Source organism: Schistocerca americana, chromosome X (assembly GCF_021461395.2).
Source record: "Schistocerca americana isolate TAMUIC-IGC-003095 chromosome X, iqSchAmer2.1, whole genome shotgun sequence".
NCBI classification, from domain to species: Eukaryota; Metazoa; Arthropoda; class Insecta; order Orthoptera; family Acrididae; genus Schistocerca; species Schistocerca americana.
The window spans coordinates 636,526,134-636,791,125 of record NC_060130.1 but is presented as its reverse complement, the minus strand read 5'-3'; the positions used below and the strand labels follow the sequence as shown (position 1 = coordinate 636,791,125).

Genomic DNA, 264,992 nt, shown 5'->3' with positions numbered 1-264,992 from the left:
CCACATAGTTAATTATGTATTACCTGAGGGAAGAAAGGACTCTGAGTACTTTAATAAATTGTTATATGAATAAAACTGGTTTTGTAGCTTTACATAGATTCATGATGGTGCATATTAAAGTCATCTGTGCATAACAATGTGGACCACCATATTGAGAACTCACATCAAAAGCAAGAAACTCAAGTGACCTAAAAATAATACTGTGGAGTTGAGAAATCAGTTCTGTAGTTTATTTCATAGACCAAGTGGAGCACTCTCTTTTGAGAAAGAAGTATGTATGTAGTTACATAATACAGGATGTGTGAAATGAAACTGGCCCAGAAAGTATTTACAATAAGATGGACACAGGATTGACCCTTGTTGATGAACATCACAGATGTTGGAAATGACCGCTGTTAATGTTGATGCAGTACTGTAATCAATTTATCAAACTGTGACACACCTGTAGCAGTTCTGCCTGACAGATGGCAGTAACAGTATTTTCAGTGTTCTGTTGTAGCTTTTCCAGTGTGTGAGGATTATTTGGTTACATCTGTCCCTTCAGTTTGTCCTGCAAGGGTAGATCAGGTGATTGAGGTGCCGAGGACATTGCACTGCCCCAGCTGATTATCCTCTCCTCACTGAAAACCTCATGCACTTGTGCCAAGTTTGTTGCGGCAGTGTGTGCTGTTGCTCCATCTTACTGAATATATCCGTACAGCTGTTTGTCTTCTGTGAGTTAATTCACCTATGGATTAAACAGTTTCCTGACATACAAGCTAGCAGTAACAAAGTTTGGTGAAAAAATTGTGTTGTGATGGGGGACCAGACATTGCACACCAAACACCAATCGTGAAATTATGCAGCGGCTCTTCAAAGATTTTCTGGTGCACAATGCCACATGTTTTGTAAATTCATGGACCCTGACAGGCCGAATCAGGCCTCATCTGATGAAACGAAAAACTGAAGATCTGAAAGTCCAGATTCCACTTCACTCAGAAACCGCTGGCAGAACTCAAAATGTGAAAGTTCATCTGGATGCTGTAATTCATGCACAACAACAAATTTGTAAGGATATGAATGTAGGTCCTTTTTGACAATGTTTCAATGTGATCTCTTAATTCCCACTTGCATAGATAAAGGGCATTGAGGCTTTTTTTCCCAGGCTTTGCTCCACTCGAGGAATTTGTTCTGGTGTTCGACCCCTGTTCAAATAGTTACAGTTTTTATTCACTACAGAGACTGTGACACACCATTTTGCCTTTAAGTTTGGCATTAGAGACTTTGCTGGAAGTGTTAGCAAAACACTTCCAGCCTTTAACGCACGTGCAAACAGTTCCACATGTTTTCCACAAAGTGTGCTTTGCGTAACACTCAAGAGTGAATACCCGCTGTTTTACTGTATCACCTTTTTCTGTTGCATTCAACTTGTCATTAAACATATCTGTTCCTCTCACTCTATAAAACATAGTGACACAGCAGAGTACTTGAGAGAGAGCATTCAGGAGATGTACATGTGTAGACATGTGACAGCAACCAACTGGCACAATGAAATCACAGTTTCCAGAATTTTCTGTGACTGACAGTTCTCATGTTCATTAACAAGGCTCAATTACATGTCAGTCCTATAAATATTTTCCAGGCCAGTTTTATTTTGCCCACCCTATACACAACAAAACAATCTGAGATTACATTAGATAAAGGAAATCAGGAAACAGATTTGCAGACAAGTTATATCAAATTCTACTTTACATGTTTCTATTTAATTGCGTATCTTATCTCTCTTCCACAAATAAACAAAATTTATTTTAATTTCTGAAATTCTCTTACAATATTTCATATGTAGTCCTCTTCCAAGATTTTATTTGGATTTTCCTCTTGCTGTTTTCAGTTCTGCTGTGCCTGTAAATACATTGATATTTCTCCACAATATCAACACAATGAATATTGAACTTAGGATCATTTCTCATTTTCCTTGGTAAAGAGACAATAACGTAACCAAAACAGGAACTTTAATAAACTGTCACTAGCACTAATGTGGCCTGTGACACAAGTGGAGCACGCTACAATCATTTGGCAGTTGTGTGGCATCTAATAAGTCACATCTAATATGTCACATCAGTTCAGTAGATGCTGCTCTATTAAGCTGTTTTTTTCCATCAGACATTACAAGCTAAATAGAAGACTCGTGCCACACCCTGTGACAGATCACGTACCACATCACTCCAGTGGTTGTTCTGCCTCAGAGGGATATGACCATGTGGCAATGAGTTGGACTAAGACAATGTGTAGACTGGGTGGACAGTAGAATACAATTTTAAGATGAGTGGGAAAAATTGTGAGTATGATGTTCCTTATCTCTGAGCAATCACCTGACTTTCACCCTGTATATGATATCTGGGGCTATTTAGAACAGAAAGTGAAATGTAGCTACTAACATCTTCACAATTCGGTTGTTCTGTGGGATATAATCATTAAAGAGTGACTTCAGCTGGATATGACATACCTGAAGAAACATATGGACTCATCCTAACAGGATTGTGGCCATTATCAGCACTTCAAGTGGTCCTACATGTGACTAGTGTGAATCTCTGGTGGGTGAGCAATTTTTTGTCCTGTTTGTTTAACTTCCTTGTTTCAGCTGTTGTGTGTTATCTTGCTTCCTAGATTGGAGAACTCCTCCTGTTCTTCCTCTAGTGTATCATTTCCAATTTTAATGTTAAACAAATTGTTAGTTAGTTTCTTTTGCCTTCTCTTTGTTTATCTTAAACCATTCTTTTTGCTAAACATATAGTCCACTTCTTTTGGCAGAGTTTCTAAGACCAGCCAGAACAGCTATGTCATTTGCAAACCTTGGGTTTGGTATGTGTTCTCCTTGCACTTTTATCCATCTTCCAAAATTGCCTTCCACTCTCTTCACTGCTTCTTTGGTGGACAAATTGAAACACACTGGTGATAAACTACAACCCTGCCTTACCCCTTTCTTATCATGACTTTGTTATTTTTTTTTACCTTTCACTTATGTTACTCTGACTGTAGTTTTGTTGATTTTGTAGCACTGTCTATATACATTAATCTTCTGAAGACTGCAAATACCTTATTACAGTCATTGAAGGCTTTTTCCTGGATTCTCAGAAGCCAGGAAAGTATCCTTATTTCTCTCATGTCTGCCTGATTGGATCAGCCTCTAGGTTGATTATTAGTGGTATTATTTGCATATCAGTAAGCAATTCTTACTTCAACAGAATAAATAGCAGCCTTAGGAAACGCTGTGACAGGCTTGGGCAGGATCCATTGACCAAAATAAGCCTGGGGAAAGATGTGTTACACCTCAATAGGTTAGGCCCTATGAACTACAGTAAACTGTTAATAGACTTGCATAAAATCCTAAAAAGCAAGGGAAGCTGATACATTGAGATGAGGATGACAAGCAAAGGTACAAAATGCAAATAAAAAATAGAGATGTAAAGAGAGGACACGCATGATATTACAGTCAAAAATATAAATTATGTACTGATTCACTGGAATATAAATGGCTTAACAGCAGAACTACCAAATTTTATATACTCTATCATTGATGAACTTAGATTAAGATGTTTAAATATCAAAATGTTCTGCCTAAACAACCACTTGTTAACAGAAGATTGTATATAAGTTTTAAAAAGCATTAATCATTTTAAAGTAGTTAGCAGCATATTTATGAGAAACAAATCTCAAGGAGGCTCCTGCATTCTTGTTGACTCTTCAACAAGTTTTAAAGTAAGAGAAAATTTAATTATTTAAATCAACAGAATATATCTGAGAGTTGCTCTATAGAGGAAAGTGATCTGAACACAGTGATTATAGCCATTTGTATAATTCCTGGATGTGCTGTAAAAAACATGTTCTTAACTAAATTCCAACATCTTCTAGAAAAACTTTAGAAAGAAAGTAAGAAAAAGGTTCTAATAGCAGCAGTCTTCAATATAAATACACTAGTGTCCAAAATTAAAGCAACAAAGGGAAATTTTTCAAGGTTGCATTTATTTCACCACAAAATAGGTGATAGTAAGGTAGAAACAATATAAAGAATACAGAACATAAACAACTGCAACATGTGCTTCAAACAATAAAAAATATACAGAAACATGCATTTCGGGTACCGCTCTGATAAACAACGCAAAACAAAACAATATCGACCAGCTGAGACTGTGCAAAAAAGATCGACAGGTCCTTATACTCGCCGACAGTCACGGTCGTCAAATTGCAGAAAGAGTGTCTAGCCTTTTACCAAGCTACAATGTCATGGGTTTCGTGAAACCAGGAGCTTGTTTTTCGGAAGTAACAAAACCAATTGAAAACTCTTGTAAAAACTTTGGACCATCAGACTACGTGGTAATTTTTGGAGGTGCGAACGATGTTGCCAGGGATCAAGCCAACGAAATAAAAATAGCTCTTAAATGTGTACTGAAGCAGACAATCCACACGAATGTGTTAGTTATTAACCAACCACAGAGGCATGACCTACCTTCCTGGTCATGTGTGAATCAATTAGTGACTAAGATAAACTCTGACATAAAGGATGTTTGTGGAAAATTTGAGCATGCAAATGTAATAGATGTAAGCACTCTTGAAAAATCCATGCACACCAGACACGGACTTCATCTAAATTATGCTGGTAAACAATACCTAACAGAGAAAATATATAATTTTGTAAAGCATTACACTAGAAAACTTACCAGTACATTGTATAATTGGCTCATAACAGGCAATGAAAGCTCAAAAAACAAAGCAGAAAATGTTAAAGGAGTCCAAATTGATTCACAAGGAAGTGTGGAACCCAAGGAAAGAACAAATAGCACAAAAATGGGCCAAAACACACTAGATAAATGGTTGGGAAGAAACACACTCCAAGGGACAGGTAGAGATTTTTTAGAGTAGCTGAGGGTGCCACAGGGGAATATGTTGCAGAACAAACTTATACATACACTCTAAAAGTCGTTCACCAAAATGTACAGTCTCTACCAAACAAACTTGATGAAATAAATGTACTTCTTAGGAATGAGTGGAAGGAGGTATCAGTTTTATGTTTTTGTGAGCACTGGCTAGAGAAGGACCATTTACAGTGTTCAAACATAACCGGTTTCACTCTGGCAAACTACTTTTGCAGATCAATATCAAAGCTTGGAGGAAGCTGCATTTATGTAAAAGAAAACATAGACTATAAGATAATAGACTGTGTACATCACTTAGGAAGCGAAAAACACTTTGAAGCCTCAGCTATTGAAATAACATCAGGAAAAACTTTAATAATGTGTGTTTACAGATCACCCAACAGCAATGTAAACATTTTCTTTAAAAAACTTGACCTTGCACTAGGGAAACTTAAAAATACTTGCAAAATTATAGTTCTGTGTGGCGATTTTAATATTGACCTCTTAACACACAGCCACCAAAGAGAAAAATTCCTTAATATTATCCAAGAATATAACCTGTGCACTAAAATAAACTCCCCTACACATGTAACAAAAACTAGTGCTACACTTATTGATCCAATCTTTGTAAACACTGACATGCACACCTCAGAAAACTTTAACACCGGCTACAGTGACCACAATGCACAGCTACTTGCCGTATGCGGAAGTGTTGATTTGTCTAGGAATGGAAGTGTCATCTACAAGAGAAAATTCAGCATGCAAAATATTGAGCACTTCAAACATATGCTAAGTACCCACTCGTGGAATAAAATCTACAACAGTTACAACACAGATGAAAAGCTGGATAATTTCATGGAAATTTACAGACATTGTTTCGAAATTGCATTTCCAAAAAAGAAAATAATTTGTAGAGGCCCCAGCAAACCCAAAACTTGGATTACATCAGGGATCAAAGTATCATGTAGAAGAAAAAGGGAACTTTTTGCACTATCAAAAACAGATAGCAGCCCTGAATTTGCTCACCACTTCAAAAAATACAAGTTAACTCTGAGTCGTGTAATAAGGGAAGCAAAATTAAGGGATAATGACAAACTTATTATGGAATCATCAAACAAAGCTAAGACAATGTGGAATACGGTACAGAGACTTACTGGTAAGGTGGAAACACACAAAAATATTGTATTGTCACAGGCGAGCAGCAAGATCACTGATCCAAAATTAATTGCTAACCACTTCAATTCTTACTACACCAATATTGCTCGTGAGTTAGTGAAGGAACAAATGGGAAAAACATCAAACAAAATATTACAGGAAATTTCTGGAAATAGTGTAACAAATACATCCATGTTCCTCCGTCCAATAAGTAGGGAAGAACTGTTAAACAGTATAAAGTCATTAAAAAATAAATATTCAGCAGGTGTCGACGATGTGCCAGACTATATTATAAAAGTATCAGCTGAACAGATACTCGCACCACTGCTAGATATATGCAATTCTTCACTATCAAGTGGTATTTTCCCACAACAGTTAAAAACTGCAAAAGTTGTACCCCTTTACAAAAAGGGCGATCGGCAGCAGATGGTCAACTATAGGCCCGTGTCACTCCTATCAGGTTTTTCAAAAATCATTGAAAAACTAGTTCTGCTACAACTAACTGATTTCTTTAACAAAAAAATATGATTTCAGGATGTCAGCATGGCTTCAGGCCTCAGTGCAGTACTGAAACAGCCACTTTTAGCCTCATAAATCGTATTTTAAATTCAGTGGATAATCACAAAAATGTTTCGGGATTTTCCTGGATTTAACAAAAGCATTTGATCTAATAGACCATGAAATTCTCCTAAGAAAGTTAGAGTGGTATGGTGTAAGAGGCCTGCCACACGAGTGGCTGAAATCCTACCTAGAAAATCGCTCTCAGGTAACAGAGGTAAAACACATGGGAAAAAACGAACTCCAAGCTTATCAATCGAAACCTTCCACATTAACCCACGGTGTACCACAAGGCTCAATTTTAGGTCCCTTTCTCTTCCTAATTTTCATAAACGACTTCCCCCTACACGTTCAACACTCCGAACCAGTGCTATTTGCAGATGACACAAGCATATTAACTGAAGGTGAAAACGAAATGGCTCTAAGTTTAAATGCTAAAGTCACAAGTGATAATGTCTCAGAGTGGTTTATGAGGAATAAATTACTGATAAACCCTCAAAAAACAGTCGTCTTACACTTCCATACACAACAAAATAAAAACCCTTTAAAACCAAACATGTCAATAGAAAACCAGAGAATTAACAGTGTCACTGAAGCAAAATTTCTTGGCATCCACTTACAAGACAATCTTAAATGGAATTCCCATATCACTTCATTAAATTCTAAACTATCCAAAATGACTTATGCGATGAGGATTATATGGAACAACACAAGTCCTGAAACAGTTAGAGCAGTGTATTACGCTTGCATACACTCCCTATTAAGATATGGCATCATATTCTGGGGAAATTCTCCTCATTGCATAACCACATTCCGGAAACAAAAAAAGATTGTGAGGGTAATGAAAAATGCCAACAGCCGAAAATCATGCAAACCATTCTTTAAAGAACTGGGGATTCTACCCCTACCATGTATCTATATACTAGAAGTTGTAATGTTCCTAAAAAAGAGCATGCTAAAAAATGGAAATGTATTTATTCAAAATAAATCTGTACACGAACACCATACAAGGGCAAACAGTGACATACACAGACATCATTGTTATACCACACTGTGCAAGAAAGGTGTATATCACTCAGGTTCACATTTGTTTAATAAGCTGCCAAGTAATCTAAAGGCCATAAACAAAATCCATAGCTTTAAAAAATCTGTAACATCATATCTCTTGGAAAACTGTTTTTACTCAGTTACACAGTTTCTTGAAAAATAAGTTGGTTGTCACAGTATAAAAATGTAATGTAACAACACAGCAATATAAAAATGTAACAATTTATAAATGTAATTTATACACCAATGTAACAGTATATTAATGTAATATTTTGTCCAACATCTAAGGTATGGTATATGTACCACAAAGATTCAGGACGTAAATAAATAAATAAATAAAAAATAAATAAATAAAATAGACAAGCATGTTCTTTGTTTTTTCCAACTTCACAAATATGCACACACGCTTCAACAATTGGTTAATGTGCTCTGTATGAGGTGTGACACTTCTGGCAGTAATACAGGCCTGATGATGAAGGGACATGCTGTGAATTATGTCATTAATCTCATGCTGAGGCAATAATGCCCATTCTTCCCGCAGAGCTGCTCTCAGGTCTTGGGCAGATGGTGGATGCTGGCATGATGCAACCCATCTCTCTAGTACATCCTAGACAAGCTCTATGGGATTCAAATAGGTAGAGTGAGCAGGCCATGCCATGCGTGCAATATCTTCTGTTTGCAAGAAAACATCAGTCACTTGTGCTGTGTGCAGTCGAGCATTATCATCCATCAATATTAAGTCTGGGCCCACAGTACCTAGCAACAACCACGCATGAGTTCCTGAGATCTTGTCATGATACCTGACCGCAGTTAAGCCTTGCCAGTTCACCCGTACAATTTAATGAAGAGGTGTTTGACTGGTCAACATAATCTCTGCCCAATTCCCTCCAGGTATGAATCCAAGAGTCAGTCTCCAGACAAAATTCATGACTCATCCGTGAAAAGAACATTGGCCCACTGTTCGACCATGCAGATGGCTTGTTGACGACTCCACTCTAGACATTCTCTTCAGAGGTACACACACAGCAGGTCTCTGACAACAAAGGCCACACTGCCAAAGCCTTCTGTACACTGCTTGCCTCACTGCAATATGTCCAGTGGAAGCTGCAAGGTCAGTTGCCAGTTGCTGTGCAGTACTAAGGTGGTACCGTCATGCCCTTACAGCCAAATAATGGTCGTGTCTTTCTGATTTCACACATGGTTGGCCGTGCCTTGAAGTTTGGCATACAATTTTGGTCTCTATAGACTGTCACCACATCCGAGAAACAACAGAACGATTCACATTTAGCCATTGGGCCACATCAGTTAGTGACTGTCCCACTTCTACCCTTCCTATGGCTCTCTAACACAAAGAATCTGGTAGGTGCCTTCTCTGTGCCATACTGCACTGTGCCATCATTGGTGTAGTTGTCCATTGATCGGAATGCCGTCTTCTGTGGCCATGCAGAACACAACTCTATAGACATCTGTTGACAGTTTGTATGATTATATCATGAATTAAACACAGGGCAGGGAAATAGCTATTTGTTCCTTTAATTTTTGACACCAGTGTGTGTTAGTTGAAAACAGTGATTCCGCCAAAATTCATGACTTAATTCAGAAATCTGATTCCAAGCGAAACTTTTCTGAAGGCAGTACAGCAAACAGCGGATCAGTGATCTGTGTTGATAACATTATTACAAATGCCAGTCTGAAAATGCAAACAAGTAGTGCTTAGACCTAGGTATTATTCATCTCTGTTTATTGAGCTCACAAAAGCAGATAAATTAAAGCCTCCAGAAATATATGTGAAAAGGAATTTCAGAAAAAGTAGTATGGATTTATCCCACAATAACTTAAATTGTGAGGTGGCCTGTAGACCACTACAGTTCAAGCACCATAACCTATGACAAACTCTTAAATTGTTTTTTTTTTAGATATATTTAATGAATCTTTTCTTCCTGGGTCTTGATAAAAGAAAGTATGTGGTAAACTTTAATGGATCACACCAGGAATAAAAATTTCTAATGCCAGAAAGAGTTAAATTCAAACAGAAATGCCGATTTTGATACGTATGTCAAACACTAACAGAAATAAGACAAAAGCAGTGTTGTCAGTTGTTCAGTCAGAATTAGGGGCCAAAGTCAAGAATTTTGGAAAATTTAATTTCAGTGATGATATAATAAACTCTGTTCAGATGTCAAATTGTTTCAACACATTCTTCTTAAATGTAGCAATGCAGATAAGGCAGCCTATCAAGACAAGACAAGGCATATTTCATAAGCTTGGAAAACAACCAAAACACATATTTTAAAAAGTTTGAAAAAATCATCCAAAGGGATGTGGAAAATGAAATATTGGCTTTAAAAAACAAAACCTCATCTGGGTGAGATGAAATACACGTTTTTGTAACCAAGGTTGCGTATAATACCATTTCAAAACCACTTTGAGCCATTATAAACCAATCTTTTGAGCAGGAATGTTTTCCAAACATATGGAAATATGCCAAGATAAAACCATTATGCAAAAAGGGATTGACAGAAGAGACGGGGAATGAGTGCCCTACCTCTTGTCTATCAGACTTCTTAAAGAATTTGAAAAGATTGCAGCAAAACAAATATCTTACTACAAATTACATAATTTTTAAAAACCAATTTGGATTTAAGTAAGCAAACAGAACTGTAAATGCCATCAGTGCATTTACTCAAAAAAATGCATCACAGTAGATAAGGGTAAAAAGGTCAGAGGAGTATTCTGTGATCTGACAAACACCTTCAATTCAGTGAACCACTCTCCACTTCTCTGCAAATTACAAGTATATGGAAACAAGGACACTGCTGTACAGTGGTTCAGCTCTTTCTTAACAAAGAGTAATTGTAACTAAAAATTCAAGAAATTATTCCTCAGACTGGAAAATAGTTTCCCCCAAGGAGCCTCACCAGGTTCAATACTGGGTCCCTACCTGTTTCTTTTCCACTTGCTACTGATGTTCATTCAGTTTTATGTGCTGATGATACATCAGTTCTAATGGAAAATAAGGTACCTGAAAGAATTCCAAAAAGTGACAAAAATACTCTAGAAAAACAAATCTTGGTTCCATCAAAATGGACTAACAGTAAATGTAACTAAAACCAAAATGATATAGAACTTCCTGGCAGATTAAAACTGTGTGCCAGACCAAGACTCAAACTCAGGACCTTTGCCTTTCGCAGGCAGGCAAGTGCTCTACCATCTGAGCTACCCAAGCACGACTCACGACCCACCTTCACACCTTCGATTCTGTCGGTACCTCATCTCCTACCTTCCAAACTTCACAGAAGCTTTTCTGTGAACCTTACAGAACCAGCACACCTGGAAGAAAGGATATTGTGGAGACATGGCTTAGCCACAGCCTGGGGGACATTTCCAGAATGAGTTTTCACTCTGAAGTGGAGTCTTGGTCTGGCACACAGTTTTAATCTGCCAGGAAGTTTCATATCAGCATACACTCCACTGCAGAGTGAAAATCTCATTCTGGAAACATTCCCCAGGCTGTGGCTACGCCATGTCTCCGCAATATCCTTTCTTCCAGGAGTGCTAGTTCTACAAGGTTCACAGGAGAGCTTCTGTGAAGTTTGGAAGGTAGGAGATGAAGTACTGGCAGAATTGCAGCTGTGATGATGGGTCATGAGTCATGGCTGGGTAGCTCAGATCGTAGAGCACTTGCCCATGAAAGGGTCCCAAGTTCGAGTCTCGGTCCAGCACACAGTTTTAATCTGCCAGGAAGTTTCATATCAGCATACACTCCACTGCAGAGTGAAAATCTCGCTCTCAAAGTGATATAGCTAACTCATATGTACAATGTGGAATAAAGGTAACTTACAATGATCAGGTTATCACAGAAGCAAACCATGTAAAGTTCGTAGAACTGTATCTTCTTAAAAATCTAAATTGGAAGGTACACATTGACTGCTCAGCAAATAAACTTAACAGCTTAGCATTTGTATGCATGTTGGCAGGTGTCATGAACATGACACACCAGAAAGAGAGTCTATCACTGCAACTTTGAGTCAGCTATTCATTATGGGATAATCAACAAATGTCATGAGACGACTAGTATTACTAAATAAATTACTTAGTAATGTATGGTGCCAAACAATGGGTATCCTGTTGACCACAGTTAAAAAATTAAAAAATACTGTATGTACCATCCTTTTACATATATGAGGTGTCCTTATTCTTATGTAAAAGTCAGTAGAGAGAAAATTCTTTTTGTTTTGACCACAACTGCGGCACTTACCAGAGCAATGATTTTAAACCCCTGGTTTGCTGGTTACAACTCTATACCTAAAAACCAGAGCATATAGGGTTTAAAATTTACAATAAAATAAAAGGCAGTAATATGGCACTTGGTTTGCTGAAAAGATTACTCTTTACTATTCTGGTGAAAAGGAGTTGTTATTCCATTGTTTTCATTGAGGACACTTTTGCAGACTGAAGAAGATAATTATACATTTTATTTTTGTATACTGGAAACTACAGTATGCATCTGCACAGCAACATCTTGGAAATGTGTGTAAAGTAATGTAAGCTGTTGCATTTCTATTACAAAAATGTTTCTTATTATAAATCTTTGCCGGCCACGGTGGCCGAGCAGTTCTAGGTGCTTTAGTCCGGAACTGCGCGACTGCTACGGTCGCAGGTTCGAATCCTGCCTCGGGCATGGACGTGTGTGATGTCCTTAGGTTAGTTAGGTTTAAGTAGTTCTAAGTTCTAGGGGACTGATGACCTCAGATTTTAAGTCCCATAGTGATCAGAGCCATTTGAACCATTATAAATCTTGGCATGTTTCCTATATGTCAAATCAAATGATTTGAAAATTATATGTTACAAGATGAATAAATCGCATTTCACATTTCCTTCCATTACTAAATGCAATACCAGAATTGCATTTCTGGTACTTTTCCCTTCATGGAACCAAACTGGTTGTCATGCATCAAAAATAATATACCACCACCAAAGAAATGCTATTATTCAGTTTTTTTTGTGCTCTTCCATATGTTACTCTGGTCAGCAACTTGCAACTGTGACTTCACTAAACATCCTAATCTTTATGTGGTATATATTGCTTTATTGAGTGCTTCCATTCATTGTTGCTTCAAAGAGAATAATGTTCACCATAAATATAGTAACAGTTAAGATGAAAACTATTTGTACCTATTCCTCTTTGTGTCTGTTCAGTGTTATAGAAAAATTCTACCAATGCTGCAGAAAACTGAAGTGAAGAAATTGAATGAGCTTGTCTTTCAATTATGTTTTATCATTCCAGTTGTGTAATCTAGTGAGCAGTATCCTTATAAATATTCCCTAAAATTTGACGTGCATTGATTCAGTTTATTGTTTTTCATGTGATGTTAGCATAAAATTAATCAGAACAGAGAAAAAAGTTTCTTGAATTCTGTAAATCCCAGTCAAAGTGGCAGCTCACAATCACTGCTTCTTTCTACAAACTTGTTTATAGCCTGTAAATAGTTGATTTATACTCACAACTGAAACTATGTTCTTCGCTCGTCTTCACATCTAAAGGTTTTTGTAGAAGTTTTGTAAGAATTTTGGTAACAAGCTGGTGTATCAGTAGGGGGCCTATATTCACTGCTTGGCAAAAAAGAATGAAGCACCAAGAGGAGGAGGGAATGGAATGAAACTTCGCAAGTTGAGAGGATATGCGATTTTATTTCAGTGATTCTAAAACTGAATCAAATTTATGAAGATCTTGGCAGTTGCAGCCTATTTATCAGTATGACATTACATCCCCCTTCCCCTTGCCCCCCCCCCCCCCCCACTCCTCCATTTCCCTCCTGGCCTGGATGTGTACACTGATTTGGTTGGGAAGGGTGTCACAAAACTGTTGTATACTCTCCTGAGGCAAGCTGGCTCACAACAGTTGCAACTGGTCCTTGATATTCTGGATACTGGTATTGGGATGTAGTTGACATCAGAGCTGGTCTCGTGAGTTCTGTTGGGGTCAAATATGGAGATTGTGCTGGTCATGGCAGTACCTCAGTTCACAGACACACATGCTAAGTCATGCATGGTCCTGTTGCAAAATTGCAATGTGGTATTGTCACACAAGAGGTAACACATGATGATGCAGGATATTTATGATGTACTATTGTGCCATCACAGTTCCCTCAATTAATACCAGCTGTGACCTTGAGCTCTACCTGATGGCTCCCCACGCATGACACCAGGAGTTGTGCCTCTCTAAAACAGTGAAAGAATGTGGTCTGTACCCAGATCACCACCATACTTGCCAATGATGGTTATCATGGGTAGTGCAGAAATGTGATCCATCACTGAACACAATGTGACAGCATTCATCAGTAGTCCTTCCTTCCTAGGCATGGAACCACTTCAAACATAGCTGTTTGTATTGTAGTATTAATGGCAGCCTACACATGGGATGGTAATTCCTTATTCCAGCTGCTTCCAATCTCCAACCAATGTTGAGGATGACACAGAATGTACAAAAAGTGTATGACACGACCTGGCTACTTCATATCTTTGCCACATTATACGAGTGGGGTCTCTGAGGCCCACTCCTGATTTTTATCCAGAATTTCCTGTCACTTCGTACTTTCTGTGTCCAAGTTGGTGCCTCCCATAGATCCCCCTGTATCCAAGAGAATACGGTCTCACAGGGCTCTAGGTGCAGTCATGGGCTCTAGCCCACGGTTTCCAGTTTTTGGCTGCAAAGTCATGTGTTATGCACTTCTGTCGGAGTCGTACCGTTCGTCCAGAACCAGAACTTTGCCTTAATGATGATCCGCTCACTGTAGTGGAGACATATTGATTCTTAGGACTGGTTTTTGATGCCTGATTGACTTGGCTTCCTCACCTTTGTCAGCTTAAGCGGAAGTGCTGGCAGCACCTCAATACCCTCCACTGCCTGAGCAACACCAACTGGGGTGCAGATTGCTCTATGCTGCTGCAGCTCTTCAGAGCCCTTGTTCAATCCCACCTTGACTCTGGGTGTCTGGTTTATGGTTTGGCAGCTCCATCAGCATTGCGTTTACTTGACCCAGTGCACCACTCTGGCATTCGCCTAGCGAGAGGAGCTTTTAGGATGAGTCCAGTGACCAGCATCCTTGTGGAAGCTAGAGTGCCTCCATTGCAGGTTAGGCATGCACAACTGCTGGCCAGTTACATAGCACACATTCGTAGTTCTCCTGCACATCCAAATCACCATCTCCTTTTCCCACCCACGATGGTTTATCTCCCGCATCGACGACCCAGGTCAGGGCTTCCAATTGCAGTTCATGTCTGATCCCTTCTTTCTGAACTGGAGTCCTTGCCTATACCACCTATACTTCAGGTCCATTCATGTACACCTCCATGGTGTACACCTAGGTCGCAGCTTCACCTGGACCTTTCACATGGCCCTAAGGACTCAGTTAACCCCGTGGCTCTCCGCTGTCCCTTCCTCTCGATTCTTGACGAGTACCGAGTCCACAGAGTGGTTTACACCGATGGCTTGATGGCTGATGCTCACATCAGCTTCACGTATGTCCATGGAGGACATAGTGAACAGCATTCTTTGCCTGATGGCTGCAGTGTTTTCACTGCTGAGCTGGTGGCTACATCTCGTGCTCTTGAGCACATCCGTTCATGCCCTGGGGAGGCGTTTCTTCTGTGTACTGACTCCTTGAGCAGCCTACAAGCTCTCAACCAGTGCTACCCTCATCATCCTTTGGTAGCGACCATCCAGGAGTCAGGAGTCCATCTATGCCCTGGAATGGTCCAGTCATTCAGTGGTGTTTTCCTGGATCCCAGGTCACGTCAGAATCCCAGGCAATGAACTTGCCGACAGGCTGGCCAAACAGGCTATGCAGAAACTGCTTATGGAGATCAGCTTCTCTGTAACTGACCAGCGTTCTGTACCACGCCACAAGATTTTGTGGCTTTTGGAGGCAAAATGGCATAACCTGAGCGCGCACAACAAGCTGCGTACCAATAAGGAGACTACGAATGTGTGGCAGTCCTCCATGCGGGCCTCTTGCAGGGACTCTGTGGTTATCTGCTGGCTCCGCATTGCCCACCCTTGTGTGACACATGACTACCTCCTCCGCCGTGATGACCTACCTCATTGTCAGTGTGGTACCCAGCTGACAGTGGCCCTTATCTTGGTGAGCTGTCCTTCTGTGGCTGCCCTGCAACGGACTGTTCAGTTACAGGACTCGTTGCCATTAATTTTAGCTGACAATGCCTCATCAGCTAATTTAGTTTTACTTTTTATACGTGATGGTGGGTTTTATCATTCTATATAAGCTTTAGCGCATGTCCTTTGTCTTTTTGTGTTCTCCAGTCTAAGGATTTTAGGGTGGATGTTTCAGTGCATCCCAAAGTGACTGGCTTTTCCTTTTTATTCTCATGGTCAGCCAGCCATGGCCATCTACTCTTTTTATCCCTTCTACCTGTTTCTTGCTTCCCTCTGTGGTTTTCTTTTCCTGTATTTGTCTATAATAGTGTGGCTTGTCCTTCTGTTGTTCTTCTGGTTCTTCCTTTCTCTTGTTATTTTGCTGTACATCTCCTTTCTTTTCATCTTTCCATTGTGTAATTATTTTACTGGGAACAGGGGACTGATGACCTCGCAGTTTGGTCCCTTCCCCCCCTCTTTTAAAACAACCAACCAACCAACCAACACAGAATGTTGCAGGGCATCCATTACTTGTTCTCAGGTGGCAAGCATAGATATGGAGGTTTTAAAGTGTGCTGGGTGCACAATGTGGTGATCCTCCCATGTGGTAGCCACACATGGTCAATTGGAATCTTGACAATGAATATACCTGCTCCCGTATTCCCATGCAGTCCAACTTCAGGCCACTATGACATCAGAATGTCACACAAATTTGGTTCTTGCATGATTTGATCAGCCGACCAAATAGAGACCCACAATGAGGACCTTTTCAAACTCCGTTGGGTGCTCAATGAGCATGCAGCACCTCAGCATTTTTCACAGTGATCAGTCAACATATGACACTTTCCATGCCTCTTATATACCTTACCACACCTAGTAACAACACTAAACATGGAAAACACTAATGCACTCTTGGCCATTTTGTCACAGGTGATTGTAACTCTAATTATTTACATACCCACCAAGTATGTGGGTTTACAAAGTTACTTTTGACTTCTGACACGTGTTCTGGATGCTTCACTTTTTTTGGCAAGCAGCAAATTTTTCCTTTTTTGTGAATTAGAACAATTATGGTATTATTTTGTTACATATTTAACATATTCTTCTCCCCATACCTAGTATGTTGCCTGTACTATTTTTAAATCTACTGTTTTATAACCAACTTACTTGTGTTGTTCTTATACAATAATTGATAAAGTACCAAACTGCTATTTTAAGTGAATATACAGTTTGTGTTGTATCGCATGATGCACCACGTATGTTACAGGTCATATTAGACAGAAAAAATGAGCGTAGAGTAATGTACAATATTAGCATAAACAAAAAGTATGTATATGTACAACCTATATTTAATTGAACTGTCTTCATATAAAGAACACTTATCCTTTGTAGATATTCAGACATCCTTATATACATTGGAAATAGTGATTTGTTTGAAATACCTTCAGTTTGGTTTCAAATAATGTATCTACTGCAATTTTTATTTCTTCTGGTATCTAGCTGAATAATATGATACTAGAGTGAATTACACTTTTCTGGAAAATGGTGATGTGGAAAACTTTTGATGGCTATTTGACGATTCTGTAGTATAATAACTATGCATATTTTTGCTATGTACTAATTACAAGTTTTCATGAGGTGGTCCTCAGTGAATATGGACAAATAAAATGAGGAAATTAAGAACATTTATCACCAAAATCAGTTTCATATTTCATTTTCTAAGAGCGCCATAAGTGATTAGTGCCCATTTATCCATTCTAAATATATTTGCACTAGTGTTAAATTCCTCCAGAAAATGCTGCCTCAGCATATCAGTGAATGGAACTGTATGTGGTATACTTTGCATTCACACTGGGTTTCTTTCAGTACATTCTAACATTCCTAAATCATGGGGCAATGATGAAAGATTCATACTAAGTTAGTTTCATATGTACCCCCACTTCTAGTTTTGCTGAAACCATAGATCCAAACATTTTGCAATACACAAATTGTCTAGAAGTGTATTTCTCTTTAAATTTTGCTTGGACAATTTTAGCAAACTGGAGGAAACTAGCAAAATGTGAGACACGCAGTTTTCTCAGTGTTTAAAATGAATTTATTTGTGCTGAACCACTCTGACTCTTTTCTCATATAATTTTTTGGTGTTGACTCCCCTCCTTCTAGCCCCTCCTTCTACACTAGTACTATTCAAAGCTAGGACATATTTAGGGACTCATGCTTATTGTGGTTATTTGCATAAATCAGAAAGAGTAACAGTCATGAACTATATATGTTCAATTTATGGATTTCCATCTTCTTGCATGGATGAAGGACTTCAGCTGATGATATATATGAGAAAAAATACCACCATGGCTGTATCTTGAGAATGTCTTTATGCTATCACATAAGTAGTTTTGGTGGCACATTACCACCATCCTCAGGCCCCACCACTGCCAAAAGAATAACTGATGCCACAGTAAATGTACCAAGGAAATCAAATACTATTTTGGCAGAGTATTTGATCCCACAGGAAATGTACCAAGGAAATCAAATACTCTTTTGGCAGTGGTGGGGCTTGAGGATGGCAGGTAATGTGCCACCAAAACTAGTCATTTGATACAATAAAGACACTCTCAAGATGCAGCTGTGGTGGTACTTTCTCTCATAACTAGATATGTTATTGGTGATCCTCTGACAGATAAATGCTGTTTCCAATGTTTTCTGAATATTGAACTCGTACTGAAGAGCAACCTTCTGTTTTTAGATTAGTGTATAATCAGCTGTAAGTTTGTGGTCATGGAGAATGTTAGTGAAACTGGAGGTGATGTTAACAGTAATGACACGGATCCATACAGTAGTGGGATAGCGATGGGCAGAAGGCAATGATAAAATGGTTCATGTCCTAGATGTTGGAAGCTAGACTGTGGGCAATGTGTTGCTGATGTTGATCAACAGGAACTGTCACCCTTTCCATGGGAGCACAGTAACCATTAAAATGGTTTGTCCAGGGTTATTAAGTTTATGGGTTTTGGGATGCTTGTAGACAGTGGGTGTGCTGGGAGTGACTGAGATGAGGAAGATGATGGATCCAGGGAAGAATATGTGGGATGCACCTCAGGATTTGAACGGGGATTGGAAGTTACATTGAACTTCTCGAATGGGATCACTATGGCAGGCTTTGTAGCTGAAAAAGTCAGGCAGTTGGTGGAGATCTTCTGTTAGATCCTCACTGTGGGTCATCATGACAATGGTAGAGCCTTTCTCTGTAGGATAAATAAAATAAGTTCATATAACAAGTTGCTTACTTATAGTGTCATTGTCTATAGGCCATGCCAAGATGGCTGCCAATCCAATTGCAGCATAATGTGGCTCCGCATTCGGACACAGGTGAAAACTGACTAAGGAAGTTGGTATTTAAGTTTTCAGGTGATGGTAGTATTGTCTGACATAGTGTTTTTTTTTCTTCATTCACTTGTTACATCATATAATTTACACAGAAAGAGAGAGTCAAGTTCTGTAGTGTTTCAGCCATTGTTACGGGCCTACCACGTAAGTGGAGAGGCTGCCATCCTCCTGCTGGCCTGACCCGTGTCAGTCTCATGTGTCAGTTTCCAGGGCCCACTGTGTCTTATGCTGCAGCACAGCACACTACACTGCACTTTGCAGCACTACACCACACCTCTGTATCAGTGGCAGTGGAAGACTAAACCAAATGTTCTCTTTCCTTGCTGTGCTCATCTAGATGGCTGCATCAGTGAGTGGAGCCAAGCGACCATCTTGCAAACAGCACAGCTTCATGCAGCTGCTGCTGTTGCTACTGAACAGCATCAAAGGAGGTGGCTGGACTTAAAACTGTAAACATAACCACTGCAGAAGTGCCACATGCTGTCCCCCATGTGCAGGGAAAGGCAGAAATTGAACACAATTCATACTAGAAGAAGACAAACTAGCAGCAAGAGACAAACTCATTAATGAGATCACAACAGAACTAAAGCTAAAGAAGTTCTCCCTCAGTGTCCTACCCTTCTTTAAGTGCAACCTAACCACCTATCCTTTGTTACAGGCATGTTTGGAAGAGCAAGAGGATATACTGAAATAAGAGAACACAAGAGTAAGACAAGAAGTTGAGGTGCACACTATTGCCAATGCAAAACATGACATAGAATCAATTGATTCACTAAGACTGGCAAGACGAAAAGGATTGATCGACATTTTGAAGATGAAAACCACGGGATGAGTCTTCATTTAGAAGAGCTAGAGTTAGAAAAATTCCAACTTTGTGTGGAAAACAAGAAACTAAAGATGGAACTGAAAACCTAAAGACACAGGCAGAGAAGCCCAAATACCATGCCGACACTACCAATAGACTCTTTCACTGCAATAGTTGCAAGCAGCAAGGGGAAGAGCAGAACTGAGATGAAAATTGAAAACACCAAGGCAAAACAAGCTACAACCTAATGATGAAGGATCCCAGACAGGTCAGGGAAGTGCTCACAACACAAATTAATCCATGCAAAGAGAAACTGAAAGTAAAAGCAGTGTGCACCACCCAGACAGCGGTGATCATTGAAACTGAAACCCAGGAAGATTGCCAGAAACTGCAAGAGGAAGCTAGTTAGATCAATGACATAAAATTCAAAACAAGAAAGGAATGCCAGCCACTTATAATGATACATGTTCCAGACACATAAACTGACCCAGTATTACTCGAAGAGATATATGATTGAAACCTGTCTGAAAACATGCAAGAAGCCAAATTCAGACTGAAGACTGGTCCAAAGGCAAAAGGATGTTTGAACAAGGTGTTCAAAGTCACCTCTCAATTGTGTAACAACTTGGTCAGTCAGGGCTTTCCTGGGTTTCCAATCACTATATGTCAAACACTTCATGGCCATATCCCACTTCTTCTAGTGCTGTGATCTTGACCACGCCATCAAATACTGACCAAGAAAATAAGTCGTTTGCACCAACTGTGGGAAAGAAGGACATAAAAAATCAGATTGCCAGAAAGAACAGAGCACCATTGGATGAATCCCCTGCACAAGAAGAGGCAAAGGAAAATTGTGCAACAAAAATGGAGGAGTAAATTGCAAAACTTATAAATAACTATACACTAGGCAACTTGAAAAAATAGATTATGATGATGGCCACTAGATCAGCAAAAACCTCAATAACAGATGAATACATAACTCCTGGTCTAAATTCCACAACCAGCACAACTCACAGCAAAAACAAACAAAAATCAATCTCCATAGCAATAACAAGGCGACAATGAGTGATCTCCTGGCACCGCCAAAATGGACTGTCCCTAGAAACGCCAAACATCAAAGGCAGTATAATTCCCTTGTTAATCTTTCAAGAGCTTTTTAATCTAGCTTCCTCAGCACTATGGACTTTATATAAGATGTGCTATGAAGGACTCATGGAACATAGGATGGTGTGACAGTTAAGACATGACCTATATCAGTAGGCTATGCTACATACTACACTCATGTTAAGGATAGAAAAACTAGAGCTCCAACAGTGTGAATATGAAGTTACTAGCCCAAAATGAGGCAGAGGGCAGTAATGATGGAAACTACCAACCATTGCCACATGACAAGCAAACTTCAACACAGTATGTAAAACCCCAAAGATCCACACAAACCTGGACACAAACTCTGAGGCCAACAGACCACCCAGTAGACATAGACACCAAGTGAATGCTAACAGAACAAGAAGCTGTCATCAACCAGTCACCTGGCATCACCAACACGCTTTGTCTATGGAAACGTCCAATAGCGACAGCAACACAATCCAATTACTGAAACACAATAACATTACTAGCTTCCTATACAATACAGGCTGTATAGAGATGTGACTTGCATGATCAAAAGAACAAGAAGCATTCTGGCAGTTGAAACGTTATTTATATCAGTGGACAATGCTAAAGACCGCCCTTGTGTTCAGAACAGAAGAACTCGAGCAACAACAATTAGCAAATGAATACACCAGAGTAAAGTATGTATGGCTCCTGCAAACACAGAATGTCAGTGTAAATTTATTGATGAGCCTTGATAGTTCTGCAGCCACCAGAGCACTTCTCATTGCATTTAGTCAGAAAATCTGCAAACAAAGACCCATCAGAACATAAATCTTACAGATCTATACACATCATAAACTCCTTAGCTAAGGTGCAGGAGCATCTCCTACGTAACAGCCTACAGGAATGTAGAGAAGTCTGCAGTGTTAGCTCCCAGCAAGGAGCCTGAAGATGCTGTAGTAAAACGCTGAAACTGATTGCCAAATACAATAAGGTTGAAAAGTGATGGCTAAAAGGTATTTAATTTGACATCCTCTGTCAATCAGCCAAGTCTCGCAACCATCTCTAAAATGATGAACATACAGAGATACATAGAAATGATAGGAGATGTAGGGCATTATACCAGAAATAAGAAATTACTAATACCTGCAGACATCAGTGCCAGATCAATGCTCTGGAATGCAGGCAGAACTTATCACAGAGGACAAATTTTAAGGTAGCCATAGAGAAAAATAGCTTATTTGTGTTAAATAAAGGTGACTGACTACACACCTGTATGGGATATGCTAGCAGAATAAGCAACATCACTAACTCTTGGAGAGCCATATCTCATGCCTCAACCAGTGACTGCATCATCATCCTCACTATCACCCTCATCCTCATAGAAGTTCAACAGAATACAATGGACCACGTCATATATGACCGACTCACTCTCAGTAAAGTTGACTGGGATAAATTAAGGGCCCACATGCAGTGGGAACTAGACTTAGACATTACTGGCAGCATTGACTACAGGGCACATAAACTGAGATATTACAAACAGTGCAACATGTTGCTATACCACGTGTAACAAACAGACTTAGGACTACAGCACTCTGGAGAACTGAACCAATGAGACTAAGGCAATACACAGGATGGAAAGGGAGAATTTACCAGAGGGAAATCACAGCCAAGGACAGACAAATCAGACTACAAAACTACAGAGAAGAAAAAGACTTATTCAAGAACAGACTATAGGAGACAAGAAGAAAGCAATGAGAGGAACATGTAGCAATGTAATTATAAACTGACACCTGGGGTCAACCACATAAAATAATGGCTGAAAAGGTAAAATCTCCCTTAGTTCTGTCCAAGTTAAGGGAGGACAGTGGTACGATAATCCAAGAATGGAGAAAAACAGCACAATTTCTGCTTAGTAAAATAGTCCCTGATGATGACCCCACAATGAACACAATACTACAACAAAGACTAAGGATGAACGATACAGGGAATACATAACTAACATTGTTATACACTCACTTGCATGGGAGGAGGTCACATTGTCAATAGCCAGTCTCAAGAAAAGGAAAGCTTCTGCCCCAGACAACATCCATGAAGAAACATTTCAAAGGCAGACTACTAATAACACCTTACCTAACAGACCTATTAAATGATGCTCTGTGGCTGGGTAGGGTGCCTGAATCATTGACAACAGCCAACACCGTCATCATCAGAAAATCTACAAACAAAGAACCAACAGAACATAAACCTTACAGATCTATATGCCTCAAATATCCCTAGTGAAGATGCAGGAACAGTTCCTATGTAACGGCCTACAGGAACATTGAGAACTCAGCAGTATTAGTTCCCACCAATATGGGTTTAGAGTACAAAAATTGATAGACAATGCAGTAAATACAGTGTTTAACATCGTAGGGCACACTCAACATAAGCGTACTGTCACTATCTTAATTGACGCTGGAAGCACCTTTGACAATCTTTGGTGGCCTGCATTGTTTGCTTTACCCTTTGACCTTCAGATGCCTGTATCCCTTTGCAATAGTTTCCTCAATTATTGCACAAACAGAGTCTCAGATTGATGGGTGGAAAACCAGAAAGTGGCGAAAGAGATTACAAAGGGATGCTGTCAAGGCTCGATTTGTGGACCCAACTTTTGAGGCATTGCAATTGAGCCTCTGTTGCATCTCAAAGACTACGAATCACACATCGATGGGGTCATGGTGTATGCCAATGACCTGTCAGTAGTGGTTTCTGCAGACTACCAGTCATCAAAAGAGAGCAAAGTGAGTGGTACTACAAATACTATATAATATTAGTGCAACACAAACAAGCTAACAATTGCAGCACACAAGATAACATACATATTACTGAGAGACACATTACTGTGACATTTGTGAAACGTGGCAATGTTCTGTGCGTGAATGACCATGCTTCTGATTAGCAATAGTTTTAAGAACTTAATTTGATAGCTAAGAATATGAGGTAGCTTCAGAAAGAAACCCGATTGCTGTATGGGCAATGAACTAAAGTTCTAGCCTTATTAATTGAGCAAACGCTGATTAGAATGCAGAAGGATGGCAGACAGATGGAAGGCCAGAGCGAAGGTAGCCTGCCTAAGGGTTACAATAGGAGCCGAGTTGAGTGCGGTAGGTCAGCACGGTGACTTGCACGAACGTGAAGGTGGAAAGACACAGAAAAGCCAGGGGAAGCTTAGAAATAGAATGCAGCATCCACAGGTAGACACCCCTTGGGGATGGAGGAGGTGGACTGGTCTGACCACAAAAAAGTAGTTCATTTGGAAAACTTTAAATTAGAGAAGAAGGCCAGAGTAAAATTTGCAGAAGAATATAAACCAAAAGCGTATATGTGCAGAAAGTAACAGGAAAAGTATAAGGTAAAATGTGTCTGTTTTAAGGGAGAAGATGGTGGCTGATGTAACAAGTGATGTAATGGGAGAGAAGGGGTACACAGCGTGCCACTGTTGAGGACTAGCGGTAAGACTGGGGAGAAGTATGGATGGCTGGCAGTTGCACGCCTGCAAGATTACCAACAAAGCTTTGCTTTTTAGCTAAATCTGAATAAGACTGTGACAAAGTAATGTTCGCATATGTGCTGAAGTTATTTTGACTGTGAATGAATGTTTATCTTAATATGTGGCAATTACTGAGGCCTAGATGCAAATAGTTAATTGAGCAAAGCTTGGTGCATGCAACAACAGGACAGTCATGTCATTGAACATGGTAAGTCAGCTGCTGTGCTCACTCCTGCTGTTGCAATTCTGTTTTTGTTTTCTGCCATTGATCATTATGACCAATTGGTTATGATCATGTTAATTTTTAGGTGGGGTATCAAGTGTAAGTAAAGAGTGAGTTCCGTGGCATCCAGTAATACAAGATCCTGGCCTTGTGCACTAAAAGACCCACATGGCAGCTGAGTGAATTATATTAATACGATCACAATTGGGATTAGCCAGATTGAGACAACAACCAAATGCAATCGGTATCCGACAGTGGTCTTAAACCCACTTATAGGGGTGTGTCCATCTGACCGCTATCTGGCTGGATTCTGGTGTGCAAACTACGATTTTGCAACTTGTTTGTAATAAATTGTATCAAACGATTTTAGGCCAATGTGTCTAGAATATAATTGCTTTTATCAGAGCTGTGTTGCATTATTTAGTAGCACTTTAATTCCTCTCCCAAAACCTTAGTTCTACGTATTTACTGAGACCAGAATCCCCAGGGTGCCGAATAATGTATGAACAGCTGAACTGCAGGTAACGGCAGATAAAATTAAGGTCTAATAAGTGCGGAGGCTGTCTATGTTGCCACCGCATAGGTAAGTCACAAGGAGTACCTGCCATGCACCCCTGTAAATCTACCACTTACTGTACCAGACAGTCCAAGGGGTCCAGTATATTATAAGTTAGGGTTTGTAATTAAGCAGAGGGAACGTTACAAGTTGGTACATTGGCCTAGGGAATGTCACAAAATGGTGCATTGGCTGGGAAGCGAGTAAATGGAGAGGCATCACAGAGTAGTACGAAGTAATTTATGCAAAAGGATAAGTGCTATAGTAAGTGCTATAGTAAGTAATTACAGCAGCAGAGCAACTCAGTAGTTTTGCTTGCTTGTACATGGAGGCAGTACTGGTTGAAAAGGGCTGCGTAGTAGCCGTGAATCGGGCATGCATTGCGTAAGCAGGTGCCGCAGTCTGGGAAGCTTTGCTGGGTGTGCCGAACAGCCACACAAAGAGGAATGGCACCAGTGCATGGTGGAAGCAGAAGACCAGTGGACAGTAGACCACATGAGGGTGGAGGCTGTGCAGAAGCACCGCACAAAGAGGACGGCGCTAGCAGACCAAAACGGGGAGGGCAGCTACCAGGCAGTAAGTTGGAGAGGTCGTTGAAAGTGAAGAAACCAAACTCTATACCAACTTTTGAACAGCGTTTTAACTTTAGAAAAGAGATTGACTGAGCAGGATAAAAGTAGCATAGCAGGGAATTCCAAGGGTGTTGCTGAGGATGTTATTAAAATGGGCAGTATAATAAGGGAATTAGAAAGTCCAGAGGTGTTTAGCCCTGATCCGCATTCAACGAGAATTTTATTGGCACTTGATACCAAAGTAGAGACTGAACAGACAAAAGAGCTGCCACTAAACTTGAGTGATTCAATCTCTGAAGGGGTTGAGGCTACTGGAGGCAGGTCATAATCAAGTGAGGTAACGGGCAAGTTTTGGCGCCCTGAAAATATTATAAGTTCAGAGTTGGCATGGCCGCTCAGCAAGCCGGGGCTTGTCAGCAACCGCGTGGTGCCAAACATTAGCCAGAACAAGAGGTGTGTGGTCCAGGCTGACCGCGTGGCTGGGAATTCCACATTGATGCTGTGTCGATGACTGTGCTTTGTGTCGATGAAGGAGATTTGTATGACAGGAGTGCCAAATATGGTAGACTTTGTGAAACCATAATGGCAGACATTTCACAGTTCATGTAGAAATTAATAATCGCCAGAGGAATCATGATACCTTAAAAAGAAACATGTACATTACCATTATTTGCATGGTGATTCTGATGGTGTAATCAGATTTTCAATATCTTTATTAGTTTAAAGTTTAGTATCCGACTGTAAACTATACAAGTAACACCCAGCAACGAGTTTCCAAAATCTAAATGGTTCATCCGATTTTGTCGATTGATGTGTCTTTAAAAAGCTACTAGTGTAAACTTAAATTGGTATGAATTACAGGCATGTAACTTGAATATTACATGAATTATTGGAGGTCAAAGTGGCTGATTACCATTGATCACATCAGGCCATAAATACTCCACAGTTACATGAAAAAACAGTAACGGCGTGCTTATAAATATATATTTATTCATCTACACTCCTGGAAATTGAAATAAGAACACCGTGAATTCATTGTCCCAGGAAGGGGAAACTTTATTGACACATTCCTGGGGTCAGATACATCACATGATCACACTGACAGAACCACAGGCACATAAACACAGGCAACAGAGCATGCACAATGTCGGCACTAGTACAGTGTATATCCACCTTTCGCACCAATGCAGGCTGCTATTCTCCCATGGAGACGATCGTAGAGATGCTGGATGTAGTCCTGTGGAACGGCTTGCCATGCCATTTCCACCTGGCGCCTCAGTTGGACCAGCGTTCGTGCTGGACGTGCAGACCGTGTGAGACGACGCTTCATCCAGTCCCAAACATGCTCAATGGGGGACAGATCCGGAGATCTTGCTGGCCAGGGTAGTTGACTTACACCTTCTAGAGCACGTTGGGTGGCACGGGATACATGCGGACGTGCATTGTCCTGTTGGAACAGCAAGTTCCCTTGCCGGTCTAGGAATGGTAGAACGATGGGTTCGATGACGGTTTGGATGTACCGTGCACTATTCAGTGTCCCCTCGACGATCACCAGTGGTGTACGGCCAGTGTAGGAGATCGCTCCCCACACCATGATGCCGGGTGTTGGCCCTGTGTGCCTCGATCGTATGCAGTCCTGATTGTGGCGCTCACCTGCACGGCGCCAAACACGCATACGACCATCATTTGCACCAAGGCAGAAGCAACTCTCATCGCTGAAGACGACACATCTCCATTCGTCCCTCCATTCACGCCTGTCGCGACACCACTGGAGGCGGGCTGCACGATGTTGGGGCGTGAGCGGAAGACGGCCTAACGGTGTGCGGGACCGTAGCCCAGCTTCATGGAGACGGTTGCGAATGGTCTTCGCTGATACCCCAGGAGCAACAGTGTCCCTAATTTGCTGGGAAGTGGCGGTGTGGTCCCCTACGGCACTGCGTAGGATCCTACGGTCTTGGCGTGCATCCGTGCGTCGCTGCGGTCCGGTCCCAGGTCGACGGGCACGTGCACCTTCCGCCGACCACTGGCGACAACATCGATGTACTGTGGAGACCTCACGCCCCACGTGTTGAGCAATTCGGCGGTACATCCACCCGGCCTCCCGCATGCCCACTATACGCCCTCGCTCAAAGTCCGTCAACTGCACATACGGTTCACGTCCACGCTGTCGCGGCATGCTACCAGTGTTAAAGTCTGCGATGGAGCTCCGTATGCCACGGCAAACTGGCTGACACTGACGGCGGCGGTGCACAAATGCTGCGCAGCTAGCGCCATTCGACGGCCAACACCGCGGTTCCTGGTGTGTCCGCTGTGCCGTGCGTGTGATCATTGCTTGTACAGCCCTCTCGCAGTGTCCGGAGCAAGTGTGGTGGGTCTGACACACCGGTGTCAATGTGTTCTTTTTTCCATTTCCAGGAGTGTATATCTTTATTTATATCCAATACATACTATTCATGAAGGAATTGGTCAAATATTTATTGTTTTAGAAAGCACAGAGACATTAGGCTACTGGCATACTTTTGCTTCTATTCCTTTGATATATGTTTATTTAATTTCTTTATGTATTTAATAATGTGTGTTAGAGCATGTTTATGGTCCAGCTGTAAGAATATTTATTTAATTTCAAGTTATTTAAATGTAAATCCAGTATTTCATATGTGTTTTTATATGTTTGTGAGTGTGTGTTGACTTGGAGACATGGCGGGAGCACTCTAGCCAATCACAGCACTCGTTTCTATGGTAAGCAACTACTGAAGTCAATGGAAAGATTGTATGGAAATGTGGGAGGAGTATTGGATCACACAGGAGTGAGTGCTGGATGGGAAGGTTTGACGGACAGTCACATGAAATACTTGGAGAGTGTTGAGCAGTTTGTGTTTGGTCGCAGGAGATATTTTGTAGTGCCAACTTGTGCACTTGTGAGATTTCCATGACTTCTGCAGTGAAGATGTAGTAAAGTTGTTAAAATAGTACCTGCAGATTTTATTTAATTGCAATCTTACATTTATAAATTTCTATGATACATTTTAAATTCGAAATTGCTGTGTGATAGGAATCTTCAACCACGATTCATGTGTGTATTCATATTGTATACTGTAGACTCAGCAGTGTTTGGTATGTAATGTGGCAACTACTTATCCCAGCCCCAACACAATGAAACCAGCCAAAACTTTTAATATTTCGACTCTGAGTCTGAGGGTACATCATAGTTAAGGGCCACTTTTTTTTTTTTTGAAAATCAGTAGTAGACCAGGTTATTTTCGGCAGTACCAGGGGAAGAGAAAAATGTCTTCTTGCTGTCACTTCTTGCAACTTTGACGTAATCTTGGGAAGAAATCAGTAAAGATATTAAGCAAGGTAATGAACAAGTAAGTTCCGGTATTGCATTGGAAGTGTCGAATTTGTGTGAGGAGGTGAAGAATGACATCACTGAGCAGTTCACCCAGTGTAAGTTGCAATTGGAGCAGCAAGTAGACATTAATCTGCAACAAGTAGTATATAATGTGAGTACTGATCCTGACTAAGTGAAAAAGGAATGTGCTAAAGGGCATGAGAAGGGTTTAGATAAAGTAACCAAAGCATTGGATGAGCATGCTACTGCGTATCACAACTTCTCAACTGAGATGGAAGATAAACAGAGGGATTTTGAAGTGAAAATAGCTACTGAAGTGGGTAATATAGGTGGTAAGATAAGATCTGAACATGATACTTGTTTTAAGTTGCATGTTAAGGATACGCTGGCCACTAGTAGAGCAATGTGTGACTCATTTGAGAAACAACAAGAGGTCCATAATCAGCAGATGGACATTCGAATATTGCAAAATGAGCAATCAAGTGCTAAACTGGCTACAAGGGTAGGCCAGGTTTCGTCAAGCAATTCAGCAGAGGCAGCATTTATTCAGTGTCATATGTTTAGTACCTTTGAGCGACAGGGAACCATTAACCCTAAAGTAGTCCTTAAGGAACTTGATAGGGTAATGCCAGAGTACTGGACGGAACAAGAGTGAATTTCATATGTAGTGGGTCACTTAAGGGGTGATGCCTTTCAGTGGGCTCAGGAAGTAGCTATTGACTGCAAAGATTTCACAGATTTTAAGAAAAGGTTTTAAGAAGAATATTAGTCTGGAAAAATTCAGCAACAATTGTTAGTGGATTTTTGGGGAGGCAGGAAGTACCAAGCAGATTGCGGCACTATGAAACAGTTTTGTGATTGGTGGTGGCATCGCATAAAGCATGTAGATGGAGGTATGGCAGTCGAGTTGTTTGCCACTGGGATAGAGCAGATGTTGCCTTTTTATGTTGGGAAGGAACTGGTAGCAGCAGCACAGGACAGCTATGAAAAATATGTGAGTTTCTTAGATAGACTCAAGTGTTTACTTTGCACAATGGTAATCAGCCGCAGCGGCCTGTGATGCAAGATGTACAGCCAGTATAATTTGTTAGGAGTGGTGTTCGTGCCCAGAATGCAAGAGAGAGGTGTAGGGAAGAGAGAGGAGAGAATTTAAACTAAATAGTGTCTGAGTGATGGGCCGACTAGAGGCACCTCACATGAAGGTCCCATATAGAAACAGGTGTTCACATCCAAGTAGGTGGAGCTAGAAAGTGAAAGGAAAGAGCATAAGAGATGCCCTTGACATTTGGAAAGGTGTACTGGAAGGGAGAGAGACAGCTGGTGCTGGCTGGATGCAGGTGCCGGCGAATGCGTGTGCAGCGAGTATAGAAGGAGAGAGCTAGAGAAGACCAGTAGTAGGGGGTCCCGTACACAGGGAAGAACATGAGAAGCTGACAGACAATCGGCAGCACCCTGAGCATACCAGAGATAATGAAAACACCACGTTAAGGGCAGGAGGTTGGTGAACTTATGGAATAGCTCAATTGTTTGAAGAGACTGTACCCAGACCTGAGGGCAATAAAAATAGTAACAACTCGTTTAGTCAAAGATTATGGGAACTATGACATCCAAGAGTAAATATGAATCTGGCAGTACAGATAGTAACGTTAATGTTGCAATAGTGGAACCATTAGAGGAAGGTGCCAGCAGTGAAGAGTGAGAGAGCGACATTGTTTTTGAGTTCATGTTTGATGGAGATAAGCAACATGGACAACCCTTAAGGTTAAATGACAGAGCAGTTGAGCTCCTCGAATCCTGTGCGGGCAGAAGCTGAGCATATGTGTGAACTGTCGCTTCACCACAGACTGCTTGAAGGCTCTTTGTGTTGGTAGGTCGGTAGATTTCAATCCGGAAATGCTAAGAGTTGTTCCAGAATTTGGCTGATGAGAGATAATTGCCAATTTGTTAGCAGAGAAGGAAGGCATTCCCATTGTCACAGCCTATTGTCAAGGTGCAGGTTGGAGCCATGATAAGTCATGTGTTAGTGGACAGTGGATCAGAAATATCTGGAATTTCGGAAGAGTACTTTGCAAGTTTGCCAGAAAAAGAAGATATGGCAGTGTGGCCAGTGTCCCGAGTGAAAATATTTGGTGCTACTGGAAAGTTGTCAAAGGATATTCGACAGGAAGTAGTGATGTCATGCAGTTAGGGACAGTAATGGTAAAACACTCCTTTCTTCTCATTTCCGCGTTAAATGTAAAGTTATTAGTGGGCGTGGATTTCCTGAATGCATTTAAAGGTGGACTAAATTTTGAAGACTGCCTGTTGAGATTCCAAGTAGGGGGGCTGAAAACTAGTGGTCCCCTTTGTTAAGAGAAAGGAGGTATTTAATAGTCTTAAGGAGGCACAGCACATAGGAGAGGGAGGCGTTGCAGCAGGGGTGAAATTAGTAATGATACATAGCTTGAGTTGGGGTAAGGATGTGGTGGAGATGATTCAGGAGAAAATACAAGAGCAGGTGTCAGAGTTGGTGAGTTAGTCTGAACAACAGAATAGGGAACTGAGTGAAATTTTAAAATGGAATTGTGGAGTCTTTTCTGACGCACCAGGTGAGGTACAGAATTTTGAGTGCAGTTCAACTATTAAGCCTCATGAGGTCTATCCCCTCAAGACTTATGTAACACCGTTTGCCCAGAGAAAAGCAGTACAAGAAGAGATGTTGTCGTGGGGGAGAGGGTAATTGAAAGAGCAAGTGTTGAATATATCAATCCGTTGTTTGTAGTACCCAAGAAGGATGGAAGTGTGCGACTTGTCTTGGATGTGAGGAGCTTGAATGCAGTTGTGGAACAAGAGACCGATAGGCCAATATCAATAGATGAATTTTTCCAGAAGTTCCATGGAGTAAAGTTTTTATTGTCCATGGATGTGAGTCGTGGATATTGGAACATAAGGTTAGCACAAAAATCTAGGAAATATACAGTGTTCCTGCATAAAGGAATCTGTTATCAATTTTGTGTCTTGCTATTTGATCGTAACATTTCTGTGTGTGTCTTTGTAAGAGCCGTGTACCAGGTGTTGGAACCTGAGCTAATGGACCAGCTTACTGTATATGTCAATGATATATTAATAGCCACAGAGGCATGGGAGCAGCATTGTGCATTATTGGGAAAAGTACTGGTGGCCATGCAGAAAGGGGGTATGAAACTTAAGTTTAGTAAGACAGACTGGCTGAAGGAAAAGATTAAATTTCTGGGGCATATCATTGATCAAACAGGAATACAACCAGAGGGTGGAAAACTTAGGGCCACCAAGGTGTTTCCTTGGCCAAAGGCTAAGAAAGATTTGAGGGCCATGTATGGACTATTTGGGTTCTATCACCATTTTGTGTCATCAGAAGCATTTCATAACACAGCATTGAATCAGTTATTGTAAGAGAACGTGCCCTGGAAGTGGTCAGAGGAATGTGAGATTGCTTTTCAGGAACTGAAGACACAACTATTAAGTAGCAAAACTCTATATCATCCAGATTTCAATAGACCTTTCTACATGTCTTCAGATGCTCATGGCTATGGCGTTGGGGTAGGGAGAAAAGGAGGGAGAACCCCATCATGAAACCATCACATTCACTAGCAGAATTCTTATGGCAGCTGAAAGGAATTACTATGTTGCAGAGCAGGAAGCCATTTGTCGGGTCATCACACAATAGTGCTTACTGACCATCGGTCGTTAAGCTTTATGAAGAGACGTTGTTTGCTTAATACTAGACTGGTATGTTGGGTGATGTATCTACAGCAGTTTGATAAGGAAATTAGATATATTATAGGACAAGATAACATTATTGAAGATGCATTATCCAGAATGCCAGTAGGGGGAACAGAGCTTGAGGAAAAAGGAAACTTGGACGGTTTGCGGGTGTGGATGATGAGAGGATCGAAGCATGAGGCCGTATTTAGGCAAGTAGATAAGGATATAAGAAGGCAGCAGAATCAGGATGAAGATTTAAGATATATTAAGCAAATTTTAGGATCTAAGCAACATCTCAAAGTAAAAACATTTTATAAAATTCGTCAAGGGGTGTTGTTTAGGAGGAGGAGAGAGGATCAGGAGGAGTGGAAAAACTGTTTTCTGCAGCAATATGTAGATGAATTAATAGAGCTAGTGCATGAAAATTATGGGCATTATGAGGCACAAAAGTGCATTGAAAAGTTACAAGAAGTGGTAATATTTGAGAACATGTGGCAAAGGGTGCTGAGACAAGTCCAAGCTTGTGATTAATGTCAAAAGGTGAGAGCAGTTACGGTTCCCATTCAAGGTTCGCAACAGAATGTGCAAGTAGAAGGACCTCAAGAATTGATTACAGTGTACTTGCTTGGGACTCTCCCAGTATCCAGGGATGGTTGTACCTATATTTTTGTAGTGTTAGATGTGTCTGCAAAACATGTAACGTTGTACCCAATCAGGAGGGCGAATGCCAGGATATTGACTGAAAAACTGGAAAAACATTATTTTGTGCAGGTTGGGAAGTCAGCGGCTTTATTGTCAGACAATTCCCTCATGGAAATCCCAGTGAACGGGTTATGAAGAAATCGAACTGGTTATGTAGGACTTATTGTCACAGGAGAAACACAACTTGGGCAAACTTTATTGTAAACTTTGAAGAGATAATCAATAATGTATGGCATGAAGCAACAGGTTTTGTGCCATGTGAATTAATGTTTGGACATAAACCAACGAATGTTATTGGGGGTGAAGTACTTTTTCCGGTGAGCAGAGTTCTAACTAAAGCTGAAATAGAAAAGTTGGCCAGAGAAAGAATGCATCAACAGGCAGCTGAAAGATAGAAAAGACATGATGCTAGGGCTCAGGCAATGGTGTTTAAACCAGGGAATTTGGTACTATTTAAGACCAAAGAGTGATCAAAAATGTGTCCCAAGAGATAAAGAAATTTCTGCTAGTGTATCACAGCCCATTTTTGGTGGAGAGTTCACTACATACTAATGTCTATCCTGGTTCCAAACGAGTTTTTGGACTAAGCAATGTAATAAAACTGAAGAGGTATGTGAGCGGAGAGGGTGATAATTAAGCACAGAGAGTCTCTCAGTCATGGAGAGAATTCACAGTTTGTGATTGTGCACACCTCAGCAGTCTGAAGCAATTCTTACTTTCTGTGCTGTTCTACTAACCATTTGTCTATCAAGGATTCTTCACAGGAATGTAAAAGGAGGGAGGACAAGAGTCTGAGTGGAGAGAAGTAGTTGCAGAAATGCAAAGTAACAGAAATTGCGTGCGGTAAAGGTATTTAATGCTAAAGGACAGGGTTAATTTTTAGGAATGAAGGAAGATGGAGTCTAGTACTATATGTGAGGCCCTGCTGGAATGTGAAATGAATTGAAAGTAGAGAGCAAAAATGAGTAATAATGATCAGAGCCCATAGAAAGCACTAACTATTACAGAAGCATTACATTTAATTTTTTCTGTAGTAGTAGTTAAGGGACGCTATGACATAGTTGTGAGATGTGAAAGTAGAGTCCTGTAAGATGTGTGGAATGGACTGAGCAGCCATGAGCGCCAGACACACATTAGAATAGTCTTGTACATATATTAGGTATATTAAAGTGATTCAAAAATTTAAGAGCACAGGAGAGTAGCTGAAAGTGAAGTTCTGGTAGGCATACAAGTGTAATATGTCAGTGTGAAGGTTGTGAATAAAGGGGTATTATATAAGATAAAGTAACAAATGTAAGCAAACAGAAAAAGAAGGGTAAGAGGTGGCATGAATGATGCCAAGGCCTCAAATCAGTAGATCTGTAAGTTCACAGTTAGTGTGATAGGCAACCAAAAACAGTAATTAGAAACTGGAGTCATGAAATGATAGTAGTTGTAGTGCAAAATTACTGTATGTGTAGTGTCTAATAAGCAAGTTATTGGTGTCTAGTATTTAAGTGACAATAGTATTAAGTGGGATGGAAATTGGTGTGTTGGGAGGAGAAATGAGAATCAGTAGTATTAAGCTTAATCATCAAAAAGTAAGACTGAAGGTGTACCAAATGAGAAACAAAGGGGTGAAACATTGAAATTGGGTAATCATAAAGGCATAATTTTAAAGCGCTAAAGAGGTAAGATATCTATGTATAGTGTTTCTAAAAAGACAAGCTTATTTTACACAAACAATGGAGGTGGGATGAAACATGGCAATGTGCTGTGCACGAATGACCATGTTTCTGATAAGCAATAGTTTTAAGAGCTTCATTTGATAGCTGAGAATATGAGGTGGCTTCAGAAAGAAACCTGATTGTTTTACAGACAATGAAACTAAACCTCTAGCCTTTTAAATTAAGTGAGTGCAGATTAGAATGCAGAGGGATGGCAGACAGATGGATGGCCAGAGCGAAAGTAGCGTGGCGAAGGGTTACAATAAGAGCTGAGTCAGGCGTGGTAGGCCAGCAAGGTGACTTGCAAGATCGTGAAGGTGGAAGGACACAGAAAAGTCAGGGGTAGCTTAGAAATACAATGCAGCATCCAGAGGTGGACACCCCTTGGGGATGGAGAAGGTGGACTGGTCTGACCAGAGGCAGCCGAAGGGTAAAAAAGTAGTTTATTTGGAAAAACTTTAAATTAGAGTAGAGGGCCAGAGTAAAATTTGCAGAAGAGTGTAAATCAAAAGTGTATGTGTCCAGAAAGCAACAGGAAAATTATGAGGTAAAATGAGTCTGTTTTAAGGGAAGAGATGGCAGCTGATGTCACAAGTGATGTAGTGGGGGAGAAGGCGCGCACAGTGCGCCATTGTTGAGGACTAATGGTTAGACCAGGGAGCAGTACGGATGGCCAGCAGTTGTGCTCTTGTAAGATTACCAACAAAGCTTTGCTTTTTGGCTAAATCTGATAAGACTGTGACAAAGTAACATTCACATAGGTGGTGAAGTTATTTTGACTGTGAATGAATGTTTATCTTAATATGTGGCAATTATTTAGGCCTAGATGCAAATAGTTAATTGAGCAAAACTTAGTGCATGCAACAGCATGACAGTCATTGAACATGGTAAGTCAGCTGCTGTGCCCGCTCCTGCTGTTGCAATTCTGTTTTTGTTTTCTGCCAATGATCATTATGACCAATTGGTTATGATCATGCTTATTTTTATGTGGGGTATCAAGTGTAAGTAAAGACAGATCCATGGCAGCCAGTAATGCAAGATCCTGGCCTTGTGCACTAAAAGACCCACATGGCAGCTGAGTGAATTATATTAATATGATTACAATTGGGATTAGCCTGACTGAGACAACAACCAAATCTAATCAGTATCCGACAGTGGTCTTAAACCCACTTATAGGGGCGTGTCCATCTGACCACTATCTGGCTGGATTCTGGTGTGCAAACTACGATTTTGTAACTTGTTTGTAATAAATTGTATCAAAGGATTTTGAGACCATTTTGTCTCCAGAATACAGTTGCTTTCATCAGAGCTGTGTTCCATTACTTAGTAGCACTTTAATTCCTCTCCTGAAATCTTAGTTCTATGTATTTGCTAAGTCCAGAATCCGCACAGTGCCGAGTAATGTACGAGCAACTGAACTGCATGTGAGGGCAGGTAAGAGTAAAGGTCTAGAAAGTGCGGAGGCTGACTAGGCTGCCACCGTGCAGGTAAGTCACAAAGAGGACCTGCCACGCACACCTGTAAATCTACCACTTACTGTACCAGACAGTCCAATGGGTCCAGTACGTTATAAGTTACAGTTTGTCATTCCACAGAGGGGATGTTACAAGTTGGCATATTAACCTAGGGAATGTTGCACTTGGTTGTTGTATCAGGTGCCACATAAACCAATTAGCATAATGTGATTTTTTTGCACATAGCCTAAGTTAGAATAAGAGTACACACATAGCATACACAACACATATTATATAGTATACAAACATGATGCAGCATGTATAACGTAGTGTGGACAGTTATTATACCAGGCATCATGGTAAACTTGTAAGATACTAACCTAGAGTTAAGTTGACTACTACATCAATATACCTAATAAGTAACCTTTGGAGGCACTGCACAGACATCTAGGGCTCAAAGTCACACTTTGAGACCTCCTCCCTGTGGAGCGCAGGTGACAAGACACCTACTACCCAATCTATCCTATCTTCTTTTATCACTCTTCTGGAATCAAAATTTTTTCTTTTATAATTTCCTATTTCCAATCTGATGTTTAATAGTTTTATAAGTATAATAAAGCTGTCATTTACACAAAGAATGAGGACAAAAGATCTTCATGAGGCCCCATCTGCATGTGATGCTGCATGGATAATGGAGCCCATGACCTCAGCTGTAGCATAAGGCTACATGATGAAGGTCATTGGTTCAGGCTAAGTGGACTGAGTGGAGCACTATGGCCCACACAAAACTTATTAGATGGCAGGCCCTAGTAGAAAAAATGCAGCATGTCTATAGGAAGGTATCTCTGTTGGACATTAACAAATAAATTCAGAAAGACATGGACAGAATTTCCACTAGGCATAATGAATGAAATCTATCATTAAACATGAATAAACAAAAAGAAATAATCTAATACCATCCTATTATGAGATTACTGGTGAAATATGGGGCATATTACATTGTTTAAATATTTAGGGGCAATACCAAGTACTGATATGAAATTTGATAAACATGGAAACTTAGTTTAAATAAAGGTGAATGGAAATTTAAATTTGTTGGTAGATTTCTGAGAACAAAGTATAATATGCATATATTAGTTTGTGCACATTGGAGCCTCTTTGCATTTTGTAATACCACCTGGTGGAAAAAAAATATCTTCTTGGTCCACACTTTGCAGAACTGTCTCTTTAGTCTGCAAATGTTTGTTTCCCCTAAAACTTGAAACACAATAGAACTAATATTTGAGGAAGACTGTGCAATAAATCTGCTTCCATCATCATATGTTTTGTGTACAGATTATAAGGTAAGTGAGATTAGGATGCATACAGGGGCATAAAGTTTTAACTATCACATCGACAAAATGAACATTATGACATTTTTTGTTTGTTTGCAAGTTTCCTGGTACACACTGAAATCCCACTACAAAGTACCATAGCACAGTGCTAGAGGAGCCAAAACAAAATGGTGCTGCCCACTGTTAAAGTGAAGTATGTATGTGGGATAATCATAAAGTTTTGACTAACACTCAAAAAAAAAAAAAAAATCTTACATAATTAATTTTTTGTTTGTTTGTTTGCATGTAGGCCTATGTGAATGCAAATCTTTTAGTGTTAGCAGGACTGCAGACATGTACCTGCAAATAAACGAAGAATTATGTATATAACTCTATTTTTTTGAAGTGATAATTAAAATTTTTATGACTACCCATTGAATAGTCATTTCTCCGTTGCTCAATAGACAAACGGAAAATGACAGAAGACTGCTAATACTGTGGCAAAATGCCCTCTAAAACACATTGTACACTGACTTGTGTGGTATATATATATATATGTAGATGTAGATGTAATTAATGACAGTATACAGTGTGTCCTGGGAGGAATGGTCAATATTCAGGTGAATTACAGGAACATTCGAAGCAAAAATGTCTAGAAAACATGAGCTCTAAAATGCATACATTAAGAGCTATGACCACTTCCTTATCTTCAAACTGTGAAACCAATCTCTTCTACTGCTATCTCTTTGCCTTCCAGATCTTGAAAGGTGGTGGTATGGATCAAAACAAAGAAACAATGTTCAATAAACATGAGCTCTAAAGTGCATACCTTAAGAGCTATGAGCACTTTCTCATATCCACTTCTGTGAAACCTGTCTCTTCTACTGAACAAGTGCTCATAGGTCTTAAGGTATGCATTTTAGAGCCCATGTTTCTTAGACTTTTTTTGGTTTCAATAATCATTCTAGTCATATTCCTGAATATTGATCATTACTCTTGGAACACCCTGTATAATGTTCATAATGAGCACAATAATGTAGACTGACTACTTTAAATATATTTTTATTTAAATGACAGTGTTCCATTGCTACACGGTCTGCTTTTTGTTTCACTTTTTTCACATTAAAGCTTCGAAATTCTGTCTCTCTCTTGGCAACTAATACTTTATGAACATTTTCTCCATTTATTTCTACTTCCTAATTAACAGTAACTCTATAGCTACTTGATGTTTTCTTGGTCTCATATACATTCTTGGCTCTTTTTGCAAGTGTAGTTACTCTTTTTTTTTCTGACAGTGGTAGTCATACATAAGCAGTCATGCAGTGTGGATGTGTCTGTGTATGCAGAGTTGACTGATACATACCTTGTAAATGAAGTATGTGATTGGATGGATCAACAATACAAAGACAGTCTGAAGAATTCTTCCTGTAGTAACAGTAACTGCATCACAGTATATCTGCACATAGATGCCTATAAGAAACAGGACCCTTCTGTGTTAGGGTGAAGGCTACAGGCTATGTGAGGGATGAACAACATTCAAAGGTATCTTAGAACACCTAGTCTAGAAGATGTGTTAATACAATTGGTGACAATCCTGCTTCTAGTAATCAGCACATTACATGAGATCTGAACAAAAGCCAAAGAACGGTTCTGATAATATTACATTAACAATGATCACTCTCATCATCCACAGAAACTGAAGTAATTGCAGCCACTGGGTTTCCGAAACTGGGTTGCGTTAGAGAGGAAATGGGAACCAATGACTTCTCTTTGTATTTTTTGTTTGTTTGGTTGTTTGTTTTGCACATAATTAGAACCACACATCATTCATTCCATTGTGTATGTTATAGTCTTACATTATATAAGTTGATTTTATAAACAACATAAATTAGTTGATCACATCACTTCTGCATTTTTATGTTACCAAAGAAATTACTTTTGATGCAAGTACAGTTTACAAGCACAAACATAATATAAATTGTAATTATTTTGTACTCAATGTACTCATAATGATCAAAGGCAAGAAATTCTTGTTATTATTGAAAAATGCAAAAGTTGTTTATGAATACAGAAACATGTTTTATATAAGTTTGACAATGTATTGAGGCAATGATTGATATATTTATGTTTTGTGTTTTTTTATTTAACCTTTTTGTTGAGGCAATTGCCTTTGCTAGTGCTATGCGATAAAGCTATATAATTTTAACATCCCTCAGTGTTACATTACAAATCAACAATTTTTGAATAAAATTTGAATTAAACATTGACAATTTCATTTTTTCTACAGATACTGTTTATTCTTAAGTAACAGTAGGATAACTATGTAGAACAAAAATGTTCTGTAGGTTACTCGGGCCATTATATCAGACCCCAGCAAGAGAAGTGACACAAGTCAAAAAATGGCATCTTTACTGTCTATCACTGAAAAATACATCTGAAGTGACCCAAAGTGCATGAAAAATTATATTGAATTTACTGCCAAAAATACTTACTTGGAATGTAAAAGAAGCTTATACTATTTCAACGTAAGTTTTACCGAAGTTTAGTTTTCTGAAGTATTGCATTTTTGAGTTGTGTCACTGTTCTTGCCAGAGTGTGATATATCCTCATTCAGTTTCTAAATGGTTCACTGCTTCCAGTTTTTAGAGGAGTCTAGTAAGACACTGATCACATATATTAAGAAAGCAATCATTATTAGGTAATGCCTAATAGGTACGCAGAACACCCAGCATACAGGTAAGATGGGTATGACCTTAAATGTCCAAAGCTACTAGGAAAATTACCGTAGACTGTGTTCATTATTGTAGTCTGTGGTAGCCTACAGTAGTTTTACAACCCTACCACTGTTTCTACTGACCTCTGTAGCTGAGGTTGCTAGCTTATGCTTGTGCATAGCACTTGACTTAGAAGTAGCTGCTTCAAATCCTGGTAGAGGAAGAAATTTTCACAAACAGCATTTGACTGACAAGGGGAGGAAGCATGGTGGTTTAAGTTTGTTATCAACACACCTTGCACCTGTCTTATGAATTACATTCAAAACCTCTCTGCTGTGTCTCATGTAGTTTTGCTTTAATTCATCCCAGAAGAATAAATACAAAAAATAACATGGAATATATGAAGCATATTATATAAATTAAACTTGTCTAAGTATAGGTGCACGGGAGATTAGAAGACCAAAATCTTGCAACATCAAAAGCATTTGCGGCCATCTACATTAAATCTTCCACTGTAAACGATGCTGGACAAGTCTGGCAACAGAGTAAATGGTCCAATTTGCACCCCTGTGCAGTTACAGTTGGTAGTTACAACTGAAAATCCTCGTTTTTGGAGACTGCATCTGAGACTTTCAACTCTAGAACATAGGAAAATGAGAGCACACCACATATTCTACGCCTCTTGGTTGCCATGAGGCAGACTTTTAGTTGGTTGTGGCCAATGAGGATTGTTTATAGCTTGTACTTTACGCATTTCTTGTTTAGCTTTGTATGGAGTCATTTGCAAGGCATTATTGGTTTTCATAAAAAATTCCCTAGATCTCAGTCTCTAGTTTGTTTGTAAATAAGCATATAATGAATGGCTAGACTTGATTTGCTCTTTCCACACTAGCAGAAATGTCATGAGAGATCTCTCTGGAAGCAATGCTTACTGATGTGGGGGAGGTGGTGTGGTGTATTGTATAACTGCTACAAAAAGGGTAGGTAGCCAATCTTTGGTTGGTTGGGATAAAAAAGTTATTCCTCACACAGGTGTTTTGGCTTCTAATGAAACTAGTAATTGATGCATCCTTCCTTGTGAGTTTAGCAAATTAAAAGTTTTCCTAAAGAAGACTACAACACTATATTTTAAGATCAGCTATTATAACAGACAATGACATGTAATTATAAAGCTATACTTGATTGAAATATTGATGTCTCAAACCAAAAACAATAGATGCACCTGAATGATATCAGAAATATGTGTGGTATCATTAATCACAAATCACCCCTTTAATTAGAAATAGTAGCAGAAAATTGTTATGGATATATTTTATTACATTTCAGACTATATGATGTCCAGAATATATTAGTTTAATTTATGTACCTGTTTTCCATAGGAAAATCCAAATCATAATATATAATCAACTTTATGGGAATTATATTATCTCTTGAACCTTTCTATATAGTTTCCAGTACAAATTATTCAATGATACTACATTATTTCCTTAGTATTACTGTTTATTATTTAATATTATATGGTAGCTGTAGTAGGAACTGTAGCATAACTAAATCATATATTAATTTATACCTTTGCACACTACTCCATAAAATAACAAACTTCAGTAAAAATAGTAACATTTTTCCAGACTTCACTTTTAATGATTAAAACTTGGACTAATTATTTGTTTGAGAATAATGCCTTTTTAAATTTATGCTTTGTAATTCAGTCAGGTCTGTGAACCGAATCATGCAGTGTTTTGCTCTAGGGAAATAAAAAACTCATATCCTACAAATCAATACTGTCTTTGCATACTGTCAGTCTCATGGTTACCCCAACACAATTTTTGCTAAGCGGTCAAAACGTCTTTTAGCTAACATATGTTTGTGTTCAACTTGTTCTATGAATTCAGGAACATATGTCTGGAAAAAAATTGAAGAAAATTTGTCTGTAAATATTTAAGTCACATTGGAATGAATACTCTAAAATTAAAGCAAATTTTCAAATATCTATGTTTTTCAGCACATTAACATGCTTATATGGAGTTTTATTTATGTAATTATTATCCATATTTACTATGCTAGTAATGAATAAACTTTGTCATATATTGCATAAGTTAAAGATTGGTTTGCCAATTACTACAGATTCATAACATCATTTTTAATTAGGTTCAATTTATGTCTACAGCTCAACACATGGTAATGTGAAGTCTCTGACACAAAACTTGGCCACCACAGTGACTAAATCTGAGTTGTTCTCTAAACATCGCTATAAATTTGTCTTCACATACAATCCAAAGTCTCATCATTTGCATGAACTAGCAACGTTATAGGCCATGACAATATCTAGAGGAAGTGTTGTCTTTCACTCAGACTGTTCTGCTGCTATATCTGGTTGTGGACTAATGGTAAACAGTATGCAGTTTACATACAAAAGCAAGAGTTCAAGGTTAGTCCTTCAGTTTTAAAAATTCCATTTTATGTGTATGGTAAAAGTAAAAGTCGCACAAAAGTGCAAAGATTATATATTTAATTTTTTGATGTGACAGTAATTGCAAAACTTAAAACATTTATGCAAAAGATATTATGGGTGCCTTTCCATATCAGAACACTTTCTGCATGGCAGTTTGTGTTCTTTGCAGCAGATGTCTGCTCCTGAATGAAGTCAAAATCCCTGTAACTGACATTTTCAAAAGTATTGCTCCTTACACCAATGAGCTACAGAATATGTTGCTGCTGTTGCTTTGGCAAGCTTAAAGTTATTTATTGTTGTTTTGTGACTTTCCATGTGAAATATCCATGATAAACTGAGCAGTAACAACAGTGCTGTGAAAATGGCTCAAGCAGCATATGGCATGGGGAATATTGAAGTATGTAATCACAATTAAAATTCACCTGAAAACATTAGGTTGGTGTGTAAGTTTGTAGCACTGTTGTTTAGCATGCTGATTCACATGTTACTATGAATGTATTTACTAACTGCCATTTTTTGTTTGAAGTCTAATAGTGTTCTTGAGGTTATGTGTTAAGTTTCTAATATTTGAAGGTAATTAGCAATGTTATGCATGTTAGAAAATAGTGTGGCATGTGGGATGTCCAAAATGTGTGATATTCTGGGTGTAACAGAAAGGTAGAGCCAAGCTTTCAGGAAACATTCCTACAACGAAATAAATCTCATGTGAACAGCCTGGTATGAGTGTGCATAGGACACCTCAGTAGACAACTTCTCCGATGACGCAGTTTGTCGATCCTTTTCATGCTGCGATACATCTCTTCCCCTTAGAGGTATGTGATGTGATTCTTCAGTTTCTCCAGGCGTATGTTAAGACGAAATTAATCTCGGGTGAACAGCCTAGTATGAGTGTGCATAGGACGCTACGTCCTATGCACACTCATACCAGGCTGTTCACCCAAGATTTATTTTGTCATAACATACACCTGGAGAAATTGAAGAATCACAAACATTCCTAAACATAGAGGAATAAAATGTGTTATATGAACATGGGTCCAGAAATGCTTTATTTCTATGTTAGAGTTCCTTTTACGAGTGTCCCAAAACATGTACTTGATGCACAATGGAGCTGCTCAGCATTTCAGTGTTAATACTTGTAGCCTGCTAAATAATAGGTTGGTTGGTTGTTTCGGGGAAGGAGACCAGACAGCAAGGTCATTGGTTTCATCGGATTTGGAAATGACGGGGAAGGAAGTCGGCGGTGCCCTTTGAAAAGAACCATCCCGGCATTTGCCTGGAGCGATTTAGGGAAATCACAGAAAACCTGAATCAGGATGGCCAGACGCGGGATTGAACCATCGTCCTCCCGAATGCGAGTCCAGTGTCTAACCACTGCGCCACCTCACTCGGTGCTAAATAATAGATTTCATGACAGAGGAATAGGTAGAGGCAAATCAATTCCTTGGCTTCCATGCTCTCTGCACCTAAAGCCACGAGAGTTTTATTTGTGGGGGCATTCAAAAGCTCTTAAGAGAGGGATAATGACTGCTCAGTGTAGTTCTCCAGCAAGACTGTAACTGACAGTTAAGGCAGCCTTCATTTCAGAAGTGACCATCTTCCCACCACACTGGTAAACAATTGTTAACTTCGTGTCACAGCTTAGGTAGAAATCTTTCAAAATACCTTACTGAAATGAAATGATAAAAAAAAATATCAAGTGAATTTAATAGGATAATTCAGCCTCACTCTAGGAAATAAGTAGATCATCACTGAAAAATATTCTGCAATATTTCCACATCTCAACTGCACAAGCAGCATGAATAATATGTTTCCACAGCAAATTTGTTTCTTCAGTAGGCCTAAACCTTTCCTTCACTTAAGCAGAATACTACTTATGATGGTGGGCCTTTGCAGTACTCCAGCTCCCTATGGCCTTATTATTACTACCCTGCATCCTAACCAATGTTCTTGTAAGCATAATTTTCACCAAAACCACCAGAAAAGTTCTCTTGATGTTACATCAGCTTCAAAACAGCCTCATTCACTAATGACTGTATTCAAATGAAGGCATTTTAACCACAGTTTGTAACATTAGTGACATTACCTGTCGTAACTGATGTTTTATTTCTTAATCAGTAGATGAACTGATAAGTGCTTAAAGTACTTTTAAATAATCAAGTCAACACTGTTGAATTTAAATTTCAGTAATGCACTTTTACTGTCATAGAACATTTTGGTGTTCATCAGCTTGTGGATAAACTCATAGAATACTCATCAAATATTGAACACAAACTGCACCTATTTCAAGATTTGTGTAGGAAGATTTTTGGAAGGTGTTAGAATACAGAGCTCTTACACTTTGAAAAACATATTCTTATTAACCAATAGAAACATATTCTTAAAATGGATTTTATGCTAGATTCTGTTTTTATGGGTGCACTCTCTTATCCTTGTTGTATAAAATTTCCGGAAACCTAAATTTTGTATCTAAAATATTTTACTAAAATTTTTTAATAGTGATATTTTTGGACACAAAAAATTTTGGCTAATAGATTTAAGAAATAATTCACACAGGAGAATCATACAAACATACTGCCATCTGAATGCTGCTCAGACTCCCAAAGGAGGACATAGAACAACAACTGAAAGAGTTGAAAACAAATAAGTTGCAGGCCTGGTTAGAATCCAGGACTACTATTATTCTTTATATTCATAAATGATCTGACAGACAGGGTGAGCAGAAATCTGTGGCTGTTTGCTGATGATGCTGTTGTGTACAGAAAGGTGTCATTTTGAGTGCCTGAAGAAAGATATTATGTAAACAACAGGTGGATGGGAGTGAAAGGAAAGGGAATGTAAGGAACTATTGATGTCAGCTGGACCACGACTTCATATGGAATCTGCAGTGCTGAGCAAAAATGTGTGCCGGACTGAGATTCGAACCTGGGATCTTCTTCTTGCTATGCAGTTGCGTTAACCATTCCACCACCAGAACACAGTGGTTATCATAACTGCTCAGACTATCTAAGAATGTCTCATGGTTGACCCACATTCCTACCTAGCACTGACTATCTACAGCCCCTGTCCATGTCCTCCATGCCACTACATTGAGATTCCTATAGAAGGTCGAATGAATTGTGCATCTCCACTGAAGGTGGTCAATTCATTGCCCACTGGGGTGAATCAATTAATAAAGGTGTTGTGACTGTTCTTTTGGACGTATCTGAAATTTAAATAATATGTATCACAGCTGCAGATTCCATGTGGTGTCTGTTTTTTCAGACATGTCCAAAAGAACAGACACCATGCATTCATATAACTGATTCACCTCACTGTGCAATGAACCCACCACCTTCATTGTGGATGCACAATTCATTCGACCTCCTTTGTGGATCTCAAAGTAACAAGCATGGAGGACATGGATGAGGACTGTGGATAGGTGGTGCTAGATGGGTTGTGGGTCAGCTGAGAGGGATGCTGAGATAGTCTATGCAATTGTGATATGCACTGTGTCTGGCTGGCACAGTGGTTAATGCAACTGCATAGTAAGTGGAAGATCCGAGGTTCGTATCCTGGTCCAGGACACATTTTCATTCATCATTGCTGATTATGCATAAAGTCCCATTTCACCTGTCATCAACAGTTCCTTCCCTTTCCTTTCTTTTCTCTCCCCTCCACCTTCAATTTACATTATATGTATCACAGTTGCAGATTCTGCATGGTGTATGTTGTTTTGGACATCTCTGAAAGAACAGACACCATACATTCATGTAGGATAATACATGATGACTTTGACAGAATTTCTATCTCATTTGATCAATAGCAGCTAGCTCTAAACATAGATAAATGTAATATGAGAATGCAGGCTTTCTCAGCAAATCTCAATGATAAAATCTTCTTGGGTTGACAGCCGAGACAATGCGTTGTTCTCCAGCAACATTTCAGCAAGTTTCTTACTTGCCTGAAGATGGCAACTTACTGAAACGTTGCTGGAGAACAACGCATTGACTCAGCTGTCAACCCAAGAAGATTTTATCATAGATAAATATAAGTTAATGCATATGAGTACAAAAAACAATCCCATAATATTTGAATTCAGCATTAGTAGTGTACTGCTTCACACAGTCACATTGATTAAATATCTAGGTGTAACATTGAAAAGCAATATAGAATGGAATGAGTACATAAGGATTTTAGTAGGGAAGCCAAATGGTCAACTTTGATTCATTAGGAGAATTTTAGGAAAATGTGGTTTGTCTGTAAAGGAGACAATGTATAGGATACTGATATGACCCATTACCAAGATCCCCACCAGGTCAGATTGAAGGAAGACATCAAAGCAATTCAGAAGCAGACTGCTAGATTTGTTAACAATAGGTTAGAACAACATGCAAGTGTTATGGAAATGCTTTGGGAATTCAAGTGGGAATCCCTGGAGAGAAGGTGATGTTTGTTTTGAGGAATACTATTGAGAAAATTTAGAGAACTGGCATTTGAAACTGACTGCAGAATGATTCTACTGGCACCAGTGTATATTTTGTGTAGGGATCATGAAGATAAGATAAGAGAAATTAGGACTAATATGGAGGCATATACACAGTTGTTTTTCCCTCACTCGGTTTGCAAGTGGAACAGGAATAGAAATCATTAATAGTGGTACAAGGTATCATCCACCATCCACCATGCACCATACAGTGGCTTGCTGAGCATGCATGTAGATGTATAGGTGGAACACTGGGTTTTTGAAGGGTTCACATTCTGAAATTTAAATGCATCTGTGACAATGATGGTTTTAAGGACTAGTATTACCTGAATTATAAAATCTAGAAAAAAGTACAAGACATTCTTTACACATCATAAATATAAGGCTTTGAAATAATTATTAGCAGGGTTAGATTTGCAGGGAAACATGGTTTTCATGTGTCTTAAGTTATGAATATTTCCTTAAAGAAAATGTTTCTACACAAAATATTTATACTGTTATTATCAGCCACAATTAGGATTAGAAAATTACAGCTTAGCAAATAATTTTGATATTTTATTTATATGTACCAGTGACAGATTACCAGTAGTGTAAAATAAAAAAGAGAGAAAAAAATATTTATATCAGGAGTGGTATCAGAACGAGTAGAGTTCTTCCATATTGTTAGGTTTCAAGTTATGAGGCCATAAGGAGCACTAAATCCCCCACTGCTCCTCCCCTTGTTAAATCACAGCCGAGGAATTGAAAACTGATCTAGTATTAGTACTTCCAAAAGTACAAATGTAGTCAGAAGACTCTGAATCATATTCAGCATCATATGTCAGATTTTTATATCACTGGGATTTTTATATCACTTTAGAGGTTTACACAATGCAAGAAATAATCTATATTTTGTCTCTCATATAGCTTGTTACAAACAGATTAGAATCCCAGTGTCATGGTACGATGTCCCTCATTTTCAGTTACTTCTAAAGAGCCAGCTGCAACAATAAACCTCTGTAGGCTATTCAAGATCATGCACATATCATTTCATTCAAGTGTTGAGTAAAATGCTATGATGAGATTCCTTTGTCATCATTTAATAAGTTACCAGAAATGGCTGCAAATTTATACATGCAATTCCAGTTTCCCATTATCAACTTTTCTGACAGGATCAGTTTAATTCATAGCTGAGATGTAATTTAAAAAAGGGACCATCAACAGGGTCTTCAGTGCATCTTACAACATAGGAACTGCGTTGGAAGTATTATACAGGCATTAGTGGTTGTGGTGCCTGGTTTTGTCAGTTCTCCTCGAGTTGATGTGAGGGTTTTGTGTGACATCAAGATGACTTTTCTCATGGCTGTGCTGAGAATTATAGTTACTTGAGCTTTGGCCAGGCACAGCGCATTATAGAGTAGTAATAGTATGGACAAAGGAGCCTGATGAGTGCAAAGGCCCATGGTTGTAGTGAGATGCCAAACAAGCTGTAGCTATGGGCATAATTGGTAAACATACCTATATTTTAAACATTTTCATGGGTCACTGGCAATATGTGGAAACAATGAGTCAGTGGTTGCCCCTCATGGTGGGATGAAGAGAGGTCTTAGTGTCAAGTGGGACAAAGGATGTGGTAACTAATTCCAGGAGCATATCAGTTTATCAAGTTTGATACTTGCGGTCTACTGATTTTGGCCAGGCTATGTTTTGAGTATGGAAAGTATGCAAGAACTAAACGCTATGCCATCTCTAATGGCCTTATCATCAATGGGACATTAAATCCTAATCTCTCTTCCTCATAAGTTATGTTCCCATCTGCGTGCATGAAGTTTCGTCTATAATTCTTACTCCTTAAGGCAAGTATTGTGATTTATCACAGAAGGAAGTATGTAACTTTATGGCAACAGATTTGAGTGGTAATAGGTGACTGACAATTGCGGTTTTCAAAGTAGAAGACATAAAGAAGCTGGTGTTATCACTCAAAGGCAGCAAACAACAAGCCTGAGGAGCTACTGCTCATATAAATCAGCAAGGCAAGGCTTGTTAAAGCAAGAGTAAACCATAATTTTCCCCACAAGAACTGAGATGTTTGATTTCCTGTTACTTTTGGACGCTTCTTTATGAGCTGTGGTCCTGAGAATTTTTCTTTGCTGTTACATCCAATGAAACTTCAGAGTGCTAGTTGAGGGATTAAATGGCTGTTTGGAACTTATCCAAATGCAGTCAGATTGTTACAGAGTTTATAATGCTGTTAAAGAGATGACTTTATTACCTGTGGGGACTCAATCAGCGAGACTCCCCAACACATATCTGAATTTTGAGTGAAGCTGAGCAGATATTCTCTGTCAGTTTAGTCTGAATTTGACCTGTGTTACTTTAGGACATTTGGTCCACAACACTGCATATACATGATTTAAATAATGTGTGGATCTGTGTCATATCTTATTGCACCCATCATCCGTACCTGAGCTCCACACTGGTGACACATGACTACCGCATTGTGCTGTATTTTCTTGCTTTACTACAGAACCAGTTACTGCAGAACAACAATGCTGCCATTATCACACTCCACTACTATGCATTTTATGTGAACTGACAGGGATTTTCCTGCATCCTTGTTATACGTGCCATGCTATGACATAGAACATTCATGTGCAATGCATCAAACTGTGTTCAGACCTGAAACAAAATCAGAATTGTGTAGTGCACTAACCACCCAGTGCATCTATGGTGTCTTGCCCTCCATCAGTGCACAAGAAATGGCTCATTTGGTCACAGAATATATAACTGACATGTTTAGTGCTTCACAACGGCACTTTCAACACTCTTCACAGGATGTGCATTCAACTATGAAGTGTCATTACAGTGCCAGATGGAGACATGCTATCCAACTAGTTAGACTGTGTACTCTTATTGACCCTACTGTTTGGACTGTACTGTGTTTGGACAGTAAACATTTTCATGATTGTGCCTTTCAACCAGTTGAACAGTGCTTGGACATTATTTTCACCCTTCTATTTTGTACAATTGATAATGTGAAGCTGCCACCATCAACAATGGAAGCCACTTTGCCTTACCAGAACCTCCACTTGCCTTGCAATGGCAAGAACCCACCAATTCAACTGGCCATCATCGATCATGACTCTCTTGTCACCATGCCATCCAAGCTGGCCAAGGTATCATGACTTCACCTGACAGTCACTAAAGAAGCTGGCACCACCTCTTCACTGTGGTAGTCAGCTGTGATACCATGTCTCCATCTGAACAACACTGAGACAATGGGATTTGGCTTGATCATTGCCTTGCAAGAGGACAACACTTCCCTACAGCAGTGGCCACATGACATACTGATTAGTTGCATGGAGGATGCTGGTCTCTTGCCACATGCCACACATCTATGTTGGTTCTACTTGCATCTCTGCTCTTCTGCACGCAAATGCCAATGGCCACGCACACTTTTCCACCAAGTTCCACCACCCACATCACACACGCTAAATCAAAGATACTACTCAAGGCACTCACCTACTGGATACAACAACACCCCCAATGACATCGTACTACAGCATTTGTGCCACCTGGAGAACACTGTTACTGCAGTGACTAAGACATTCCAGCAGCATACCACAGTGTCACTGACATCCAGTGGATAGATTGTTACATACAAGAAGCCAACTCCATGAACATGTGTTCCCTCCTGAACAGCTGTAACAGATGTGTGACCAAGTCATAGTATACAGTTTACTGCTTTCAAATAACACTCTCTCATAACAGATGACAAATGCAGTGCAGGACACATGGTCTGTGCCCCTCTCACAGTTATGACTTCTCAATGTGATGACTCATACTCTATGACCTCTGCAAGAAATGAACTGTTTATGCTTCACAACAAAAATACTTACAGCACAGCTGGTTATGTGCAACTGCAACTCCACCCAGTGAGAAATTTTCCACCTACACCCTGTCTCACAACCAGCCATGAAGTGGTTGGTCATGTACGCCTGCACAAAGATGACTACACCAACATTCCACTCCTCTACTCTCCTCATCCCACCTCTGCAGTACCAGGAAGGAGGGGATTCTGTAGGGACTCAGCCAGCGAGATTCCCCAACACCACATCTCTGACTACTGAGCAGATACTCTCTGCCAGTTTAGTCTTGACTCAACCTGTGTACATTAAGATGTTCTGTTCACAACACTGTACATACATTATGTAAATAAAGTACCGATCTTTAATGTATGGATCCATGTCATATTTTATCACACCCATCCATACCTGAGTGCCTTCAGCTACTGAAGTGAGTCTCTAAAGACTTGAAAACAACATCAATGACATGTAATTGAGCTTTGTTCGTAATTTACGGATGAACTGATATACAAAAACTTACAGAAGCAACGTTTTTGTTTTGGTCTCAAAATGTTTAATTTTTTTCACTCTGATGCTATCTAAAACCTCTGCTTTACTGTTTTTTGACTTCTCAATAATTTTGCAATTTTTACATGCCGACGCCAGTGTGAGGTTGATAGTCTCTATTTCTATTTGTTGGTATGTTCTTGCTATATTTATATGCTCCCTATCTTTTCAATTATGCAAGAATTGATGAGTAATAGTTTCAAGAGACAACTTTATGTGCCCGAGAGATATCTTGAAGGTGCTTTTAAAATTTTGGAATACTTTCAAAATTTCAGACCAGTTTTGGGCATGTCAGACACTTGAGAGGGTAAGAGAAAACAATTTTGTTTGCTTAACACTAACACTGTCAGTATTAAGCCCTTTGTAAACATATTTTCACCAAAGAGGTTTTGTTCAAACAGGAACAGTATTCAGATAACAGAACATTAAACTGTGTGCAGGTGCATAATTTATGGGAATTCCAGTGGGGGAAAGGGGTGATGTTCTACAACTCTTGTTTGTTATCTCCACAGTGCAGTCACAGTCATCTGTAAAAGAAAAGGCTTACTGCTGCAATTAAGTGGCAAATAATGGATCTGTGGAGTATAGGAGTGTTGATGCCTTTCCCACATTGTTCAACAATTCCTTCACAATCAAAAATTAAGTCTGGGTTATAATCTTATACTCTCAATTACCACTGTTTAAATATTGTGGTTTTATTTATTTATTTAGCCTAGGTACTTTGGATTCCAATAATGATGAAATCTCTACCACTGAAACTTACGTTCAGTTTCATATTTTCCAGATGATTGTTTGAATGGAAGCATGACACCTCTGGTTTGCTCATACTCATTTGGGATCTCCAGATTTATAAATAAGTCTCCAGCAGAGGCAAGTCTGTGGGCACTATCTCTTCTCTCTGCTCCAGTTCCTTATGCTGTATAGTAAGAGTCAGGTCATCTTTATAGCAGAATTTTTTGAATGAACTGTCAGGAAGGTTAGATAGCTACAGATTGAACAGTAATGGTGAGAGAACCAATCCTTGGGATAATCCATTGTTGAACTTCCTCTCCTTGCTGAACCAACTTCCAGTGATTACCTGGAGTTTCTGATTATTTAGCTTGCTGTTAAGAAGTTACACAATCATTCTACACAGTATAATATGAAAAGTTTATAGAGTAGGCCTTCCCTCCACATAGCATCAACAACACTTGGGATAGTTTTAGCTTCATTTGGAACCCTGCCTCTACGAAGGATGTAAGAGACAACACTGGGTCACAGCAGCTGTGCCCTTGTCTGAAGTCTGTCTGATCAGTTAGAATGTACTCTAGAACAGCACTATTTTTTCTGTGCCGGCCGAAGTGGCTGAGCGGTTCTAGGTGCTACAGTCTGGAACCGCGCGACCGCTACGGTCACAGGTTTGAATCCTGCCTCAGGCATGGATGTGTGTGATGTCCTTAGGTTAGTTATGTTTAAGTAGTTCTAAGTTCTAGGGGACTGATGACCTCGGATGTTAAGTCCCATAGTGCTCAGAGCCATTTTTTTCTGTCATAGTCCAGCCTTTCAGCACATAACAGCAGCTCAGGAGGGCTATCAGGTGACAGCATTTTATCTGGTTGCTGAATTTATCACATTTCAAAATAGAAAACATCTTCATCCTCTTAAACTCTGATGGTAGGTGGCTGGTTAGCAGGATGTCAGCAGAGAATTCTGCCAACCACTTCCTAGCAAATCTTCCCATATGAATCATGTATTCAGGATTAATGCCAAACTGATGTAGTTTGGCACCATGAATCAGTAGCACATGGATATCTCCAGCCATTCCAGCACAGTCTTCCTGCATGTACTGTTGCATTCATGTTGCCAGATGTTGTTGTGGGTCACTGTGTATAATCCACACTCCAAGCTCTACTTTATTATTTTTTCATTTAAATACTTGCTGTCACTAAGATCACAGCAGGTTGAACTCTATGTTAATTTACTAATTATTATACAGAATAGCATGCAACTAAGTAGAGTTAAATACAGCAGTAAAGAGCTTTGTGCATGTCTGCATTCAGTTTTGTTTGTCAACTGACACACTACTTGGTTAATTTCAAGAAGCAGGCAACACAAAACAACAACAACAACAACAGGTCAGAACTCTTTCTATATGTTGTCAGCGGATGACTGAAATTAAAATTAGTGCCAGCTGAATCATATTCAGCCAAAAAAGAGATGATTACTAATGTGGCATTCTGCTCTAACAATTATATCTTGATCAATCTTACATGAATATTATGGCAACATATAGGTGCTGCTAGTATAAATTCATCAAGAACTAAATTAAGAATGAACTGTGCCAGCTGCAAGGTGCTCTTTAGAAACTCCACTCCATGCTCAGCTTTGTGAGCCTTTTATCATTATTTTGGTTTTCTACACCTTGTTTTTTAATTTGATTTACACAGGGAGACAAAATAACTCTGGTCTTAGCCCACTGTCACCAGCACCAAAATTGAGTTTACTGTGTGGCCCTGCATCTTAGATGTACTGCAGACTTGAAATTTCATTCATCTGATGCTTTTCTTGCATTTACTGATACAGCATCAGCAGTGATTATATAGTTATCATTCTGAGTACCCTAGATGATACTTTTCTTTCTTTATTATATATTGAAAGACAGTTATGCTTTAGAATGACACAATATAGAAATTACAGTTTGTATTTCATGTTGGTTATTACATTTTTTATGACAATTGCTTCTCCATTCCTGTTAGCAGATGGTGGAATTGAACTTACACAGCATATACTCACTCTTTTCATTTCCTCATGGCGTTTTGAACCTTTTTTTCTCTCATACCACACGGTTCCATGCACAGCTAATTTTCTTAATTTCAAACTTTGTTTGTAGTTATGAAATTTCCCTGTGGATGTTAGCGTTTTTATTCAGTGCTACATTGTTAAGTTTTTTTTAATGAAAACATTCTCATACAACATTGTCTTTAAATCAATAGTAGTCAAAAGAACAAGTACTATCTACTTGTAATGTTGACAGTATAACAATTGGAAATACTCTGCTCAAAATTCTGAATAATTCTGATGAATGATCTCTGTAGTGTGTACTATATTTAAGATGGGAAAAACAAAAATGATTATGACATCTACTGAAGAAGAGGGGAACCCAAACAAATTGTTCCCCTCTTAATCTATGATGTACAATTTCTAGTCGGTGCATCTGAATATTATTTGTAACTATGCTTTAGTACCTTTCCCTGGGTACAGAAATGCAGAAACAGAAACCATTATTCTATTTGTTTGGTAGTCTGGCCCACAGTCAACTCAGCAGCTGTGTACATGGCACCTCTGAACACCCACTGTCTTACACAATGCTCTGCTTAAGTGTGAGAATGATTTGAGCCTTCTCAAGAAACAGATGAGTTATGGATGCATTTCCTCTTGGTACTACTATAATTGAAAATTGGCAATATTACAGAATATGTTTGGCCACCCTGCAGTCGCTAGCTTACTTTATGAAATTGTGCTAGATTATCAGTTGACATTTTGCTGTTATTTTGATTAGATATTCTGAGTGATTCTCACTTAAAGTGTGACATTGAGTTAATAAAATTAAGTTTTTGAGTCCAGGAAAGTTTGTTTTATACAGAAGTTACAACTAATCTCATCTTTAAAATTGAAAATTAGCTGCCTTATCCATCAGTCTGGCAATGAGAGTGGTAATGCGGCAGCAGCTCACTAGCACAGTGCTAATGTGGTTGCTTCGTAAAAACTTATCTGTCAGTTTCAATCTTGCTGGGGATCCAGTATATTTTGTCAGCTTTTTACCTCTTCACTAGCCAAGCTGTAAGCAGTCAGACTGAAAAATGTGCAAAGAAATCTTAACAAAATATCTCCATCACAAGTCTTCTCACGTTTTCAGTTCAGCACGCTGCAGACATAGAAGTGACAAATTTATGAACTTTGGGCCTGCTCACTCATTAATATTCCATTTTTTTGCTTTTGCAGACTTTTTTTGTAAATATACAGTTTGATACATTAATGTGGCATTGAATAATTTGTTAACTGTGTTATTTTATGCATCTATTTCCACTGCCAGACTGCCACACTGTTAGAGTAGTCCTGAAATGATTCTTGAGTATGACAGAACTGTACATGGACAAAGGTCATTTCATAGTAAAAAGTATATGATGACTTACTGATTTGTGAAGTTTTGGGCAGGTTCATGTTATATTATTTCTCATTTAGTTAAAAAAGACTTTCTTTGTAAGGTTAGAGTGATAAGTTGTAATAAATTTCTGTTAGTGAATACATGTCTTTCTAGTTCGTTGTTTTTAGTGATGGAAGAACTGAATGATTTTAACAACCACTTGGCCAGTCAAATGTTATTTTTTGTTCAGTTGATTTTTTCAGTTGAATGAAACAACTGAATGAAAATAGTGTCAGCGACCACATCAGCATCATGAATGGTTTTCAGTCACTCTCCAGGTTTTTGTGGTTTCACTCAATGTAAGACAACCGACTGACTCAAGACTGTAACAGTTAAATCAGTTATATGAACGTTTTCACTCAGTCTATGGGTTTGAGTGAGTTCATGTACATACCTTTTCAGCCTTTTCAGTTATACATGAAGCATGACTATGGTTACCAACTTTTTTGTAGGCAAAAAACACATCTTATTTCAAGGAGAGGCAAATAAATAGTATATTTATAAAAATGACATATTTTCAGAATTTGTGTATTTATTTACTGTATGATTTTTTTAACATCTGGCATTAAAAATGGATTTTTGGTTGCTCTTAAAAGGTTAAGAACAGGTGTTACATTAGAAATTTATGTTTAACAAGATTTAACAAGAATTACTTTTTTATTTAAATTTATTGAAGTGTTGTCTTGGGTTGGGTTGTTTGGGGGAAGAGACCAAACAGCGAGGTCATCGGTCTCATCGGATTAGGGAAGGACAGGGAACGAAGTCAGCCGTGCCCTTTCAAAGGAACCATCCCGGCATTTTCCTGGAGCAATTTATGGAAATTATGGAAAACCTAAATCAGGATGGCCGGATGCGGGATTGAACCGTCGTCCTCCCGAATGCGAATCCAGTGTGCTAACCACTGCGCCACTTCGCTCAGTGAAGTGTTGTCTGTCTCTTCTCACTAGTTTGCACCCATCACCACTAATTCTCTTTTGGTAAATGCTGAGACAATGTGAACAGAAAGCATAAAAGATATATTTCTTTAAGGTGCTGACAGGTGTTAATACTACGCAACTATCAATTTAATAGTATGGTTGCAAAATACTGACACAAATTATTTACAGCTGACTGGAAAAACTGGTAGATGCCAAACTTGGGGAAGATGAGTTTGATTTCCAGAGAAATGTTGGAACACATGAGGCAATACTGACCCAACAACTTATCTCACAAGATAGTTTAAGGAAAGGTAAATCTATGTTTATAGTATTTATAGATTTGAAGGAAGATTTTGGCAATGACAAGAATGCACTCTTTAAATTACTGGGGGTAGCAGGGGTAAAATGCAAGAACCAAAGGGTTATTTAAAACGTACAGAATCCAGGCAGCAGTTATAAGAGTCAAAGGGAATGAAAGGCACACAGTGGTTGAGAAGGGAGTATGATAGGTTGTAGCCTATCACCAGTGTTATTCTGTCTGTACATTGAAGAAGTTGTGAAGGAGAACAAGGAAATATTTTTTAAGGGTATTAAATTTCAGGGAGAAGAAATACAAACTTTGCAGTTTGCCAGTGACATTGCAAATCTGTCAGAGACAGCAAAGGACTTGGAAATGCTGTTGAACTGGATGGATAGTGTCTCAAAAGGAGGATGTAAGATGACCATTAACAAAAGCAAAACAAGAGTAGTGGAATGTAGTTGAATTAAATCAGGTGATGCTGAGGGAATTAGGTTAGGAAATGAGACATCAAAAATAAATGATGCATTTTTTTTCTAACTGGGCAGTAAAATAGTCAATGATGACAGTCAGTGATAGTTGAAGTACAGAGGATAAAAGACATTGACTGTCAATTGCAAAAAAAGGTTTCCTGAAGAGGAGAAATTTGTTAACAGCAAATATAAATTTAAGTGTTAGGAAGTCTTCCTGAAATCATATGTCTGGAGTGTAGCCTTGTATGGAAGTGATACATGAACAAAAAGCAGTTCAAACAAGAAGATAACAGAAGGTTTTGAATGCTGAAGATTAGATGGGTAGATCATGTAACTAATGAGGAGGTACTGAAAAGAGTTGGGGAGAAAAGAAATTTGTGGCTTAACTTGACTAAAAGAAGAGGACATCTGATAGGACACATTCTGAGATATCAAGAAATCACCAATTTAGTATTGGAGGGAAGTGTGGAGGGTTAACAGTTGCAGAGGAAAACCATGAATTGGATACAGTAAGCAGGTTCAAATGGATGTGGGTTGCAGTAGTTATTCAGAGAAGAAGAGGCTTGCACAGGATAGAGTAGCATGGAGAGCAGCACTAAAACCGTATTCAGATTGAAGATTACAACAATGACAACAACAACAACAACAACAACAACTGTCATTTGTCAGAAGTATTTCTTTTGCAAGAAATATTTGTCATCATTCATTAACCTTATTCAAATTTCTTTAATTAACATAGTTTCAGTATATTAATAATCTTTTCTAATATGGTTTATCACACTGAATTTATCTTGAGAATCACTATTTATCCAGTAATATGATTTCTTCCATTTCCACACTGCAGAGCATTTTGATCCAGGCACGAATTTCATTGTTAAGTAAATGCCTATATATAAACATGGAATAAGAAAAGAATTAAAACCTACTTATTGATAAAAAGCAAATATCATAATAACAATAAAAGTGATGACAGGTGATAACAGAGTGCAGTCAACAATAATAATTTGACAATTCTAAAATGATTCAATGTTTCCACCAAGAACTGAGTGCATCAAGAATCAAGTTACTCCAGTTGTCTCTTCCAGTGGTCCAGGTGGATGCAAATGTTGTTGCAGATTGTTTACAGCTGTAGTTACAGAAGGGCTTAACTGTAAACCTGAAGTACCAATGTGTGACTGTGAATAGTACTTCTTCCATGTCTGTGAAATACTATAGCTGGTACTTCTCAAAGGCTGTTATATGAAGACAGTTTTGAGTGTATGTGTGTGATTTGTATGTACATAGCCTATAACATGATTGTCTGCACAATATATATAACATCCACACAAATGGCTGAATAATTGTTTAAGTGCTAGATTCAAATGATTAATCAGCCCATATCTTTCCAGTATATTGGAATGCAATCAATCACTAAAATTTGTTGAAGTCCCTTTCTTCTTCATGTATTCCTAACTAAACTTTTACGCTTATCTTAGTACACCCAACAACACATCATGTTAATTAAACACATGTTAACACATTATGATCTGATGGGACTTTTTTGGTCCCACATTTCTTTTTAAAAAATAAGAAGAGCATAAAACATTCTCTTTCATTAGGAGCCTATCAGGACTGTTGCACCCTGCTTATTCTTACATTGTTAACATATCACAGTACTTTTATGAATGTATTACCTGTGGTTCAAAGGCAGTTTGAATCTCAGCACTTGCAATGCTCATGCTATTTAGATGCGTTTGGTTTGATGTTGGTCATTCTGTGCTTGGGTTTGAGTGTTTACTGTGTTAATCAGGGCCTTATATTTTTCCCCCAATTTCATTGTAAATCTATTTATGCTAACAACTGTTTCAAAGCACAAAATATTACAAATTTTTGGAAAAGTTTTGTGTAAAATATTCTGTGCTTGTAAGTCCCATCATGTCTATAGCTTCATGTTTTTGCATAACAGGCCATGGTAACGTACCAGTAACTGGAAGATAAGGAGATAGTGATTCTGAAACAAAACACATTCTTGAATAATTCATACTGACCAATTTACAGACCAGACAAACAAGAAATGATACCGCACTATATTTTCACTTATTCCCCAGAAGCTGAGGAAATTCAATTTGGTGAGGGTAGTGATAACAAGAAATAGATCCAAATTATATTCAGAATAAAAGAAGAAAGAGGAGGTTTTTGTTTTCAAATGAAATTTGAACCCAAAATCTTGGGGCTCATGCACATATTTTATTGCTAATAATGGAAAATGTGGAAGCTACACTATTTACAATATAGAATCCAGAACTCACTCAAAGTGCTTCAAGTGTAAGGCGTTTTTATGTCTCAATGAGAGAGAATGTTTTTAACAAGACCAGTTCTCATTAAGTAACATCTGTCAATGACTGGACCATTATGACCTGATGGGTCTCTGAAGCCCCTTTTTGAAAAAAAGTGAAATAAAAGACCAAAAATATATATTTCTCCAATTTTCCCTTCTACTAAAGCGATTTCCAACCTGCCACAATCACATTAAAAAAATTTAAAATAATTAATACCAAAGAACAAAAATTGAGAACATAAAGGGTTAGTTGCATTTGGAAGAACTTAATGCACGGCAATATATTAATCAGTTTTAAATTATGAAAAGACTACTTTCCATTGGAGGAATGAGTGGATAACTCAGTCAGACTAAAACACTATAGGGCAGTTTCAGTTGAAAGACTGAATACATGGTTCAACCATTAGAAAACTTACAGACTGATTTCACTTGAAAAGAAAGAATGAGTAGTTCAGACAATATGCAAAATGACTACTGAGTGAATCCAGTGTTGTCATTTAGTTGCACCCACTGGCTGCTTTCAGTAAAAAGAATGAATGAATAGTTCTACCAATGTGTGAAACTATAACTGAATTAGTCAATGATTTTCCAATAAGTGACTCTATCAATTTTTTCATTTGTTTGTTAGTTTATTGTACATGACAGATAAATGCAAGAGAGAACTTAATTGTTAAGAGTATATTCTGTCACATTATCTACAACTGTGGGACAATGTCTGTGTAGTTTTTCCATTCTCATCTGTAGAAAACTGCTGGTTAGAGAAGTTCTTAAGCAAAATTTGAAGTACATTTTCATTTGGAAAGGAATTTGCTTGAAGGACAATCTTTAAGGAGTAAAGACTGTGAACATATGAGGGTGCAAGATTGGTGGAGTAAGTGCAGTGAAGGATGGCCACCCAATCAAGCTCCTGGTTGGCCTCCTTTGTCAAATCAGGAGAGTTCAGGCAGACAATATCATCTAGTAGCAGCACTTAAAGTAGTCTTCTTGTCTACTTATCTTACATTGTAGCTGCAATGAATATCAGTTACTGAGTGACATAATACATTCAGGAAGATGACAGTTCAAACCCATGTCCAGCCATTCAGATGTAGGTTTTCCATGATTTCTCTAAATCACCTAGAGCAAATGTCAGGATGGTTCCTTTGAATGGGCATGGCTGATTTACTTCTCTATCCTTCCCTCATCCTAGCTTGTGCTTCGTCCCTAATGAACACTTTGTCGTGGCATGTTCAACTCTAATCTTCTCCTCCTCCTCCTCCTCCTCATCCTAATATCAGTTGTTAGTAATAAATGTCACATCCCTGGAAAGCAATTTGTTGTTCACAACACCCTCTGCCTTATGTTTTGTTTTAGGCCTCAGCCATTACTTTCTTTTTATGAAATTAACATAAAGGCACTATATCTCATCATCAGTAATAATACTGGATAGGACTGCTCAATGGTGTTCACAATCAGACTAATAATGCTCAATCAAAAATGCAAGTAATATCATCCACTGAATTTTGTTTGTTTGTTTGTTTTGAACTTGAACCTTGACCATTGCATGCAAATGTTGCACAAAAGTTAAATGGTCACAGTTCATCATATTTGATAATTATCAGGTACACTGACATGAACCATCATGCAATAAACTATTTAAATGGCCTTCATCAAAGCCAGTGGGTAGTCCTGAATGTGGAGAACCATTCAGGTAAAAATGACCCTCCTCAAAACAAGAAAAACATTTTACTATTGCTTTCTCCAGTGGCACTTACTTCATTTCTGCTATTAATGTTTTGAGCTGCTCTTAAACTGAAAGCAAACAGTATATTGCAAATATTAGACTTTTCCATTTGACATACTATTTTTTGACACCTGGAACACTACTCATTTACTTCAAATATTCCAAATTTGATATTTAACCTCAAGAACAATGGTATAACTTGAAAGAAAATAACCTGCATGTCAAACAAAAATGCTATGAACTTACACACCAACATAATGTTTTCACATTCATTTTGACCTTATATGCTGCATGAACAGTTGTCACATCCCTGTAAGGTGTTCATCTTATTTGTCAGGGATATTTTGTCTGGTAATAAATGCTTGCCAAATTGAGAGTAGCTAGGTGATCTGTAGATCATTGGTGCAAAGTGTGATGCATCATTAACTCCTGGCTGCAGGCTACTCACCAGAAGATAGTGGCCAGTATCTACTACATTGAGGGTACTTTTGAATAGAAAGTGCTCTGGAAAGAACAGGCAGCTATGAGCTCTTTTGCAAATATAGTTCTCAACAGTTTTGCTGTTAATGGTGTATTAGGAAGTAAAATAAATTTTCATTGTAATCCCATGAGACTGATACTTGAAGGATACAGACAAAATACAATTAAAATAGGGAGGAAATGGCCTCAGACTTTCAAATTTGTTTTTCCACTACCTGTCATTTACCACAAGACCATGAGCAGATACAGCAGTGGATGAATTTGAGGAGAAGAAAACATATCCTTCAGATAGTGTTAGCAACTCATGCAGATGGCTGGAGTTAGGATTCTGAGGGCAGCCAAGTTTATTGCCACTGGAAGTGAATCACTAATTCTTAATTAACACAACAGCCAGACATTATGTCAAAGACTGTTCACAAAAAATCAGTTCAACTGATAGCCTCTAGCTTCTTCTACAGTAGCTATTCACAGTGACACATTGTCAAGTGAGTTCCTCTATTAACATTGTATATTATTGACTTGACAACTCAGTTCTCCATCATACATTGCAGCCTTTCTGGCCAGTATTTGAATCATTGGTGATTTTTATTTTATTGGTATTAGGTCTTGACCCAAGTCACATTTCTGTGCCTAAGATTTTGTCTTCCAATGCTGGAGACATTATCAAAGGCTGTAATGACTCAGAAAGCTGTTACAGTCTCAAACAAGCCTAGCAAGCTAAACTGTTCCACATCACATGTATGTACATATTCAGAAAGCCACCATAAGATGCATGATGGATGGTACCTTGTACCACTACTAGTCATTCCCTTTCCTGTACCACTTGTATATGGAGCAAAGAAAAAATGACTATCTATATGCCTCCATAAGAGCTCTAATTTCTCTTATCTTGGCTTCACTGTCTTTATGTAGAATGTATGTTGATGGCAATAGAATCATTCTGTTGTCAGCCATAAACGCCAATTCTCTAAACTTTCTCAATAGTGTTTCATGAAATGTTTGAGTTCATGAAGCATCTTCGTAACACTCCTGTGATGATCAAACCTACTGATAACAAATCTAGCAACACACTTGTGAACTGCCTCAGTGTCTTCTTTTACACTGACCTGGTGGGGAATCCAAACAGCCTAGCAGAACTCAAGAATGGGTCAGACTAGTGTACTATGTGCAGTCCTCTTTATAGATGAATTTACAATCTTCTAAAATTCATTCAATAAACTGAAGTCAACCATTTGCCTTCCCTCCTACTATCCTTCCATACTCATTCCATTTCATGTCATTTTGAAATATTTTGCCTAATTTAATTGACATGACTGTGTCAAACAGCACAGCATTAATCCCAAATCTGAACATCATAGAATTGTTTTTCCTTCTAATCAGCATCAACTTACATATTTCCATAGCCAGGTCAGTCAGCACTTTATGAAATCAAGTGGCTGCAAATAGTTCGTACATTTGCAAGTTGGTGAATGCATTTGATGTCACCACTTCAATATGCCTATCAGGAGTTTTCTGCTGTCATTATACGAGAGTTGCCCAGAAAGTAATGCACCACAATTATTTCTTCAACATATTTTTATTGATCATAATGAGAATTATATACATGAAAGAATGGTGCTTCATCTACACACCCTAATTTTCTACTTAATCCCCATCCCATTCTATGCCCCTCCTCCAGTGCTAAACAAGGGCACATATGCCCTGTTGGTACCAATCATCGTCCTGGTTGCGGAGCCAGTGATTCACTGTGTGAATCACACCCTCATCATCTTCAACATGTCTTCCATGAGTGGCATTCTTTAATGGCGAATGACAACATCAGCTCACTGCAACATGTCAGGTGTGACAGCCATCGATGTTCTCCACGACCACTGCAAATTGTGGAGCTCTGCCGAACTGCCTTCTGATGACCTCACCCTCCATGCCCAGTGACTAACTGTACTTCTGTTGACAGCAGGTGCTCCATAGACTTTGCACAAGCATTTGTGAATATTCCCCACAATTTCTTTCTCTGCAGTGAGAAATTCAGTGATGGCACATTGCTTTTAATGTACATCACCTAAAGACGCTGTTTTGAAACTGTCCTGCAGCTATGCTATCTGTCAGAAGTGATGGAAAATTGGTGTGCTTGCTCAGGAGACTTCAAATAATACATAAATAATTTTTTGCATTCATAGCATTGTTTTCAGTTGAGAAAAAAATTGCAGTGCATTACTTTCTGGTCAACCCTCATATGATGGCGCAGGTGAGAAAATGCAGCTTTCATAATTATAATAGTAGATTGAAATTGTGCACCAGAACATATTTTAAGTTTTACTGGACAAATGATCACAGAACACTGCTTACACAACCCAGATATATGGTTCCATGTCATATTCCAGCATACAGTATTGACTTATTTCACAGTACATACAAATTAAGAGTAAGGATTTATTCTGACTGAATAGAGCTTCTAATGATACAGTTTCACTGAATTCTTCAGCTAAAAGCTACTCATTGTACGTACTTGATTTATATTCTCCAGATTTATATGTGCCTTCATTTCATTATCAGTAAGGAGAATACAGTTCCATGGAGACCAATCTTCTTTTATATTCCATCGAGGGAGTCTCAAAGTATTTATATCTCGTGATTCACTTATGGCAGAGTGACCATGCCATATATTCATAACAAGATAATAAAAATCTTGTTCCTGTAAATGCAAAGCCTTGAAAAGATTTTAAGATGTAAGTAATTATTGCTTTTAACAATGGTTGCTGTAATTAGATATTTTCCCAGTCAAAACTATATTTCAGACCAGCTGTTACACTAAACTAATAATGCAACATTTTTATTAAACATTAAGTATGGTATTTTTATGACTAATTTTAAGCATCTGAATAGATTGAACATTATATTCTGCAAATGAGATCAAGCAGTTTACAGATAGAACCCAACAAATCCATGCATTTCACTTTTTGATGAAATTGCTTCACAGCTTTGAAATGATACAGGACTTACATCTTTAAACAAACAAAAGCTGCTCAATTGATAAATTTTATTTACAGCTATTTTCAAACAGAGGTCGTCATCAGGTTGATACAGTATTATAAATGTAGCCAGGAAAGGTAGTTAGCTGATATCAGACATAAAGATATAAGAGACTACTGTATTAAGCACCATGCCTTAAAAACTGAAATATTTTTGCACTGAATTGAAATGAAATAAATGGAACAGAGAGAAAATTGCAGCCACCAGAGTGTACTGTCATGGCAACATGTTGACGACAGGGGTCACTGTCAATTATTATGGCCTGTAATAGGAGAGACACAGGCCACAGAAAAGCATATAATTTATCAATTTAGTGCTGGGTAAAGACAGCCATTGACCAGCTGTACCATCCTGAACCACCTTCTTGGTATGATGTTTACCTCTGTTATCTGCACATAACAAGGTGATGAAGGTATTATCACATGTGGAACGTTCATATACCTGCTATGTCTGTCATTGTCTTTCAGTAGTGAAAGATACTGTCTGAAGATGTAAATCTGTTTGTTTGCCTTTGGCATCCTGCAAGCAACCTGTAACTTCAGCAAAAAATGCACCTCTGCATTGATCCTGTATTGTGTTAGGATGGTTTGAAGAACACATCATAAACATGAGGGTGTCAGTGTGGCCTTCTAGGCAATCTTATCTGTTGAGTATATGTGGGCACAGGTTGTTTTTCTATACACCAAAAGTGGCACATTCTATGAGTCCAGCACTATGAGAGGCCTGCAGCCACAATGCCCAATTTTTCAAGGGAAAATTAACTGTTAGCAGTTTTGAATTGAAAAGAATGATACCATTTAGGTTTATGTGTATTGATTGTAAAGAATCTTTTAAGTACATATCACTGATATAAAATTGTGTACATGTTTGATTTTTCTGATATACTTGTAATTTATTAAATCACATCTCACATATTAGAAACTAGAATAAGAGTTTTATTTATAGCTTTTTTTGCTCTTTTCTGCTGAGCATTATTATGAACTTGCACCAGAATATCGTCGACAAAGACTGATTGCTTTGCATTTGTTGTTAGCAAAGCTCACTTAAAATTGGTTATTGATTTCCTAACAACTAACAACAGTGGACACTAAGCAAAACAGTTTGAAAACCAGAATAGTCTCAAAATATGTCTACTTGTTTGTATTAAGTTAGTGATCAACTAGCTCACTTAGTGCTGTTTTTCATTCGTTTCAGTAACTTTAAGTTCAGCCACAGTGCGTCTTGGCAGTACAACAACAACAATAATAATAATCTTTATTTGTCCACAATAACTTTACAGTCTTGGAAATTGTCACTGTTTGTTCATTTACCACAATAATATCATACTGCAAACATAATAAAGCTGTACAAAAAGTAGCAGATTAGATACTACTATATAAACATTTACCATGACTAATAAACAGCAATATACAAAAGCGTACTATTGATAATAGAGTTCAGAAATCTTTGAGTGAATATGAACATATTTTAATTAACAACTTTTTCAGTTTGCCCTTAAATGGATTTCCACTGAGGTGCTTTATCTTATTTGGCAACCTGTTATAGGATTGTCTTCCAGCTGCAAGTGGACTGTGATCTGTAGCTCTTTTGTTACTTAGTATCTTCATCTGATTCATTTGTTGCAACCATGAAGGTTTCTGTGCATTAAACTTAGTAATTCATTGTCTTTTACAAACTTATTTGTCTTAAGGGCATGTAGAAACTACACAGCCAGTAAAATGTACCTAATGAATTAGTCCATACAGGCCTGGCATTTGACTATTAACAATTATTCTATCTGCTCTCTTCTAAAGCCTGAATATCCTATCCATGGGTGGATGCCCCACCCCAAATTTCGATCCCATATTGCATAGATAAGTGGATTCATCCATAGTAACTATATTTGTTTAAGGATAACTATGAGATGTTTATTAAGTAAATGATGCAGTTAATCATTTTATACATGTAAGTGATGTACTCTCTCATCCATCGCAATGTCTTTATTATGTCTTTGATATACGCAAGAAATTAAAATAGCCCAAGAATACCTTCCTGGGTGATTTCACAGTTGGGGGTCTCGAATTTTGATTTTATTGCTAGGATCCTACCTTCATTCTTGTAGCACATTGTCTTCCAACTTGAAGATAAGAACTTCAGAAATTTGTTCACACTTCTCTTGTATTCCAAATTTCTAATTTTGATAAAAGTACCCATGATTTACAGAATCAAAGTTCTTAGACAAATCTAGAAAAGTCTCAATTACTTTCTTTTATAAGGGGGTTAGTCTGTGTTGTTGCCCTGGATGATGATTACATGAACATTTTGTCAGGATTTGTAAGTGGTGGGTCCTTAACGTACAGCAGTACACGAACATGAGAAGTAAGTTTAAACAGTTTTATTAACAAAGGCGGATTATAAAACAAGCAAGCTACGTGCACCCATCATCACTGTGTCTGACATCTTAACACTGGCTAATTATGGTCGTATCGGAGGCTCCATGGTGAGCTAAGAAAAAGAGACATATTCACGCCTGAGACCATGCTAGTTAATACTGCGCGCTGCGGACAGCGGCCAGTCGTGTACTCTCCGTCGCAGTGCGGCCGGACGTGTGCGTACTGACCAAGAGAATCGTCAGCATTCCACATAGGCTGGCTGGCGAGCACGTGTTAATGTACCACACAGCTGCATGCAATCTGTAGACCCTTACATCACTCTCCCCAGAGAAAAAGAGCAACCATAGGTGGCTCAAAATGACCTCCTTGATGTTACGAATCTATTTTTCCATTTGTGGCATCAGAAGGCATTGCAACATGTATTTCATTTGCAGACACAGTAACGTTCAGTACAGAGAAGTGTGCCTTCAAGATGACAATTTCATACATGACAAATGCTGTTGACAAAAGACAAATTAATAAAAGCAATAAAAACAAAATACTGACAATCAAGAAAGCATTAACATTACTGGAGGAATTGAAGGACTTAATTCTATTTGCTGCTTCAATGGAATTTAACTCATTATTTGAAGAGATTACATTTTTATGGATGTCCTTAATCAAATTATTGTCTTCAGAAAAGCTTGATAAGGAATGCTTTCCATATGTTAATATGTATGAATCGTTGTAATAAACAGATAACATTCTAGTTAATGGCAGATGTCCAGTCGCATGAAATGTAGTTGGCAACACACTAGGCATATCAAATAGTTCACATGATAAATCACAATGTGTGGCATTCAAGATCAATCCACCGTTGTTCAATTTTAGTGTAAAGGGTAGCTCAGGTGTATCATAGTTTTTACATGTAAATGTGACATCAAGGGTGGAGTTAAATGAGGAAATTATACCTTCAGAGCATCGTTTAAGAAATGGATGATAAAGCTGCATTAAAATTCTAGGGCAATCATCTCTTGGGGGATGATTCATAAAACAATTCTTTCTCACAGCTGTACACTCTACTGTCTAAGAATACTGCCGATTCAGGGCAAATTAACTGATGACTACGTTTACACATATGCAAATCATTTTCATTCAGGGACACAAAATATCTTCGATTCTTGCTTATCAGTAGATAGTTATTCAGTACATACTTTACATGTGTACCTGCCTGTCTCCATTTCACAGGGTAAGTATAAATCTTATACATTTCAAAATTATGCTCTGATATAGCAATGGGAATAAAAACAATAACAGTTAATTCATCTTCAATCATTAAGGTGGTGGTTAACTTATAGTAAGCATATAAATTGTAAGAGTTAACAGGGTAAATCATGGTATATGTTGCATCTAGCTTTCGTTCAATTGATAGTAGGATCTGTAAAAATTGTTCTGGATGTAGTAGTACACTGCTCAGACAATCATTTGAACTATTTTCTAAGGCTGTTCTTAAGTTAAGGGCATCAATTCTAGCATTTCATAAGCTATCAGCAATCCTTAACAAAAGAGTGCTTAAATCTAAGTGCATACTCACAGCATTAGTCCTTGGAATAGTTCTTGGATATTTGTGTTCGTTTCATTGCGAAGTATGAGGAAATGTGAGATAAATTGCTTTACAATCTGTTCAATGAAAACTGTGTGGTTAGTAATGGTTCTTTGCATATTCTTTAATATGATAATTTCATTAGAGAGGTTAGCTGAATCTGTACTGGACTGTTGTTCAAGATCTAATATTTTGCCTTTAGCTTCCAGTAGATCTCGACTAGTTAAAGTACCAAATACAGTATGAAGGATACCCCTTCCAAAATCAAACCAGGCTTGTTTATGCCTAATAAAAGTTTTATGTGGCAAAAGCTTTAAAAAACAGTAAATCTCTTGTTCATAGTTGGCAAATGTAGACTCTACCTGCATTTTGACTGTGATCCAGTTATTATACCAAGATGTACCCATTCCCAAAATTGTATCATTACCCTTAACTGAATGAATTAGGTCAATTTGCTTCTTTACAGAACTGAACTGTTGCTAGATTTCACTCAGATTGTACTTGAGGACAAGTTTTGTATTACTTTTTGAAACTACCATGTCTGATCGTGGTTCAAACAAAACACCTGCACTCTGTGGTACTATTACTACAGCATTACTAGAATATGCTTTCATAGCAAGCATTAGAATAAAAATGAACATGGTTAATTAGTTCTAAATACTAGAGTTGACAATGAACATAAAATAAATTAGTTTCTTGGGGTAACCTGTGGAATAAAAGGTTTAGTTTCACTTGTGCACTCATGCAATAGCTTCAATACTAAATTTTCACAACACATTCACATAAGCACATGGCTGAAATAAACACTCTCACACACTACACACATTTACGCAGATTGTAGGGGTATCTGGAACAGGATCGCTCAGAACATGACGATGCCTCAGCCTTGAAGTATGGACTGCGACCTCGCCATTCTCGCTTCCTGGGTTTGAGAACAGCAGGTCTGCCTCTCATTCGGTCCTCGTTGTCTTGTGATACTACAGGAACTCTACCCAGAAATGGCTTTACATGATTGACATGAATGACAATCGAATGAAATGGCAGTTGGAGCTTAAGAGTGACTGGTGACAACACCTCCAAGATTGGATATGGTGATTTCCAAAACTTCTTAAACTTTTTGACTTGACTCTTCTTTAACATCAAGTAGCTCAGATACACAAGATCTCCAACTCAATACTGTGGCACTGCTGCTTGGTGGTTGTGTTGTCTTGCTTGCTGAAGAAAGGATTGATGATTCCGCTGTTTCACTCCCCTCCACGCTTCCTTTAGCTTGCGTGCTAGATCCCTTACGTGTTCATTGCTGATTCCGGCAGTCGATCATGCAAAGTCCAAGGGTGAATGCATTGTTCTTCTGTAGACAATCTCATATGGACTTAGGCCAGTTGAGCTGTGCATTTTGGTATTCTAACAACTTACCAAGCATGGTAAACAAGCATCCAAATTGTCGTGTTTGCTGCTCACATAATGGCTAACCATTTTAATAATTGTTCTGTGGACTCGCTCGACTCTTCCATTTCCTTCAGGGTGTGCTGGTGTAGTCCTTAATTGAGTTATTTGCATGAGCTTACAAGTCTGTTTAAGTAATTCACTCATAAAATTCGTTCGTTGATCACTAAATATACTTAATGGTGATCCGAACTTAAGAATCCATTCTTTTGCAAAAACTTTAGCTATAGTCTCAGCGCTCTGATTAGGTATTGGCATCATGAGAAGGTATCTAGAGAAATGATCTAACATTGTCAATATGTATCTGTTTTCATCTTTAGTCTTAGGCAATGGTCCTATGACATCTAGTCCTACTCGTTCAAATGGTTCACTTGTTTCTGGCAGTTCTTGCAATGGCACTGTACTTTTTCCTACATTGTTCCGTCTGTTACAGGAATCACATTGTGAAACAAACTTGAAAATGTCAGCTTTGTGGCTTGGCCACTAAAACATTTGAGATATTTTAATGTTTGTTGCTTTTTTACCACAATGTCCTGATAATAAAGAATCGTGTAGCTGTATGAATATGATGTTGAACTAAATGAGTCACAGGTAAATTTGCATGTTCTTGGAATAAATCTGCATACTACAGCAAAACAGGCGCTAAAATCTTCCGTTCATCAGCTGTCAAATGTCCTATCTTTTCCCAAATCTTGCGCTTCAGTTCATCATTAACTTCGTCTTCTCGTTGCAATTTTGCAGTACTGTTACAAAAATCTGTGTTTATAACTGCAGCATCTGTTACCTCATCTGGAATCTGTATTACGTCATTTTTACTTATGCTCTACACTTGAGCAACTTTCGTTCCTCGTGGCAAAACAACATCCTCATTGCTCATATTTGTTATTGTAGCGACACCTACACTTCTAGCAACATAACAATGCATTGTATCCAATAACTCACTTTTTTTGGATTGCTCAATTAATAACAAAGTTCCTTCCTTGCATCGGGGTGACTTAACTTCAATGTAGAATGTCTTTCCTGCTCCCTTGGGAATTTGCTGAGGCTGATCAATTTGAACATCGACTCGGACGGTTTGAACTGATGCACCATTCGGGCGGACCATTTCCACGATGTCAGTGTTGCTGCTCCTTTGAGTATGATCTGAAGAACGATTTCCTAGGTTGTAGTTACTATGGCCTAGTCTGATCTTTCTTTCTGTGACAAATATCTCTGCTTTGTTAGCAGACAAGAAATCAAATCCAAGTACACCATCATAACATGTTTCATTATTTGAAACTACTTGCACCCTTGCTGTGTATTTATCTCTATTTTCACATTCATCTTGGCCTTGGCCAAGCATTAATTCTACGTCAACTTCTCCATAGTTACGTAGCTCTCCACCATTTAACCGTCGAACTTCTAATAGCGGCGGTTTCAATTTATCCCGTTTACCTATGCAACACCACATTAATGAGGTCTGTGCTCCTGTGTCAATAAGTAGTGTGATGTTTCTCTGACGATATACAGCACCTATCACGAAGTCATTTTCAGTCTGATTTTTGCTGGAACTAACAGGAATCACTGTCTCTGGGAAGGGGCAGACGGAGTGGTGGCCCGTACGTCCCTGTACTCATTTAAAGATTTGGCAGATTGTCTGTTGTTCGCATTACCTTTCTTCTTGTTGTGACAATCTCTCGAAACATGACCCTGCATCCTGCTATGATAGCAGATTCGATTCTCTTTACAATTCTTATGCTTGTGACCCAGCTTATTGCATCTGTAGCACTGTACTGTTGTGTTGAAAACTCTATGCTCTTGTTTCTGCATCTCATTCAGTCGTCTTAGTGCTTCAATGAAACCACCAGCTGATTCTACTGGTTCCTGAAACGTTTTACATTGCACCAATCTAACAGCTTTGCTTACTTCCTCTCCGTGCGACCCATGAATGAATGTGTCCAAGGCTCTCTGGTCGGCTTCGAACAACTGAATTCGATTTTAATTTTCATCTTCTACTAACTCATACGTATGAGCGTTGATGTTTCAAATTCTGTTGGCAATCTGCTTGATAGATTCGTCTCATCACATTCGCAAACTGTGAAGCTGCTCTCTGTAAAATCTGATCGCATTTTTACGTTTAAATCTCTGAACAACAATCGTTCTAAACTCATTGTAATCTTCTGTTTTCACGGATGTAGGCTCTCCGCTAATGAAATCTTGTGCTGCTCCCTGAATTCTTAATTTGGCAACCACTAGCTTATCAGCATCTGTCCATGATCCTAACAGGGCAGCACCTTTAAGTTTACAAAAAACACTTTCACATCATCTTCGCGTTTCCCTCTAAGCACTGGTACTGATGGCAATAATGAAAAATTCTTTATTGTCGTTGTACTTGTACTGCATGAACTATCATTTGACAAGTCTCTCGGAATGTTACACTTGCTTCTTTCTGCCTTTAACTGCCGAATCTCTTCTTGCAGTTCATTAATAACAGTTTATAGATCAACAATGTTACTCTGACTGGATTGCGACATTTCGTCTAATTTAAGGCCAATGAGTCACTCAAATGTAAAATAAAAATCCATCACTGCCCTTCGTATTCAAGCAAAACTGGAGTAGACCAACCTGGATTTCAGCGTTGGACGTCCCTGTGTAGTCGGATGATGTTCACGGTGCTGCTGCTCGAAGTTCACGTTGTACTGCGCCTCTTCAGGACTGTAGATTTTCCATAGTTATCCCACTTCTGACACCACTTCTATAAGGGGGTTAGTCTGTGTTGTTGCCCCGGATGATGATTACACGAATATTTTGTCAGGATTTGTAAGCGGTGGGTCCTTGAGGTGCAGCAGTACGCGAACACGAGAAGTAAGTTTAAACAGTTTTATTAACAAAGGCGGATTATAAAACACACACGCTACGCACACCCATCATCACTGTGTCTGACATCCTAACACTGGCTAATAATGGTCGTATCAAAAGGCTCCATAGTGAGTTAAGAAAAGAGACATATTCGTGCCCGAGGCCGTGCTAGTTAATACTGCCCGCTGTGGACAAAAGCCAGTCGTGTACTCCCCGTCGCAGTGCAGCCAGACATGCATCTACTGACCAAGCGAATTGTCAGCATTCCAGATAGGCTGGCTGGTGAGCATATGTTAATGTACCGCACAGCTGCGTGCAATCCGTAGACCTTTACACTTTGCTTTATTCCGCCTGTTTACAAATTCATGAATAAAGTTGCTAGTGGTGTTATTGCAGATTACCCTTTTTGTAACCCATGCTGAGAGTTGTTTAGCAGTTTTATTTACAGAAGAAAAATTCCATTTCATCAAGAATTACTCTGTCAGGTAACTTCCCATATTATGAAGGCAATGAAAATAACCATGTAATTACTTATGTCAGTGGTTGCTCCCTTTTTACATATTGGTCACATCTCAGGGATATATGATTGGAAAAGATCTCCTGGTCAAATGAACTGTTCATTAAATGTGTTAGTAGTTTCATTAAATCATTTCTGCATTCTTTAAGTAATATAACTGATATGTCATCCCGGTCACCAGAAGTTTTTATTTTGAGTTTTGAGATTATTTTCATTACCTGGCATTCTGTTACATGCCTTAGGAAAAATAAATTCATTTTAACTGAGTTTATTTGCACTGGTGATTCATTAGTTTTTTCTATGCATGCCTTTCTAAAAATATGTATGAAGGCCTCAAATAATGTCTTCAGTTCACTCACCAACATTCCATGTTCTCCTAGTGCTAAATAACTGCAACCTGAACACACACTATTTTCACTTTCTGTGTTTGCTATATTCCAGGCTATTTTATAAACATTACTGGATCACTGTTTAGCATAATAAAGAAGGAAGGAAGTTTGGGGTTAATGTCTTGTCATCAATGAGGTCATTAGAGGCAGAGCATATGCTCAAATCATTATTCAAAGATGAAGAAGGAAATCGGCTATGCCCTTTCAAATGGACCATCCTGGCATCTGCCTGGAGTGATTTAGGGACATCATGGAAAACCTAAATCGTGATGGCTGGACAGGGATTTGAACCAGCATCCTCCCAAATGTGAGTCCAGTGTGCTAACCACTGTTCCACCTTGCACCGTGTTGGCAAAATATGTATATTTATTGCGAAAGCCAATATTTCTTGATTTTAAGACCTTTATTCCAATTACTTGTTTCGACAGAAGGCCTTAAAGTCAAGCAATCTTGGCGTTCACAAAAAAATGTATATAAACAGAGATTGACTCAACAACACATGTTGGCATGATAGTGTATGTTCTTATCCCGATTTTGTAGTTTGTTAGGAAGTACTGGAATTTGATGTCCCTGAAAAGTACGTATAGGTCTTTGATACTGAGAAACGGATAGTCTGTTACTCACCGTATAGAGGAGATGTCAACCACCAAATAGGGCGGACCAGCCACAGCAGCTAGAGACCAGTAGTCATGTATGTGTAAACTGTGCTTGTCTGAATCTGTGTGTGTGTGTGTGTGTGTGTGTGTGTGTGTGTGTGTGTGTGTGTGTTTGTGTGTGTGTGTGTGTGTGTGTGTGTGTGTGTGTGTGTGTGTTTGTGTGTGTGTGTGTGTGTGTGTGTGTGTGTGTGTGTGTTTCTGTATTTCGCAGGAAGGCCTTTTGACCAAAAGCTTCAATGTGCAGCAGTCTTTTCATTGTACTTGTCTGCAACTCAATGTCTCCTGTATATTGTGAGTAAAAAGCTATCCTCTTCACAACATTGTTATTCCAGCCTCGGCTTTCAATTGTTTGACATATTAATCTTTCACATTTTCTTTTAATTTATGAATTTTTGAAGAATTTTAAGATTCTTTGTGTAATCTGATACACCTAGTTTTTAAACCTGTGGACACGCATGACTCTACTTCAATATTTCATAGAAATGGCCCCATTTTCATTAACATCACCTGATTTATATACCTGCTGCCAGTCTCCGTGTGCAAGGTCCTCCTTAACCTTATCAAGGCAAATTTTTCAAGTAAGCCACTGTGTGATACTATTTTGTGGTCTGCAGTAATCTCCATGAATTGGAGCTCTATGGTCCATAATATAGTTTTCAATACTTCTTGCCACTAATACCTTCCTATTTAAATTTGTAATAATATAGCCAATACAAGACTGTGAGTCAGATATTATTCTAGGCGATGAGTAATTTATATAGATATGTTTATAGCATTTTAATATATCAGAATATTTAAGGTAGTTTTCATTATAGCTTGAACAGCCTATTTTCATATATCTTATTACTATAATCTGTTTTTTGTTGTTTAGAAGTTTGTCCTTAAGTTGTTACAAAGTACAGAATATTTATCTGCATCACTATGAATAGGCTGACTCATACTGAATACCATTTCTAACATAAATGCCTTATGTTTCTTTCTACAATATATGCTCAGAGTTTTGTTATTATTTAACCTTAAACTATGAGTTTCTTTGGTCTTGCGTCCAAGTTCATTCATAATATGTAAGTGTGGTTTACTTCCTCCTAAAAATTCATCACCTTGTTCTGTTTTATTAGTGATGTAGTGGACATTCTGAAACACTGATGATAAAACTTGTGCATAGTTACACCAGATCACATCCCTCTGTAAACTTCAACACTGTTCAACAATTTGATACTTTTGCTGGAATATTCTACAAAATTCCACTGGTGTCCCTCGATGACTGAACACTCTCAAAAGACAGTTCATTTTAACTTATAATAGGTATTTTTCAGAGAATTGGTAATATTGGGTAAACATCTTCCATGTGCATTTGGTGGAATATCTTCATTGTGTAAATACTGAAAGCAGGTACTGACAGAGAGGGGAAATCCAAAATGTTATTGTCATTGTGCTACTGTGATTGTGTCCTGGTAGCTGTTTATGTTTCACACTTGCCATGGCTGGATGTTTATTTCTACGATAGCAGGTAGCTAGGAAGACAGAAGCCTATAGCTTATCATCTCTGATGAAATTGTGCTCATAATTCACTATTTTGACTGCTTCATGGATTTTCTTTCTATAAATACTACATTATCTGGCAAGCACATATAGGTTCTTAAAATCCATAACCTGATCACATTCTTCCAGGTGCTCCACAACCTCGTGATTTTACCTAGTGTCTTAAATGCTTGTGGCATTCATACTCTTTAAAGTGTTCTTTTACTGTCCCTCAAATTTTCCCAATGTATACTTTGCCATAACAACATGTCATTTCATATCTTCCTCCAGTGTAGAGATGGTCAGGCAAGCTCACTGTAGGTAGGAAGAGCTATTTTATATTCCATTGTTGACTGAGAAACATGACACTTAAATCATTCTCCTGAAGGATTCTGCTTACGCAGTCAGTCGCTCTAGACACAAATGGTAATCTTACAGAAGATACAGCAGGTTATTCATTCTTCTTGCCTGCATTATTATTATTACTGCTTCATTTGAATGGCCTATTTATGGAAAGGATATCATAGCCAATGGCCATCAATGTTTCCCTTAGAAAATTTAGATCTGATTGCAAGCTCTAATTGTCACTTATGCAGAGTACACACAAAGATGAGTGTTCAAGAGCAGCTTGCTCCTAGAGTGGAAGGTGATACTCAGTGGCATCTAGATATTGAATTGAATCGAATTGAATTTTATTTGATCCTGTAGGATTACATGGAATATAGTGAATGTTCATGTGTTATAGGACGTGTCAAAAATACAGAAACCTTCATTATCACATACTTCCCAACTATTCTAACATCATTGATTATGATTAACAATATTTACAAATTTAATGTCAGCAGTATTCATCAACACTGTAAAATTCCTTTTCCACCAGATAATCTTTTAGGTTCTTAAAAACTTAGTGTCATGTACATTGTCATACAGTTTTTTAGGCAGACTTCTTAGTGATTTGATACCCAAATACTGGGGTCCTTTTTCAAGCATTGTCAGTTGCTGGGGTATGCTTCATACGTCATTCTTCCTGTGGGTCTTGTTGGTTTGCACACTAGCATTTGTAGTCCACTCTGCACTGTATTTTTTGACATATAGTATAGTTTTGTATATGTACAAGGAGGAAAAAGTTAAGATGCTTGGTCTTTTGAAACAGTTTCTGCATGTTTCAGAAGAATTTCTTTTTAATATGATTCTGACTGCTTTTTTTATGTGAACATCGTTTTTATTTCTTGAATGCTTGAGTTTCCCCACACTATCACTCTATACTGCAGGTATGGTTCAAAGAGTCCATGGTATACTGTGCACAGAAGCTGTTCGTCTGCTAGCTGCCTCCTTACAAATGTCGTGGAACTGAGTTTCTTACAGGCAGAATTAATATGTTGTTTTATTTCAACTTGTTATCCATAGTAATACCAAAGAATCTAGTGAATTCTACTTCTTCTAATCTCGTTTCATTCACCTCTAAACCCATGTGCAAAGTTTTCTCTTTGTTTCTGAACAATGCATACATAGCCTTTTTTTAGGTTTATAACAAGTCCATTTTACGGGAGCCATTGAGCTGTGATGTTGCAGATATGTATGCTCTTTTCTCAGCTGTGCCACAGTGTGGTCATTGTGCAGCATTTTCATGTCATCTGCACAGAATATTCTCTTCAACACTTATGTCATTAATAAACAGATTAAATAGCACTGGCCCCATCACTGATCCCTGTGGCGCTCCATATTTGATGGTTTTTGTTTATGACTGATATGCATCCCATATTGACACATTTTTGCCTCCTGTTGCATAGGTATGACTGTATCCACTTCCCTGCTTGCCATCAAATACCATAGTTTTCCCATTTTATTATCAGTATTTCATGGTCAGTAGTGTTGAATGGTTTGGAGAGATCCAGGAGCATTGCAGATACAATTTATTTTTCATCTGAGGACTGTATAATGTATTCTGTGAGGCTGGCAATTGCTGATTCCATAGATCTACTATTTCTGAAACTGTGCAATGATCATATGAGAATGTTGTATTTGTCCAGATAATCAACCAATCGATTATATATAAGCATTTCCAGGATTTTTTAGAACCTTATATCAGTGAAACTGGCCTATTGTTGCTGGGGTCATCCTTATCCTTGTACACTGCTTTCACCCTCCTTATCATCAGTTTTTCTGGAAAAATTCCATCTATGAGAGAGCTGTTTGCTATGTCCAGCAAAGATGAGATTATTTGCTCACTTACTTGCGTTATTACATGATTCGATATTCCATCATCACCAGCTGTTTTCTTGGATTTCAGTCTCTGTGTAGCTTTCCTTAGTTCATCATCTGTGACTGGTTTCAGGAACATGGTTCTGCTTGATTTTTGTGATAACTTAGTAGCCTTCTTTTGTTGACTATTTCTTTCCAGTTTTAAGTTGTCTACAACATTTGTATGGTTATAATTGAGTATGTTAGCTATTTCTCCACCATCTGCAACCACTGTGTTGTTTATTTTCATTGACTTGATATCTGTTTCTTTGTTTGAGCGAGGTTTTTCTTGTCTTTCATCATTAATTTCATTCCGAGCTGCCTTTGTCTTGTTTCTTGAGTTCATTACGAAAGCATTAATTGCTCTTGGTTTTGTCTCTTGTATTATGTTTCTATATTTCTTTTTTTTGTGGCATTTTATAATTTTCAGCTTCACCCCACCATCTCAGATCCTGCAGTTTCCTTTGCTGTTCTATTATTTCACTGGTAATGCACTTTGTCTGATCCTGCATGTTTTCTTGTTTCTTTACTTCGGGGAATGCTACATTAAAATGGCATTTAATTGTTGTAGTAAATGCATCATATTTTTCATTTACATTCTGCATCTGTAGGGTTTCATTCCAGGTTTGCCTGCTTAACACTGTTCTAAAGATGTCAATATTTTGTTCACTGAGGTTCCTCATTTTTTTTTTTTTTTCAGGTATTATGTCCTTACTTCTGCAGAAGCCGATCAGCTGTCCATGATGATAAGAAATTTTTGTTTAGACTACATGTGACTCATAGTTAGACCTACCAATATTAGTAATGATGTTGTCAATAAGTGTCTGACTTTGAGAAGTCACTCTTGTTGGTGCAGATATTGTTGCTTCCATATTATATTATATTAACAACTCTTCAAAATCTTGTCTTGGTTTTGATTGTTTTCCCATGTCAATACTGAAGTCTCCACATATGATAATGTTTTCCTTCATATTCATTCTTAGTAAGTTGGCCATTTTTTTCAAAAAGATGCTAAAGTCAGCTATCTAGATTTCAGATAGACAATGTTCACTGACACATAGTATGTTGTTGTTGTGGTCTTCAGTCCTGAGGCTGCTTTGATGCAGCTGTCCATGCTACTCTATCCTGTGCAAGCTTCTACATCTCTCAGTATGTACTGCAGCCTACATCCTTCTGAATCTGCTTAGTGTCTTCATCTCTTGGTCTCCCTCTACTATTTTTATCCTCCACGCTGCCCTCCAATACTAAATTGGTGATCCCTTGATGCCTCAGAACATGTCCTACCAACCGATCCCTTCTTCTAGTCAAGTTGTGCCACAAACTCCTCTTCTCCCCAATCCTATTCAATACCTTCTCATTAGTTATGTGATCTACCCACATAATCTTCAGCATTCTTCTGTAGCACCACATTTTGAAAGCTTCTATTCTCTTTGTGTCCAAACTGTTTATCATCCATGTTTCACTTCCATACATGGCTACACTCCATACAAATACTTTCAGAAACGACTTCCTGACACTTAAATCTATACTCGATGTTAACAAATTTCTCTTCTTCAGAAACGCTTTCCTTGCCATTGCCAGTCTACATTTTAAATCCTCTCTACTTTGACCATCATCAGTTATTTTGCTCCCCAAATAGCAAAACTCCTTTGCTACTTTAAGGGTCTCATTTCCTAATCTAATTCTCTCAGCATCACCCAACTTAATTCGACTACATTCCATTATCCTTGTTTTGCTTTTGTGGATGTTCATCTTATATCCTCCCTTCAAGACACTGTCCAATCAGTTCAACTGCTCTTCCAAGTCTTTTGCTGTCTCTGACAGAATTACAATGTCACTGGTGAACATTAAAGGTTTTGTTTCTTCTCCATGGATTTTAACGCCTCCTCCAAATTTTTCTTTTGTTTCCTTTACTCCTTGCTCAATATACAGATTGAATAACATCAGGGAGAGGCTACAACCCTGTCTCACTCCCTTCCCAACCACTGCTTCCCTTTCATGTCCCTCAACTCTTATAACTGCCATCTGGTTTCTGTACAAATTGTAAATAGCCTTTTGCTCCCTGTATTTTACCCCTGCCACCTTCAGAATTTGAAAGAGAGTATTCCAGTCAACATTGTCAAAAGCTTACTCCAAGTCTACAAATGCTAGAAATGTAGGTTTGCCTTTTCTTAATCTAGCTTCTAATATAAGTCGTAGGGTCAGTATTCCCTCACATGTTCCCATATTTCTATGGAATCCAAACTGATCTTCCCCGAGGTCGGCTTCTACCAGTTTTTACATTCGTCTGTAAAGAATTCGTGTTAGTATTTTGCAGCTGTGACTTATTAAACTGATAGTTCAGTAATTTTCACACCTGTCAACACCTGCTTTCTTTGGGATTGGAATTATTATATTGTTCTTGAAGTCTGAGGGTATTTCACCTGTCTCATACATTTTGCTCACCAGGTGGTAGAGTTTTGTAAATACTGGCTCTCCCAAGGCTGTCAGTAGTTCTAAAGGAATGTTATCTACTCCTGGGGCCTTGTTTTGACTTAGGTCTTTGAGTGCTGTATCAAACTCTTCACGCGGTATCATATCTTCCATTTCATCTTCAAATACATCCTCTTCCCTTTCTATAACATTGCTCTCAAGTACACCGCCCTTGTATAGTCCCTCTATATACTCCTTCCACCTTTCTGCTTTCCCTTCTTTGCTTAGAACTGGGCTTCCATCTGAGCTCTCGATATTTGTACAAGTGGTTCTCTTTTCTCCAAAGGTCTCTTTAATTTTCATGTAGGAGGTATCTATCTTACTCCTAGTGAGATAAGCCTCTACATCCTTACATTTGCGCTTCCTGTCAATTTCATTTTTGAGATGTTTGTATTCCTTTTTGTCTGTTTCATTTACTGCATTTTTATATTTTCTCTTTTCATCAATTAAATTCAGTATTTCTTCTGTCACCCAAGGATTTCTACTAGCCCTGGTCTTTTTACCTACTTGATCCTCTGCTGCCTTCCCTACTTCATACCTCAAAGCTACCCAATCTTCTTCTACTGTATTTCTTTCCCCCATCCTTGTCAATTGTTCCCTTATGTGCTCCCTGAAGCTCTGTACAATCTCTGGTTTCGTCAGTCTATCCAGGTCCCATCTCCTTAAATTCCCACCTTTTCACAGTTTCTTCAGTTTTAATCTACAGTTCATAACCAATAGATTGTGGTCAGAGTCCACATCTGCCCCTGGAAATGTCCTACAATTTAAAACCTGGTTCCTAAATCTCTGTCTTAGCATTATATAATCTATCTGAAACCTGTCAGTATCTCCAGTCTTCTTCCATGTATACAACCTTCTTTTATGATTCTTGAACCAAGTATTAGCTATGATTAAGTTGTGCTCTGTGCAAAATTCTACCAGGTGGCTTCCTCTTTCATTTCTTACCCCCAATCCATATTCACCTACTACGTTTCCTTCTCTCCCTTTTCCTACTATCGAGTTCCAGGCACCCATGAATATTAAATTTTCGTCTCCCTTCACTATCTGAATAATTTCTTTTATCTCATCATACATTTCTTCAATTTCTTCATCATCTGCAGAGCTAGTTGGCATATAGACTTGTACTACTGTTGTAGGCATGGGCTTCGTGTCTATCTTGGCCACAATAATGCATTCACTATGTTGTTTGTATTAGCTTACCCGAACTCCTATTTTTTTTATTCATTATTAAACTACTCCTGCATTACCCCTATTTGATTTTGTATTTATAACTCTGTATTCACCTGACCAAAAGTCTTGTTCCTCCTGCCACTGAACTTCACTAATTCCCACTATATCTAACTTTAACCTGTCCATTTCCCTTTTAAAATTTTCTGATCTACCTGCCCGATTAAGGGCTCTTACATTCCACGCTCCGATCTGTAGAATGTAGTCCCCGTCCAGAGATCAGAATGGGGGACTATTTTACCTCCGGAATATTTTACCCAAGAGGACGCCATCATCATTTATGCATACAGTAAATCTACATGCCCTTGGGAAAAATTATGGCCATAGTTTCCCCTTGCTTTCAGCCGTTTGCAGTACCAGCACAGCAAGGCCGTTTTGGTTGGTGTTACAAGGCCAGATCAGTCAATCATCCAGACTGTTGCCCTGACCTCTCAACAGATACCCCTCCGTTGTGGTTGCACCTATGGTATGGCTATCTGTATCGCTGAGGCACGCAAGCCTCCCCACCAAAGGCAAGGTCTATGGTTCATGGGGGGGTGGGGGGGAAGGGGTGGGGGTGGGGGGAGGGGGGGGGGATACATAGTATGTCTGGCTGTATTTCACTTAGGACTACTTCTGCTTCTGGTTTCTTGTTACCAATGTACTGAATATTCTGATGTAGTACTTTTATATAACTTTTCTTTTGTTGACTTACATGTTGCAGGCTGCATTCTGAGAGCATATTCTGTAGTCCCTCGTTTTTTGTGTAGGGCTTCTGTTTTGTTTTTACAGCTGCAGCAATTGTTTTTTCCACCCCCGGCAGGCCATATTAATTTCCCCTTCTTCTGATTATTTTGCAGACATCTGTAAACATTTTGCTGAGGGTTACAGACCCTAATGTATTTAAATGCATACCATCCTTCCCAAGGCAGTCTCCGCACAGAAATTTGTTTGGGTCTGTGAAAACGGCACCAAGACGATCACACTGTTCTTGAAGGGGGACCCAAAAATAACTGGAATTTTCTTTTAGAAAGCATTTACTTTATTGTTTTTCAAATACAACCTTTATATCATTCAAAGTAGTCTCCATTAACATTAATGCACTTATCCAAAAATTCATTCCAGTAATGGAAGCACCTTTTCAATTTGTCCTCTTTGATACCTACTGTCACCTTTATGACATTGTATTTAACATCTCTGAATTGGAAAAATGCTTCCATTTGAAGTCTCTTTTCATCCTCAGGAACAGTAAGAAGTCCAAGGGTGCTAAATCTGGTGAATAGGTTGTGTGAGTCAAGGTAGTCATCTTCGTTGATGCCACAAACTGGTGAACATGAAGAGCTGTGTGCACGGGAGTGTTGTCGTGATGCAGATACCACTTGCTGGCATTCCACAAAGCTAGATGTTTTCACACCAAACTTCTGCACAGCCTTTTCATAATCTGCTTCTGGACTGTCTTTGAACACATCCTTCATTTCATAACAGTCTTGGATGTGATGATACCTTTGATCTCTGGTGAGAAGTCTCCTCACGAACTTTGCTAACACCCTTTGCATCCTCAAATCAACAGTCAGAATGTGCTGAATTGAGATATAGGACAACCTGGATAAGCCTTTGAGTTGGTCAATTGTCCTACATTGGTCTTTGTTGATCACATCCCAGATTTTGCTGACATCCACACTTTGAGCAGTTGAAGGGTGATTGGAACAGGGATGATCTCCAATGGCCAATTCTACCCTTTTAAACCAAGAAAACAATTTGTACACTTGAGTCTTACTAAGAAAATGTTTTTTGTAAGCTATGTGCATCATCAAATAGCTTCTGCTGCATTCTTGCTGAGGAAAAAACAAAATTTCACAGTTACACATTGTTGGTAAGAAGTAGCCATAGTTTCGTGTCATGTCTTCACTGTATGCGCACTTAGAGAACTGCCACAGAAACCATACGAGTTAATGTCTGGTGATGCCACCTGATGGAATGACTCAGGACAGGTCCTACAACAGACCTCTGGTGGCACAACCTGGTACTGCAAGTACATAACATGCAACATTATGATTCTGATTATTTTTGAGTACCCCCTCATATCTGTTTGTGTTGATAGTTTTCCAATAAACTCAGTGCCATAGAGTATTGTCAGATCTGTAGATCAACATATCTAAAAATGGGAGGCTAACCTCACTCTCCACCTCCATGATGAAGATAATTTTTATTTGGATTTTGTTCGGAAAATGAATGTATATGTAGCATTTCCCTGTTGAGTTGCCGTAGAGCGTCAAGCAGCAGAGAAATTTAAAGAGGAGTATGACACACTCATTTTATCAACAATGACAACATCCACAAAAGCTTGCAGACTTATATCCTGGAACATTATTTTACATTTTTTGTCTTTTCATGCTGACAGCAGGTGTTTGCCTTTTTGTGCACATACTGTAGGTTGCTTTACACTTAAAAAGTGGCTTCAAGTTCACTCGCAAATGAATTGTTTTCGTTTGTTAGGCTACTAGTTTCTATCTTTTCTTTAATCATTTTGTTTAATTTTTCACAAAAACATGTGTTTAGTGTGCATGCTTTTATCTAATGTATTTGTGTCTAGAATCTAACATTTTTCATATCCTGAGCATAAGAATTAAATTCCTGCATTTGTTTTTGTCATCTCTCTGTTAACACATGAGTTATATATTAAATCATGCCAATGTGGAATGGCAGCAACAATAGTGTTTTTCAATTTGTTTTGTCCTAGAAACTTAGCAAACTTCCAATTCAAATACTGGCTACATAACATGCCACATCATTTGCACCTATTATATTGATGACAATGTAACTCTCATGCAACATTTTGCCTTTTAAATACATTTCTACTATGATTTTTGTTGACCATGTTTCAATGTATTCCTATATTGTTTTCATACTTACTTTAATATTTAACCCATTCAGATATCTTTACAAGCATAGCTGAAAAACTGGTCCAAAATAATCCTAACACAAATTACCAACCAGCAAACCAACAATATCACACATGTGCAGAGTCAATTTTCATTACCAAAGTCACTGAAAATGATGTTGCAAAAGCCCTCAGAGAGTTACAAAATTCATATTCAGCTGGAATTGATGGTATCCCAGCAGCTGTAATCAAAAACTGTGAACACACAATTGCTGAACCATTAACTCACCTCTGTGACTGTTCTCTCCAGGCAGGTATCTTCCCTGAAGCTCTGAAACTTTCTAAAGTAATTCCTGTCTTTAAAAAGGGTGATAATAAAGATATTGTGGCGTAGAGAGCCATAAAAATCGAAATTTGTTCTGTGCATAAGTATGCTATCTTTGAGGAGGGGGCTTTGGAGAGCATGTTGGACGCTAACGGCAATTAGCCTCCGGACTTGTATCTGTGTAGACGCTAAGTGTGAATAAATCTGTATATGAGAGAATTCTAGTTGTTTACCTACAACTATACCATATTCCCTCACTGGTCACCCCGTTTTTGTGTAATACGCATCCGAGTTACCGCCTGAAGGTTATTTACGTGCCTACCACGTCGGGTTTCTCCGTGATCGCGATTAGCTCCAGATAATGGCCTTTCAGCATTCACCGCCGCCTGGATTCCAGCAACATCTCTCCAGCACTCCTGCCGTCGTAGTGGACATGCCGCAGGAATCTTCAGAATCCTTCAGCCAGAACATGCAGTGGAATTCATCGGGTGCCGCCAGTTTCTTCCAACTGCCAACGGTCGTGGACTCTGGCTTTGTTAGCCGGGACCTTCCCACATGTTCTCCACAGAGTGTTGGTCGGAACATTTCTACTCCTGTGTCGAACACACAATTCAATACAGTTCGTGGCATTGAGCGAGGTTTTGCTACTTTGGAAAATCCAGTAGTAAATTCAAACTCGAATCAGTTCCCGCCACGTGTGTATCCTTCCGCGCCGGCTAGTCAACAGGTGTTCAATGCTCGCCAAACAGCAAATATCACACCGAGTGTGCATCCTAGTGGACGTGTGTGGGATCCTTGTGTTGCTTCTAATCAGGTCAACAATTCTGTGCTGGATAGTAATTACTCCGACATCTACAACCAGCCCCACCACTCACGGTCGAGTGAATACTGTGTGCATAACGGACATTCACCGGCGTACTTAAGCACTTGTGGCTTCTCTCCGAGCTACCACGTCAATGAGAATGCACATTTTGACTACGATCCTCACACCGTTCGAGCGTCCGTCGCTTCTCAGCTGCCCCCCCGGCGTGAAGTGAATTTTGCGATTCCCGCATTACGGGATGCCAATAATCCGGACTCGCAATCTTCTGCATGCTCTACTTCCGTCCGAAGTAATAGGCGCACCTCCACAGTGACTGCAGTGCCGAATCTGCCGAAATTACCAGACTTCAAACCCACTCACCCGGAGTTCTGGTTTAACCTGGTTGAGCAAACATTCAATGTCTGTGCTTTGGACGACGATGCACGCTTCGCCTGCCTCATGAACCATCTTCACGACCGCGTCGATTTAATTTATGATCTGGTCAAAGCACCCCCCCTAGCAGGGAAGTATGCTGTGACGAAACAAACGATACTGGAGTGCGTCTCTAAAACCAGGAGAGAAAATGTGTGACAGCTCATCTACGAAGAGCGTCTCGGCGACAGGTCTCCGTCCCAGCTGTGGCGGTGCATCCGTCTTCTCGTCGATGAGCAAGTTATGCATGATGACACGCTCGCAGAAATCTGGACTGAAAAGCTGCCTTTGCCTGTCGGGACTGCAATCTCTGCGTATGAAGATAGGCCAGTAAATGAACGTTTACGCGCCACCGCCAGAGCATACTCCGCCAGGCAACGTGAGCTCCGTGCACTGCATTCTGGACGTGACCGCACTAAGATGCTTTCTGACGCCACACCCTTGTCTGGTGCTGCTGATAACAAGTTTTTTAAACTATCCGCCCTGCCTGCACCTTCAACTCCTCGCAACAACAGTGCATCGGCCTCTGTGGAAGACCCTGGGGCACATACTCCGTCACCTAGCAACTACCCACAAGGGCACAGGCCCGCCCAACCTTACTGTTTCTTCCACGCGAGATTCAGGGAGCAAGCTCGCAAATGCCAGTCACCGTGTTCTTATCCAAACTCCAACCGCAGGTAGGCTACGGTGCCACCTCGTGCGATGTAAACAACGGGCACCATCCCACGTTGCACTCCGAACAGTAAGTGTGGTCGAGTGTATGTTCGCGATTTACGATCAGGTGTATGTTTTCTGGTAGACACTGGCGCAGACGTCTCTTTGCTGCCGGTTCGCCTAGCAACCAATAAAGTGCAACCACACAGAACAGTACTTCGTGCAGTGAACTTGTCTACCCTACAGTGTTCGGGTTCCACTTTGTATACAGTGAAACTTTCGCCCGAGTGCAAGCTGGAGTGGACGTTTCTAGTGTCAACAATTGAAGAACCTATTCTCGGAATTGATTTCCTCAAGCACTATCAGTTGTCACTAGATTTTGTGCAAAATACTGTGTTTTACCCCTCCCTTAACAAACATATTCCTTTCGCATCGCCGAGTGACAGTTCGGCTAACACCAAACATGTGTGCTGTGCTAAGAAATGTGTAAACCTATCCATGGAGCTGCAATCTTGGACAAACAAGTGGCTATTGGAGTGCGCCAAGTCTTCTAAGTTGCGGATGGAACGTATGGAAATGGTGCTGCATCTCCGCGACACACACCACGAGTTGGCCTCCACACAACAACGCCTCGCAGCACTACAAGCAGATGACTCGTCGGCTACAGACAAGGTCAGTCCATGCCAATCTGGTGTTCCCGTGCCCGCGCATGTTAACAACAATGTTGTGAACTCTGTAAACTGTGTCAGCACCCCCTTTTGTAATGATAGGGTATGCCCGAGTGCTCATGCTCCTTGCGTTCCGAATGGAAAATTAACTTGCCAAGCTTGTGGCAATGAACTACGGCCATCTGCTGTCCGGCCATGCCCACTCGTGCCTACAGCACTCGTAGCGGCATGGCCCGCTACCAAGAACCAGTGTACCAACCTCGCCCATGTTAACACGTGTGCGGCCTTTACGCAGCCTACGAGCGGGTGGCACACCTGTACTTCCGTGCCCTCAGCGCCACAGCTTGGCCCGTCCGCCACTGCCTGCTCCGCTTCATGGACATCTGACTATTGTGCCACGCCATGTATTGCATTAGTCACTAACGGCACAGTTCATCGGTTACGTCTAACCGATGGGCCGCCCATATCGCAACGTCTACGCCGCCTCAAGCCGGAATTTAGGAAAATTGCAAAAGAACAATTGGACGATCTGTTGCAAAAGGGAATAATTGAACCTTCTTCCGGTTGCTGGGCTAGTCCTGTCCTGTTTGACCAAAAGAAAGACGGTACTTGGCGTATGGTCGGAGACTATAGGTGTTTAAATGCCCACACCATCATTGATAAATATCCGGTCCCACACATTGCAGACTTCAATCATGCGCTCGCAGGTGCAAAGTACTTCTCTGTTTTGGACTGTAAGCACGCATTTCATCAGATTCCTATGGCTCCGGAGCACATTGAAAAGACTGCCATAACCACTCCCTTTGGGCTGTTCCAATACAAATTTATGCCGTTTGGGTTGAAAAATGCACCCCAAACGTGGCAGCGTTTCATCAATCAAACTTTATCCCATCTAGACTTTTGTTTCGTATATATGGACGACATATTGGTTTTTGCTTCTACTTTAGAACAGAGTGAGGAGCGTGTTCAAGTCGTGACAGATATTTTAGCAGCCGCTGGTATTGAACTGAACAATGAAAAGACTCAATTGCACCAGTCATCCGTCACATTCCTAAGTTATGTTGTGTCATCGGATGGTCTGACACCACCACAGGACAAGATCAAGCATGTTCTTGAGATGCTACACCCTCAGACCTACAGGGAATTACGCTGGTTCATTGGAACAGTTAATTATTGCCGGAAACATTTGCCAGCCGCTTCTGCGGTGCAGGCTCCTCTCACAGATGCTCTCGCTGGCCCACAAACTTCTGGCACCTGCCAGGTACCATGGACACCAGACATGGACAAGGCATTTAATGAACTCAAACAGCTGTTGGCCTCCGCTGTCACTATTGCTCACCCACGGGCGGACGCCACAATGTTTATCACTACTGACGCTAGTGACAATGCTATCGGCGCAGTACTGAGTCAGACATACAACGATGTTACGACCCCCCTGCAGTTTTTCTCAAAAAAGCTAAACAACGCACAGAAGAAACACTCAGCATTCGACAGAGAACTACTTGCAGTTTACGAGGCCATAAGACACTTCAGAACTGATGTTGAGGGACGAGATTTCTATGTGCTCACTGATCACAAGCCGTTGGTTCCTGCCATAAAAAATCCTGCGGCTGATCCGCCCCCACGACGCTTTCGTCACATCGATTACATCTTGCAATTTACAAATGACATTCGCTACATCCAAGGAGCGGACAATGTGGTCGCTGATTCTCTCTCGCGTGTTGGTGCTGTCACAACCTTAATTGACTTAACGGACCTACCTTGGTTGCAATCGGCAGACCCCGATACCATGCAGTTAATTTCAGACCGCAGCTCCTCTCTCTAACCGGTACGCTCTACTTTCCCTGGCATATCTGACTTAATGTGGTGTGATGAATTGACTGGTATGTTGCGGCCATTCATTCCTAAGCCCCTTCAACGCCAGGTCTTTGACAAGCTACACACATTAGCACTCCCCGGTGTCAAAGCCTCCACCCGTCTGGTAGCTGAACGGTTTGTCTGAAGAAACATGCACCGTGACTGTCAGTCTTGGGCAAGGGCATGCATGGTGTGTCAACAGAACAAAGTTTCCAGGCACACTTCTCCACCCCTTGGCTGTTTTGCCCAACCTCCAGGCCGGTTTCACCATGTTCATGTCGACCTCGTAGGCCCTTTGCCCGCCTCCGAGGGTTTCCGTTACTTCTTTACAGCTATTGACAGGATGACTCGGTGGGCTGAGGCTGTGCCTATTCTGAACATTACCTATGAGACAGTAAGTCGAGCATTCTTAGATTCGTGGATCTCTAGATTTGGCTCACCTGTTTACCTCACCACTGACCAGGGGCGACAATTCGAGTCTTCAGTTTTCTCTGACTTATGTAAAATGTGTGGTATTGTCAAAATTCATACTTCTGCATACCACCCCCAAAGCAATGGGCTTGTCGAGCGATGGCATCGCACCCTGAAGTCTGCCCTGCGTTGCCATGACTCACTATGGACAGAGGCACTGCCTTTCGTGCTTCTTGGCCTTCGTGCAACTTTCAAGGATACCTCAAGGGGTCCGTAGCCGAGTTTGTATATGGCCAACCTGTGGTTTTGCCTGGAGAATTAGTCACTCCGACCCCACTTCCACGGCCCTCTGAACTCCCTTCACTTCTCGAGCGGGTGACCTTGCACTGCAGCAAAATTCAGCCGCTACCTCCGGCTGCTCATACACCTCCGCGCGTGTACGTACCGCGCACGCTAGACTCTTGTGAGTACGTGTTCCTCAGAGATGACTCAGCCAAAGCCCCGCTTCAGTCGCCCTACACAGGTCCTTACAAGGTCATCAAACGCTCTGAGAATAACTTGGATCTCCTCATAAAAGACTCTGTAACCACGGTCTCACTCAACTGAGTGAAACCAGCTTTCATTGAGGTTCAGGTGAACCTCCCTGATTCTGCCCCTATTCCTCCCACTCCTGCTTTGAGCGGCCATCCATCTTCCCACACCATGCATTTGGGTACTGATTTTCCACAGCGTGTTTCTCTGCCGAGCACTGCTCCTTCTCCACGTTCACCTAATTCGAGTGGCCAATCTTTTCAGGGCTTCACTCCTCACAGCCCTCGCAGTCGAACTGCCAACCACTCGGATTCTACCATTGTGTTACCATCTTCATGTGACAGCTCTTTGTCACGCCGTTCAACCCACGCTGGCTCCTCGTTGCCTTCGGTCACGCTCCCTCGTCTGTCAGCTGATCACCCGAGGTTGTCTCCTGCACAGTCTAGTGCACCTGCCACCCCCCTCTTAGCAGATGCTTCCCCCTGCCATGGCTTTCCCACACCTCCCTGCCTCCCTACCATTGCTCGTACAGGCACCATCCAAGAATTCACAACACATGTGCACCCTGATGACATACATAAATTATCTGTTGTCATAGATGGCGATACAGTGTGCGTGGTACTCGCGTGTGACAATATTGAGGGAGGAAGTGCAGAATCTCGTGTGGTGCGCCGCTTTAAATTGAGCAGAAGTGCTGCGTGTGGCAATTTGCGTGCCTTTGTTAGGCCTTCTGGCAAGATGATTCTCCACCTGCCGGCTGACGAAGTGCTACACCTTCACTCCAGGACGGGACGTCATCTTCAGCCACCGGCGTCGCTTGCTGACTTCACCGTCGACGTACCGGACTTCACCCCCTGGTCTCCTACCAGTCAACCGCTTCCGCCTGATGCAGAAGAACTGTGCGTTACCTTCCTAACTTCTCACCCCCCCCCCCCCCCACAGGGACGTACTCCATACTGCGTGGGGGGGGGGGGGGGGGCTATGTGGCGTAGAGCGCCATAAAAATCGATATTTGTTCTGTGCGTAAGTGTGCTATCTTTGAGGAGAGGGCTTTGGAGAGCATGTTGGACGCTAACGGCAGTTAGCCTCCGGACTTGTATCTGTGTAGATGCTAAGTGTGAATAAATCTGTATATGAGAGAATTCTAGTTGTTTACCTACAACTATACCATATTCCCTCAATATGAATAACTACAGGCCTATCTCAATCTCATCCTGCTTTTCTAAAGTTTTTGAAAAAATAATGTCCAAAAAAATGATGGACTTCATTGAAAAAAAAAGATTTACTAAGTTTAGCTCAACATGGGTTCAGAAGCAACAAATCTACTGAAACTGCAGTATATGATTGCATAAATAAGCTTTTATAACTGTTAGATAGAAAACAACCCATAACAGGCATATTTCTGGATCTGTCAAAGGCTTTTGACACTGTTGACCACAAAATATTACTGGAAAAATTAGAACACTACGGTATCAGAGGAATTGCAAACAACTGGATTGCTACATTCCTAACCAATCAGATGCAGAGAGTCAGCATGAAATATACTAATAGACAAAGCAACTGAATAACCGAAATACTATCAAGTAATAAAACTGTAAAGCAAGGTGTTCCACAGGGCTCAGTATTGGGACCCCTACTTTTCCTCCTGTATATTAATGACTTGAGCCTGAATGTTGATGCACACAAAACAATAATATTTGCTGATGACACAACTGTACTCCTCAAAGGGGAGAATACAGAGGCTGTGCAAAAAGCTGTGAACTTGGCTACTGATCAACTCAGCAACTGGACAAAAAATCAACAGATTAAATATCAACACCAAAAAGACAGCTTCCATGAACTTCCACACAACACAAAATGCAAATTCCTCTCAGCCATCTGTCACTATAAATAACCAGTCAATAGATACCGACACTGTTTTCAAATTCCTAGGTCTGTGGGTTCAAGATAACCTGAAATGGAATACACATACAGGAAAGGTAAATGCCAGGATTTGTACTGGCTGTTATGCATTGAGTGTACTGAAAACATGTGCTAGCCTGAAACCATTAAACAGTGCATACTACGCTTATATACAAGCCCACCTAAAATATGGTGTAATATTCCGGGGAAATGCTCCAACTGCTCTGAGCACATTCAGAATCCAGAAGAGAGCAATGAGGATTATTACTGGGAGCAAACCCAGAGACTCCTGCAAACCCATCTTCAGAAAGTTGGAAATCCTTACACTGCCTTGCCTCTACATTCTTGAGACTCTAAAATTCTTCAGAAAACACATAGTGCCAACTGACCCCAGAGTCGTAAAAAATAGTGAAATACATGAACACAACACCAGGAAAAACGCAAACCTGCATGTTATACGTACAAACACTCAACTGTGTAAAAAGGGAGTTTTCCACATGGGCCTCCAACTGTTCAACAATCTTCCCACTAGTATTAAGTCCATCAAAGACAACATAAAATTTAGCAAAGCCGTGAAGTCATATTTGTTGTGTCACTGTTTTTACTCTGTAAATGAATACTTAGAACAATAATCTTGCTGTTTGTGTTAAATTGAAAACATTGAGCAATATAATAGATTAGGATACTTTAGGCTTACGTTAATACATGTTAACAATGTTAAATGATATTTTCCAACATCTGCAACACACTGTGTACCATCAGATCACATGGAATAAATAAATAAATAAAGGTCCAACATAGCTCATGATCTCCTAATCAGTTGCATCGTAACATCCTATGAAACATGCAGCATCATTTTGTTCTGTCTAGAGAGTACTAAACTTTATAAGGAATAGGAGAACTCCTTATGAGGCTTCTGAGGCATATGCTACAAATTGCAGATATGCAGCATATCCATTTACACTTGTTATCCATTTTTTCTTTGTATAAATTTTGTTCTTTCTATGTTTTATTTAAACAGGGTGACTACTGACTGAATCTACAGGTGGATGCACGAGTGTTGAAATCTATCTGTGAAGTATATTAATGATTTAATGCAAACATGTTTCTTTCGTACTATTCCTGTTTGGGTAAAGTATGAGGGAAACACTTATCATAGCCACGAAAGCAGATAACCATATGAAAACAGCACTGAGGCTGACCAGCAGAACTGGCTCTGAACATTTTTAGTCAAATCAAGGCAGCACTCACCACTGCACTCTGGTAGTCTTGACACATTATTGTGTAGCCACCTTATCAGTTAAAAGTTTTGTTGACCCTTCCTAATAAGAAAACTGTTAAGTTATTTACTCATCCAACAGTAATTTACCCTCAATGTGAATGAAACTCAAAAAAGTCAGCTGTTATAGTTATTATATTAGTGAAATAAAACTTTATTATATGTTACCTAGACATATTATGGAAATAAAACAATACATTTAAAAAATATAGGGGTCCTGCAATTCATTGATGCTAACAGCCCCACATGATCTTTATCAGGGCCTGTATCTCGCACAACAGGAAGTGAGATGTGCATGCGTTGGACCCAGAACTGATCATTGTTGTGAGCTGAATAAGTTTTATTAGAAAAAAAGTGCGAAATTATCAATAAATACTGATTAATAAAAACTACCATATCTAATGGTACAAACTTAACAAGTTAACATACTATGTACATCTAACTGCATTAAGGGTGGACTCATTATGTTTTGTGGTAATTTGCCATTAAAACAAATAGTGTTCATATTACAAAACAATTATGTGTGTTTAATTCATGAGCAGTCTGACAATTTCTTGATTTTGTGCCAATTTATGAGCCTACAGTAATGAGTCAATGAAAGGTTAAACAACAGTGTCAACACTTTAATGGTGACCATACAAATATGCACATTGAACAGCATAGTACAGTGGGTTAAGTTTAAGTTGGCTGATCCACTCCCTTGGCCTGAAATGGCACAATGGTACAAGTCAGCAAAAGTCAGAAGGCTTCAGCTGGTAGCCATTTGCTTTGGCCTGCAGCCAACATTAGTTAGCTGACATTACTGTGTGAGGTAGCCATTGTTGTCTGCTGTGCTACTTTGTTGTACTTCACTGTATTTCCTGATGTTTCTTTTCCTTGTGATGATTGTGCAGTTTCATTAAAGAACAACACTTAAGCAATTTTTACCTCCATGTGGGGGGGGGGGGGGGGGTAGGCATAGCTTTTTCCTTCCACAAGATTCTTCACCTCATGGTGATCCATCAAGGGGTGGGGGGAAGGATTGCTTACCTCCACTCCCTGCTCCCCACTTTCAAAATTGAATGCCTTATGCTTAACACACAGTAGCAGGCCCAGTATACAAATTAACAAATTCATGTAACAAAGGGCTCAAAAACTGTGATGTGATCAATGATTGATGTTTGGTTGCCTGGCTGATGAATTTTCTCATGTTATACACACCACAGTTTACATTATTATCGCAGAAAAGCACAGATATCATAAATTACTTAAAGCGGGTACCAGAAATGTTTTCCAAGTAACACAAACAACAAAGATTTCAAGTGGATGAACATTTTTGGACTTGTGTTCACAACAGGAAGATGATTTGTATTCTCACATTGTAATAGGCAATGAGACATTGATCTCCTACACCAATGCTGAATGAAAATAAAAATGATGAAATGATGAAATGATGACTGTCATTTTCTAAGCTGAAAAGTGGATCATTTTAGTTTATGCATAAAATTTCATGGAACATGGACCAACAACTACATCTGACATGTAACGTGAAATGCTCACCAAACTGAAATATGGAGAAACTGTCATCACGGATAGTCCTTCTTCATGTCTATACACTGCTACCTGTACCAAGAATAAGATTCAGTATTTCCACTTGGAACACTCTGACCACACACCCAGGAGTCCTGACCTCACACCTAGTGACATTTACTTCTTCTTGTACTTGAGACAATGACTTGGTGGATAATGGTTTGAAGATGACAATGAAATCAAGACCATTGTCAATTGGTTCAATGCCAAGTCAGAGAATGTTTATGCAGATAGGTTGAAGAAGTTAGTTTAATGTTGCAAAAAGTACTTAGAAGTGAATGGGAATTACATAGAAAAATGACATAGTATGTAGGAAACCACAATGAAGCACCAAAGAAACTGGTATAGGCATGTATATTCGAACACAGAGATGTGTAAACTGGCAGAATACGGTGCTGTGGTTGGCAATGCCTATTTAAGACAACAAGTTTCTGGCACAGTTGTTAGATCAGTTACTGCAGCTACAATGGCAGGTTATCAAGATTAAAGTGATTTCAGAATGAGATTTTCACTCTGCAGCGGAGTGTGCGCTGATATGAAACTTCCTGGCAGATTAAAACTGTGTGCCCGACCGAGACTCGAACTCGGGACCTTTGCCTTTCGCGGGCAAGTGCTCTACCACTGCTTCTGTAAAGTTTGGAAGGTAGGAGACGAGGTACTGGCAGAAGTAAAGCTGTGAGTACCGGGCGTTAGTCGTGCTTCGGTAGCTCAGTGGTAGAGCACTTGCCCGCGAAAGGCAAAGGTCCCGAGTTCGAGTCTCGGTCGGGCACACAGTTTTAATCTGCCAGGAAGTTTCAAGATTAAAGTGAGTTTGAATATTGTGTTATAGTTGGCGCACAAGCGATGGGACACAACATCTCTGAGGTAGTGATGACGTGGAGATTTTCCTGTATGACTATTTCACAATTCTACTGTGAATATTTCTGAAGATGGCGGCGCGTGTAGACGTACTAATAAACCGATCCGCGGAAAATTACGAGTTTTTAAATCCTGTGTGTGTAAAATGCAGTAAGAAGGTGAAATATGGTGTTAAATTATGTTCGTGGTCACAGAAATGGATCCATCGTCAATGTTTAAATGTCTTAGAGGAAAAAAACATGACCTGTGACTGTGGAAATGTGCACTGTAACTATCGTCATATCGTGTGTTTACAAACGGAATGCGAAGAAGAATGCACAACTTCTTCATTAAAATATGATCTTATGTTAGCTAAACTGTATGTAGAGAAGCTTGAATCAGTGATAGATAGTGTACAGAAGCTGGAAGAAGTGATAGACCATTCAAAGGGTAGTGAAACGGTTGTAAACGAACAAAACGGTAACTTTATTAGGCCTAAAAAGTTTTGTCGTGTTAATCGTAACGGAAACAACTTTCGTCTCCCACAAGCAAATAAGTTTGAATTTTTAACGTGTGATGAATATGAAATATGTGAAAAGAGCCAAAGAAAGGAAGTATTTTCATCAAATGCAGCGACCACAAATCATTTCAGTAGGCCTACGAAGTCCTGTAAAAACAAGAAAGGAAATACCATAAAATACATGGAACATACTTATCGTGCAAACAAGATATCTACCAATACAGGTAAGAAGAAAAAAGAAGATATTTTCATACTTTCAGACAGTCATGGAAAGGGCTTAGCCGACATTTTGTGTAACATGCAAACTATATTCAAGGTTAGTGGAATAACGAAACCGGGGGCCCCCTTGCGCGAAGTTTTAAAAGACTGTGAACATTCTTTGAAGCTTGGAAGCAACTGTCTAATAATAGGAGGTGCTAATGATGTTTATAGGAACGAGGGCAAACTCGCCACAAGAGCTCTAAGAAGTACATTACAGAAAATTACAGATGTTAACTTCTTCATTGCCAGTATCCCACAAAGACATGATCTTATAGAAGAATCCTGTGTCAACAAAGAAATCACAGTTACTAATAGGAAATTTGAGAAAATCTGCCGAAGCCTCCCAAATGCCACATATGTGGACGTACCATCCACAGAGAGAAGTCATTTTACAAGGCATGGGCTTCACAGAAATAAACTCGGAAAATCATTCATTAGTCGAGAAATCCTTAATGCAGTGAAGGCAGTTAAGGACAAGAATAGCACGACCATACCACTTCCACCACCAAACACAGCAACTGAAAATTTCCAACAAGAAAATGAAACTGAATCACTGACAACAGGTCCAGCACTAGAATCTCCACTTTCGTCACAAACAGCTGAGATAAATGAGTCAACTAGGACAGAAGTTTCCAAAGCAGCTTCAGCAGAAGCAGCTACATACTACGCAACTGCATCATTAACAAGAAAAAAAAACGCCTGATGTGCCAACAGCCAATGACCTTTCATCAGTATTGGCCGCTCCTCAGTCTTCAACAGTGAAAGACTTTTCACCAGCTTCACCATCATCATCAGTAACAGAAGCAAACAGAAGAAGCACAAGAACCAGGAAACTTTCAACTCTGCAGGATTTTTGGTACCCGGCCTCAGTTACAAGACTAACATAAGGCAGATACCCTCAGATACACCAACTTCCAAGTCAAACCGGCAACAGACTCACCTCCACTGCCATCAACAGAAGAATAACCATGCCACCAGCTCATCTGAAGGATTTTTTAGCATCAGGTCTAAAGGGAAAGGTGCCACCAAGATAAGTGAAAACAAATACCTAACAGTGTTTCACCAAAACATTCAAGCCATAAAGAACAAAGCACAACAGCTAGAAGTAGAATTGGAAAAATTTGATAGCCAAATTTTGTGTATCACTGAACACTGGTGCAAAGGGAAGCAAATTGAACACATTGCATTAGCCTCATTTGACCTTGCATGTTACTATAGCAGAATCTCAATGAATGGTGGAGGTTCATGTATCTATGTAAAAAAAGGTATGTCATTTAAAGTAAGATATGATCTTTTAGATCTAGGTGAGGACAAACATTTCGAACTTTCCGCTGTTGAAATAATAGGACCTGGCATAGCAAAAAAATTAGTCATATTTTGTGTGTACCGCTCTCCTAGTGGAGACATTGATATATTCTTCTCAAAACTGAATCAAAGCTTAGACAGGGTTTCTGGACCAAAAGCAAATTTAATTATCTGTGGTGACTTAAACATTAATATGATGAAGCCTGATAAGGCTAGCAACATATATGTGAATATTCTAAGCTGTTACGGAATATCCTCCCTTGTTAATTGTCCAACTAGAATAACGAAAGAATCCTCCTCATCTATAGATCATGTAGCTACAGATATTGATAGTAAAAAATGTCATATTGTTGTCCAAAACCTGGGCCTAGCAGACCACCTCTGCCAGATCTTAAAAACTAACATTCATGTAGAAACTCCTCCTAAACTTTGTACATACAAAAGAATGTTTTCCAAATCAGCCCTGCATCAGTTTAAATCCCAGCTAGAATATGAAGATTGGAGGGAAGTCTATGCAGAAACCAACGCAAATCAGAAATTTATCAAGTTCATGTCAATTTTTAAACTCAGATTTGAAGAGATGTTTCCCAAAACTCTTTATCAAATTAAAACTACAAAGAGAAATCAGTGGGTGACTACAGGTATCAAAAAATCCTCAGAAACTCTTAGATATCTCAACTCCATAAAAAATAATCAGTCTAACCCAGAAGTTCTGCAATCCTACAAAAAGTACAGGAAAATTTACAGAAAGGTGTTGCTAGCCGCAAAAAAACTTTCAAACAACAAAATATTACTTGAAGCTGAAAACAAGAGCAAAGCAGCCTGGAACATCGTCAAACAGGAAACATCTAACTCTGCTAAAAAGGACCTCAATTCACATATTAAAAACAAAGATGTACCAGTAGGTAACCCTAAAAAATTAGCTGATTTTGTAAACTCATATTTCAGTAGTATTGCAAAAAAATTACAGCAGAAATTTCCAGATACGTATGATTTACCTACTCAGAACCAGCCAACAAACTCAATGGTGCTCTTGCCAACTACAGAAAGGGAAGTGGCACTAGTAGTACACCAACTAAAAAATAAAACTTCAGTAGGACTTGATGAAATTCCAGTCTGCGTAATTAAAGATTGTATAGACTCCATAAAGGGCCCATTAACAGACATAATTAATGAATCTTTCGAGTCTGGATACTTTCCGGAGTACCTAAAACAAGCAAAAGTTATACCTATCCTTAAAAACGGAGATGTGGAAAATGTAGAGAACTACAGGCCGATCTCTATACTGTCTATCATTTCTAAAATAATAGAAATACTAGTCAAAAAGAGACTGCTAAATTACCTGAATAAATATAATCTTCTTTCCAATGACCAATTTGGTTTTAGGCCCGGAAAAGGCACACAATATGCTATAGCACAGTTCACTAAAGCAATTTTAGAAGCACTGGACAAAGGTGAAAATGTAAGTGGTATCTTTTTAGACTTGTCCAAGGCCTTTGATACAGTTGACCACAAAATCTTACTTCATAAATTAGGGCAAATAGGAATAAGAGGTGTGACAAAGAAGTGGTTCAAATCATACTTGGAAAACAGAGTTCAACGAGTTGAGATATCACAAGTTTCAAACAATTCCCTTATAAAACACCTGTCTGACCCAGAAAATGTGAATATAGGCGTCCCACAGGGAAGTGTATTAGGCCCAATATTGTTTCTTATATACATTAACGACTTCCCACAAAGTATCAGACATGGCGAAAAAATACTTTTTGCTGATGATAGCAACATAGTAATAACAGGTGAAAATCCAACACAACTGTCAGAAAGAGCAAACGAGGCTCTCAATGATGTCCACAACTGGTCATTAAAAAATAAAGTAACCCTAAATGTAAAGAAAACTAACTACATTAACTTCCAATTGAACAAAAAACACAATGCCACTAGAATAAAAGTTAATAATAATGAATTAGAATGTGTAACAAGTACCAAATTCTTAGGGATGAATGTAGACAGCCAACTGAAATGGACAAACCATGTCAACATTTTGGCAAAGAAATTATCCACAGCATGCTATGCTCTTAGAATCCTTGCACCGGTATGCAATAATACCTGTCTTAAAATAACATATTACGGATATCTACACTCAGTCCTCAGCTATGGGATCATGTTTTGGGGAACAAGTGCCAGTAACATACAAACTGTGTTCAAAGTACAAAAAAGAGCCATAAGGATAATAACAAATAGCAACAACAGGGCCCACTGTCTAGAATTATTTAGAAAGCTAGGAATTCTAACTGTTTCTTGTGAGTATATCTTTCAGAACATAATGTTCATTAAGAAAAATCTTAACATGTACAACACAAATAGCCTAATACATGACCATGAAACAAGAGCTTGTCACCACAGCCATCTAGATAGAAAGAACAAGGCAAAGACGCAAAAAAGTATATTTTACAATGGGATAAAACTGTACAACAAATTACCACAAGAAATTAAAGAAATAAATGAGCCCCTCACTTTCAGACAAAAGCTTAAAACCTTTTTAGTAAGTAAAAGTTTTTATGCTGTAAAAGAATATTTAACATAGATGTAGATTATTAGCAACATATGACATTATCACCAAAATATTATGTAGCCTAATTATAAATATGTGTATGACTAGTTATAAAAACTACACAAAATATGAGAAACCTGTTTAATTGTAAATGTAAATGTGTGCTCATGTGTTGTAATCTGACGACATCCATACAATATCTATTGTTCCACGGATGAATAAATAAATAAATAAATAAATAAATAAATATCAGGAATCTGGTAAAACATCAAATTTCCAACATCGCTGCAGCCAGAAAGAGATCCTGCAAGAATGGGACCAATGACTACTGATGAGAATCTTTCAGTGTTGCAGTAATGCAACCCTTCCTCAAACTGCTGCAGATTTCAATGCTGGGCCATCATTAAGTGTCAGCATGCAAACCATTCAACGAAATGTCATCGATATGGGGTTTCGGAGCCGAAGGCCCATTCATGTTCCCTTGATGACTGCATGAGACAAAGTTTTATGCCTCGCCTCAGCCTGTCAACACTGACATTGGACTCTTGATGACTGTAAACATGTTGCCTGGTTGGAAGTGTATCGTTTCAAATCGTATCAAGCAGATGGATGCGCACAGGTAATGAAACAACCTTATGAATCCATGGTCTCTTGCATGTCAGTAGGAGACTGTTCAGTTTGGCGGAGGGTCTGTAATGATATGGGGTGTGTGCAGTTGGAGTGATATGGGACCCCTGATACATCTAGATATGACTCTGACAGGTGATACATACGTAAGCATCCTGTATGATCACGTGCATCCATTCATGTCCATTGTACATTACGATGGACTTGGACAATTCCAGCTGGACAATGTGACACCCTACACACCCAGAATCCCTACAGAGTAACTCCAGGAACACTCTTCTGAGTTTAAACACTTCTGCTGACCACCAAACTCCCCAGACATGAACATTATTGAGCATATCTGGGATGCCTTGCAAAGTGCTGTTCAGAAGAGATTTCCATTCCCTTGTACTCTTATGGATTTATTGATAGCCCTGTAGTATTCATGGTGTCCATTCCCTCCAGCACTACCTCAGACATTAGTAAAGTCCATGCCATGTCATGTTGTGGCACTTCTGCATGCTCACAGGGGCCCTACATGATGTTAGGGAGATATACCAATTTCTTTGGTTCTTCAGTGTAAAAGCACCTATAAAAGCTTTTTGTAACAAGCTTTTCTAATGACCAAACAGTCCTTACTTTTTGAATATATCTCATATTAGTGAACCTATTGACACATTCTACATCATATTGAGTTGTTGAATACACACACATAAAAAAAGATTTGCATCACACCGGTTCTCAGAACTCCTGAAGATAGACGTTGACTGTAAATATTGTACCACAGACACAGTCCTTTTGAATGTTCAGAGATGTTGCTAAACCTGCCCAAAGATGTAAACAACCATGCATGAGCAGCGTCTATTAGACGGAGGGGGTCTGACAACCGATCAGTTCCAGTTGTTCCACCAGGAAGGAGGTACATAGCTTGTGTTGTCTGTAGTTCAACCATGCCTATACAGCCAATACCATGGTTTGATCATGTCCACATTATTACTTTGTACCAGGAAGTGTCCATGCGTCTTGGAGTGAACCAAAGTGATGTTGTTCGGACATGGAGGACATATAGAGAAGACAGGAACTGTTGATGACATGCCTCGCTCAGGCCTCCCAAGGGCTATTACTGCAGTGAATGACCACTACCTATGAATTATGGCTCCAAGGAACCCTGACAGCAATGCTACCATGTTGAATAGTGCTATTTGTGCAGTCACAGGATGTTGTGTTATGCCTCAAACTGTGCGCAGTAGGCCGCATGATATGCAGCTTCACCCCCAACATCCATGGCAATCTATTTCCCAAATAAACAAGAAGTGCAGAGTTGGGCACCATATATTACACTTACTACAACACCTAATGTCAGCCATCTGAGGCCATAAAAGAGAAAGATGGATTGAACTTCTGTAAGAAATTAATGTGTGTTGCAACAGAAAAAAAAGAAAAAAAAGTGAAGGCTACTTCACCATCCAGTACTGATGCAACCAAATGACAGAAACACATTAGTGTCAATGCCAAATAAATTAATCAGCAACTCATTTTTATGGTACAGCAAAGTAATCAATAGACAAATGGAAACTAATGATCATTAGAAATATGAAAAAAGAGATGTAGATTCTAACAGGCCATTTCATTGTGAGAGAGCAGACATAGGTTATCATCTTAACACAACATAGTGGGCAGGAGACTCTGCCCATTAAAGTAACTTATGGTGACCTTTACCATCAGACGGCATAATGGCTAGGCTGAATAATTTGACCTGCTAATACAGTCAATGAATTCAACATGAATGTCAGTATACAGCTAGAGCTCATATGTCTTGATTCCTTCATTGCTTGTTGGTGGAGATACACAATCCCTCCCCTCTTTGGCCACTATAAAAAGACACTAGAAGGCATGAAGGGCACAGGTATTTCATATGGTAACACCATACAGTGACACAGCATTGTTTAGATGTTGCAATGTGGATGATACTTTTTCTGGTTAATTTACCCTTGACACTGTGCTAGGGATTGCCACTGATGTTACAGGCTCTTGGTAGGGTGTGGAAGGTAGGACAGGTTCCACCTGCATCAATATCAACATGCTGGCTTTGTTGAGCATTAGCTCTTGTTGTGGAGAGTGCTGGTGAGACCAGAGGTCACAGTGATGTGAGATAGGAGATGGAGACTAAGGTCTAGGCATGGAAAGCTGTCTTCTATTCTGATGTTGTTGATAATTTCAGTTTTATGTGCATTAGGCTATAGTATTTGGCATGTTTCAGTGCCTTACATTTCATCTCCTAATGCTAGATTTATCATTAGACTCTATTCAGACATCATTTGGGGAATTTTTAACTTTAACAAATGAAACTGTGTTATCTGACCTGTTACCTTTTGTAGCAGCATCCCAAATCTGATAATGCATTAATTAAAAATGCTGTTAGCACTGTCTCTGTTCCAATGTCTCAAAGAGGTACAACTTCAGTCTAGCTAGTGAATCTGTACAGTTAAGCAGAAAGTGAATCCATTTGAAGATGACAGATGACCTGCTAGATTGATATGTACCACCTGAAAATGTTCATCAACAATAGGGAATTTTTGGGCTGCTTCTCCTGTGAAGATCGATGCATCCTCAAGCAATAAAATTTCATACCTCACACTTGGGAAAATTAGCAGTGCAACTTGAGCTAGATTTTTCTTACAATTTTCTTTTTAAAGTGTTCTGTTGTTTCTGAAGTTGAGTCAGTTTTCCTTTTCTCATTGTTATTACTTCTGTCCAGGAGGTCATTTAGGAGAGCATGATTTTGTGCAACATTTTGTAAATGATGAGAATATAAGCAGAATGTGTCAGGAAATGTTTGCAATTATTTCTCAATTTTGGGATGAGGTGTCTTTAGAGTGACTGTTAGTCTCTCCATGCCATGTTTGGTGCTTTGTGACATAATAATGAATCCCAAAAACCTATTTTCTGAGTACCAAACATTGACTTTTGAAGAGTAATCCTCATACCATACTAAACTTATCAAGATTTTCAAGAAGTATGGTTAGATGTTGCAAGTGTTTTTATTGGAATTCACTATGAGGTGGTAGTAATAGACCAATAATGAGATGGATACACAAATTATTGAATGAGCACAACACATACTCTCATGCATAGCTCAGTCCCTAGACTCACACACTACTTAAACTAACTTAAAGTAACCTATGCTAAGAACAACACACACACTCATGCCCGAGGGAGGACTCAAACCTCCAGCGGGAAGGACATCAACTGATGTGACAGTTGATGTGGAGGTGGCTGGAGCATAGGGTTCGGTGGCACGGATCCACCTGATCGACTGTGCCATGGCTGGTGCAGGTACGAGGTTGGATCAGACCATTTCTTGGTGGTAGCTGGTGTAAGTGTGCATTATTGACTAAGTCATGGCTGGTGTGAGAGATAGTCAGACGGTTTCTCAGTGGTAGGTGTTGTGGAGGTGCTAAACAGATAGTATAGTTGCAGATGTTGACGGTGTTGTTGGCTGGAGAACAAGAGGTGAAAGAGGCATTGGGGGTGTGTGTGGTTACCCCTGCTGATGTATCCAATGTGTTATGCGGTGTGGGCAAATGGGTTGTTTGGAGACTAGTGGTCCTGGGGCATGTAACCTCAGATAGGATGGCTGCATAATCAATGTCATCTGTAAGTGTATAAGTGTGTTCCAGTCATCAAATACATGCAGCATTAACTAGAGGTGATTCATTGTTAAGGGCGGTTATACAGGGTGTTGCAAAAAGGTACGGCCAAACTTTCAGGAAACATTCCTCACACACAAATAAAGAAAAGATGTTATGTGCACATGTGTCCGGAAACGCTTAATTTCCATGTTAGAGCTCATTTTAGTTTCGTCAGTATGTTCTTCCACCTACGCTCAATGGAGCACGTTATCATGATTTCATACGGGATACTCTACCTGTGCTGCTAGAACATGTGCCTTTACAGGTACAACACAACATGTGGTTCATGCACGATGGAGCTCCTGCACATTTCAGTCGAAGTGTTCGTGCGCTTCTCAACAACAGATTCGGTGACTGATGGATTGGTAGAGGCAGACCAATTCCATGGCCTCCACGCTCTCCTGACCTCAACCCTCTTGACTTTCATTTATGAGGGCATTTGAAAGCTCTTGTATACGCAACCCTGGTACCAAATGTAGAGACTCTTTGTGATCATATTGTGGATGACTGTGATACAATACGCCATTCTCCAGGGCTGCATCAGCGCATCAGGGATTCCATGCGACGGAGGGTGGATGTGTGTATCCTCGCTAACGGAGGACATTTTGAACATTTCCTGTAACATAGTGTTTGAAGTCATGCTGGTACGTTCTGTTGCTGTGTGTTTCCATTCCATGATTAATGTGATTTGAAGAGAAGTAATGAAATGAGCTCTAACATGGAAAGTAAGCGTTTCCGGACACATGTCCACGTAAGATATTTTCTTTCTTTGTGTGTGAGGAATGTTTCCTGAAAGTTTGACTGTACCTTTTTGTAACACCCTGTAGCTAAACCATCATCCAATAGTTTGGTGAAACATAACTTGGGTCCACAACACCGACACTAAGCTGGATGGTGACAGATGGTGTTGCACTGGGTATGGCCATCTATATGGTAATTAGAGGTAGGTAGGTCCTGATGCTATTAGAATCATCTGGGGTGTTATTCTCTTGAAGTACAAATCAAATTATTCAGCCCAGCCATTATGCCTTGTGATGGTAGAGGTGACCATCAGAGTCTCTTGCCCACCATGTTGTGTTAAGATGATAACCTATGTCTGCACTCTCACAATGAAATGACCTGTCAGAGTCTACATCTCTTTTTTCATATTTCTAATGATTATTAGTTTCCATTTGTATATTGTTTACTTTGCTGTACCATAAAAATGAGTTGCTGATTAATTTATTTGGCATTGGCACTAGTGTGTTTCTGTCATTTTGTTGCATCAGTACTGGATGGTGAAGTACCCTTCACCTTTTTTTCTTTTTCTCTGTTGTAACACACATTCATTTCTTACAGAAGTTCAATCATCTTGCGGTTTTACAGCCTCAGATGGCTGACATTAGGTGTTGTAGTAAGTGTAATATATGGTGCCCAACTTTGCACATCATGTTTATTTGGGAAATAGAGTTTACTGAAAGAGTACATTTAGTAAGGGTTATGAAATGACCCCAATGACAGATGAATTTGCTGCTGGTAAATCAGGATGGGGACTGTTTCCCCATCTGGACATGGGCTGTGGAAGTGGTGGTGAATGAAATTGCACAGTGAAACACCAGTAAAACATCACTGGTTATAATAGGCTTTCATTGATGTCAGTTATAAGAATTGAATCCAGCTGAAGACCAGGCTGATGACCTCTGTGACATAGGTGGCCACAGGGGCATAGTGTGTTTCTTTGCAGTTTGCAAACCAGGTAGACAACATGTTTCAAAAACAGCAACTGCTAACATTAGTGTGGCTGCAGAGGCCTGACACAAGTTGCTTGCCATCGATGATGGATGACAGAGGCAGCCCCTCATTGCTCAGTCACTCTGCAGCTGCAGTGATAACACACTGCACTGAATGGAACTTTGGTGCCTAACATGACCAAAGATGATGGCGTGCCCCCACTCTGGGCAATGATCAGCAACAATCCAGGTCCACACAGGCTGGATAATAGAAACAGTGTGACTGGGCAGCAAGCTGGTCCAGGCTTGAACTCATGGCCCACCAGGGAGGTAGCTACTGACAGAATCCAGCTGAGAGTCCAGTGGAGTAAGGGCACCGAGTTGACCGCATGCAGACTTCAGCTCAAGCGGGAGCCTGCAGCTACTGGCAGTGAAGTCCATGGATGGTGGATAGCTGCTTCATCTGATACTGCAAGTGGTCTCTGTTTCATATCACTAACTTAAATATGTTCCTCACATGGTATACCATATGCTGCTGGATGCTACTGGGTACAATGAACTTCTGAGAATGAGGGCTTGATTTGGGTGTTATATATGTGAGGTGGCTGGTTAGTATTTCTCCAATGGCACCACTCCCATTCCCCAAACCATAACAGCCTGGAACTGCCGAGCATTGCTGTAGGGCAGCAATGAATTATTTTCCCCGTTTTTCCTGTTTAGTCCGTCCCTACAGAAGTCCTGCAGAAACAGAAAAGAGCAAAAGGCATAAAAAAGGTAGCGCATCATTAATTTTGAGATAGTATCGTGTGGAAGATGTTGACAATTTGAATCACATCACGACTAGTGACTATATAAGAGGCATTGATGACACCTCAGATACAACAAACAGTCCATGAAGTGAAGGCACACACCCTGTCTATAGAATATTAGAGCCATACAAGTTTGAATCGTGCTGGAGCACATTTGCACAGCGTTAATGGAGAGACAAAGTGCATTGCCATTTCAAATTTTGAAGCACGATGCAGCTATAAATGTCAACACCTATTGTAACCCAACCCAAATTGTATTACACAATACAAAACAAGCAGTGTGTCATGTTGTGATATGAATCTACATCAATTGAAGATATAAAGTCTGAAAATTGGTTGGTGATCATATTTTGGCACTTTATTTTACAGGTCCGCCTTGATCACATGAACTTTTACACTTCGCTCTTACCGATTTTGGCTACTGCCATCTTCAGATCTGTTACAAACAAAAACAGGAAGTAACCAACTAAGTTCAATCTGCTGATGCTAAATCTGTAAATGGCCTGGTGCTACATAAGAAAGATAAAAGGTGTTTAAATGATTAACAGCCATGTATACCAGCCACACATACCATAAAATATTCTGATGTAGCATCAGTGTCAAACTAGACATGTTGGTACATAGTAAGTGCTGGTGATAATCAGAATGCATCTGGTATTTATACAAAGAAACTGAGGCCAGCAGTGGGCACTAAAGCTATGGACATGATTAACCAGTATCGCAAATGTAATGGTTAAAATGTGGTACGTGTAGTCATTAATTAAAATTTATTCACATGAAAAAATGGGCATCTGACAATAAAACATGTACTGACATACTATATGTGGAATTAGATCCATACTTTATATCCACATAAAAAGTGCTTAATGTTTTCAGACGTCAACTATCGTGTCACCTTCTGTGTGGAGGTACATTGAATTTGGTGGTAACTATAGCTATTTTTCTGGAACACGGCCTTGACATGAGATATTTCTGGTACTAAACCTTATTTGTCAGAGATAAAATTAGTTCTTTGGACAAGTGTGTTAAGCAACCCTTTCCTTTGTGATTTATGATTACAACTAGAGGCTTGATGATATCAGTCCATGTGTGTTATCTTCCAGTAAGTGTTGATGCCAGGTCAGCAAATGATGGTCAGGGACTCCAGAAACTTGGTGTACATAACATACTGTGTGAATGCAGAAAAGCATATGTCAGACAATGGAAGTGGGAACTGCTCCTGGGAGAAGCTGATGGCCAATTATGCCACTAAATGTTGAAGAAGTTACTATTGCCCTGGCTGAGAACTCTGGATGTAATGTGCAAACTTCAGGCAGAATACATGCTGCATCACAGCAGCTGAACATTCCATGGTCTATCATTTGATAATTGCTGTGTGCAGTTGCGAAATGGTAACTGTACAAACTTCGGATGTCATGGATACAGATGGTCACCACATTGAGCAACGTTTGTGACATTGAATGTAAACAGGGTATGCAACTAAGAAATGTTACTGCCTCATGTCGAAATTAAATTGAGTTTCTTTCAGTTGTTTGTTCATTATTTATCTTCTCCATGTCTTTACAAATGTTTCCACAAAATTTTGTTGTCCTACAATCACTTTAGTTTCATATGGACACTCTCAAGTAGCAAAAGTTTATTTACGACCACCCTGTACACTCTTGTGTTAATTGTGTCCTGAAAGGAAACAGCCTCTGGATGTCACTTTGAGGATTTTCCTTCCATGCCTGAAACTCATGTCCTGTCAGTTTATGAAGATAGATTCCTGCAGGATTATAAGGCAGTATATGTCTTCCCATCTCATCCCAGATACACTCTATGGATGGCAAAACAAGGGACTATGTAGGCCAGTCAGTGATCCATACATTGCTTAAGGTATTTGTCATGTGAACCTCAGTGTGGGAATTTGCATTATACTGCTGGACTATGATATGTGGTACCCTGCTATTGAAGGGTAAGACAATAGGGTTTACCATTCTTGTCACATGCAGCCGAGCATTGAGCCTCCCTTCAGCAATTGCCAAATCAGTCCTGTTGTCATATCCAATAGCTCTCCACACCACGATTCCTGGAGTTAGAGAGATACAAGTCTTGAGAATCAGTGCTTCTTGTGATCTACAGACACAATGGTGTCATTCTGACTACCACAAGCAGAAGCAGGACTCATCACTGAACACCACAGAATGCCTCTAAATGTCCCAGACTCTACACCATGCACATTACTGTTACCTTCAGTGTGATGTGAGAAGCAAACAACGTACAGCAACTACAGATCACAACCCAGCTTCCACTAATCTGTTGATGATGGTGACATTCTGCCCATAACCTCTGCCTGGATTTCACCTGTTGTCATCTGTCTATTTTTCAGAGCCAGTTGAGGGGGAAAGCTACTGATTAAGTGCATTTTTGGGCAAACTTTGTTTTATGCATCCTGTAATAAGTATAGCTGTCTCTTTTATGTTGACCAAAGCCTGCCTTATATGTATTTCTCTTTTTTTCTTATCTATACTGGCATTTTGCCATCACCATATAGCCTTATGTTATATGTGAGCTCTTATTTGAGACCCTTGGGAAACACTATCACAGCGCAAGTATTGTACCCCATATCCTTGGCTGACCACCTAAATAAGAGCTCACTAGCTCCCTTTTGATGCTGTATCTTACCAGTACTTTCTATTTCGTATGAATTCACTACTGCTTAAAATACATGCTATAGCCCAATGTTATAGACAGATACATACTTTGGTCATGACACCACTGTAAGCTGGTGGCATTCCACTGCCAACATAATGTCCTCATTGCTTTCTGATTCCTTTAATGGAATACACAAAGCTGCGTTTTCTGGAGTTAAAAGGAGGGGAAGGAGGAGGAGGAGGAGGAGGAGGAGGAGGATGAGGAGGAGATTAGTGTTTAACATCCCATCAACAATGAGGCCATTAGAAATGGAGCACAAGCCCAGATTATGGAAGGACGGAGAAGGAAAGCGGCTACACCCTTTTGAAGGAACCATCGTGGCATTTGCCTGAAGTGATTAGGGAAAGCACAGAAAACTGAGACCTGGTGTTAGGCTTCAACTGATAGTTCTTACTGAATGTCAACACTAAGACACAGGTTTTTGTCAGGTTTCTCCTGACGGTTTCAAAAATATGTCCCTGGTTGGTAACTGCCTGATTTTCAGCAGAAGAACATGTGGGGTTATCCATACCTATTAGCATCACTGACAAGCAAAGACTGTTTCATCTATGTGTGGGACAAAGTTGCTATTGCATTCTGAGCTATGCTTGTGAGTGGATGTGTTTCATGTATCATGCATCAGTAACAGTACTCTTGTCTCATTATTAGTACATTCAATCCAACTGCTGGGTGCAAACCAATCAAGGAAAATACTGACTTCCCTTAACTGTATCAGAACTGGCCACACCATGATCAAAGCAATGCTATACAACTGGGGAATTATCAGTGATGATCAGTGTGACAGCAGAACATCAGAACAAATGATGGAGTGCATTTTGTAAGACTGCCTAAAAAGAAAATTCATGGGTACCAGGGATGGCTTCATAGACATAATACCTGCAGCAATTAACTGGTCAGAGTCTTAGGATGTCTAACTATAATGGGAAATGGATATCTCAACTTCTTTTGTCTTCTGCTGGCTCTTCAGCTTTGTATTACCTATATATATATATATATATATATATATATATATATATATATATATATATATATATATATACCTGTATCTGCTTGTACTTATTCATTCATTTTATCTTATCTTTTATGCACTTTACTGTATATACTTGTAAAATATAATTCTCTAAACAACAAGCTAAATGAAAAAAAAATTGGTTCATTCCTACTGCTTCGTAGTGAATTCTGACAAAGTGGTAACCCTGGGCATAACCACAACATGAGATATGCAAATTTTTGTTAAAAACAGCCTACTATGCATTAACAGTTCATGGGCTGTCTGTTGTCTCCTAAGTCTCACCCATACCTCTTATAGCATTACTAGTCATGATGTGATCCAATTTGTCATTATCTTCCATGCAATACTCTGTCAAAAATAATAATGCACTACCTGTTTTATGCCTTTTTCTGTCTTCTGTTAGCAGTAATGGAATCCAGAGGTTATACAATTTGCAGAGGTTTAAGCTGTTTTACACAATTCCATGCAGCAGACAATGTGAAACTCATGGAAATTTTATCATTATGTTGTCATTGTGAATAGTTCATTCTCTATCATTTTAATTTCCACAGCATACACCTATTTGTTTTTCATCATAGGTGACCTATCATGTTATTCACCATGCACATCATTCTACCTGTAGTTGAACATTCATGTTTGTCACAATTCCATTGACAAACTCATGTTACTTTCACCATATATTTTACAAATTTGAAAATGAATATCAGCCAGTGAGGGATTTTGTGCATTCATAAACAGTATGGCTGCATATGACTCACACGCAGCAGGTATATTAGTTTTCTTAAAAATTATGGCAACCCACTATCAGGTATCTGCATTGTTGTGAGCTTTAATCAATGTACATGTACAGTCTTGTAACTGAAATTCAGCTGTGGCATAAACTGGCAATGGAACGTATTCCCTGGGTGTACTGTATGTACGCCCATGATGAGGAAGTAATGTTATGCTGTCTGGTACTAGTTCACAGTCATCATTCTGAAGATTCACCATCATGCACTTGTGTCTCAAAAATGGCTTTTTTCTTAAACATACTTGTTGAATTTTTTAAAGCTATAAATATGTTTTACACTAAGTTTGACAAGAAATTTGATAAAAATTCTAGTTTATATTCAGCCCACCTTCAAAACATATGGGATATTACAGTAAGTCAATTAAGATAACAATGTATTACTGTGTTTGTGACAATTAAAGTACCTCCTTATCTCTGTAGAAGTGGTTTTCAACCCCACATATTTCATTTAAGATGCTGGTTATTGAAACAATATCCTGATGATTTTCATGAAGCACCTGTTAAACACATAGTGATGAAGTAGCTAGCCAGTGGCACATCCTTTTTGTAGGCTCTTAACAGAAAAAAATAAAACCACAACCAAACTGAAACATTTCTGTGATATAAAAGAAACAAATGTAATATCCAGTATTCTTTCTGAACTGTAATCAGTTGATCTGCTTGGATTTTGGATATTAAGGTAAGAAAGCATTCTTGGTACAAATGTGGTCTGACTTACTTGCATGATGAAGGCTACAGATGAAAAACACTTTCTTTTCTGTTCTTCACGTCGAACAGCCTGCATAATATAACTGTACGGTCCATAGTCTGTTCTGGATACTGCAACATTTTGAATCCACATACAGGAACTACACTGCTTCAGAGACTTCATTCTTGAATTTGGAGAAAATTCCAAGTAAGGCAGTAATTTGCAGCATCTCTCACAGTAGAACATATTTTTTGTCTTGCTAATTTCAATCTCCTGTGATGAAAGATCCAATTTTCACAAAATTTGTAGCCCAGTTTCATACAAGATAGTATTATGTAATTGTATTTGTAGTAAACTCATATTCAGCTGTGGTCAAGACATGTGCATTTGTTCACTAGCTTTGGTATAGACTGGAAGTTCAAATGCTAAGCAGCTGTCATTACCACTTTTGATGTGTCTGTCAACTGCTTAGGACTTTCTCAATATGGTGAATGGTGGTGTGTTCTCATGACACTATAGAACATTATATGTATTCAATAATAAAAGATGATTAAAGTTCATAGAGTGACTGATACATACTCTTACCTTACATTTCAAGAAGTGACTAAAGCAGAACATTTTAGACAAGTTAAAATTGTATGTCTGACCACAATTCAATCCTAGAACTGGTAATCAGTAACATCTTGGAGGCTGTGGTTAACTTGAGAACTCTATTGTATTCTTTTTCATGTTGTTTCTAGCATTTCAACATCTGTTGAAGAATGACAAATCTGTCACTTTTGTCTCAAAAGATGTATGTCTTAAGAATCTCAGGAGCAATTTGGGGATGTTTGGCCTCACAGTAAAATTTGTACTATACATCTTGTCTGTGTATCTGATCCAGGCACAACTATATGTAAATGAAGTCATCTATGCTTGCTAGAAACTGCATGAAGATCTTGTTCTTGCAAATGAGATATATGTCTGTGGGCACAATGTGAAAGTTGTCCAACAAGATAGAAAGGAAATCTTCACTGTAATCTAACAATAGGTGCAAAACTTAATAAAATCTGCATGTTTTAATCACTCTTTTTTTTCAATTTCTGGTATGTCATTCACCACTGACTTGTTCTAGAAAGAAAACGGGTAATGAATGCTATTTGAAGCTGACTAAATATCTTGGTTGGTTAGTTTGGTTGCTCTGGAGGAGGAGACCAGACAGTGAGGTGATCGGTCTCATCGGATTAGGAAAGAATGGGGAGGGAAGTCAGCCATGCCCTTTTGAAGGAACCATCCTGGTATTTGCCTGCAGCGATTTAGGGAAATCACGGAAAACCTAAATCAGGATAGCCGGATGCGGGATTGAACCGTCATCCTCCCGAATGCGAGTCCAGTGTGCTAGCCACTCTAAATATCTTCATGAAGGACAGAGAGAAACACAAAGGTCAAATATTGAAATGAGCAGTGATGGATGTGCCATTATGACGATGTCTATATCTGACATCAAGAACTTAACACAAATTTGAGTATTCAGGACTACATTCAGGGGCTGCTCTTTTCCATAGCTTGTTTCCTGACTTATCTGCAATGTACTGATATTGTCTTTTGCGCTGTACAAAAGAGTCTGAAAATGCCTTGAGCTGCCAATATTTGTAGAAACATTGTAAGACATGTTGACCTAGTATTATCTCACATGATATACATTTCCAACATTCACAAATACTTAATGAACACTTACTTGTGGCCTCTGTAACAATAATTAAAAATCTACTATGGTATCAAGAGTTACTGAATCTGATGCATTGTTAGCAAGGGAGAACTGTGTCTGGGAGACACAACAGTAAGAGAAAAAATTACATAAATTTACTGATAGTAACATGAGGGCATTAAAGTTGGTTGTTACTGACAATAAGGACATAACTTCCAAAGAAGTGATAACTTAGTTTAATTTCTAAATGATGGTACAGAGTCAATGAAAACAATGAGATCAACGATACGCAATCAAAACAGTCACAACAAAAAGAAATGCTCACAGAACCTCCAAAATCTGCTGCAACACATATTTACTCACAACCAACCTGTTTCAATCAAGCGGCAATCTTCAAATTGTGGATTAACAATGGCAACAAACACATAATTGTTTTCAGTTGGAGCATCTGTCACATATACATGCATTTACTATCTTATATGTTGTTCATCAGTTACCAAGTGTATGGCATAACTTTGGGCAGACAGTACACTGAACAGTGCAATGGACTGTCAATTTTTGCACATGTTGGGCTGATGAAAAGTGTATGAGATAATAGATACATGTATATGTGACAGATGATGCAACTGAAAACAACTACACATCTGACAGAAAGAATCTTTCAGTCCACTGCCTGAAGATGGTTGCTTAATGAAAACTGGTTGTCTGTGAATAAATGCCTCCTACAACAGATTTTGGTGGGTTGACAGTACTGTTCTTTAAATACACTGTGGCTGTGTAGAACTGTTTATGGAAAATATTAATGACAAAGTTACTAATGCCAGGTTGCTTGTAAGTCATATGAATGTAAAGTGGTTTCAATGGTACAATGTACACAAATATTAGACTATCAACCAATGTAAGCATATAATTATGTATTGATGACTTTGACAATGAGTGCTCCAAAACTCAATGACAACAGAAATTAAATATGTAATGTGACATAACAACTCTACTTTTCCAATGTTTCCTAGTTCAGGATGTGTTTATGTATGGGAAACACAAGGAGAAGTATAAGACAGAGACTGTCTTCTTCTAAATGTGAAACATATTATTGTTGTTGTTGCTGTCTGGATTTGAGGTACTCAGCATCTACAGCAGATGTGGCTCATAGTAGAATGCTCTCAGGCACCACCCCATGAGGTATAATAAAATAAATTTGTCAACAGTTTATTACAGAATTTAGATCATCACAAAGCATTTTGAATATTTTTCACTATTAAGTGATGTTCTTCAAACAAGTAGTAGACTTAAGGCTGTGCCTTGAAATACCAATTTGCTCCATGTAACAGAGGTTTGGGGATGAGACTTCTATGGAGTATAGCCTTTTATGGGCTTTCAGAATGCACAAAAAGACTATCCTAAGGAAGTGTAGCAAACTCCACATGATTTTCACATTCCACTTCTTACAATGACCCTTCACTCTTGAATCCCTTCCTCTGTATCACTCTATTATGCTTTGATGTATCATTGATCAATGTTTAATATTAAGTTTTGATGTTTTTAAATATACTTTTTTGATTCTAGCATTGATATCTCAAATCACTGTAGTGAGGTCATGCTAAATTAGTAAATGTATAACTGGAGTGTACTAGTGTTGAATGCCAATCTTATACAAGGCAGCAAATGGATCCTGGTATGGAGCGATCTTTCTTACATTATGGCAATGTTTACAAGGGGTGAAGAATAACATTTCGCCACCAAGAGTGGGTCGGGAAAACACAACATAGGCACTTTTGATGAGCCAGACAGTGGACCTCAGCAGAAATTTAGTGGACAGAGCAGCTAGACAGGATCACGTCACTCTCATTACATGATGAAAGAAATTTGTTGCTGTTAACGTGTGCCAAGAGCTTTTACAAACCAATCCTATACTATAGCAAACTCATTAAGCAAGCAAGGAAGAGTGAGAACCACTGATACCTTTGTAATAGAAAGATCTATGCAGTCAAGACATGTGATGTTAGGTAAATATGAGCCACTACTTCACTCGATAAACACCCCAGCATTTTAGCTTGTAAGGCAGTCAGCCAGACAGATCGATGATATATATGATGTTCACACTTGATTCCCTGATTACATTAAAGTTACACCTGGCACAAGTTTGTTGTAGCTTTCCTGCATGCTACTGAACAATGACAGCTGCTACTGGGAGAAATGCCACCTTGCCATAATCACCAGTCACAGAGTTCAACACTGCAGCCTGCCACTGTTGCACATGCGTGGACCTGGAAGTCTTTTCTATTATCCTGGGGTAAGACATCAGAACTCCTGATACTTCAGTGAACTGACTAGGGCCTACCTGAATGACAGGCCAAGGTCATCATACTAAACAGTTACACAGCAATCATCATCATGGTTCAAAAGATCAAGAAGAATGGTGGTGAGTGGGAGGGGACAGACCACCTCTCAGATCACTGTGTGTAAGTACAAAAAGCTTCCACTCATTGCCACAGCATCATGGTCACCCAGTGCTGGAGCCACTGTGGGCAGCAAAATGCCGTAACAGCAACTGGACAGGAACAGCTGGACAGGAATGGCAAGTGCTGTGTTGGCTGCCTTGAGTGGGCTGAAGGCTGCTTACAACACGTATCCTCGATGGAGATCAGCAGCTGAAGTCAAGTCAAGACACTGATCGTAACTTGTGGAAACAGGTAACTAATTCTGAATCATCTTTCACTGTGCCTACCAATGACAATAAGTCACCACCATCCTTCTCAGGAAAATTGGGAAGGAGTAAACTGGCAGAGTGCCTCCTGACACTGAAGCACGTCTGCTTCTGCACTTCCAACTGTTTCCCTCTTGCAAAGTTGGTATCAGGATGTGGTTGTGCTTCTGATGCTTTCAGCATTGGCATTGGGCGTCTGTACAAAGTGTTTCATATGAGAGCCACATTAGCAGTTGCAACAATTGTGGGATGAGTCACTGAAAAGATTTGTTGCTCACATGAATGTTTTGGTTGTGATCATGTCCAGAATAGTATGCAGTAAGTTCAGAGATACTTTTGTACAGCCTAGTGGACCCAAAGATGTGTCTGAATTTAGTGTGAATTATAGTGAAGTGTATTTAGTACTGGTGGATCGTAAAATTTGTGCTCTGACTGGCCACAGTGCGCCTTGTTAAAATTTTATCCCTGCAATACCTTCCATTTGTGGGAAGTACAGTCATGCAAAAGAGGAATGTATTAAGTGTTGCTGGGTGTCAGTGAGACAAAGTAATACATAATTTTTGCTGTTCATGATAGTGTACATTGTGTGTGGTGTATAAGGCGTATTGTGGTAGATAAGGAAATCGCACAAAAATGGCACAAATTAGAGCAACTACTACAGCAGATACAGTGTCAGCTCTGATGGAGCAGGTTAAATTATTAAAGAAACAGAACGAGCAATTTGTTCAGCACTTACACAATCAGATGGGAGGTGCTCCACAATCAGGTGCTAATGAAGTTAAACAAATACTAGCAGTACCTTCCTAATGTGTGGATGCTGTAGCCACTAGTCTCAGTTCCTTTTTTTCTGGCAGAAAATCAGAGGATGTCACTATTTTTATTCAGGGTGTGTAGTTTGAGACAAATAACTAACTGAGACTTTAGAAGCATTTTTGGACAGGATACAAAAGTTGAACATACAAACTTAAAAGCTGACTAACAAACCAGATGCTGATGCAGTTTTATTAAGGCTGAGGGTTCGTTGAACCATTTTGATACTACTTCTCTACCATTCCACTCTCGAATGGTGCATGGGAAAAAGGAACACCTATATCTTTCTGTTCGAGCTCTGATTTCTCTTATTTTATTATGATGATCATTTCTCCCTACTTATGTGGGTGTCAACAAAATATTTTCACATTCGGAAGAGAAAGTTGGTGATTGAACTTTCGTAAATAGATCTCGCCACAAAGAAAACTGCCTTTGTTCCAGTGATTGCCACCCCAACTCACATATCATACTAGTGACACTCTCACCCTTATTGCATGATAACATGAAACGAGCTGCCCTTCTTTGCACTTTTTTGATGTCCTCTGTCAATCTTACCTGGTAAGGATCTCACACTGTGCAGCAATATTCCAGCAGAGGTCAGACAAGTGTAATGTAGGCTGTCTCTTTAGTGGGTTTGTTGCATCTTCTAAGTGTTCCGTCAACAAAGCACAATCATTGTTTTGCCTTCCCCACAATATTATCTATGTGGTCTTTCCAATTGAAGTTGCTCATAATTGCAATTCCTAGGTATTTAGTCTAATTGATAGCCCTTAGATTTGTGCGATTTATTATATATCCAAAATTTATCGGATTTCTTTTAGTACCTGTGTGGATGACCTCACACTTTTCTTTGTTTAGTGCCAATTGCCACTTTTTGCACCATACAGAAATTCTCTCTAGATCATTTTGTAATTTGAATTGACTGTCTGATGATTTTACTAGGTGGTAAATTACAGTGTCATCTGCAAACAATCTAAGGGGGCTGCTCAGATTATCACCTAGATCATTTATGTAAATCAGGAGCAGCAGAGGGCCTATGACACTACCTTGTGGAATGCCAGATATCACTTCTGTTCTACTCGATGATTTACTGTTTATCACTACGAACTGTGACCTCTATGAGAGGAAATCATGAATCCTGTCACACAACTGATATGATACTCCATATGCACACAATTTGATTAATAGTCAATTGTGAGGAACAGTATCAAAAGCCTTCTGGAAATCTAGGAATATGGGATCGATCTGAGGTCCCTTGTCAACAGCACTCATTACTTCATGGGAATAAAGAGCTAGCTGTGTTGCACAAGAATGATATTTTCTGAATCTGTGTTGTTTATGTATCAATAAGTAATTTTTTTCAAGGTGATTCATAATGTTTTAGTACAGTATATGCTGCAAAATCCTACTGCAAATTGAGGTCAGTGATATGGGTCTGTAATTCAGTGGGTTACTCCTATTTCCTTTCTTGAGTATTGGTGTGACCTGTGCTACTTTCCAGTCTTTAGGAACAGACCTTTCATCAAGTGAGCGATTGTATATGATTGCTAAGAAAGGCACTATTGTGTTTGCGTACTCTGAAAGGAACCAGATTGGTATACCATCTGGACTGGAAGACTTGCCCTTCTTAAATGATTTGAGTTGTTTCGCAACACCTAAGATATCTACTTTTATGTCACTCATGCTAACAGCTGTTCTGGTTTTGAATTCTGGAATATTTACTTCATCTTCTTTTGTGAAGGAATCATGGAAAACTGTATTTAGTAACTCCGCTTTAGTGGCACCATCATCGGTAACATTTCCATCCCTATCACGCAGTGATGGTATTGAATGTTTTTTGCCACTGGTGTACTTTACATACGACCAGAATGTCTTTGGGTTTTGTACCATATTTTGAGACAATGTTTCATTGTGGAAACTATTAAAAGCATCTTGCATTGATGTCCACATTAAATTTTGAGCTTCCGTTAAACTTAGCCAGTCTTGGGGATTTCGCGTTCTTGTGAATTTGGCATGCTTATTTCATTGCTTCTGCAACAGTGTTCTGACATGTTTTGTGTACCATGGTGGAACACTCCTGTCTTTTATTAACTTATGTGGTATGAATCTATCTATTGCTATCAATACTGTAACTTTGAATTTGAGCCATATCTGGTCTACACTTACATAATTAGCTTGGAAGGAATGGAGACTCTCTCTTAGAAAGCAATTAGTACAATTTCAGAAGATGTTTTCTGTCTACCACCGGCTTTGAACATGTATTTTTGCCAACAAATCGATGATAGATTGAAGTCTCCACCAATTATAACTGTATGAGTGGGGTACTTATTTGTAATGAGATTCTAGTTTTCTTTGAACTGTTCAGCTATTATATTGTCTGATTCGTGGGGGGGGGGGGGGGGGGGGGGCGATCAGTAGAGGGAGCTAATTATTATTTTGGTATGGCTGTTGAGTACAACCTCTTCCCATAGTAATTCGCAGGAACTATCTATTTCAACTTCACTACAAGATAAACTACTACCAACAGACATAAACACACCACCACGTACTTTATTTAATCTATCCTTTCTGAACACAGATTGCGCATATGTAAAAATTTCAGCAGAACTTATCTCTGGCTTTGTAATGTGTATAAGGGATATTAAGTGTCAGTTTATGGTGCCAACAAGCCTGGATAATTTTGGGGAAGATGAAGTTAGTCTTTTTAGACTGAAGTCAGTTGATAGGTATTCCTGCTTAAGGGAAGTCTCTCTAACAAAGGAACCACTTTTGACAAAGCTGAGGTATCCGAGTAATGAGGGAATTAGTATATTTCATCAAAATATACAAGGTATTAGAGATAAAGTTAGTGAATTGCTTACAGATGTTGACTCTGAAATTATTGGTATATCTGAACACTTCTTAAATAAGGAGATAATTCAGAGGCTTCCTTTACCAGGATACAGGTTGGCTGGCAGCTTTTCGAGGAGCTCTTTGCGGTGTGGGGCAGTAGCCATGTATGTGAAAAATGGCATCCCATTTGAGTCAATTGATGTTTCAAAGTACTGCACTGAAAGGGTGTTTGAATGTTGTGCAGGTGTGGTTAAATTTAATGGAGCTAAACTTCTAACTGTTGTTATTTATAGATCCCCAGACTCCGATTTCACAACATTTTTGGTAAAGCTAGAGGAGGTTCTTGGTTCACTTTATAGGAAATACAAAAAGTTAGTTATATGTGGTGACTTCAATATTAATTGTATAAGTGATTGTGCAAGGAAGAGGATGCTGGTAGACCTCCTTAATTCATTTAATCTTATGCAAACCGTATTCTTTCCAATGAGAGTGCAAGGGAACAGTAGAACAACCATAGACAACATTTTTGTTCATTCCTCATTACTAGAAGGGCATTCTGTTAGCAAAAAGGTGAATGGCCTTTCAGATCATGATGCACAAATTTTAACTTTAAAAGATTTTTGTGCTGCAACACGTGTTAAATATAGTCATCAGCTGTTTAGGAAAGCTGATCCAGTTGCTGTAGAGACCTTTGTAAAGCTTATCAAGGAACAAGAGTGGCAAGATGTTTATAGCGCTGATACAGTAGATGATAAATATAATGCTTTTCTCAAGACTTTTCTCGTGCTCTTTGAAAGTTGCTTTCTGTTAGAACGTTCAAAACAGGGTACTAGCACAAACAGGCAGCCTGGGTGGCTGACTAAAGGTATAAGAATATCTTGTAGAACAAAGTGGCAATTATATCAAAACGTTAGAAACAGTCAGAATCTAAATGCAGCAGCCCATTACAAACAGTATTGTAAGGTGCTTAAAAATGTTATTAGGAAGGCAAAAAGTATGTGGTATGCAGATAGAATAGCTAAGTCTCAGGATAAAATTAAAACCATATGGTCAGTTGTAAAGGAAGTGGCTGGTCTGCAGAGACAGGTTGACGATATAGAATCAGTGTGTAGTAGGAATGTCTGTGTTACTGATAAGTCGCATATCTACATCTACATCTACATTGATACTCCGCAAGCCACCCAACGGTGTGTGGCGGAGGGCACTTTACGTGCCACTGTCATTACCTCCCTTTCCTGTTCCAGTCGCGTATGGTTCGCGGGAAGAACGACTGTCTGAAAGCCTCCGTGCGCGCTCTAATCTCTCTAATTTTACATTCGTGATCTCCTCGGGAGGTATAAGTAGGGGGAAGCAATATATTTGATACCTCATCCAGAAACGCACCCTCTCGAAACCTGGCGAGCAAGCTACACCGCGATGCAGAGCGCCTCTCTTGCAGAGTCTGCCACTTGAGTTTATTAAACATCTCCGTAACGCTATCACGGTTACCAAATAACCCAGTGACGAATCGCGCCGCTCTTCTTTGGATCTTCTCTATCTCCTCCGTCAACCCGACCTGGTACGGATCCCACACTGATGAGCAATACTCAAGTATAGGTCGAACGAGTGTTTTGTAAGCCACCTCCTTTGTTGATGGACTACATTTTCTAAGCACTCTCCCAATGAATCTCAACCTGGTACCCGCCTTACCAACAATTAGTTTTATATGATCATTCCACTTCAAATCGTTCCGTACGCATACTCCCAGATATTTTACAGAAGTAACTGCTACCAGTGTTTGTTCCGCTATCATATAATCATACAATAAAGGATCCTTCTTTCTATGTATTCGCAATACATTACATTTGTCTATGTTAAGGGTCAGTTGCCACTCCCTGCACCAAGTGCCTATCCGCTGCAGATCTTCCTGTATTTCGCTACAATTTTCTAATGCAGCAACTTCTCTGTATACTACAGCATCATCCGCGAAAAGCCGCATGGAACTTCCGACACTATCTACTAAGTCATTTATATATATTGTGAAAAGCAATGGTCCCATAACACTCCCCTGTGGCACGCCAGAGGTTACTTTAACGTCTGTAGACGTCTCTCCATTGATAACAACATGCTGTGTTCTGTTTGCTAAAAACTCTTCAATCCAGCCACACAGCTGGTCTGATATTCCGTAGGCTCTTACTTTGTTTATCAGGCGACAGTGCGGAACTGTATCGAACGCCTTCCGGAAGTCAAGAAAAATAGCATCTACCTGGGAGCCTGTATCTAATATTTTCTGGGTCTCATGAACAAATAAAGCGAGTTGGGTCTCACACGATCGCTGTTTCTGGAATCCATGTTGATTCCCACATAGTAGATTCTGGGTTTCCAGAAATGACATGATACGCGAGCAAAAAACATGTTCTAAAATTCTACAAGAGATCGACGTAAGAGATATAGGTCTATAGTTTTGCGCATCTGCCCGACGACCCTTCTTGAAGACTGGGACTATCTGTGCTCTTTTCCAATCATTTGGAACCCTCCGTTCCTCTAGAGACTTGCGGTACACGGCTGTTAGAAGGGGGGCAAGTTCTTTCGCGTACTCTGTGTAGAATCGAATTGGTATCCCGTCAGGTCCAATGGACTTTCCTCTATTGAGTGATTCCAGTTGCTTTTCTATTCCTTGGACACTTATTTCGATGTCAGCCATTTTTTCGATTGTGCGAGGATTTAGAGAAGGAACTGCAGTGCGGTCTTCCTCTGTGAAACAGCTTTGGAAAAAGGTGTTTAGTATTTCAGCTTTATGCGTGTCATCCTCTGTTTCAATGCCATCATCATCCCGTAGTGTCTGGATATGCTGTTTCGAGCCACTTACTGATTTAACGTAAGACCAGAACTTCCTAGGATTTTCTGTCAAGTCGGTACATAGAATTTTACTTTCGAATTCAATGAACGCTTCACGCATAGCCCTCCTTACGCTAACTTTGACATCGTTTAGCTTCTGTTTGTCTGAGAGGTTTTGGCTGCGTTTAAACTTGGAGTGGAGCTCTCTTTGCTTTCGCAGTAGTTTCCTAACTTTGTTGTTGTACCACGGTGGGTTTTTCCCGTCCCTCACAGTTTTACTCGGCACGTACCTGTCCAAAACGCATTTTACGATTGCCTTGAACTTTTTCCATAAACACTCAACATTGTCAGTGTCGGAACAGAAATTTTCGTTTTGATCTGTTAGGTAGTCTGAAATCTGCCTTCTATTACTCTTGCTAAACAGATAAACCTTCCTCCCTTTTTTTATATTCCTATTAACTTCCATATTCAGGGATGCTGCAACGGCCTTATGATCACTGATTCCCTGTTCTGTACATACAGATTCGAAAAGTTCGGGTCTGTTTGTACAGTATTTAATAATCGCTTTCTGAATATAGCAGGTGAACTAAATAGAAACCTAGTCGCAACAGGGAATCATATAGCGCTCGTAGAAAAAAGTGTTCCGAGACTGTTACCTGAAATGCTCCTCCATGATACTGGCAAGAGGGAGATTGAGTTAATAATTAAATCACTAAAGCCAAAGAACTCTCATGGATATGACGGGGTATCTAGCAGCATACTGAAGTATTGTTCTATGTATGTTAGCCCAGTACTTAGCCATATCTGTAACTTTTCCTTTAGGAGTGGTCGGTTTCCTGACCGATTAAAGTACTCGGTAGTGAAGCCACTTTATAAAAAGGGAGACAGGGATAATATTGACAATTATAGACCTATTTCTATGCCATCGGTGTTTGCTAAGTTATCAAGAAGGTTGTATATACAAGGTTACTGGAGCATTTAAATTCACATAATTTGCTGTCAAATATTCAGTTTGGTTTTAGAAATGGTTTAACAACTGAAAATGCTGTATTCTATTTTCTCTGTGAGGTTTTGGATGGATTAAATAAAAGGTTGCGAATGCTAGGTGTTTTCTTTGATTTAACGAAGGCTTTTGACTGTGTTGACCACAAAATATTACTACAGAAGTTGGACCATTATGGAGTAAGGGGAATAGCTTACAATTGGTTCGCCTCTTACTTTAAGAACAGAAAGCAGAAGGTAATTCTCCACAATATTGAGAGTGGTAGTGATGTTCAGTCCCAATGGGGCACTGTTAAGTGGCGCATTCCCCAAGGGTCGGTGCTGGGGCCACTGCTGTTTCTTATTTATGTAAATGATATGCCTTCTAGTATTACAGGTGATTCAAAAATATTTCTGTTTGCTGATGACACCAGCTTGATAGTGAAGGATCTTGTGTGTAATATTGAAACAGCAACAAATAATGTAGTTCATGAAATAAGTTCGTGGCTTGTGGAAAATAATTTGATGCTAAATCACAGTAAGACTCAGTTTTTACAGTTTCTAACTCACAATTCAACAAGAACCGATATTTTGATCAGACAGAATGGGCATATTATAAGCAAGACGGAACAGTTCAAGTTCCTAGGCGTTCGGATAGATAGTAAGCTGTTGTGGAAAGCCCATGTCCAGGATCTTGTTCAGAAACTAAATACTGCTTTATTTACCATTAGAACAGTATCTGAAATAAGTGACACTTCAACATGAAAAGTAGTCTACTTCACATATTTTCATACGCTTATGTCATTTGGTATTATTTTTTGGGGTAATTCTTCTGATTCAAAAAGGGTATTTTTGGCTCAAAAACGGGCTGTTCGAGCTATATGTGGCGTAAGTTTGAGAACCTCTTGTCGACCCCTATTCAATAATCTGGGAATTCTGACATTGCCCTTACAGTATATATTTTCTTTAATGTCGTTTGTTGTTAGCAATATTAGCCTATTCCCAAGAGTTAGCAGCTTTCACTCAGTTAATACTAGGCAGAAATCCAATCTGCATGTGGAATGCACTTCCTTGACTCTTGTGCAGAAAGGAGTGCAGTATTCTGCTGCATCCATTTTCAATAAGCTACCACAAGAACTCAAAAATCTTAGCAGTAGCCCAAACTCTTTTAAGTCTAAACTGAAGAGTTTCCTCATGGCTCACTCCTTCTATTCTGTCAAGGAGCTCCTGGAAGAGCTAAAAAATTAAGCAAATTCCAGTGTTACATTGTTGATATTCTTTATTTAAACTTACGACTTGTCACCGGAATATGTTTTTTTATATTTCATTTTATCTGTTTCTAATATCGTGTTATAATTTCATGTATTGACTCGTCCCATGACCATGGAGACTTCTCCTTAATTTGTTCCCACAGAACAATAAATAAATAAATAAAAATTACTGATAGCCCCATCATAGGTTCTCAAAAAGGAAGATACTGAGGAGTCTAGGGTACAAGATAGAACAGAGTGCACCATTGACATACCTGCATTGTGAGAAAAAGTGAAGCATCTTAAGGCTGAAGACAGATCATTAATGGAATCAGTGTTAATACGATATAAGGATTTATTCAATCTATTAAGAGTGTTACCTGCTACACCAATAAAACAGCATAGAACACCAACAGGCAATCATCTGCCAATATTTATAATGCAGTAATAGTTACCTAAGCATTTACAGTCTTTAGTAGAACAATTTAAGAATAAGCAGTTATCAGATGGGATTGTAGAATATACTAATTGTACCAAAAAAGTCACCAGATAGAACAAAGAAATATCAATTTTGTTGTGACTATAGATTCTTAAATGAATTATGGTAGCTGATGCATGCCAGATTCCTGATACTACTGACACATTAGATTATTTAGGTCAGTACACATTCTCTTCAACTATAGATTTAAGAAGTGGATATCATTAAGCTGAGGCACATCCTGAGGATAGACATAAAACAGCATCTATCACATTTTCTGGTCACTACCAATGTTGTAGGATGCCTTTTAGGCTGAAAAACATGCCAGTTATGTCTCAATGTTTATTAGATGGAATCCTCATAGGCTTAAAAACCAAACAAATGCAGGGACTATTTAGATGATATAATTGTATTTGCAAATGTCTAGAAGCACATGTTCAGAATTTGGAGATGGTATTTGACTGGTTGGGAAAGGCTCAACTTATGCTTGTTATTGATAAGCGCACAATCACAACTAAACTATCTAGGGCATATAAATAGCCAAGGTGGAATAAGAATAGATCCATGCCTTACATCACAAGTACATGATTTTCTGGTTCCTCAGACAGCTTAACAATTACAATCCCTCCTTGGATTAGCAGATTTCACAAAAGAATTCATATTGTCATGTGATGATAGAGGTACAGCTTTAGGAGCAGTTTTGGGGCAAATCATTGATGGGAAAGGGCACTCAATCACATATGTGTCTCATCAGCTTGATAAGGCTGAGCAAAATTATTCTAACACTGAAAAGGAGATAATGAAATCAATGTATGGTATTTATTATTTTAGATGTTGCCTGTACAGATGTAAGTTCACATTGATTACAGATCACGGACCATTTAAATGGCTTCTAGGTTTAAGAGATTCTTCAAGTCATCTAACGAGATGGACTTTGAAACCAAGCAAATTTCAATACAATGTAATCTACACACTATGTGTTACACACATAAATGATGACACACTTAGTAGGCAGATGAGGCATTGCAGATCTTTGAGTTTGATCTCAAAAATCTGCAGAAAGCACAAGCAAGTGATAAAGTGTGTCAGGTGTATTGCAAACAGTCACAGTTTGTCATACAAGATGGGATATTGTGGAAATCTACAAAGTGTTAACCACATGTTGCAGATCCAACTGCTTTGCAGACAGAAGTATTATTACAATCACATGATCATTTGTCATCAGGTCTTGAATGATTTATAGAAGAATAGCAGAAAGGTTCTGGTGGAGAACAAGACATGCTGATGTTCATTAGTATGTCAACATCTGGGTTATGTGTGTGCAATGTGATGATTTATGCCACCAAAATATACAATTACAAAGACTTCTGGAGTCGTTACCCATTTCAAATGACATGAGCCAATATTCTGGGGCCATTTCACAGGAGTCAATCAGGTAAGAAGAATGTATTAACAATCACTGATCTCTTTTTCAAAGTATTTAGTAATGGTAGTCATACAAAATCAGAAAGTAAGCACAGTAGCTCATGTTATGGTAAATCATTGGGTACCTAAATTTGGGGTTCTGCAAATGATTATTATGGACCAAGGGATAAATTTCATGTCTGATCTCATTAAGTAGTTGTATCACTTACTGAAAATTAAGAAATTACATAGGAGTCCTTCCCACCCACGGACAAACTGTCTCACAGAGAGAGTTCATAGGACTATGTCCGTGATGCTAAGCCATTATGTGAATTCTCAACACCTGCATTCTACATTGGTATATACATCTAGATTTTGTAGTTAGTGCCTACAATTTGAAAACCCATACAGAAACAGGGTTATCACCTTATGAGGTTGTACATGGACACAAAATGCCATCTCTGTTTTTGTGTGAATCAAGAAAAGTTGGGAAAAGAAAGTGAACATGTTAATGTATTTGCAAAACCTCTAAAGGAAGTCTAGGAAAAGATAAAATGGGTCAACTTGAAAGCACTTGAATGTCAAGAGCATGTGGATTTGTGTAAGAGGAACCAACCACAGTATTGGATAAGACAATAGGTATTACTTCTGCACCCATACACTCCAAAGGGTAAGTCAAAAAAGGGTCTTTACCATGTGGTCAAGGTAATGTCACCTGTAAGTGTAAAATTACAATTACCAGGATGTACTTCAGTAGTTCATATCAGTAGAATCAAATCTTTTCAAGGGGCCATAGAGTCTTTTCCTCAAGTACCAGCGGAATGGTCTTGTAGAGGAAGTAAGAAGCAAAAGAGTAAAATAAATACTACAAAATGGGACATACAGGATGTTGTTGTTGTTGTGGTCTTCAGTCCTGAGACTGGTTTGATGCAGCTCTCCATGCTACTCTATCCCGTGCAAGCTTCTTCATCTCCCAGTACCTACTGCAGCCTACATCCTTCTGAATCTGCTTAGTGTATTCATCTCTTGGTCTCCCTCTATGATTTTTACCCTCCACGCTGCCCTCCAGTACCAAATTGGTGATCCCCTGACGCCTCAGAACATGTCCTACCAACCGATCCCTTCTTCTAGTCAAGTTGTGCCACAAACTCCTCTTCTCCCCAGTTCTATTCAATACCTCCTCATTAGTTATGTGATCTACCCATCTAATCTTCAGCATTCTTCTGTAGCACCACATTTCATACAGGATGAAACCAAGGAATATGTAGTCTTAGATATAGAGGTACTGGATACTAGTAGGGCATTTCCTTTGTTTTCAAAGGTTCATGTTGCATACTTAAAAATATAGCTTTTTTGTTGTATTCCCACTTTTTTCTAAGGAGAGAGGGAGTACATGTAAATTATTTCCTCTAGCTGATGGTGAGGATGATGCCTCGATGGAGTTTAATGAGTGTTATGACCTTGTTCATCTTTGGAGCAGAAGGAATTGTCAACCAGCCTTCGGGGAATGAAGGTTTGTTCATGCAGCTGCCAGATGTAGTCCTCATGAATCACAGATGGTTGTTGAGACTGACCTTTGACATGTGGGATGTAGAGAATGAAGTGAGAATGTTGCAAGATATGTTCTTAGAAGTGCTAAAGGAAGCAAAATGGGGCAGCACAATAGGGGATATATGGAGTGAATATTATGAATTTAAGTTTTGTTATGACAAATTGAAAGAGCAGTTGTAGCATGTAACGGGTACAATCCTGTATTCTCTAATATGGTGGGAGAGAGGATGGCTGAATGTGGGTGGTAAACCACTAAAATCTGTGTTTGGCATAGCAGATAAAGATGATATTTTGAGTTTGAATAGTACAGTGGGTCAAGTGCAAGAAGTAGCAAGATATACAGAAACAATGGTGGATTGGTATACAATGCAAATTATGGGTATGGAGCAAGGAATGTTAAATATAACTACAATGATGCATAAAATAACCACCAAATTATAACAATATGCAAATGACACAATGATTAACAGAAATAAGGATTTAGGTATAATACAGAATCATCTAAAAACATTAGACAACAAAGCAAGGACAGCCACACTAATGAGAGAATCAGCAAATAGTTTAAGTGACACTAGAATAGAATTGGAAGGAATGTAGGAAGCTGACCTCCACACTATGTGCAAACAATTAAGCACTACACTGTTATCACCAAAACGGTTTTGGCAAGTATTACTGCAAGCAGAAAAGGAATTTCCTGCAGGTCTGCAGCATGTTATTTGCCCAAATGAGAGTAGCATAGCATTTTAATGTCATGTTTCAATAATTAAAGTTATTCTGATAAGGCACATATATACAATGTTGGGAAAAAATTGCATCACCAAAAATTAATTAATGTACAGTAATTAAATTTCAGGAGTACATTTGTCTCGGTAACATATTTAAATGATTAACATTGCAGCATCACAGGTTAATGAAAGCATGAGAGAAGCCATTGCAAATGTGAAATGATGGTACATTAATAATTGGTAAAACTGTCAGAAAGTTGAATGCCAGCATGCAAATGTACACGCATTGTGTTGTACAGGTTCCGGATGTCAGTTTTTTGGGTGGAGTTTCATGCCTGTTGCACTTGGTTGATCAATACAAGGACAGTTAGTGCTGTTTGTGGATGACACTGGAATTGTTGTCCAATGACATTCCATATGTGCTTGACTGGAGGCAGACCTGGTGACTGTGTAGGCCAAGGCAACATGTTGACACTCTGGAGAGCATGTTAGGTTACGACAGTGGTATGTGGCAGCACAACAGGTCAAATTATCAGACTGATGTAAAGTTTTCAGTCAATGTGCATGGAATAACAATGAGAATGCATCTGCTGTCATACAAAATTTCAGCCAATACTACAACTCCAGATGTAGGTCTAGTGTGTCTAGCACACAGATATGTTGGTTGCCGGACCGCATTTGGACTCCTTCTAATGAATACATGGCCATCACTGGCACCAAGACAGAACCAGCTTTCATCAGAAAATGCAACAGACCTCCACCCTGCCATCCAACGACCTCTTGCTTGATACCACTGTCACAAATGGTGGTGGTTTTGAGTCAGTGGAACGCATACTATGGGGCATCTGGGTTGGAGATTACCCTGAAGTGGCCAATCCATAACAGTTCATTGTGTCACTGTGGTGCCAACTGCTGCTCAAATTGTTGCTGCAGGTGCAGTAAGATGTACCAGAGCCATACATGGAACACAATGATGTCCCATCTAGGTAGTGCCATGTGGTTGTCCAGAGCCCAGTCTTTTTATGGCCATATACTAATGTGACCAATACTCCCAGCAATCATGTACAATGCCTACATTCCTGCCAAGTTTCTCTGTAATATCATGGAAAGAACATCCAGCTACTCATAGCCCTATTACATGACCCCATTCAAACTCAGTGATGTGTTGAAATGGCACCTTTGTCGCCTTAAAGGCATTCTTGACTAATATCAACTCACAAAGTCCAATCTCAACAGTAACTAATACTCACAACTGTCATAGTATGTGTTTAAAGCAAACCTGATTTGCATCCTCATAGTGATGCTACTAGTGTCACACTTATGTGACTGGTGCAAAATCTGAAGAGGCATCACCTTTCAGATGTATAAACACACTTACAAACTTTTGTTTATGTCACACAACTCCTTCTTCGTGCTGAATTTTTTTTTTCCATTATTGTACATTAACTCTTCAGGCCTGAATTTTTTTCTGGAGGAAGGAAAATTTTTCTTTGTCTGACAATGATCTTATTTTGTTAATGATTTTAGATGCATAGTTTAGACAAAAATATGTACCCATTTTCAAAACATATGCTGTACACTTGGTTTCATTTACAGACTAAAATAACTAATTATGACATATTCTCTATTGCAATAAACAGTAAAATGATCATCAAATAATTACCATGCAAAGTAAAAAAACAATATTCAGTTAAACAGTACAATATAATGAACCCACCAAACCTCTCTGGGGAACACCACCTTGAAGTAGCACTGACCATGCAGGTGGAGAGGCTTGTTTGTTTGCGTGAAGCTGAGGGCTGTGCCGGCTGTGAGAACCAACAGTCAGTAAAGTCTTGGCCGATGGACTAGACTAAGTGTGTCCCACAATGACCTGTCATCCCACATCCATTCATGTCCTTTCCCAACTCAAAAATACCCAAACGAAGGTGTGATGCAATCCACGCCGAGGGGTGCTAGGCACATGGGAAGATGTCATGAACAGAGCCTCAGGGATACTGGGCGACCACCCCACTGTGTGGGGTTTCTGTGGTGTGGACTGATTAGATACCCAACGTTCATGGGATGAAAATGGGCATGAAAGAAAATAGCAGTACTGAGGGGCACGTTGAGACCCCAGACACCCACACATCAGGGCTGGAACTGATGGAAAACGTCCCCTCAGCTGAATAGGGGGACAGACCTGTTCAAGAAGTGGGAATGGTAACCAAGACATTGGACCAGATTAAGATCAAAGACTTGTCTGGGGCTCAGAGGAGGAAATTTCTTAGAGAATAGAAGCTAAAGGAAGGAAAAGAGTGCCTTCCTAAACAAAAGGAGAGGGAACAAAAAGGGCTTGAGCCCAAGACCTCCAAGAAAAGATTGTCCCAGGGTGAAGGGAGTGTACAAACCCCTTCCACATTGAGGGCAGGCAGTAAGAGAACAAGGGAGGAATCTAAGATCCTACTTCTCAGGATAAGTGTATCCAGAAAAAGCCGAGGCAAGAAATAAGGTAACAGATCTATAGTACTGAAGTCTCAGTTTTTAGGATGGTGGTTATCCAGCAAGGCTATCCACTGGTCAAGATCACCTCACACCAGGAGAAGCTCATGCAGATGGCTCTCTTCGAGAGGTTTTGGAGGGACACTGGTCCAGGACCCAAATTCAGGAGAGTCTATCTGGATCACAGTGTCTGTGAAGGGGGGTGGTAAAGTGAACTGGTGTAAGGAAAAGGTGCCCCTAATATCACCATGGGAGGATGCGAAGCTGATGGTAAAGACAGTGGCTGAACTCTTGAAGACCGCGAAGATATTAATCTGGGTGCCAAAACTCAAAACTCCTTAAGGATACCTCTCCTGAGACTCTGAATGAGAAATAGGATCTCAAAACCTGAAAGTCTCAACAGAGGATTGGAAGGTAATAAACCAGAAGGTTGCACCAAACGGCCAAACCCTTGTGGTGGAAATTGGAGAGAAGTCCCTGAAGGCACTGCGGGAACAGGACCTGAGACAATTCTTGGGGTTCTCGCAGGTTGCCGTTAGGGTAATCAAAGACATCAGAAGTGACAGTGGCAGCAAGATGGAGACAGAATGTGCTGCAGATAAATCTGCAACACAGTAAAGGGGCCACTGCTGCCCTGACTCATCTTCCGGAAAGACAACAAGTGGACATGGCCCTGACTCAGGAACCCTGTTAATATAAAAGGGATGTATTGGGCCTCAGTGGCACTGGAAGTAAGTTGGTTTAAGCTAGAAATATAAGAAACTCCAGAACGTGCATTTATGTAAAAAATGGAATCCCCTTCATGTTGATGGCGAACTTTTGTTCTAGGGTCTTGCCATCGAGATGCAGCAATGTGAGGAAGGTATCATGAGGGAGTTTGTAATGGCCTCAGCATACCTTCCTTATGAGGACAGTGCTTCTCCTTCTCAGGAAGTGAGGAGACTGACGGAAGCCTGTGCACAACAGGGCGACCAACTATTGGTTGGATGCGATGCTAATGCTCATGATTTAGTGTGGGGCAGCACTGATACCAACAGTAGAGGTGAGTACCTTCTAGAATTTCTTCTAGCTAATAACTTAGAGATCCTCAGTAGGGGCAAGGAACCTACATTTAGGAGTATAAGAAGGGAAGAGGTAACTGACATAACCTTCGGTTCCACTTTGATGGGTAGTTATGTCAAACGATGGCATGTGGCTTTAGAACCATCCTCATCAGACCAAATGCATATTGCGTTTGAGGTTGAAATGGGCATTAGGCAGACCATGTCCTATAGGAATTCCAGGGAAACAGACTGACAGGTGTATATGAGGGACCTTGACTCAAGCCTACCGGACGTCAGTACTTCGATAAGAAATCCAGCAGAGTTTGAGGAGGTTACAGAGTCAGTGACCTCTGCCATCATGACCTCATACCATGACAACTGCTCAATCACCAAGAAGTGCATGAATAGGAATGTATCTTGGTGGAACAACAACTTGGAATCACAGAGGAAACAGGTAGGAAGACTGTTTAATCTTGCAAGAAGGAAAGGACAATAGGCAGAATATCAGGAGGCCCTTGTCAATTAGAATCCTGCAACTTAGCAAGCATAGCAGGCGCCCTGGAAGGTATTCTGTGAGGAGGTAGAGGTTATGGCTATTCAGGCAGACTTCACAGAATCCTCACTAGGATACCAATTAATCCTGGAGGAACTTTAAGGAAAAAGGATGGAGAGAGTAAGAGGACAGCACATGAAACACTGGGAGTACTCCTCAAGACTTATTTTCCTTAATGTTCTCCAACACGCAACATAGACCAGGATGAGATCCCTGTGAGATATCAGTTTTCAGGCATTCAAAGGGAGAACTAGGAATCTGCCAGCAAATGTGTTGACCATAGTAAAATCCCATATGCGGTGGGATCATTCCAATTGTTCAAGTTACCTGGCCCAGATGAAATGTTTCCAGCGCTCCTACAACAAGCTGGAGGGAAGTTAATAAGATTCCTATGCAGGTTATTTAGAGTTAGCCTAGCAGCAGGAATCATTCCTAATGTCTGGAGGGCAGTGAAGGTTGCCTTCATTCCAAAGCCAGGGAGAATTGATCATACCAAGGCCATGGGTATGATACCAATCAGTCAGTCCTCATTTCTTCTTAAAACATTATAAATATTACACCTGTGGTTAAAGATGGAGGTAGCAACTGGGGCACAGGGGCTAAAGACTGACAAAAACTGGAACTCACTGGGATATCCAGGATCTCACACTAAAATACTGAGTGAGGTAGACATAAGTATGGTTGGGTAAATGCCAGCTGACTATATAATAACTCCTAGCTGCTTCAACAAGCCTTTCAATGTAGTAACTGGAAGTAGAGAGCTCTGGGAGAACAAAGTTTGACTTCGTACTGGGGACGAGTCTGGTTCTCTGATGGTTCAAAAACAGACCAAGGTGTTGGGGCCAGGGTATGCGGAGTGCAGCCAAGGCTGGAGAGTGCAATCTCTCTACGGAAGATGGCCACTATGTTTCAAGCAGAAATATCTGTTATCAGGGTGTGTGTGGAGGAGAATTTGTGATGGTGCTACAGAGGTCATAGCATTTTCATTTATTCAGACAGCCAAGCAGCCCTGAAAGCACTGGCAGTAGACTTATTGTGGGTCCCTGGTCACTCAAGGATTAGTGATAATGAGCAAGCTGATAGGTTGGCCAGGCTAGGGTTGATGACACAATTCATTGGAGTGAAACCTATCCTGACAATCACCAAGGCGATTATCAAAATAAAACTACAAGATTGGACAAGGAGACAGCTTGTAGAATACTGGGCTAAAGTCCAAAAGCAAAAACATTGCAAGGTATTGATGCCAAAGCCATGTTCTAAGAGAAGTCTCTCAATCCTGGGTTTGAACAGGAGAGAAATGAAACTCATGGTTGGACTACTGACAGGCCATTGGAACTTCAAAAAACACCTAAATACAATGGGGATAACAGAAAAAGACCCTGAATGTAGGATGTGTGGTGTGGGTGAGGAAACAGCATCACATTTGATCTATGAATGTGAGGCATTGGAGATTAAAAGAAACAGATTATTCAGATCAACCAGACCTGAAGAAATTGAGTCTAGCAAAGCACTGGTAAATGATCTCATTGCACTGCTCAAGGGCATTGGTTGGCTTTACTAGAGACACAGGAAATGATACCACACAATAAACCGCATTTCAGTGCAGGCAGCAGCGGGCTTGGCCAATGTTGTTTTTGCTTCCCTTGATAAATTAAAATCAAATCAAACCCACTAAATCCATGTAGTCTGTTGGTTAAGAGCTGCTGCTTACTACTATATTGACTTACTGATATTTTTATAATGATGCCCACCAGCTGGCAACACTTGTACATGATGAAAATGTTTACCTCTGGTTTCCATTGGGAAAAAAATACTTCCATTGCAGCTAAGACACAGTAAAAGGTAATGTACATAATTGTAGCCAGAGGGTCTGAAAGGGTTAATGTGCAATCCCAAGTAACTAGCTTCAAGTCACAATTTAAATGTTATCCAATTTATACATATCGTACTGGATGGAGTCTTATTGACAGATGGATTGAATTACGTGTTAATGAAGTATTACTTGTATATAAACAATCAGAAATGCACCTAATTCTATCAGTGAGAGATCTTGATAAGTGTATTAATGACATTATTACTATTTGGCCTGTACGAGAAGTTCAAATGGATAACCGATCATGTGAAGTACAAGTGTTTTTGGAAAATATTATTGCACCATAGTGTAAGAAGGTAGTTATAAAGTCATAAACACATTTTCAGCAGGCCAGAAATCATTGAATTTCTTCTCTGTACAAGCCACATGTGATAATAGTAAACTATTACAAAAACAAGACTTTAACAGGAATGACAAGAGTGGAATCACAGCTTAGTGGTATATTAATCAGCAGAACAGAATGTGATATAGTGTGAGTAGACTTTCTTCCACGAGTAATCATCATGGGTACTATGGCAATTACTAGTGTATAACCAATATTGTACTGGCCGGATTCAGTATCTTACATATTCAGAATACTTTCTTTCTAAATTATACACTAGATGCTGTGGCACTACAGGGCATAGACAAAAGAATTGATGCAGAACATGGCCAAATTGCTGTTGATCAAACGTTAAGAAATGTTAAAGAGTATCAACATGAATGAAAGTAGAACATGATTACCAGTAGTGTAAAGGCCACTACTACAACCACAGTACTAGCAGTCATTTTTGGAGTCTATCTTTTCCCAAGAAATAAAGTAATGCAAGCATAATTAAAAATCACACATGAGATCCCTCTGGAATGGGTTGTAACAGAGATAAAAACAGAAATTGTAATATACGTTAAGCTGGTAGAATTTTGTAAGCATACTTAAGATTTTTACATTAAAAAGTTGCTTTTTTTTTTAGAGGAGAGGGGTATGGTGCATGCCAGTCTTGGAGAAGGCAGGAAATGGTCAAACTTTTCTCGGTTCCAGTTCAAAGCCATCTCACATTATGGCTGTGTCAGTACAAGACAGGCACGAAGAATAACATTTCAGTACTGAGAGTGGGTCAGGGGAAAACACATCATCAGCACTTCTGGTGAGCCAGACAGTAGGTCTCAGCAGAAATATAGTGGGGTAGAGAAGCTAGACAGGATCACAGCACCTTTATTACATGATGAAACTAACACTATTGCTAATGCAACACTGCACACCAAGAACTTTGATCAACCAATACTATACTATAACAAACTTGTTAAGCAAGTGTGGCAGAGTGATAACTACTGATACCTTCATAATAGCAAGACCTATGCAGTCTTGACAAGTGGTGTCAGATAAGCAGTGGCCACTACTTCACTCTATAAATACCCCAGCATTTTAATCCTTAAGGCAGGTGGTCAGATGGATTGACGTCATACATAACTTTTGCACCCGATTCCCTGTTTACAGTAAAGTGACATCTGGCACAAGTCTGTTATAGATTTTCTGCTTGATACTGAATGACAACAATGTTGTCTACCTTACCATACTCACCAGTCACAGATTTCAATACCACAGCCTGCTGCTGTCACATATAGGTGGACCCTGGGGTCTTCCCCATTGTCCCGGGTCAGGACATCAGCATTCCTGATACTTAAGTGGACTGATACTGTGGGATCGCAGTGTGGCAAGCACCGGACCATGGGTGGTGAACCACCATAGCAGCAGCCAGCCTCAAATGGCAAGTGTGACATCAGTTACCTTGAAAAGGCCAAAGACAGCTTATGACGCAAATCCTCAATGAACATTTACAGCCAATGTGAACAGCTAGTCAAGACACTGACCGTAACTTATGGAAATAAATAACTAATTCTGAATCATCAATCACTGTGTCTTGTGCTTATGCTTGTGGAATATTGTCTCAGTTATGTGACTGGATTTGTGATTTCCTATCAGAGAGGTCACAGTTTGTAGTAACTGATGGAAAGTCATTGAATAAAACAGAAGTGATTTCTGGCGTTCCCCAAGGTAGTGCTATAGGCCCTTTTCTGTTCCTTATCTATATAAATGATTTGGGAGACAATCTGAGTAGCTGTCTTAGGTTGTTTGCAGATGATGCTGTTGTTTATTGACTAATAAAGTCATCAGAAGATCAAAACAAACTGCAAAATGATTTAGGAAAGATATCTGAATGGTGCAAAAATTGGCAGTTGACCCTGAATAACGAAAAGTGTGAGGTCATCCACATGAGTGCTAAAAGGAATTTGTTAAAATTTGGTCACACAATAAATCAGTCTAATCTAAAAGCCGTAAATTCAACTAAATGCCTAGGTATTACAATTATGAACAACTTCAATTGGAAGGAACACATAGAAAATGTTGTGGGAAGGCTAACAAAAGACTGCATTTTATTGGCAAGACACTTAGAAAATGTAACAGATCTACTAAGGAGACTGCCTACACTACACTTGTCCATCCCCTTTTAGAATAGTGCTGTGAGGTGTGGGATTCTTACCAGATAGGACTGACAGAGTATATCGAAAAAGTTCAAAGAAGGGCAGCACGTTTTGTATTATCGTGAAATATAGGAGAGAGAGTCATGGAAATGATACAGGATTTGTGCTGGATGTCATTAAAAGAAAGACATTTTTCGTTGCGACGGACTCTTCTCTCAAAATTCCAGTCACCAACTTTCTCCTCTGAATGTGAAAATATTTTGTTGAAATCGACCTACATAGGGAGAAATGATTACCATGATAAAATAAGGGAAATCAGAGCTGGTACAGAAAGATATAGGTGTTCGTTCTTTCCGCGCGCTATATGAGATTGGAATAATAGAGAATTGTGAAGGTGGTTTGATGAACCCTCTGCCAGGCACTTAAATGTGATTTGCAGAGTATCCACGTAGATATACATGTAGATATCTGTGACAACAGGTCACCACAACCGTTCTGAGGAAAAACACAAAAAGCAAACTGGGAGAGTGCCTCCCAACACAGAACCATCTCTACTTTGCCCTCCCAACAGTTTCCATCTTGTACCACAACATCATAACATATATGTCAATACATAGTGAGAGTTTCATGAATGATTATACAAAACAAGGGTGTGAAACATGTATCATTACTTTTGTTGTTAATATAGTACTTGCTTGCTAACAGCATTTGTTTAATAAAGTGTGTTATTTACAAATTTCTTTTTGTTACTGGAGGTGTATTTTGATAGTTTTTGCAACATGTGCAATACATATAACTGCCAAAAATACCTATTTTGGGATATAATTGAAAAGAAAAGCAAAACTCCACAACTCCACATTCTGGACCAGACTGGCTAATTGGGATGCACTGACTTGTGTTTCGTCTTCTGCCAATGACATCATTTGGATGTAGTATGGAGGGATGTGGGGTCAGCACACTGCATTTCCAACTACTGTTGGCCTTATTGCTCTTGGAGCCACTACTTCTGAATCAATTAGTTTCTCAGTTGGCATCATGGGGCTGAATGTACCTCATTCCAGTTCTCCTACCAAGGAAAAAATCCTGGTAGTAACAGAAACTGAACCTAGGTCCTCCACATATCAGCCAGACACACTGACCACTGAACTATGGAGGCAGACACTTAACTGAAGTGGGAAAAAATTTGTAGGACTCTCAAGCACTCGAGAATTTGACAACATTGGTAACAGATTTGTATTCTTCCCTTGCATTGAAATCGTGAGCTACCTCTGGTCTAGAGTGTTAGCACCTGTGGAGCATAATGAAAGTTCTATAATGGTTTGGGCAATTACATGATGTTTTCAGTGGATCCTAAGGTCGCACTGAAAGGTCTATTAAATCATTTTATATGAGCATAGTCAGGCACTGGCATAGGCATTATTACCAACAGGGCCATTACATATTCCTAGATGAGAGTTCTCTCTATCACATGGCTGAAAACATCCAAGAGCACTTTGTTAAGTAAAAGGATATAAGAACATTTCTTCCGTGACTTCAAAAACATTGGATTTTAATATCAAAACGTTGTAGCTTCCATTAAAATACAACTGGAGGCTTTTTATTGTCCCACAGGATCTCTCAAGAAATTGAAAGACTTTCCTTTTGTGGTATCATATTGATCAAAATTAAGGATTTATATGCATTGATACCTGAGGTGAATTAGAGCCATTTTAGATACCAAGGATGACTGTATATCATAGTAAGTTGGTGTTCATATTAATTTCCCCGAGCTCAGTTTGTGTTTCTTAGCCTCCACATTAATAAAGCTTCAGTCAATTCCACTTATATTTATACACCAAGTAAAATATTGTCCCAGAAGCCACTTTTTACACTGTACTCTTAAAGAAAATCTGTAATGGTACTGTGCAGAACCCCAAAGTGGTATCCTTTCACCTACATATTTCATTTTCTGCATAGACTTATAAAAGGACCACCACAGGGTCAAAAAAATTGACTGGCTTCTTGATAGGTGCTTAAACTTATGTTTAGGAAGTCACAGTTTTAAGAAATATCTTGTAGAGTTAACCAAACAGTGTGTCCAGCCATTTTTCTTCCTCTGACATTCAGACATTTCTCAGTAGGTTGAGTTTTCAAAGAATCTAGCAAAGCAAGGTGCTATGGTGGTTAAGACTGTGGATTCACATTTGAGAGAATTGGGTTCAGTTCCTGTGCAGACATCTAGATTTATGATTTCTGAAGTTTTCTTAAATATGATATAGAGAATATGAGGATAATTCATTTGGAAAATTGTCACCAATGTCTTTCCCATCCTGGCTGAATCTATGGTTATGCTTTGTCTCTAATGACCTTCTTGTCAATGGGGCATTAAATCCTGATCTTCTTTCCTCCCTTCAAGAGGCTAATTTTATCACAACACATCTGTATTTCAAATAAAGTCAAATAATGCCCATCAACACTAACTAACTGATTGAATAGCAGAAGGATCAATATCTCTTTAACACATATGACTATCCTTATAATGTTCAGCAGGAAGCAGGGACCAATATGTTTCATAGGGGTCACATTCTTGTGTTGATACACATCAATGGTAGGCAATGAAAACCTTATCCCTCCATTTTGTTAAATTTTGCAGGTGAAGGAAAGATGGCTTGTTATAAAATAATATAGTGATACAGAAAATTTCTCCAGGTGTTACTGTATAGTAGAAGCCTAGTTATTGACAGATTAGAGAAATCCATGCACTTTCAAATCTCCTTTTATTATGGAGTTACTGTTAACTGGAATTGCTAGTTTTCGTAGACAGATGGAGCTACAATTTTTTCATTGCCTACCGTGGCCAGAATGAAACCAGCAAAAATTAATGGTCAAGTCAGTGAACTGGATGTTGTGCATGTAGCTACTTACATGTGAATGTAAAGTCTGTCATCAGAAGTACTGGAAGCAAATCACAAGCATAACACATTATTATTCCACTGATCCATTCTTATCAACTGATTCTGCCAATTTTAAGGCATACACTGCCCTTTAGTGACCTAAGGATTAGAAATACCACTATAGCAAAAGACAGCAGTTACTTTGAAAGTCTGAATATACATAGTTTGTCTCGAAAGTTTCTAGAATAAAATTCTCCACAGAACTACAAGGTTAAAGCAATATGGTTTTTGGTGGGAATGCTGGTGAGGAAGGGGTCTTAGCTCACCGACCTCCAAGCTGCGGCCTAGTCAAATCTGCAGTTCATGTGTAGTGTGTTTTGGTGATGTGTCAAGATCAAAGATGCAGTGGTTAATCAAAGAGTGATATGCAATAAAATTTTGCCTTACCATAAACAAATCAGGCTCTGAGAAGGTAGTCCTAATTTGGGTAGCCTTTGTGGAGGAAACCATGTAAAAGCCAAAAATTTAGAAGTGGTACAAGATGTGCCATGAGGTTTGTGAAAATGTTGTCAACAATGAGCATTAAGAACATCAACTGAAATCCCAAATGCACAAAATTGTAGGTGCTCAGTTTTGGATGTTGCAGGCAGTTCAGTTGTTGGTTGGTTGGTTGGTTGGTTTGGGGAAGGAGACCAGACAGCGTGGTCATCAGTCTCATCGGATTAGGGAAGGATGGGGAAAGAAGTCGGCCGTGCCCTTTCAGAGGAACCATCCCGGCATTTGCCTGGAGTGATTTAGGGAAATCACGGAAAACCTAAATCAGGATGGCCGGACGCGGGATTGAACCGTCGTCCTTCCGAATGCGAGTCCAGTGTCGAACCACTGCGCCACCTTGCTCGGTTCAGTTGTAATAGTGAAAACATGCATAGCAGGTATGGAAAGTGGGGAAAGATATTATTAATTACACTGAAAATTGCACTTCAGTGACAACAATACAATATTCTGACAGAAGGATGCTTGGGAAAGGAAGGCCACACAGATATAGATACACTGAACTTTGAATTGCTTCTATGCTCTCCATCAGTACTTGCATAGATAATAGCAAATTATTTTTATCATATATCATATATTGATGATTAAGTTCCAGTTTTTCATTGCTGTACAGCTGTCAGATTGAGGAAATGAAAGATTTTCAGTTGCATCAACTATGAAGTATATACTTGCCATGTAGTATCCTTGCTCTCAATGGACTACAAGATATTGTTACCCACAGACATCAACCATGTCATGTACTACAAATTTCAAGCATCTAGTTTCTCCTCAATGCAAATATAAAGCAGCTCTAGGTATGCTGTAATCGTCAACAGTCATCCTGGAACTTTGACTGGTGGATCGACTTACTCAAAAACCATTTTTAGTCTTCTTTCAACATTGCACATTTCATCTTCTTTTAGCCTAATCATGAGAATCAAGTAACGAGCCAATAACTATTGTTACCAGTGTCTGATTCTGTATTATTATCTTCATTCAACTTATAATCCCACAGAACAGGAAAGACTTTCCTTCTCATCCTGTCGGTTAAGTCTCCCCTGACCAGGGGTTCTTGGTGACTTTTCCAAACTATATCACTTTTCCAAAGCCACACTTTTTCCTCCTCCCCCTTCAACTCTTCTGCCAGAAGAAGGAGAAACTTGCTCTGAAAGCTTGCATATGTAAAACAATTTTTTGTATGTGTGTCTCCTGCCACTGCTTGGTGAGTTGACATATTCTGCGTATTTTCATTCAATAATGTCATATGTAATAATATTCTGGAGTAACTCATCAGTAAGGAAGAAAGTCTTCATTGCTCAAAAAGTGCTGTAAGAATAATATGTCATGCTTGCCCATGATCATCATGTAGACACCTGTTTCAGGAGTTGGGCATTCTAACTATAGCTCCACATTATATTTGTTTTCTCATGAAGTTTGTTGCAAATAATCCACTACAGTTGAAAAGGAACAATGAGGTACATAAATACAACATCAGAAGGAAAAATAACATTCATTACTCCACTTAGAAATTAGAACTACTGCAACTTACAAGGGAATGGTCCAAAAAAAAAAAAAAAACCACCAAGGTCGGCAGTACATTTATAAACAGGAAACACAACACAACCTGATCGTAATTTGTAAACATTTCAGGTTACCATTCGTTGATACTTTCTCTGACACCACTATTCTCTTGAATTAGCCACTCAAGTAACATCTATTACAAATTATCAGCTGCTTTTTGCAGTATTGGTAAGTATTGAGAATACAGATAAAGCTGAATTAATATTTATTGTGCTTTTGTAAGGCATGCCTACTAATAGTAGGCTACCTTTTTCTTTCTTCCAGTTTCACAGTAATATGGGATCCAATTAACATTCTCAATTTAGCATTGTCGAAATATGAATAGTGTGGTTTCCAGCTGAAATTACCTACTTCTCCTGAGGACGTACATATATGTCATTTGTTAGTTGATTTCCTTGACATTCATTCAAATGATATCGACATTTCGTTTGAAATTGTGGATACCTTAGAAAATATAGGAAATACCTGTGATGATTCCCTGAATTGTGGTTCGGACGATGCCAGTTGTGACAGTAACAGTTATGAAGAAGAATACTTTAGGGAAAAAACACTTGAAGTTACACAGTGTGCAAAGATGTTTTCATTTCATAAAATCGGAGAGTGAACAGTACAAATGGAAGAATGAATCACATGAAGTAAGAAATATGCACAAAATGGAAACCCGAAACCATCTGAATGAAAAACTGTTTGAAAGATTTAGAAGTGCTCGTGAGATGCTAGGCACCATTACCGATGGAGATCTATGAGATTGGGCCCTCCGAATTGCATCTGACATGAACACTGCTAACTTCTAGGCTTCGTAGACCTGGCTACGCAGGTTACAGAAATCTTACAGAATAGGAGGTTGCAAAATTAGCAAGTTTACATCATGTAAATGTGCAGAGCAGCTGCCAGTGATAGACAATGCTAAAGAGAAATTCATAGCTGACATAAAGACAAAACTTGCCATTATCCTCGCAACTGCTGTTCATAATGCTGATCAGTCAGGTTTCATGAAAGGACTGCATGCACGCTGCATTTTATCATTTTGGAGTGAAAAAAAGACCGAGTTGGTTGCCCAATCAATTAATGCAATGACACATTCATATATGATAACACCAGTGATAAGTATGAGTGGTTTACTGTTTCCACAGGTGTATAGCTGTCTTCAAGAACTGCAAGGCAAATTAGCACCAAAAATTAAAAAAAAATGGACTTTTTAGTTACAAAAATCTGGAAAACTGGGAAAGAATAGTTTTCAACATTTCATTTGAAACATATTCCTACCAGCTACGGAAACTAATTCATGGTATGGATATATTGACACCTCTATTTCTGTGGAGGATGACAAACAATCTGTAGATGTAATGCAGTTTCTGCCTGCAACTTCTAGTGCAATTCAACTTCTGGATAAAGAATTTTTTCGACAGTGGAAAGCATTTTTCAGGAAATCATCAGACAACTTAATTTCTGAAACCTCTATCTCATTTCAGTTTTATCAGTGGAAAAGTATTCTTAGGCTCCAGTCATTTGTGCATTACCAGTTTTTGTCACCACACTTTATGAATTTGATTAAGTATGCCTGGTATGCAGCACAATATGCAGAACAACAGCCGGGGCCATTTCGGACTCCATCCCAGTTCTGCCTAGTGGTTACTGTGAAGTGCCTGACTGCATCGGTTTTTCCTTTGTCCACTGTGCCTGGTGCAAGAAAAATATTTGTTTTTGTCATTCAACAGACACTTCACATTTTTGTGACAACTACAGGGAATAAACAAAGAATTGTTTCACTGATCAAGAATCAAGAATTTTATTCACCATAGGTCATTTTACAATGATACTGGTTTTGTCATACAGGATGTAGTGGTACACACATAATAATAAAATAAACTACTATCAATTCATTATAGTATACATTTTAATCGTGGCTGTGTACCAAATTACACCAGGATAGTTTCTTAAAGTTAATGCAATAAACTATACTATAATCTAATATAATATAGTATTGTATAGTATACTCTGTATATAGTGTATCGTGTATTGCATACACTATGTAATTACCCATGATTAACCATAGCATACAACAATATGTTTAACTACAAACAACTTTTAATTGCTAATATCCTCCTCAGGCATCTCAAAAAATTCTTTAATGTCATAGAATGGATGATCTGACAGCCAGCTGTTCCATTTAGTTTTAAAAAAAAATTATATCCATAGACTGAACATAAACTGTCAGTTCATTGAACATTTTGAGTGGGTTTACTTTGTGGGAATTTCCTTTTCCTGCTAATCTGTTGCACAGTATGTCTAAATTACCCTTAGCTCTGGTGTTGTGTTCATGTATTTCTCCTCTGGCAGTAAATTCTGAAATTTATTTTTAATGTAGAGAACAGACACATAAATTTATAAATTTATAATTGTGAGTATTCTGTAGCCGTCACTGCCAAATGTAGATGTTGGCGTGTGGTGGAGGAATATTGGATGTGGATGGAAACTGTCAGGACGCACCATATTAAATTTCGGCCATGATCTTCAAGTGTTTTATTATTCCCAGCTACAGTGCCACGTTCCTCTCTGTCTGCATCACAGGGTCCCGTGATGCCGAGGACACCACTTTGATGTCTGAAAAACAGCTTGGCGCGGAAGGGCTACCTCAGTGACCTGTGCAACGTACTGAGGCATGCCGGCTGTGTACAGCCACGGTGTTTTGACAATGTCAGCTGACTCAGTGGCCTTCACCTCGGGATGCCTCCGGTGTGTGTTGGGAGCCAAGATTGCCCATGGCAGAGAGCCATTGAGTGGCCCACCATCCAGGAGAGCTGCCACAGTTGAATCCCCCTCGTTACAAAACTGGCACCTATTTATATGCGGCTGTGTGCCTCTGTTTTGCTAACGTACTGCTCCGAGTCACATACTAATAACACCTAGGTTGTGCCAGTGGGCCCCTTCTGCCTGTAACGTGGGCCATGCAAACTGCTGCATTTACTCTATGCAGTGGTTCGACGGCCCTGTGGCCTCCATTCTACTTCGCAACCACTGGTCAGTGTAACTTACTGTCAACAGGCCCATGCCTGGCTGTAACTTGTGCACTCAGAAGTATTTCACTGAATTTACCTTTCCTATCTTAAACGGTGGTGCTGCTACATTATTCCCCCCTTCTGAAAGACCTGGTCCCCAGATCAACCTCTAACTACTCTTAAACTTGTCTGGGTCAGCATGTACTTATGACATATTTACTACTACTATTAGAAAAGTTAGATGTGGTGTAGTCCTCTTAAACACATGACATAAGACGAAACATAAAAATTCCTTACTGAATGACCACTCCACTTAATGCTCAATCAACCCATTACCTACCTGTCTTACACTCTCAGTATCCAATCCACTGGGATTTGGACTACCGTCAGTTCCCTCTTGGAATTGGTTCTCTACCTGACCAGAGTGAAAACAACACACAACAAAGTTAAGACTGCAATGGTACTTGGCACAGAGGTGCTCCAATCAATTGTTACTTGTCGTTGCCTTTCCCTATATTGAGCAACATGCTGCACAAGCTGCTAGGCTGATATGCACCCTTCTTGCTCTGAAATGAACTGGTTTACGGATCTCAACAGACCTGACTCTAGAGTTTGATTTAACAAGGTCAGTTCTGCCTTGGCAAAACTCTTAAGTTGCTTCTGGCCAATACAGCTGTGGCTGTGTAACATTGAATTGCATGACTCCTGAAATTGACGCTGGCAGATGGAAGGTTGGTCCTATTATGTTACACGCAGTTCCATTAATTAAAATTCTGCCCCCCTTGAACTCTATACATTTCGCTTCTGCAAGTACTCCCTGCTCAAAACAACTTGCTACTACTATCAAATTTTCATAGGTGGAGATGATCCAATGCATCCTGACCCATTGCAAGCTCAATTTTGGCTTCAAAATGTCCCTTGAACAGTCTATTTCTTTCCTCCTGGCTAAAAATAACTTTACTGTGCATGTGTCCAGATTGGTGCTTATCACCCTGGCTGGACATACTGTTACTTTCCCTCTATTGCAGCTCCGTAATTCCTCCCTTGTCATCTAAGTGTACCGGCTGTTAACTGCCGAGATCAGCAATGCCTCCTCAGTTTTTTACTTCTACCAACTTGCTCAATGCTCCCTTTTTCAGTGGCCTGAAGACAGTGATCACCATCACCCTTCCTCCCTCTTCAAAAAGACTCCTGTCCCCAGCAGGGTCACAATACTCGAAAACACATACAACATATGAAAATACAATGTCTAATTAATCTACACAAACCCAATGGCACAAACAAGAAAACAAAAAACTACAAATACTCTACTACTTTCTGGATCTCAAAGCATACGATACAACATACTGTACTCTATCTTCCTGGTTTTCCCTGCACTTGACACCTCTCTCCACTCCCTCTTTCTTCCTCTTCCCTTCCTGTGACATGCCTGGAATCACATTTGGACAACCCTTAAATGGCCACAACCGTCCAATGTGTACTATCGTTGTTTTAGTTAGCAGCTGAAGCTTAACATTAATGGGGGATGTGGTTTCAACTACTTCGTATGGCCCTTGATACCTCATGACAAGCTTCTCCATTTTCCCTTTTGGCATATAGGGACTGGATAGTTTTACCCATTGCCCTACTCTATACTGTGATAAACTTCCTTTCCAAAGCTTTCATATCCACCTTCTGTACCCATTTCCAAACATCCTGAATTGTCCTCGCGAATTGACATATGGATTCACTGGTCTTTCCTTTCTGTAGCTTCACTAAATCAAATGGTAATGGCATTTTTCACCCGTACACTACCTCAAATGGAGACAAACCAGTATTGCTGTGGACTTCTGCATTGTATGCACATACAATATGCTTCAAATACTCATCCCACTTCTGACACCAAATGTAGCCGTCACTGCCAAATGTAGATGTTGGCATGCAGTGGAAGAATGTTGGACGTGGATGGAAACTGTCAGGATGCGGCATATTAAAACTCGGCTGTGGTCTTCAAGTGTTTTATTATTCCCATCTACAGTGCCATGTTCCTCTCTGTCTGTGTCACAGGGTCCTGCGATGCCAAGGACACCACTTCGCTGTCTTCAAAACAGCTTGGCATGGAAGGGCTACCTCAGTGACCCGTGTAACATACTGCAGCATGACAGCCATGTACAGCTGCAGTGTTTTGATGATGTCAGGATGCGCCGGCAGCCGACTCAGTGGCCTTCACCTAGCGATGCCTCCAGCATCTGTTGAGAGCCAACAAAACTGCCCGTGATAGAGAGCCATCAAGTGGCCCACTGCTAGCTGACTACGGACCCCATGTTGGCCTCAGAGGGTCGAACCAGCAACCTGCTGTGGACTGGAACGATAGTGCCCCATCTGCTGCTGTGTGTAGCCAGTGGTGTGACATACCCCGCTGTCCAGGAGAGCTGCCACACTTGAATTCCTCTCGTTAGAAAACCGGCACCTATTTATATGCAGCCTGTGTTTTGCTAATGCGCCGCTCTCAGTCATGTACTCATAACACCTAGGTTGTGGCAGTCGACCCCTTCTGCCTGTAACTTGTGCAATGCAAACCACTGCATTTACTGTTTTCAGTGGTTCAATGGCACTGTGGCCTCCATTCTACATCGCAACTGCTGGTCAGTGTAACTTATTGTCAACAGGCCCCCATCTGGCTGTAACTTGTGCACTCAGAAATATTGCACCAAATCTAACTTTCCTATCTTAAACTGTGGTGCTGCTCCAATTCTGAGTCTGGAAAAAAGAGGATGACAGTGCTCCCTATGACCTCTTTTACATATTATGCATAATATTTTTTTGTAGTTTCAAGATGTTCTTGATGTGAGGGGAGTGCCCCCATATAATCAGACCATATGAAATATGTGACTGGAATAGCCCAAAGTACATCACCCTGAGGTACTCCAAGCTCACTACCTCCCTTAGTTTCAAGATAAGGTATGCCACTGAAGATACTTTTTTGACATATGTGACTGACATGTTCCTCCCAATAGAGTTTTGAGTCAATGTGAATCCCTATGGGTTTTACTGACTTATTGCCTACTTCATTTTATATTCCCATTAAAAGTTATTGGCTTTTTTAGGATTACACAGGAGCTTATTGGCTGCAAATGGGTCCAGAGCCTTATCAAGTGCTTCTTTTGTTACGCTATTCAGATCTGAAATGTTCTGATATGTGGTAAGTAATGTTGTATCATCAGCATCAAATATGACAGAGTGGCCTATGTTTTTAAGTAAATCATTGATAGCTACGATGAAGAAGAAGGGTCCAAGGATGGACCCTTGTGGTACACCTCTGCTGATTTCCATTACAGAAGAATTTACATTCCTGACTGAAACAAATAGTTTTCGGTAACTTAAATAAGAACTTATCACAGCTAAAGTGCTGCCTCTCAAACCATAAAACTCTAGTTTCCTCAGTAGTACGTCAACAGGAATGCAATCGAAAGCTTTACTTAGGTCACATAATACCAGTGATACCATGTTATTGTTTTAAAAAGCTGTTAAAGTTTGGTCAATGATTTCCAAGACGGCCCCTGTTGTGTTTTTTCCCTTGCGAAAACCAAACTGATTGCTACTTGGGGTATTGTGTCTTTCAAAGAAGCTGATTATTTGTGTGTGTATCAGTGTCTCAAATATCTTTGAGAATTTTGGAACTATGGTGACTGGTCTGTAGCTTTGGGGAAGATGTTTGCCCACTTTTTTAAAAACTGGGACAACTTTTGATACCTTAAGTGCATCTGGATAAAATCCAAGTTCCACACACTTATTAAAAATAAAAGCTAATGGTCTGATGATTGATTTTATTGTCTTTTTAATTATGTTATCTGATAACCAATAGCAGCCCATACTTTCAGAACTTGAAAATTTGGATACAGCTTTTATAACATTAGCAGGTGTGTGACAAAGCAAGCTGGGATATTTTTACTTACCCTATTGTTTTGCCATCTGCCTCCTTAAAATTCATTATTTCATTTTCGAATTAAGTACCATTAACATACATGAATATAATCTGCATTTTCATAAAAGAGGAAGGCTGGCCCTCAGTTTTAAAGAATATAACACCAGATCTAATTTTGTGCTTAGTTTTATGTGTGTAATTGATTTTCTAATTTATTTTGACTATTCTTTTGTTATAGGGTGAAATCAGTAATTTTTTTGTAACTTAAATTCTGTTGTTGATGTATAAACAAATATAAATTCTGTATTAATTGTAAACATTTGGAAGACAAAATGTAAGTATTCTTAGAGTATCTATTTGGCTATATTCGAAAACATGTTAGCATAGCCAGTCCTTAATTAATTTCAAAGTAATTAACAGTTGTGTGAAAGGTATTGTCTACATAACTATATTTGTTAATTTCTTGATCCAAACAAATTATTTGGCTTAACCCTTGTAGTAGAAGAAACTGTTAAAAAGAACCAATTTTTTGATGTAGTCAGTTAATTTAATGAGTTAAGTTTTAATTGTTATTTCTGTAAATTAAACTTTGAACAATGTGTAGTTTCAATATCTATTATTGTGAGGATATATAAGGGCCCAATTTTTGGTCATGAAACAGTCAGTCCACGGCCGAGTTTCAGACGAGGAACCTGTGTTGGTTAGAATGACAACAATGCATCAACTTAACAGTGCAATAAGTGTTACACAATTAGGTCATGTGTTAAAACAGTGACAGTGTCTGCTCTATACGTACCTTTCTATTCTTCAAGAACTGTGAACTTTGTGGTTAAGGTTTTACTGCTCATAGATGCTCAACAGTGAACTATTGTAGCAGTATATGGATGGTTCACCTGCTAACTATTAATGAGGCTTATGGGAAGTTAGAGCAATAGTGCACTGGCCATATATAACTGTGGATTATTGGAAGGTTGTGAAAAGTGAAAGTAAAAGACTGTGAAATGCAACTGTGCATCTGTCGGTTAGGTCATTTACAGAAGACAGTACTGCATGTCTTCCCCCTATTTTTTCAGCTAGTACATTGACACCGAGGACAACAAATGAAGAAATAAAGAAAGTAGGCGAACCACTACAGGTGTGACAGCCCTGTATTGAAATACCATGTTAAGAAGCAGTGGTGTTCCAACAACGTCCACTGCATATGAATCTGTTGCTTTAATTCTGTTACTTATTTCTTTAACTGAGTTTCAAAAAGTACTGATTTAATTCCTTGGGTTCAAGCAGAGCTGTTTCTGTGCATTTTGGTGTATTCTCTTGTATTATTATTTGCCACTGCCTTGCATGTATTGGGAGCCCTTTCTATTAGTTTTCCACTGCTTGCTTTTTTGCCAGAAGAAGTTTAAATTTGTAGAATTTTTTGCATTTCAGATATGACCTATGAATGTTCACACTCTGTTCTGGCCCTTGGTTAGTGGCTTGCTTATGCATCTGGTACAACATATGCATGTTTCCTCTAATTTCTGCTAGCTCTTCTGTAAGCCAGTTCAGACTTTTATTTTTCATTTCCCTTGGATATCTAATTTTTTTTTTACTGGTGAGCAAGAACACCATACATCTGTGTACTTTTTAAAGAAGTTATCAAAGGTAATTTCAGCTTCCCTTTTCCCAGATTGACAATTATATATAAAGTTCCAATCTGCACTTCCTAATCTATCAACAAACATACTTACGTACTCATCCTTCTGACCTCGTACTATTACTACTTTAGGTTCTTCAGTTTAAACTAGCTGCCTCTTACAGAGTCTAAGGAGTAGTGGCTCATGATTTGCAAGTCCACTTCCTGCAAATCTGACTGTAAAATCTTACCTATGGTAATTCACAACAATACTGTCTATGAAGGCATTCTTACGTGTGGCATGGTTGTTTGTACAATACAGAGTTTGATATTTCTATGTGGAAATCATCACATATAGCAATTCTTGTCTTAGTCTTTAATATCTTCTCAACTATTAATTCACATTTTTCAATAAACAAATTTACATCACCTGCTGGTGACCTATTTAGAATAACTACCACTATATTTTCATTCATTAGTTCCACACAACCAAACTACCCACCTAGTTCTGAGGAGTAAGTAGATACATCAATTCTGGAAAACTTTATTCCATCTTTGACAAAAATTCCAGTCCCACCATTCTTTCTCTGTTTTCTACATATCATTTCTCCCACAACAAACTCTAGTGGAACAAATAGATTTATTTGTCCTTGGGTTAACCAGTGCCCAGATACACATATAACATCTACATGCTCTGTGTTACATAAATGTTCTAGTTCTAAAATCTTATTTCTAATACAACATATGTTAACTTGTAGAAAAGTAAGTAGTTTTTCTCTGTCTGTATTCCTTTGAGAGCAATTTGACTCTGTATTTGAAGTTGTAAGTTCAGCTAATGTGTTTAATCTTGGTGCACTGTGATCATCTGTGTTATGATAGTCACACACTTGTTGACTCACTTTGTTAACAGCTTCCTTCTGGGAAATCACCACTGGTCCCACCAAAAATCCTGGTCCCTTGGTTGTGGTTTCTTTCTTCAGGTTGACTGCCATATTACACCTGTTGGTATTCTCACTCCTTGAGCTTGAGTTGCTATTCTTCTTTCTGCAAGTAGGGCACTCTTCTTATATGGTGTTTTCTTTCCTGCAACGTCATTTGCTACTTCTTCTAACTTTTGCACTGATCTCTTGGGTATGTTTATTTCTTGAGTAATTGTGCTCTTCACACATACAGAATTCACTTTTAAGGATTCTGTTGTTATTTGTGCTGGAATTGTGTCAGTAACAATTCTCACTGATTCCGTATTTGAAACTGCAGTTTCCTTCCATTTAAGTACTACTTCTGTTTTGTACACTTCCCTGTTTGTTTCCACTGATTCATGAATCCTTGTGGCAATTAGTTCTTTACCAGTTGCATTTAGGTGCTGTCCATGTGCTGTATATAGCTCCTTGTTACTAGGAGCATTAATAAAACAAGAGTTATGGGAGCCTTTCACTATTTTTTTTTTTTTAGTTTTCTGTTTGTGGATTGAATTTCTTGGTTTCCGCAAGACCATTCAGGCAGCTCATGCTTGCAAAATGTTTCTTGCACAGACTCTGCCATGGCTATCAGAGGCAATGAATATTTTGGGTCTTCTACTCACTAAATGTACAACATTCAAACATTATTAAAAGGAATGGCCTACAGGAATTGTCATAACATGTAGTACTGCAAGACACATTTCATTTCAACATAATACAAGTCCTCATTGTTGGAAGTCATCTGTGACATTGAACACTGCTGTGATTTTATTTTCTCTGCTAGCCACTTTTATCAGAATTACATGTGAAAGAACTGAATTGTTGATATGAAGTTATTCCAAAAACTGTTTGTGTAGTTTAAGCCAGATTTTCACCAGAGCAAACAAGCTAACAAGCATGAGCAAAAGAGGATTCAATTTGGTGTACCCAGTAGGCCTCTTGCAGGTCTTTCAACTGGGCACCACTGCAACTACTTACATGTCCTTAATCTTCCCTAGCTACCTAATCAGAACATGGAGACCTACAGTTTAACACGGAATCCGAACCACATGCCTTTTGTGGCCACTCCAGCAACTGTGAGAAGTAAATCCAAGGTTAAAATTCATAATGAAAAAATTGTGGTCTGAACAGGATTTTATTCCAGGCTCTCTGGTTCATGAATCATGCACTTTGCCATTATAACTTACCAGCATAGTGGAAGCACTAGCTGTGTCATCTCTTGAGATGATGCTTGACATCAGTAATTAGTGTTCTGTTTATAAACTTCCCCTCAATGGTAATGAGAAGCCAGGGGAAAATTGCAGCTGACATACAAGGAAAATTTTGGACCAGTGCTAAAGAGAGATAGGGATGCAGTCCTGTGTAAAGTACATGATCTCCGTGCATGTCACACTTCCATACAAATTGAGACACTTAAATTCTTCCTACCCTGCGCCACTTTGCATTCTCCATCAGAATAGTGTGATTGCAATGCAAAATAATCCTCACTGAATTGCAAAGCTTCACATTGTGGCTCTAACAAGAAAGAGTCGTATCCTGTATGCCAAATATTAGCTCCAAAAACTAATAACACGGTATTCATAGGTAATGTTCGCTACCTTGTGTTCATTTCCATCCTCTCTAGAATAAACAGTTCTACCCACATACAAGCAAATAGTAGTGAATTTTCTGCAAATGCACATTTGCATGTGTTTGCTTGCATTTGTTCACTTGTAAACCAGGCCTTAGTTGCTTAAAACTGGTGTCCTTGCACTCTGGATAATTCTGCTACATGGCACTGCATGAATGATTCACTAAGTCGTGCACTAGGCGGGAAGGGCTGTACAAACCACTATTGGGATTTCCTCTCAGAGAGGTCACAGTTTCTAGTGATAAATGGGAAATCATTGAGTAGAGCGAGAAGTGATATCTGGCATTCCGCAAGGTAGTGTCATGGGCCCTCTGCTGTTCCTGCTTTACATAAATGATCTAGGTGAAAATCTGAGCAGCCTCCTTAGATTGTTTTCAGATAACGGTGTAATTTACCATCTAGTAAAATCATCAGACGATCAATTCCAATTACAAAATGATCTAGAGAGAATTTCTGTATTGTGCGAAAAGTGGTAATTGGCACTAAACAAAGAAAAGTATGAGGTCATCCACATGGGTACTAAAGGAAATCTGATAAATTTTGGGTATACGATAAATCACACACATCCAAGGGCTGTCAATTAGACTAAATACCTAGGAATTACAATTATGGGCAACTTAAATTGGAAAGACCACATAGATAATATTGTGGGGAAGGTGAAACAATGACTGCGCATTGTTGGAAGAACACTTACAAGATGCGACAAACCCACTAAAGAGACAGCCCACATTACACTTGTCTGCTGGAATACTGCTGCACGATGTGGGATCCTTACAAGGTGGGATTGATGGAGGACACCGAAAAAGTGCAAAGAAGGGCAGCTTGTTTTGTGTTATCGCACAATAGGGGTGAGAGTGTCACTGATATGATATGTGAGTTGAGGTGGCAGTCACTGAAACAAAGGCAGTTTTCTTTGCGGTGAGATCTATTTATGAAATTTCAGTCACCAACTTTCTCATCTGAATGTGAAAATATTTTGTTGTACCCATCTACTTAGGGAGAAGTGATCATTTTAATGAAATAAGAGAAATCAGAGCTTGAACGGAAGGCTTTAGATGTTCCTTTTTCCCATGTGGCATTCAAGAGTGGAATGGTAGAGAAGTAGTATGAAAATGGTTCGATGGACCCTCTACCAGGCACTTAAGTGTGAATTGCGGAGTAACCATGTAGACGTAGTAGCTGTAGATGTTATATGATGTTCTTCATGTGGCAAAAATGTGTAAGTTCAACATTTTTTACAAAATACTTGCAGTGCCTCTTAGCACCTAAAATTTTGGCAATGCATTTCCTTGTTGTCTTCTTCCTGTGTAAAAAACTTCAGGGTAGGTTTTGACATGGCTTATTGGATCATTTCCTTGTTAGAAATGTTCATAACATTAACTCTATGTACAAATTAATTTGCAGTATAAATGTAAAATGACTCATTACACATCATTATGATCTGTCATGCAAAATGATCCATGGACCATGTAACTAACTAGCTAGAAACAGGAGAGTCAGATAGCATGCTGGAAGTCATGGGAACCTCTGTCATTTGTAGGACATGACCATCATGCCAGCAATACTGACTAAACATCCAGTAGGCAGTGCAAGTGTTTTACTCATATGGATTAAGGGCTGTACTAACTCATTTAAGGGTAGTTCTAAACTCCAGTGTACATGTATTACAACCAAATCGGCCAGTGTAGTGGGCCTCCAATTTTTGTTGCTATTTATGTACTTAATGTACTTTAATGGGTTCAGCTTCAGACTGTACTTACACTCCAGTACATTCAAAGCAAGTGTCTGCACACTAATATTTGTGCCTTCAGTGACATCAACTATGCAATCTGTCTTCAAGAGACACAAAAAAGAGATGGAATGAATGGAGTTTTACAAATACTGGATAGAGTGTCTGGGGACATTTGATCAAGGAGACTGTATGTTGAGGGGAGATAGAAGTTAACAACGAAATCTTGTGTAAAAGTTAGTAATAAGACATGCAAATGGAATGAGAATCTTACTGGTGCAGAAATGAGCTCTTGGGAAAGGCCTAAGGTTTTCAGAACTCTTACAGATGTTTAGAAGTCATGTGAATAGAGCCACAATAGTAGAGGAGGATCAGATCCTAATCTGTGATTGATTTATACTACCATTGCATAATGTGACATCCTTGGTCCCGGCTGTAATTTCAAACTGACCTACTGTCTTCTGCACAACTGTATTAATAAGTAACAGAAGAATGTAGATCAGTGCCAGAGACATGGTTGTGTCAGTACTTGTAGTGTAGTTTACTATGGGTACATGTTCTCAAGAAAAATGCTGCTGGTTTTCTAAACAAGAAACAAATTTTTGTGCAGGCAAATTTAACGTGCTGCAGCTGTTTGTTGAATATGGTTTGATCAAGCATTGTGAGGATCACAGCAAAGATAAGATAGTTTCCATGTAACTATCAAGGTATTTCATTGCATTATATCTCTGTATTACGTAATTAAAATTCTATCACAATTCTGTGGTTTTTCCCTTTTTTAAAGGGCTAATTACAACATATTTTAATTACAAGAAATTTAAAGTGTTATTAAATACACTTCAGCATCTCACAAACACCAGAATACTGAATGCTTTAGTAAAAGAAAATGACACTAAAATTTTTCTTATTAGTTTAAAAATTACCAAAAAAGCTATTATTATGGACAAAGCTATAAAAATATCACAAATAAGCATAATGGACAGAACTTTTCAGGTAAATCTAATCTTAGGAAAAAAGATCTATACTTAGTCAAACAGTGAATTCAGTCACTTATGGGTTTTAAAATTATTATATTTTTCTGCATTTCACACATTGTATTTAAAGTTTACTTCTTGTTCTTGCAGACCAAACAGTTTGATTTTTATTGATATACATACCTTAGTGACAGCCGGGTTGAACTCTGGAGCTTTCATAAATTCTAAAAAAAGCTTCTTTATTCGCTTACGTAGACCATCTAAGTCACTTTTCTTAAGACCCAAAGAAATTAAATCACACTCTTGATTAAGTAAATCTCGTATTTCTTTGGTAATTTTGCAATTGTAGCCCCTCAGCTGTAAGAAATGGAAAGATATGAAGCCAACACTAACTAAAAAGATTGTAGTATAATACCTAATCATCTACATTCAGAGAGGCATTTCTCTACTATTACTGAATATGTTGGAACATTAGCCAAGCAAGCAAATCCTCAGAGGAGATAGTTTGGCAGTCACTTTCCTTTGTATTTAGGAAGGAAGGAAGATTAGAGTGTAAGGTCCCATTGATTAGTGATGTCATTAGAGACAGAGCTTAGTACTAAATAGACATCAAACAATTTTAAATGTTGGGTGCAAAAAAACTCTAACAATTTACAGTTGGCTAGGAAAACTGGACTAAATATTTAAGTTAGTCTCTGTTCACCAAATAAGAAAAGTGCTGAGCTGTGAAAGACTCCTCTCCTGGCTGTACAAGAATATATTTCTGCCAGACACAAACAATAATGCTTGTATGTTTATCCATCCATTCAGATATTGTCCTCTTATGTGCAACCCTTAAAAACTGATGGCAAAGTAGTACCAGAGAAAAAGTTTTTGGGAGTATGGATGGACAGCATATTTCATTAGGAAAGAAGCTGCTAAAAAAGTTGTGCAGTCTCAGTTACATAACAGAATCCTCAGGAAAACTTGATGTAAACACACTGAAAATGGAGTATATTTGGATTTCACTATCAATTATAGCACATAGAATCCCTTTTTAGAGAATTTCTCACAGAAAAATTTTCCTTATGCAGGAGAGAATAATAAAAATAATGAAAAAAAGTCATTAAAATCAGCTACCAAAATATATAAAAATAATATATTGCCAGTCCCCTGTATTTATACTCTAAAACAGTCTACTTTGGGGAAAAAATCCTTGACCAGTTTGTAACAAATGAAGAAATGCACAACCATGACACATGGCCCAAGTGAAACATTCTTCTGATGAGTCTAAGATTGAGCACAAGGCATGATGGGCTAGGTAACATATGCAACATACTCTTTAACAAACAATGCCTTTCAGTTAGAAATAAAACCAACATTTTTAAGAGTAATGTAAAGAAAATATCAATGTAATTTATTATTCTGTTGATGAAAACCTAAACGCAAATTTGTGATAACTTCATGACATCATCCTTTACCCTCACATACCAGTAATTTAAATATTAAGAAAACTATGTTCTGAATATACTACATACACATTGGTCAACTGTGTATGTAATGCCAATTAGGCCTACAACAAGCAAAAAGTTCTATATTAGGAAAGAGTTTCACATTTCATTCATATGCTCCAGTTTCTCAAGCATGAGATCAAAAAGTAGTAGTACAAAATTTTTATGTAAATTTTGAATTGTCATAGTCTTCCAGATAACTTATGTGATGTCCCTGTTTCTTCTCCTTCCTTGTTGTAATTAACAATCTTCTCATCACTAATTCTGTATGTATCTGTACCATTGTCAAAATTTATTCTCCAGTTAACTTTATTAACCCTGCCAGACTCATCAGTTTAGTTATCTCATGTTTATTCTACAGTTAGGCATTATTAAATGTTTGTACAACACATTTTCCATGGTATTCCAAGAATAGAACTTAAGTGGCTGCTAACCGGGAATTGTACAGCTGGCCCTTGGTAGTGTAGTGATCCAGCAAAATTGTCTGTCAAAATTTAATTTTCTTGGATACACTGGGAAGATAATATGTAATCTTTCTGACATGTTAATCCTGATAGTCATTTATTTCCACTCTGGTAGTTTGAATCTATGGATTTTGCTAATAATTATTGCAATGCAGATCATTTGAACACCCAATCAACTACATAAACAAACAATGATTGGCATTCACCCATTTGGTCTTATTTGGCTCAGCTCGTATAATCCCAGCCCCTTTTGTCTGTGGGCAAGTTTTTTATTTCTAGATGCATCAGGGATTCCCCTGTCAGAGACGTCATATACACTATGCACGCATTCAAAAATCAACTTATGATTCATTCAGAAATCAACTTAGAATGTGTTCAAAAATGTTCAAAAACCAACAGGGATACATTTCAAAATCATATCAATAATTGATAGACCATGTGCTCTGGATGCTCGGTGCTTTGTGAAACAAGGTTTTTCTCCTTCAAGAATACGAGTCTGGTGCCTCCCTGAAATTGCTGCCCAGGCAGACACCATGGTTTGAAACCACCTGGATCCGGGCCTGTAGTCAGTGGAGATTCTGAATTTCTTGCTTTATGTTACATGGGAGTTTATGAAATATCTTCCTACCAGATACTCCATATGAACTCCAGACAAGAAGGCAAAGCCTACATGAAAATTATTTTTGTGTCTTATCCTGTAACTGTAAATCATCGTTTAGCTGGAACTGATTTTTGTTATCAACAACAAAGACTGATGAGGAGTAAATGTTTTTGGTTGTGAGTGTAAGAATTTCAATATCATTAAAAAAGATTTTTCAAGAAGTATGGTTATCTGTTTTATACAACATTCTTACTGCTCACTTTTGCTGAATAAGTACTTTTTTTTTACCTTAGGAGCTCTGCCTCAGAGGACAACAGGGAGTGAATATATGCACAAGAAGACAACACTCTTGTTCTTAGATCAACGCAATGACAGCTGCTTCTGTGGGTATAATACAATGAATCCAGTTCCTTGAATATCTATGTATGATTTTAACTTGTTATCCAGCTGGTGTTCCTCAAGGTTCCATCTTCGGTCTGTTGCTTTTTCTTGTGTACATTGATGACGTCTCGTCTGTTACATTGCCATAACACTTAAGTTTGCAAAAAGAATTTTGTGATCCACACAATCAAATGCTTTGGTGAACTTGCAGAATACACAAACAGGATAGTTTTTCTTGTTTAGCTCTGCTAGCATTTCATTAGTGAGGTCTTATATTGTTTTTTCTGTGCAGAATCATTTAAGAAAGACAAATTGTGAGGCAGTTAACAAGTTCTCATCAGTTAAATGAGTTAGTCTCCTATCATTGACTACTTTTTCAAATATTTTGAAAAGATCAGAGGGAGTAAAATAGGTCGGTAATTAAAGGTGGGTTCTTTCATTGCCAGTTTAGTAGATGGTTGTTACTGCACCTATCTAAGCCTGTCAGTAATCATGACCAAGTCATTGACTGATTACAAAGATCCCATAAAGTCAGCACAAGATTTTAACATTCTGCTAGAAATACAATCATAGCTATTCGAATTACTACTATTTAGTGACCTGATAAATTTGGTAATCTCTTTAGAGGTCATATTGTTGGTGGTGCCTGCAGTGTCTGCCCGAGTGAATCGAATGCACCTGTATTTGGTTGTTTTTTACTGGATGCTGTGTATTCTCCCAATGTGGGGCCAATGATTTAAAATTGTCACCATTCCTGTGGACTTCAGTTTCATTTGTGCCACCATTTTTGATTTTTTTCTGTTTAATAATATTCCAAATGGATTTTTCCTTATCCTTGAGTGTTAAGTTTTCAGGAATAGCACTGCAGTTTTGCTTTTTTAATGGCACTGGTGGCTATTACAATACTGATGGTAATGGAGTTTCAAAATCTGACTACTACTTGTTCTCTGAATCATGTAGAATTCTCTCTTCTTAGTACAGTGTACTTTAATCTCAGAAGTAATCCACTCCTTATTCTTGCTTTCATTCAGTTTTGGACTTATTTGTTTTATGGGAAAACAAGACTCAAAGTGCTCTAGAAATATGTTTAAGCAAGAGTTAAACTTTCTATAAACATTGTCTACATTATAAATTTCTCCCCAGTGTTCTTCCCAAAGTTCTCTGAACAATGCACTCAAATCATTGTTAATATTTCTGTGGTAAAATATTTTTCTGCTGGGTGTTGTTCCATATTTTTGACAACTGTACACAATAAAATATATGGATTATGTAAATAAACAAAATGTGTGTTTGCCTGTATCTTTTTATATTAACGTTACCACTAGACTTTTGTCATTCCTATATTCTATAGCCACTGTCAGTTTTGGCACAATGTGTGTGAAGAATGTTCATGCATTTATTAGATGATTAAAGTACAAGGTACTTTTACTGTTGCAAATACTAAACATTTTTGGCTGTTATAAATGCCCTTTTCCTACATAAAATCTTTTTCTGTATTTAGTATCTGCACAAGGGTGACTATGCTGCTAAACAACACTGTCAGCACAAGGTACTGTATGAGCCAATGGTGGCTCAATAGCAAGCTGGGCAAAAGAACCCTCCAGGAAGAAATAAAATCTCCCTGTGTGAGTCCATCCATGATTAAACAGGGAAGCAGAAAGTCTGAAACCATGTAGAGATATGCATGGGGATGAACTCAACACAACATTTTTAAGCACCTTGCAATACTGTTTGTAATGAGCTACTGTAGCTTGATTGTGATTATTCTAACATTTTTATATGACAAATTATATTTGTCACCTATATTATCTGCACCCTAAATATCCTGCCACTCTTGTTCCTTAAAGAGGTTTAAAAAACTCTTTATAGTTATTGGATTAGCTTTTCTGTGTAGTTTGTGATTATATATAACATTTGTTTGAGTACAAAAACCTTTTAGTGTTAAAATTTGTGCATCATGGTCTGAAAAGCCATTCACTCATTAATAGAATGCCCATCTAATAATGAAGAATGAATAAAAATATTGTCTACAGCTGTGCCACTGTTCCCCTGCACCCTGGTTTGGAAAAACAGTCAGCATCAGATCATATGAGTTTAGGAGATCTTCCAACATCCTTTTTAATGTACAACTTTATACAAAATTAATACTGAAGTCACCACTAATTTTTGGTATCTCCTATATAGTGAACCAAGAACCCTCTCTAACTTGAGCAGAAATGCTTTGAAGTCAGAGTTAGGGGACCTATAAACAACAACAATTAGAAGTTTAGTTGTACTAAATTCAACTGCCCCTGTACAGCATTCAAATACCCGTTCAGTACTTTGCTGTGATACGTCTACGGACTTCAATGGAATACTGTTTTTTAGATACATGGCCACTCGCCCACTCCACAAAGAACTCCTTGAAAAACAGGCATCTAATCTGTATCCTGCTCAAGAAAACCTCTGAAATTGTGAAATTATTTAAGTGGTGCTCCGATATAACAATAATGTCAGAGTCAACAATTATAAGCAGTTCACTAACTTTATCTCTAATACCTCTTATATTTTGATGAAAAATGATAATTTCTTCTCTACTTGGATACCTGACCTCCTCTGAAGGTGATTCCTTTTCAGAGGGACTTCCTTCAAGCAGGGGTACCTATCAGCTGACTTCAATCTAAAAAAGGTGCAGCTCTAACACCAACTACTACAGGAAGTTTTCCATGAGTGATCCCACCACCACCCACTACACTGTCACCTATAAACTATGTCAGCCTCCCCTTCCCATACCTACTGAGGTGCAGACCATGCCTAGCGAAACCTAGTCTATTGATAGACTCAACTGGCACCACTGCAGTGTACGTCATGCCCTCCGCCATCAGTGCCATCTGCAGCCCCATGTTAACACACCTAACATAAGCATTAAGATGAGGCTAATCATGATGCTGAAACAGTTGCACAAAGTGCACATTAGTGCCACCAGATTGAGTGGCTATCTTCACCAGGTCACCACCTACATCATATTCCCCATCACTATCAAGACTATTCCCTGCTCCATCCACAATTACTAATTGATCCTCTTTTGTAAAATTCCTACATGACTCCCCAATGTTAACAGCAACCTGACCCAACCCTGCACTAGGCTTCATAATGCTGGTGACCTGGCTCTCACTTCCCTACACTTCCTGCAACTGCTGACTCACACCTCTGCCACGCGAACTACCTAGTAGCAGAACCTTCTTCTTTGTGCTACAATTTGCAAATGACTTAGGCTCTCTAACTGCCGAGGAGTGCTGTATATTTCCTACACCTTCAGCTACACAAGGCTCCTCTCCACTCAACTCTGACAGTTGGTCAAATCTATGGGTTATGCCCAAAGTGCAACTGTCTGAATATCTCCTCCTACTAGCTGCCTATTTACCAACTGCCAGTTCCTATTCCCAAGTCTCAACTCTGACAGTTGGTCAAATAAACAACAACAATTAGAAGTTTAGTTTTACTAAATTCAACTGCCCCTGTACAGCATTCAAATACCCGTTCAGTACTTTGCTGTGATACGTCTACGGACTTCAATGGAATATTTTTTTTTAGATACATGGCCACTCGCCCACTCCACAAAGAACTTCTTGAAAAACAGGCATCTAATCTGTATCCTGCTCAAAGAAACCTCTGAATTGTCAAATTATTTAAGTGGTGCTCCGATATAACAATAATGTCAGAGTCAACAATTATAAGTAGTTCACTAACTTTATCTCTAATACCTCTTATATTTTGATGAAAAATGATAATTTCTTCTCTACTTGGATACCTGACCTCCTCTGAAGGTGATTCCTTTTTAGAGGGACTTCCTTCAAGCAGGGGTACCTATCAGCTGACTTCAATCTAAAAAAGGTGCAGCTCTAACACCAACTACTACAGGAATTTTTCCATGAGTGATCCCACCACCACCCACTACACTGTCACCTATAAGCTATGTCAGCCTCCCCTTCCCATACCTACTGAGGTGCAGACCATGCCTAGCGAAACCTAGTCTATTGATAGACTCAACTGGCACCACTGCAGTGTACGTCATGCCCTCCGCCATCAGTGCCATCTGCAGCCCCATGTTAACACACCTAACATAAGCATTAAGATGAGGCTAATCATGATGCTGAAACAGTTGCACAAAGTGCACATTAGTGCCACCAGATTGAGTGGCTATCTTCACCAGGTCACCACCTACATCATATTCCCCATCACTATCAAGACTATTCCCTGCTCCATCCACAATTACTAATTGATCCTCTTTTGTAAAATTCCTACATGACTCCCCAATGTTAACAGCGACCTGACCCAACCCTGCACTAGGCTTCATAATGCTGGTGACCTGGTTCTCACTTCCCTACACTTCCTGCAACTGCTGACTCACACCTCTGCCATGCGAACTACCTAGCAGCAGAACCTTCTTCTTTGTGCTACAATTTGCAAATGACTTAGGCTCTCTAACTGCCGAGGACTGCTGTATATTTCCTACACCTTCAGCTACACAAGGCTCCTCTCCACTCAACTCTGACAGTTGGTCAAATCTATGGGTTATGCCCAAAGTGCAACTGTCTGAATACCTCCTCCTACTAGCTGCCTATTTACCAACTGCCATTTCCTATTCCCAAGTCTCAACTCTGACAGTTGGTCAAATCTATGGGTTATGTCCAAAGTGCAACTGTCTGAATATCCCCTCCTACTAGCTGTCTATTTACCAACTGCCAGTTCCTATTCCCAAGTCAGATGTGGTAAACCATCACTGGATGGATTTGATCTGGGGCCAGTGCAACTGCCAAACTCCCAGAAGCAACATTCTAACAAGTATGGCTATCCAGGTTGGGCCACAAGGTAATACAACAATAGAACTAATTATTTACACACACATAGAGATAAGATATAGACTGACTTACAGAGACACGTCGCTTTGGAATCACTAAAAACAGTAGAATTCAGGATTAGAAGATGCAGTTGACTCACATTTATGCAGATGAATTGATGGTTAACTCTGACACAATTGAATATGAAAATCATGAGAAAATGTTAAGGAATAATACAAATCTGAATATACGATGAGAAAGAGCAGACAATTTCCTTTCAGAATAACACCAAACACTTATGAATATCTTCTCACTTATGCACATTGCTTTTGTACAATAAATTATGAGATTTAAGAACAATATTTAGCAGGAGTGTCTTGGCTGCTGGTCACATAGAATGTTTCATCAATGTGCATTCAATGACATATAATCAATGTGCATTCAGTATCATATATTATATTAATGATTTATGAATAATTTAAATAATTTAATTTATAGTCATGGGTAACTCAAATTTGATAGTAGGAAAAGGAAGAGAAGGAGATGTAGTAGGTGAATATGGAATAGGGGTAAGGAATGAAAGAGAAAGCCACCTGGTAGAGTTTTGCACAGAGCATAACTTAGTCATAGCTAACACTTGGTTCAAGAATCATGAAAGAAGGCTGTATACATGGAAGAATCCTGGAGATACTAGAAGGTATCAGACAGATTATATAATGGTAAGACAGAGATTTAGGAACCAGGTTTTAAATTGTAAGACATTTCCAGGGGAAGATGTGGACTCTGACCACAATCTATTGGTTATGAACTGTAGATTAAAACTGAAGAAACTGCAAAAAGGTGGGAATTTAAGGAGATGACACGTAGATAAACTGAGAGAACCAGAGGTTGTAGAGAGTTTCAGGGAGAGCATTAGGGAATGATTGACAAGAATGGGGAAAACAAATACAGTAGAAGAAGAATGGGTAGCTTTGAGAGATGAAATAGTGAAGGCGACAGAGGATGAAGTAGGTAAAAAGACGAGGGCTAGTAGATATCCTTGGGTAACCGAAGATACATTGAATTTAATTGATGAAAGGAGAAAGTATAAAAATGCAGTAAATGAGACAGACAAAAAGGAATACAAACATCTCGAAAATGAGAGCAACATGAAGTGCAAAATGGCTAAGCAGGGATGGTGGCTAGAGGACAAATGTAAGGATGTAGAGGCGTATATCACTAAGGGTAAGATAGATACTGCCTTCAGGAAAATTAAAGAGACATTGGGAGAAAAGAGAACAACTTGTATGAATATCAAGAGCTCAGTTGGGAACCCAGTTATAAGCAAAGAAAGGAAAGCTGAAAGGTGGAAGGAGTATATAGAGGGTCTATACAAGGGGGATGTACATGAGGACAATATTATGGAAATGGAAGAGGATGTAGATGAAGATGAAATGGGAGACATGATACTGTGTGAAGAGTTTGATAAAGCACTGAAATACCTAAGTCAAAACAAGGCGCCAGGAGTAGACAACATTCCATTAGAACTACTGATAGCCTTGGGAGAGCCAGCCCTGACAAAACTCTGCCATCTGGTGAGCAAGATGCATGAGACAGGCAAAATACCCTTAGACTTCAAGAAGAATATAATAATTCCAATCCCAAACAAAGCAGGTGTAGACAGATGTGAAAATTACTGAACTATCAGTTTAATAAGTCACTATAATGAACTCTTTACAGACGAATGGAAAAACTGGTAGAAGCTGACCTCAAGGAAGATCAGTTTGGATTCTGTAGATATGCTGGAACACATGAGGCAATACTGATCCTACAACTTATCTTAGAGGATAGATTAAGGAAAGGCAAACCTACATTTCTAGCATTTGTAGACTTAGAGAATGCTTTTGAGAGTGTCAACTGGAATACTCTCTTTCAAATTCTTAAGGTGGCAGGGGTAAAATTCAGGGAGCAAAAGGCTATTTACAATTTGTACAGAAACCAGATGGCAGTTATAAGGGAAGCAGTGGTTGGGAAGGGAGTGAGACAGGGTTGTAGCCTACCCCCCCCCCCCCCCTCCCATGTTATTCAATCTGTATATTGAGCAAGCAGTAAAGGAAATGAAAAAAAAAATTCAGAGTAGGAATTAAAATCCATGGAGAAGAAATAAAAACTTCAATGTTTGTCGGTGACATTGTAATTATATCAAAGACAACAAACGACCCGGAAGAGCAGTTGAACAGAATGGACAGAGTCTTGAAAGGGAGATATAAGATGAACATCAACAAAAGCATAATGAGGATAATGGAATGTAGTTGAATTAAATCGGATGATACTAAGGGAATTAGATTAGGAAATGAGACACTTAAAGTAGTAAATGAGTTTTGCTATTTGGGGAGCAAAATAACTGATGATGGCCGAAGTAGGGAGGATATGAAATATAGATCGGCAATGGCAAGGAAAGCGTTTCTGAAGAAGGAAAATTTGTTAACATCGAGTCTAGATTTAAGAGTCAGGAAGTTGTTTCTGAAAGTATTTGTACGGAGCATAGCCATGTATGGAAGTGAAATGTGGATAATAAATAGTTTAGACAAGAAGAGAATAGAAGCTTTCAAAATGTGGTGCTACAGAAGAATGCAAAAGATTAGATGGGTAGATCACATAACTAATGAGGAGGTATTGAATAGAATTGTGGAGAAGAGAAATTTGTGGCACAACTTGACTAGAAGAAGGCATCAGTTGGTATGACATGTTCTGAGGCATCAAGGGATCACCAATTTAGTACTGGAGGGCGGCATGGAGGGTATAAATTGTAGAGGGAGACCAAGAGATGAATACACTAAGCAGATTCGGAAGGATGTAGGTTGCAGTAGGTACTGGGAGATTAAGAAGCTTGTACATGATAGAGTAGCATGTACAGCTGCAACAAACCAGCCTCTGGACTGAGGACCACAACACCATAGTGTTTTTGTGAGACACATTCTGATGCCCATTGTGATAATAGGGGATGAGCCTGTAGAACAACAGGATGTCAGGAGCAAAAGTAGTGGTGGCTTAGACGACTGTTAGTGTGAGAGCCCAGTGATGACCAGTTATGTGACACATACGGTCAGTAGTTTGGTTTAATGGAAGTGGCAGTTGAATTCAGATTGGTAGCCATCAAGTGTTGAACAGCAGCCTGAGTGGCAGACTAGCTGCTTTAATGAATCACATGCTTTAATGAATTACACTGATATTTGCATCTGGTTCAATGAATGAACTTGGAAAATAGAACTCTAGAGGTATGATTAGCAGTTCATTGAGTAATCTGTGTTAGACGGACATGTCATCTGGTTTCAGTCTGCAACAGAATTGTGGTGACATCGACCTCCAATATGGCCACTGGCTGACATATCAGCTGCAGCAACTACCGATATGGTTTATCTGTATCCTAATTTCAATATTTTTGATCACTTCTTGCTTGCCTCTCTGTGTGTAACAATAACAGTTCTTGTACATGCTCGGTTTATGTGGAATACTTTACCAAGGCGTCTGTATATCACTCTACTTGACCCTGGCCACCCATTATTTCCATATTGGTAACCCCAGACCACAGTACACCCACTGAATATTTAATGAACATGGGAACTGCCACCAGCTCTATGGATACCAGTGACCAACAGGGAATTTTCAGACCTTTTGTTGGGCTCAACAGCATTCTTTATGGACTACACCATGCAGTGAGCAATTTGAGGCACATCAAAGAAGAAAGTCTGAGCAAAAATAACTTATTCCACTTTCCACCATGTGCACTTTAAACCCTTGTCCGCACATGGCACCAGCTGCCACCACACACTGCAATGGATCACATCAGCCCACCTCCTATTCAAAAACAACTTGATTTAACACACATAAGCCACCTTACTATCCCCTGTGTTGCCAGTGTTCACATGCACTGACACTCGTTCAGCCCCCTCCCCCCCCCCCCCTTCCCCCCTCCTCTTGTGCTACTGCATCAGGGTCTCAGGTGACAAATATGTTCCTACCTGGTAGCAGAGATTGCTGGCCGAGCCTTTTTCCACAACCTGCTATCCCTGGATCTAATCAGATAGTAACCTATCAACACCATCCCTACAAAACCTCATAAACTGTCTTAATTCTTAGTAGATCTGCCTCATACCTGGTTCCCTATCACGGAATCGGTGTTCACTGCACAGAAAATGTTTCATAATGCATCAAATTACTTGACATTATTGTGTCATTTAGGTGAACATACTACTATGATCTGTGACATCATACTGACTCCATCTAAATTTAACAAGTTCAAACAAGTTAAAAAAGTGTTGCTCCTGAGACAAGGCAAGACCCCTGGGCAACAAGTACTTCAAGCCATTAATGTGGAACAATTATGTATAACCACCTTCACAGTTGTGGCCTCTTTTACAAACCACAGTGGATCCCCCAATAATGCCTGACATTTCATTGTGGGCCATGTGGCCAACAAAACTACCATGTAAAATCCAAGCTGTGCTAATATGCAACAAAAGACTCCTATGGGACCATGAATTACAGTTATCAGATTGCATATACGCTTTGCAAAATGGCCACCCATACTACCCAGCAGCCACTGGCACTACATATTGCAGGCAGCCATGTTGTACAACATGTTGATAGACAGCTTCTGAATGAAATCAACCCCTTCTGAGGTTATCCGATGCACTGAGCATGGACAACAGCAGCCATGTTGCCCTCTCCAGGATGTACCCACTGAACAGTACCGAACTAACCTGAGGTTTTCCAACACATCAAGTGCAGAGCAGTGGGGGCCTTCATACCTCATTACCCAGCAGGCCACAATAAACTGCTACTGCACATACCCAATGACACCCGATGCCACCGCAGCCGGTCATCAACCATGGTCAGCTGCACCAAGCCTCTCACACCTAACAACCACGGACAGTGCAACGCCAGCTGCACTGCAGGATATGGACAGCAAACAACAAACCATAGAGTGGTGCTGGTTTCATGCACAAGTTGGCACAACCACAAACAAGTGTTCCCAACCCTCCTGGTACCAAAATGCCTCCTGCAACCTTCATTAGGCATGAGAGGCCATGACATCAACAAAGTTCACCACATACCATACCAAGCAAACCAAATCAGTTTCTTGCCCACCTGTTGGCAAGAACTCAAGGCTCTATATGCAAGATCATCACACAAAACAGACCTTTTTGGTGGACTCAGGATCAGAAAGAAGTTATATCCTGAACAACATCCTACTCCCTGATGCTGCTGAATCTGCACCTACACTACAAGGAGAAAACAGATTGATCACAACTACTTACGGAACTGCCACACGAGATATTGACCTCATCAGTAGCCAACGCTTCACATGGACATTTATTTGTGCTGATTTCAATGAACCATTGATTGAGGCCAATTTCCTAAGGCAATTCCATCTCCACCAGAATTTACAGGAAGGAGTACTGCTCTATAGACAAAGTAATGTCACTTTCAAGAACACCACTGGATGACCACTGGCCCCAGCTACACCACAAAACAGGGACACCTATCTTTCAATGCTACACAAGCTCCAACTGCTACGATCCTCCACCGAGAATCAACGGACAGCAACCAACCAACAGCACATCAACACAAGAAAAAAACACCTCACACTCCAGGAGGTAAACTCATCCCTTCAGAGGCTACTGTATCAGCATCAAAATCAGCTAGTGGAGCCAGAATTACAACTTAGGACCCTTCAGACCTCACCTACCATCACTGCAGAACAACTAACACCCTTGGATGCAAACCCAGCAGATGTATAGCACACAGTGAAGGACCTCCATGCCAGAGTGCAGAAATTCTCTGCCTTCCCCAGCGATGACAACAAATACTGTCATCTCAACAAATCATTGACCCAGACACTGCTCACTCTGGATTACACAGACACTACCAGCAACAGACACTACCAGCAACATGCACACATGCCACTACTGTATACAACATTGCATCAGTCTACTCAATTCTTTGCGGATGTCACCTCTCACCAACAGTAAACAACCACCTTTGACAAACACTATGAACCAAGAGGTTAGTGCCAGTGAAACAAGTGACAGTGCAGTCAGTGTTTGTGCAACAAATGACTACAGCAGAATGCCTTTCTCTCACAAAGCATTCGTAGGATATTATGTCTCATCAGCAGGATGGTACCATCACATTCCGCAGGCAGCCAATATCCAGGCACCCCTCACCAATGCCACCAATGCCTCTTCCGGAACCAACACCAAAGACAACCAATCTGTTCTGTGTGTGTGGGGGGGGGGGGGGGGGGGGAAGACCCTGGCCCACCCCTCATCAACAGCCCACCTATCAATCATGGCTCACACTAGCAACATCATCATCATCACTGTCCTACAGCAAATAGTTAATGGCATACACCAACTCTCGTGATTCTTCTCACGCAAATGACCATGAACTACTTGCCCTCTATGAGGCAGTAAAGTATTTCAGAGAGGACAATGAGGGTTATCCTCTCACATTTTTCACCAACTACCACCCCTTAGTAAATGTTATTCACAGTTCTACTTATGACGTATCATGCCACCAGTTCTGGCATCGTGACCTGATAGCTCAGTTCTTAACAGACATCTAGCACATGAAAGTGGGGGGTGGGGAGGTGGGGTGGGGGGGGGGGCAGGGGCGTGGGGAATGTGGGGACAGACTAAATGTCCCGTATCCTAATCAAATATGAGGACCCAGTCAATGCACAAAAATGCAATGAACACTTAGATGAGCTCTTAGAGAAACCCAACACAGGCCTACAACTCAAATAAATAAAGCTCACCACCTCTCACATCAAAACCTGGTGTGACACATTGCGAGGAAGATCATACCTAGTGATTCCCATCCCATTCAGGAAATCAGTTTTTGACAGACATCATAACTGTCACGCACTGAAGGTCAGCCCATTATGAAGCTAGTTACAGAATGTTTTGTTTGGCTGGTGGTTAAAGCAGACTGCATGAAATGGGTGAGGGCCATATGCTCAATGTCAGTGCAGCAAGAATAGCATGCATCCCCTCGACAAGGCACCTTCACTGTGCCTGAAGGACACTTCCAACCCATACACTTGGACTCAGTTGGCCCCCTACCTGAGTCCAAAGGCTAGAAGTACATCTTATCAGCCATCAGCCACATTATCCACTGGGTAGAAGCAATCCTCTTACATGACATAACAGCCAAATCAATGGCATGGGCCTTCATTAACAGCTGGATTTCCCATTTACGTTGCCCATATCTATCACAACTGATCAGGGCTGGTTCTTTGCTGAGCTGTGCAAACTATGCGGTGTGCAATGGTTCTGTGCAACAACTGACCACCAACAGAGCAATTGATTAGTGGAAAGATGGCACCAGGCTTTGAAGGCCTCCTAAATGTGCTACAACATGTAATGGGTTCTGCTAGGCACCTAGGCAGCATACAAGGACAGCTCAATCAGTCACTTGTGGAGGTGCTGTACAATGATTGCCTTACCCTCCCAGCAGACTTCCTCTTGCCATCCCCATCACTTACAACTTCAGACCTACCTGCGTTAGTACAGAATGTCCAATGCCATATCAACAACACCCTCATACCCCAGCCACACACGCACAGGTTATGATGAACCTTCATCCATAAGTGGATAAGCAAGCGCTCTCACATAATGCAATGTGATGACATGATCCACATCACACTACAGCAACTGTACACAGGCCTGTACAAAGGACTCTGAGGGAAGGAAAAATTCTCTATACTGAAGAAGGACAAACTCAAAATGGTATCCATCCATCAACTTAAACCAGCCAGAGGAGAACATTGACCTCTCCAACCTTCCTAGTTCCACCTTCCCCACCCCCAACCATTCGAATGTGACTCTTCAACCCAATACAACCTCAACATCAGGAGCGGAGATACTTCCATACACCACAAACGTCACTGTTGGTGATACTCACTGTTCCTGCTATGGCAGATACCTCCATCCCCAAACGTTCCTACAGGACTATGAATGGAGGAGGAGGAGATTAGTGTTTAACGTCCCGTCGACAACGAGGTCATTAGAGATGGAGCGCAAGCTTAGGTTAGGGAAGGACAGGGAAGGAAATCAGCCGTGCCCTTTCAAAGGAACCATCCCGGCATTTGCCTGAAAGGATTTAGGGAAATCACGGAAAACCTAAATCAGGATGGCTTGAGACGGGATTGAACCGTCGTCCTCCCGAATGCGAGTCCAGTGTGCTAACCACTGCGCCACCTCACTCGGTGACTATGAATGAGAGTAAAATGTTGCCTCCCTAGCCACTACTCAGTGCTCCAAACTGGAAGGGGAGGGGAGGGGGCTCTGTAGCAACATTGCCCACCAGTATTGATGCCAGCTAACACATTAAGTGCAGCAACTATGGACATGGTTTATCTGTAGCCTAAGTTCATGAGCTCTGATTGCAAGTTCCTGCTTGTCTCTTGAACACTGGGTATCATGATAATGTTTCTTGTACATGTTAAGTTTATGTTCATGACAATAAAGGGCAGAATACTTTACAAAGGTGTCTATAGTTCTTTCTATTTGACCCAAATCAATGGCATGGGCCTTCATTAACAGCTGGATCTCCCATTTACGTTGCCCATATCTATCACAACTGATCAGGGCTGGCTCTTTGCTGAGCTGTGCAAACTATGCGGTGTGCAATGGTTCTGTGCAACAACTGACCACCAACAGAGCAATTGATTAGTGGAAAGATGGCACCAGGCTTTGAAGGCCTCCTAAATGTGCTACAACATGTAATGGGTTCTGCTAGGCACCTAGGCAGCATACAAGGACAGCTCAATCAGTCACTTGTGGAGGTGCTGTACAATGATTGCCTTACCCTCCCAGCAGACTTCCTCTTGCCATCCCCACAGTATGATTCGTGCCTGTTTCGTGGTGCGCCTGTTCTAATATAGCTCAGGCTCCCTTTCTCTCAAAGGAATGCATAATTAGAATGGACTTTAATTTTGCACATTACACTTTGAGTGGAACATAGATGATTCCCTGTATCACCTTAGTCAGTTTTTTGAACTGGGTGGCAAGATGTGGCAATCGTATACTTGAAGGGAACAGGTAATTAAGATGGTACCCAAATATGTCTAAGAGCAACAGTATTGAGCCCACTTAACTGATCCAATGGAAGTAGCAGGTTTCATAATTGTGCTACTCAATCTGGGTATCACCTCACAGGGCTAGCAGAGATTGTGGTCAGGTGGTTATGACAAGAAGGGATATGTAGTTCAGAAAATCTGGTGCTGGAGGGAAGGATCGAGATGGCAAGGGTTATGAAGCAACTGCTGAAATTGAACATGCTGTTCTCAGCAGTGTGTCCTGCCACAGAGTCATAAACACTGCTCATGGCCATAGTTTAGCAGTCACCATTCGTTCAGGTGAACAACTGGCTGGTGGTCATATCCATAAAATGTTGTGCAAAAATTGCTGCAGAGCTGGTATATGATATAGTTGCTTTTACAGGTGGCCCTACCTATGAATGAATAGGAGAAGCGTGTGATGGTACTGGAGTAAGATGTGCTGGTTGGGTGTATGGGACAGGTCTTCCACACAGATATGACCAAAGTAGCAAGGGGTTGGGAGCATGCGCAGCATAAGGGTTGGCCAGGATGACATGTAGACTGAGTGGGTGTTGGAATATTATGAATGATGGGAAAGATTCTTTCTACACAGTCTGCTCAAGTAGAACTTAATAATGATATGCAGGTGCCACTGTATTCAGACCCAAAACAGGGCCAGTTATCATGAACAAATAACATGATGAGTCGAAAGAATGTCCAGATATAAGAGGTGCAAGGCAGAGTCATCATCAGTACTACAGTTGGCTGTGGAGGGGGACACATTAGCTATTGAAGAGAACTGAGAATGGGCTTGCACCTGCTTAGCATTAAATTGGCAGGCTGATAGGCCCATATGACCTGCTGGCTGGAGATTATGTGTTACTCATTGCTTGCAGTGACACCACCAGATGTAGCTGCAATGAAGTATATCAGTAGCATGGCATCATCTATCATATACCCTGTGGGATTACAAGATCCCTCACCTCTTGAATCTGTTAAAATATTCCGTGCTGTATGCCATGAGCTGCTTGATCTTCGCTAATGTGGGGAAGGATGGTTTAATGGTAGCAGAGTAGTGCTAGATGAAGTTCCAGTTGGTACCTCTGGAGCACTGATGCTCTGACCTGGTAGAGGAAGAGAAGAAGCAAGAGCTGGCTGCTCAGGTTGAAGCACAGAAGCAGTGATGACTCCATTGGTTGGAGGGTGGGAGATGACAAAATAAATAGGAACCTCCAGTACCAGGAACAAAGGAGATGGAAATACTAAGTACTCATTGTCCCCGATGAGATGCTGGAGATCATGGCACAAAGCTGGCCGCTGCAGTGCTAGCCCCTCAGATAGTTGAGATAGAAGTAACATGATAATGTTGATTCCAGTTCCTACGGAACAACCCCTGCACACTTGCCACCAGAACCGACTGACAGCCTTGTTGCCACAAAATTGATTCCTGGATTTAGTTCAGTGTACACCAAAAGATATACTCCCACATGGGAACACCAACATGAAGAGGTGTTCCTTCTTCGACTTGAGCAGAAGGCAGTAGTAAATGGCAGAGCAGATGCAGCACCACCAACATGAAAAAGTGTTCCTTCTTTGACTTGAGCAGAAGGCAGTAGTAAATGGCAGAGCAGATGCAGCACCACACTGTAATGTGTGTTGTTGCCATTATGGGTGCAGAATTGTTGAAAGGCAACAGCCATAAACTGCAGCCCATTACCTGTGACTGAGGTGTATGTGTGTGTGTGTGTGTGTGTGTGTGTGTGTGTGTGTGTGTGTGTGTGTGTATGTGTGTGGGTGTGGGTGTGTGTGTGTGGGTGGGTGGGTGGGTGGGTGGGTGGGTCGCGGGTGGGTGTGTGGGTGCTCAAGGGCTCTGGTAGTAGTAGTAATTGTAGTCTGCAGCAACCTGATGAGAGTTGGGAAAATAAGAGAAAGGATCAACAAGAATAAGTCAGCAACAGAAAGTGCATCTGGCCACCCTATACCCTAACATTGCCAAATCAATATTAACATGATGATTCTGTGAGGACACAGGAGAAGGCCAGGCAAGAGAAAAGAAAGATCAACGAGAATGAGCCACATCGATACCATGGAAAGTCTGGCAAAATATGAATGTGAGCAGTCCCATAACTGAGTGGATTCTGACTGTTGTGCCTGAGAGGTCAAACAACAATGCTCCACATGTATGATGTTATTGTATATTTGTGGCCAATGAGACTGATGGATGAGCTAAATCACTCATTACTGCAGATGATGGGCCCTGCCACATGGAAACTGTCATTTTCCTGCATCAGCAGCAGGATGCCTTGGTGAATCTGGAGCTGGTGGCATAGTACAAAAAAGTGGAGGCCCAGTGATACTTAGGCTGGCAACTTGGCAGACCATACTGCTTGGACACAGTGGAAAATGTGCTGCAATGCAGGATCCTGCTGGGACACTACTGCTACATGCCTAGAATTTATCAGGAAGTCCTCCAAAGGCTGCTCAATCTGGGAGTCTATCTGAAAGCAGAAAGTTTCCTGTCTGTCATATTCCAAGTCTTGGCCCATAACAAGTCTGAAGATGGCATCTGCATTAGAATGTTTATGGAGAGGGTGATAATATATGGAGTACTTATAACTGGATAAGTATAAAGCCAAACAATAAATATGGTGAGCTGTTTGTTAAGGACAATTTAGCCTTGGGCCCAGAGAAAGACAGGAAAAGGGCTGTGAATACTAACTAAATGAAACTTATTTCCCTAAAGGAAATTTTACAATTTATGCGCCCCAAAAATGCTTCCTTCTCTATTTGCAAATACTATTCTTGAGCTTGAGTATAGTCTTTTTGGAACCATCTGGCAACTAATGGAAAACGGTGACCCTGATGTCATGAGGAGAGGCATGCACTGCCAAAATTAATGGCAACCATAGCCAGTACATTGTTAAACAAGTGACTGATATTAGGTAAGTTTTCAAAGATTCAAATGCCTACCAACAAGTCGTGGACCATTGAAAAGGAATGCTCTTGCAGTACAACGATTCAAAGGATAAGCAATGGAAACTGGCCAAGGAGTAAACTGGGTACAATGGGCATCATTGCTGAGAACATGTGGAGGTCCTCCAAAGATTTGAGAATGAGCATATTTTTGATTGGTTCAGTGTATTCCTGTGTGGGCTGTAACCCCTTTCTACTGTGAACATATCCTAGATAAGTGATTGATGATTGAAAAAATGAACATGGAAAGAGCCACAAAAACCCAACACTTGCTGTGTAAATGTTCCTTATTTATGACCCGTAACCAGGATCTCATGAAGATAACTGGCTCATTGGGGAAAGTCTCAAATAGCAATCCAAATTGGGAACATAAAGTTAAAATTTCTCCACACAGCACTGAAACAGGATAGGATTAAAAGTACACAGAATAATTGACATGTCCAAAAATACTTTCTAAAGAAGGATTGATGACCAGAAGAAAGGGGAATGCCCCGGTGAATTAATTATACTTTGCCAAGATCTTTGTTTGGCCTAACAACAGAATTTCATGATGCCAGTAAGCTCACAATTTAGAAAGTGTGCTGTCCACAGACAGGGCTCTAATAATAAAGCACTTTGATTGATTGATCATAGAGACAGACACGGAAGAATCAAATTAGGATGTAACAGGCATATTCTTGATTTCCACACACAGTAAAACCCATTTTTATGTTCCTGCATTTTACGTTTTCCCTCTTTTGATGTTTCATGTCCTTTACCATTGATTTTTATACAGATTTCTGCAAAAAATGTATTGTATTCCTGCTCTAAGTCAGCCTTGGAACAAAGCAGAAAATGCAGACTGTACACAGAGTTATTGATTCTGTAACATAGCATTAGCATGGTAAGCAAGACTTTCATTGTCAGCACGTGGCGTCATGGTCACCTGTATTATAGGTTCCCAGTGTTTGTAAGGATGAGAAATTATCTAAAGTCACTGCCTTAATGATAATCATGATCTGAGGATAGTGACTCTAGTAGCAACCTTCCTTCTGCTCATTGTTTTGTATTACAGCAGCTTTAATTTAATTTCACAGTCATATATACAAATAAACACCACTTTTGAAGATGGCTGTCCCTATAATGGGCTTTTATGAATCATCATTACTTCCGCATGAAATACACTAATCCATACTAGGTATGCATTCTTAGGTTAGTATGATCTTATGTCAGATGTAAACATTCCTCCTCAAGATGCTCCACAATATGATGACAGTTTTTACCCTCTTTCTCGCTCAGGACATCTTTGAGCCAAGTGACTTTCTTGTTGGCAACAAGCTATAGACTTCATGCCTGTTGTTCTCTGTTTCTGAAGACTGTTAACGTTACAGTTTTAGCCAATATTGTGTTTTAGGTTTTATTTACCATAATTTTATAATGTTTATCAGTAATAAGTCTCACATTAGAACACAAATATCTTTTTAATGTGGTTCCACAAACAACTTTTGCTTGTGTGTTTTATTTAAACCATCGGACACACTTGGAATGAAAAGGAAAACCATATGTGTGTTTGTGTGTGTCACCACTTGGCCACTGCCTTTGTGATTGCTGCTTTGTATTCTGTGGAAAGATTAGTACATCTAATTGCTGTTAGAAAGAAACAAAAGCAATTAATTATTTCAAATATTTTGAAGAGGCAAATTTTAAACTGTTTTAATTTCATATTTTGATTAATACAAATAAAATGTCAGTAAGAGTAATTTATTAAGTTTTGCTTGTTGTGTTTCCTATCCTTTCCTGTAGTTCACACTTCCTTGCATTTTACACTTTTTTGAGTCAGTCTGCTCAAAAGTGTAAAAAAGGGGTTGTACTGTATAAAAGTATTTTTTATGGTACCACTGCATGATCACTTCCTTTGATGAAGTTGATCTGAATCATAGAAACATGGCTGGGTGCCTATCACACCATGACATTCTTATGCTAAGTGTCACTTACAAAAATACTGTCAGCACTCGGTGCCATAATGATGGTAATTCTGACATGGATGTATAGTAAATCAGTCAGGACAACTAGGCAATAACAAAAATATCATGTCTGTCACCTCTGAAAACAAGAGGAAGACTAGAACACTGCCAACAGGCTGCCACTGGGTGAGACATGTTTACCAAGATAAAATTTGAGGTAAAGTCCCATGGCCTTTCATCAGTTCTCACCACAGCCACCATAAACACTTCAAAATCAGTGGAAAATGTTTACTGAGGAGTTTGGGAAATTTCAAAAGGATGCACTATGTGCAAAAACTCTGCTAAAACTGGACCAGGATAACATAAGGCCTAAGTGTATACGTCGCTAGCAGTGGTGAGATGACTTATGACAGCCATAATTAAACTTTTTGAATAGGACAGGCCAGAAGCACACAGAAATTTTCACTCCCTCTCAATCCTTGAAGATCTGCAATCCATGAAGCATAGCTTCCTGAGTCTGATTTCTGATGATGTAAAACTTAGAATCAAGCTGTGATCACAAGCATTTTAGTAGAAACATGTTCTGTCAACAAAGTATAAATGTATGAAAAAGGCAAAACTTAAGGTTTTTAACAGTGGAACCAATTTCTGCATGAGATAATACACCTAGAGGTTGGTGGAGAGTAAAAGCCATAATGCTGTTGTGGGCACTCACTATCACTTGCCTAGAAACATAGAGCTAAACACTTTCAGTAAATGTCTCAGTACTCTAGTGCATCATTAAATGGATGGAAAGCTGGAATTACTGCAGAATTTGTGGCTGACAGGTTTCTGAGGTGGTTCAATGTTTCACAAATTCCTGCTACTGTTGTCACAATTCAAAAACTTTTACATCCATTGTTGTTATGCTATTTGTTTTAACTGGAAATGTTTTTATCATCAATATTGTAGTACCAAATTGAGATAACAAAGTCATTTATTAACACCTTATAGATTACAATGATGCAGGATACATGATGAATAGTTGATAGGAAATAAGGAATTTTCCAGAACTACAAACGAAAAAAAAACTGGGATAAACACAACTTGAGTTATGTAGGTGGGAACCACTTGCAGGTGAGATTGGAATCAATCACTTGCCCAAAACAGTAACAACGTCTGCCAAAGGAAAACCAAATAGCAATTGGCAGCTGTCACTATACTCAGATCCCAAGCAGGCCCAGTTGTCATGAACAGATAACACAATCAGTCCAAAGGCTATACAGATATAACTGGTGCAGTGCAGAGTCATTGTCATCGCCAATACTTCAGTCAGCACAATAACTATTAAACAGGAGTGAGATTGGGCCTACAGATGCTTGGCCTTAAATCAGCCAGCTGATGAGCTCACATAGCTTGCTGACTGGAGATACAATGCTGCTCACCACTTGAAGCATTGTAAGTGTAATGGGGTGAATTTATAGTGTAATGACATCTAGGAATACGTCATGCTGCTGCAATTCACATTACTCTCATGGCAATCAGAAGACTGAAATGAATGAAAACTAAACACTGAAGGAAGTTTCCTCACAAGAAACTATAAATGAAAAGGAATCACTTTGAAATGGCTGTAAACACCATGATGATACTCCTGCACTCCAGAAAACTCCTTGAACTATCTATGCTAGGATGGCTGTCTCTGCCTAGAAGAACAGGTGTAGTGCCTTCCATTATATTCATACTTTAGTGACCAATTATAGTGAATATGCAGGTAATTACATGACCCTCTCTACCTACCTGTCTCTGTTGTTCTGACAAAAAGTTATATCATTTAACACAGCAATTGAATGTTTGTGCTCTTGGAGTCTAAAAACTCTTATCAGTGCATAATATGCTGTGCATCTTAGTTGCAGTACATATTTTTTATATATACACACTCAGTTCCTAGCTATTTTCTTTTATGGGAAACATATTTACAAAATATGAGTATTTTCAAACTACAGAAAAGGCCATAAGAAAAATAGCCAAAAATAGTAAAGAGGCCCAGTGTAAAGATCTTGTGGGATTGACAATCAATAGTCAACAGGATACTGTATGCATTTTCAGGTCTAGTTCCTTTGGTCTACTGCTTTTTGTGTTTTGTTTCCCATTTGCTGTGAACTGTTATTGTCTGTTATGCTGTGTAATGAAGTTCAGTGGTAATTAGCACAAGTAGGCATACATGTTATTTTATCCAGTATGAGTATCCCTACATAAGAGGTGACCCCGAAGCTACAGTGGTGTGGCAGTGGACAATTTTTCTTTACACATATTGTGAATTGCTCGGTACTAGCATGTCATCTTGATGGTGACATCAAGAACATCAAGAAGGAACTCAAAATGATACAACAAAATCATCAGTTGATGGTGTCATGGGATCCTGCATCTCAAACTGATGTTATGTTTCCAACAGTGCCAGCTGTACTGGCATTTCCCACATCCCTGTCAAAAGATATTGCCTTGCACAGCTAGCTTACAGGACACAGTGAAATCATATTCACTTTTCCATCACCCATGTCAGTGCTGCTTCCATGAGCTATGAACTTCTTGTAATTGCACATTTGGGTTTCGCCGTTCATGCTGGAACACACAGCAATATGGTTCATGGTTACGGAAAATTTTTTGTGCAGCAACAAATTGTAGATGATTTTGAACACTTCACCTTGGTAATCTGCAACCTTGACCAATGTGCTTTGTCAGTGGTCTCAGACATCATTTAACAGCTCCCTCCACAGTGAGCTTACATCACCCTCAAGATGGCACTAATCTCTCACTGCACAGAACCTATAGGTCAGTGACTAACACAACTCCAGTACCATGAGAAGCACAATGACAGGTCACCTTCAAACCTTTGGAGGCACTTAGGTACACTTAACCCTGATAGCACACGAGAGTCAGGTTTTAAGTAAGCTGCTGTAAGTGGCCAATACAGCACAAACCCTGCTTGACTCATGCACTATGGTGGCCACCACTCCAACCACCATGGCTAGTGAACCCCCTTCCCCCCTCTTCCGAGTGTGGCTCAATCTGGCAAATGTGGCTGCCCTGGCCATGACCACCTGATGATCACTGGACAGGAATGAAGATCTCCAATCCCTCCACACTACCACTTACCAGCTCACAGCCCAGTCTTACAGCAACGTGACATTGTGATAGAGGATGCAAATAAATGATCTTGCCACACTGTACAGGCCCCATGAGATATAAACAAAAACACTGGCTATTGCTGGTTCCACAAACATTTCAGCTCACAAGCTACCAAGTTCAGGACACCATGTTCACACCTAAATGTCTCTCATGGCCTGTCTTAGGTGCACTCAATTGTGACAACCGCCATCTGTGCCTAAACTCACAGCAGAACAAGACACACCCATCTTAGTGTGAGCTTATATTATGTGGATCAACTGCAATAGCTGTCAGAATGCAGCTTCACAAAAGCTGTTCATCCCTGACAGTTCTAAGGGGTGGATGTTTTTGGTTGACACCACATCAGATGTCTGCACCCTACCTGTTAGTTCCTTCCCTGTGGGCAACGCACAGATGAGGTTCAACTGAGAGCGGTCAATGACTCAACCATTGAAACATATTGCCAAAAAACAATGGTGGTTGACACTGAACATGTAGAGAAATGGAACTGGACCTTTGTGCTCGCTGGTATTGACTAACCTATACTGGGAATCAATTTCCCAATGAAACACACACTGATTGTGGAATCACACAATGCATGCCTCATCCATTCTGCTGATAGCCGCATTATCCATCAAATACAGGGTCAGCTAATGTCTCACACCTGCCTGAGGGTAGACAACCTCAGCACGCTTCCCTTAGAGGATGACTGAAGCTGATGGGAGCATTATCACCACAATCTGCAAAAACCCATCCATAGTTTGGAGGAGGAGGTTGATGCAAACATGAACATGTTCTACAAGTTATGCACATAAAATGACAGGCTTTATCATATTGAAAAAAGAGTTTGACATGCAGATGCTTCAAATGATTTTGAAATGTCTGATGGTACAGCAGTAGTCCCCACCACTTCCTCTGCGGTGGCAGCACCCGAGCCATACCGGCATGGAAAGGAAAGGGTTGCAGTTTGGCACAAGATGGTGCACCACATTTGGACAACACCAGGCCCACCGGTCTCCTTTTGTGTTTGCAGACTTGCACCTGACCACCTACATGAAATGAAGGCTGTTTTTGATGAGATGTTAGAAGAAGGAATAACCCAACCATCCTACAGTCCGTGGTTCTCCCCACTACACCTCCTCCATAAGAAAAGCAGTTCATGGCATCTGTGCAGTGATCATGAGGCACTGAATACCTGGACTGTTCTGGACAGATATCCCATGTTGCACATACAAGACTTCACTCATTCAATGGCCGTAGTGACCATATTCAGCATGTTGGATAGCCATAAGGCTTACAACCACATTTCCATGGCTAAGCCAGACATACATAAAGTGGTATCCCATTCAGGATAAGTGAATTTTTGGTAATGCCATTTGGGCTCAAAAGTGCTGCCAAACCTTGGCAGAGATTTTTGGGCAGTGTACTATGAGGGTTACTTTATTGTTTTGGATACGTAGGGATAAACTGAATGAGATTGTGCTATTTTATACAAACCGGCCTTGTGTTCAGGAGGATGGAGGCTCTAATCCTTACCCAGACATCCTGCTTTACTTTTGTAGTTTCCCACATTGTTTCAGGCAAATGGTGGTCATCAACAACTTGTCTAATGTTTGTCAAACTACACTCCTGGAAATTGAAATAAGAACACCGTGAATTCATTGTCCCAGGAAGGGGAAACTTTATTGACACATTCCTGGGGTCAGATACATCCCATGATCACACTGACAGAACCACAGGCACATAGACACAGGCAACAGAGCATGCACAATGTCGGCACTAGTACAGTGTATATCCACCTTTCGCAGCAATGCAGGCTGCTATTCTCCCATGGAGACGATCGTAGAGATGCTGGATGTAGTCCTGTGGAACGGCTTGCCATGCCATTGCCACCTGGCGCCTCAGTTGGACCAGCGTTCGTGCTGGACGTGCAGACCGCGTGAGACGACGCTTCATCCAGTCCCAAACATGCTCAATGGGGGACAGATCCGGAGATCTTGCTGGCCAGGGTAGTTGCCTTACACCTTCTAGAGCACGTTGGGTGGCACGGGATACATGCGGACGTGCATTGTCCTGTTGGAACAGCAAGTTCCCTTGCCGGTCTAGGAATGGTAGAACGATGGGTTCGATGACGGTTTGGATGTACTGTGCACTATTCAGTGTTCCCTCGACGATCACCAGTGGTGTACGGCCAGTGTAGGAGATCGCTCCCCACACCATGATGCCGGGTGTTGGCCCTGTGTGCCTCGGTCGTATGCAGTCCTGATTGTGGCGCTCACCTACACGGCGCCAAACACGCATACGACCATCATTGGCACCAAGGCAGAAGCGACTCTCATCGCTGAAGACGACACGTCTCCATTCGTCCCTCCATTCACGCCTGTCGCGACACCACTGGAGGCGGGCTGCACGATGTTGGGGCGTGAGCGGAAGACGTCCTAACGGTGTGTGGGACCGTAGCCCAGCTTCATGGAGACGGTTGCGAATGGTCCTCGCCGATACCCCAGGAGCAACAGTGTCCCTAATTTGCTGGGAAGTGGCGGTGCGGTCCCCTACGGCACTGCGTAGGATCCTACCGTCTTGGCGTGCATCCGTGCGTCGCTGCGGTCCGGTCCCAGGTCGACGGGCACGTGCACCTTCCGCCGACCACTGGCGACAACATCGATGTACTGTGGAGACCTCACGCACCACGTGTTGAGCAATTCGGCGGTACGTCCACCCGGCCTCCCGCATGCCCACTATACGCCCTCGCTCAAAGTCCGTCAACTGCACATACGATTCACGTCCACGCTGTCGCGGCATGCTACCAGTGTTAAAGACTGCGATGGAGCTCCGTATGCCACGGCAAACTGGCTGACACTGACGGCGGCGGTGCACAAATGCTGCGCAGTTAGCGCCATTCGACGGCCAACACCGCGGTTCCTGGTGTGTCCGCTGTGCCGTGCGTGTGATCATTGCTTGTAAAGCCCTCTCGCAGTGTCCGGAGCAAGTATGGTGGGTCTGACACGCCGGTGTCAATGTGTTCTTTTTTCCATTTCCAGGAGTGTATATATGGTATATATATCTAAAAACAAAGATGATGTGACTTACCAAATGAAAGTGCTGGCAGGTCGACAGACACACAAACAAACACAAACATACACACAAAATTCAAGCTTTCGCAACAAACTGTTGCCTCATCAGGAAAGAGGGAAGGAGAGGGAAAGACGAAAGGAAGTGGGTTTTAAGGGAGAGGGTAAGGAGTCATTCCAATCCCGGGAGCGGAAAGACTTACCTTAGGGGGAAAAAAGGACGGGTATACACTCGCACACACACACATATCCATCCACACATATACAGACACACCATTTCCATGGCTAAGCCAGACATACATAAAGTGGTATCCCATTCAGGATAAGTGAATTTTTGGTAATGCCATTTGGGCTCAAAAGTGCTGCCAAACCTTGGCAGAGATTTTCTGTCTGTATATGTGTGGATGGATATGTGTGTGTGTGCGAGTGTATACCCGTCCTTTTTTCCCCCTAAGGTAAGTCTTTCCGCTCCCGGGATTGGAATGACTCCTTACCCTCTCCCTTAAAACCCACTTCCTTTCGTCTTTCCCTCTCCTTCCCTCTTTCCTGATGAGGCAACAGTTTGTTGCGAAAGCTTGAATTTTGTGTGTATGTTTGTGTTTGTTTGTGTGTCTGTCGACCTGCCAGCACTTTCATTTGGTAAGTCACATCATCTTTGTTTTTAGATATATATTTCCTATGTGGAATGTTTCCCTCTATTATAACCATATCATTAATTTGAACCCAACAATTACGTTTGTTATTGTCGCTGTTGCATCTTGAAATCTTTCCTGTCGTCTTATTTTCTCTTTATTTTCTCTTTCTGCGTTTACCAGTAGTCTCACTTTCTATTCATCTTCCCTTTTTACCGTAATACAAATTTATCCCGCCGATATATACTCTATAATACGTAACCCACTGCCAAACCATAACCAAAAAATTTTTATTTCGCGCTTTCAACAATACCGCTAACCGTTTCTAGTTCAATAACAGCTGCCTTCACGTATTAAACAACCATTTCGGCTAGTTCTAATAACTTTTACTTTATTTCCACTTCCGTTTTTCGTACATCACTGATCATTTTTAGCCGCTCTCCACAGGTTTTAACGTCATTATTTACAATTGTTAGCCCCATTTTCGTAATCTTTCACCACAACACCACGCCTTTTAATACATTTACACGTTTTTTTCGCAATTTTCCCGAATTTCTCCGTCCTTTAACGTGTTTTAGCGGCAACACAACCACCTAACCTTCATGCACATCGCTGTCTACCAACCCAAGTTCACCACAGGATCAACTTAAGCAACACTTTTTCGCATTTTTTCATACCAGATCTCCAGTTATTTTCTAGTTCACCCTTATCTCTCCCCATATATTTTTATCTTTCATTTTCATTTCAACCTCATCTTACACTTTCCACTTTCTAATACCATGTCACCCTCACAACACCCCCACAACGACCCCATTAAGTTTTATTTACATTCCCTCCGCAAACATAGGTGTGTCTGTATATGTGTGGATGGATATGTGTGTGTGTGCGAGTGTATACCCGTCCTTTTTTCCCCCTAAGGTAAGTCTTTCCGCTCCCGGGATTGGAATGACTCCTTACCCTCTCCCTTAAAACCCACTTCCTTTCGTCTTTCCCTCTCCTTCCCTCTTTCCTGATGAGGCAACAGTTTGTTGCGAAAGCTTGAATTTTGTGTGTATGTTTGTGTTTGTTTGTGTGTCTGTCGACCTGCCAGCACTTTCATTTGGTAAGTCACATCATCTTTGTTTTTAGATATATATTTCCTATGTGGAATGTTTCCCTCTATTATAACTATATATGGTATATAGATATATAGACACACACACACACACACACACACACACACACACACACAAACACACACACACACACACACACACGAAAGCGATCCATGAATGAGTAGAACTACTACTATTACAACTACTACTTGATCCACATAAAACTACTGTTGAAAAGGTAATGCTGAAAGGCCAATTAGCCAATTATATTAGTGTTATGTAGATAAATACTGGTAGGTATTTGTAATCTATTTCTTTTATAGACATCTTAGTTTTTATGTTGATCGATGGTTGCTGTTATTATAATGAGTGTAGGTAAATTATACTGATTTGCAAAATGAGGGTTGCTGATAGTGCCACCAGCCATGAGTCAAGTAATATCATGCGCATCACTTTTCTCTAGAGTTTTTAACTGAAATAGAGCTTTTGTGAAAGACTGATGATTGAAATCCTGTTAAAACTGCTACCACATCACACTATGTTGTTTTCTATGGAATATCAATAATGTGTAATACGTACAGCATATTTTAAACTTTCAAGTAGTTCTGCACGCTCTTCATTACTACCATCATGTTGACAGAGAGCCAGGTACAGATCCCTCATTTCTCTTGCTCTTTGTGTCCGTATTGTGTCCATGGAAATAATTAAGCCTTTGTATCCTCTCCATGTTATAGGCTCAGAACACTACAAAAAGTAATCAAAAGTGATATATGACCATCAGTTTCTGATACAGTGTGAAAGAGTAATAAATATGTTCAAATTTACCTTATTGATAATCTCAAGTTCTCTTTTGTGGAGTGCTTCTTCTTTGATAGCAATTCTGTGATTCTCAATTGAGGAGAGTAATTGTATTTCTTTTTCAAGAAGGGAGCAGAATTCAACTCTTTTAGGTGCTTCTGTTGTTGTAGTTGCAAGTATCCGCATTACTTCTGACTTCCTCCAGCGTTCCACCATATTATAAAGCATATTGAAATCTGCTCGTGTTTTAGGAAATGTCATTCGTTGTGCATTGTGCTTTAAATGAGATTCTCTTTCTTCCTCCTGCATTTGAATCTCTTTCGTCTCCCAGTCAATACAATGTTTTAGGTTTTCCTTTATCTGAGAAGTTTTTCTTCTTGCCAGCCAACCACGTATATACCTCTGAATGGTGACCACCTGGCAGAACATTTAATATACTGTATGAATAAATTATGTAACATTTTAATAATAAATCTTTGAATGGTGACCACCTGACAGAACAATTAATATCCTGTATGAATAAGTGATGTAACATTTTAGTAATCAGTTGGAATGACAATGGAGGGTCAAAAATTCAACACAAAAATTGTTTGCAACCAAATGTTGGTTTACATTTTGCGGCATGCACTGCAGCTGTAGTGGTTATAAGCTAAAGTACTGACAAACTTATTTATGCACTGTTGTGCAGTTATTAAATTAAATAGTTTTCAGTGGTGTTTCATGCCGTTTATGGTGAAACAATGATTTAATAAACTTTTGGAATTGTTCGCTTGCTGTGTTTTTAATTTTGTGCTTTAGTTTTCATCTGGCATTTCTTATTCTTTCTAGTGAAATATTTCAGTAAAATTTTCATTCAGTGTTTTAACTTTTTTTAGTGTTCCAGTGGCTGTTTGAATTTTTTGGTTTTATCTAATAATTTTGTGAAGTTTCGCTGGTGTTAGTATTAGCTGTGGAGTAGCAGTATTAATACAAGTAGTTGCTTTCTTAGTAGGCAGAGAATTTTGAGACCATTATTGTAAGTTCTATAAATAGTTCTACTTGTGTAACTGAACTTTGGTAACATAGTTTTTTTCACTAACTGCAAAATTTTACCACGAGTGAGAAGTGTGGGTTCTGTCATAGGTTTGTGAGTAGTGGGTTATGGTGTGGGAATTGTTCAAAGTATTTTCATTAGGGGAATGCAGTGGGGAAGCCAGTGGTCATTTTAGTGAGATACTCTCCTGGGAATGCAGAATTTGTAGTAGAAATAAGCTGATACAGGAGTAGGAGCATAAGATCTGTGCCCTTCAGACACAGTTACAACACGCAATGGAGGAACTAGATGGGTTGAGGAGGGTGAAGGGTGGTGGGGGAATGGGAACTGGCAGTTGGCAAGAAGGCAGCTAGTACATGCAGCAGTCCTCAGCAGTTAGGATGCCTAGGTTTGTTGCAAAGTCTAGCACAAAGAAGAAGGTTCTGCTGCTATGTAGTTCTTATGGTAGAGGTGTGGGCCAGCAGTTGCAGGAAGTGTTGTGGAGTGAGTACCAGGTCACCAGCATTGTGAAGACTAGTGCAGGGTTTGCTCAAGTGACTGACAGCATAGAGGAGGTATGTAGGAATTTTATGAAGGAGGATCAGGTAGTGATAGTGGGTGGAGCAGGGAACAAACTTGATAGGGATGGGAAATATGATGTAGGTGGTGACCTGGTAAAGATAGCTACTCAAACTGGTGGCACTAATATACATTTACGTAACTGTTTCAGCATCATGATCGGCCTCACCTTAATGCAGCTGTTAGGCACGTTAAGGGGGGCTGTGAAGGGTGCTGATAGCAGAGGACATGGGTCACATCTCAGTGGTGCCAGTTGGGTCTATCAGTAGATTGGGTTTCACTAGGCATGACCTGCACCTCAATAGTTATGAGAAGGGGAAGCTGGCTAAGCTTATAGGTGACAGTGTAGTGGGTGGTGGTGGTGGTGGTGGGGCGGAGGGGAGGGGTCACTCATGGAAAAATTCCTGTAGTAGTTGGTGTTAGAGCTGCAGCTTTTTTAGATTGAAGTCAGATGATAGGTATATCTGCTTAAAGGAAGTCCCTCTAACTAAGGGATTACCTTCTGAGGATGTAATGTTTCCAAGTGGAGAAGGAATTAGCATATTTCATCAAAATATAAGAGGTATTAGAGATAAAGCTAGTGAACTGCTTATAGATGTTGACTCTGAAATTATTGGTATATCAGAGCACCACTTAAATAATTTGACAATTCAGAGGCTTCCTTTACCAGGATACAGATTAGCTGGCTGTTTCTCAAGGAGTTCCTTGTGGGGTGGGAGAGTGGCTATGTACATAAAAACAGTATTTCCTTTTAGTCCATAGATGCATCACAGCACTGCAATGAACAGATATTTGAATGCTGTGCATGGGCAGTTGAATTTAGTGAAACTAAACTTCTAATTGTTGTTGTTTATAGCTCCCCTAACTCCAACTTCAGAGCATTTCTGCTCAAGCTAGAGAGGGTTCTTGATTCAGTTTGTAGGAAGTACCAGAAACTAGTTATACATGGTGACTTCAATATAAATTTTGTATATGATGGTGCAAGAAAAAGGATGTTAGTAGATCTCCTAAAATCATATGATCTGATGCAGACAATGTTTTTTCCAACTAGGGTACAGGGGAACAGTAGCACAGCCATAGAAAATAATTTTATTCATTCTTCATTAGTAGATGGGCATTCTGTTAGTAAAGGCGTGAACGGCCTTTCAGACCATGATGCACAAATTTTAACACTAAAAGGGTTTTGTACTCAAACCAATGTCATATTGAATTAGAAACTATGTAGGAAAGTTAATCCAACAGCAATAGAGAGTTTTTCAAACCTTGTCAAGGAACAAGAGTGGCAGGATGTTTATAGTGCTGATAACATAGATGATAAATACAATGCTTTGCTTTACATATTTCTCATGCTCTTTGAGAGTTGCATTCCATTAGAACATTCTAAGTAGGGTACTAGCAGTAATAGGCAGCCAGGGTGGCTGACTAGTGGGATAAGAATATCTTGTAGAACAAAGTGGGAATTATATCAAAATGTTAGAAGTAGTCACAACCAAGCTACAGTAGCCCATTACAAACCGTATTGTAAGGTGCTTAAAAATATTATTAGGAAGCCAAAGAGTATGTAGTATGCAAATAGAATAGCTAATTCACAGGATAAAATTAAAACCATATGGTCAGTTGTGAAGGAAGTGTCTGGTTAGCAGCACAAGGTTGACGATATAAAGTCAGTTCACAGTAAAAATATTTCTGTTACTGATTAATCAGATATATGTGCAGTATTTAACAATCATTTTCTGAGCATTGCTGGTGAATTAAACAAAAATTTAGTTTCTACGGGAAATCATATACCTTTCTTGGCAAATGCCTTTCCGATATTGATGTCTGAAATACTCCTCTGTGATACAGACAAGAGGGAGATTGAGTCAATAATTAAATCACTGAAGACTAAGGACTCTCATGGTTATGATGGGGTGTCTAGCAGAATATTAAAGTACTGTGCTGCACATGTTAGCCCTGTATTTAGCCATATTTGTAATTTTTCCTTTAGGAATTGTCAGTTTCCTGAGCAACTAAAGTACTCAGTAGTAAAGCCACTTTATAAAAAGGGAGAAGAGGATAATGTAGATAATTTTAGACCTGTTTCTATGTTATTGAAAAGGCTGTGTATGTAATGACAATTGAACATTTTATATCACACGATTTGCTATCAAACGTACAGTTCGGTTTTAGAAGTTGTTTAACAGCTGAAAATGATATATTCTCTTTTTTCTGTGAGGTACTTGATGGGCTAAACAAAAGGTTCGAATACTTGGCATTTTTTTTTTTTTGGATTTAACTAAGGAATTTCATTGTGTTGATCACAAAATATTGATCCAGAAGTTGGGCCATTACGGAATACAGGGAGTAGCTCACAACTGGTTCACCTCTTACTTTAGCAACAGGCAGCAAAAGGTCATTATTCACAATGTTGATAACAGCTGTGATGTGGGATCTGAGTGGGGTACTGTCAAGTGGGGGGTGCCCCAGGGATCAGTGTTGGGGCCATTCCCGTTCCTTATTTACATAAGTGATTTGCCCTCTAGTATTACAGGTAACTCTAAAATATTTATGTTTGCTGATCACACTAGCTTGGTAGTAAAGGATGCCGTGTGCAACACTGGTTCGGTTTCAAATAGTGCAGTACATGACCTAAGTTCATGGCTTGTAGAAAATATACATCACAGTAAGACTCAGTTTTTACAGTTCCTAACACACAATTCAACAAAACCTGACGTTTTAATTTCACAGAATGGGCTTATGATTAGTGAAACTGAACAGTTCAAATTTCTAGGTTTTCAGATAGATAGTAAGCTGTTGTGGAAAGCTCACATTCAGGATCTTGTTCAAAGACTTAATACTACAATTTTTACTATTTGAACAGTATCTGAAGTGAGTGATTGTTCAACACAAAAATTAGTCTACTTTGCTTGTTTTCATTGGATTATGTGGTACAGTATTATATTTTGGGGTAACTCTTCCCATTCTAAAAGAATATTTTTGGCTCAGAAATGGGCGGATTGGGCAATAAGTGGTGTAAATTCACGAACCTCTTGTCAACCCCTGTTCATGAGTCTGGGTATTTTGACATTGGCCTCTCAATAAATATATACTTTACTGCCATTTCTTGTTACCAGTATTAGCTTATTCCCAAGAGTAAGCAGCTTTCACTTGGTTAATACTCAGCAGAAATCAAACTTGCATTAGGATTGGACTTCCTTAACTCTTGTGCAAAAAGGTGTGCAGTATACTGCTGCATGCATTTTCAATAAGCTACTACTCAAATTCAAAAATCTTAGAAGTAATACATGCGCTTTTAAATCAAAACTGAAGAGTTTTCTCATGGGTCATTCCTTCTATTCTGTTGAGTCGTTCCTTGAAAAATTAAGCTGATTCTTATTGTATTGTTGATTGCGTTTACTTAAACTTATGGACTGATTTTTTTCAGGTTCATGAACATTTATTTTTATCTGTTATTACTTTTATGTTGTAATTTCATGTACAGACATGTTCCATGAACTTGGAGATTTGCTCCTCAATTTCGTCCTACAGAACTTGATGTGTAAGTAAATAAATAAATAACATGAGGATAATTAGTAAATAATCTCTTTGGTCCACAGTCAGTACGATGTTTTAGGTTTTCTTTCATCTGAAAAGTTTTCCTTCTTGCCAGCCAACGACGTATAAATTTCCGAATGGTGACCACCTAACACAACATAGCTGAAACTGGCTCATGTTAGTTCTTAAAGAGACATTTTCTGTAAAGAAAGATGCTTTTGGTTGCAAATCAATGAATGATTTTCTTTCAAAGGACCAGTAATGTCAGCAGTTGCTGTTTATGCCACAATTTAAGCTACAGAACTTCTTAGTACTTAGTTTATGATTCCCACACAGATTTTATGAATGTATCAATAACATCTTTTCACAATGATTGGTAATTATATTATTTACAGTATTACTATTCATTAGTAGGCATTAAATGTATTTTGGTTTCAGCCACTAGACTTGGCAGAGATAGACACAGAAATCCCACACAGATTTTATGCATGTATCAATAACATCTTTTCACAATGATTTTTAATTATATTATTTACAGTATTACTATTCATTAGTAGGCTTTGTTACATTTGAGGATTTCAGCCACTAGACTTGGCAGAGATAGACACAGAAATCCCACTAGTTGATGTAACTCAGTTATTTATTCATATCTCAAACACACTAAAAGCAAGCATGCACATATACAGAAATTATCCAAAGCAAAACTAAAGTCAAAGCTCTTCACTTTCTTCATTGAATATGTTCAGTTCACTATTGATAGTTTCTAGGCCATACAAAACACCCTGTGATGAGGCATGTTGTAGCCTTGATGCCTGGCTGTGCTAGATTGTGTATAGTCAAGAAAAATGTCCATTGGAGAGAGACTGGGATGAGGTATGGAGGTTCCCTGGAAACAAATCACATAATATAGGGAGTGATGAGTTTGGAAGGTGGCAAAACATCATGCTCAGTGCTGAGACAGGGTCCTATCACAGATTTCAAAGTTAAACATCATCTGCCTGCCTGCCGTGCCTGTTTATCCAAGTCCAAAGGAGAAGTGATAGAGTTCACTGTGGAAAGGCAATACTCAACCACGTTGTCTGCCTGCCAGATGTACTGGAAGTTAGTGATATATTGGCTAATCAGCTTCATGTGGTGGAATCTCCTCAGAGGAAAGTCCTATGATGGGTTGCGAATAGCATCGGTAAGTGGCTCATGTTCTGTATAAATCATAATCATGCACCTTTCATTGTCATCATAGAAGTATCTCATGGCTTCATAAACCATGAGTAACTTGTGGTTGGACACTGATCACTTGCATTGGGAAGCTGTGAATTTCCTTGCAAGAACTAGAGTGGTTTGACTGTATCACTGATGTGTTGCTGAAGAACAGAGCGGATCAAAGTGTCAATCATGACAGTAGTGATGCATGCATCTTGGACCAAGTATGCAAGTGTGAAAGTGCAATCTTGAGTGTGTAGAATGCTTGAAGCATTTTGTCCAACCACTGTACTTTTTGTTTCACAAAGGTGTTTTTTTCGATCCAAAGCAACTGTGAGTGGGGCCTGAGTGGAAGCAGTATGGGGCAAATGTCTGCAGTAGAAATTTACCATACCACAAAAATGCCACAAATCATGGTAAGTCACAGGTATGGGTAGATCACAGATGAAATTGATGTGATCAGACGTCAGACAGATGCCGCCAGTGTGTCCAAGAAAGGTAGCACAACTGCAATTTGTCATGGTTAATTTCTACGACATCATCAGGGCAGCCCAAATCTGGGCCAGGTGATGCCTGTGTTCCTTGGTGAACAGGGAGGGGGGGGGGGGGGGGGAGAAGAGGGGGGAGGGGGAGGGGAGAAAATCAAGATAACATTGAGTTAGATGTAGCAATATGGTAGACTGAACAACATAGAGTCAGTGAACCTTTGCCATGTCTGGGTCACGTTTTTTAGGCTGTAAGGGGTAAAACAGAATTCAAAGAGGCCAAATGGTGCAACGATTGCCATTTTAGCAATGTTATCTTTGAACTTAGGTATCAGAAGGTACACTTTCTGGCAATCCAGAACATTAAACACTCATGCCCCATTAAGCAGTTGGGCAAAGTCCTGGATGTGGGGGACAGTACAGATATAGATAATGGTGTGAGTGTTTAGTTTCCAATAGTCCCCACACAACCAGAATGAACCATCTTTCTCAGGCACAAGGTGTGTGGTTGACAACCAGTTACTGTCTGAGGGGTGTATGATACCTGCAGTTAAAAGGTCATTAATAGCCACTTTTGTGTGCCATAGTTTTTGGTGGGGGGCAGCAAGCTTCGTGGCAACCAGGAGGGCCTCCTGTCATTGTTATCCTGTATCTGGTGCTGTTAGTGGACATGCCTAATTGTACATCTCGCACATGGCAAAGGAGGAACAAAATTGTCATTGTGTGGAATGGAGACATGGATGATACACTGGAAAATGAAATGTCACTAACATTGGCCTGTGGATGTTGAGACCACAGCAGAGGCATGTTGGTAATGTAAGTTGGCAGAGAGCTGGTGAGGCAACGAAGTGTATGGTGAGTGTGCGACAGTTTCTTTGACATGGTGTGAATAAGCTTTTGCAATCTGACATTGTGAGCATATAGGGTGTTGATCTTGGAGTGCTCAATTGCAAACTTGACCATGAGAAAGTGAGGTGAGCAGACAGTGCAGAGCACTCAGAGAAGGTGGGCAGTAGTGGGTCACTATTTCGTGAATGGGATGCGATAGCCAGTAGCATGGTGCAGTAAGGATGTCATCTACAGATCTGAGGTTAGGCCAAAATGCTTGAGGAAATCTATCTCAAGTATTGGCTCCACAATGTCACCTATGTGGAATGTCCAAGTAAACTCCATCCCTGTGTAAATTGCACCTGAAGTTTGGCTGCACATTGATATGGGATCTGTTGTAGGCACATAAAGAGAGTTTTGTTGGAAGAGTGTGTGGGGACATGTGAGCAGTGGGGATGATGCTGGCATCCACCCCTGTTTGATGAGAAAGTGAAGATTAGTGATGAGTTCCAAGACATAGTATCTTCCACTAGATATGGTGTTGGTTTCTGTTGATTACTGCTTGTGATGGCACCATGCAGAATTTTGTGAGCTGTGGTGCAGTATTTGGGTAGGTGTAGGGCAGCCAGCAGTTTATTATTGCATCACCAAATATATTCTGAAACCAGCAGAGTGGTTAGGCAGGGTGATGAGTGAAGCAGGTGTCACTCGCATCATCTGTTGCACTCTGCTGGTGGTCAGTTGTACGTTAGAGTGGAGCATTGACAGAAGTTGTCAGTGGTTGGGTATCTAGCACAGGTGCCCAGTATTGGCCACCACATGGCTGTAGGTTGCTCTGATGTGTCATGCCTGCTCACACATTGCCCCTACATCCAAGTTTTTCAGAAGAGGTGGGGTGGGGGATGCACACTGTTGCCAACCTTGTTGTCTGTCTGTGTACTTGCAGTTGAGAGTAACTGTCTGTGGCAAATCATTTTGTGGGGCTGATCTGCAAGCCAAAGTCTAGGTTCCAGTGGATCTGAAGAAGGCAAGAGAAGCTGCAGTTTTAGTTCATGTGCAAGTTTCACTAACCACAGAGTTCATAACGCAATGCCAGGCAAAACCTCTAGTCTCACTTGTGCACGTAGATGGTGCCAAAGTTGTGAGGGAAATCTTGAACCAAGATGTTTCTCATGAATAATATGATGGATTGCTTCAGCTGATGGATGTGACAGGCAATTGATGATGAAAGACTTCATCAAGGGGTATTTATGATGTGATAGATGGCACAGAAGTAATCACTGATGAGGTCTGTGGAATTGTGGAGATGGCTGACAAGGCAAATGAATTGGGCATCATCATCAAAATGCTGTGTTTGTCAAGTAGATTGTCCACCAGCATGAACCATGTTTTGAGGCTTTCCTTCTGTAACTGAGGTAGCTTTGGGAACCTGCCCACTGGAATGTGCTGCATAGGTTTAGGTTGAGCCTACATATGGTGAGACATGGGTAGTGATGCAGGATGCAATGTTGTATCCATGACAGCAGGAGTGTGGCCTGGATTGAGAGCACCATTCAGAGCAGGAGGCTGATGTGCTGTGTTGCCCAAAGTCACTGTGGGAGAGGGGAATGGTGAAGCAATGACTGAAAGTGATGTACAATGCAGTAGGTATGGGCACGAAGTCAGACAGCATGATAGAGATGACTGTGGTCATTGAATAGCGAGGTGATAGGTGAGCAAAAAATGAATCAGATGGCCTATCAGAGCACTGCAACATAATCAGAGAATAACTGTCTGCTGTCTGTTGAGGGTGAATAGCCGGCAGAGACAGAGGGAGCATAGCAGTGAGGCATTGTGATGTGATATCTGGTTCCTGAAGGAGAAAACCACAGCCTGGAGCCTGGTGCAGCTGGTGAAACTTGGAGGCCAATGTGCCCTTGCGTGTGTGTGTGTGTGTGTGTGTGTGTGTGTGTGTGTGTGCGTGCGCTGGCACCAGCATGTAGGTCTCCTGCCATTGCTGCCTGATGAAGCTTATCATGGCCACGTGTGACATGATAGAATATGAATGCACATGTTCACCTGCAACTGTCTCTTGCATTGTCAACAGCATCTGTGCTTCACAATTGTAGTTAGGTGTGTATGCAAGAAATGCAGGGTTTGGAGCACCCCATAGCAATTGATCCATAGTTTCTGCTCACAAACACTAATTAACACATAAAATGGGTAATCAAAGAACAAAAATGATTTGGGGTCACCAATGTGGGTTACAGCTACTAAACGTGGCAAACATACACACAGAAACCCAAGTAGCCAATGTAAATCAATTATTTATTTGTATCTCAAACACACTACAGGCAAACATGCAAGCATATTGAAATCATCAAAGCAAAAACTTAAGTCAAAGATCTTTACTTCCTTCATTGAAGCTATTTGGTTCACTGTCGATGGTTGCCACACATTTTATATGGAATTTTTGAAAGGCTTACATTACACAGTTTTGGCTCCTAATTAGCAATCCACAGCTTAATTCCATTACAAACTTTGAATGATTTATACTACATAGCTGTATATCCTTATTGGTAACTGATAAGAATAGAGCAGTGTAAATATTTTACTGTTTCATAATTTTTGGAGATACATTTTTTGGAGTTGTGGTATTGATTGTTGTTTGCTGTCTAAATAATTGTTGTGTCATTTACCTTATCTTCAAATGCTTCCATCTGCATCCTGTCTTGTGCTGATATGTACTTTCGGGGTACAATGATTCTGTCATGGATACAGGGAATGAAGTAATCCTGTTGTCTAATCTGTGTATATTTTTCTGCTATTGTCATGCCAGTGTTTTTATCACAATAATATACTGTCTGTGTTTCACGCTGCATTCTTTCTAAAAAAATACATGTTAATTAAAAATATAATTACTGCCAATATAATTTTAGGACAGAACTGTATAGGATTAAAAAACTAATTCTTATTGTATTAAAGTCTTATGCTGTAGTTCTATTTATAGATCAGAGGAACAACTGTGATACTGACAGCAGTAGAAAACTGAACAGTGTTAAACATGCAGATACTGTAAACTCTGCTGGAGCTTGCTAAGTGAAAATGTCCTTACTTTTTCACAGAAAGAAACCCCATATTCCTCCTCCATTTAATTTGAGACATGCACAGACTCTACGAAGTAAAAGAAGGCAAAGAGGTAAGACTTCATTATTAACATGTACTACATGGTAGAAATACACTCCAAAAATAAACTTTTATTGAATTTGAAATAGCATATTCTGTCATGTTTGATTGTCAAATGGAAAACTTATGTCTTTTGGTATGACATGGACCTTATTAATCTTTCCCACATAATTCACTTGTGTGTTAACTTTGCAGATGTGCTAAAGCAGTTCAAAAAGTTCAATTATCAATATTTTTTCCATACAGTGTGTTCTATTTCCACAGTAAGTACTTTACAGTTCCAACAAACAACAATCATGTAACTTCCTGGCAGATAAAAACTGTGTGGCGGACCTTTGCCTTTCGCAGGTAAGTGCTCTACCAACTGAGCTACCCAAGCACGACTCATGCCCCATCCTCACAGCTTTAATTCTGCCAATACCTCGTCTCCTACTTTCCAGCGCCCACTCTGCTGTAGAGTGAAAATTTCGTTCAACAAGCACGTTATATACTATCTTTTTATGTGTACAATCAAGTTTAGCTTTCAGCAGCTTCTGTCATTCTGTGACAGTCTATATAGCACTAACCCCCTTGCTTATTCACACTGTGATTTGTTTGTGGTGGTTATTAGTTAAATTAAACAAAATTCTACCACTGCCAAAATTTCCTTCACCAGTGACATTTCGGAGAATTAATCCTCAATCTTCAGGCATACATTTTGTTTGGTCTACTTGGTCAATAACTGTAATCTGATATCATACATTAAAAAATGGTCTACCTTCATGACATACTAGCTAAGCAGTTGTATTTTTCTCTCTTAAAATGATACACTTCTTCCTGCTAACTTTTTCCCTGGACAAGTACCCATATCTCTCACCCACTATCTCTGGCACTGACATAATTGTATCGTCATCAGAAGACATACATACAGCTGCCAGGCTCTCCTTGGAAAACATTCTTTACATAATCTATGAAAGAATCTTACTATCTATCCCACTCATATGTTCATACACACACACAACAATGCAACCTGTGTACTGGATAATGAAACACTGAGTGACATATTAAATAGTGTAAACCTTCATCATCTGTAATCCTCAACTTTCTCCACAGAACCAACTGATTAAAGACAATCCAAAAATGTTCAAGTGTTGAGCAGGACACTCATCCTTGAATACTTCAGTCACTCTTACCTAATCATCAAATGTCACCATTAACTTCATAGGTTATATCCCCTAATTCATGTTGTATCACTATGTGGCATCTTATGTTGAAAAACCTTGTACATTTCACAACATAATAAACACTACAATACATTATTCACTTTTGTGGATTTTGCATATCACCATTTTGTTTCAATGGGTTGCATATCATTCATTTACTGTAATTTATATTTAGCTCTTACTCATGATTATATAAGATTAAAAACTCATTTCACATTGGTGATCATTTTACAGGGATTCTGAATAGATTCTGTCAGATGCCACTGTATCTCTACAATGATCTTTAAGTTACTTTTCTAGCATCTGTGTTTATACACTAGTGATAAATGAAGGTTTATGGCAAAATTGTACAGAATATCAGTTATAACTGAACAGATAAAAAGTCTACTCCCCAAATGACAGCAGAAGAAAAAACATATAAAAGATATGAAAATGCACAAGCTTTCAGAGCCAATGGCTCTTTCTGCTGCCAGAAGGGTTGAAGGGAAAGGAAGAAGGATGAAGCAAGGTTTAGGAACATGGGGAGAGTGATGGAGAAGTCAACCAGAATGCCAGGTCAGGGGAAACTTACTAGACAGGTTTCAGAAGGAAGTCTGTAAGTCTCCCCTAACCCGGAATTCTGGGTGATTTTTTCCATAACTTTCCCCATTTCCTAAACCTCACCATTCCTTTTCCTTCATCCCTCGCACTTCCTTTTCAACCCATCTGCCAGAAGAAGAAGGCCCTGGCTCAAAAGGATAGCACATTTCCATATCTTGTATATGTGTTTTCTCCTGCTTCTGTTTAATGAGTGGACTTGTTATTTATACAAATTATATTACACAATGTGATCAAAAGTATCCAGACACTCCCCAAAACATATGTTTTTCACATTAGGTGCATTGTGCTGCCACCTACTACCATGTACTCCATATCAGCGACCTCAGTAGTCATTGGACACCGTGAGAGAGCAGAGTGGGACACTCCGTGGAACTCACAGACTTCGAACGTGGTCAGGTGATTGGCTGTCATTTGTGTCACACATCTGTACGTGAGATTTCCACATTCCTAAACATCCCTAGGTCCACTGTTTCCAATGTGATAGTGAACTGGAAATGTGAAGGGACATGTTCAGCATAAAAGTGTACAGGCCAACCTCATCTGTCGACTGACAGAGACTGCCGACAGTTGAAGAGGGTCGTAATGTGTAATAGGCAGACATCTATCCAGAATCACACAGGAATTCCAAACTGCATCAGGATCCACTGCTAGTACTACGACAGTTAGGCAGGAGGTGAAAAAGCTTGGACTTCATGGTCGAGAGGCTGCTCATAAGCCACACGTCACACCGGTAAATGCCAAAGGACGCCTCGCTTGGTGTAAGGACGTAAACACTGGATGACTGAACAGTGGAAAAATGTCATGTGGAGCGACGAATCATGGTACACAATGTGGCAATCCAATGGCAGGGTGTGGGTATGGTGAATGCCGGGTGAACGTCATAGTAAAATTTGGAGGCGGTGGTGTTATGGTGTGGACATGTTTTTCATGGAGGGGGCTTGCACCCCTTGTCATTTTGCATGGCACTATCACAGCACAGGGCTATATTGATGTTTTAAGCACCTTCTTGCTTCACACTGTTGAAGAGAAAGTCGGGGATGGTGACTGCATCTTCCAACATGATAGAGCACCAGCTGATAATGCACGGCCTGTGGCAGAGTGGTTACACGATAATAACATCCCTGTAATGGACTGGCCCCCACAGAGTGCTGACCTGAATCCTATAGAACACCTTTGGGATTTTTTAGAATGCCGACTTTGTGTCAGGCTCCACTGACTGACATTGATACCTCTCCTCAGTGCAGCATTCTGTGAAGAATGGGCTGCCATTCCCCAAGAAACCTTCCAGCACCTGATTGAATGTATGCCTGCAAGAGTGGAAGCTGTCATCAAGGCTAAGGGTGGGCCAACACAACACTGAATTCGAGCATTACCGATGGAGGGCACCACGAACTTTTAAGTCATTTTCAGCCAGGTGTCCAGATACTTTTGATCTCATAGTGTATATTTTCAAACATTGATTATTTTCGAATACACACTTATTATGATAATAATCACAGTATTATTAACTTGGGTGTAAGTTGACTTGGACACAGCATCAGTAACTTGTACTACTTCTTTTTGCTACAAATTTATGACTGAAATAGTGCACTGACATGATCAGAGAGCTGCTGGATTTCAACTTGGGAGATTTTGTTCTACACAACTTTCTCAGGTTGCCAAAATTGATAAAGGGGTTTTGCCAGAAATGCAGCCTGTATGGGATGCCATCACATAATGTCCCACACGTGTTCAGTGAGGCATAGCTCTAATGATTTAACTAGCCAAGAAATTTCAGAAACACTGTGGAAGAGTGCATTAATTTATGTAAGAAGTGTATGTCTCCCTGACATTATATAAACTAGTACAGGGAACACCAACAGCATGTTATGGCCCTGGAGTCTTGTCATCAGTCTGTAACAGGTAGTGCCTAGTATACACACTTTGTCAATGTGCACTCTGTTACTAAGTATGGACTCAGTTTCTGGGGATTCAATACAGAGAAAATTGATGCAATTTCTAAACTTCAGAGAACTGTAAGAATAATAACCAAAAATAGCAATAAAGCTCAGTGAAAAGATCTGGTTTAACAGTTTTAAACTGCCCCATGTGAGTACATCTATAAATCTGTTATGCACATGAAGAAAAACATCACTAATTATCACACTCCTATTAGCAATCATAATTATGGATTAACTTACACTTACCAAGAAAAATTAACACAAATACAAAACACCACTTTGTACCTGTGAATAAAACTGTACAATAAACTGCCCAAGGAGATTAAAGAGACAACTAGAATCGAAATATTGAAAAAGCCCATTAAGGTAATCTTCTATAATATGTGCTTCACAGTCAATGGTTATTCAGAGAACTCAAAGTAGGCACTGGCAAGAGATTATTGTACATTAATAATAAATATTGCTTTCATTCTCCAATATACAGTCAAGTGTATCTTAGTGTAAGATCTTAGACCCAAGATTTGTGATAGATAAAATACTTTTTTATATGAAATGGAAGATGGGGAAGCAAAGAGAAAGGTTGGGTGTGAAACTCATGACTTCCAACCACACAGGGCATTGTGGTAATGCAATGGTGAAGAAGTGTCACGTAACTGCAATAAAGTCCAAATTCAAAGGCAGGGCCATCAGTGAAGTGCAACACTTAACTCAACTACCGGATGAAGAGTAAAGCTGTTTATACAATCATTGAATATTTCTGAATATACAAATATTATAAACATAAAATATAGCAAAAACATTCTGGAAACAATAAATACTATATAACAAATGTCCGCCTCCATAGCACAGTGTTAGCGTTACCACCTACCACGCAAGGGGGCCCGGGTTCAATTCCCAGCAGGGGACTGGGTGTTGTGTGTCCATCATAATTTTCGTCATCATTGACATGCAAATCACCAAAGTTATGTCAACTAAAGAGACTTACGATACGGGGTCTGAACGCCGAAGGGGATATCCCGGCCAATAAAAGCCATACGATAATGAATAATTTCTGGTGGTCAGGTTTGAAACGGCAACCCAAAGCATGCCAACCAGTGATGCTAAGTGATGAAGGATATAATAAAGCAAAAAATAGCACTTAAGTAATATTTTCCAATAACCCTCCTTTCAGAATAGACATAAAAATCCAAAAAAGATCTTTTGGGCTGTACCTCACATGTCTGTGCTTGGCATTGTAGCACTCTCAGTCTTTATGCTGGACATCCAGGGTCCCTATATGAGCCAGCTGTTTTTCCTTCTTTGGTCCTAGTGATAAGATGTTTTATATAGCCATCCTCAATATCATCTTGTTGACTCTGGAACAGTGTGTCTATTGTTGTTTCAGTCTGCCAAGTGTGGAACAGAAAGAACAGTGTGAAGCGTGCAGTGTCTTGCTTCACCATGTGGTATGTGACTGTCACAGTATTGTATCTGTTCAACATCAATTTACATTGAGAACATATCTGCAAGTGTCTTATTAAAGCATTATGCAAGGCCATTCATCTGCAGGTGGCAGGCAGTTATCATTGTGTGGGTGTTGTCACAATGTGAAAATACCTTTGCTCATTGCTTCTAAATGATGTCTTCTACAAGGAACTTTACAATTTACAGAGCTTCAGCAAGTGGCACAGCTTTAGTGACAGAATAGCAGTGAGGTTGTCAGTGCAGACTATTATCCATCAATTCCCATTTGTTGACTTTGGGAATCTCCCCAAGAGGTTGATTCCAATTTCGTGTATGACCCCTCACACTCATTAAAATATTAAAAATAATGTTCAAAAATTTTTATTGATGACAATTGTTAAAAACTACTTATTAACTGCACATTTGCTGGAATCATAAAATGTTCAGCTGTGATAATCTTGAACCAGAAAGTGAGGAGGACAGTAATTTTAGTACAAAGTTGGTCAGCTTAGCTTGTTTCTCATTGATAACTGTGGATTTTTCTCATTCTTGTTTATGGCACAGTAGACATAGTGGCTGTTTACTTTCTACAGTGGCTACAATAAAGGTCTCCAAATTTTCTAGTTCCATACATTGCAAAAGTCATAAATCTTAGCAGGATTCTATACTCATTTCAAAATATGTTTATCCCATATCTGGTAAATTCCATAATGCACTTTCAGTATAACACAGTCCTTCCAACTCGTTACTACAACCAACAACAATAGCTTGCTGAATGCAACTCTACTACAACTGTCTTGCACCAAAAACTTCACACATACACAACACACACACGTACACACACCCACCCACGCATGCACGCATGCACACACACACACACACACACACACACACACACACACACACACACACACACACATCCACACGCACTGCTTGTTGATGAGAACAGAAATTTAACAATTTTAGTACAAAGTTATGTCTTTATGATCAATATGGTTGATATGACAAAGAGTTAAATTTTGTTAAAATTTCACAGAAAAAAACACATAGCTGTTAATTTATCTTTCATAATAATTATAGAAACAACAATTATGTTCATAATTCTAACTTTGTATATTTATAACATTAAATATGAATAAGACTGAAATGCATCAAAAATATAAAATTAATTATGTTTATCATAAAGTAATTAACCTTAAGTTAGCTTCATGTCTTATTTATATTTATAAAAAAATATAATAATCTTGGTTGTAACAACAGAATTGTAGTACATGCAGAATTACAATTTTGATCTCATTGGATCATGTAGTAGTAGTAGTAATAGTAGTAGTAGTAATAGTTTATTCATCCACAGACAATTTACACTATATGGATTTTGTCAGAAAATACATCAAACACACACACACACACACACACACACACACACACACACACACACACACACACAAGGATGTAAAGTATGCTACAAACACATGAGTACACAGTACCCTACACAAACTTACATTAAAACAGTATAAAAAACTTTGATTAATTGCATAAAAGATATTTTTCATGGATTATTGTTAAGATTTAAATAAAAGCACATAACAGTTGGAACACTCCTATTCAAAATACTAATTCAGATCATAGCAAACATTTGACTGAAAGTATTTTTGCATTGACTATGGTATATAGTATCAACATAGTAGATGAATATAATTACATGGCATTGGATTGCTGAAGGTACTTATTTACACTGTAACAGCAGTTGGTCATTAATAACTTGAATACTGCTTCCGTCAATGAAGGCAATTTTTTCATTTTCTTTATATGCACTGGAATTTTGTTATACAATTTTGTATCTTGAATGTTAGTTTGTCTCTGTGTATTTACTCTTTTTCACATTGATATCATTGCACATTCTTATACTATGTGAACACAGATCTGAGACGGTTTTGAAATTTTCAGTGCACATTTTTATGTTAGTTACACTTTGTTGTATGTAGAAGCATGGTAAAGGTAGAATATTTAGTTGCTGAAATAGTGGAGGGTGTTGGCTTTGAACTGTTTGTAATTATTCTAACAGCACCCCCCCCCCCTCCCCCCCCCCCCCCTTTTTTTTTTTAGTGTGAAGGTGGTTTTTAGATTTGTCGAATTATAACCCCAGAAAGTGAGGACATTTTACTAGACACATTACTAATTAAAAATAGTGCATAGCAAGCAGAACTTAGCTTGCTGGTGAGATAGTGGATGTGGGCTTCAATCTAAATTTTCATCTATGTGGACACCTAAAAATTTTGTGACAGCTACTCTATCAACTTCTTTATTTTGTATTCTGAGGTCCAGGTCATTTTGTGACTTTATTTTCCTGTAATGGATGTAATTAGTTTTTGAAATATTTAATGTTAACTTGTTCATTTCAAACCAGTTTTGTAAATATTCCAAAATTCTAGTTACAGATGGTAGCATTACATGAGTTACAACAACATCTGTGTTATCAGTAAATATAGTTATATGAGTACCACTCATAGGAATTTTGATATCATTTAAATAAATTTGAAATAAGAGAGGTCCTAGAACACTTCCCTGTATTACCCCAGTTGGCACAGTTCATAAATCAGATCTATAAGTAATAATTTGTTTTTAATGTTGGCTGAGGTAATTTCTACTACCTGTCTTCTATTATGGAGATAAGTGTGAAACCATGTTATCACAACTCCTCGTATAACAATAGCGTCTAACTTGTGTAGCAAGATATCACGTTGGAAAGTATCAAAAGCCTTTTGTAAGTCCAAATTTATTGCTATTGTACTGTTGTGTTTGTCTAGTCCCATTATGATATTTTAAATCAAATTGGTAATAGCTGATTCTGTACTCTATCCTTTGCAAAAATTGTGCTGGTTTACAAAAAGGTTGAATTTTTCAAGGAAATTTGTAATTCTGTGTTTCATGGCTGTCTCTATTACTTTTAAAAATACAGGTAACAAAGCTACTTGTCTATAATTTCCCACTTAATATATATTGCCCTTTTTATGCATTGGTTTTATTTTTGAAATTTTTAATCTTGGAGGAAACACTCCTTCTTGTAATGATAGATTTATGATGTGTGATAATGATTCTAATATGACACTACCACATTTTATTATGACTGAAGCAGGTATTTAATCAATCCCTAAAGACTTTTATTCTTCATCGTTTTTATTATTCTTAGAACTTTTGGTTGATTTGTGAGGCATAGCAATATTGAATTGACACTTTTTTCCTCTTGGAACAAAGGTTCCACTACTCTTAAGGCCATTTTTACTCAGGTTGACTGGAGTATTTATGAAGTAGTCATTTATGTAATTTGCAAGGGTAAGATTTCTGAGTAACACACCACAACCATCTTTTAAAACAATGTCCTCATGACTTTTAACATTTTTGTTTATTTCTTTTTTTACTACATTCCGTGTTGCTTTTGATATGTCTGCTGATCCTAAAATTACTTTGACATTGGCATTGTTTTAGCTTTTTCAATCACCTTCATGTAAATGTTCATATACATCTTAACATAGTCTGTGAAGTGTTTGTTTTTGTGTCTTTTCTGATTTGACTGAGATGTTTTAGAATTTGAAAAGATACCCTGATAGCAGATGATATCCACTGGCTGTTGCTCCAATGGTTTTTGTAAGCTTTTTTGGAAAACACGTTTCAAAGGGGGACATGAAAGTACTAGAAAAAGCATTGTATGAACCATTGATTGTTGTTTTTGAAAATACATGTTACCAGGTTTCCTTTGCGAACACTTGAATAAAAGTATTTACCTTTTCTATGCAGAAGTGTCTTTTATATTCCCACTTATATTTTATGACCTTAGGTAAAGAAGAATTAATATATGTGATGAGTGTGTTGTGATCTGAAAGACCTAAGTTTATATATTGTGCCTCAGTGACACCATTTTCCATGTTTGTGAAGATATTGTAAGATGAAAATTCTGTTATTCTACTAGGGTTCATAAAGAGTGGTTTCATGTGAAAGCCGTTAAGCTGTCTCTTTTCTTCGCATTCAATCAACATGTTAATGTTAAATATCCACATAAAAATAATTTCACTTCATTATTATATGAAGTGCTTCAAACTGCCTCCAGCTTTTTAAAAAAACATGTTTTTATCACCCATTAGTGACCTATATATTGATTTGATGATTAGGTGTTTGCTCTTCTCCTCAGTTTTTATCTCTGTGGCATATGATTCAAAACATTTCTCAGGATTTAGAATGTCCATTTCTGTAATTGCTTTAAACTGCAATCCTGTTTTTGTATAAATGCATACTCCATCATTTTTACATACACCATGGCAGTAATGAGATGCTAATTTAAATCTGCTTATTCATTTTCCTTGCACCACCGTTCAGATAAACAGACACATGAGACATCAGCAAAATTATTGAACCTACTTCTAAACAGAACACTTTGTTCTTGAGGCAGTATATATTTTGACACATTATCCTCAGCATTTTGCAAGTCTTTTTGTTTTTGTCATTACCTGGTAATGTGCTGTTTTTTTCCAATGTTTGTCACTTACCTGCAAGTTTTCAGGCTTATTTGTCACAATGAGAATGAAGTTTTTCGCGACGGCACTTATATGTAAGACATTCTCGGTATTCTTGCCGTGTCAGTTCTGGATAAAATCGCGAGCTTTCGACGATTACCTCCATCGTCATCGTCAGGAGCTGACTGTCTTCACTGCTGCTGTGGTAGCCTTACTTATAGCCCGTGGACGGCTTCTGATTCGTCGGCTTATGATTGGTCAGCGATTACGTACTGCTGTCACAGACGATGTCACTGTCTGCGCCGGTGGCACCACCACTTCCATTGGGACGTAAACCTTGGAAGGAACATCTCTGCTGCTTCTCTGCATCAAGCACTCGTTTCCATGCACAGCTCACATGGTATCCGCTATCGTGGTTAAAGTTCTTTTGGCTCATTCTTATTTAAACAGCCTCCTTAATAACAGTATCCCAGTATGTGGAGGCATGGGACAGAATTGCTGTTTCATTGAACAAAATTTTATGTTTGTTCATGAGGTTGTGCTCCACAATTGCTGATTTCTCCAGTTCTCTATTTTTAATATGGTGTTGGTGTTCTGCACAGCGGTCGGAAATGGTGCGAATCATCTGACCTATATAATTACTTCCACACTCACAGGGTATATTATAAACTCCAGGGACCCTGAGGCCGAGATTGTCCTTAACAGGGCGCATGATCTCCTTAATTTTCTTAGGAGGATGAAAAATCGGTCTTATACCTCGTCTATGCAGGACTCTTCCTATTTTTCTGGAAATTGCGCCGCAAAAAGGAAGAACCACCATTGGTGTTTCATCCTGTGAGTGTGCAGCATTTTCACGTTACCTTTTTTGGAGAACCCTGCCTTTATATCACGTGCACTATAGCCATTCTTTTGGAACACGTACTTCAGATGGTTAATGTTGGACCTTACCTGGTCCTTGTCAGAAACAGTTTTTGTTCTATATACCAATATGTTCAAACGGCTCTCTTCTGAGCAGGATGATGGAAACTCTGTGCATTCAGGTATAAACCGGTATGCGTCAGTTTACAGTATACAGGGTGGCCAAGATGCCCGTCTGCCTGTCATTGTACTAAAATGTCTAAGAAAGGCAGTCTCCCTTCCTTCTCCATCTTAACAGTGAACTGAAGTTTTGAATGTATGCTGTACATGTGTTCCATGAATTGTTCAAGAGCTTCTGCGCCATGTGGCCAGATCATAAATGTATCGTCAACATAACGATAAAATAAAGATGGATGGAGGGGAGCCGAATTTAATGCACATTCTTCAAAATTCTCCATAAAAATGTTAGCCAGTGATGGAGAGAATGGAGAGCCCATCACCATACCATCCATCATTTCATAAAAATTTGTTACCATACAAGAAGTAGGTGGTCGTCATCATGTGCCGGAACAACTTTATAGTTTCAGTGTCCTCCACAGGAACTTTTGTGAACAGAGATACCACATCCAGGCTGACTAAAATGTCATTTGGACCAACTGTAATCTGTATGATTTTCTCAATGAACATCTGGGAGTTTTTGATGTAATGTTCACATTGGCTGGCTATAGGAGTCATCAACTTTGTTAGGTATTTGGCCAGTTTATAAGTAGGAGAACCAACTGCACTGACAATAGGTCTCATAGGAACATTATCCTTGTGGATATTTGGTAGTCCATACAACCTGGGCGGTCTAGGAGCTCGGACTCTGAGATTCTTTTAGTAACACCGTCTGGCAGCCCGGAATTCTTCAGCAACTTCACGGTTTTTCTGCTGTACATCAAAGTTGAGTCCCGTTTAAGACATTTAGATGTACTGTCCTCCAACAGTGATGCCATTTTACTATGATATTTGGTAGTAATAAGGACTCTTTAGTCAGCCATAGTGCCAGTAGTGCCAGTGTTTGTTTTCAATACAGTCCAGAGACAGGTAGTGCTATTTTCATTGTTTTCTACAAGAAGTGTCTAGTAACCACAGTTTAGTCAACTATCAGCCACCTTTAGTGGATTAGCAGTCTAATTAAAAGTTGATTAACTCTCTACAGTAAATTGATTTCTTAGGATGGATACGATGTGTGACTGCTGTGTGCGGATGCAGGAGGAGCTGGCCACTGTTTGCGAACAGCTGAACGTGTTGATGGCCACAATCAACGTCTTCAGGCTGCTGCCTCGGAGTGTAGCGGCAGTGAGGAGTCTGGTGCATCGCATGGTACACCCCAGGTTTTACATGCTTCACCCACTGTCCCTGCTGTCGAGACATCTTCATGGGTACCGGGCACGGTTGGGCCACCCTCTCCCCAAGGGGAGTGGTGGGTTCAAAGGCATTCGCGGCGCATGAGGCGGAGGGTCAATGTGGAGGCTGACCGTGTGGCATCGCCCGCTCTGCCTGTGAGTGGACATGTGGCCGCTCCTTCAGCAAGGTCTGAGCAGGCACGCGGGGGGAGGGGTTTATTAGTTATTGGGAGCTCCAACATTAGGCGGGTGATGGAGCCCCTTAAGGAAATAGTGGAAAGGTCGGGGAAGAAGGCCAGTGTTCAATCTGTCTGCTTGTCGGGGGATCTCATCCGAGATGTGGAGGAGGCCCTGCCGGCGGCGATAGAAAGCACTGGGTGCACCCGACTGCAAATTGTTGCTCATGTCGGCACCAATGACTCCTGCCATCTGGGTTCAGAGGTCATTCTCAGTTCGTACAGGTGGTTGGCAGAGTTGGTGAAGATGGAAGGCTCACTCGTGGGGTGGAATCTGAGCTAACTATTTGTAGTATCGTTCCCAGAACCAATTGCAGTCCTCTGGTTTGGAGCCGAGTAGAAGGCTTAAACCAGAGGCTCAGACGATTCTGTGGAGATCTGGGGTGCAAATTTCTCGATCTCCGCTATCGGGTGGAGAAATGTAGCGTCCCCCTGAATAGGTCAGGCATGCACTACACACAGGAAGCGGTTACAAGGGTAGCGGAGTATGTGTGGAGTGCGCATGTGGGTTTTGTAGGTTAGACAATTCCCTCCCTAGTCCTAACATGATGCCTCCTGAGACACGGCAAGGTAGGAGTAGGCAAAATGCAACAGGGAATAACAATATTAATGTGCTAATCGTAAACTGCAGGAGCATCTATAGAAAGGTCCCAGAACTGCTCTCATTAATAAACGGTCACAATGCCCACATAGTACTAGGGACAGAGAGTTGGCTGAAACCAGATGTAAACAGTAATGAAATTCTAAACTCAGATTGGAATGTATACCACAGAGACACGCTTGACAGTGCAATAGTATCGAAGGAAATTGATGGAGATCCAAAATGTGAAATAATTTGGTTGAAGGTCACGGTTAAAGCAGGCTCAGACATGGTAATTGGATGTCTCTATAGCCCCCCTGGCTCAGCAACTGTTGTGGCTGAGCACCTGAAGGATAATTTGGAAAACATTTCGACTAGATTTCCCCACCATTTTATAGTTCTGGGTGGAGATTTTAATTTGCTGGATATAGATTGGGAGACTCTAACATTCATAACGGGTGGCGGGGGCAAAGAATCTAGTGCTTTATCTGAAAACTACCTTGAGCAGTTAAATCGAGAACCGACTTGTGGCGATAACATATTACACCTTCTGGCGACAAACAGACCTGAACTATTTGAAACAGTTAATGCAGAACAGGGAATCAGCGATCATAAAGTGGTTACTGCATCGATGATTTCAGCTGTAAATAGAAATATCAAAAAAGGTGGGAAGATTTTTCTGTTTAGCAAAAGTGACAAAAAGCAGATTTCAGAGTACCTGACGGCTCAACACAAAAGTTTTGTTTTAAGTACAGATAGTGTCAAGGATCAGTGGACAAAGTTCAAAACCATCGTACAATATGAGTTAGATTATGTGCCAAGCAAGATCATAAGAGATGGAAAAGAGCCACTGTGGTACAACGACCTAGTTAGAAAACTGCTGCAGAAGCAAAGGGAACTTCGCAGCAAACATAAACATAGCCAACGCCTTGCAGGCAAACAAAAATTACGGGAAGCGAAATGTAATGTGAGGAGGGCCATGTGAGAGGCATTCAATGAATTCGAAAGTAAAGTTCTATGTACTGACTTGGCAGAAAATCCTAAGAAATTTTGGTCTTATGTCAAAGCGGTAGGTGGATCAAAACAAAATGTCCAGACACTCTGTGACTAAAGTGGTACTGAAACAGAGGATGACAGCCTAAAGGCCGAAATACTAAATGTCTTTTTCCAAAGCTGTTTCACAGAGGAAGACTGCACTGTAGTTACTTCTCTAGAGTGTCGCACAGATGACAAAATGGTACATATCGAAATAGATCACAGAGGGATAGAGAAACAATTAAAATCGCTCAAAAGAGAAAAGGCCGCTGGACCTGATGGGATACCAGTTCGATTTTACACAGAGTACGTGAAGGAACTTGCCCCCCATCTTGCAGCAGTGTACCGTAGGTCTCTAGAAGAGCATAGCGTTCCAAAGGATTGGAAAAAGACACAGGTCATCGCCGTTTTCAAGAAGGGACGTCGAACAGATGTGCAGAACTATAGAGCTATATCTCTAACGTCGATCAGTTCTAGAATTTTGGAACACGTATTATGTTCGAGTATAACGACTTTTCTGGAAACTAGAAATCTACTCTGTAGGAATCAGCATGGGTTTCGAAAAAGATGATCGTGTGAAACCCAGCTCGCACTATTCGTCCACGAGACTCAGAGGGCCATAGACATGGGTTCCCAGATAGATGCCGTGTTTCTTGACTTCCGCAAGGTGTTCGATACAGTTCCCCACAGTTGTTTAATGAACAAAGTAAGAGCATATGGACTATCATACCAATTGTGTGACTGGATTGAAGAGTTCCTAGATAACAGAACGCAGCATGTCATTCTCAACGGAGAGAAGTCTTCTGAAGTAAGAGTGATTTCAGGTGTGCCACAGGGGAGTGTCGTAGGACCATTGCTATTCACAATATACATAAATGACCTTGTGGATGACATTGGAAGTTCACTGAGGCTTTTTGCGAATGATTCTGTGGTATATCAAGAGGTTGTAACAATGGAAAATTGTACTGAAATGCAGGAGGATCTGCAGCGAATTGATGCATGGTGCAGGGAATGGCAATTGAATGTCAATGTAGACAAGTGTAATGTGCTGTGAATACATAGAAAGAAAGATCCCATATCATTTAGGTACAATACAGCAGGTCAGTAACTGGAAGCAGTTAATTCCATAAATTATCTGGGAGTAGGCATTAGGGGTGATTTAAAATGGAATGATCATATAAAGTTGATCGTCGTTAAAGCAGATGCCAGACTGAGATTCATAGGAAGAATCCTAAGGAAATGCAATTTGAAAACGAAGGAAGTAGGTTACAGTACGCTTGTTCGCCCACTGCTTGAATACTGCTCAGCAGTGTGGGATCCGTACCAGATAGGGTTGATAGAAGAGATAGAGAAGATCCAAAGGAGAGCAGCGCGCTTCGTTACAGGATCATTTAGTAATCGCGAGATGATAGATAAACTCCAGTGGAAGACTCTGCAGGAGAGACGCTCAGTAGCTCGGTACGGGCTTTTGTTGAAGTTTCAAGGACATACCTTCATCGAGGAGTCAGGCAGTATGTTGCTCCCTCCTACGTATATCTCGCGAAGAGACCATGAGGATAAAGTCAGAGAGATTAGAGCCCACACAGAGGCATACCGACAATCCTTCTTTCCACGAACAATACAAGACTGGAATAGAAGGGAGAACCGATAGAGGTACTCAAGGTACCCTCCGCCACACACCGTCAGGTGGCTTGCGGAGTATGGATGTTGATGTAGATGTAGATGTAGACCACAGTAGCATTTCCTTTGTCAGCTGGTAATATGACAAGATCTTCATCCTTCATGAAAAAACTTCAGGATAGCTGGCCATAGATGAGCTGTAGTGACGAACAACGATTTCTGCCCCAACAGATTATAGGTCCCTTTATACAATGCTATGGTAATTAATTGGAACTCTCCTTTGGTCGGTTCTTACTTCTTCCAGGATTCTAGAGTTTTCAACAATGCTAGATCTTCCTTCATTCAGCAGCAATGTCATTTAATGCAGCATTAACTGATATTTCATCTGTGCTGTTGTGTTCTACCAAAGAATTACTTGAAACACATTCAGAATCCGTATGTTTGTGACCGCTTTCATCAAGTGCAAGATTTTGTCAGCTTGTCATATTCAGATTTACAATGTGGTATAAGGTCAATTCTGTATGTACAACTGTGTTATTTCCCATGACATTGGGCCCATTCGTTCAGTCATATTTCTGCTAAGCGGACCTGTTGCTGATGGCCGCTAAATGATTTCTTCAGTTCAACCTACAATTTGTCCTTGCTATTGAGCTTCTCTTCACTGTTGTCAAACCACTGCTGGGCAGCGCCGTCCAACTAAAAGTATACAGTTGCCAAAGACATCATGTCATCCGACCAATTGTACTTGGTGACTCGGTCATTGTCAAAGACATCATGTCATCCGACCAATTGTACTTGGTGACTCTGTTGACCCCTTTCAGCCATTTCGTTGGGTCCTGGCCAGCATCTACGGATAACACTGATGGAAGCCTGATGTGCAGCTGACTTATTGCTGTTTTGGAATCCATCTGTCTCCTGAGTATACAGGTCTTAGGAATAATGGGCTGGTTGTATTCTGGTTGCTGTCCATATAGGTGATGGCTTTTACACTGCCTATTCAAGACATGGTGAAGTAGGTGTTTTGAAGTACCCAGCGTCTCCAGCAAACAAAGTTGTATTGTAACTGTAATCAAAATCAAATCCAAAGGCAGGGCTGTGAGTGATGTGTAACACTTAGAACTGAAAGCACATTTATTTCTGACACCAACATACAGCCATAACTGAACTGAACCCCTGGACATAGATAGCTATTTATATGTACACTGAATATACAAACATAAAAACATTCCAGAAATGATAAGTATTAAATAACAATAAATTGCTGGTGATTTGGTTTGTACTGGCAGCCCACAAAGTGCCAACCACCAGTGCTAACCAGGATGCCACAATGTGTGCACCATTGTTTATGGCAATATTTTAGTTTTCCTCAGATCAACATTTTTCACATGTGGAGGGATGCTGACTCAAGTTTTAGACAGACAGATGGTAAAACATGAACAACATAATGCAAAGGTGGTAAAGCATTGTCAAGGTACTGATATCAGGCGAAAGTGAGTGTATAGAATATGTGCAGTTTGTGTTTGTGTGGTGAATAAACTATATAACTAACCAACTAACAGCTGCGAGATGGTTGTATGATGTTCTGTAGTCATCTTGCACCATTCAGTGTTCCAGAGGTCATGAGAATTGTAGGTTATATCATTTCACATCACACACACCGGTGCCCAAATTTAGTGCTCTATTTTGTTGTCCAATATACACAGGTTGCTGTCACTCTCCTGGTCAATACAGCACTTGCAAATGGCCATCTCACACATTATTTCAGAATATAATATAACCACCAAAAACAACACTGTGTTGCTCATCTCTACAGCAGCTTCTTTTACTGCAGCTTGATACAGGGTGAAAAGTATTTAAACCAACAAACTCTGGGAGGTTGTAGGGGACATCAAAACAAATATTTTTACCTAATGTCATTTTTTCCTATGAGGAGTATTTAAACTGGTAGAGGAAGGTTTCTCTGGCAGCAAATTATTTAAACCAACAAACACTTTTCCATTTTTTATGACCAAGAGACAACACATTAACACAACCCAATTTCAATTACAGTAGATTTTCAAAAATGTCTCCATTGACACGTAAACAAAGGTTACACTGTCGGATTATGTTCTGTCTGACATGGGCAAAAACATCAGGAGTGTCCTGAATTGTTCCTCACATGAAAAAGTGGGGATCGAGTGGGCCATGGTACAGGACCACCTCTGCCAATCCACATGTCTGGGAACCGTCAGTCCAGGAATCGACACACACGACGACTGAAATGTGCCAACGCCCCATCATGTTGGAACCACATCTGTTGTCTTGTAGGGAGCGAGACGTCTTCCAGCAATTCTGGCAATGCTCTAGCAAAAAATTGTAATAGTGCCTGCCATTTAATGGTCTAGGTAGCAGATACAGTCCAATTAAACAGTCCCTAACAACACCGACCCGCACATTAACAAAGAACCACACTTGATGAGCACTAGTAACAGCGGCATGCGGGTTAACCTCACTCAAAACATACGAATTGTGCATTCTGAAGATTCCATCATGCCCGAACATTGTTGCTTCATAGGTAAACAACACAGAGGATGGAAATGTAGGATGCATTTCACACTGTTCCAGGTACCACTGTGAAAACTGTGCCCTGGATGGATAATCAACTGGTTCCAGGTTGTGGACATGCTGTAAGTGAAATGGACGTATCAATTGCTCTCAAAGGACTGTTCTTGCACTCATCTGATTCATCCTCATTTTACGTGCAAATTGCACGAGTGCTGACTGAAGAATCCCACTCCTCATGCTGCAAGACAGCTTTCTCAAATTGCAGCATTCTTACGGTGCGACGGCGTCCCTGTCCAGGTAATCTGATAAATGATCCGGTCTCACGCAGACATTGGTAAACAGCAGCAAAGGTTGTATGATGCGGCATATGGCGATTAGGATATTGTTGTTGATAAACCCACTGTGCAGCTCGCCCATTGTGGTGCACTACGTAGTACACACCAACCATGTCAGTGTACTCACTCCAAGTGTATCGCTTCATTAGTAAACAGAGACAATGCACTACTACACCGGTGGACAGCAGTTTCCTACAACTGAAGAGCGTAATACGCCCTCTAACAACTGAAGATCGTAATATGGCCTCTAACATCTGAAGAGCATAATACGGCCTCCATTGGTTTAAATAATCCTCATAGGAAAAAGTGACATTAGGGAAAAATATTTGTTTTGATGTCCCCTACAACCTCCCAAAGTTTGTCGGTTTAAATACTTTTCATCCTGTATATTGATTATACAGTGATGAGGTGTGAGAAGGCTGGTGATGAGCCCTGTCTTTTGAAAGATGTCTAGCCCCACACAGTAATGCAACAAATGTTCACTGAAATTCAGTTAATTGAATGAACAGCACTTTTCAACACTGTTGGGGTATGCCTACAGTGTTTACTAACTCAATTCAGTGGTTAAAATAACATTGAGCTCTTCTGAAAATGAAAACTGTTTTCTTTTGCTGCTTGTTAAATTTACAAATGGAACAACAGTGGAGACAGGCGACAACACATCTCACTTGCTTCTCAAGTATTTGGTTTCTTTTCATGTCCTTCAACACTTATAACTGCAGTATAGTTTTTGCACAGATTGTAGACCACTTACTGCTTCCTTTATCAGATCCCTGTTACCTCCAGAATTTTAAAGAGCATAGTCCATTCAGCATTGTCCACTTGTACTCTACATGTACAAATGCTATAAAGGTAGGTCTGTGAGCCTTCAGCCTGCCTCCTAAGTTAAATTGTAGAGTTAGTATTGCCTTGCATGTTCATAAATTTCTCTGTAAACCAGACTGATCTTCCCTGAGGTAACTTCTACCAGTTTTTCCAGTCTTCTGCAAACAACTTGTATCAGTACCTGTCAAAAGCCTTTGAGGTGTGAATCACAGCATTCTCTCAAGTACATTAGAATACGATGGTGTCACTGGCAGTGCTGCAAAATGGTTCAAGCAGGAAATAAAGGGTTATCATAGTGGAATATCTATCTTCACCTGACTGGAACTTGATTACATGTGGTTTTCCTCATGGTTCCATCTTGGGTCCATTGCTTTTTCTTAAAAAGTTAATGACTTCCTGTTTGTTACATTGCAGATTCTAAGTTTGTTTTATCTGCAGAAAATACAAACATTGCAATAATAAGCAATTCAAGTACAGATTTAGAAATGGCTGTTAATCAAATTTTCACTGACATTAATAAATGATTTAAAGCTAATTCACTGTCATTAAACTTTGAAATACCCACTATATGCAGTTCAGAACATGTAAGAGATTTCCTTCCAGTATGTGCATAACTTATAACACCATGCAGACAAAAGACGTTGATAGTGTTAAATTTCTGGGATTACAATTCAATAATAAATTCAGCTGGGAATGGCTTACCACAGAATTGCTGAAGCGCCCAAACAAGTCTGTATTTGCAATGTGAATGATGTCAGATGTAGGAGATATGAATATAAAAAGAACTTGCGTACTTTGCTTATTTACATTCTATTATGTCATATGGGGTCATATTCTCGGGTAACTCGTCAAAAGTTTTTATAGCATAGAAGTGTGTAATAAGACTCATTTGTGATGTAAATTTGAGAACATTGTGTGGAAACCTGTTCAAGGAACTGGGTATTATAATCACTTCTTCTCAGTATATTTATTCCTTAATGAAATTTGTTGCAAATAATATGTCTCTGTTTTGAACCAATAGCTAAATACATAGTCCCAATACTAGGAATAAGAACAATCTACAGAAACACCTAAAATCACTTATGTTGCTCCAAAAATTGTTCCAGTATTTAGGAACACGCATTTTCAATAAATTGCCAGCAACCATTAAAAACTTAGTTTCAGATAAAGCACAGTTTCAGAAAAGTCAAAAGACTTTTTATAGGTAACTCCATCTACACTATAGATTAATATCTTAATAGGGGCTGTTAGACTCGCTTATGTAAGAACGTCTGCTAAATTTCAGTTTTGTCAGCACTTGGTCACAATAACCAAGATTAGGTATTTTATGTATGATAAATTTATTGTAGATGCTAGTAGTTCCAGTTTAGTGTGCTAGCAGTTCCAATTTAGTGCAATGTATTCACATATTCTGACAATTTCCTGACAAATGATCAGGAAAGAGAGTGTTATATTCAAATGTGCCTGTTTTTTTATGTTATAGATTCTGACATATTCCACACCCACATGAATCATCTCATTTTTGGGGCTATGGAATGAAAGCTGAATCTAATGTAATCTCTAATCAAATCTTCATCCAGACTCTCTTACCTTTTCATAATAGTGTCTTCAAGTTAATTTCCTTTGTTTAGCTCTTCTGTATTGCCTTTTCCATATTCAGCCTTTCCATCTTTGCTTAGTACTGGCTTGACATCTGAAGTGTTAATATTCACAGAGGTGCTTCCCTTTCATCCAGAATTCTCTTTAATTTCCCTACTGATTTCATCTTTATTTTTCATGGGCATGCATGCTTTTACAGCTCTGCATTTCTTCTTTTGCCATTTTCAACTTTCTGGCATTCTCAGTTTCTAAACATCTGTATTCCCATTTGCCAGTTTCATTTCTATATTATCCTTTTGTCAGTTAATTTCAATATTGTGTATGTTATCCAAGCATTTCTCCTGGGCCTTGTCTGTTTGCCTATTTGATAATCCACTGCATTCAGCATTCTATCTTTCAAAACTACACTTTCTACTTTTATTGTATTTGCTTCCTCTGTTTCAGTTAATCATAGCCTAATGCCCCCTTTGAAACTCTTGACAACCTCTTGTTCATTTAACTTATCCAGATCCCATATCTATAATTTGCTACCTTCCTGCAATTTTATTAGTTTTAGTCTGCAGGTTATAACCAATAAATTATGACCTGAGTCCACACCTGCCCTTGAGAATGTTTTAAAGTTTGAAATTTGGTTTCAAAATCTCTGTCCCACCATTATACAGTCCACCTGAAACCTTCAGGCATTTGTTCAAATATACAGCCTACTTTCATGATTCTTAAACCAAGTGTTTGCAACGATTAATTAATGCTCTGTGCCAATTTCTACCAGGTGGCTTCTTGCTTTATTTATTTATTTACAAATTCCATAGATCCTGTTATGTGTATGATGCTAGGATGTAGAACGACTTGAGTAATATATGTTCACAGACCATGGTATCAATTAGTTTACAAGAGCAGAACTAGACATAAATTACATAAGACTTGCAAAAATAATAGTGAACTAAAATAAAGTCGTAGGAATAATACATTATGCAAAGTTTAGCACATTGCAAAAACCTATTTGTCACAGTAAGTATATGGTTACAAATAGGAACAAAAAGAACATACACAAACAACAGTAAATATAAATACATACAAAGACTACTTTTCTCTGTTGAAGTATTCATCAAGTGAGTAAAACATTTTCTCGATTAAATATGTCTTTAGATTGTTTTTGAATGATGCACTGTTACTACGTAGACTTTTTATATAGCTCGGTAATAAGTTAAATATTTTGACACTGGAGTAATGCACTCCTTTCTGTACTCGAGTTAAACTTTTTAGTTCAAAGTGGAGGTCAGTCTTCTTTCTTGTATTGTGATAATGGAAGCTTTCATTGGTTTCATTGTGGGCAGGATTGTCAACCAAGAAACTCATTAGGGAAAAAATATACTGGCAGGTTGTGGAAAGTATTCCAAGTTTTTTAAAGAGTGTACGGCAGGAGGTTCTCGGGGGTACTCTGCACATTATACAGACTACTTTTTTCTGCATGAGGAAGATTTTTTTAGATGAGGGTGAATTGCCCCAGAAGATGATGCCATAACACACAATGGAGTGGAAGTATGCAAAGTATGTGGACTTCGTGACATTTATGTCTCCAAATTGTTAGATTGTCCTAATGACAAAAATTGCTGAGGACAGCCTATTTACAGTCTTGAGGACATGGTAGGCCCAGTTGAGCCTACTGTCTATGTGGAGGCCTAAGAATTTGGTTCAGTGTACCCTTTCTATCTGATTATTGTTATTTAAAACAGTAATCTCCTGGGGGAGTTTGTGGTCAAGGCTGAAATGTATATAATTTGTTTTGCTCAGGTTTACTGTGAGCGAGTTCGCTTGGAACCTTGTTAATAGTGCTGTTTTAGCAAGTTTCTTGCCCTCTGGGAAAGCACCCTGGTACATAGAGGCATTAAATATATGGACTAATACTTTGCTTCATTGGTCAGAGCAGGTTTTTAGCAGCTTACTGGAGATATTATCTACACCAGATGATCCCTTACATTTTAATGAGGCAATGGTTTTTTTAATCTCATATCTGGTTATGGGGGATGTCCTTATCTCACTCACTGGAATGGGAAAACTGTGCTTCAGTAGATCCATGGCACTTTCTAAGGATCCATTGCAACCTATTTGCTTTGCAGCACTTATGAAGTAGTCATTGAACGCATTCGCAATAGTCTCTTGGTTGCTTACAGTATTGTCATCAATGTTTAGTACAATGTCTACTGGTTTACTGGCACTGTTCATACCAGTCTTGCTCCTTATTATGTCCCAGATTGCTTTAATTTTATTACTGGATTGGTTGATTTTAGATTTAAAATATATGCTTTTTGAAAGTTTGATTACCTTACTCAAAGTTTTACAATACTTGTTATAATGATTTATTTGACTGGGGTTTCCTCCAGCTCATATTTTCCTACTATTTTTCCTTCATTTCCTTTGCTACTACCAAATTCCAGTCTGTCATAACAATTACATTTTCTCCTCCATTAATTATTTAAATGTGAGTGCTATCCGGAGAGTAAGGAATGATCAGTCGTGAAATGGGAATAACAGTGAAACTCTAATAAGCTTTGCTCAGATGTGTTGGGCAGTGTATCTAGTATGCCCTTAGATAGTGTCACATTACTCTTCTTAGATAGTGTCACATTACTCTTCTCAGTTCTGACCACACAGTGAGTACAAAAAGATGCCTATAAAATAGTGTCTCCCATTAAGTATGGGTGACTGCCGTAAGATTTCGCCTAATTTCATGCAGCCCCACACAATGTAACTGCCATGAATTTCATTCTTCATGACAGTTCTCAGCCACACACTGCAGGACAAGGAGGATGCTCCTGCAGCATTTTCAATGGGAAGCGTTTGATCACCCACCATAAAGCCAGGACTTAGCTCCCTGTGATTTTCGCCTTTGCTCAAATAAACTGCTGGCTATGAAGACAACATTTTGGCACAGACTATAAGCTGCAGTACAGCACAGAAAATTGTTGGAAAGCACAGGAGGCTGCCTACTGTAACAAGGGTATTGAAAAGGTGGTACAACACCATGACAGATGTCTAAGACAGCGCTACAGAGAAGTATGGGTAAGGTATAGCAAACTGTTGCAAATAAAACATTTTGATTCTCAACATGGTTTCCATTTTGTGACTGATCATTCCCTAATTTCCAAATAGGTCTCATAATACTCATCATACATTCTTTCATCCACTTCACCTGCAGAGTTAACAGGCATAAAAACTTGTGCTACTGTGCTTGGTATCAGCTTCGTCTCTATCTTGGCAACAATAATGCACCCACTCTGCTGTTCATATATTGAGCAACAACGTAGAACATCAAATTTTGGCATCAGTGTGTGGGATGTGAAATGATATAACCTACAAGGCTCATGATCTCTGGAACACTGAATAGTGAAAGATACATTCAGAATTGCATTTGGCCTATCTTGCTGCTGTTGGTTAGTTAGTTTATTCATCAGCTGATCAATTATCCAATGACAGTTGACATAATTAATTCATGCATACAGTGACATTTTTGCAGGCAGGTTTATATGACAAAAGGTTTAGATCTTGTTTACAATGTTTCTCTGTTTACACACATACTTATAAAAAAATTAAACAATAGTCTCAAGAAATGGTGGTACATTGTTTCTCCATTTTGCTTCACTGGTCACCACACACACACACACACACACACACACACACACACACACACACACAGACACACATACATATTCACTACACTGCATGCCAGGAAAACAAAAGAAGTATTGCCATGAACTAATGTATACACAAATTGTCATAGTGGTTAGCATCAGTGGTTGGCATGTTGCAGGTTGCCAGTTCAAACCTGACCACTTGCAATTATTTGTTGTTTAGTACTTATCATTTCTAGAATGTTTCTCAGATGTCTTATGTTTGCATATTTGGGAATATTCACTGTTTATATGAATACATGTACTCTACATCCAGGAGTTCAATTCAGTTGTGGCTCTTTGTAATAAGTGTGGTTTCAGTTCTAAGTGTTATACTTCATTGATGGCCCTGCCTTTGGATTTGCTCATTACTGCAGTTAGAATGTGGCATTTTTTGGCACTGCATCATTCCTAAGACCCATATACTCAGGAGAGAATTGGATTCCCAAAACAGCAAAAAGTCAGCTACAACACCAGGCACCCATCATCTTTTTCTGTAGAAGCTGGCCAAGATGTGATGAAATAGCTGAATAGATTTGATTGACTCACCAAATACATGTTCAGCAGGTTGAATGCTGTGCATGTTCCTTCTTTTCCTCTTTGCTGAATTTTTGGCCTCACATTAGTGTTTGTCCTCTCTTTAAACACCAGCTCTTTTCCAGAAATTTATGCTATCTTCCAATGACAGTAAATTCTGTGAAGCCAGTCAGGCCATTTAGTGGTCCATCACTAATGTATCTGGTGACCCAGATTTGTGATCAATCTATTTGTAGACTGCCACAACTTTTCATGGAACTCATGGACAGTCTGTTTAAAATAGTCTTTCAGCATTGGGGCACGAGTTATTTCTTGTAATTCCCTAGTTAGGTACTCATATGGGAGATGAAAGGTGAGCTTTGGCACTCTACCTCAATGGACTTGAAGTAGACATATGTGTGTGTCTGCTGTATTTCCCCACACTATGGACACATATTTTAGCACTGTATGGATCAGTGCTACATATAGCATTATCCAACAGTGTGTGAGGAGAGTACTGGGGATTTAAATTCTGAAAAACTCTGTTTTTGTGGGCATTTGCCTCAAATATCTCAGGGGGCAGCTGGCATGAGTTGTCTCTTGCTCTAAATGGCCCTCTGGGAGATGCAGCTTCCATTTTCTGTAGTGTTAGGTCAGTGAGACACCTGATACCCTTGTCAACTCCAACATTATCAGGATCTGGGACAGTGTCAAGACAATCCTGTGGACTCTTTGTAAACCATTCCCAGTGTACATGGCGGAGCTGCCTTTGGTGGTGAGGTTTGCTTGACATTGATCTCCGCCTCAAATATCACCATAAGATGATCAGCCATTAGAGGAACTCTTCTCATGGTTACTGTGTGGCATCCAACTGCCCTCAGTAGTGTAGTGTCCAGCACATTTGCTTGGCTGCCATTGCTTGGATATAGCATGAATTCATAATGCCCAAGGCCAATCCCATTGTTCTGCCTAACTACACACAGTGGATGTCATTCACTATTATTAGTCACCCTCAAATGCCATTCTGAGTCATTGGCATTGAAGTCTCCTACAACAAAAGTTTGCTGCTAACAGACATCAATGCTGCAACTTCAGCTGAATCTAGGAGACCTCTTAGTGGCCAATGTGCTGCTAGAAAGGTGACTGTGCCTGGTCATGTTTTTACTGTGACTTCAGTGACCTCAGCTATAGCAAGTTGCAGCATCTGGACTTACTTTATAGTTAACAATACACTATTGGTTTGTTGTCTAGAAATGGACAACAGGCCTTCAATTGTACTGCCGTACTACACAATACTATTTTTGTTAACAACTTATCATCAATTATTACAGTGGTTTTGTTTTTACATGATATCTCTACTTTACATGACCCACCTCTTGTCAAGCCCCTGAAGGGGGCCAATACCCATCCCTAACTACATGGAAATGGTTGGGGTTCTACCACCTAACAGAAACTGCTGCCTCATTTAACAAGTAAGATTTATTCACTCAACCAATAACAAGCAAATATAAATACTAAACTACAGTTTCCACCACCAAGAGCACCTTTACAAATAATACTTCATCTGTATTTTCAGAAGGTTAGGAACAGGCAAACTATCTACTTGATCACAATTCCTTAGACCTCACCCTATCCCTAGATTTAGCTAGGTGGGGAAGTCTACCAGCACTAACTTTCTTTGCCTCTATACCCTTCCTAGTCACAATCAATTTCATATCCAATCCAGAGGAGAATGGACTGAGAGACAGGCTTGCCGAGTCCCCTCTGACAGAAAACATAATTAGGATGGAGTCTCAACTGTTTGCTGCCTGTGTGCTTCTCAGCACACATGGCTTTTATCTCCTATCATTTGCCTTTGATACAATATGATGTTTGTGGGCAATTTTAATGTATATGGCAGTACCTTCACCAGCAGTAGGCCTCACTCGTACAAATACACCAAGCTTGAGGTGAGATTTCAGTAACATTCCCCTGTGACTGTCTGCCCTATTACAAGCATAATCTGTTAGCACTACCATTGCTGTCCAGAAAACATTCAGCATCACCTTTCCTGATGATGATTGGGTCTTCCTGATTTTTGGCTGTGGCGAATCTACATGTTTCCACTGCTTGCTTTGCTCCTTTGTCTCAGGGTCATAATTACACACCCAGCAATCATCCATCATGATTAGACAGAAGTAACATTATTTGACCTGATACAGCTGCAACATTTCCACTGCAGGTTAAGTTTGCAGGACTTCTTGAATAGATGGGTAGTTGTGAAATGTAACTGGCAGTAACCTACGTCATGTACAAAATGTCATGCAAAGGTGCTGAAAACTGATCTGTGACTTATTTTCACTTTTTCCACTATCACCATAATTATGGTATGCTGCTGTTTGAGCAATGGATCCTCCACACCTCTTGTGATTCTCAGTTCTTCACACAGAGTTGATCCACCACTTCCTTCTTCATCAATCCCATTGTAAGCATCTGTACCACATAACCAGTGTGTCATATAATAGTGCTGTATTGCCATAGATTTCCACCAAATCAGTATGGATTGTTGCAGTGTTCTTCTCCTTCAAATGCAGAAAATGAATTACCACAGGATACTCCACTTTATCAATGGGCTGTATCAATTTGTTTTGGCTCCTCTAGCGGCATGCTATGGCACTGTGGCACAGTGATTTCAGCGTGTATCAGTACTGTAGACATGTGCCTATGAACAAATAAACAAATTTTGTGAGGAGTGTCCAGACTCACTGCTGCATGGTGCTAATTTTTATTTCCTTCACTTTCACTACACATCTGTTTTGGGTAAATTGCCGTAATCAGGTGACCTGGAGTACAATGTGGGCGATATTATTTTCATTATACATTTTTATGCTATATTAGAACATTGAGCATGAGTTCCTACTTACGTGTCTAGATGTACTGAGGTACATATAACATCGTGAGCAACTGTATTTTGACTGTCATTTTATATTTGCTGAATTAAGGTAGTAATTTGTTATGACAGTAATTTGACAATTCTTCAGCTATGATGCCATATGCTTACAAAGTATAAGCACTGTCATACAGATGACATACACGTTACTTGGTTTTGTGTATAGCTATAGTAGTCCATGTTTATTGTGACTTAGATGCTATTAATCTAGGGGTTTTTATTTGATACATATGCTTTTGTTAACTTATATTTTCGATACTTTTTCATAAATTATGACATTCTAGTATGTATTGTATTGATGCCCTGACATGGAATATGCATAAAAAATTATTCTGTAACTTTATTTTCTAAAGGTGATAACTGAATCTGTATGACTGCATCCCATGAAGTCTGATGACATGAATATAATGATGACCAGTAGAAAGTATACACTCCAGTATACAGTCGATAAAGACCTTCTCTTATAAAATATTGGTGTGAGGCAAATAGAACACTAATAAACATACAGAAAACTAAGCATGGACTTCCACACAAGAAAGAATGTTACCCCTTGTTATGCAGATATACAAATTGGTAGAGACAGCATTGTTATAGTCTTCCTGCAGTTATTTTGTTTGCTAATAATGGGTGAAATCTAGCCAGATACCAGATATTTCAACATTCGCCATTATAACAAATTTGTTGGTTAAATACATTCTTGCAAAACCTAGTAGTGCAAGAAAGTTGACCTTGGTAATTGTATTTGTCCAGTAAAATTTAGTTCACTTGACTTGTGTCTCGTAGAATCTTGTAGATTATCTCCGTGTGGTATATTGGCTATGTTTTGTCTGAGAGTATGTTAATTCATGCTTGACTGCAAAAAGGTGATGGTTTTACATTCCTGTATGATGCTAATTACACAAAAAATAGTTACAGATGTTAATTTCATTTTTAAACTTCATTTTATTCTTCTGTTACTATCAGCTAGTTGGTATAAGCATATTCGTTAATAACAACACAAATTAACAAAGAGCTTGATGCATCCACCTTTCATGTTAACACGCAAAAGAAAGGGCCATGTGACTCTGCTCCCAGATACATGAAGGGCTGTGATATACGCAAGTCCAAAGAGGATAATGCACTACACTGATTATCGAAATTACATTTACAGAAGTTTTCAAACTGTATTTTGTATTCTGTTTTATATGTCACTTCTTCATATTTTAAAGTGAAATAAATAACATTATTGATAGTGATCACTGATATAGTCAACATATATAAAACTTAAATTAACAAACAAATTTAATTAACATTTTAATTAAAGGTGTTTTACTGTTTTTATATTGACAAGATAGTTTATTAGGGTTTAACTGTGATGACAAAACAAAGAATTAATATATTTCCAGAGAAATGTCTTCTATACTGTGAAGTCCTACACTTCAAATATCACAAGGTGCACTACTCTGAGTATCATGTGCTATTATATGTAACAAAATGAGCTCTACTGATCAGGTCTATTACAGTAGGACAACAAATTCAATGGACTATTCATCAGTAATACAGTTAAGTGGAAAACACATACATAGGTATTATCAAAAGAGCTTAGCAAAATGTGTTTCCTCCTAAGATCCATAAGAGATATTACCAACACAGATATTCTGAAACTTGTCACCATCCATGACTTAAGATTATCGTGAGCTATGCCCTGATTGTTGCGCAATAGACTTATAAAATTTTCACATCACAGAAATAGGTTATGAGAACAATAGCATGAAGAAATCCAAATGCTGTACACCACTATTCTAGTTATTTGAAATCCTGCCACTACCACATATTTATATACTATAGTTAATATAGTTTTTACAGTGTAGCATTTAGAATCCTCAAAAAAATCTAAATCATCACCTCCATGACACTAGAAACCAAATGCAATTGCAAATTACAACACTCAACACAAAACTTCATTCAAATTGGGTTACATGTATGAGAATAAAAATTTAGTTATCCCTGAGCAGACATCAAGTCAGCCAAATGTCAATGCAAAATTTGTCTGTAATAAAGTCACTGTTTCCATTCTGTTACTGAATTTCTGGAAACAGATTAGTAATTTTCCAAATATTTTAAATTTTTCTCAATATATATTCCAAGTTCTTTCCTAATCACGCAACTGTGATCTTTCATATCTTTTTTTAATCATCAGTCTTCTGACTGCTTTTGATGTGGCCCTCCATAAAGTCCTCTCTTGCACTAATCTCTTCATTGCAAAGTAGCACTTGCACATTATTTCCTCAATTATTTGTTGGATGTATTCCAGTCTCTGTCTTCCCCTAACGATTTTAGCCTCTACAGCTCCCTCTTGTATCATAGAAGTTACTTGTTGCTGTCTTAACACATATCCTATCTTCCTGTCCCTTCTTCTTGTCAGTGTTTTCCATGTGTTCCTTTCTCCACTTATTCTTCACAGATCTCCCTCCTCCCTTATCTTATCACTCCACCTAACTTCAGCATCTTTCAATAGCACCACATCACAAATTCTTTGATTCACTTCTTTTTCTGTTTTCTCACTGTCATACTGTGCTCCAAATGCAGAGTCTCACAAATGTCTTCTTAAACATGTCTGATACTAGCAGACTTCTTTTGGTATGCTAAGTCCTCTTTGCCTAAGCTAGTCTTCTAACTTTATTGCTAATCTCATTTCTGCTACTCTCAATTATTTTCTTCTTTCTCATATTTACACTCAGTCCATATTGTGTACTCATTAGACTGTTCATGCCACTCCACAGGTCATGTAGATGTTCTTCACCTTCACTGAGGATAGCAATGTCACCAGTGAATCTTGTCACTGATATCCTTTCACCCTGAATTTTAATCCCACTCTTGAACCCTTCTTTTATTGCCATCATTGCTTATTCAGTGTATAAACTGAATGACAAAGGTGAAAGACTTCATCCTGTCTTACACCCTTTTAATCCAAACACTTCATTCTTGGTCTCCCTTTCTTATTATGTTCTTGTGCATATTGTGTATTATCCACATTTCCCTATAGCTTATATTTCTCAGAGTTTTGAAGATTTTGCACCATTTTACAATGTCGAATGCCTTTTCTACATCAACAAATTCTATTAATGTGTCTTGATTTTTCTTTAAGCCTTGCACCCATTATCACGTGCAACATCAGAACTACCTCCCTGGTGCCTATAGCTTTGCTAAAGCCAAACTGCCATCTAAGAAATCCTCTATTTTCTTTCCCATTCTTCTTTATATTATTCTTGTCAGCAACTTGGATGCATGAGCTGTCAAGCTGATTGTGCAATACTTCTCACACTTATGTGACCTTGCTATCTTAGGGATTGTGTGGATGATATTTTTCCACAGATATAAGGGTATGTCTGCAACCTCATAAACTCTACTGACCACCTTCAGTTTGGATGCCACTTCCATCAATGATCTTAGAAATTATGAAGGAGTGTTATTTATGTCTTCTGCCTTATTTAAAACCTGACTAATACTGAATTCCCTATGTTGTTCAAACTGACCCCCATTTCTTCTTCTATCATGTCATCAGCCAAGTCCTCCCCACCACAGAGGCCTTTAATGCACTGTTTCCTCCTATCCTCTCTCTTCTCTGTGTTTAACAGTGGAAGTCCAAATGCACAAGTAACATTTCCACCAGTGCTTTTAATTTTATCAGAGATTTGTTTTTACTTTTCTATATGCTGAATCAGTCCTTCTAACAACCATTTCTTTTTTAATTTCATCCTATTTTTCCTGTATCTATTTTGCCTTAGTTTCCCTGCACTTCTTATTTATTTCATTTTTGATCACCTTACATTGCTGTAGTCCTGTCTTCCCCTGAATATTTTTGCACTTCCTCCTTTCATTGATCAGCTGGTGTATTTCTTCTGTTGCTCAAGGTTTCTTCACTGTCACCTGCCATGTACCTATATACATCTGACCAACTTCTATTATTGCCCTTTACATATATGTCTATCCGTATTCATCTGAAGTTGGATTATTACTTGTTATTAAAACTGATACATTGTCAGTAATATTTTTCCTGTATAGTTCCATTTGTTATTAAGATCAGAAAATTTTGTTATTGCATGTTTTATGTTTTACTGGTGTGTATGCAATATACTGATACAGCAGATATTACTTGTATAAATATTAATTGTATGAATAACTCTACTAGTTGGATCCATGAGAAAAATAAAAAAGTGAAATGAAATATACAATAACTTTTGCAAGAAATAAAATTAAGATATACAGCTTAAATGTTTCTTAGAAATTTACTATTGGAACATTGTTTTTATATTATTAAAGAATGACTTGAAGCCAGTATGTTTGGTATTTTCTAACACTCTGTTGTTAAATTATTTATGGAATACTTCACTGTAGTGTTGTACCTTCACACTCTGTAATACTTAGTTGCAGTGTGATTGTACTCAGCCATTTTTAGCTCACTTTATTTGCAGGTGGATCAGGAAAGGAGATGATTAGTAATGGTACAAGGTACCTTCTGCTATGCACCATATGACTTGCAGAGTATTTATGTTGATATAATTAAAATGATAATAGCTGTCCCCTCTACTTTGCAATCATCCATTCAACAAAAACTGCCTAAATTTTAATAAGACAAATCATAGTTATTCTCTCTCAGCACAGGTTAGCATAGCTCATAAAAGAACTTTATAAAATTATATTTCATGACTGTTAAAATTGTAATGTTCATCCATTCTTCCATAAGTCACCCAACATCACTGCATTATATTCATGTATTCCATGTCATACGTACAAAATTTATAGAAATGTGATCTAAAGGACAAATAAAAATGAAATGAAATTTTCTTCCATTAGTCTGTCATTGTCCTTGACAGACTTGCCATTTGTTAGAAAATAGTACTATGGTTTAAATACCTTCTTGGGATAAATCCCTCTGAATTGGCTGTGTTTGTGAGAAGGCATGATGATACTCCACTCCTGTTCCTTTGTGACGATATCCACCAATAAAAGGTTTTCTAGTGCATCTATTTTCAATTTCTACAATAACATCTCTGTACTCTTGCTCACCTGCAAGAAGAAAGAAAGCAATTAAGCTAAATATTTGACATAAAACTTTTTATATATATCTGAAGCTCTTAGCTTGGAAAAAAATGTGTTTCTGGTTCATATATCCGCAAAATTTGCACAAATAAGCCGTTTTGGACTGGTATCATGCTTATTGGTCGGTATTTTGTTGATTCCTGCATCAAAATGGTTCTCTTCAAACCTGTATTTACAATCTTAAGATACCATCCAGCTTATAGCATTTACCACTATCACTATTCTTCACTTGTGTTCAGTTTGCAAATGATGCATGGGAGAATTACTCTTATTTAGGTTTTACAAACTAAAATTTCATTGATTTTACCAAAATGCCAATTTCATGTCATACATGTAGAAGAAAGCAGTACATATCACTAGATAAAACTGAATGCTCCCTGCTATTATTGTCCTGGTGTCTGACTATTTTCCTTTGTCGTTGTTTTTGTGTGTGTGTGTGTGTGTGTGTGTGTGTGTGTGTGTGTGTGTGTGTGGTCCATATGTATAAACAATGGTTCATGCATTTCACTGTTGAAATCATGAAATAACTTGCCCTATCTTTTACTTCACAACAAAACAATTACACATTAAAATTAGCATTTATCTTATGACAATATTATGAGAAGGATAGATTGCTAATCATCATATAATGGAGATGTTGGCTTCAGCAGCCAGAGAGAGTGGTCATGTGTGTGTGTGAGTTATATGTATTATCTGCTTCAGAAGTAGGCCTTTTCGCTGAAAACATACTTGTTTAGCAGTCTTTTTGTTGTGCATGTCTGTGACTCAACATGTCCACTATATGTGAGTTGCGATCTATCCTTTTCATAATATTGTGTGTTACAGACATGGGTCAGGAACCCAAATGGGAATCCCTGGAGGGAAGGCAACATTCTTTTTGAGAAACACTACTGAGAAAATTTTGAGAACAGGCATTTGAAGCTGACTGCCGAAACGTTCTACTGCCGCCAACATACATTGCAGCTAAGGACCACGAAGACAAGATACAAGAAATTAGGGCTCACATAGAGGCATTTCGACAGTTGTTTTTCTCTCACTCTATTTGCGAGTGGAACAGAGAAGGAAATGGCAAGCAGTGGTGCAGGGTACCCTCCCCCATGCAATGTACTGTGGCTTGCAGAGCATTTATGTAGATGTAGATGTATTGTCATTATTTCACTCTGGATTTTCCATTGTTTCAATATTTGTTTTATAAAATTTTTGTAAAGTTAATATCCTGTAATGTGAACTGCATGCAGTTTAGAATTACTAAAATAATTGACACTAATTAACTACAGTGTGTTAACTGATGTACTAATGCGCTGCAATGCCAAATTATTTTATCTGTGTATATATCAGGTTCCGCAGGACCACGTACACTAAAACCATTTGGTCAGCGAGCCAGTCAGTAGATGGTTTATAGAATGCTGATTAGAAAATTAATGAACAAAAGAATCAAAGAATTAATAAAACAAAAAATTGTGAGAGACTATATGAATTAATAACACATTACAGAGAAAATTTCTGACCTACTGTGAGGAACTCCTTTACAGAACATAAGGATTGTGCCACAAGGATACCATTTGATGTGGATTTGAGTACCAAGGTTTATAACTAAATTTTTCAGTTCTACTGGAAGCCTACCAAAAATTAAATGTGCTGATTGGTGCATACATTACCATACAATGATTACAAAAGGGGTATTCAAGTCCATATTGTTTTTATGTCTGGTGTGTACTGAATGAGGTTAGCAATTTCTTCTGACTGAGTTAATATTGTCAACAGTAAATCTTATGATGGAATGGTTGGTTGGTTGGTTGGTTGTTTGGGGGAAGAGACCAAACAGCAAGGTTATTGGTCTCATAGGATTACGGAAGGATGGGGAAGGAAGTCGGCCGTGCCCTTTCAAAGAAACCATCCCGGAATTTGCCTCGAGCGATTTAGGAAAATCACGGAAGACCTAAATCAGGATGGCCGGACGCATGATTGAACCGTCGTCCGTCCGAATGCGAGTCCAGTGTGCTAACCACTGCGCCACCTCGCTCGGTATGATGGAATATGTACCTTATGTACAGGACTGGCAGAGTTAGAGTTCCAAGACACCTGTAAAATGACTTACATGAAGTTTACGAATGGACACCACAGATCATTCTGCCTGCCCTTTTCTAGGCTAAGTATATTCTTGGTGAGTGCACCCAAAATATAACAGAATATGAGTTAATAGAATGACAGTAAGAACAAGGAACATGTCTTCATGTTTCAGTGTCAGAGACAGTGGCGATTATTATTGTAGTGAAGATAGCAGCAGTCAGTTTCAGAAAAATATCAAAAATGTGATACTTCCAAGAAAGCTTTCGGTTTATCCTCAGCCTTAAGAATTTAAAATGGTTGACTTCACTGTCTGCTTTACTACCTCAAGACATAAAAATTTATCTTTTATAAGAGGTCCATGTCAGAAACCATATGCATTGCATTTTGGCACAGTTAAGTGATAACCTATTCTTTGGAAGTCATGTGCTGATGTTACCGACCACTCTGTTAGTAACATCATTAAGGATGCAGTCCACATCTTTCACAACAACACATTGGTCATTTTCAAAAAGAAAAATATTTGAGCCATCTATCTGGTTAGTAGCAGAGCATTAAAATGTATCAAGAAAAGCAACTGGACCAGAACAGAACCCTGTGGCATCCCACACTTTAAATAACCCCAGTCAGATTCAGATTTCTTCTCTGTTTGTCAACACTGAAGGGTAGCTTTCTGCTTTGAACTTTCCATATATAAAGTGAACCACTGTTAAGCTTTTTCCCCCTAATCCACAATTTTCCAATTTAAGCAAAAATATTGTAGGGTCCACACAATCAAATTCCTTTGTTTAATAAAAAAAAATAGCTACTGTCCTCAACTTATTGCTTAGCTATACCAGTGCCTCACACACAAAAGAATATGAGGGATATTCAATAAGTAATGCAAGACTTTTTTCTGAAAGCAGTTTGGTTTAATTCAGGATTCCAGTATGCCATATTATTCCTCACTCATTTGACTACAAAACCCTATTTTGCAGCATAATCTCTGTGCAGTGCTTACCCTACCTTACTGTGAGGGCTTGTATGCCCACGTGGTACCACTCTACTGGTTGATGGCAGAGCCAGGGCCTTGCTGCATCAGTGACCTCATCATCATCCATGTACTGCTTTCCATGGAGTCCATTCTTCATTGGGCCAAATGGATAGAAGTCAGAAGGTGTGAGATCCAGGCTGTGGGGTGCATGAGGAAGAACAGTCCAAAGAAGTTTTGTGAGCTACTCTTGGGTGCACTTGCACAGACTTGTGTGAGGTCTTGTATTGTCATGGAGAAAGGGAAGTTCATTTGCATTTTTGTGGTGATGAACATGCTGAAGTCATATCTTCAATTTTCTGAAGGTAGCACAATATACTTCAGAGCTGATGGTTGCACCATGAGAAAGGACATCAAACAGAATACCCCTTCAAAGTCCCAGAAGACTGTCACCATGGCTTTACCAGCTGAGGGTGCAGCTTTGAACTTTTTTCTTCAGAGGATACGTGGTGTGGTGTCACTCCATGGACTGCTGTTTTGTTTATGGTTCAAAGTGATGCATCCATGTTTCATCATCTGTGACAATGGGTGGTGTGCGTACTGTAAGACCTTCGGTACACACACCATCAGATTATTTGAATTGTCGCTCTAACAAAGTAGGCGAGTGTCAGCAATATGTCTCATGGTCTTATTGTGGCATGTTTATCTTCTGCCGTTAGGTCAGACGATAGAAATGCCACTTGCACGCTTAGAGTAGCAGATTGACGGTGACCAACTTTAAACAGAACTTCATTAATTTTCACACACATTTATTAAAATAATAACAAGCATAAAAATAACTTAACTTGGTTCTGGATGCTATTTGCAATTGACAATCTCAAGTTCCTTTGGTCTTAGTACGTTAATCTTATTCTCACATATCTCTGAAACTTGACAAAGTGTCTATACATTTCTCTCCATGGCTATGTACAGGAATATGATAATCTTATTAGGCGCAGACTGAAACTTGACTATAGACTGGTACAGACAAATGTCGATTGGTACAGACTAATGCAGACTGACGCAGACTAATGTAGACTAATGCAGACTAAGGCAGACTAATGCAGACTGACTAATCGGAGGTCTGTACACTCGTTATAATACCTCGCGCGTTCAGGTATCACTGCACGAGTGTCATCTACGAGGAGAAAATGTTCTACATTAGCAGCAATCTCATTGGCTGCTTGACATATTAATACACGGATCGGCGGAAGCAGAATTTGGTCCGTCTCTAGGCAGCGCCATCTCGTAGTGCGGAGACGGACGAGCGCTGCGCCTGCGCTGTTGTGCCTAGCGGGGTGCGCTCTAGTGGGAAAGTTGTGTACGTGCTGACTACCCGGACCTATGTACACAACACAATGTTTGACAAAAATTGTCATGACCAGCCATGTAATGTGAAAGCAATTCTGCACAAGATAGTCCTCTATTGTTTTTCATAGTCTTCTGTTACATGATCAGAAACACAGTGGGCACACACCTTTGAGTGTCCTAACTGGTAGACAAGTGTGTCATCACCATCAACAGAGACATACAGTTGAGCAGCAAGGTGTTTTACTGTGATGTGTTGATCGTTTCAAATGAGAGTGTCCACACATTCCAACATCACAGAGTCACAGCTGTGTGCGGCCAGCCAGCACCTGGGAGACTGATTAGGTTTGTGCGACCTCATTTAGCTGATGACAAATGCCTCACCCAACAACTGACCATACTTTTGTTCACTACCAAGTCTCCATAGACTTTTGCAAACACTTTCAAATATCTGTGATGCTTTGATTTTCTCCCAAAAGAAACTCAATGACAGCTCTCTGCTTGGAATGCACCTCCTTTACAGTGACCATTTTGAAGACGACGTATCACGCCACCACCTATCAGAACTTAACAAAACTATTGGGGCTGAAGTGTGAATATTCCAGAATATTCCGTAACATAGTCTACATTGTTTCAACCATAATTGGCTGAGAAAAAAAAGTGTCACATTATTTACTGAATACCCCTTGTAAATTGCATTTTCAGTGGATACTTCTTTCCTGAAGCCAAACTGCAAATCTGACAGAAAAATTATGGGTACTGAGATATGCTACTACTCTCTTGAAAGTTGCTGTCATGAAAACTTTTGAAAATACTAGTAGCTAAGAAACAGCCTGGTACCTGTCTACATTACCTCTTTTGCTGTCTTTATAAATAGGTTTCAAAAATGGTTCAAATGGCTCTGAGCACTATGGGACTTAACTTCTGAGGTCATCAGTCCCCTAGAACTTAGAACTACTTAAACTTAACTAACCTAAGCACATCACACACATCCATGCCCGAGGCAGGATTCGAACCTGCGACCATAGTGGTCGCACGGTTCCAGACTGTAGTGCCTAGAACTGCTCGGCCACTCCGGCAGGCCAAATAGGTTTCACTAACAAGTATTTCAACCTGCCAAGAAACTACCCATAGTGAAAAGTCACATTACACAGATTACTGAGTACAGATCTTGTGTATGGTGCATTGGTCATCATAATCCTCCTTGTTATTTCATCATGCCCACAGAAATCTTAACTCTTCAGCAATTTAATAACTGATTCAGTTTCAGTTTTGCTTGTTTCCTTCATCTGCTATAGTTACTTGGAACATGAGCTTCTGCATATTTATGTGTACCAATAAAATTTCTATTGTACATCTACATCAATACTCCACAAGCCACTTGATGATGTGGGATAGAGAGTACTTCTGATACCATTAACTTCCATGTTCCATTCCAAAATTTTTATTCAAGTTGTTGACTACTGACTGGAAGTGATTACAAAATATCTTGCACAATTCTGGTGGATCACTAACAGTTTTATTTTCACACAAGGGAGATGTGATGTGTTGAGCACCCATATTCTGCCCTCATACCTCTTTTACAACTGACCACACAGTTTCAATTTTGTTCTGGGAGCTATCTATTGTCTTCGTGTAATGCCTTGTTTTCATATCTATAAATCTTTTGTTTACTACTTTAGGATATGGCTCTGCCTTGATTCTTTTCATTATTACTATCTGTGAATCATAATTTGACAGGTCATTACTAACTTTTCTCACACGGTGCCCATCAACTAGAGAACAATCAATGAAAATATTATCTGTAATAGTGCTGCTGTTTCCCTGAAATCTTGTTAGGAAGCATACAGTCTGTATATAATTGTGAAATTCAAGTAAATCTATTAATATTATTTTATCTGGAGAATCAACCAGAAAGTTTACACTGAAATTCTCACTCAAAATTAACTTAATGTCTTTCTTAAGAACCAAGTATAGAACAGTGTCAAGTCTGGAGAGGAAGACCCTGCAGTCTGAACTAGGGAAACAGTAGAGGCCTATAATAACAGTTATTTTCCTTGAAAATTAAAACTATTCTACATAACCTTCAAACATTTGGCATTTACAGTGTTTTGAGGTGTCAGCTCTTTTGAATGAAACAATGTGTTTAGTATTAATGGCCACACCTTCCTTCTGTAACAAAGTCCTTGCGTATATGTCGTATATGTCAGATGATGTACAGCCCTTCAAGGGAAGTCTTAGCCTTTCTTCACCATGGAAATGATCCTCTGAGATATAAATAATGTCAGTTTCAAGATCTATTAGTATTTTGCCTACTTTATCTCTAATTTCCCTAATATTTTCATGAAATAAGCTTATTGCACCTTCTGATATGCATTCCTTGTTTACTGGACTAAGTTTCAGCATTAAAGGAACCTTCCTCATACAGAGATAGCTCCTACATGACTTCATCCTAAAAAGGGCTAGCCCTTCTACACATTATCACTGGATTTGGCCTTGAGTGAGTCCAGATCCACCTACTATACTTATAAGCTTAACCAACTATCCCTTTCCAACCCAGTTCAGTGTAGAGCAGCCTGAGCTATGGAAATTCTGACATGTCACCACCAAAACGTGTGCCTTATCAGCAATCATCAGCACCCTTGCAAATCCCAATATTAATTTGCCTCACAATACAATCAAGGTGGGTTTGATTGTAAAAGTTTCTGTGTTGGTCCCTAACTATGCTTCAGATTCTTTGCTTGCTAGCTGACACCCAGCGTCTTCATGGGTGCTGTGTGTGGTGGTATACCAGCATTTTGCATGGACGTTATCATCTCACTACATGGTGCATAACAGATGGTGATGAGAACTTGCTCTCACTTGTAAGTTTTGTAGTGTTGGAAACAATAAATGTAGTTCTCTAAGGAGCAGCCAAAACAGCAGCAGAAGAAATGCTGCTGTTGCTGTCAGGAGACAATGCAGGAGCTGGTATGTGATATAAAGTGATGGTGGAACTCAACAGATAGCAGAAACTTGGGGTAGTGTCACCAGTTTCGTGAATCCAGTGAGCCACCCCAATGATCATGATCCAGAAACTCAATGCTGATGTCAGAGTGTACTGTGATTTCAAGCACAAAATCAATGCACAATGTGAAACAGATGTTAATCCCATACCATGTCCCAAGAAGTTTCTGGTTAAGTTGACCAGCAGTCAAAATTTTTCCAAAATTGAACTCAGAGATGCATACTGGCAGCTGCCATTTGATGTTGAGTCTCCAAGGCTTTTAGTATTAAATAATTCTTTTGGGATGCACCAGTTTAACCATTTTCTGTTTGGGTAGCTTCAGCTCCAGGAATTTTCCAGAGTATTCTTGAGCATTTTATCAGAGACATTTCATGCTGCATCCACTATTTGTACAGCATTTGGGTTACTGTCCCCACAAGAGAAAAGAATTTGCAAAATTTGGAGGCAATTCTTGAGTGACTGTTAGACAACAGACTGTGTTTCAAGCTTGAGAAATGTAGTTTTTTTTGTTCCTAGAGTGCAGTACTTAGGGCATGTGCTATGTGGAGACAGTATTATAACAAGGACAGAGCATATGGCAACAACAGAAAATTTGCCACTTCCTAAGAATATTAGAGAGTTACAATCATTTTTAGAAAAGGTAAGTTACTAAGTGACATTCATTTCACAGGCTGCGAACCTTTGGCATCCATTAAATCAGCTTCACAAGAAAGGAGTGAAGTTTCTCTGCTCCACCCCACATTTGGCCATGCTCACTCCATGGTAAGCCTATGACTCTGGACATCAACCTATCTTAATACAGCAATGGCACCATGCTCTCTATTAAAAATCTCAATGGCTCAGAGTACCCAATGCATTCATTTCTAAGACCTTGTCAGCAGCACAGAGAAATTATTCTCAGATTGAGAAAGAGGCACTCACGATCATATATGGAGTAAAAAAACAAAACAAATCCATGTTTTCTAGTACAGTACTAAGCTGCACACCTTTAGAGACCATAAGCCACTCATACCAGTATTTGGTCACTCATCCAAGCTCCCAGACAGTGTTTGGCCTTGTATCTGAGTAATAATTCCTGTGGCATTCAGTACCAGCCCACCTCACAGCTCATGAATCGGACACCTTTATACCCTTACTGATGGTTCCTGAAACTGACTTTTACAAACAGGAGACAATCTGTTTTGCACTGGACTGGAACCTTCAGGATTCCCTCAATGAATTTTTTTTTTTTCCAGCACAGGAAATCACGGCAGCTATGAGCAAGGATCCACTTTTGCACATGGTCATTACAGCAGTCTGCAAAGGATGACTGGAGCATATTTCCATGGGATCAGACCCAGTGTTCTGTACGTGTCCCTGGCTTTGCAATAGACCCAATGTTGTAGGCAGCTTGCTACAGAAGATCAGAATGTTGCATCTTTGTGACACCAAATTCTTCAGATATTCCATGCATCCTATTTGGAGATGCCATCCTATTATGAGATGCCACATAGAAAGTGCTAGCTCGGCAGCATGTCTATCAGCCAGCAATTAATTCTGTCACTGAGCACACAAAGTGTGCCTGTTCAACATGTGTCCACAACAACGCAACTCTACAGAAGAAATTTTCTCCATGGGCTGTGCAAGACCACCCATGGGGCCAGGTGCACATGGTCTTGGCTGGTCCCTTCTTACATGTCATGCGGCTGTTAGCAATAGACACATTGTCTAATTTTCCAGACGTTGCTAGGTCGTCCTCCATGATGTTGCATGCTATAGTTAGGTCCTTAGCTACCATTTTAAATATCAAGGGTGCATCACACATCCAGGCCTCAGACAATGGTTGGCAGTTTGTGTCAGAGGATTTTGAAATGTCGTACTGCTGAAATGCAATTCATCACCAGACCATGGAGCCATTCCATTTGGCATCAAATGTAGATGTTGAGTGGTTGGCCAAGACGCTCAGACCACAGCTAATGGAAACAGCCTTGATGGTATCTCGAGAGCTTGCCTTGTCCAGGTTTTGGCTTCTTACTAAGCAACTCCAATCAGTCGGTGCAGTCTGGTTGAGGGGCTGTACAGCTATCAGCCATATGGTCCCTTTAACCTATTCCATCCAGAGCCACCTGCCCTTGGCCTGACAGCCATGCCATTTTATCAGTAAGGTTCTGCTGTCTGGGCATGCACAATTGAGTAAATGTGTGAATGGATGCAAGGTGGACATAAGGGGTGACACTTTTATGTAGTTGCTCTAGGTCAGTGGCACCTGACATGCCAGGCTAATCAGCTAAGCCTGCGTCAATCTGAGCAACAGGTGCCACAACTCAGGCAAACAGGAGCTGTTAGCACAGGCAGGAGGGACCAACAAACCCTCACTCAAAGAACTGAATGACATTTGCAGCCATTCTCAAGACCTATGCACTACTCACCATATGTGCCCTCACACAGAGAAATCTACCTCCCTGGAGGACTGTTTGCCAGGGCAGATCTGATGGAGATGGAGTACCTCCTTCCAACATCACTACAACCAGCATAAAGTGTCTCTTCCAGTCCTCCTCAGTTCTCAACCACCAGCATCAGCCTGTAACCACCCAAGGGGTGCCCATTACATCCCAGTGGAGTGTGCCCAGACAGAATCCTGGTGGAGGTCCCCATTGCCACTTGTCCCATGACTGGTACAGGCCGGGGCATTTCAGCCCTATATGCCCCTTAAATGGGGGAGGGTTTTGGTATCCCCACCAGACATATGTATGTCCGATGAGGAGCTGTTCACAGTTGAGTGTTGGAGTGATCCACAACTCCACCATAAAAAGTGTGAGTGTTGCCTTCACTAGGCAATGCCTCTGAAGTCATAGCCTTCCTGGTTTGAAATTGCAGCCTCTGATGCCAGCTGCAAGATAGCATAAGCTTAAAACTTGTTTATTCAGTCTAAACTTAATTGTGTAAGTGTTGTGAAGTCTTCACAATGTCATACTCTTGCTGTTTCTGTGTTTGTTCCTTACCATGCTTTTGGACTCTCTGCTTGTCAATTAGGTTGACATCTGGTGTTTTAATGGGAGCCATGTGTCTCAGTATGCTGCATTCATCCTGAGCATTTTTTTGTTGACACCATCCTCTCACTACATGAGACAAAACAAGCTGTCCCAACTATCTGTGAAGAAAACACTAACTCGCAAAAAAAAAAAAAAAAAAAAAAAAAAAAAAAAAAAAAAAAAAAAAAAAAAAAAAAAAAAAAAAAAGTACACAGTAAAGAAAGATATTTTCCCAGTGTTAGTCTGCTGAACAGTAATATTTAAATAAAAGGTCTGTTGAGATTGACCTGTACTGAAAGATGCTATTGAACACTTGTCTGAATGATTGACTGATCTGGCATTTGAAACATCAACCAAAATGGCCTTGCTGTACTGCTACTGTAGACAGCTGAATGTAAGGGGAAGCTACAATTGTAATCTGTCCAGAGGGCATGCAGCCTAATTGTATGGTTAAATGATGATGGCATCTCTTGGATAAAATATTCTGGAGGTAAAATAGTCCCTCATTTGGATCTCCAAGCAGGGACTACTAAGGAGGATGTTGTCATCAGGAGAAACAAAAGTAGCATTCTACAGGTTAGATCCCATAATTGGGCAGGTAGGTTAGAAAACTTAAACAGGAACATGTATAGGCTGAAGATAATATAGGGGGAATTTGTGAAGTTTGATGGCAGGAGGACAGACTTCTGGTCAGGTGAATATAGGGTTACAAATACAAAACCAAATGGGAGTAATGCAGGAGTAAGTTTAATAATGAATGAGAAAATAGGATTGAAGGTGAATAGCATAGTGAATACAGTTTGTAGCCAAGACAGATACTAAGTCCACACTCACCACAGTAGTACAAGTTTATATGCCAACTATTTTCCCAGATGATGAAGAGGTTCAAGAAATATATCAGGACTGTTCAAAAAGTGTCCAACTTTTATTTACAAAACCCATCTTTATTCAGATACAACTGTTTGACACTAGTCACCTCCAAAGTAGTCACCTTCAGCTTCTATATCCCTGTCCCAATGCTGCTGTCACTGCTGGAAGCATTATTGGAAAGCCTCTTTTGGTAAGGTGTGCAGCTTTTCATCGAATTCTGCATAATGTCTTTCCTGTTGTGAAATCTGGTCCCTTTCCGTCTTTTTCAGTTTAGGATAAAGCCATAAGTCGCCAGGTGCTAGGTCAGGGAATAGGGACGCTGACAAACCACAGCCAAGATGTTTTGGCCAAAACGCTCTGAATTAACAGAGAATGATGAATGGGTGCATTATCATGGTGAAGCTGCCAACCACCTGCTGCCCACAAATCTGGCCATCTGTGTCTCATTGCGTCACAAAGATGATGCAGAGCTTCTTGGTAGTACACCTTGTTGACAGTAGTACCTTCTGGGGTGTACTCATGATGGGCCATGCTACTGGAGTAAAAAAATGTGGTCAGCATGAATTTCATGTTGGTACCAACCTGTCTTACTTTTTTGGTCTTGGGGATGATGGATGCTTCCAAGGACTCTAACTTTTTTCTGGATTGTACCTATAAACCCAGGACTCATCACCAGTGAACACTATGTTAAAAAAGTTGGGATAACTGTTCACCATATCCAACATGTCCTGTGCAATCATCAAACGAAGTTGCTTCTGCTCAGTTGTTAGCAACTTCGGCACAAATTTTTGTGAGATCATAATCAGGTTCAAATGTTTAATTGAAATGGAATGATTGGATCCAATACTAATTTTAACCTCATCTGCAAGTTCTCTGATAGTAATTCATCTGTCCTGCATCACCATGGCGCTTACGTCGTCAACAACAACCTGATTTGCAGATACTGAGGGCCTACCTGAAAGTGCTTCACCCTTCACTGATGAGTGGTCATCTTTGAAGCAGTTGCACCATCCCTTTCTCTCTGTGGTGCCCACTGCTTCATCCCCAAACACATTGAATCTTGTGGATTGTTTCAGCTTCAGAATCAGAAAGCATAAAACAAAATTTGATGCAATAAAATTGTTCCACTTTTTCCTTCCTTTTTCTTGCAACACAAAATCTGATGTCTATTGCTTACACATATTGGAGAAAAGAGAAGCAGCTGTATGAAAATCAACAGCACAGATAGAAAACCAGTACTAAACAAAGAGGGGAATGCTTAACATTGGAAAGAGTACATAGAACAGTGGTCGTCAATCTGCAGCCTGAGAGCCAGATGCGGCCCGAATGAAATATTCATGCAGCCTGTGGTTCTAATCTGTATTTTAATAATAACATGCATCTAGAAACTAACAGGTGAATCAAAATTTCCAACTAATGTTGAGAGCTTCTTAAGGGTGTGCTTTTCCTGCTCAGTAAAAAACAAAAATCCGTAGACAGTAAGACACTGAAGAGCCAAAGAAACTGGTACAGCTGCCTAATATCATGTAGGGCCCCCACGAACACGCAGAAATGCCGCAACATGACATGGCATGGTCTCAAATAACGTCCGAAGTAGTGCTGGAGGGAACTGACACCATGGATCCTGGAGGGCTGTCCATAAATCTGTAAGAGTACAAGGGGGTGAAGATCTCTTCTGAACAGCACATTGCAAGGCATCCCAGATATGCTCAATAATGTTCATATCTGGGGAGTCTGGTGGCCAGTGTAAGTGTTTAAACTCAGAAGAGTGTTCCTGGCGCCACTCTCTAGCAATTCTGGATCTGTGGGGTGTCACACTGTGCTGCTGGAATTGCCCAAGTTTGTTGGAATGCACAATGAACACAAATGGATGCAGGTGGTCAGACACAATGCTTATGTACATGTCACCTGTCAGAGTCATATCTAGACATATCAGGGGTTCCATAGCACTCAAACTGCACATGCCCCACACCGTTTCAGAACCTCCACCAGCTTGAAAAGTCCCCTCCTGACATGCAGGATCTATGAATTCATGAGGTTGTGTCCATATCCATACACGTCCATCCTCTTGATACAATTTGAAATGAGACTCGTCTGACCAGGCAACATGTTTACAGTCATCAACAGTCCAATGTTGGTGTTGATGGGTACACGTCTGGGCCTTCAGCTCCAAAAGTCCATATCAATTATGTTTCATTGAATGGTTTGCATGCTGACACTTGTTTATGGCCCAGCATTGAAATCTGCAGCAACTTGTGTAAGTTTTGCACTTCTCTTATGTTGGACAATTCTCTTCAGTCATTGTTGGTCCTGTTCTTGCAGGATCTTTTTCTGGCCACAGTGATGTTTTGCGATTGATGTTTTACCAGTTCCTGATATTCACAGTACACTCATGAAGTGGTCGTACAGGAAAATCCCCACTTCATAGCTACCACAGAGATGCTGTGTCACATTGTTCATGTGCCAACTATAAAACCACACTCAAACTCTCTTAAATTTTGATAACCTGCCATTGTAACAGCAGTAACTAAGCTAACAACTCCCCCAGATGCTTGTTGTCTTACATAGGCATTGCCAACTGCAGTGCCGTATTCTGTCTGTTTACATATTTCTGTATTTGAATATACATGTCTATACCAGTTTCTTTGGAACTTTATTGTATTTTCAGATACACTGAATTTTAATTGACTTCGGTAAATTTGACCATGAGCTAAGTGAAGTTGGTCACTTATTGGTCACTTACCTCAGGGGCAGAGGCGTAAGTAATGCAGCCACTGCGGGATTAGAGGCTGTGAGAGGAGGAATGTTTTATTGTTTGTCTTCCAGTACTGACAATTCATGTATATGCATGGTTCATACCGATCAGCTGTTAGGTATAAATTTTGACACAGAATGAACATGGATCCATGAATGCACCTTATGGAGACCATCATCTTGAAATGTGACACTCATTTGTAACAAAGAATATGAAAATAAACTAAGTCTATTGTTTTAACACAACTAAATGAGTAGGAAAAAAGATATGAAAACATTTAGTAAACATTTGTGATCATTTCTGAAACTGCATAATGCACTTATATGTAAATACAGTTATTGTTATTAATCATTTAATCATCAACTGCTACATATGACAAATGAGCACTTTGTCAGGCAATCACAGTGTCACAACTTTGGGTTCATTGAGGGTGACAGCAGTCTGAAACAGGGAACAGTTGACACAAAGTGTTCCGAATGGTGATGACTTTTAATAATCAATACTTGAGGGCTACTGACCAACTTATCATACTCTCATTTTGGGGCACATAAAAAATTAATTTATGTAGGTCACCCATTAATAATGAGATTGGTTCATACATGGCCTGACGTGCCACCCCACATTGACAGTATTGGCCATTCAGCAAAAAAAATTCACAACCACAGATATAGAGGGTCTACACATGGGGATAGATGAATCAAAATGTGGCCATACTTCCACTGAATATGATTTGTAAAAAACATATCTGAAAACTAAACAGGCAGAATACGCCACTGCTGTTGGCAATGCCAATAAAGACAGCAAGTGTCTGGTGCAGTTGTTAGATTGGTTACTGCTGCTGCAATGGCAGGTTATCAAGATTTAAGTGAGTTTGAATGTGGTGTTATAGTCAGTGTATGAGTGATGGGACACAGCATCTCTGAGGTAGCTATTAAGTAGGGATTTTCCTGTATGACTGCTGCATGAGTGTACCGTGAATATCAGGAATCTGGTGAAACATCAAATCTCCAACATCACTGAGGCCAGAAAAAGATCCTGCAAGAATGGGACCAATGATGACATAAGAGAATTGTTCAATGTGACAGATCTGCAACCCTTCCACAGATTGGTGCAGATTTCAATGCTGGACTATCAACAAGTGCCAGTGCGTGAACCATTCAATGAAACATCATCGATATGGGCTTTTGGAGCTGAAGGCCCACTCTTGTACCCTTGATGACTGCATGACACAAAGCTTTATGCCTTGCCTGGGCCCATCAACACCAACATTGGACTGTTGATAACTGGGAACATGTTGTCTAGTGGACAACTCTCTTCTCAAATTTTATCGAGTGGATGGATGTGTACAGGTATGGACACAACCTCATGTATCATTGGACCCTGCATGTCAGCAGGGGACTGTTCAAGTTTGTGGGACTATGTAAAGGTGTGAGGCATGTGCAGATGGAGTGCTATGGGACCCTTGATATGTCTAGATATGACCCTGGCAGATGATTTATACGCAAGCATCCTGTCTGATCACCTGCATCCATTCATGTCCATTGATCATTCTGACAGACTTGGGCAATTCCAGCAGGACAGTGTGACACACCACACATCCCGAAATGCTAGAGAGTGGCTCCAGGAACACTCTTCTGAATTTCAACATTTCCACTGTCCACCAAACTCCCCAGACATGAACATTATTGAACATATCTGGGATGCCTTGCAGTGTGCTGTTCAGAAGTGATCTCCATCCCCTCGTACTCTTATGGATAGCCCTCCAGAATTCAGGGTGTCAATTTCCTCTAGCAGAACTTCAGACGTTAGTCGAGTCCATGGCATGTCAGGTTGCTGCATTTCTTCAGGCTCGCGGGTGCCCTACATGATATTAAGGCAGGTGTACAAGTTTCTTTGGCTCTTCAGCATAGTATTGGACAGTGAGTGATTAAAGGAGTATGAAGTAACTAACACCATGAGCATACACTGAAAGAAGCAGTATGATAACTTTATAAGAAGAATTAACTAAGAGAAAGCACTGTGCAAACATGATGCCATGTTTGTTGAATACTGACTGAAGGAAAACAAAAAAAATTTTTTTTCAGTATTTGAATCATTATTAAAAGCAAATCAGTTGTTTTTGTACACTGCTGATCAGGTAGGGCTTCATAATTTTATGCAAGAAATGAAACAGCTATAAAAGCAGGAGTTAAAAGTTGGAAAGTATTTTGAGTCAAATGGAGGAAGAAAACATGCAAGAAGAGACAAATGAAGAAGGAAGTAATGGTCCATCAAGAATATGCTACTGTGGAAAAAGCTGTTTTGGTGAGGGTGGGAATGGGAGATTTGAAGTGGAAGTGCAAATTGTAGGAACATTTCCCCCCTCCCCTCCCCCCCCCCCCCTCCCTCAAAATCACCAGATGTGACACACCCTGCTCCCACATCTAAACAAATTTGTGGCTTGTAAACATTTTGAGAGCAATGAATAGGTATGGGAGATTCTACATCTACACATACATAGACACTCCACAAGCCAACATACAGTGTGTGGTGGAGGGTACCCTGTACCACTACTTGTCATTTCCTTTCCTGTTCCACTCACAAATAGAGCAAGGGAAAAATCTCTATCTACAGGGTGCTACAAAAAGGTACGGCCAAACTTTCAGGAAACATTCCTCACACACAAAGAAGGAAAATATGTTACATGGACATGTGTCCGGAAACACTTACTTTCCATGTTAGAGCTCATTTTATTACTTCTCTTCAAATCATATTAATCATGGAATGGAAACACACAGCAACAGAACGTACCAGCGTGACTTCAAACACTTTGTTACAGGAAATGTTCAAAATGTCCTCCATTAGCGAGGGTACATGCATCCACCCTCCAGCACATGGAATCCCTGATGCGCTGATGCAGCCCTGGAGAATGGCGTATTGTATCACAGCCGTCCAAAATACGAGCACGAAGAGTCTCTACATTTGGTACCAGGGATGCGTAGACAAGAGCTTTCAAATGCCCCCATTAATGAAAGTCAAGAGGGTTGAGGTCAGGAGAGCATGGAGGCCATGAAATTGGTCCGCCTCTACCAATCCATCGGTCACCGAATCTGTTGTTGAGAAGCATACGAACACTTTGACTGAAATGTGCAGGAGCTCCATCGTGCATGAACCACATGTTATGTCATACTCGTAAAGGCACATGTTCTAGCAGCACAGGTAGAGTATCCCGTATGAAATCATGATGACGTGCTCCATTGAGCGTAGGTGGAAGAACATCTGGCCCAATCAAGACATCACCAACAATGCCTGTCCAAAAGTTCACAGAAAATCTGTGTTGATGGCGTGATTGTAAAATTGAGTGCGGATTCTCGTCAGCCCACACATGTTGATTGTGAAAATTTACAATTTGGTCACGTTGGAATGAAGCCTCATCCATAAAGAGAACATTTGCACTGAAATGAGGATTGACACATTGTTGGATGAACCATTCGCAGAAGTGTACCCATGGAGGCCAATCAGCTGCTGATAGTGCCTGCACACGCTGTACACGGTACGTAAACAACTGGTTCTCCCATAGCACTCTCCATACAGTGACGTGGTCAACATTACCTTGTACAGCAGCAACTTCTCTGACGCTGACATTAGGGTTATCATCAACTGTACGAAGAATTGCCTCGTCCATTGCAGGTGTCCTCGTCGTTCTCGGTCTTCTCCAGTCGCGAGTCATAGGCTGGAATGTTCCATGCTCCCTAAGACACCAATCAATTGCTTCGAACGTCTTCCTGTTGGGACACCTTCGTTCTGGAAATCTGTCTCGATACAAACGTACCGCGCCATTGCTATTGCCCTGTGCTAATCCATACATCAAAAGGGTATCTGCAAACTCCGCATTTGTAAACATTGCACTGACTGCAAAACCACATTCGTGATGAACACTAACCTGTTGATGCTACGTACTGATGTGCTTGATGGTAGTACTGTAGAGCAATGAGTCGCATGTCAACACAAGCACCGAAGTCAACATTACCTTCCTTCAATTGGGCCAACTGGTGGTGAATCGAGGAAGTACAGTACATACTGACAAAACTAAAACTAGCTCCAACATGGAAATTAAGCATTTCCAGACGCATGTCCAAATAACATCTTTTCTTTATTTGTGTGTGAGGAATGTTTCCTGAAAGTTTGGCCGTACCTTTTTGTAACACCCTGTATATGCCTCCATATGAGCTCTGATTTCTCATATCTTATTTTTGTGGTCGTTGTGTAGAAATGTATATTGGTGGCAGTAGAATCATTAGGCAGTCAGCTTCAAATGGTGGTTCTCTAAATTTTCTCGATATTGTTTCCTGAAAAGAATGTTGCCTTCCCTCCATGGATTCCCATTTCAGTTTCTGAAGCATCTCCATAAGACTTAAGTGTTGCTCAGACCAACTGGTGACAAATCTAGCAGCCCACCTCTGAATTTATTCAGTCCTTCCTTCAATCCCAGATGGTATGGACCACTAACACTCAAGCAGTGCTTAAGAATAGATCACACCAGCATCCCATATCCAGTCTCCTTTACAGGTGAACTACTCTTTCCTAAAATTCTCCAAATAAACCAAAGTTGACTATTCACCTTCCCTACCAAGTTCTCAGATGCTCGTTCCATTTCATATTGCTTTGCAACGTTGTGGCCAGATATTTAATTGACTTGACTGTGTCAAGTGGGACTCTAGTAATACTGCATCTAAAGATTATGAGTTTGTTATTCCTACTCATCCACATTAACTCACATTTTTACACATTTAGAGCCAGCTGCCATTGACCACACCAACTAGAAATTTTGCCTAAATCATCTTGTATCTTTCTACATTCACTCAACTTTGACACCTTACTGTACACCACGGCATCACAGCAAACAACCACAGATTGCTGCCCACCTTGTCAGCTAAATGATTTATGTATGTAGGAGGAACAGTGATCATATTGCTCTTCACTGGGGCCCTCCTGACACTACCCTTGTCTCTAATGAACAGTCACCATTGAGGACAACATATCGGGTTCTATTACTTAAGAAGTCTTTGAGCTACTCACATATCTGTTAACTCATTCCACATGGTCGTACCTTAATTAACAGCCTGCAGTGGGGTGCCATGTCAAATGCCCTTCATCCATAGTTCACAGTATATCATGTGAGAAAAGGGCAACCAGAGCTTTGCATAAGTGATGTTTTCTAAAACCTGCTGATTCATGGACATAAGCTTCTGTCTCAAGAAAGTTTATTATATTCAAACTGAGAATATGTTCAAGGATTCTGCAGAAAACTGAAGTTAGGGATGTTGGTCTGTAATTTTGCTAGTCCTTTCTTTTACCTTTCTTATATACTGGAGTCACCTGCACTTTTTTCCAGTCACTTGGGCAGGCTAGGTAAGGGACCAATGCCGTATAGTACTCTTTGTAAAACTAAACTGGGATTCCATCTGGACCTGTGATTTATTTGCTTTCAAATATTTCTGTTGTTTCTCTATTCCAGGGATTCTTATTACTATGTTGTCCATATGGGAGTCTGTCCAATGGTCAAAGGGTGGTATGTTTGACTGATTCTTCTGTGCGAATGATTTCTTGAACATAACATTTAAAATTTCAGTTTTCGTTTTGCTTCCTTCAGCTGCCACACCAAACTGCTCAACAAGGGTCTGAATGGAAGCCTTACATGGATATTTTGTAGATCTTCCAGAATCAGACTTTAGGGATGAAATCTACTCAGTCGTAAAAGGTTACATGCATGATTGACCTAAAAACAGCCTTTGATTGCCAGAGAGAAAAAAAGTTACCTTGTGCTCTCATTGTTAATCCATATTTCCAGCATATCAGTTTCAGAATGCCACTTCAGGAGCTGATTTACAAAAATTAGAAGCCATTTTTTGAAGTTTCTCCAGTGTAACAGCTACTTAAATTGTTCTTCGGTGTAATTTTTGAGGTTATATTAACTGCAGCTATACAACAATATCTGCCATTATGATTGAATTTTTTACTCAACCGTATGATAGGATAAGTGAAGTATCTATAATGATGGTGTTCTGTTAGAATGCAGTTATGATGTGTAAATGATATACATACATTAGATCTTTAGTAAGATAAAAAAAGTTGTCCCAAACTGTGCTGCATGAAGTGTGGAATAGCGGTTGACATTGCTGGCTTGACTTGCATTCGGGAGGACGACAGATTAATCCCGCGTCCGGCCATCCTGATTTAGGTTTCCTGTGATTTCCCTAAATTGCTCCAGGCAAATGCCGGGATGGTTCCTTTGAAAGGGCATGGCCGACTTCCTTCCCCGTCCTTCCATAATCCGATGAGACCGATGACTTCACTGTTTGGTCTCTTCCCCCAAGCAATCCAATCCAATCCATTGCTTGATTAGTGTGCTGTGGCTTGTCAGTTCAAATCCAAACACTATCAAATATTGTATTTATCATTTCTAGAAGGTTCCTTAAACTTCTTATGTGTGTAACATTTGCATTTTCTGCAATATGCAGTGTTTGTGTAAATAATAAAACTGTCCATTGAGAGGCAATTCTGTTCTGGCTGTACATCAGTGTTTGTAAGAAATGTGTGTTTCAGTGCTGAGTATTGTACTTCATTGATGACCATGCTTTCATAATTGGACTCGACTGTAGTTACAATATGACATTGGTTGGTGGGGGACACCAGGTACTTTAAAATGTTTACATCACTGTGGCTCCAATTAGGCAATGTAAAAGCCATTGACCACACAGACAGGAACTGGAATACAAGCACTGTGTCACTCCATAGTCTATGTATTCTGGAAACCAATGGATTTCAAAAGAGCAGTAAGTCAGCTGGACATCAGGCTTACGGTGCCTACTGTCAGTGCTAGCTAGTCAGGACCTAACAAAGTGGCTGAAAAGATCTGACCAAGTCACAAAATACAACAGACCAGATGATGCGACATTTGTAGACATTTACGTGAATGGCACACCTCAGCAGTGATTCAAGAAAAATTAAGGGAGGTTCAGCAGCTAGGATACAATTGGCGGCAATCAGCAGAAAGTGCACTTAGTGGAAGAACAATTGAAAAAAGGGGCCCAACATCAAGGGAAATGGCACAGTCTTACATACTGAATGTTTTGGCCCTGTGCCACATTACAGATCTGAAAATGTCAGGAAGTGAAGAAACGCCCAGTTTCTCTGTATGAAGCCCTACTACAGTCCTGAGGCACAGAGCTGTAATGAGGTATTCTTTTTCTAGGAAACTGAAGGCCTGGTTGATGACTGAAGCTTTGATGGGAGGGGCTACCATTCATGCTCATCATAATGAAGAGGATGTGACAGCACAAGGAGTCTCCATAGCTGCCACACATAGGACTATTGATAAGATCTAGAACTAGGATGCTGTAGTGGGTTGCAATAAGAATTCATGAGATAGTGGTTTGCTGTTTTTCTGGGAGACGGAACAATACTGCGAGCTGTACTGTATGCAGTGTGGGGTAGTGGTTAGCACTGCTGGCTGGCACACTGCAGGTCACCAGTTTAAATCCAAGCACCAACAAATGTTTGTTATTTAGTATTTATCATTTATAGAAAGTTCTCAACATTTATTACATTTTTAATGTTTGCATTTTCTGAAATATTCAATGTTTGTATAAATAAGAGGAAGTTCCGTTCTGTTTGTGTGTTGGTGTCTATAATGAATGTGCTTGCAGTGCTAAGTGTTGTACTACATTGATGACTCTGGTTTCAGATTTGGACTTGGTTGTGCTTAGAATGTGACAGTAATCTCTATTTTTGAATGTGACGTATTTTGACTCTTCTTGAAGTCAGCTGAATTAATGTAAAAAATTTGTGTAGTTCATGAGCATATGACAGTCACATCACTGAAGTACTCTAATGTTGTAGATGTGGATATTGAAATATTTAATTACTTAAATGTAGTTTTTTGTTACTCTAGAATATAACAGAATTTTATCATGTTGAGAAATTAGAAGGAATGATCTGTTTTTTTTTCATAAAGACTTTCTAAAGCCAAGATCACATAAATATTTCTTTATTTACAACAGGAAAGCTTATCAAAACCAGTTGTTGCAAATAAAGAAATATTTATGTACTGCTGGATTAGGAAGTTTTATCCAGAATATAAAAATAACTGCACTGGGCTTCTCGAATCTAGCTTACCTGTTTCAACTCTAACAGTTATAACATCTGAAACTGGATACTCTTGATATAAGCCTTCAGTGGAAAGTTGGTAATTGATGTCAGTGGACTGAAGATCTATCTCAATGCTTCCAAAAGGCTCAACCCCAAGTTCAGACAATACAATATTATCATCAAGTATGTCTCCCTGTACTGATAGCTGAATTACTTGAGTTGGAACTCTGAACAAACTAGAAAGATTTCTTTTAATTTCTTCAACACATAAAGAAATATCATATGCTTGTGTAAGAACTTCTCCGGCAGCCATCACAAATTTAACAGTGACAGTATTAGAATGTGATGATATTTCTTGTCCTGGTATCCAAAATGAACAGGATTTTTGAACACGATATTCCATATCATCTTCCTTGGAATATGCATCATCTTCAAAGTAAACACTATGTCCCAAATTCGCATTTCTGCTCATACTTCCAGAGCTTGCCCTACTACTTGCCATAGTGAGTGCTGTATTTTGTGGCATTGATGTGTATGTTTCCAAAAAGTCATCATTTATAGTTTCATTTTCTTTCTTGTCACTGTTAAAGCTATCATTATCTAAAAACATATTTGTTTCATTTGGCCCTCTGTCAGTAATGCATAAACCATTAGACTGCCTTTCTGCATTGCCATTCCATCTTTGTCCCTCTTCATCACTGCTAATAGCTTCTACATTTCTCACAGGTGTCTCATTTAGTGTTGATCTGTTAATACGGCCATTCTGTATATCATTTTCATCAATGGAACATTGACTGTCAGAATGATCTGACATTTCTGCTGGACAGGAAAATGCAATTTATGTATGTTCTGAATCCTATGATGTGTTACATCCGTTATCATCAAGATGTCTGTAGCTGAAAAACAATAATATGTGCATTATTAACAGTTCAGCATGTACTGCAGTAGTAACTGAGGAAAAATTAATTTTGTTATGTGAATAGGACATGCACAACATTCAATTATTAACTAGACAAGTGACTGCTCCAGTCATGGAATTACATGAGCACATTTCAAAAATTTAAACCACAGTTTTTATTCCTTAAAACATTCATCATTTTGGATGCTGTGTGAAATGGCAGGATTGCACAATTTTTTTTGAGAATGAAACAGAATAAATACCTCAGAGGACATCATGTAACTCTCCAGTAAGTGGGTTGCCAATAAGAACTGCAGGTTTTCACAGGACCTTCCCCAATAAAACCTGGAACAGGATCAATTTATTCATTCATTCATTTATACATGAATGATGTTCCACAAATCCCAGAAAGGTCAAATTGTGCACTAATTAGCAGAAATAGCCAGTGCAAGCTACTTATGTAAAGCAACATAACAACCAGTTACCACAAGTGCAAATCTACTCACATTGGTAGTTATGGGAATTCATATATTAGCAGAAACACAGCATCCTTAAAAAAACTAAGCTGATTTTTAACCTAATACTTAAAGCTACGCATATAAATTGCTCCCTATTAAAATTGGAACACCAATTTTACTTCTCATGTGTATGCAGTATAGGTGGAACAATGAAATTCTGTAGTTGATTTGAGTCAAAATTGGTGATAACCTTGTTGAGCATTAAGCTGAACTAAGCCTGGATGATAGAGATGAGTGCATCTTTCCTTGCTGTTTCAATTTATGTAAGGGTGACAGATCTGGAGAAAATATTGGCCAGGAAAACAACTGAACATTATCTATATTGAGACAGTTCAGGACAACATGGGCAACAGGTGGTCTTCTGGAGAGATAATATCATGGGACACCTTTCAAGACAGGGCATAACCACCAGATTTAACATGTCAGAAGTGTTATAGCTGCAGCCAGAGTAACTGTCTATGTGAACCAGAGCTTATTGCGTTGTCTATTCATACCGTCACACCAGATACTTCACACATATAATGATGATGAATGCAATCTGGTAATGTTTGTTTTCCTCACAGCTTCCACTCACAGATGATGCTGTAGGCAGAACCAAGACTTGTCTGAACAGTCAATGTGATGCCACTTCTGTACCCAGTGCCATTAATTCCATATTCACATGACAGTTGTCAGACATTGACCATTGCCAGCAGCAATATTGCAGAATGATAAATCCCAGCCTCAATAGAACATGATTCTGGCACTGTTCTGACACATGCTGGTAGATGCTTCTCATTCTTACACAAGGCATAACACAATCTACTCGCAAACAGTAATAATTCAAATGAAATTTCTGAAATAAGAAACCTACTGCATAATCTTTCCTTTTATGTAGAATGTAGATGTATGTAGAATGTAGATGTGTGTAGAAATGTAGATGGTGTTACTCCTATTACCTTCGTACAGTTGCATTGAAATGCTAATCATTTGCTTAGCCAAGCATGTAGTACACATGATGCTAGTGTGACTTTTGCTGCAGGCCACCTTTATGGTGTAGTAGTTTTAATGGTCAGCAATGTACATAGCTTTATACAAAACACTATGAGTTGTTTACATACTAGAACAGTTAAAAACTTCTTTAATGTGAGCATTGGTATTAAATAGAATTTATGTCCCTGATTCCAAATATTCTAATAAATTACAGGAGTGGTCTTGAGGTATTCTTTAAGTTTACTTTCAATCAACTGAGAATTAGCCAGCAACATGTTAAATTATTTTCCTCAGAGTATAAAACTCGTTTCTCAGTCCTAATGTGTGGAAAGTTCTGTTTGAAAATTACGAGTTATTTAGAGATAAAGGAGATGACTCACTGAAAGGCAGAAGTTTTGCACCATTGATAGAGACACAAACAAAAGATACAGAACTTAGCTAGCTTTCAGAATGCACTTCCTTTTTCTAGCCTCTGGCTAGAAAAAAGGAAATGCACTTCCTTTTTCTAGCCTCTGGCTAGAAAAAAGGAAGTGCATTCCACAAGCTAGCCAAGCTCTGCACCTTTTGTTTGTCTGCCTATCAATGACACAGTGCTCTTACCTTTTGGCGAGTCTTCTCCTTTATCCCTAAATAATTTATAACTTTCTCAATCCTAGATAGGGACATATGGTATATACAGAAATTATTTTCACTACTAGTATTGTGAATGTGTATTCAACAGTTAATTCTGCCCTGTAGATCATGTTCATGATTCAAGGCTTACAAAATGCTCAAGCAAGAAAACAAACTTGTTAGTAACATTATCAACAAAAATCATTACATATGTTGCAGTCTGGAATGCTGGTAATTACTTCATATTATATTCCTTTTTTAGCCTTTTATAATAGCATTCAAATATCAGCTTTAAAGACTCTGTACTTGTTCTATGCATGAATATTACTTTATGGAAAATATGGGGCAATGTGAAAAAAACCTATTTGAAGAAATGCATAGCATCACAGGAGGTGAAAGTATGCAAACCTAAGATACTATTTTCATTTAGATGTCTGTGCGTACATCTTAAGTATAAACGATCGTGAACTAAGTTATTTGATCAGATACTGTTGCACTGATTTCATTTTAGCTCATTACCCATGTAAATACAAATTAATTCTACATAGCACAGCTTATTTTGGTGTTTGTCAATTAATGTCCATTTCTGCTACCTGCATATAATTTCTTTTTGGATGATATTGTATAATGTTAATTTTTATAAGATTAAGGTGTTAACTGCAATGTGTGAGCCTGTTCTAGGCCTCTTCAGATGCTAACTTGGCTGGTATAAATGAGTTTAGATGCTTGAGGAACATGCTTCTGCCATTAGTAAAGACTATAGTTTTTGAAGAGCCTTTCAGTGCCTTAGGCCCTTGTTCTTTACAATCAATGCTGGAAACAGACAAAGTATCAAACACTGCAGAACACTTTATACTATGTCTCTTTGACCTGTGTCAATTTTTTAGAAGTGGTGCAGTTTATTGGCACATGTCCTGAGAAGTGGAACATGGCATGTTAATGGGGAAATGGATGCATTGTTTGCTGCAAATGCCTATGACCTATGCTAATTTTGATTATAATGTACAAAATATCAAAAGAAAACAAAATTTATGTTATGTCACTCATTACAAAATTGTCTATAAACTGTGAAAATAGCAAGAATTTATTCATCTTTTAAGGACGAGCAATTTCCAGTGAATAAAAGTGGAATGTACAAGATCAGATGCAAAGAACATAGCTCATACTGTATATGGGAAACAAGAAAGTCATTCCTGCACTACATAGAAATGATGTCATAGATGCTGCAAATTGCAGAAAAGTGACTTCGTCTTTGTGTTGTATTAAGATTATTTGGAAACTAGGCATAAATATATATAACACATGCTAAATCCTATATGCACATTGGAGAGTACAGACACTTGCTTGCAAATACTTGGACACTAGGAAAAAAGGAAAGAAAACAAAGAAAAAGCTTTTGGATGACCTAACTGGTTTTTCCTGTTCATCATTTTTATATACCATTAGTTCAGAAAAAACTGGTTGGTTTTACAACCTTCTATGTTGTACTCAGTTCATGATACAAATTCATGAGTGTATAAGCCTACTTTGTAGTAACACTCACTAACGCCATACAGTGCAAGGATAATTAGAAAAACTTGAGGAGATTCCCATATTGTTAATACTACTTAATGTGATCCCTATATATTTACCTCATACTTAAGCTAGATGTTACACCAAGAAGTTTTCATGTACTGTAAAATCACAATCTATTTAGTATTTTCAGTTAAGTTTTTAAGTGCCTGTAGACTTTGCTTTGCAACACACCACACTGCATTAATAACATCACTGTAACAGCAGAAGACTAGAAAATGGACTTGAAACTAGACTTGGTATAAGACACACCAAGATGAAATCATTTGGCTTTAGATGTCTGTGGTCAATATTTCCAAGGCCTGCAGTTCCATGTGTTGTATGCTGATGAAACTAATTTTCATACTTGTCCTGGTAGTAATATTCTTCAGTTTCATGTTCAGGAGAATTACCAACAACGTCTATGTCAGTGCCAGAGTCATGCACAGAATAATCATCAGTATCACTGCTGGTGTCACTTTCAGTGCAAATCACCTTTGGTCTATTCTGTTCCCTCATTTTATTAGTGCTCTTGACCTGATGTTGTCCAGTTTGCAATTGTTGCTCCTCAGATGGGTTATCCAGTCTCCTCTTCTTCTGTTTACCAGTACCGGAACAAGAAGGCTGCAAGTTTTTCATGTCAGTGTGCTGTAGTTCCTGAACATCACTCACTGATGTGGCTGCTGAGATTATCTCCAATCAGTACTTTAGGTGACTCTTCATCAAACTTCTTGAAGAATGGCAAGGCGACACTTCGAAACCAGTTCTCAAAAACAATTCCAGTGAACCATCCATTTTTAGATCTGTTGTATTTACAGCCAGTAGGGGCCCGTTCATTGCATGAGTCATACATGTGTTCAGCTTTGTAACAAACATAGACTGGCAGAAGAACTCCAGAGGCTGAACCACTAAATGTTTTAGATACACTAGACTTTGAGTGATCAGTTATTCAGTCTGGATGCTTACATCCACTGCAAGTAATAACTTCTTTCCTTTGTGGGTCATCAGTCATGTTGCTCTCATCATAATTTACAATTAGAAAATGGTTCAAATGGCTCTGAGCACTGTGGGACTTAACATCTGTGGTCATCAGTCCCCTAGAACTTAGAACTACTTAAACCTAACTAACCTAAGGACATCACACACATCCATGCCCGAGGCAGGATTCGAACCTGCGATCGTAACAGTCCCGAGGTTCTGGACTGAGAGCCTAGAACCGCGAGACCACCGCGGCCGGCTTACAATTACATCTTGAGCCACCTCATCCAGTGATTTTCTCAGTTCCTCAAAATGCTCTTCAATCAATTCTGCAGTGAGAGCTGCTCTTGATCGAGTTAGATTCTGGCACAAATGCTCTGACAGAACTGATCGATGTCTATCAGGGAACCCTCTGACCCAAACAATGCCAGGCATATTTTTTGTAAAACAATTCTCTACAATGCCTCTTTGATCTAAAAACCCTTTCACAAAGAGACGAACGTCTAACTGAGTCAACTGAAACCCCCATTCAGTTGCCAGAATAACTCCCTCTGCAAGACATTTTTCATCCTCAGGTGTCAATACTGAAGGTTGGCCAATATTTTTCGTATATTTTCCACGTAATTTTCTGCTAAGAGTTCCTGCAGAGATTCCATACTTCTGTGCTGCCTTATTCAATGAAATAACTCCACTCTGTATTTACTTCAAAGCCTTCTGTAAAGTTTCTTCTGAATAATTTCTGTATTTTCTAGCACCAGGGATAGTTTTATACGGTCATAGCACCTTGGACTAAAATAAAACAAAAGAAACATATAAAATAACCATATTCTGTCTATCTACCTATGTAATTACTATGTGAAATGCCCGCATCTCGTGGTCGTGTGGTAGCGTTCTCGCTTCCCACGCCCGGGTTCCCGGGTTCGATTCCCGGCGGGGTCAGGGATTTTCTCTGCCTCGTGATGGCTGGGTGTTGTGTGCTGTCCTTAGGTTAGTTAGGTTTAAGTAGTTCTAAGTTCTAGGGGACTGATGACCATAGATGTTAAGTCCCATAGTGCTCAGAGCCATTTGAACCATTTGAACTATGTGAAATGGTATTTACATTTCAACCTGGGGTAACTTGAAATGTATAGAGATACTTGAAACATCCATTTCAAGTTACCCCTCTCCCGTCATTAAAATTTAAAATGAAATATACATCAAAAAGATGGAAAGCTATTGAAAGATTGATGCTGTAGCCATTTTGACAATAAGTGAGGTTAGGCGCCTTCAGAGTTCAATAATCTTACTCCTCTGTATTTCATTTACTGCAGAAGTTTACGGAGGTCTACTTTTAGGTTAAGAAATGTTTCTCTAATTAAAATTCCTTAAAAAGTACTTACTGTACTAGTTTATGACGAAATTTATGCCAGAAAACACATACAAAGCTTCCTTCAACTGTCTGAACACACAACAAATGAAATACACTACAAATAAGTGTTGCCAACAATGTAGAAGCAAGACATGATACAAACATTTCAAGTAGTAACCCCCCTATTTCAAGTTACTCCATTTGATGGTAATCTAACACTACATTCACTATAACAGCATTACCATCTGAGGTTGCATGAAGTTGGAAGTGAAACTGTTTTATCTCCAACTCTGTTTGCATCTTTCAGTGAAGAAATTATACATACTGCTGATGGATGCCCTCCATTTGTCAGAGGTAAGGTGCTTCTGCTGTTATTATTTCCAACTGATCCAAAATAAAGTGGAGTTATGAAACAGTGAGTGAAACTTTTATTTGGAACAGGTCTAATGCTAGACACACTCTTAAAAGTACACTAGTAGCTTTAGTATTAGTGCTTGCTCTAGCAGATTGTATCACTAAGATGTATGCCTATGGAGTGGAATTCTGTTCAGAGTGTGATATTGTACCACTCTGAAAACTTGTTTGTCTTGTCCAACTTATATTTAACATAGCCTAAAGTCTAGGGTAGGTTGGAGGATGACAATTTGGTTGTGAGCTGGCGAAGTCATTGAATGTGAACACAAAATAAAGAATGTTCAATAAACTGATCTGAAACATAGTGTCATGTTCACATTCACACCATATGTAATCCACTTTTCATTATAAATAACTATAACTGAGTAAAGTTCAGGAAAGCTGTATTACATAATAGGCTAATTTCTGAGGAGTATTTTTTTATGCATATCATGTACACATAACATACTGGTACATCAATAATAAAAATACGAAGGGGTGGGGAGGCATTATGGTGACACTCATCTAAGCTTCCTTAGGGTGGAAAAATATTGTGAAAATGTAGGATGAAGGAATTTTGTACATTTAATTTCCACTCTTGCACCACTACCTTCTTTTGTTTGGCAAAAATAGAGCAACGCCTACTGTTGTCTTACTAATTTCCCAAGAATTTGGTGCTGGTTTTTTGAGGTATTTTCATTGCATGCTGTGTTATCAAATGTATGGCTTAGAGACTTTTTAGTGAACTAAGATTGTAGGGACCCCCTTAAAAGTGGATGTGTGAGCTTTAGTGTACTGTATTCCACTGAAAATGGCAAATGAAATGAATTTATAGGGGAAGAAACTATCATCAGTGGTACAAAGTAAGTGTGAAATCATGGAACAACAATGCTTGTAAACGCTCTTGCACTGGTAGAGGAGTAAAAGAGTGGTACACATTACCAAGAGACGGCTTCATACAACGTAAGTCTGAAATCATGGAGCAACAATGCTGCTTGTAAATGCCCTATGCTATTAGGGGAGTAAAGGAGTGGAACATATTACCAAGAGATATCTTCAGTCCATTACCACAGTTTTTACAGAAAGTTATTGTATACTAGGGATATAATGTAACTGTTTGATGTAGGCCTAAAAATGTGATGTTCACCGCCTTGGCAACATCCGTAATTGTGAGTAAGTAAAAAAGTTTTCTGTTAACAGCTAGAACCTGAAATCGTACAGATGCTATTGGTAATACCATTTTTTAAGGGACTGCTGTTCGCTGGATTCAGTGCCGTGCATAGATAAAGGCTTTGGAATGTTTTATTCACAGCGAGGGTACACTGAGTTTTATGCAATGTAAAGCAACAGAAAAGGTTAGCAAGCAAGGCAAATAATTTAGTTTACAGCACTGAAAAAGTGCTAATACTAGCTAGCTTTCCCCAGCACACACGAACTTATGAAATTTCATAGCAGACCGACAGGCTTCAGCGGTATTATTGCCAAGAAAGAAATGTAGAGTTGTGTGTTAATGGGAGCCAGAAAATTAAAAGTGGTGGCTCATTGTTCATTTTAGTGCGCGATCGCTGTTTTTACGTGCCACCACCTACAGCGTTATATACATTATCTCAAGCAAGTCATAATACGCTTTAATGACTGCATAAAGTAGAAAGTCTTATCACCTGTAAACTGTGCATGAAGTCTGTACTGTGGAGAATGGTCCTGTTTACGCCCTACTACCGACAAATATTTTGAAAGTCTATGTACGTAGGCCTACTATATTTCTTGTTACCGGTACTAGTACCGGTATTCAGTATACATCCGCCTATGATGATTTATAGGCACTTAAGCATCTTTTCTACCTCGTGCAAACGAGATATATTTCTTTGTGTCATTTAATATGACTTTATACTGCAACTGAACACCGGTGAACCCCTGTAGCAATGGGATCATTAGAAATGGGAATCCACTGGTTACTTAGGCTGTACAATAAGACCAACACGTCGGTCACAGTGTCTTATCTTGCAATCCGAGCCAAAATTTTATTGATATCTTCTCTTTTCTAATACTTGCACCTCAATTTCAATCCGGAGAACAGTAACAATTTGCAGTTTCGTGTTTCAGCAACAAGAAAGTTTTACATCGTCCTCGACGCTTTACAGTACCGTACTTGCAACCATGTTTTACATTGTACCACAGTTAGTGAACACATGCAACGTCTCTGTCGCGTATTGCAGGTATCCTTACAATAGAAATATTTTAGTTCTTCATCTCCTACACAGAACACTGAGCGAATGTTGTAATACAGAAATCGCTTAGAATCTACGATCACGAGAATGCTGTTGGCTTACATACCTGCCAGTAACAAAATTATCATCTGAATGAGGACATCATTAATCAGTGAATATGTTAGTATGTACATTGTCATGCAATTATCTGAAAGGAAGTAACAATACTTGGTATCATACTGATTAATAAAGCAGTTATTTTTCATTGGGACTTGCCCGCTACTTTCGGTCAACGAGGCAAAATTGTTGCTAAACCGTTAAAAATAATTATAAAAAAAGAATACCAGTACTCAAACAATTAACAAAGCGTTAATAGTTTCCAAGTGGCGTGCGATGTCAGAAGTTATCTGATCATGGTATCGTTACAACTCTGAAGTAAAATTCCGGAAGCTAATGGAGACACATGCAAAAGTAGCTTACGTTTTGTTCAGATATAGTTTTGTAGTTTTTTCGCTGTTTTCAACAGCACACTGAATGATTAAGCGGAGTTATCTTCACGATCAAAACAATCTTGAGAGAATATACGAAATCAAAGTGCACAAAAGTACCAAAGAAACGGAACTGGTACAGAATGTGAGCCGACGAAATCCGGACACAGTAATAACGGGTTGCTATCAACAGCAGCGGATCTCATAATGTGAAGACACAACTTATTGATACGTTACCCCAGCAACGACCCCTGCAGCTCCTGAAGGTTCCAAGAATATGTCTCGCGAATAAAAGTCGTCTATACACAAGAAAAGCCCCCAATCTCACGTTCAGTGCTATTTCGCTATGAGAAAGTCCTTAACTTCTATCCCAGTATTAATGAAAGCTAAAATCAGTTTCCACGCTCGAAGTCTAATTAACTTCGGAAAATCAATGACACAAGACAGCACAACGTTACTATCAAACTGTGTATGGTTCTTGGCAATTATTTGTTTACTAATATTATCGAGTGGCCATTTGACTGAGC

General features: G+C 39.4%; 1 protein-coding gene across 1 annotated transcript; it reads right to left on the bottom strand.

Moving 5' to 3' along the window:
* Window positions 1-42,591: 42,591 nt before the first annotated feature.
* On the bottom strand, window positions 42,592-255,314 carry LOC124556220 (IQ and ubiquitin-like domain-containing protein). Its single transcript, XM_047130211.1, has 9 exons — window positions 254,528-255,314; window positions 232,158-232,310; window positions 198,949-199,136; window positions 188,660-189,049; window positions 188,414-188,578; window positions 158,317-158,490; window positions 113,717-113,959; window positions 65,138-65,323; window positions 42,592-42,837 (listed from the first exon to the last, which is right to left on the bottom strand). Exons 1-9 carry the CDS (start codon window positions 255,312-255,314, stop codon window positions 42,745-42,747), a joined length of 2,379 nt encoding a protein of 792 aa, XP_046986167.1. The 3' UTR covers window positions 42,592-42,744.
* Window positions 255,315-264,992: the final 9,678 nt, after the last annotated feature.

What these genes read in the sequence shown, in the direction of transcription:
- LOC124556220 (XM_047130211.1), bottom strand. Translation starts at nt 255,314, where the DNA reads ATGTCAGATCATTCTGACAGTCAATGTTCCATTGATGAAAATGATATA. An exon ending in TGGAAGCATTTGAAGATAAG is followed by an intron (nt 189,050 to 198,948) that starts GTAAATGACACA and finishes ATGTTCTGCCAG; the next exon opens with GTGGTCACCATTCAGAGGTA. An exon ending in AACTTGAGATTATCAATAAG is followed by an intron (nt 188,579 to 188,659) that starts GTAAATTTGAAC and finishes TACTTTTTGTAG; the next exon opens with TGTTCTGAGCCTATAACATG.